The sequence below is a fragment of the Rhamphochromis longiceps genome, linkage group LG23 (genome assembly GCF_057381845.1).
Source record: "Rhamphochromis longiceps isolate RC_006_pf linkage group LG23, R_longiceps_female_GT1.1, whole genome shotgun sequence".
NCBI classification, from domain to species: Eukaryota; Metazoa; Chordata; class Actinopteri; order Cichliformes; family Cichlidae; genus Rhamphochromis; species Rhamphochromis longiceps.
The window spans coordinates 19,514,575-19,755,417 of record NC_140578.1 but is presented as its reverse complement, the minus strand read 5'-3'; the positions used below and the strand labels follow the sequence as shown (position 1 = coordinate 19,755,417).

Here is a 240,843-nt window from a genome sequence, read left to right as displayed (position 1 = left end):
GAAAGTGAATCTGGTGACAAGGAAATTTGGATAATGACTCAAAATAACGTCCCGGAATGAACAAATGCCTGGAGCGAGTAAATATCTGCTCGGTGAAAAAAAAACAAACCCTGTCAGCTGTTTGGATGCAGTGTGTTTTTATTCAGGGCATAAAGATACAGTGGTGTCAAACATGCGGCCTCGGGGCCAGAAACAGCCCACTTTTGGACGACTTTGCACATTTCAAAGTTTAAGACAGTTTAACACAGGCAGGGAAACTGTGTTGAAGGTATTTCTAGATCTTGGCAGTTTGTTTGATCTGTTTTGTAAATGTAAAAATATTCTTGAACGTGTTTATATTAAAACACAAAAAAGTGGATTATTGTGAAATTATTTTATTCTTTCAGCCCACGTGAGATCAAATTGGGTTCATTACTAAATCAAGTTTGACATTCCTGCGTTACATGTTCTGTAAGCAGTAATTAGGCCAATATTAAAGTTTACAGTGTTACAGTTATTGCCCTGAAAAAGGCCTGGATTGTAAAACAGAGAAAGAAATGTGAAACAGCACATTTAGCCATGATACCATGATTTGTCCCAGTAGACTGACTATAGACCGTGTGACTGTTAGCATTCACATCTTCGTACTTATTAAAATCTATAAATAATTATCTGTAACTTACTGAAGATTTATCAGGACATTTTAGCTGCAGTGCTGAACAAGTTTATCAAACCACCTCCAGTGTAAGGTTTATGCCACAGCTGTCCTTATATTAACAGTAATAGTTATTACCAAAATAACAGTTTATGTTTCTGTAACAATTAATCAACCAGTATGCAAAACCTCTGCAATCTAAATTATATTTTTAATGCTAGAATATAATTATCCATGTTATCCATACCCAAATGTTCTCTTTTACAGAAAAGCAGAAAAAATGTAAAGCACAGTAGAATTTTATTACAGTTATTTACTTTCATTCCTGAACAGAAAACACAGAAAAAAAATGTTTTAGTGGTTATTTGATGGATTAATTTCTGATCTCTGACACAAGTCCAGTGTAAATTTGGGTATAAAAATGTGGATTCAGTTTGTAATTTGCCCGATAAACAGCAATTTCATTATACCATCATTTAGTTTTAAACAAGTTTTTGGCAGATTTCTCAAGTCTTTGTGTTTTCTTGTTGTTGTTGTTTTTTTTTTAATGTCAGGTAGTCTAATAAACTTGTTAAGCACACAGATCAAAGTCTTAAACATACCTAAGAATATTTTACAGGAAGTGTTTGATTCTTGTTTTTGCTACATTATCTGATTTAAGTCCAGTTACATGTTTGCTGTAGTTTAAAACCTTGTTAAACTTGTTAAACCTGCTGTACACAAACATTTAACTATCTGTTTTAACCATGCCTGTATACACAGCTGTTAACTCTCTATTTGCCTCACAGTTAGACCTAAAAGCCACACAGTGTCAACAGAATTGTTGCTGAACAGTTTATTCAGCTGTAAATCTGCTTCAACCTGGCCAACAGATGGGCAAAGTTGAACCACAGTTGAAACTATTTTATTGAGTTTCATCTCACAGTAAAAACTGCATAGATCACAAGGAAGCAGAGGGTTAGGGCTGGCAGCTCCACACAGCACAAAAAGGAGGACTTCTCACCATCTGCAGACTCTTCTTATTTGAACCCTGATTCACTGTTTTGTTGCCAAAGTAAATACAATGGTGTCGACCCATGTAAGACACAAAGCTCCTGCAGGTGAATCATGGACATTGAGTACTCAAAAAACATTAAGAAAATGAGAGAACACAATCACATTAACAACTAATGGATGCATGTGAATCTTACTGAAGTCATACGAGAGTTGCTAACAGGTGGGATAAAAACCTAACTGTGACATACGTGTAATTATCTGACAGCTGACAAACCTAAACGCTGTCCACGTATTATCTGTTTTTCTTTTTATCTGTCTCCTACTATTAGCTGCTGTCCCTGGTTCTCAGTTCATTTCCAACAAATCTGATGTTCATCCACTCATGAAGTTTTGTTTGTGTGAAGGAGTGGGCTCTGCTATGGATCAGTGTGAGGACAGAGAGGAGGGAGTCCCCCCCTCTAAAACCGCTCTGTGTGGGGAACATGAGAGCCAGACCAAAGCTCAGAGGTAAGATGCCCATCTTTAACTGTCCATGACTCTTCTCCATGTCACAGCTCAGCACTCACACCACTGCTCCATCATTATTCACAGGAACCAACCTGGACCTGGACCCAGCTGTGTGTCCTTAAAGAGCAACGATTCAAAAGAACTTGCGACTGATTTCAAACAAAAAAGTTCCTCCAGTAAAACGTGAGTTGTTTTCAATATTAACTGATTTAAAGAATTAACTTCAAATCCACATATGACGTTTTTTCATGCAAGGCTATTTATTTTTAGGATCCATCAGATGCTGAATTCTCCGAGACCTGAACCCAGCTGTGTGTCCTCAAAAAGTGAACGGCCAAATAATTTAAACACCAGTTTTAGACATACTGCCAAAAAGTAAGTTACCATAATATGAAAATGAATATTTTACATAAAAGTATATGATTGTATAGGCTTAATAGAACAGCATTGATCACAGAGTCGACTCCTCTGAAGCTGAATCCAGCTGTGTGTCTGTGAATAGCAGCCAGTTGAAGAAGTCACTGTGACATTTTACACAGAAACCTTCTTCACAGGCAAAGTGAGTTAACCCCTCTGTGATGGCGAACCTCCTGTGTGTACAGAGTTTGTGAAAGATGTTCTGAATAACTCTCTCACAAGTACTTTCAACACTAAAACTACAAATAGATTTGTAAAATTTGACAAATAGATAGATTTAGTGTTATATGTGCCACTGTTTATATCTTCCAGGAGAGTATATGCCCTTTAATGAATGCACAAAGCTTTCTGTTATCTTATTTTACAAGATCCACAAGAGACTGGAGCATTAAACTTAGAACTGCTAAAGCTTTAGCTCCAGTTTGGGCTAGTTTTCACTAGTATTTTGATCCTACATTGGGCCACTATTTGCTGTTTTAGTTGCACATTGACGCTTTTTTTTTTCAAGTGTTCAAATCTAACCCACAATAAAAGAAAGACAAAAATTTAAGCAAGATCTGGTCTAAAGTCAATAAAAGTCAGGAACAATGATTTACAGTTTTTTGCATGTGCTTTTGGATTCTTGAGTATTTTACTTGTACACCTAATTAATTATTATGACAAACGTAAAAGACCTGATGACTTTCAAACAAGTGACTGGAATTAATTCATACTTTCAAAATAAACAGAAAACTTACAAGTGTCAGAAAACGTTAGCATTTTCTCCGAGAGATAATGGTTATTATTTTGCTACACTGATGTCATTACTTCAATAAGATTATTTTGTGTCCATTAAACACTAATTAGTTTCCTCAAAATAACGCATCATTTTGTTGGCATCACAATATGAAAGTAAAAATAACAAATTATGTCCTATCTTCACAATTAGAAGTCACATTATTCACTAAAAGTTCTTTTGTTGCTGCTGTGAAGGCGAAATGCAAAATCCTTCAAAGTAAAGGGTCGTCTATTTTTTTGTATTGTTTGGCAACTGGCAACTTGTAGAATATTCAAACAGTGCATTTAGACAGAAAGTCAGACATAATAGAAGCTAAAGGAAGACAGTAAAGCTGTGTTGATGATTTCTGCTTTTTTTGAGCAGCCGAAGTTTGGTCAGATTTTTGTTCAAATGTTTAGTTCAAGTTTATATCAAATATTAACTAATAGTTTATGTTTTTACAGGATGCATCAGGAGAGCTCAGAGGTTCCTAGTGGTCAGTCTGAACAGCAGGATCAAAAACACCTGGACTCCATATTTAGGGTCTGTACATGAACAGAAACGTCCTTCACTTGAGCTACGAATCAAACAGGACTGTGTACTAATATAACATCAAGCAGCACATGTCTGTGAAGGTTCTCGGTCATCCAGTCATCATAGTCTAAAGAGCTTGGAAGGAAAGCATCTGGACTTCCTTAAATTTCAAGAAGATGAACAAGCCAAAAGGGCTTAGGGACACTCCCAACGGGGCTTAAAAATCTGGGACTCTCTCTTGCTCTTAGAACCGAAGAAGCTTCTCGGATGAGAGTTGAAACGTCTGCAAGAAACTTCAAGAAGTCCAGATTGTGTCCTTCCAAGCTCCTTATACATCAAGTAGCGCAGTTTCATCAGATTAAATCAAATTCTTGTTGACGTAATTCAGTTCAACAAAATTCTCTGGCATTGTTAATATGAAATCATAAAGAGGACAAACCTAAAACTCTACAGTAACACCTGTTCTCAGTGTTGTATTGTATTTGACTGACTGACTAGCTTATGTAAAGCTGTGTAGTCATTATTTCTATACATCCAGTATAGATGAAGTGGCAGGCTTTGTAATAAAGTTCCTTTATAGTAATTTGTAGGCCTGTAGGTTGAAATTCTGTACAAGACCAGATACGATGTTTCTGGTAATTATACGATTCATGTTAAAAAAAAATATAGTATTCTGTTCTAGTTGCTGGAAGAAAACATCATCACTTTTGTGAAGAATGAACTGAAGAAGATCCAGAAAGTTCTGAGTCCAGATCATCCAGAATGTTTAGCGAGTCAGTGGAAGGATAAGGAGATGTTGGAGGGTGAAAACCAGAAGAGGAGCAGCAGAGAAGCTCTTCTGAAGATGGTAGATGACTTCCTGAGGTGGATGAAGCAGGAGGCCTTGGCTGACTCTCTACAAAGAAGTAAGAACATTTTCTATAAAGATCAAGTGTAGTGTCCAGATCAGACGTGTTTTTTTCCAACTAGGTTCATAAAAAACCAACACCTGGCTGCTATCACATTATGTCCCACTCCCACCACTCATTCCACGTCTGGTTATAAAGTTCAGACTGTGTTCTGGTGTGTGTTTGTGATTTCCTCAAATCCACTGTAAATCTCAGCTTTTGTGACCTCACTTCATCAATGAAGAGTGAGAGGTGTTACCAGGAAGAAAACAGTTTTTAAGAGTCTGGCTCAGGCAGTATTTACAGTCCTGAGCAACACCGTCATTGCAACCCTACAACCGCTTGTGGCAGGGTTTGGGAAAACACGGGTGTCAAATGGTCTAATCTTCACCTGAAATTTCACTGGCAAACCATATTTTTCATCTAATCTTTGTTTTGGACCATAAAATTATTTTACCCATATCCTTTTAAAGAGACCAAATAATGTTTTAACATGGTCTTGCTAAATATGCATAATTTAAGATTTAAATTTCAGAAATAAAATTATTTCCCAAATATCAAAAATCACCTTGGTTGAAATTATGAACCTGGATACTAATAGCAAACTGTGCATCTTTCCAGAGAAGAGAGGCCAGAAAGATGAAGGCTCTGCCTCCCATTCTACCTTTAAATACTCTAGGAACCACAAGTAAGCCCATCAAATTTTCTAGATTTAACTGGGAGTCAATGAAGAAAAGCCAATATGAGAGAAATATGCTCTCTTTCTCTCTAGCTCCTGTCAGTGCAGCATTGTGGATCAGAATGTTCTCCAAACATAAGAACCAAAGAGCCCTAATTTTGTCTTATCTGGCCTTAGGATGTGGTTTCAGTATGGATAGTCTTTTTCCAGGTTGTGCTTAACATACTGCAGTCTGGCTTGAAGATGTCCAGTCCAATTCAGCAGAAGTGCAGGTTTTCTTGGTCTGCCACTAATTATTTGGGTTTCACCAATGACTGTATAGGCGTTGGCTGAATAGCAGTGGTGCCGGTCAGAACTAACAGGAGTTCAAATTAGGTTCTTCCTTCTTTACTGTCATTCGTTAACACTACAGCACAGTAATGCAACCACAGGCTTACAGATGGGGCGTACAAGGACTCGTAGGTGCGGGAGTGGATGTCTGTGGTCTATAAACAAAACATATACAAAAGTGCTGAGTATAATAAACAATCAAATCATGAATTGTGCATCATTCACTGTCTTCCAGTATAACCAGATAAACCAATAAACATTGCACTTTTACATAAGCTGATTCCCTAAATGACATAAAAGGCCCAAGACTGTCCTTTCCAGACAGGTCATGTCATTTGTCTTTTCAGTAGTGATGTGCGATATCACTGATCTCCTTTCCGATCCGATACCAAGTAAAATTCAGGGTGGTATCGACGATACTGATCCGATACCGATCCGATACCGATACTCTGTACAAAAACTTTTTTTATTTATTGTATCTTTTATTGTATCTCAAATTATAGCGTCATAATGATTACAGGACATCAGATTACTTGTTCTTATCACTTAATAATGCAGAATTCATCACATAGAAATAAAAAAAATTTAAGTTGTGCGCTATTTGAAAACCTTGCCTGCCTGCAGCACTAAAGGACTCCGTGAGAGGCGTCTGTCTCGCCCTAGCAGCACCTGTCCCTCTCCTCCTCTTCAGTTCACCTCAACATACGCTCATCATATTCTGTGATATGATTTACTCTGAGGTGTTTGACAAGGTTAGTGGCGTTGTACAACACCTCATTTTCTTGCCACATGTATTGCAAACCACGTCTCGGCTGTTTGTGGATGTAAAATACGTCCACACATGACTCCGTTTACACTCAGCCATTGTTGTGAGTGCACACGCCAGGGGGTGGAGACATTTATATAGCCGTATTTCGCACATGACTATGAAAGGCGTAAGAGGAAGTAGTTCCTTCCAATGTAGACAATCCGAATGATATAGCTTCTTTCCACTGTGTTCCTGTTAATGATAAACTACAAATTTACTCTAAATTACTAAAATATCGATATTTTAATGTGAGAATCGATTCTAGAATATAAATGACTGGTATCGGAGGAATCGATATTTCAGTATCAATCCGCACATCACTACTTTGAAATCTTTCATTCTTACTATTAGATACTATTATTAAATACTATTAGAACTTTGTATATCGATATCTTGGAGAGTGTCAACAATTCTTTCAATCAAGTCTAAGCTGTTTCTTTTGTCTTTGGTATGCTTCCTCAAGTGACATCTCGAAGCCTTGCTGTGGTTCTTACATTGCGTGCAAATTAGAAGAGGATCCTCAATTTTAACTGGATTTTCTAAGCTGCGAGACTTACAACGTTAATGCTCAAAAATCGTTTTTCAGGGGGTTAATAATATTGAGCCTAGTAGTTTTTTTTTTTTTTTTTTTCTGATATCAGTCTGAAATTGTGTACAAACATAAATCATTCCTACTTTCTAACAAGAAGTAGTATGTTGAGAAATGTTATTTTGAAAATCCCACTTAACCCTTTTACGCATAGTGGTCACTATAGTGGACAACTATTCAAAGGCTGGTTTTTTTGTATGTGTGTTAGTGTTAATGGTATAGTTGCACCTAAACCACTACATTGGACACTTATGTGTCAGTCCATACCCTGCCACTCACTGGTCAGCCAGTGGGTGGCAGTCAAGACATCACAGAGCCTCTACATATATTTGTTACATTTGTTATATTGTTATAAAATATATTTAAAATATATAAAAACATATTTTGTTATGTTATAGTTTTTATACAGTGTATATTATTTATTTGTTTGTGAAAGTCATAAGTCAAAACCCATGTTGTCCACCTAAGGGGACATGTAAAAAACTGAAAAGTTCAAAAATCTTTTTTTCATGCCTAAAGATGAATAAAAATACTTTTAAAAAATCCTGATTGAGGTTGTCATATTTCATGCATGAAATGGTCAAAAAAGCAATTGGGAAAGTTAGGGGAGTTTTTGATAAAGACTTTGATAGGTGGGGAATAATTTTGCCTTCATCTGTATGTGAGTCGTCCTGTTAGAGAATTCAGGATGTTCCAGCTTTTCTCTTCTTTCAGTATTTTCTGAAGAAAGGCATTGTTCGGATATTAACAAAACATCTTTGGTCCGAGCATCACTTACATAAAATGGTGCATAGCTCTTAATGACATTCATGGAGCTATATTTTTTGTGATCTTGGAAGCCATACTGATGAATCTTCTCTCATGAGCTTCTCATTCTACAAATGCTCTCTGTGCCAAGTATTGCAGCCTGGTGCTATGCCTTAAGTTCGTTCAGCACCTTCCTCCTCAGGTGAAGTACCCAGAATCATCTCACCTGATGTTTGCCTTTTCTGCTCACACTTTGCCCATCTGGTCCTACAGATTCCCACTAAGTAGTTACACTACTGCACTTCTGTGGCAGTTTGAACTGATTTCCCGATCTTCACAACACTTTCTTTTCATGAACTTATAATGCATATCCTAGGTGGTTGAAGACTGGTTGGCCTGTTTTAGGGAGATCCTGGCATTCAACATATAAGAATAGGTGGGGGTTTTTTTTGGGGGGGGGGGGAACAATTTTCTTTTTTTTCTTCACTGTGTCAGTGGATGTATTGTTTTGGTTTTGGGCTGCTAGTCCATTGCCTAGCCTCTCTTATCTAGGGTTGGGATGTGAAATGTCAGAGTTACATCTTCTACATTAATATCAAATGCTCAAATTTATGGGATTTGTTCTTTGTTCAATCAGGAACTCCAGCTACATGCCAACAACATCTCAAATGTACAATGAAGAAGAGGTTCCAGTGCATGTTTGAGGGGATTGCTAAAGCAGGAAACTCAACTCTTCTGAATCAGATCTACACAGAGCTCTACATCACAGAGGGAGGGACTGCAGAGGTCAATGATCAGCATGAGGTCCGACAAATTGAAACAGCATCCCGGAAACTAGACAAACCAGAAAGAACAATCAGGCAAGAAGAAATTTTTAAAGCCTCACCCGAAAGAGATGAACCAATCAAAACAGTGCTGACAAAAGGAGTGGCTGGCATTGGGAAAACAATTTTAACACAGAAGTTCACTCTGGATTGGGCTGAAGACAAAACCAACCAAGACATCCATTTCATATTTCCATTCACCTTCAGAGAGCTGAATGTCATGAAGGAGGAAAAGTTCAGCTTGGTGGAACTTATTCATCACTTCTTTACTGAAACTAAAGATGCAGGAATCTGCAGCTTTGAAGACTTCAAGGTTCTGTTTATCTTTGATGGTCTGGATGAGTGTCGACTTCCTCTGGACTTTCAGAAAACTGAGGTCTTGACTGATATCACAAAGTCCACCTCAGTCGAAGTGCTGCTGACAAACCTCATCAAGAGAAAACTACTTCCATCTGCTCGCCTCTGGATAACCACACGACCTGCAGCAGCCAATCAGATCCCTCATCAGTATGTTGATATGGTGACAGAGGTCAGAGGGTTCACTGAACAACAGAAAGAGCAGTACTTCAAGAAGAGATTTCAAGATAAGAAGCTAGCTATCAAAATAATCTCCCACATCAAGACATCACGGAGCCTCTACATCATGTGCCACATCCCAATCTTCTGCTGGATCACTGCGACAGTTCTGGAGGATGTGCTGAAAACTAGACAGGGAGGACAGCTGCCCAAGAACCTGACTGAGATGTACATATATTTCCTGGTGGTTCAGGCCAAAGTGAAAAAAGTCAAGTACGATGGAGGAGCTGAAACAGATCCACACTGGAGTCCAGAGAGCAGGAAGATGGTAGAGTCTCTGGGAAAACTGGCTTTTAATCAGCTGCGGAAAGGAAACCTGATCTTCTATGAATCAGACCTGACAGAGTGTGGTATTGATATCAGAGCCGCCTCAGTGTACTCAGGAGTGTTCACACAGATCTTTAAAGAGGAGAGAGGACTGTACCAGGACAAGGTGTTCTGCTTTGTCCATCTGAGTGTTCAGGAGTTTTTGGCTGCTCTTCATGTTCATCTGACCTTCTTCTGCTCTGAACTCAATCTTCTGGAAAAACAAACACCCTCCAAAAAGTATGAATCAAGAGAATCTGCAGAGACACATTTATATCAGAGTGCTGTGGACAGCGCTTTACAGAGTCCAAATGGACATCTGGACTTGTTCCTCCGCTTCCTCCTGGGTCTTTCATGGGAAACCAACCAAGCTCTGCTACAAGGACTGCTGACGAAGACAAGAAGTAGCTCAGTGACAATTCAGAAAACAGTCGAGTACATCAAGAATAATATCAGTGACAATTTGTCTGCAGAGAAAAGCATCAACCTGTTCCACTGTTTGAACGAACTGAATGATCATTCTCTAGTGGAGGAGATCCAACAGTCCCTGAATTCAGGAAGTCTCTCTAGGGATGAACTGTCTCCAGCTCAGTGGTCAGCTCTGGTCTTCATCTTACTGTCATCAGAAAAAGATTTGAATGTGTTTGATCTGAAGAAGTACTCCCCCTCTGAGGAGGGTCTTCTCAGGCTACTTCCAGTTGTCAAGTCCTCCAAGAAAGCTTTGTAAGTACATAAATCTTAGTTGCTGGATTTTCTACAAACAGCAGGAGAACAAGTTAGTAGAATTAGTTAACGTGTGTCAGTAAGTGGATCGTTTTACTGATCAGTTGTCCTCTTTTTCTTAAAGAATGAGTGGCTGTAACCTCTCAGAGAAAAGCTGTGAAGGTTTGTCCTCAATTCTCAGCTCCCAATCCTCACATCTGAGAGAGTTGGACCTGAGTAACAATAACCTGAATGTTTGGGGAGTGAAAAAGCTTTCTGCTGGGCTGGAGAGTCCACATTGTAAACTGGAAACTCTCTGGTGAGATGTTTATTATTTGAGCTACGATACCTAGAAGCAGCCTGATGACAACAACAAAGAAACATTTTCTCTCTTGCTATGCTTGCTAACTAGTCAAAAAAAAGTGCATTCAAGACCTCATTCTCCTGTAGGGTAAAGCAATTTGAGTCATGGAGGACATGTGCTTTATTCAGTCTTAAGCAACTGTTAGTAATGTCTTGAGTTTTCAGGCTCTTTAGTTTTAGAATTCTATTAGTATTTTATTAACACATTTTCAATGAAAGGAAAAGCTAATTGTCACAATTTAAATTAAGAGTTATCATCATTTTAGCCATAAGTATGCTGTTCTCTAATACCATTAAATTATACACTGGCATTCCCACATGAACTGACATGTATCTCATTTTGCTTGTCTGCAGTCTGTCAGGCTGTCTGATCACAGAGGAAGGTTGTGCTTCTCTGGCCTTAGCTATTCATTCCAACCCATCATCCCATCTGCGACAGCTCGACCTGAGCTACAATCATACAGGAGACGGGGGGAAGCTGCTGCTATGCGGACTTGAGGATCCACTCAGGAGACTGGAGACTCTCAGGTATCTGGGTGATCTTGTTACTAACATTATAAACACATCACTTTATAATATAAAATGATAGGATGATCTGAATTTGTCTAAACGTATCACTTTAGCTTGGAACCGGTTGGTGTCGAGTGGTTGATACCAGGTCTGAGGAAGTGTAAGTATGTTTTTGTTTTGTAAAATCTCGAATGAGTTTTTCCCTCAAAGTAGTGACAATTTTCATCGATATCCAGATGCGATGCAGCTCAGCAGTGAGTAGAATTGAAATTAGTTTGTATTTAAACCAGAGCATGTGATATGATTAAGAAATTTCAATCAGTCAGGTGGTTTTTAATCACAAGATAAACAGTATAAATAAATAGTTTTTATTGGGTGGTGGTTCTTTATTCTTGGTATCTGGATTGGTGGACTACCGATACGCCAACAATGTGTTACTGGCTGTCAGGTTGTTGGCTGAAATTCAGTTGGCACCAGAATATGTGAATACTGGAACACCACAGTAGGTTCTACATTACAGACAGCATTAGGTTCACTAGAGGGAAGATATGACTACTGTTGCAAGATCAAGGTTATAAATTTGCACTCATATCCACTCTGCACAGATACAGTACATCCTCTCTTCCAACAGCTAGTTTAATGTTTAGTTTCATGTTGTGATTTTTAGTTCGTTTTGTGATGTTTATTTCTGTGAAGAGTTTTCCCAGCAATAAAGCTGCGCTTTAAGTTAACTTTCCTTTTCTGAGTCCTGCATTTGGGTACACATCCTGCCAGCCACACAGCACTCATCATGACATCATGGAGCTTTATTTCGAGTTAGTTGTAATTTAATTTCTTTTATTAAAGCACTGGACCAGATCACACTGCAATAGTTAGGCTGTGCCAGAACTTTCTTCTTGGCTCTTGACGGAGGTGGTCGCACTTTTCTCTCTCTGCCTCTCCCTCTCCCTTATCTTCCCTTGGCTTCTCATGTCTTTGTATAGTCTCGCTTATTCTCTAACCCTAAGAGAGTCTCCCAGACTTGTTCTTTTAAAAACCTAAAGAAGAATTATGGATTTGATCAACTGGTCCCTTAACAAAATTGACAAACTCCTGGGCTTGGTAGAACCCAATTGTCCTGCGGAGATGTTTGCTGCCAGGTACTCGATGGTCTGTTGCGTCGTGTTTCTGGTGATACTCTTGATGGAGAACATCAAACGACATCTACCAATTCGGAACCATGATAACAGAGTTCTGGCTGATTGGAGCTCGTTCGGACCTGGCTTATCGAAGAACAAGAAGCGCCTACAGCTGTTCAAAATCCCACAAGGCTGGCTGACATGATAGACGATGGGCAGGGCTGTGAGTACTCAGACTGTGTTTATTGAACGCAATATGGATAACATCTTGGAGAAGAAAAATGGGAATTGAGAGATATGTTGACCAGTGATGGACATTAGACCTACTGTAAAATTGGAAGCAGTTTGTTCGCACTACCATCTTCATCTCATGCGGCTCCCCTGGCGCCAGCTGGATGCTCAAGGCAAAAGCTGACAGGAATAACAAAAATTCTCCCTTAGATAACAAGACTGTGTTGTGACTCTTCCCCTTCCATCAAGGAAACCCGCGTCGACCGAAGACTGTTGACAGTTGCCTAACCGAGTGAAGGGACATTTTCTATCGGCTGAACACGGAACACACACACGCACACATACGCATGTACACTGACACAGACCTACACTTCGAAGCTTATGTCTTCTGTGTTGTGAGATGTGCTGAATTTTGTGCTATGTGCTGATTTATGTGCTATGTGCTGAGTAGAGATGGACCGATCCGATATTACGTATCGGTATCGGTCCGATATTGACCTAAATTACTGGATCGGATATCGGAGAAAAATAAAAAATGTAATCCGATCCATTAAATATCACGAAAGCACCTCACAAAACTTGCAACACGCCGTAACTCACCTCAGAACGTTAGCACGTCGGAGCAGTATGCATCACGTGATAGAGCGGCTGTGGCATGCGGGACCTGTCGGTGGTCTGGATAGCATGTGGAGCTTCGCTAGCAACCCGGCATTTCATCTCCGATAAAGTTATCCCCGAGAGAAGTAAAGCAAGTGTGTAAGTCCATCTCTGAATGTTTGTAAAGCATTCCTGCGTTAAGCTTACCAAACGATATATGGAGCGACTGCCTCTTCTGGCTGCTACTTCAATCATGAAACTGCTTAATGATCAGCTGATCGGCTTTTCTGTCGCGAGTCCGTCTCTCTGGTTTGTTTTTGGCCCACTTTGCACCAGAAAGAGGAAACCAGCGGCTGAACAACAGCAGCACGTTTAAGCTTGATCAGCTGTTGTTAGAATTTATTTATTATTACTTTCTACTCGAGGATCTTTTTCTACGTAGCTGACGGCTGGTAACTGCAGGGGCGGATCTAGCAAAGTTTAGCCAGGGGGGCCGATAGGGCATTAACAGGGAAAAGGGGGCACAAAGACATACTTTTCTTTCTTATTCTCATTTAAAATGTCTAGCTTTTAATAAATAATTATCTGACACCCAAAGTTTTAATTTGATGTAAAATGAATAGAAGTCAATTACTGTATATAGTGACTATTAAGTCTAATATATATACCCTAGTAAGCTATAGTACTTTTTCCTTTGGGAAGGTACCATCTGTGCAGTCTGCAATTTTGTTGAAGAAAGATGTTGAATCTATTTAATATTTCTTGAAAAATAATTGATTTCTGTGCATTTATTTTTTCACACTGCATCAAATTAAGGTTGATTACGTCGATTAAGCATCATGAGGTGGAGCGTGAGGGGTGGTTCCCTATTTTTTATTTATTTATTTTTGTTGTTGCTGGGAGTTGGAACCCTATTAGTTAGGTTGCTTAATATTTACGCTAAGTACTCTTTAAAATACCAGAATAGGGAGGATGGTGTAGGTTTAAGTTTATTAGATTGATCAGTATTGCTGAACTATGAAATTTATTTTTTTTTGCATACAGGTATAACAGAATAGCTTTAGTGTAGTTGTTGTTTTAAACTTGAGTATGAACTTATACAAAATGCAGCAAGATATTAAAAAAAAAACAGTTTTGTTGATTAAAAAACACTATATCGGATTCATATCGGTATCGGCAGATATCCAAATTTATGATATCGGTATCGGTATCGGACATAAAAAAGTGGTATCGTGCCATCTCTAGTGCTGAGGTGGGGTTTTTCCTTCCTTGTGTTGTGTATTTTCCATTGTTATACCTCTCTGACCTGTCTTCCCCATGTGATGTTTGTGTAATGTATGTATGGTCGGAAGGGTAAGATGGCGCTGACCAGGCTTGCAGCCTTAACCCACCCAATCAATCAACTAACCTCTTGTCACCACTGACAGACCTCCACTCATTTTACTTACATAATCAATATGTTTAGACCGTGTTCATTTACAATCCACCATTAAACCTCATAGTTTTGTGTCAAACAGATAAATGTTAAAACACAGCTTAACTGCAATTCTTTTTTCTCCATCAGATTCCTGTCAACTCACAATCGACACAAACACAGTAAACAGAAAACTCCAACTATGTGACAACAACAGGAAGGCAACCCATCTGAAAGAGGATCAGTCATATCCTGATCATCCAGACAGATTTGAACGTTCTCAGCTGTTGTGTAACAATGGTCTGACTGGTCGTTGTTACTGGGAGGTCGAGTGGACAGGAAGGGTTGATATTGCCATGAGTTATAAAGGAATCAGAAGGAAAGGAGACACAAACCACTCATGGCTTGGAAGGAATGATCAATCCTGGTGCCTGGGCTGCTTTCATGATGGTTACTCTTTGTGCCACAACAACAGTGTAACATTCAGTCGTCTCCCCTCCTCATCCTCTGTCTCTAACAGAGTAGCAGTGTATTTGGATGCTGCTGCTGGCACTCTGTCCTTCTACAGAGTCTCTTCTGACAGCCTCAATCACATTCACACCTTCAACACCACATTCACTGAACCTCTTTATCCTGGGTTTGGGCTTCAGAATGACACCTCACTGACTATATGTGACTTAAAAGAAGACACAGAGAAAAACTCTGAAATCATCTACAACAAACATTAGCAATAAGCTGCAATAGTATTTTTTTTTTTTTTTCAAAAGAGAACAACAGGCAAAGCTTTGTTACTTTAAAATCCTCCTAATACGGCTGCTCCTTTATCTTTAGCTGCGGCACCAAACAGAAATGGCAGTGTGTGAGGACTGTCCTGGTATCAATCTGTCCTTCTAGAGACTCATGGCCTGATATCCTCATCCACATTCAGGCCATGAGTATTACAATAGCTGAGCCTCATTAGTTTGGTTTTAGGTTTCAGAATGACACCTCAGTGTATTTAAAAGATTTTAAGATGTTTTAATAATTAGATATGATGGTTCAACTGTGAGTGCCAGCATATCCAATGAACAGTACTGGCTTTTTGTTATGTGCCTGCTGTGTATTATGGAGGAGCTGTTAAAATAAGAAGACAACCAACTCTTTTATTGTTTACCAATAATTTTAGAGCTGTTTTATAATGAAAGTCTGTTGTTGGTGTTTTTGAAAAATACATAAATACGTATGTTCATACATAAATTGTCAAAACATGAGCTTTGACAATTTATGCAGAAACCCAGCAGATGAAGCTCTGAAACAATCGAGCTGCACTAGTCCTCCCAAACAAATTATCCCAGAAATGTTAGAATAAGTATGCAGTCTAGTAAACTCTGCTTTTCAATGGCTGAATCATGGGTAACTGTGGCGTAACACCACAAAAAGTTAATCTCTGCATCAGAACTTCAAGTGCAATACTTTGATTTGAAAAGAAATAACTTGATGTTATTTAAGATTATGTAGGGTTTTTTGTTATGGATGATGTTATATAGTTTCATGTTTATTTTATTTATTGAGTTTATTGTTTGAGCTGGATTAATTCCACACTCTGCAACAAGCTTACGTGCCATGCTGTCTAACCACCACCGGAGGGTAGTGTTGGCCTCCATGGGAGTGGGGTGGGCTAGGAGAGATTCAGCTTTGTATTTATTATGTCCTGTTAAATCCTAAACGACTTTTATATTACAATGATCAGATCTGAAAGAATATGAATGAATGAATGAATGAATAAATAAATAATAAAATAAAAGGACTCAACTTCTTTATTACTCAGATGCAATGAGAAACACCTGTCACTGTAGGGTTGAAAAAAAAAAGTTTTAGTCTCATTTCAGGTTGGTTTGTGAAGTATGTGTGACCACAAGCTGAACACCACTGGAAGACTTTCACCTCAGTATCAGCAGGTAAATATTTGATGTGTGAGCTGTCCTAAGTCAGGCAGAAGCCAGATCAATACTAAGAGGTTGCTGCATGTCTCTTTACCTTCATGTTTTTATTTAACCACTCCTGCTTCTTCTTCCCAATATGCTGTTTGCTATATGAGCTCATAACATGTTCATTGAGACAAACTAAAGCATTAGATTCTGAACATGACCTCTGACCTCAGCAGCAGCCTTTATTTACACAAGTGACGTATGTCTGAAAGGCTTAGGAACAAAAGTTCGCTCAGTCAACACCGACCTCTGAGTCAAAAAAGAAAAAAACTGGTGCAAACCACAAATGTAATATAATTGAGTTTAGTACCAACAGCAGGCAGAAATCATGTAATGACCAAATAACATTTTGAGGTGAACGTCAAAGGTGATTAGAGCATGACATTTTTTACACTTAGTATTTTAACTTTTCATAAATTATCTGGACAACTGTGATATATACGAATATATACGAATACTGTGAAAAATCAAAATTGTCTGAATATGTTTTCTTGTTCATGTTTTAAAATGTCTTTAAAGTTACAAACTGTAGTTTCACACAGAATATATTTCAACATGAATCCACACAGATTACAGCAAATGTTTGACAGCAGCACAAACTGCACCCTCTGATGGGACCATGGAATTACACATTCACTGTTACTGCAAACTGAACATCCAGCCATTTTCTGAACTGATTGACATATTGAGGTTCTGAGAAGGGTTGGAGACTGTCCCTGTTGGTGAGAGATGTGACCTTCAACTGATCTCCAGTCACCAATCATCAGACGTTGAAAACCGATTGATGGTGGTCTTTTCTTGATGTCCTGCTATGGTTGAAAAATTGACTTACTGGAAGGCAAAGAGCTAAGGGCCGTTTCCACACCCAAATGAAAGTCTGATGTCAAAATGAGTATTTATTTGAAATGTAACATCTAGTTTCTGGAGTGTTGCTTACTGAGCACATGGCCAAAACAAAAACCCATTGTAGCCCTAACACATTGGTGCATATTAACTGTGGGTGGTGATGCCTAACTCCATACTTGTGTTTTAGAGAAAACCAAAACAGGTCTGTGAAGTAGAAATTTGGGGAACATCTTTGTATTGCGTAGGGTTCGGGTTTGTGTCATCACCGATAATGAACTTGACCTAGCTTTTAACAAACTCTTATTATTTTAAATGTTGAATCATTTTTGTGTATGATGGGTGTACAAGGAGGACCCAACACACTCAATGGTTGACTCACTGATTTGCACTTTATTGTCAGTTGCACACACAAAGACAATCTCCCCTCAGCCCAGATGTCCGTCTCCTCCTTCTCCGCTCGTCTCTTCCTCCACTATGAAAAGAAATGGAGACTGTCATCAGTCATAACGCCACCACCTGTGGCCTCACCTGCCTCCCAGCACCGCCCCCTTGAGCTCACTGCACCACTCCTCTCCTGCAACTGATCCAGGGACCACACCTCCACCACACTGGGTTTGGACAGAACAATGACTGACTTTAGGAACCCAAGACTGTGATAACATATGTCGTCACAAAAAAAATGTTTTTTTCTGAACGGTATATTTTTGATACATTTTCATGTTTTTAGGGTGCTGAATCCAAAAATGAGCTCTATTTTCCTCCATCAAGTACATTTTTTTTTTTGCAAAACATTAGGACTTTACATTAAAAAAGCGAAAACAGCAATGAAAAAAATTTCCCAAGGAACAAAATAAACCTGTTGGGACATCATCCACTGAGCTCCTCACGCCAAACCCACCCCACCTCCCCCTCCTACTGACCCCCCTTAATTCCTCACATTTCAATTTAAAAAGGTAAATTGGATGCTTAATTAAACCAAAAACTTGAGTTCTGCAAGAAAAACTGACAAAATGGAATTATTAAAATATTTTTCCTGGTTTAAGTGACTAAAGATCTACAAGAAAAAAAAAATGTACCAAAGATGGTATTTTTAAGACTTTTTAAGATTTTTTTAGGGACTTGTTACACTTGTTAATTGTGACTTGTATGTTCATATGTTTGTTTGTTTTTACCAAACAATAATTCAGTATCAACAAAACTGATCTTGGGTTGTGTTAAACTGCAGCAGTATTAACTCACAGTAGGACTCGAGTTGTTGAGAAAAAGTAAACATGTAGGTTTAAACATAACCGACTCATCAGTCTGGCTCAAACTTTGACCCTCTGGTCAATAATCCCCCCCTCCAGAGGACGGACAGAGAGACATAGACGGGCAAACAAAGAAGGACACACTGAGTACTGCTGGATCTGGTTCTGAGGTTCTGCTCAGAGTTCTGAATCATAATGGAACCAACATCAAAACCTGCTGCTGTTCTGCTGCTGTTTCTCCTGCACAGCTGTGTGGCAAACCATGGTAATGAACTCCTTTCTTCTTCAATGTGTGAACTGGTGTTTTTAGTGCTCATATTACTGGTACTAAATGTAGGATCATCATATGACTAATCTAGATCAAAATTGTACTTTGGTTTGAATATATGTCGATTTAAGTCTTTTATGAAAGTTCATTAGAAGACAGAAAGTAACCCTCAGTCTGTGTATCTGTACATTTGATTGTTTAACCAAATATCACTTTTTTTTTCTTCTTCTCTTGTCTTGAATTTGATGAACACTAAACCAAATGAACCATTTTAAATCTGGTCTGGAAGTATAATTACAAAGACTGTAAAAACAGTCTTTGTAATTAGTACTACTATCACTTCTACAATTACCCGATAGAAATACGTGTATAATATGATTGAAATCAATTCTCAAGTATGTAAATTACTGACCTTTACTTAAGATATGTTTTCAGTCCATTACTTTTATTTTTGGAGTACGTAGTTAATACAGTATTTTTATATGCCATGCATTTTGCCAAAGGGGGGAGGTGGGTGAAACACAATCACCTGGAAGAGGCAGACCCTGTAAATTATTTATAAAGCATATTGTGTCATTTGACAAAATCTTCCTCATTATTAGACAGAAGATAAATGGAAGAATGGAAAAATTTTATACAAATCCAATCCCAAAAAGTTGGAACATTGTGTAAATTAAAACATTAAAACCATATCTCATGTTGAATTTGATAGCAGCAGCACATCTGAAAGGACTGTGTTTACCACTGTCTAGCGTCTCCTGTCCTTTATAAACGGTCTGTAAACGTCATGGATGAGGAGAGCAGCTGATGTAATTTTGGAAGAGGTACTTTGTCCCATTTTTGTCTGATAGAGGATTCTAGCTGCTCAACAGTCCCAGGTCATCTTGCATTTGATCATTTGTGTGACTACAGAACAGATTTTAAATTAAACTGGAGGCTGAGTGTTGGTGATGCTGGAAGGGTTTAACTGATTTTCTATCTTTGTTGTAGTTTTTCTCAGTGGCCACCTCGCCTCACAGGTTTTGGTCCGGAACAGACGAGCCAACCAGATGTTTGAGGAGCTGAAAGCAGGTGACCAAACAGCAGCTTTTCTCCTCATTATTACATCCACTATGGTTTGACATCTTGACCATTCGTATCATTCTGTGTCTACTGAAATCATAAAATTCCTTGATTCAAATAAATGTTTGTACAGGGAGTAGGTTCATTTCTCTCCCTTTTCGTATCTACTTTAGATTCAATTGTAATCACGTACTTTAGCATGTGCTGCAGGTTTGGAACAATATTAGCTTTGAGTCTTTGTTGACTGGAGGTGGGCAGAGACTGCTAAATGTTAGCATTAATTCTGGAAAGTAAATCAAAAAGAAACAAAAAGAGCCAAACAGAGACAACAAACAACTGTGAAGTGACACAAAATTACTATAACATGTTTTACAGGTGCTCTCTATGTTTGTGTCTCATGATACTGTCACGATTATAGTGTGTTAATGTGGATTATTTCATATCAGGGAACCTGGAGAGAGAGTGTGTGGAGGAAATCTGCGACCACGAAGAAGCCAGAGAGGTGTTTGAGCAGCCAGATAAAACAGTATGTTTTTACTTCTCTCTCCTGTCAGAAGTTTTAACAGCACTGAGATCAGTTCAAAGTCTCATCGCAAAACAATCTCTCTTCCTACAGGAAAAATTCTGGAACAAATACCTCGGTGAGATATACTGGATTTAAACATGGAAACAAATATGTTCAATACTAAGAGATAAGTATATGTATATGAACAGTATGATTTTTTTTTATTACAATAAATAAGAAATAAACATTTCTTTCTTCAATTTTCTTGTTTTGTGTAACCAACAGTTCCACAGTCTTTCAGTTTATCAGAGGAAATTCTCATATTAAGTGATTTTAAACAAACAAAACATCCATCCATTGATCCTTTTTCTTCTGCTTCTCTGTGCCCCGGTCATGAGGGCAGCAGCCTACACAGAAGCCCAGAGCCCCTCCTACCACCACCACCACATACCCCCAGAAAACTTGTATCCTCCCCCTCCCTGACAGAGATGTTTGTGTTTGGATGGATGTTTTGGTCCAGTTTAGATTTGATGTGTTTCTGAATAGAACTAGAATTGGTTGGATGTTTCTGTGCTTTCTGTTGGTTTGAATGAATTTGATTTTGTTTAATCTTGTTATTTATTGATTTTTATTTATTTTTTTGCTTCTGTTAAACTTTGTGCAGTTGGATGAACACAAGCAGAGTCCAATTTTTCACGTTATTTGTACACCAGAGTTTATTCAGCTGTGAGCTGCACTGCAAACATGAACAAAATCAAGAACAGCACACAAAGGGAACACACCAACATCTCACTGTGTCTGTCTATTTGTTCTGCAGACTGTAAAGGAACTCGGATGTCAAGAACAGCAAAAAACATCAATCTCATCAGAAAATGCATAGAAGGTGAATATAAATGAACACAATAAATAATAAAACAGTTAACTAGTGTAGATTAACGCAGAGTGTGTGTCTGTCCTCAGGTCAGTGTATTTCTGGTCAGGGTAATGGTGTGAACTACGAAGGAGACATCAGCATCACGCAGTCGGGCAGAGTGTGTCAACACTGGAGGCACAGCTTTCCACATCCTATCTTTAGGTAACTGAGCAATTCCCCACATAAAAACAAAAATTACAGTCCTGGAACTAACTAACGAGCTTCTTAAATTAGGTAAGAAATAACCAAAGCAAAGCAACATATTACTCATTACCTGAGCAAAAGCAGAAAAACACAAAGGACATCTAATTTAGTCATATTTAAAAGGGCTAGCTCACAAACTAACTGGTAAAACAAAAATTATTAACCACCCAAATTATAACTCAGTAATGTTGTGATGCATGCTCAATCATTCAGGTAAGTAAATCTCCAAAAGTTGATTCTGTTCCTCTGGACGTAGCGTGTTCACATCGCTGGTTTCCTCACTCATCCAAGTGACTTCTTCAGTCTCAGCTGACTGCAGGTTTCCCCAAATCTTATAAACAGTACATTTGCATAATGACTGAAACCAGCCCACTGAAGGAACAATGGGCTGGGAGGTCAGTTCCTTGATCATTAATATGCAAATTCTCATGACCATCAACAACCACTGACCAAAAGCCATTATTAAAGTACCATTCACAGAGAGTTGGGGAATGGCTGCAATCACAGCATTGTAAGATGGCGAAAGATGTACCCTTAGGCCCCCTCCTCGATTCAGAGATGGTCTTTCCCTTTTCACGTAAATGGCCTCCTTGACTGTTTTTATTGGAAAATTACAAGACCAAGCAATATGAAAAAAGTGTACTTAAACAGCTCAAACCAGTGTTCCTCCCTGTCCAGGATGTGTACATCCTCATTAGGTGTAAATGTCGGTGTAGCTGTAGGTGTAAATAGAATGCGGAGTCCTGGCCCGACGAGGTAGCTCGTCTGTGTTGTGCCATCCGCTTCGCGAGAGGTTGTTTGGTTTCCCTGACGTATAAATCTTGGCAATCCTCCTGGCACTTAACAGCGTGCACTATGTTACTCTGTGTCGGGGGACCCGATCCTTGGGGTGGACCAATTTTTTGGCGCAGTGTGTTTTGGGTTTTGAAAGTCACAGAGACACGATGCATCAGAACTGTTCTGATACTCCTGACACACATGGGATCATTACAGGTTTTTGCTTAGGCAGCAGTTGTCCTTCTCTCCTGGATCGGCTGGAGCTTTCTTTTGGCGCCTTCTTTAATGATCAAGGAACTGACTTCCCAGCCCATTGTTCCTTCAGTGGCGCTAGTTTCAGTTATTATGGAAATGTACAGTACTGTTTATAAGATTTGGGAAACCTGCAGTCAACTGAGACTGAAGAAGTCACTTGGATTTACTTACGTGATTGAGCATGAATCAAGACATCTATAGCTTTGCTTTTGCAGATGATCAGTACAGCATCTGTATTAGTGCAGAGGTCATGCCAATCTGACAGTCTTCCCGTTCCATTCTGTTCACACTGGTGAACAGCACACTGAGATCCTTCCTCCACTTGGGGAAGTAATTCATTCCCTGTTTTCCTGTGTGTCTGCAGAGAGTATAACACTTCAGAACCAGGCAGCAATTTGAAGGAGAATTTCTGCAGAAACCCTGACCATCGTCCAGAAGGTCCCTGGTGTTTTACCAAAGACCCATCTGTCCAGAAAGAGACCTGCAGAGTACCAATATGTGGCAAGTATCTGCTATAGCCACTGAGTAAAGATTATGAATACAATGATAATAATTAATATTCTTGCACCATTTTAGGCTAGTTGACACTCTTGTACTAGTAATGTTGGAAAGCCATGTCGGCACCTAACATGAGCTGCTCAGAACTCACTGAATTTCTTCCACAGACTCTTCTTACATCCTGGAGTGTTTCAGGGCTCATATACAATTTAGGATTATATTTTTCTGTAGTTTGAGCTCCAAGTTCTGTCAGCTGATCTTTTTTTTTTTTTTTTTTTGGTTAAAGGTGAAGACTTTGTCCCACCCACTGTGGCAACGAAACCACAGAAACCTATAGTGTGCTTGCCTAATTATGGTATAGAATATAATGGGGACCTAAGTGTTACCATAGGAGGTCACACCTGCCTGCCATGGTCATTACCGGAGGTAAAAACCCTCAGTCGGGACAAAGAGTTCATCCCTGAAGTTCAGCTGCAGACCAACAAGTGCCGAAATCCTGACGGTGACTCTGAGGGCCCCTGGTGCTATGTCAGGATTGCTGGAAATATAACAATGGACTACTGTGATCTGCAGCTATGTGGTAGAGTACAAACCTACAATCCACTATTAAATAAATCCACCTGTTTACCTGCCCCTTACCTTTTCAATTGTCCACCTGTTTCCTGCAGATGACCCACTATTAGGGCCTGAGCAAACAACTGTGACCGAAGGCAGGGAGCGCTCCGTCTTAGGTCAGGCCAGGAAAAACCTTTTCAGTCCTCGCACGTTTGGACAAGGAGAGGATGGTGAGTGCACTTAATGGGCAGTGACAGCAAGCATCAGGTAATCACTGTACCCCAAAAAGCTGAAAGAGAACAATTCAAGAAGCAGGTGATCCATCTAGCCTGTTAATAGTTTTGTTGTGTTTGACCATCTATCAAAGTTTTTATTTACTTCTTGTATTGCAGATTGTGGACAGCGTCCCCTGTTTGAAAAGATAAGCAAAAAAGATCAAAACGAAGCAGAGCTTGTGCAGTCATACGGACGTATCGTTGGGGGTGATGACGCTGAAGTGGGCTCAGCTCCATGGTAATGACACTAGATAAACAACATGACTTTAAGGATGGTTGACAAAATTGTTCTGAATGTCTGTCAAAACAGACCAGACTCCCATCAGGAGATTATCAAGATAACATTAGATATACTTGATTTATCCCAACATTCAGGAAACTGCAGCACCATAGCACCCAAAACATAAAAACTGTAAAATACATAGAACACCACAAAACCAAATATCTTGAAAGATAAATAAAATACACACAAGAAAGAGCTGAGGTAACAAGGAAACATAAAAAGTGAAGGATTCAAAAAGTAAAAATGAAAATATTTAGGAGCTTGTAGTACAATCAAGCAAATAAATACAAGTATGACACCGGGAACTTTCAACATCTGCCTCTTCAGCTTAGACAGATGTTGAAAGTTTGTATGCTGCCTGGCAAGGACAGAATGCAAAGGGTGGGCCAGGTCATCCAGTTATTATGCATAGCCATACGCCACAACCATACTCATTTGGGTGACCTCTGTGTCAGCTGATAGAGGAATCTAAACAGTGATAAGATGATAAGAACAGATTAGTAATATGGACACATTCCACAGTGAGCAGTTTGTAATCCTGACACATTTGTTCTTCCCATTGTCCATTCTGCCAGTCAGAAACAAATAAATGAACCATTAAGAAATGAACTGTTTCTGTCACCTTTTGAATGACTTTTTATTTCTAACTTAATAGATAATTTCGTTGTTTGCAGGCAGGTGATGCTGTACAAGCGTAGCCCACAGGAGTTATTGTGTGGAGCCAGTCTGATCAGTGATCAGTGGATCCTCACTGCAGCTCACTGCATCCTTTACCCACCCTGGAACAAGAACTTCACCATCAACGATATACTGGTCCGCCTGGGAAAACACAACAGAGCCCAGTAAGAAGGCGTGTCTGTCTTAATTATCATTAGTTTCATTTGAAGGCCTGTTGGAATTATATCATTTTTTTCTAGGTTTGAGCGTGGCATTGAGAAGATTGTGGCAATTGATGAAATCATTGTCCACCCCAAGTACAACTGGAAAGAAAACCTGAACCGTGACATCGCTCTGCTGCACATGAGAAGGCCGGTCACATTCACTGATAAGATCCATCCTATCTGCCTGCCCAGCAAGCCCGTCGCCAAGTTGTAAGACAAACGCAACATTTGCAACCAATTAAAAGTTGACAAGTTCAGACCAAATTCTTTAATTATATTTCCCACACAAATCAAAAGAAAGGGGTGAAAATGTGTCTTTTGCCTTTTATCTAACTTGGCACAGATTATTGTTTTCTTTCAGGACATGGTAGATTCCTCTCTTTAGGACAATCAATCAATCAATCAATCAAAGCTTTATTCGCCACATACAGGTTGCCCTGCAGTGAAATGGGACAACCCCGACCTTATACACACAACACAGACATTACATGGGGATACAAGTCGGAGACAGACTCCATCTCTGCTCAATGTGAAGTAGTTAAATCGCTACTGCGGTGAAAAGCAGCGCCATAGATTAGCTTAAAGCTGAGTGGTGGACCTATATTGCCTATTGGTAAAGCAATTTACCAACTTACTGCTATTTGTGCCACTCATCTAAACTGACTAAACACAGACATCCAAAATCAGTTTTGTCCTGATGGGGTTAACTAAAACATTCAGACTGGTGTTTTTACCTTTCTCTAACATGAGTCTTGTGTACTGCTGACATATCAACAAAACTGAACGGAGAATTGAATTACCAGTTTTGTCAAGTGATCTGGAGCGTTTTTATGTGGGGGAGACTCTGGGTCCGACATAGAGCTTGCTGGAGAGATTATTTTGTTCATATGGTGTTGAATACTGCTAGAAATATTAATTGGGGAGGTATCAACACAGTTTATTATTGTGCCAAGGACTTTGCTTAAAGTCCTCAGTAAACAACAATTTGATTAAATCAAGTCAGGTCCTCAAACTTGGTCACATAGCTATTTCTGCATAGATATCAATTTTCCTTTCTCCAGTTATTCTGCAGGAGGTTAAAAGATTCTTCAGATCCCACAGATTCTTTCTGTCTTATTGGAAAGTCTAAAGTAATGCAAAGACTGCGCCAGTAGAGGGTGCTATTAAGAACTGTGCTCAGAGACACTTTGGTTCAGTGAGGTATTTGACTGACTGGTATTTTTTCCGGCAGTCTGATGTCTGAAGGCTTTAAGGGCCGAGTTACCGGGTGGGGGAACCTGAAGGAAAGCTGGAACCCTGCAGTGAGAAATTTACCATCAGTCCTTCAGCAAATCCACCTACCAATAGTGGACCAGAACATCTGCCGCAGCTCCACTTCAGTCAAGATCACAGACAACATGTTCTGTGCTGGTAAAACAAAACAAAAGATTTTCCACATTTGTTCAACAAGAAAATGCTTGTTTATATTTTATCTTTGGCTTATTTTTGGTCCAACTGTTTGATCCTGAATAAACCCCTGGTGTGCTGAGTGATGCTGCCGTCTCATTGGCTGTACTGAATGGAATTTGGCTGTTTCTCTCAGGATGATCCTGCATCTCCTGAAGGTGTCAAAGTTTCTCTATAATTACAGTCTCTGGTTGTTTCAGGTTATAAACCAGACGATAACCATCGTGGAGACGCCTGTGAGGGAGACAGCGGTGGACCTTTTGTGATGAAGGTGAGAATCACAATGAAAGAAGAACAAATGATAGATTAAGTCTCCTCTTTACCATTTCTTATCATTAGATAACATCTGGTTTATATCTCAAGCAGATGTTTAATAAAATATTTGTTAAATAAATTATAAGACCGACGGCACGAGAACACACAGAAGAGACATCATGTTTTAATTAACACATAGTAATAAATTATGTAGACTGTGTATTAACTCTTAATTATATAATCAAGTTAACATTTACATTAAAAATGTAATTTTTTCTCGTTCACAAGTTGAACAGTAGTGTAATGGGATTTTCTTATTCCTGACACGTTAAAATTGTTAACGAATTTCCTGAAAATCTGTCTGGACATTAACAGTATTTTATAGTCATAAAATATATAACCATAATCCAAATATGTAAAATTTATGAAAATGCAAAATGTTGTAATAGGAAATACCAATGCTTGAGTTGACCTGTCGCGAAGTCATACAGCCATGCTTTCTCCAACTAAATTCCCAGTCACACAATCCTAGAGACCAGATGGTAACCCCATGGCAACCAAAGGGGAAAATGTGTGTTCTCTGGGACACCAATGATGATTTGATTCACACAGTTTGTTCAGGGTTTATTCAGTGATTTCATTTATCGCTTTAACTTTGTGTGCATTTTTTTTATGAAGTTGATTATAAATTATTTTTGTGGTCTGTAAATCCCTTTCTACCTAGGTTTTGAAAAGTGCCACACAGCACTGATTTTATTATTATTAATATTAGCATTAAAACATATACACTGCACAATCATACACCAATATTTCACTGGACCTACTTCACCTACTAATGGGAAGGTTGTTGGTTTTATCCCTGTCTGTGTGCCAAATACCCTTTGGGCACTTTGGCATCAGAAACCTTCATCAAAAAGGGGTTAGGGTAAAAAGTGTGTAAAGTCTTCAGATTTGCCTAATTGGCAGCCTCAATCTTCATTTATTATCTCAATTTAGAGAAAAGCAGTAAATCCTCACAGTTAAGTGTTATTTGGCAGTTTGCTTAAAAATTGAAAAAATAGTTACAATAGTTAAAATATTTATAGAGTTTTTCGTTCTTTCAGCTCTGAAAATACTTTTCTACCATTTACAAAAGGTTCAATCTGAGAATTTAGAATAGTTGCCTTTGCAAACAATGACTCTTATTTTGAAACTGTCTTCCTGTGCAGTATCCGGCAGAGAACCGCTGGTATCAGATCGGCATCGTGTCATGGGGAGAGGGCTGCGATCGTGACGGGAAGTACGGCTTCTACACTCACCTGTTCAGGATGACCAGGTGGATAGGCAAAGTTATTGAAAAGATGGGAGGAAGCGAAGATGAGTAAACACAAACCATCGACGTCAATCACTTCACATTGAACCCTGTTAAGCAGCATGGCCCCAATAAAGATTGTTAACGCATTGTACCCTGGCCTCTGGTGTTATTCAAAAGCCTTGGTTTGACCTGCAGCAATAAGAGTCAGTAATAACAAATAAGCCAACGTGATCTTAGGAGTTCTCTGGGGATTTTTCCAGAGGTTTGTAGCTACCAGTCAACAGATTGTTAACAAAAACAGAGGTTATAGCTGCACTGTACATCCATGTACTATTTATTCATACATGACAGAGGTTCTAAAGTGTTCTCATTATGTATTTAAGTTTCTCCAGCAGTGCTACTCTAGATCTGTTCAGTTTAAAGCATTATAGTTACAGCAGCGATAGAAACTATTAAACATCATTAGGGGCGATGCTGCGCGCTGGCTGTCCCGTCTTTGAGTGCAGAACAAGCGCTCACAAAGCAGCAGCTCGGGGATGACGTCACATACATGGGTCCTCTGCTGGACTATAGGAAAACCCGGACATTTTTATCAATCTCAAAAATCCCCCCGGACGCCCCGAACAGAATTTGAAAAGTGGACATGGAGGACGGTTGGTCACCCTATGACACAGGCTGCACCACACTAGTGATGGGATTTCCGGCTCTTTATATATATATATATATATATATATATATATATATATATATATATATATATATATATATATTAGGGGTGCAACGATACACAAAATTCACGGTTCGGTTCGGTTCGATACTTTGGTGTCACGGTTCGATATTTTTTTGATACAAAAAAAATGTTCATGCCTTTTTAATTTGTCATTTATTAAAATTATAAATATATATTTTAACTCAAAAGTACAGTTTTTAAATTTAACCCTAACCCTTGTGCGTGTTCTTTATTTTGACAGCGAATGCGCACCTGCGGACCACTTATGTGCAGCACTGGTTATTTAGCTCGTCATATTGCAGCCACAGAAATTCTTTTGTCCATGAAACCATAAAGCTGCACTTTCTTTTTGCCTTATAGTCTGATTTGTCATAACTTCTCCGTTTTGTGGTAAGCTTTTCTTTGGCTGTCACTTCTTCACCCTGACCTGTCTTATTTGGCTCAGCAGAACTAAAATATATATCTGTCTGTGAAGGTTCTCAGTCATCCAGGTCATCGTAGTCAAATATATATCCTGCTGCTTTTACAGACGCACTCACATAAGCTCAGCGATTCTCTGCGCGATCAACCTCTCACATGTTTAAGCTGCGGGAGATTTCACTTGTCATGTTTGCATAGTAAGCTAACGATTAATAAGACGATGTCAGAGGAATTGGTGCACAAATTATCATCACTCACAGATCAGTGCTGTCGCTCTCTATACACAGTTCGCACGATTGCAAAGTGAAAGCAAAAAAACAAGCGCAAATTCAAAAGCGATTTCAATATGTCACATATTGACAGTGGCTCACCGATGCCAATGACATAATTACCCAGCTACATTTCTGAAAGAATGCAAAAGCATTGACATATATTTTTCCTTCCTACAATAGCCCGACGGGCAGGGAAGAGATAGATTTTGGTAGCCCGACTGAAAAAATCGCTAGCCCAAGGACGTCGGGCTAGCGATATTGCGAGCCCTGTATCTGATTGAGGAATCACTCATCTTTGGAAAAGAGAGTTTATTACAGAGAAATGTCTCTTTCCAAAATAAAAGCTATACTATCCGCTTCTTCTGGGCTATATTCTCAGCAGCATAAGGAGAATCATGTGCTAACAGCTGTCTAAATGACTCGGCTAAAGTTAGTAGCATGCTTGTTGTTTTTGTCTTTGCACTAGGATGATGTCGGCGTAAATGTGCAGTCATATTCGTTGTGTTCCCACTAGTGCTTTCAGGTTAATCTCGTTGAAATGACCTTAACGCCACAACACGGCAAATCTCTGTTAACGAGCTACCGCCGATCGCCCCGTGCATGGGGCTAGACGGCCAACACGTTAACGAGCTAACTGCGCTAACACACTAGTTCCCACCCATGTAATTGAGCATTGTGTGGCACATCCAACATACTGTTTTACTTTAGTCCATGACTCGCTTACCTTCAGGGTCATACGTCACATGAAAACCAAAATAATTCCAAACGCCACATCTGAATGAGGGTGGGGGAGGTGCCCTGCGCTCTTCCTTCTGACGATGCTGTCTGTGTTGAGCGCTCAGTGAATCTGTCGAACGCAGATTCACTGAGCGCTCAACACAGACAGCATCGTCAGAAGGAAAGTTGATAAAATAAATTACAAATGTTGTATTGTTCGATACATATGCGTACCGAACCGAAAGCACTGTATCGAACGGTTCAATATCGATACGAATATCGTTGCACCCCTAATATATATATATATACGGCAGTATAGTTACCTTTAACCACAGTATGGGGACAGAAGGGAAATATGGACCAGATCAGACAGGTTCTAGATTCGTAGGAGCCAAGGGTGTATGACAACAGAGGACTTGTACACAGTAGGTGTAGAAAACACAATTGCATTTATTAACAATTATTAAACTTGTGCACATTTAACAAAAGTAGAGCGCGCTTCTTGAAAACAAAATAAAATAAACCCCACAAATGGTCGACCTAAGGATATATTGTCTTTTGTGTCTTTTTTAAAGTCAATTTCAGTCTTTCAATGTTCAATAGTCACTCAGTGTGTGTGTAACCAGTCGGGTTACAATCTACCAGTTCATCCGGCTCTTTGGGCTGGGCTCGCCATCCAGTACTGGAAAAGGGATCCTCGATTCTTCTCAGGTCCTCAAAACCAATCCAATCCAAATAAGCAAAGGGAAAAACCTGACCATGCGAAGCAACAAATGCTACACGGGGCTTCACAGTGCTCACGTTGGCTCACGGCCTCTGGAATACAGTATCACTCTTATTATTCTCGCCGAAAAAAGGACTTTCACTATCCAGCTAGCTTCTTCGCCGCACGGGTAAACTGATCTTTCACCGTCTGTGTCTCTGGCGTATCTGACTGGCACACGAAGGCACACACAGGTGTCTGAGCAGCGCACAGACTGGGGGAGGGTCAGACCGGCCAATGATTGGTCGCTCAGTGGATCTGACAAACACACTCTAAAGGACTAAGTCCTGCCCCCACACCATTTATACATTACATATACATATGTACATATTAATTAAACTTATGTTTACATGCTTTTTATCAGTATTTATTATAATTAACTTTGTTTTTATCAATATTTATTCCCATCGTGAGAGTATGAATATTTATACTTTTAATCCCGTTTTTAACACTGGGTTACACTATCCCCCCTTAGAATCATGCAAGTCCCTTTGCATGGGATAGCTAAACGGTAATGATAGGGGAACCAGCCTTCATGGGGATGACCACAGAATCTTGTTCTGTCAAGGCACTGGTAAAAGCCAGGCTTAGACCTTGAAACAGGGACTGGGCAATGGAAACGAGAGGATTTCCCAACTGACTATATTGCAGTCGTTCTGGTTGGGTTCTTGTTCTCTCTGAGCGCCTTACAGTCGCTGTGGCTTCACTCTCAGTATTTGACTGACTTGAGTTTGCTTGATTATCATTTGAGTTGTCTTTTTCCACTGGCCCATCACAGGTAGATCCATCGGGTAAGTTGGCATCACTCTCGCTTTCATTGTCAGTGTTTGAGTGTTCCACCATGGTTTCACTCTCCTCTAGGCTTCCATATCCAAGTGGATTTCCACATTCAGGTAAGTTGTCACATCTGGTTAAATTGTCAGCTCCAAGCAAGTTGTCACATCCGGTTAAATTGTCAGCTCCAAGCAAGTTGTCATGTTCATGTAAGTTGTCTCCTCCAGGCAAATGAGTTTCAGCATGATCGTGATCATTAGGGTGTGTCTTTGGCTGGGGAATCTCATAGACTCGAGTGACCTTTATGGGCTCTTGAAGAAGTTCCTCTCTGAACCAACAGACATCCTCATCTTCCAGTTCTGAATGATCACATTCCTCATGTTGTTTAGGTGATTGCCTTGTTTTTGGTTTGCGTGCATGAGTTGGTTGGACAGGTTTCTCCTCAACAGGGGCAAGAAAACCACAAGGGAGCAAGAGATCGCGGTGGACTGTGCGGACTGGGCCCTCTTTTGTTAGGGGTTTTATACTGTAGACGGGCAAGTCACCTGCTTGGTTCACCACAACGTGAATATCAGTCTCCCACTTGTCGGCTAGCTTGTGCTTGCCTCTGAGACGGACTGCACGCACCAAAACTCTGTCACCTGGCTCTAGTTTTGAGGGTTTCACTCGCATATCAAATCTTGTTTTGTTTCTTTCTGCCATTTTGTTAGCATGGTCTGTTGCTAGTTTGTAGGTCTCTTGTAGAGTTGCCTTTAGTTTTGTTATGTACTGAGAATGAGACTTGAAACTTTTGTTGTTAAAGGGCAGCCCAAATGCTAGATCAACTGGCAATCTTGGCTGACGGCCAAACATTAACTCATATGGGGCAAAACCAGTTGTATCGTTTTTCGTACAATTGTACGCATGAACGAGTGGTTTGACATAGTTGTGCCACTGAGTTTTGTCCTTTTCCTCAAGAGTACCTAGCATACTTAGTAACGTTCTATTGAAACGTTCTACCGGGTTTCCTCTGGGGTGATAGGGTGTTGTCCGGATTTTACGAATGCCCATGATCTTGCAAAGCTCTTGGATAATGTGGGACTCGAAGTCGGGACCTTGATCGCTATGCAATCGTTCGGGTATCCCGTAGTGGACTATGAAGTTGTCCCAAAGGGCTTTTGCAACGGTCTGAGCTTTCTGATTGCTGGTAGGGATGGCTAATGAATATTTCGTGAAATGATCGGTTAATACAAGCACATCCTTTACATTACTTCGATCAGGCTCAATGGACAGGAAGTCCATGCAGACTAGTTCAAGGGGTCTGGTGGATTTGATATTCACTAGTGGAGCTGCTTTTTCTGGAGGAGTTTTGCGTCTTACACAGCGGTTGCATGTTTTGATCTTATGTTCTATATATGCTGCCATGCGAGGTCAATAGAACCTTGTTCGGGCAAGATCTAAGGTACGTTCAGTGCCTAAGTGGCCCATGTCACAGTGGAGGCTTTGGAAGACTGAGTCACGGAGCTGTTCAGGTAAGACAAGCTGGTAAGTAACATCTCCTCCATCTTGGCGAGTTCGGTACAGGATGTTATTGTGCATCTCCAATCGATTGAGCTCTCGGAGTAGAAGGTTGATGTCAGGAAGTTCAGCTCGCACAGTTGGTGGGACCTTTTCTCCAGTTTCAATTTGTGCAATAACTTCCCTCAGACAAGGGTCTGTTCTTTGTTCGTTTGTGATCTGTTCAGGGGACATATGGGGCATAACAGGAAGACCACCACAGTCATTTTCATTGACAAAGTCACCTGGAATGGCAGCTGCAGAAATGGCTAGCGAGTGAACCAAAGGGATGGTGTCATTTTGAGAGCTGCATACAAGGTGTTTCTCACAAATAGCAGACACTACTTCAGGACTTAAACTGCTGTCAGGTAGGGACAGGTGAGTCTGTGTGAACTGCTGTATGCGGTCGAGCTCTTTTTGGGACACTGCGTCGTTAAGCAACTCGCCATGTGGCCGTCTAGAAAGGCCATCTGCATCTGAGTTAAGCTTGCCTGCTCTGTACTGGAGCTTAAAGCTAAACGTTGACAGGGCAGCTAGCCATCTGTAACTCATGGCATCCATCTTAGCAGTAGTTAATATGTACGTCAGAGGATTATTGTCTGTTACGACAGTAAACTGATTTCCATATAAGTAATCTGCAAACTTTTCCGTTACTGCCCACTTCAAGGCTAAGAACTCTAACTTATGGGCGGGATAACGAGATTCACTCCTAGACAACCCACGGCTTGCATAAGCTATCACCCTGGTCTGGCCATTCTGCTCTTGATAGAGCGTGGCGCCAAGCCCTGTAGTGCTGGCGTCCGTATGGAGCGTATATGGCAGTTTAGGGTCAGCAAAACCCAATACAGGCGCAGTACTGAGCTTTTCAATGATGGTTTTGAAAGCAAGATCACAAGAGGGAGTCCATCGCTCGCCGAATGGTGTCTTGGGGTCATGGTACTGGACAGACTTCGCTTTAGGCTTTGTGCTTTTGCGCAAAGGAGGATAGCCTGATGTTAAGTCAGTGAGGGGCTTAACGATACTCGAATAGTTCTTAATGAACCGCCTGTAGTACCCTGAAAAGCCTAAGAATGAGCGGAGCTGTTTAAGATCACGGGGCACAGGCCAGGTACTTAAGGCTTCCACCTTTTCAGGGTCAGTCTCCACTCCCTTGCTGGACACAATATGCCCAAGATATCTGACAGAAGTTTGGAAAAATTTGCATTTTTCAGGTGAGAGTTTGAGCCCATATTCTTTCAGGCGATCAAGAACTTTCATTAAGCGAGCCTCATGTTCTTCAAGTGTCTTGGAGAATACAATGATGTCATCGAGAAACACGATCACTTCGCGCAGGTTCATGTCGCCCATACATTTCTCCATGAGCCGCTGGAATGTGCTGGGGGCGTTTGTAATGCCTTGGGGCATTCTATTAAATTCCCAAAAGCCGATGGGACATACGAACGCCGTCTTTGGTTTGTCCAGCTCCTCCATCTCAATTTGGTAGTACCCAGATTTTAAATCCAGGACAGAGAACCATTGTGACCCGATCAAGGTGGAAAACGTTTCCTCCAAATTGGGGAGAGCGTAAGCATCTTTTATAGTCTGCGCGTTAAGCTTTCTGTAGTCGATACAGAGGCGGACCATTTTTCTTCCGCACGACTACAATGGGTGAAGAGAAAGGGGAGGTAGATTCCCTGATCACGCCAGCTTCTTGCAGTTCTTTGAGGTGCTTACGGACTGCCTCCAGGTCGTTCGGATGTATGGGACGCGCTCTATGCTTGAACGGTGTTTCATCTGACAATCTGATTGTGTGTTTCACTTGATCCGTCTTTCCAAAGTCAAGATCATTCTGTGCAAACACTTCGGGCATTTGACTTAGCTTTTCGGTTATGCGCTCCTTCCATTCAGCGCTAATAGGGGAAGAGTCAAAGTTATATGTTACATTTGACTTCTGCTCAGTTCGGGATCTTGGAGTTCTCACTGAGTCTTCGTGAGATAGAACTCTTTGATATGCACTGACTTCTCCGATGACACAATTTAGAGGGATTGTCACATCATGTTCGGATTCATTGGTGAGTATAACTGGAACAAGGTAAGGTGCTCGTTCAGGTAGGTCTATGAGACAAGGTTTCACAAGGATGTCACCAGGTAAGGCTGACATTCGTGGATACTCTAACAAGACAGACTTTTCACCGTTACCGGCTGACACAGCTACAGCACCATCTAGAACAACAGTTTGGCCTGCTGGAATCAACTGTGGCTCTTTGTTGTGCATCGTCACTAAACCAAGACTACTGTCTTTGGACTGTTTGTGTTAGATTTGTATTGTTGATTGTCATTTATGCTTAGAAATATTTACTTATATATGCTTAGAGTTTTGTAATTAGTTGTAGATTGGTAGAGGTTTTGATCCTTGATAGTCTGCAAACTTTGTGTGTATTAGACAGCACTTTGGGAGCATGAGAGGTCATACCGTGTCTTATTATTTTATGGTAGGATTAACGTAGTTGCGTCTGTTCTAGTCTAAGTGCTCTTTGTTTAGATGAACTGCAGGACTTCCTCACCGTGTTATCTAGGATGAACCATCTAGGGTGAGGGGGAGGCTACCCTCTTCCTGACCAAGGATGTTTGACCCTTTGATCAGCAGTACACACACACACACACACACACACACACACACACACACACACGCACACACACACACACACACACACACACACACAGGCAAGGTACTCTTTGTGTGTATGTAGACGTCATATGTTAATGAACTTATGCATATTCATGTAACCTCAATAAAAGAACAGTGGTACGGGAGAACGGACGAGAGCAACTGGGGTCAAGCGAAGGAACGGTGCCTGTCCGGTTCTCTCCCGTGCACGAGAAACATGAAGAAGCTTGCCTACTTGTGTCTTGCTTTGCAGTGTAATTATATTGCCTTCAACGTTCCAGCGGATGGGTTCAAGCTACAAACCTATCATTAATTGGTCCTTCGATGCCGGAGCCCTGGAATCGCATTCACCGAGGGGAGGAGAGGCACGCTGAAAGACTGACGTCAGCCAGGAAGTTCCTGTGGATTCGCTGTATGTCTTTTCTCCTCGATGAATGGCGATTGGCGGGATTCGAGGCTGATATTACACGCTAAGCAACACCAAGTAAGTTTAGAGTCCAACTCTATAACTGTACGTCTTCGCCGCTCAGTGGGGCGTTGTCCGTGGCCGCTTAGTGGGGCTAAAATTACGTCTTCGCCGCTCAGTGGGGCGTTGTCCGTGGCCGCTCAGTGGGGCTAAAATTCGCCGTCTAAGTGGGGCGATGTACAAAGCCGCTCAGTGGGGTTTTTTATACAGAAGCATTAAGTCGCAGAGTTGCGCAGTTCGAACTTTTTTTGGTTCGCCGTCTTAGTGGGGCGAAATACAGACCGCTGTGTGGGGTACTGTAGTGAGTTCTCCACCGCTCAGTGGGGTGTTGAGAAGTTCCGCGGGGTCCAGATTGTGCTGGACAGTAGGCCTATTTTGTGTTGTTGTCATTGTCGTCGTCGTTGTTGTTGTTGTTGTGTGTGAGTGTGTGCGGAGCAGAACATGTGGTCTGTGACACCGACTGTTGTTGTTATCATGGGTTTCTAAGCAACCAAGAGTGAGTCGGAGGGAGACAGACGTTTGTGCTGGACTTTGCTCCTGGCAGCACAAAGTATTTATGTAAAAAAGAGAGAGAGCGACGGCTCCACAGCTGCGCGGGTTCACGCGAGCGCGGTCACGCGGACCTGAGCCGTGCGGTTAATCGCAGGCTTATAAATGGAAGAGATTCAAATGTTAGAAGTTTTCAGAAAACACACCAGCCTTGGAGAGCTGTGGAGAAGGCCAGCCCACATCAGCAGCACTTAAGATATGCTCTGGTGAATGGCTTTCCCCCCACCCCTTGCTGACACAATGTTTATTCTTTAGCTTGCCCTGATCGACAGCAGCCTGTGTGCCAGACCATAGATTTAATTGAGGTGGATAGTTGTTAAAAGTAATCTACATTAAGCTTGTGGTTGCTTAAATTCAGTACAATGACATGTGAGGTGAAGTGATATAGGTAAATATTTAAACTCATGAAGTGCATAGAGGCACTTGACCTGTGTGAAAGACTGTCGTCTTGTTATGAGCCATTGTTGAGATATACAGCACGCCTGTGAAAACAACTAATATGCTGAACCCTGTATGAAACATCTAAAAGTACATGATGGAGGAGCTGTGTTGAATATGAAAGTGTAAGACTTTGCCGCTGTGGGCAGAGCATGCAACTACTGTGTGATGTTGCGTTGCAGTTTTTTTCTGAGCTGATGAGCAAGCTACACGTTATCAGATCAAGAGCTGTCTGGGAACTACTCAAAGAGGGGGAAACAGGGAGTGTGCAGCGTTTCCGTGAGCAGTTTTCCTGCATCTTGACTTGTGTGTAGAGTGTTCATAACATCAGCATCATGTTTTTGTTTATTTGTTTTGTTGGGTTGAAAATAATTAAATAAATGTGTGATCATGCCTATGGATCACCATGGCACGTATCTCCAGCCATATGATTTATTTATGCAGATGACAAAGTGAGTGTGAATGTGTCTGACATCACAGTGTTTTTGTGTACTGTGCAAAAGTAATTGCCTTTGATTGTGAGTGAGAGCGGTGATTCTGCAGGTCACCAGCTATTGTAACGAAAAAAAAAAAAAGAGTGAAAAAGAGACAAAAATTACATTGTAGACGAAGAAAAATAATCATGGGAAAAAGGTTTCGTGTTGATCAGCCGAAAAACAACTACAATGTCATTTTATGCTTTTAAGAAAGGATTGTTCACACAAACACACACACACACACAGAGATGTGTGTTGATTAAGCAGTGATGATAATAATGAAATGTCTTAGTTTGTCACTTTCAGGTGAAAAGCAGACCTGAATCAATTTTCCACATGCAGCGGTCGGAAGAAAGTTATAGTTTAACATCATTGGAAACATGCAGGCCAAGTTTCTGGCTGACTTATTTACAGTGCCATGTGTTTCTCAACCTCACAAGCGAGCTCACTCCTCCCTGAAGATAAGGAATGCAGCTCCAAAGCAATAACATGATAAAGAGACAGCAGCAAGTCCTGAGCACAAAAAGTCCCAGCAAAGCAGCAGCAATGTGGACAAACAGCAGCAGCAGAAGAAAGCAAACCCATCTTCCTGTCTGATTGGATGAATTCCACGGAGGGGCGAGCAAGATGGCGGTGGCAGCATGTTGAAATGCTCAAAAAGGACTGAGTGACTCGGGCAAGCCACATGCGGCTAGCATGCTGGCTAGCGACATGAAAGAAATGGACCCTTCATGATGCGTTCAACGTGCCAGCGCTGTGGTGGGAAAGGCTCCGTCATAAACACGCCCTGCACCAAGGTTCAGGCCAAGAAGAAGAAGACGATGACTTCCAAGCCCAAGAAGGTCGGCCTCAGCGTGGGCGAGCTGATTGTGAAAGCCGTGGCCACTTCCAAGGAGCGCAACGGCCTGTCCGTGGCCGCTCTCAAGAAGGCTCTGGCTGCCGGAGGCTACGATGTGGACAAGAACAAGGCCCGTGTCAAGACCGCCATCAAGAGCCTGGTGGCGAAGGGCACTCTGGTGCAGACCAAGGGCACCAGGACCTCCGGATCCTTCAAGATGAACAAGGCTACTGAGAGCAAAGCCAAGAAGCCCGCCGCGGCCAAAGCCAAGAAACCGGCAGCAGCTGCTAAGAAGTCGCCCAAGAAGGCAGCGGCAGCACTTCAGACACTAGCACAAAGTCAACCGCATCAGAGGAGGGACAGGACAAAGCTGAAGGAGAAACTGCCTGCTATTGGACTATTGAAGTGGCAGAGGACAATAGTGAGAGTGGTGAGAACACAAATTTTGTTATTAAATGTGGGAAATCAAAATTTGGGTTAGCAAACCTGGGGAAAAAGAAAACTGACTGCTTAAGTTGGAAAATTGTGAAGGAGTCTGAAACATATACAAACATATACAGAATCACACAAAACATGCATTAACCCTACTAACACAAACACAAGAGAGCTTATGAAGATTAGACAACATCTTAAGCGTGTGAGTCTGTTTATCATCTTGTCCAAGTCACCTCGTGTGATGCAAAGACCAGTGGACTCACAGCACATTAGTTAAGAAATGATTAAATAATAGCAGAGAAGTGTGTAGGAAAGGCAGAGAACATGCTCTGCTGGATATGCAGCTCCACAGACATGCATTAAACCTGCCTAATAACACAAACACATGTAATGAAAATTAGCTTGTTATCTTTCATCAGTGTTAAAATAGTGTCAATTTAGCAGACACTTGTTCTCAAATACTGAATTTATCCAATAAAAAAAAATTGACTCTGTAGGTTGCAGGACAGCAGTTTAACTTTTGTGGGGAAAAAAGATCCTGGTTTGACCAACCAGTGATCAGACAATAAATTTAGTTGTTAATATAGTAAATTGGGAGAAGCTTCCTGCTTGATTGATGCAGCACAAGTTTACTACTAAATTTACTGTATGAGGGAAATTCTCTTTTAGTGATAACATTTTGAACATGCATTTCTGTCATCCTGTCATCCTAGTGGGTTAATAGCTGATTCAAATTAGTTGATCGGTCTTAGATTAATGAAAGGTGACTGAATTCTAGTATGAGTGAATGAGATGTGTTGGAGTTGTTGTGTGTTGAGTGGAGACTCTAAAACACTGAGTTTCCTGTTTTGATGTGCGAGTGAATCCTGTATTTAGATACACAACTCTGAATACATCAGAACAAACGTCTTTTGTGAAGTGCATGACAGCATGTCACATGTTTTATGATGAAGGGAAAAAGGAAAAATTGAATAAAATAGATCTGTGGCTTAAATGAGTGAAGAGCACAGACCGGGTGATTAAACTCATAGCTAATATGACATTAGGGTTATGTTGTGTGTTGTGCAGTTGATGGTTGGTTTGGAGTGAATCTAGCTGATGATTCTTCTCCTGTTGTGAAGATGATGAGGAGTTTGTGTCATGACTTAACAAGGCCTTTTTATTTTGATACTTTCACAGTGCACTGAAAGTTTGGTTTGATAATCTCTGTTATTTTTTATTTTTCATTTTTGAACAAGCACTGATTTTTGCTTGTGAATTTCTTTTCTTTGAGCAGATCTGCAAGTCGGGAGTTAAAAGCGTTACACGTCGTCAAGAAAATTGTTGCAAGTGAGTTTCTCCACATTTAAAATGGGTTCAGGAGAAAGCCACTTATTTGGGACAATTAGGAAATGAGAGTCCCCCCCAAAAAGGATTCAACAAGGAAATCCAGTCTAAATTATTTTTCTTTTTGAAATAACGTCGTTTTGCTGAGCGTGGAAACGAATGCGATGATAATTTCCACAATTAGCAAAAGAAGGAACCACTGAGTGAATGAGTAAGAATTTTAAAATATCTGACTGACTGACTGAACATGATTGTGTGAAGCTAACCCCCACCTGACAAAGGTGCAGATGAACCCATGTGTTTCCTTTTACAGGAGCAGAAAGATGACAGCAACACTCGAGGTTGCATGATGATTTAACCTTTTAAATGCCATTTTCTGTGTCTGTGCATTTATCAGGTGTGTTATTCATAGGCTTGAGTTGCTCACAGAGATAACTGTGACAAAGTATGCATACGCCTGCGCAAGCGCTAATATTTGCATTTTCTTTTCTTACAGCATGCCAGTTCTTCATGTGAATTGATGATGCGATTTATACCAGGACAACTGGTTGATGTTTTTTCCTACTACAGGATTTCTGGGTTTATGTGTGAGGAAAACTGTGTTTATAGGTTATGAGTGGTGATGCTGTTGCATTGTGTTGATGGGAAAATGTGAAGGTTACTTTGATAATGTGAATAACATGTGTGAAATTTCCTGTGTTGAGAACTGGTGTTACTTCTTTCCACAGCTAGGGATGGCTAACTTTATGGTGTTTTTATGGCACCTCTGGAATGTGGATGGCCGACGCCTGCCCACCAGGATAATCAATGTGTGTTGCTAATGTTTGTTTTTTGAGACTGCATGTACAAGATTCAGCAGAAGCGGACAAGTGACATGAGACAAACAAATAAGAGATGCGGTGTTATGGAATAGTTAATATGGGCTCATTTGCTGGCCACTCTTGAGCCCATAAATAATATATGAGTGGAGTGACTTTGCTTAAGAGCAGTCACCGATTACATTAATGTTGCCTGAGTACATGGGATGATCCATGTCTGAGGCGACTTATGAAAATAATTGTAGTTTACTGATTTGAGAAAACCTGCACATGACACTTGTCTTGCTGATGTTGAATGCTTCTTGTTCTTATGATACAATTGTTTACAGGTATGAAGTTTGATTTTACTTCCAGATCTTGTTTTCCAGGCCATGATGGTGTGTATGCAGGCTCCTGGGAGAGCCAGGTGTTAAGCAAACTTAATATGCAAAACACACTAACATTTTCATTGCAGGATTATAGGTCCAGGGTGGTGCTGCTCCAGGGGAGGAGATGCCCTGATGTTGCCTGGGATATGATCTAGCTAATCTTTTTCTTTAAGACTGGAATCCAGGTTTGGTGAGTTGACGCATGGGTGTGTCCATGCGTCAAGAGGAGGGGTCCAAGGATTATTATTAAACAATGTTTTTTATTATTGTTGCAGTGATTTGTGTGATTAGCCGTTTTATTTACAAATATTAAACCTATGCAAGTGGTGCACCCATGTTCAGATGAGGCTTTGATGGCCTATAAGTGAAGTTCACTGAACTAAAGAATGTGGTTTGATGACTGTTGACATGCTCTCCAAATAGTTTGTCTTCCTAGCAAGGAAATACAGGTGCAGCAGTAATCTCCTGAGAAATCTTCAGAGGCCCAGTGAGAAGCGCATAGCTGACAGGACCAGGCAGTGGTTGAGGTCAAAGGTCAAGCTGGTTGGGGCCCATCATGAGATCAGACCTTGGAGCCACAGCAAGGACCATTTTAACTGCCTGCAAAATAGCGAGAGACCCTCCTGGATTTATCAGAGCCACTGCAAGAGGTCGAGGTCCCAGGAAACCCCGGCACCCTCAAGACAGCACAATAGAGAAATCTCACACTTGGTTGTTTCAGTGGTGAGGGGGGAGTGCTGATTGAGCCCCCGTAGGGTAAGCTCGCACTTCAACCTCCAGCCTCTGATCAACTCTAGGGCAACCAAGTGCGAGGCGTGACAGACCTGTGTGCGACCAGGACCCTCTTGGTTACCTTGACTACGACACTTATCCTTATAGGACCCCAGCTGGTGCCGGAAACAGCTGAACCAGGAGGAAGGCAGAGGAGATGGACACATGACTCTCACCTAAGAGAGACAGATCCAGCAGGCCCAAAATCAGGACTATGCATTACGAGAAGGAGTGCCTGAGAGGATCGTCCACAGGATGGGAGCTGAGGCCAGGAGAGAGGCTTCAGGAGGATCAGAGATCATCTTCAGCACAGCAGACATCACACAGAGAGCTGTGCTACTGAGCTTCCAGGAGATCAAGAGGAGACTTCCCACAGCAAGATTTTAAATAAAATGAAAGATTCAATATTGACGCTGAGAAAGACAATTAAGGTGTACGACGTGCCCTGCCTTAAATCTTCAGCAGCGTTGGGATATGAAAACTCGAGGGATGAGGGCTCCATCGACAGCGTAGAAGTAGTTCGAGGATGACATCATGATTCTGTGAAAAGCACAGGAACCAGAAGCTATGGTGGTGATAACAGCAGTTTCCTATGAACATCACCTAACGCTGTGCCACTGTACTGTGCATACGATGACACTCTGAAGGCTGCTGGGATCATAACAGCAGTAAGACAACTGAACCCTGCACCCTTTCCACAGAGGTGTTTCTCTGCAGAGCGTGGACAATTAAGGAGTCATAAATATCCCCCTCACAGGACGAAGGCTTGAATGAGGTGATGGGGGTTGGTGGAGGCCATAAAACTAGAGTGCTGAGAGGTCTGCAGCTTGGAAATAGCTGAGACCCATGTTGACGAACAACAAAACTAACTGGTATGTTTGAATGTTTATTCTACATACATTTGGACTCTGGTCCTATGGACAGTGATGGAAACAACTGGAAGAGACATTCATGACGCCCTGCAGAGCTTAAACCACTCTGCAGAGAGACATGTGATTTGCACACCCAGAGGAAGCATCACCAAGCTGAGATGTTTTTGAAAATGTTATCTTCTTATTTTCACTATTAAATTAACAATTTCTTTGTTTGCTCGTAAGATGCAGTTTGCCATGAGATGAGCTCAATGAATGGGATAACTGCTAATACATTTGTTGAACTGTGTACCTTTTCAGTAATTTAGGGTGATTTGACATATGCTGAGTATAAAAATGTTTGCATTGAAACTGTCAGACATGAGGTATTCATACCTGGGAACTTTTCAGGCATAAAGGTCAAAAAGGGGGGAAATGTTAGATTTGTATTGTTGATTGTCATTTATGCTTAGAAATATTTACTTATATATGCTTAGAGTTTTGTAATTAGTTGTAGATTGGTAGAGGTTTTGATCCTTGATAGTCTGCAAACTTTGTGTGTATTAGACAGCACTTTGGGAGCATGAGAGGTCATACCGTGTCTTATTATTTTATGGTAGGATTAACGTAGTTGCGTCTGTTCTAGTCTAAGTGCTCTTTGTTTAGATGAACTGCAGGACTTCCTCACCGTGTTATCTAGGATGAACCATCTAGGGTGAGGGGGAGGCTACCCTCTTCCTGACCAAGGATGTTTGACCCTTTGATCAGCAGTACACACACACACACACACACACACACACACACACACACACACACACACACACACACACACACAGGCAAGGTACTCTTTGTGTGTATGTAGACGTCATATGTTAATGAACTTATGCATATTCATGTAACCTCAATAAAAGAACAGTGGTACGGGAGAACGGACGAGAGCAACTGGGGTCAAGCGAAGGAACGGTGCCTGTCCGGTTCTCTCCCGTGCACGAGAAACATGAAGAAGCTTGCCTACTTGTGTCTTGCTTTGCAGTGTAATTATATTGCCTTCAACGTTCCAGCGGATGGGTTCAAGCTACAAACCTATCAGTTTGTGTCGTGACTCAAGAACTTTTAGAACTGCCCTATAGCCATATGGCAGGTTCAGCTGCAGTTCATGGCATGTGTTAGAGTACAGCTCATAAAGTACATCTAATGTGTTTGTCCCAATTAGCACTAAGGACTGAGAAGCTGTGCGCACATCGGGGACAACTAAGGCAAGCGTCGGCACTTCAGCTTCAATGCCAAGGAAGTCCTTTGGGAAAGTGACATGCAGTTCAATGTAGCCTAAGTAAGGCACAGACTGACCGTTGGCACCCTCAACTTCTAAAAGTTCAAACAATGGCTTAATCTCATGAGAGGACAAATGCTGACGATAGTAGGACTCGGGGACTGTAGTCACCTGGGAACCAGTATCTAGCAAACAACTCACTGTGTGACCATTAACTTTCACTTGTGCAGTACTCTTTGTACCAATTAGACCTTTAGGAAAGTCGAAGGAATCTGATCTTGTGTGTGACTTTAGGCTGGCACGCTTTTTAGGTGAAGCTTTTTGTTTAACCTGGGTGGGACGGGTTAATAAAGCATCAGCCTCCATTTGTCCCGCAACGGAGGCAGAATTTAGTTTAAAGAAAGCTGGTCATTCTGCCTGTCCCATATCTGCCTTCTCACTCTTAATTCCCTTCGTTTTGCAACTACAAGGGCAGGATTGGGCTCTGACTCACAAGTGGCTACTATATGTCCATCTTCCCCACAGCGGAAGCAATACCAGGGCTTGGGCCTAGTACTGGGGCGGCTGGGTGGAGGTGAGTTTTCAGGTTTGGCATGGTCAGGTTTTTTATTTTCAGGTTTCCTTGTTCGAACTGTCTTCAGTGTTGCTTGTTTCTTTGGCTTCACAACGGCAGCTAATTGGCTTTTTAGATCGGCAACTTGTTTTTTCAGCTCTTCTAGACTATCTGACTGTGCTTGACAAACATCTGCATTTGTTTCAGTGACCGTCTGTTCATGAGACACTGCTTTTGGTTTCGTGGCGCTAAAGTGTTTCTTCATTCGCGTGTTTTTAACTTCTTGTCGGTTTTCTGCAGTACGCAGGAGAAGCAATAGCTCTGCATAAGTGGGTGGCTCCTTATGCTTTAGCTCCAATTGCAACTCCGTTAGCAAGTTATCATCCCAGCAGCCTCTGTAAAACTGTTTAAGAAGCTGCTTATTTACTTCATGTGGTTCAAGCCCACCTCTGCGCACGGTGTGATTGACTGCCACCTGCAAACGAAGCAGATAAGCAGAGGGCTTTTCACCATGATCTTGGAGGGTGTTCATGAAGCGTACAAACAGTTCCTCACCATCTTCGACGGTGCCAAAAGCTGAATCCAGAAGGTTAAGATAGTCTGCAGGAGTGGCTTCTGGCCCAAGAGGACGGATGACATCAGAAGCGGGAGCAAGGAGACTTTCAAGAATCTTACGAGTTTTTTCCAACTCGGACAAAGAAGCATCTTCCATCAACAAGTCAACATGAGAACGCCATGTTTCATAGTCCGCTTCGCTGTAAGGTCTGGGCATCTTGCCAGAGAAAGCTCTGAGTCTTAATGTAGAGTGAGCATGTGATGTCTTTTCAACACTCTTGACAACATGCTCGACTACTACTTTCTGAACCTCTGGTGGGTTGAGGTCAGTTGGACTCAACATTTGAGGTGTCAAGTTTGGTCTCATGGGGCATTGGAATGCGCCCTGAATGGGTTCAGGAGGGTGAGGCAGTTCAGTTAAGACTGAAGGTGAGGCTCCAAGTTGTGTGGATCCTACCACAGGGCAAGTCTGATCAGCAGCATCATTTTCAGGGTTTATCTCAGCTGTCTCAGCAGCTTCGATGGTCTTCCCTATTGTGGATAGGGCCTCCCGCAACACTTCTTCGAAATCCTTCCCACTTAACTTGGCTAAACCCTTCAGGTTGCTAATGTAAGCTTCAGTAAAAGCGCCCCCTACGGTCTTAGTATAGATGTCAGTTAAGGCTCGAATGCGGTAACTGACATCTGGATTGTCAGTAGACTGTAAGAGGTAAGGCAGCTTAGGTGCTAATATTTCAACGGCTGCACCAGACTCGAACTCTACAATCTGACTTTTGTGGAATGCAGAAGAGTCATCATCGACAGCGAGCACTCTACGAATAGTACCATGTTGCTCCAGAAACTCAAATACCTCTTTGTCTTTATCTCTATCTGTAACACCGCTAACAATAATGGCATTTGGTACTTTAACGGCATACTTCTCGACAAAATCCATTTTCACAGTATGTGAGCGTTTGATCAAAGGTCAGAGAGGATTCCAATGTTGTCACACAACACTCTAGGCTCCTGGCTGGCTCGCCACTTTTTTACTTATGTAACACTGGTGGTGCAATACTAGGCCTGTTAGTGCTACTTCTTGCCTTCTTTGCCTGTAGTACGCCAGTATAGTTACCTTTAACCACAGTATGGGGACAGAAGGGAAATATGGACCAGATCAGACAGGTTCTAGATTCGTAGGAGCCAAGGGTGTATGACAACAGAGGACTTGTACACAGTAGGTGTAGAAAACACAATTGCATTTATTAACAATTATTAAACTTGTGCACATTTAACAAAAGTAGAGCGCGCTTCTTGAAAACAAAATAAAATAAACCCCACAAATGGTCGACCTAAGGATATATTGTCTTTTGTGTCTTTTTTAAAGTCAATTTCAGTCTTTCAATGTTCAATAGTCACTCAGTGTGTGTGTAACCAGTCGGGTTACAATCTACCAGTTCATCCGGCTCTTTGGGCTGGGCTCGCCATCCAGTACTGGAAAAGGGATCCTCGATTCTTCTCAGGTCCTCAAAACCAATCCAATCCAAATAAGCAAAGGGAAAAACCTGACCATGCGAAGCAACAAATGCTACACGGGGCTTCACAGTGCTCACGTTGGCTCACGGCCTCTGGAATACAGTATCACTCTTATTATTCTCGCCGAAAAAAGGACTTTCACTATCCAGCTAGCTTCTTCGCCGCACGGGTAAACTGATCTTTCACCGTCTGTGTCTCTGGCGTATCTGACTGGCACACGAAGGCACACACAGGTGTCTGAGCAGCGCACAGACTGGGGGAGGGTCAGACCGGCCAATGATTGGTCGCTCAGTGGATCTGACAAACACACTCTAAAGGACTAAGTCCTGCCCCCACACCATTTATACATTACATATACATATGTACATATTAATTAAACTTATGTTTACATGCTTTTTATCAGTATTTATTATAATTAACTTTGTTTTTATCAATATTTATTCCCATCGTGAGAGTATGAATATTTATACTTTTAATCCCGTTTTTAACACTGGGTTACAAACAGGCAAAGCTTTTTGCTTTAAAATCCTCCTAATATGGCTGCTGCTTTATCTTTAGGTGTAGGACTAAATAGTAATGGCAGTGTGTGAGGACTGTCTAGGTATCACTCTGTCCTTCTAGAGAGTGTCGCCTGATTTCCTCATCCACATTCAGGCCATGAGTATCACAATAGCTGAGCCTCATTAGTTTGGTTTTAGAAATAAGAACCACGCCTCAGTGTATTCAAAAGATTTTAACATGTTTTTAATGGATGGATCAACTGTGAGTGCCAGCATATCCAATGAACAGTACTCGCTTTTTGTTATGTCCTTGCTGTGTTTATTCGTTTATTTGTTTATTTATAAGGAACCCCATTAACTTCAACAACAGTGGTTGCTAGTCTCCCTTGGGCCCAAGCCATCAAATACAATCAAATAAAATATTATCCAATAAAGTGGAAGCAAAACACCCACATAATATGGCTCTTACATCCAGAGTGAGGTTTTACAATTGTAAAATGTAAGCATATAAATATCAATAACACTGAGACAAAATACACAAATTTCCATTACAAATCACATTGCCCTTTTACAATATTTACAATAATTAAAATCGTTTTTTGAAATTATGAATAGATGATAATTCTCTAATTGCATAAGGAAATTTATTCCACTTAGAAGATGCTCTAAATATAACAGAGTTTTTCAATAATTTGCTTTGAACTTGAGGAATTACTACACTGCTGTTTGTTGAAAATCGTGTAGGAAAAAATGTGATTGTATTTATGAAGAAAGTATTGCTTTCTTCATAAATACAAGTAAGCCATAGTATAATTTAGCTTGTACAGGAAGCCAAGAAAGTTTATTGTGCATTTTTTCAATATTTCTATAGTATGAACACCTTAACACTAATCTTGCTGCCTTATTCTGGACTAACTGCAGCCTGTTAAGATCTGTGTTATTAGCTGCTTAGCAAATGATTGAACAATACTCTGGATAAGACGAGTGCATTAATGACATCTTTCATAATTGAAGAAGTAATATATATCCCGTGTCCAATTTTCTTAATAACAGAGTCTATGTGCTGAGACCATGAAAGGTGGTGATTTATGGTAACTCCAAGTAATTTAATCTGGGTGACCTGTTCTAATACCAGCTTTAGAAAGATTCAGTTGTGGGCTTTTGAATAAGCATAATCTCCTTGCAATTAACATAGATTTGGATTTAGATATGTTTAAAATCATGTGGTTTTTACTTATCCAGTCAAAAATCTTGTTGTAATACGCTGGTCAATTCAGAGTTGTCTCTGGCTGAATAAAACATGGTGGAATCATCAGCATACATTACAAGACGAGATTTATCCAAAACATACAGCAGATCATTTGTGAAAACTGAATAGAGAAGTGGACTGAGGCAGCTGCCTTGGGGCAGACCACAGTTCATTTTGCAGCCCTCGGAAAATTACCATTATAATAAACCTTTTGCCTTCTTCCAGACAAATAACTTTTCATCCAGCACAAAGCAGCTGGTGAAAATCCATAACGTTTTAGTTTATCGATCAAAAGATCATAATTTATATATCAAATGCAGGACTAAAGTCCAAGAATACCACCCCAACCAAATCCCTATTATCTAGATGTTTATACCAGTTATCTGTCATGTTAATGAGAGTTGAGCTAAAGTAAAAAGACAACCAGCGCCTTTATTGTTGACCAATAATTTTAGAGCTGTTTTATAATGAAAGTCAGTTGTTGGTATTTTTTAAAAATACATGAAGGAATGTGTTCATTCATTCAGTAAAAGGACTAGATGTTACAATCTCTGCTAATGCATTGCCTCAAATGGAGAAAGCCTTGAGGGATGGCTGTTACAAGGAAAGGCAGAAACTTTACCAGCGGGACACATCGTTGTGTGCCTCAACTTCACAGGGTGTTTCGGACTTTTATCCCAACCTAATCTGCCATTTTGTTTTTACCTTTCTTGCCTTTGAGATTTGATCTAGATTATCATATTAAAATTTGGGACATATTTGGATTCATCGGGTGTTTCAGCCGTTATCACTAGACACCCTCATTAAGGAGGCCCTGCCAGGGTTGATCAGACCCCAGACTAGTTTTTTAGAATTTATTTTCTTCTATCAGTTCACTACAACTGAGAAGTAATACTTACCTCTTTAATATTTAAGGAGCCTCACTTCTTCAAAGGGATAGAAAAGGTGATACCGAGAAGTAAGACCTCGGCTTGTCCCCCTCCCGGACAAATGCTGATCAATACTGAGACTCCTCTTGGTTCGTGAAAGGTTGAGCACTGATGGATTTTCTCTTTCACTCAACTTTCTCAGCTAGACAGCTGAGGACCTGGTTGTGTTTCCATGGCTGTATCCCAATTCAGGGTCTGCAGCCTTAAAGGCCGCATTTTAAGGCCGATTACGTCACAGCGACGCGACGAAGGCTGTCCCAATTCGAAGGCTGCTCGAAATGCGGCCCTCAAATGCATCCTTTATTTCCCTGAATTTTAAGGACGTGGCAGTGTAGACTTCGTGGTCCAACATATCCCAGAATGCATAGTGGGTGGTGGGTGTGGATAATTTTGCCGATGGTTAGCACTGTTGCCGCACAGCAAGAAGGTCGTGAGTTCAATTCCACCATCAGGCTGGGGTCTTTCTGTGTGGAGTTTGCATGTTCTCCCCGTGTTTGTGTGGGTTCCCTCCGGGTACTCCGGCTTCCTCCCACCGTCCAAAGACATGCAGCTTGTGAGGATAGGTTAATTGGATAATCCAAATTGTGAGTGTGAATGGTTGTCTGTCCCTGTGTGTTGGCCCTGCGACAGACTGGCGACCTGTCCAGGGTGTACCCCGCCTCTTACCCTATGACAGCTGGGATAGGCTCCAGCGCCCCCCGCGACCCTGAAAAGGATAAGCGGAAGCGAATGGATGGATTAAAACATTACTGTTGGCCACATGTTGGCAAAGATATGTGACATTACAGGGAGTGCAGAATTATTAGGCAAGTTGTATTTTTGAGGAATAACTTTATTATTGAACAACAACCATGTTCTCAATGAACCCAAAAAAACTCATTAATATCAAAGCTGAATGTTTTTGGAAGTAGTTTTTAGTTTGTTTTTAGTTTTAGATATTTTAGGGGGATATCTGTGTGTGCAGGTGACTATTACTGTGCATAATTATTAGGCAACTTAACAAAAAACAAATATATACCCATTTCAATTATTTAGTTTTTCCAGTGACACCAATATAACATCTCCACATTCACAAATATACATTTCTGACATTCAAAAACAAAACAAAAACAAATCAGCGACCAATATAGCCACCTTTCTTTGCAAGGACACTCAAAAGCCTGCCATCCATGGATTCTGTCAGTGTTTTGATCTGTTCACCATCAACATTGCGTGCAGCAGCAACCACAGCCTCCCAGACACTGTTCAGAGAGGTGTACTGTTTTCCCTGCTTGTAAATCTCACATTTGATGATGGACCACAGGTTCTCAATGGAGTTCAGATCAGGTGAACAAGGAGGCCATGTCATTAGTTTTTCTTCTTTTATACCCTTTCTTGCCAGCCACGCTGTGGAGTGTGATGGAGCATTGTCCTGCATGAAAATCATGTTTTTCTTGAAGGATGCAGACTTCTTCCTGTACCACTGCTTGAAGAAGGTGTCTTCCAGAAACTGGCAGTAGGACTGGGAATTGAGCTTGACTCCATCCTCAACCCGAAAAGGCCCCACAAGCTCATCTTTGATGATACCAGCCCAAACCAGTACTCCACCTCCACCTTGCTGGCGTCTGAGTCGGACTGGTGCTCTCTGCCCTTTATGCTTCCAAGATGGCGCGGCCACGCCCAGACGCCTTCCTGACCACTCCGCTCCGACTATCTACTTTTCTTGTTTTTTACCAATTTTTTGCTCTGGTTTTCATCCCAAAATCCTCTAGTCTTATAGTTTACGACAGTGGATCACTTATAAACATCGGTGCCAAGGTTGCACATCTAATCTTGGACACTTTTAAACCCGACCCTTCCTGGCCGCCAGAGATTCTACGCGGCGCGGAGAACAACAAAGAACGGGCCGCTCATCCGAGGCGCAGAACAAAGAAGCGCCGGGGGAAACGCGCTGGTATTAGGAACAGACTGAGACAGCAGGCGCATCGCGCACCACTGCCCAGTATCCTACTGGCCAATGTACAATCCATGGAGAACAAGCTCGACGACCTAAGAGTAAGGGTCACCTTCCAACGTGACATGAGGGACTGCAACATTCTGTGCTTCACGGAGACATGGCTGACCCCCACCGTGCCGGACCAGGCCGTAACTCCGTCGGATTCATTCTTTATGCTCCGCGCGGACAGAACGGCAGAGTCAAACAAAACCAAAGGTGGGGGAGTGTGTTTCATGGTAAACAGAAAGTGGTGTGATGCCAGGAGCATTTCTACTCTCTCCAGCGGCTGCTCGCCACATCTGGAGTTCCTGAGCATTAAGTGCCGCCCTTTCTATCTGCCCCGTGAGTTCACCTCGGTCATCGCCACGGCGGTCTACATCCCACCCCAAGCGGACACAGGTATGGCTTTGTCCGAATTACATGATGTGCTGAGCTCGCTTCAAAACAAGGACCCGGGCGCAGCCCTCATTGTAGCAGGAGACTTTAACAAAGCGAACCTCAGACAAGTCATGCCAAACTTTTACCAGCATGTCTCGTGTCCAACGAGAGAGGATCGAATTTTGGATCACTGCTACACGCCATACAAGCAGGGCTACAAAGCTGTCTCACACCCGGCTTTTGGGAAGTCTGACCACAACGGCATCTTCCTCATCCCCCAGTATAAACAAAGCATACGGAGGGAAGAAGTAACCACGAGGGAGGTAAAACGGTGGACTGCCCAATCAGAAGCTACGCTACAGGACGCACTCAACGACGTCGACTGGGACATGTTCAGAGCATGCACAGTCGACATCAACGAGTTTACGGAAGTAGCAGTATGCTTCGTCAATATGCTAGCGGAGGAGATTATCCCCACTGCGAGAGTCACCACATTCCCAAACCAGAAACCGTGGATGGACAGATCGATCCGCACTGCAGTAAACGCCAGGACCGCCTCCTACAACGCGGGTCTCGCCACTGGCGATATGAGCACCTACAAAGCGGCCTCATACGGCGTGCGGCGCGCGGTGAGAGATGCCAAACGCCGGTACCGGGAACGTGTGGAGTCCCACTTCCACCAGGGGGACACACGGAGTATGTGGCACGGACTACGCACCATTACGGACTACAAAGCCAGGGACACTGCGCTGATCAACGCTGACTCTGCATTCACCAACGAGCTGAATCAGTTCTACGCCCGTTTCGAGGTTAGCCAGGCGGCTAATGCTATCTACCGCCTGACTACCGAGGACAGTGACGTCATCAGCGAGAGACCGGTGACCAGCATCGCGGAGCATGACGTCCGAGCGGCACTGAGGAGAGTGAACACAAGGAAAGGGGCGGGGCCAGACAGCATCACCGGCCGTCTGCTGCGCTGCTGTGCTGACCAGCTAGCAGGTGTGTTCACTTACATCTTCAACGAGTCCCTGGCGAAGTCTGTGGTCCCCACATGCTTCAAAAGATCCACCATCATCCCTGTGCCCAAGAACAGAAAACCCTCATCCCTGAACGATTACCGGCCAGTTGCACTGACCTCGGTAGTAATGGTAAATGGACTAGTTCTTATATAGCGCTTTTCTACTCTTCTGAGCACTCAAAGCGCTTTACACAACTTGTGCATTCACCCATTCACACCCATTCGCACAAGCACAACTGACATTCACACACATTCATACTCCGATGAATGCATCGGAGAGCAATTTCGGGTTAGTATCTTGCCCAAGGATATTTGGCATGCAGACGAGGGGGAAGCCGGGAATCGAACCACCAACCTTCCGATCAGTAGATGACCTGCTCTACCCCCTGAGCTACAGCCACCCATGAAGGTGTTTGAGAGGCTGCTGAAGAACATCATCTCCTCCTCCATCCCAGACACCACAGATCCGCTGCAGTTTGCCTACAGATCCAACAGATCCACAGAGGATGCCATCGCCCACGTCCTACACACCACTCTCAGCCATGTGGACAAGAAACAGGGTAACTATGTGCGAATGCTGTTTGTTGATTACAGTTCAGCGTTTAACACAATAGTGCCCTGCAGACTGTTCACAAAGCTGAGGGATCTGGGACTTAACAGCCATCTGTGTGCATGGGTGTTGGACTTCCTCACTGGCAGAACTCAGGTGGTGAGGGTGGGCAGGTGCTTCTCCAACAGCATCACCATCAACACAGGAGCACCTCAGGGATGTGTCCTCTCACCACTGCTCTACTCCCTCTACACTTCAGACTGTGTGGCCACCCATGGCTCCAACACCATTGTGAAGTTTGCTGACGACACAGTGGTGTTGGGTGCCATCTCCAACAACGATGAGACGGCCTACATGAATGAAGTGAAGAATCTGGCATCGTGGCGCCAGGACAACCACCTCCAGCTGAACGTCAGCAAGACCAAGGAGCTGGTGGTGGACTTCAGAAGGGGTCAGCACAGAGACTACAAGCCCATTATCATCAATGGAGCTCCAGTGGAGAGGGTGCAGTCCTTCAAGTATCTTGGTGTCCACATCTCCTCAGACCTGACATGGGCTGCCCACATTCAGGTCCAGACCAAAAAGGCTAGGCAGCGCCTGTATCACCTACGACAACTGAGGAAGTTCAGGGTCTCTCCAAAGATCCTCAGGATTTTCTATACAGGCGCTGTGGAGAGCATCCTCACACAGAACATGACATCGTGGTTTGGGAACAGCTGTGTGAAGGACCAAAAAGCTCTCCAGAGAGTGATCCGTACAGCAGAACGCTGCTGCAGGATTGCTCTCCCCCCGCTTCAGGACACCTACACCGGGAGATGCCGGACTAGAGCAGCGCAGATACTGAAGGACCCGTCCCATCCTGGCAACAAACTGTTCCAACTTCTGCAATCTGGTAGAAGGTTCCGCATCTTCCGGGCAAGGACAGAGAGACTCAAGAGGAGCTTCTATCCCCAAGCCATCCGTGCCCTAAACACACACACCCGCCCTCTCACATCATCTATAATTGACTGAGTCAGGACTCTTCCAGACACTAAACCAAGGCACAATGTACATTTCAATTCATTTAATTTTAAATATGTTTATATTGTCTATCCTGTAAAATAGTCAGATGTCTATTCATATTAATGTACAGAATTCACCTGCTTGCTGCTACTACTGCACATTCACCCAATGTATATACTACATATATATATATATATATATATATATATATATATATATATATATATAATGTTCTTCCTCTACACCCCCCCCCCCCCCCCCCCCCCTCCAATTTTTTTGCACATGTCGAGGAGCGTGTCAGGCTACATTTCACTGTGTGTTATACTTGTATAACTATGCATGTGACAAATAAAGAACCTTGAACCTTGAACCAATCCAGCCACGGGCCCATCCATCTGGCCCATCAAGACTCACTCTCATTTCATCAGTCCATAAAACCTTTGAAAAACCAGTGTGGAGATATTTCTTGGCCCAGTCTTGACGTTTCAGCTTGTGGGTCTTGTTCAGTGGTGGTCGTCTTTCAGCCTTTCTTACCTTGGCCATGTCTCTGAGTATTGCACACCTTGTGCTTTTGGGCACTCCAGTGATGTTGCAGCTCTGAAATATGGCCAAACTGGTGGCAAGTGGCATCTTGGCAGCTGCACGCTTGACTTTTCTCAGTTCATGGGCAGTTATTTTGCGCCTTGGTTTTTCCACACGCTTCTTGCGACCCCGTTGACTATTTTGAATGAAACGCTTGATTGTTCGATGATCACGCTTCAGAAGCTTTGCAATTTTGAGACTGCTGCATCCCTCTGCAAGATATCTCACTATTTTTTGACTTTTCTGAGCCTGTCAAGTCCTTCTTTTGACCCATTTTGCCAAAGGAAAGGACGTTGCCTAATAATTATGCACACCTGATATAGGGTGTTGATGTCATTAGACCACACCCCTTCTCATTACAGAGATGCACATCACCTAATATGCTTAATTGGTAGTAGGCTTTCGAGTCTATACAGCTTGGAGTAAGACAACATGCATGAAGAGGATGATGTGGACAAAATACTCATTTGCCTAATAATTCTGCACTCCCTGCAGTGACGTTTGTACTAACTTGGTTTTAAAGCCTTTACTTTAAAATATACGCCGTTCAATAGCTGACCTTAATCTTACAGAGAATGATCAAAGCTCATGTAGAAACAAACAAACAAATGAACAAAAGATTTTCTCCTTCATTTCTGTCAAACAAAGCTGTATGACACGTTTCCAGCTGTTAGTATCATGGTTGCTAGGCAACCTGGGCAGCGCAACGGAGGCTATACCGTCCCATTTCACAAGCCTCGCACTTCCGGCCTTAGCGGTCTTTAAATACGCGGCCCTTGAGGATCGTTGAGGCTGCGTACTTTAAGGCTGCAGACCCTGAATTGGGATACAGCCCATGTGTCCATGTGCCCGAAGTAAGGCTCGTCCTGCGACCAACCAAGATGTGCTTGAGTGTTGCTGGGACTGTACACAGGGGGCAAGATGGGTACTTTTCTAAACCACACCTGCAGATTTATTGGGGAAAGCAGCACATCATATGTTGCTCGGATGATGAAACATAGCTATTAGACTCCATTCCCCAGATTTCACTCCATGAGAGTTTCCTCTTTTCAACACTCTTGCAATTCATCCAGCGACCCTGCTTAGCAAGCGCTACAGCTCTGGCATGTCTTACTGTTTTCTCCTGTCGACGCGCCTCCTCCACCATCATTTTCAATGTTCAGATACAGATGCCTGTTGCCATTGAGGTGTTACTGCTCCAAGACCAAATCCTCCTCTGCCCTGTTGGACGTGACCCACCACGTCATGATTGCGAAGATCAGATGCAGATGCCAACAGACTTAATAAACTGATCTGTAAGGCCAGCAATGTTGTGGGGATGGAGCTGGACTCCCTCAAGGTGGTGTCGGAGAGGCGGATGCTGTCCAAGATAAAGACAATGTTGGATAACACCTCCCACCCACTCCATGACATGTTGGTCAGTCACAGGAGCTCGTTCAGTGAGAGACTGAGATTACCGAAAAGCACCACTGAACGACACAGGAAATCATTCCTGCCTGTGGCCATCTCCCTGTACAACGCATCCACTTAACACACTGTTTGCTGCTACAGCTACACATGTTTCTTTTCCAAATATTTATTTATAAGTGACTTATGTATGTATGTATGTATGTATGTATATATATGTATATATTGTACTATTCTTAGTTAGCGTATTGTCTGTCTTGTCTTAATGTTGGTTTAAAATGGAGCACTGTAACAAAAAATAATTTCCCCCAGGGATCAATAAAGTATTCTGATTCTGATTCTGATTCTGATTTGGCCTGTAGCACAGATGTGGCTTGGGTACACTTTCTCCCCGTTGCTAGGGTGGGAGCAGTGCCAATCACTATGGGTCCCTGGAGTCTGTGAGTGACATCTCAAGCCTCACTTTTGCACATTTAAACTCCTCTACCAGGCTAGGGATAGGCACACCAGTATCCCGTTGCAGTAGAGTCCAACGCTACTGAGGCATTTGGGAAGTCCGAGCCACTTCTCAACATAGGAGCTCACTAGCCTCTGTGGTTGATTGGCATGATTGAGCGAGACCTCGTACATTGTCAACGGCCACAGTAGTCTGGGTAACAACACAAACTGGAAGCACGAGAACTTCAGTTTCCCTGGGAGTGCAATGTTGTTAATCCGCCTGAGGTCAATAGCCAAGATCTGCCTTAGTTGTACATAAATTGTCAAAGCATGGGACAAAAACAAGTTTCAACTGATTTTTTTATTTTTATTTTAGTGGTGAAAACAGAGTACATCACACCATCTGACTCATCAGAAAATGGAGAGGAACTTAAAACCCATTTAATTTTTCAGATACGGTTACTTAAAAACTCGCCAAAGCAACAGTGAACCAGTGTCTGATGAAGTTTGGAACTCTAAATTTACTCAAAAATAAATAAATTCCAGTTTATTAACCAAAATTCACAGAAACTCAGTGGATGAAGTTCTGAAACAATCGAGCTGCACTAGTTCGCCTAAGCAAAATATCCCAGATTTGTTAGAATAAAAATGAAGTATAATAAACTGTACCTTTCAATGGCTGAATCATGGGTCACTCTGGTGTAACGCCACAAAAAGCTCATTTTTGTCTTAAAGACTTGTATCATATCTTGCAGTAATAAATGTTAATTATTTCCAATATGCTGCTTGCTATATGAGTTCATGACATGCTCAGTGAGACAAGGTAAAGTATCAGATTCGGTACATAACCTCTGACCTCAGTAGTGGCCTTTATTTACACAAATGACATATGTCTGACAGGCTTAGTAACAGTAAAAGTGCACCTGACTTCACCGACCTCTGAGTCAAATAAATAAATAAATAAATAACTGGTGCAAACCACAAATGTAATATTGTTGAGTTTAGTACCAACAGCAGACAGAAATCGTGTAGTGAACAAATAACATTTTGAGCTGAACGTCAAAGATGATTAGAGCATGACATTTACTTACAGTTCAACTTTTCATTTCCACACATTATCTGGACAACAGTGATATATACTAATAATGTAAAATATCAAAAACTACAAAAAGTAGTTCATGTCAAATTTGTTTGCATATGTTTTTGTTCATGTTTTAAAAGTTTCTTTATAAACTCCAAGCTGTAGTTTCACACAGAATATAAGAGCAAATCTTTGACAGCAGTAAAACTGCACCCTCTGATTGGATCATGGAATTACACGAATTCCTTCTAAATCACTGTTACTGCAAACTGAACGTCCAGCCATTTTCTTAACTGCTTGACATATTGAGGTTCTGAGAAGGGTTGGAGACTGTCCCTGTTGGTGAGAGATATGCCCTTCGACTGATCTCCAGTCACAAATCATCAGACGTTGAAAACAATTGATTGTGGTCTTTTCTTGATGTCCTGCTATGGTTGAAAAATTGACTTACTGGAGGTGAAAGAGCTAAGGACCATATTCACACCCAAATGAAAGTCTGATGTCAAAATTTGAGTATTTATTTAAAATGTAACATCTAGTTTCTGGAGCATTGCTTATTGAGCACATGGCCAAAACAAAAACCCGTTGAAGCCCTAACACATTGGTGCATATTAACTGTGGGTGGTGATGCCTAACTCCATACTTGTATTTTAGAGAAAACCAAAACAGCCCATAGGGGTAGGGTTGGTGTCATCTCCAATAATGAACTTGACCTAACATTTAAAAAATTTTTATTTTAAATGTTGAATCATTTTTGTGTATAATGGGTTTGGACAGAACGATGGATCGTTTTGCTGACTTCAGGAACCCAAGACTATGATAACTGAATCTATCTACTGCCAGGTGATAGCTTTCACCTGTAATGAAAGACCAGAACAACTGGTTTTATTATTACTTTCAAAAACACTGCAGGTGTTCGAATGTAAGAAATGTCCCAAAGATGATACAGGCCAAATCAAGACATTTTAAGATTTTTTAGGGACTTGTTATTTTGTAAATTGTGACTTGTCATATGAATCTCATATGTTTTAATACCAAACAATAATTCATGTATAGTTTCAGAGCCGTTGTGTTAAACTACAGCAGTATTAACTCACAGTAGGACTCGAGTTCTTGAGAAAAAGTAAACATGTAGGTTTAAACATAACTGACTTATCAGTCTGGCTCAAACTTTGACCCTTTGGTCAATAATCCCCCCCCTCCAGAGGACAGGCAGAGAGACATAGACGGACAAACAAAGAAGGACACACTGAGTACTGCTGGATCTGGTTCTGAGGTTCTGCTCAGAGTTCTGGATCATGGTGGAACCAACATCAAAACCTGCTGCTGTTCTGCTGCTGTTTCTCCTGCACAGCTGTGTGGCAGACCATGGTAATGAACTCCTTTCCTCTTTAAAGTAGGATCAAGGGTATTTGCAATGTGTACAATAACAGTAATATGAATAATCTAGATCAAAATTGTACTTTGGTTTGAATATATGTATGTATGTAGCAATGCATATTGTGTCATTTGAATATGATAAAATCTTCACTGATACTAGAAAGAAAAAAAAAGTAGAAAAATGCATTTTGTAGGACCACATAATGCATTTTTGTGTAAATCCAATCCCAAAAAGTTTATATTAATCATTTTATATTAATCATCCGTGGTCCGGTGGTGTGGCCCAAGTGATGGATATTGTTGGTCACCTGGTCAGCCCAGGCAACCCAGCCACGCGGGCTTACCTGCATTTCCAAAAAGATGCCTGGCTGACAAGTGTATAAAACAAAAACTACACATAATATTCGAAGCACATAGTGCACACTGTGGGAATTTACGACTGTGCGTAAATCTCCCCTAATATTGGTATGATCCGAGCTCAGACACTAAGTGGGGCGGGGCAGCTGCTGCCTGCCAGTGCGCTGTTAGAGAAACGCAGCCAGGCAGACAGAGGAGAACTGAAGTTTGACCAGGTACCAAAGAAAATCATTCGTACTGTACAAATAATGTCAATATGACGGTGTATCACGAAAGATTGATGTCAAATTGATCACTTGACCCATATTACGTTATTTGCTCTTCGAGTGAATCAACAAATGACGAAATGAAAAGCCGAACAACAACAATGCTGTTTCTTTAGAGAGTCTTAGCTTACATGTGTGTTTTTTTCATATTTTCAGTTGTTACCCTCCACGGCTAAATAAATCGGTTTCAGTAATGTACTGAAATACAAGAATGGACATAAGGGGCTTCTTTCAAAGAAAACACTCTGGTAGATGTTATTTTATATATTATGCTTTGTATGTTGTTCAGTATATTTCTGTGCAAAACAAGAGGAATTTCAATACACAGCAGTATATTCACAGTTGAAACCAGATATTTACACTTTATGGAAAACACAAGAACAGTTTTTTACTGTACAACATCAATTTAGAGTAAACTTGTTTTGTTTTGGTTAAATAAATATTGAAATATCTTTTGAATTAGTTAAATGTCAGAATAAAGAGAGACAGAGCTGTCTATTTTTATCACTTTCATCAAATTTAGGGCCACATATACACTAAGTTTATTGTTAATTAATAAGAAAACTCCATACGATTCCATTCTGAGCTGAAGAAGCTTCTGATAGGTTAGCAGAGTCCATGTGAGTAAATTGGTGGCACACCTGTGGATGCATATAAGGCAAAACACAGAGCCTGTTTCTTTGACATGGGAAAATCAAGAGATATCAACCAAAACACCAGAAAAAGAATTGTGGAGCTCTATAAGTGTGGCTCAGTTTTGAATACAATTTGGTGCCATTTGCAATTAAGAAATACAGATAGTTTCTCTCTTTACTCTTAAAGTTAACAAATATGTTTTTTATATTTATCAATCTAAAAAAATAAACATTTAGTCTGATTTGATGTTACAATTAAAAAAGTGTTTGTGTTTTTATCTGAAGAGTGTGTAAATATCTGGTTTCAACTGTATATTTGATGATTGTCAGCACAAAGAGGGAGAGAGAGGAGCAGAGAGGGCGAGAGAGGACAGAACAGAGAGGGAACAAGAGCAGGTGAGACACACATGTTAGTCAAATGGTTGTTTACCAAAAGTATCACCGTATCATAGGTCCTCATGTATCTCGTACCTAGTGTTTCTTTTTAGGTTTGTTATTTTTCAAATTATTAAGTTATGCAGGCTTCAAATTCAAATTCAAATTCAAATTTTATTTGTCACGTACACAGTCATACACAGTACGATATGTAGTGAAATGCTTGGACAACTGCTCGTGACCTAAAGAAAACAAAAGGAAAAGGCTATGAATAAGATAGGAAATAAATATGAAAAATTAAAAAGGGTAAATTTAACTAGGAAGGAATAAAATATAAATTAAGGTTAAAAATGAAATAACTGTACAACACAAATTAGAATGAAGGGTAAATTTAACTGGGAAGAATAAGATAAAATATATAATATATAAATTAAAGTTGGCTTGTTTGCACAACAAGGTTAAATATTTATATAAACTTTTCTCAATCTAAATAGTGGACTTTGGTAGAATTAAAAAATAAGTGTAGTGCAGGTCTATGATGATTTTTAGTGCTACTATCATCTAGTTCTGATTCTGGTTCTGTCTTGGTTAAGTCCTAAGTAGTCCTGATTTTGAACTGTTGTAGTCCTGTTTTAATTCCAGATCAGTTCTGGGTCTGGTTGAATTGGGGTTTAGTCCGTGTGTCTTGATGCAGCCCCGACTTTGTTCTGCCTTGCTGCTTAATTAAAAAACTAGTTTAAGGTGTCCTGCATATGTGATATATTTTTTTCCTATATGAAGTCATTCTTTTTTGAACGAAACTCAAAACAGAGCCTATTAATCTTTCAGTCATTTCTACATCCCCCCCAAAAAAAAAATAAAATAAAATAAAAATCCCACGTGCATACTACTCTTTAGGGCTAGTCCCAGGTGTTTCAAATGTCTGGCTCCGCCTCTGGTTTGAACGTATTCGTATAGACCTCATCAGGCCATTTTACCGGAGTGCATGCGGCTATCAATTCGTATCTGTCCTGGTGGATTATTTGACGTGATACCCGGAAGCGCTGCTGCTGTGTACCATCTCCGTGAGGAGCGTGGCACAAGCACTGTTTCAGGTCATCTCCCTAGTCGGTATTCCTAAGGAAATACTGACTGACCAGGGCAGATTGTTCATGTCTCGCACACTAAAGGAACTATACGGATTCCCCAAAAGTTGACTCTGTTCATCTGGATGTAGCGTTTTCTTTTTTTCTTTTTTCTTTTTTTTTCTTTTTGTTTTTTCTAAATGACATCAGAAACAGCAGTATGCGACATTACGTGATGGCAGAGCTTCAGTTCATCCTTTGTCTTTTTTTTTTTTTTTTTAATAAATAGGACAGGGGGAATGAATGAGAGAAAGAGGGGGAGAGAAAGAAAGAAAACCAAAGGGGAGAAGAGACGGTGAGAAGGGGGGGGAAGAGAGAGAAAAAAAAAAAAGAACTCCTGGGTCACCTGTATGGAGAAAAAAAACAAACAAACAAAAAAAACAAACGGAGGAGACAGCAAACAACAAAGAGCAACATAATAATAGAGAAAACAAAGCACCATCACAATAAACTAGCTAGTCATAGATATCAATATTTACTAAATAGTAAACGATATTGTGCAGCACGCAAGATAGACAGCGCACAGTGTGCTTTGAGGCAGCAGCCAAGAAAGCTTTAGTCCGCGTCTGTGAATACCCATGTGTGCATACCTGTGTGGATCAGCATGCTTGCATTCCAAAGGTTTCTCCATGTAATGATCTGCTAGGGAGTGTGGGGGGGCCACAGCCCCGTCCTCCAGGGTGTGAAGCGGGTATGGAGGAGATCAAAACTCCAGACATCCAGAGGCCCCCAGAACACAAGAGACCATGGAAGACCAACAGAGGGGCAGCCGCGCCACTGTTCCAGTAAGAGCTGAGGAGAGTCCCAGATGAGGGCTCGCCCAGCAGCCGCGGAGCAGAAGTCAGGGGGAGTTGCAGTGACGCGCCCGTGAGCTCCGCCGGCCCCCAGCTGTGCCTGAGTGACCGAGCCCCAGGCCGAGAGGCCGGGGGCACCCCACCTCCAAAGGATGTAGCGTTTTCTGTGGAAGAAGTGTTTCTTCACTCATCCAAGTGACTGCTTCAGTCTCAGCTGAAGAAACTACATGGATTATTGGGCAAATCTATTCGCATTAGCATCTACCACCCTGGGGCGATCGTGGCTCAAAAGTTGGCAGTTCATCTTGTAATTGGAAGGTTGCCAGTTCGAGCCCCGGCTCCGAGAGTCTCAGTCGTTGTGTCCTTGGGCAAGACGCTTCACCCGTTGCCTACTGGTGGTGGTCAGAGGGCCTGGTGGTGCCAGTGTCTGGCAGCCTCACCTCTGTCAGTGCGCCCCAGGGTGGCTGTGGCTACAATGTAGCTTGTGAATGTGTATGTGGATGGGTGGATGACTGAACGTCTAAAGCGCTTTGGGGTCCTTAGGGACTAAGTAAAGTGCTATACAAATACAGGCCATTTACCATTTACCCTCAGAGTGATGGGTTGGTGGATCAGCTGAATAAGACGTTAAAATCGTTAAAAACGTTAAAATCCATGATATGATCCATAAGTTAATTCACAAGGATAAATGCAATTGGGATTGCTGGTTAGACCCTCTGTTGTTCACAGTGCTGGAGGTGTGCCAGGCCACCACGGGATTTTCTCCCTTTGAGTTGCTGTGGCACCCCCCGTGGCAGGTAGCCACGGCAGGCAACCACAGGGAGTGCTCGACGTGATTAAAGAAAACTGGGAGGAAGATCCGAGCCCTGCAAAAAATGAAACTCAATACATGCTGGACCTGAGATTAAAGCTTTACTCTTTGGGGTGGCTCTCACGAGAAAATTTACTCCAGACCCAGCAGCATCAACAGAGCTTGTACAACAGAGCGGCTAGACTCAGGCAATTTTCATCGGGGGGATAAGTGCTTGTATTGCTCCCTTCTTCCAGCTCCTATTTTAAGTTGAATGAAGTGTCACGGTTTGATGTGCATCCAATGCCCCGGGTCAACGAACTCTTTGTTGGGCATTGCCCAATTTTTTACACTGGCACTGGAGAAACTTAAGAACTGGCAGATTCACGTGTCTGTCCTGGGAAAAAAAACTGCCTTCTTCACTTTGTACGGTTTGTACCAATTCGTGGGTTGTACCAATCCGTTTGGCTTGTTCAGAGCCCTGGCCACATTCTAGTGCCTCATTGACCGGGTATTGCGGCCACACACTGAATATTCCGACGCCTTCCTGGATGATGTTATCATCTATAGTGACACCTGGGCGGAGCATGTGCAGCGGGTGGCCGCTCTCCTGGAGTCCCTGAGGCAGGCGGGGCTCACGGCCAACCCGAAGAAGTGTGCGGTTGGGCGGAGAGAGGTACAGTATCTGGGGTACCACTTGGGGGGCCAGCAGATGCGCCCTCAGGTAGAGAAGACAGCGACGATAACATCATGCCCGTGCCCCAAGACCAAAAAGGAGGTGCGATGGTTTCTGGTTTCAGTGAGCTCGTAGGGCGGCACAGAGGCGGGAAGAACAGGTGTACCTCGCAGGTTAATTGACTGTGTGTCTGCTCTTTTTGATAGTGACAGTCTGGCAGGAGAGGAGTGTGTGGCAACAAGTAAGGAGTGTCTGTGTCCTGAGCTGATCAAGGCTAAAAACCACAGTTGCATTGCCACAAATAAAATGATTGTTAATCCACCCTTGTTAATCCAACCAGGCGGATCGGCACGCTGTGGTGCTGGAGCAGCTGATAGGGGCTGCGGAGGAGTTGGCGCCATGGTTGTTGCATTGCCACAAATAAAAAGGACTGTTAATCCAACCTGACGCCAGTGCGTGCATATGTATGTTCACGGGGTCCTGTGTCACAAATGATAATAATTAATATTCTTGCACCATTTTAGGCTAGTTGACACTCTTGTGCTAGTAATGTTGGAAAGCCATGTCAACACCTAAAATGAGCTGCTCACAAGTCACTGAATTTCTTCCACAGTCTCTGGTTTCCACATCACTGCTGAACTCTTCTTACATCCTGGAGTGTTTCAGGGCTCATATACAATCTAGGATTAAATTTCTCTGCAATATGCACTCCTTGTTCTGCCAGCTGATCTGTCTTTTTTTATTTATTTATTTATTTTTGTTGAAGGTGAAGACTTTGTCCCACCCACTGTGGCAACGAAACCACACAAACCTATAGTGTGCTTGCCCAATTATGGTATAGAATATAATGGGGACCTAAGTGTTACCATAGGAGGTCACACCTGCCTGCCATGGTCATTACCGGAGGTAAAAACCCTCAGTCGGGACAAAGAGTTCATCCCTGAAGTTCAGCTACAGACCAACAAGTGCCGAAATCCTGACGGTGACTCTGAGGGCCCCTGGTGCTATGTCAGGATTGCTGGAAATATAACAATGGACTACTGTGATCTGCAGCTATGTGGTAGAGTACAAACCTACAATCCACTATTAAATAAATCCTCCTGTTTACCTGCCCCTTACCTTTTCAATTGTCCACCTGTTTCCTGCAGATGACCCACTATTAGGGCCTGAGCAAACAACTGTGACCGAAGGCAGGGAGCGCTCCGTCTTAGGTCAGGCCAGGAAAAACCTTTTCAGTCCTCGCACGTTTGGACAAGGAGAGGATGGTGAGTGCACTTAATGGGCAGTGACAGCAAGCATCAGGTATTCACTGTACCCCAAAAAGCTGAAAGAGAACAATTCAAGAAGCAGGTGATCCATCTAGCCTGTTAATAGTTTTGTTGTGTTTGACCATCTATCAAAGTTTTTATTTACTTCTTGTGCTGTAGATTGTGGACAGCGTCCCCTGTTTGAAAAGAAGAACAAAACAGATGCAAACGAAGCATGCATGCTTTTCAGCAGATGGTGTCGTATCGTTGGGGGTGATGACGCTGAAGTGGGCTCAGCTCCATGGTAATGACACTAGATAAACATGACTTTAAGGATGATTGACAAAATTGTTCTGGATGTCTGTCAAAACAGACCAGACTCCCATCAGGAGATTATCAAAGTAACATAAGATATACTTAATTTATCCCAAAATTCAGGAGACTGCAGTGCTATAGCACCTAAAACATAAAAACAGTAACATATGCTAGGGGCTCACACACACAGTGTATCCATGCCCAGTATACTGCTAGCCAATCGTCAGTCCATCAAGAACAAGGGTGATGACCTCAGGGCCAGAGTCAAGTTTCAGAGAGACATTCGGGACTGCATCATCCTCTGCTTCACCGAGCAGTGTTGGGGAGTAATGGAATACATGTACCGCCGTTACATATTTAAAATACAAAATATGAGTAACTGTATTCCGTTACAGTTACCGTTTAAAAAGGTGGTATTCAGAATACAGTTACTTTGCTGAAATAAAGGGATTACACAGCGGTATTTTCCTGTTTCATATGTTCGGCTATGCCCTCTCTATTCTAATGCCTGTGTTTCAATCTCGCGGCCCATGTCACCTCTACTTGCGGCCCGCATAATGACGTGAAGAAATATTTTAAAAAAATATTCACAAAAATGATTTAATATGAAGGCAATTGTCACGGCGGGGCGCGCCGGCGTGAGGAATGAGGTAGACCCAAGAGCAGACACGGTGGAGACAGAACTAGGTTTCCAAAATAAGGCAAGCCTTTATTGTGGCTGCAGGCATAACAAAAACACTAGGGGACACTGAAACTGGGAAAACTAAGAAGACAGAGAACACTGTGTAAACTAAGAAGGCTAAGGCACTCTGTGAAGGAACTATGGAAAAAACTATAAACACAGAGTAACTAAGCAGGCTATGAACACAGTGTCACAATAAGGGAAAATACGAGGTGAGGATAACAGACGATCTGACACTGACACAATGACACACTGGGCTTAAATACACTGAGGCAGTCATCAAGAAATTAGAGACAGAAGGGGAACACAGCTGGGAGGAATAAGACCTGATAAGACAGAAGGAACAAAGCTAGAAACACTGACATAAGACGGGAACATGAGCCTTCAGAGTAAAACAGGAAACAAGACACCACTAAACAAACACGCAGACACGACACAGAGAGATAGACTAGACACTGAACTAAACCTGCAATAAACATGAGAACACAAAAACCTACGAACTAATCCTTAAACAAGAATAACCGAAACATAGAATCATAATCATCATTATCATCATAATAAGAAAAGAATCCAAAATGCAAAACACACCAAAAGCATAACTCAAAATACTGGGTCAAACTGATCCAGAACCGTGACAGCAATAGGCAGAGTGTTACAGGCATCGCCCTAAAGATTGTAGCCTCATGGGCAGTGTAGTCCGTGCTGCTGGGAGAATGGACTGCCATATACGTTATGTGTCTGTGAGCGAGGGAGGGAGAAAAAGGAAAAGTACGAGCTGTCATTGAGCAGAAACGGGAGCTGGAACCATGCAAATATAATAATAACCACTGCAGCCAAAAAGAGTGCCTGACGAGCCCAGTTGTAATTAAGCTATTAAGACTGGACTGTACGCTGTGTTCGTGTTTTTCTCCGAAACAATAAGCTCCGTTGGAGCAGCCTTTCGACGCCTTTCTCTGTCTCTCGCTAGCAAAGTTGACCCACACAACAAAGTAAAGCTATTTTTCGGCTATGAGCCCGACACGAACCCGACACATTAGCCAGAGGTCCCTTTACTACGGTTTAGAGCCGCGGACCTGTTTTATATACGTGCAGAATAGTTTTCTATACGAGATCGCTGCAAAATGTGCAGCCTTACCTAATGTCCACGCTACTGTTACTCATTTTATATTAAGATTTAAAAATCTAGTCGGTATTGGTATGGCGAGTAACCTTCAGTAAAAGTAATAAATCACACAGTAATAGTACATTCATGTAGTTGTAAAAAGCACGATAATATAATAGGTAATCCAAAGTATTCAGAATACGTTACTGTCATTGAGTAACGTAACGGAATATGTTACAAAATACATTTTGGGGCATGTATTCTGTAATCTGTAGTGGAATACATTTTAAAAGTAACCTTCCCAACACTGTCACCGAGACATTGCTGAACCTAGCGATACTTTCTCGGTCTACCGAAGAAAAGAAATAAACAAAACAATGGCACCGAGGAAGAAAAGAGATGATGCGATAGCACAAGCATTTTTCCACTCACAAGCTCTTGCTCACCCAATCTGGAACTTTTGATCGTTAAATGTCACCCTTTCTGTCTTCCTCAGGAATTCACTGCGGTCATTGCCTGCACTGTTTATATTCTGTCACACACGGACTCAGACTCTGCCTTATGTGAACTACATGAGGCTCTCACACAAAAACAAACACTTCACTAGGATGCTGCTCTCATAGTTATGGGAGCTATTAACAGAGTAAATCTCAAATGCACATTTCATAACCTTCACCAACACATCCCCTTCCCCACCAGGGGCACAAGGACATTAGACCAATCCATTCAAAGACTGCTACAAAGCACAGTCTCTGCCGGCATTTGGAAAAGTGGACCACACCATCATCTTCCTCGTGTCTGTTTACAAAGACTAAAGCAGGAAGCACCAATCAGGAGAGAGATCGCACGCTGGATGGATGCACTGGATGACGCAGACTGGAACATGTTTCGGTGCAGCTCTGATGGCATCAACATGTTTACGTAAGTGGTTGTGGGATATATCAGGAAACTAGTGGATGAAGCCGTGGGTGGATAAAAACATCCACGACGCTCTGAGATCGCACACCACTGCCTACAAAGCGGGTCGCGTCTCCAGTAATATGGACCAATACAAGGCTGCTTACAATGTGCGCAGCGTGGTTGCAAAGGCAAAGCGGAGCTACGGGGAAAAACTAGAGTCACAGCTACAACAGTGCGACTCTAGGAGCCAATGGAAGGGACTGCAGACAATAACAGACTATAAACAGACAGCTTCTTCAGTGATGAATGCCAACGCTTCACTGGCTGATAAGCTGAACACATTTTATATTCGCTTTGACGCTGCAGCAAATAACACAACAAATGGCTGCATGTGTGTGGAGAGGACCAGTAAGGAACAATGCTTTCAACGCTGTTCAGGAGAGTGAACAGCAGCAGGAGAAGATGCAATCCCTGGTTGGGTCCTGAAAGCCTGCACTGACCAGCTAGTACCGGTGTTCACAGTGATCTTAAACCTCTCCCTGGCCCAAGCAGTGGTTCCCATGTACTTCAAACAGTCCATCGTTGTTCCTGTTTTTATGAAACAACAGCCCGCTTGCCACAATGATTATCGTCCAGTAGCACTTAGGGCTGTTCGATTGTCAAGGACCAAGCAGTAAAGCATAAAGGACACAGGTGGTTTTAATTCAAAAAAGGGGTTTTATTGACCCAAAAATATGAAAATATATTTAACAAAGCCAAAACTTAAACAGGCAGACCAATAAAAGAGGTCAACTCAATAGACTAAACTCAAGATAATAATTAACAAAAACCTCAAACAAACATATGGTAAACTGACCTGCTGAAATGACACATGGGGAAACTTAAATACTGACTTAGCCAAACCAAATGACACACACGGGGGAAAACAAGATGGCTGCCATATAACCAACTAATACAAAACAATTAAACAAACATGAAACACCCCCCAGGCAATGAAGCATGTGGTGCTATCCAATTAGGCTGTCTCCCAGCCCTTTGCCACACCTTTTACCAGACAGGAGGAGAAGCCAAACCCCAGGTAACTCAAACAAAGAAAGATGTATTAATATAACATAAAACAGAACTTTGACCTTGCAAGGTTAATATGTGTGCACGCCATATAAACATTGGAAGGTGTGATTGAAAAATAAATACATTTAATAAAGAAACGATATTGAACAATAAGTAGAATATATTAAAGTAGTGACTGTAAATTAAACTAACGTGAATCAACTGGTGGTGAGGTGTGGAGCTTACCATGTGTGGCATGCCATCACATCAATATAACAATATATATCAGATGACGATATAAAAACATCTATTGTTTCATTTATCGTTTGTTTCGTGGTGTCGCAAAATAAACTGTTTACAGCAATATTTTTTCATAGTTTGGATGGTCACTGTAGTGGCTATATTACATTCCTTAAAGTTCTCTCTTTCTCTTATATTTAATATAACCACACTACGGACAGACAAGCGCCTGTTTTTATGTGTTGTCATTAGCAACAACGACGGTAAAATCAACGCATGTCCGCTTGTTTATTTTCTACATAAACCTTTCACAATAAAGCTCAAGATCCTGTTGAGGCTTTTCAAAATAAACTGAATCAAGTATGCTTTTATGGATGAGAAGCAAAAAGAGCCGTCAGGTGCTAAAAAATAAACCTTAGACTCAAATGTTAGAACAGGCTTTTCTCCACAGCACACTGTGTAATAAATACTTACAAAGTAAACGGCGGCTGTTACAACTTATGTCTAAAAATGTAAAGTTTCTTACATCGGTTAAAACACTCGACTCCAGGTAAATGACGCCCAGCTGGAAACAATTCACGCAAATCGAGCTGTCCGAGATTCACAGAATCTACAGAAAATGTGACATTTCTGTAATTTATATTGTTATCGGGACGATAGATGTCTTATATCGGGATATGAGATTTCGGTCATATCGCACAGCCACAGTAGCACTGATATCAACAGTGATGAAGTGTTTTGAGGGACTGGTAAGAGACCACATCACTTCTTCACTTTCTGCCACCATTGACCCACTTAAGTTTGCATACCAGACTAATCTTCCACAGACAATGCCATATCACACCTGCTTCACACATCCCTGAGTCACCTGGACACTGGCAGAGGGAATTATGTTAGGATGCTGTTCATGGACTACAGTTCTGCATTCAAGACAATAATTCCCTTAAAGCTTTTCACCAAGTTGAAGGATCTAGGACTCAGCTCATCACTGTGCCAGTGGATCCTCAAATTCCTTACAGACAGACCAAATCAGTGAGGATGGGAAAACAAGTCTCTCCCTACATCTCATTCAGTACGTGCCTTAAGGCTGTGTTTTAAGCCACCTGCTGTACTCACTGTATACTTACGACCGTGTAGCCACATCAGATACCACCTCCATTGTCAAGTTTGCAGATGACACTGTTGTGTTGGGCCTGATCTCTGACAATATCGAGAAGGCCTACCTGGAGGAGATTATGGACCTGGAGAAGTGGTATCAGGAGAACAACCTCCTGCTTAACCTCAGCAAGACTAAGGAGCTGATTATGGACTTCAGTACAAAGCAGGCGAGGAATTACGAGCCCCTGATCATCAGTGATGCGCCAGTGGAGAGAGTGGACAGCTTCCGGTACCTGGGTGTCTGCATCACTTAGGACCTGTCATGGTCATGTCACATCAACACCCTGTTCAAGAAAGCTCGCCAGCATCTCTTCTTCCCCAGAAGACTTAGAAACTTCCATCTGCTGCTGAGGGTGCTTAACTTCTACTCCTGCACCATCAAGAGCATCCTGATGGGAAACATCTGCACCTGGTATGGGAACAGCACCAAGCAGGACAGACAAGATCTTGAAAGAGTGGTGCGCTCAGCCAAAAGCAAGTGATAAATAAAGCTTTTTCATCATCATCCTCATCATTTGCTCTGAGCTTCCTGACCTGCTGTCTGTCTACACTAAACGTTGCAAGACCAAAGCCAGAAAGATCATGATAGACCTCTCCGATCCCAACAATGAACTTTTCTCACTGTTGAGGTCAATCCTTTAAGGTCAAAACAGAAAGAATGAGGAGGAGCTTCTTCCCCCAGTCTATTTGGGCCCTGAACCAGGGGTAGTCTGGGCTCTTATACATCAAATCGCCGCAGACACTCTGTTTATTTGCACGATTCTTATACTTTCTTTTTTAAATTGTCTATTTGTACATTCTACTTTTTTTATCTTATAATTTACCTTTAACTCTTAGTTTACTCTTTACCTGTTAGGTTAAATTCTTAATTTATTCTTTAAATCTGTTAGATCTTTTTTATGGAACTCTTATTGCCTCTTTTTATGTACATTTTTCAAAGTGTAATTTTTTTTACTGTAAACTACTAAAACATAAAATTTGTAAATTTTGCAAATTTCTTTACTATAGGCATTGCATAACAATAAGCATTTCACTACATGTTGTACTGTGTATGATTGTGAGCGTGACAAATAAAATTGGAATTTGAAAATCAAGTAGCTTCAAAGGTAAATAAAATACCCAAAAGAAAGAGCTGAGGTAGCAAGGAAATAGAAAAAGTGAAGGGCTCTGTTAGGTCTGTGCTTGCAGGCTTCGCTGATTCAAAGACTTACAGTAAGTAACATCAAGCAAATAAATAAAAGTATGAAACAGGGAAGGTTTTCGGTATCTTTTCTTTGTTGTAAAAAAGCTGAGACAGATTTGAAAGTCATGCTGCCGGCCCAGGTTATGATGCAAAGGGTGGACCAGGTCTTCCAGTTATTATGCATAGCCATACGCCACAACCATACTCATTTGGGTGACCTCTGTGTCAGCTGATGGAGGAATCTAAACAGTGGTAAGTGACAAATTAGTAATATGTATACATTCCACAGTGAGCAGTTAAATATTGAGGCCAAAGAAATGTTCTGTTTGCAGGAATATATCTGTGATTACATTCTTCCCCTCACAAATGGTGCAATCCTGACACATTTGTTCTTCCCACGCAAGTTTTTTACACTGTAGATCCAACAGAATCTACAGGCCTCACTCTGCCCATTAGAACTGTAAGAGCAAACATCCAATGAAGATTCTCCTTTGCCAAGAATATACCGAAAAGAAGAAACATCAATAGCTTTTAAATCTTGACAATGTCCTTAGAAAACACACCAAGAAAGAAAAATTGACTCACTACAATTAATAAATAAAAGAAAAAAGGTTGTGGGATCCTGCCAATCAGAAATAAATAAAAGAACCATTAAGATACAAACTGTTTTTGACTCAACTTATATTTCTAACTTAATAAATAATTTTGTTGTTTGCAGGCAGGTGATGCTGTACAGGCGTAGCCCACAGGAGTTTTTGTGTGGAGCCAGTCTGATCAGTGATCAGTGGATCCTCACTGCAGCTCACTGCATCCTTTACCCACCCTGGAACAAGAACTTCACTGTCAGCGATATACTGGGCCGCCTGGGAAAACACAGAAGCACCATGTAAAAAGGCGTGTCTGTCTTAATTATCATTAGTTTCATTTGAAGGCCTGTTGGAATTATGTCATTTTTTTCTAGGTTTGAGCGTGGCATTGAGAAGGTTGTGGTAATTGATGAAATCATTGTCCACCCCAAGTACAACTGGAAGGAAAACCTGAACTGTGACATCGCTCTGCTGCACATGAGAAGGCCGGTCACGTTCACTGATAAGATCCATCCTATCTGCCTGCCCAGCAAGCCCGTCGCCAAGTTGTAAGACAAACATTTGCAACCAATTAAAAGTTGACAAGTTCAGACCAAATTCTTTAATTATATTTCCCACCAAATGAAAGGAAACAAGTGAAAATGTGTCTTGAATGGAGAATTGAATTTCCAGTTCTGTCAAGTGATCTGGAGCGTTTTTATGTGGGGGAGACTCTGGGTCCGACATAGAGCTTGCTGGAGAGATTATTTTGTTCATATGGTGTTGAATACTGCTAGAAATATTAATCGGGGAGGTATCAACACAGTTTATTATTGTGCCAAGGACTTTGCTTAAAGTCCTCAGTAAACAACAATTTGATTAAATCAAGTCAGGTCCTCAAACTTGGTCACATAGCTATTTCTGCATAGATATCGATTTTCCTTTCTCCAGTTATCCTGCAGGGGGTTAAAAGATTCTTCAGATCCCACAGATTCCTTCTGTCTTCTTGGAAAGTCTAAAGTAATGCAAAGACTGCGCCAGTAGAGGGTGCTATTAAGAACTGTGGTCAGAGACACTTTGGTTCAGTGAGGTTTATACTATGGATGGTGACAGGCCTTGTGATATATCTGACTGGTATTTTTTCCGGCAGTCTGATGTCTGAAGGCTTTAAGGGCCGAGTTACCGGGTGGGGGAGCCTGAAGAAAAGCTGGAACCCTGCAGTGAGAAATTTAACATCAGTCCTTCAGCAAATCCACCTACCGATAGTGGACCAGAACATCTGCCGCAGCTCCACTTCAGTCAAGATCACAGACAACATGTTCTGTGCTGGTAAAACAAAACAAAAGATTTTCCACATTTGTTCAAGAAAATGCTTGTTTATATTTTATCTTTGGCTTATTTTTGGTCCAACTGTTTGATCCTGAATAAACCCCTGGTGTGCTGAGTGATGCTGCCATCTCATTGGCTGCACTGAATGGAATTTGGCTGTTTCTCTCAGGATGATCCTGCATCTCCTGAAGGTGTCATAGTTTCTCTATAATTACAGTCTCTGGTTGTTTCAGGTTATAAACCAGACGATAACCATCGTGGAGACGCCTGTGAGGGAGACAGCGGCGGACCTTTTGTGATGAAGGTGAGAATCACAATGAAAGAAGAACAAATGATAGATTAAGTCTCCTCTTTACCATTTCTTATCATTAGATAACATCTGGTTTATATCTCAAGCAGCTGTTTAATAAAATATTTGTTAAATAAATTATAAGACCGACGGCACGAGAACACACAGAAGTGAAGGCAGTGTAAGACAGTTGCAGAAGGATACAGTAGCACAGTAAAACACAGTATATTAACACTTAAACAGATTTTCATATGTTCTGTTCAGTGCTTTGTAACATTTAATGTAAATATCACACATATACATTAATTTAATCTGCTAAAAATTCAGGACATTGTTTTAATTAACGCATAGTAATAAAATATGTACACAGTGTGTTAACTGTTACATATAGAATCAAATTAACATTTATATCCAAAATTAATGCTTTCTTGTTTATAAGTTGAACAACAGTGTAATTATCCAAAAAGTTGATTCTGTTCATCTGGATGTAGCGTTTTGTGGGAGAAACGTTTCGTCACTCATCTAAGTGACGTCTTCAGTCTCAGCTGACTGCAGCTTTCCCCAAACTTATAAACAGTACATTTGCATAATGACTGAAACCAGCCCACTGAAGGAACAATGGGCTGGGAGGTCAGTTCCTTAATCTTAATTATGCAAATTCTTATGACCATTGATCAATAACCACTGACCAAAACCCACTGATCAATGGCCATGAGTACCATTCACAGAGAGTTGGGGAATGGCTGCAATCACGATGGTGAAAGATGTACCCTTAGGCCCCCTCTTTCCCTTTTCACGTAAATGGCCTCCTTGACTCCTCGTCTTGATGCATTCTCAATCATCAAGAAGAACAATGTAATTAGACTTTTGTTCCTGACACGTTAAAAATGTTAAACATTTCCTGAAAATCTATCTGGACATTAACAGTATTTTAACAGTATTTTATGGCTTTAATATGTTTTACCACAACCCAAATATATAAAATTACTGAAAATGCAAAATGTTTTTATTAGGAATTACCAATGCTTCGTTTGTGCCAAAGTCATACAGCCATGCTTTCTCCAACTAAATTCAGAGTCACACAGGCCTAGAGACCAGTTTAACTCCATGTCAAAGGTTTCTAGGGGAAAATGTGTGTTCTCTGGGACACCAATGATGATTTGATTCACACAGTTTGTTCAGGATTTATGTGATTTTATTTATCGCTTTAACTCTGTATTCTTTCATGTAGTTGATTATAAATTATTTTTGTGGTCTTTAAAATCACTAGGTTTTGAAAAGTGCCACACAGCACTTTAACATAGTGTTAAAACATATACACTGCACAATCATACACCAGTATTTCACTGGATTGCCTTTAGCTTCGATGACGGCCGACATTCTCTCTGGCATTGTTTCAGTAACGTTATGCAGTTCACGTTCAGGTCACCTACCAAATACCCTTTGGCACCAGAAACCTTCACCCAAAAGGTAGGAACTGAAACTCACTATTCACTAGTGAGGATTCCCAGTTAGTGAGGTTTATTGGGCAAATTTCTTAAACCTACACAGCTGTTTAGTCCCATATGAAACATACTTGTGTTTTTCTTTGGAATGGCCTTTTTTCTGGCAGGATCTTTAAACATAGGGTTCCCAAACCGTTTCGTCAACATCGGCCCAAAACTTCATCAATTTTAATGCCCAAAGTTGAGTTTAAAACTTAAAGACAGATTTGAAGATTCTTCTCATAACAACAATATAACATATTAAAAAGCAGGGTTTTTTGCAAACTCTAGACAGGGGGGATAGTAACAAGAAGTTGAATAACTACGTAATCTTCAGATATGCCTAACTGGCAGCCTAAATCTTCATTTATTTTCTTACAATATAAAGCAATACATACTCACAGTTAAGTGTTATTTGGCATTTTTGCTTAAAAACTGAAAAAGGAGTTAAAATATTTATAGAGTTTTTCGTTCTTTCAGCTCTGAAAAGACTTTTCTACCATTTACAAAAGGTTCAATCTGAGAATTTAGAATAGCTGCCTTTGCAAACAATGAGTCTTATTTTGAAACTGTCTTCCTGTGCAGTACCCGGCAGAGAACCGCTGGTATCAGATCGGCATCGTGTCATGGAGCGAGGGCTGCGATCGCGACGGGAAGTACGGCTTCTACACTCACCTGTTCAGGATGACCAAGTGGATAGGCAAAGTTATCGAAAAGATGCGAGGAAGCGATGATGAGTAGACACAAACCATCGACGTCAATCACTTCACATTCAAGCCTGTTAAGCAACATGGCCCCAATAAAGATTGTCGACGTATTGTACCCTGGCCTCTGGTGTTATTCAAGCCTTGGTTTGCAGCAATAAGAGTCAGAGAGTTAAAGTGCCATCAGAGCAGCTTTTATATGAACAAAGATAGAAAATCAAACCGGCAGAAGGAGGTCAAAGTTCGCGCTCAGATACAAACAAGATAGCACAAACAGCAGCAGTCACTACAGTGGCAGGCATGGCCTCATAGTCCATTACTATTCTGATAAACAACATATCCTAAACCAGGATTTACTACACAGACAACACATGTGGGATGTGTTGATAATTTTCAGGTTGGGCAGGATTTCCCTGCTCAAAATGGATCTTAATGTGTTGACTATAAATGTAAATTGAACAGGTCTACATATACTGTAATTTATTAAGGCAATGATGCTGTGTAAACTGAGCACAACTCTATGAATTTCCCATTCTGACCATTTAATAACCAAAAAGCCAACGTGGTCTTAGGAGTTCTCTGGGAATTTTTCCAGAGGTTTGTAGCAACCAGTCAACAGATTGTTAACATAAACAGAGGTTATAGCTGCACTGTACACCCCTTTACTGTTTATTCATACATGACAGAGGCTCTAAAATGTTCTCATTATGTTTGTTTACTCCTGAATCATCTTCATCTGTTGAGCTATTTTCATGATCTCTTTGACTTCAACAAGTTTCTCCAGCAGTGCTACTCTAGATCTGTTAACCAAAGTTCAGTTTAAAGCATTGCAGTTACAGCAGTGATACAAACTAACCACCAAATCCAAGCCCAGAGATGACCTCAACTTTTCCTGAGCACCAGTGGGCTATTAACTATTAACGAACTCTTAAGAGGTAGAGTGATAAGCTTGTGTTTCCTTCCAACATTTGCCAAATAAAGGCCAAAAGCTCTCCTTAGTCTGCAGCTGGATGGACTAAAACTCCAACATCTGGGAATGCAGTTGAAGATCAGAGCCTGACAGAGGTGGAGAAGCTCTTCACGGACCTGCATCGCAAGCTGCAGTCCAAGATGGTAGTTAAAATCTGTTGGCAGGATAAGGGACCCATTGAAGATGCTCTGTTATTTAGACTCAGATTTGGTGTTTCAGATTGTGTGTGTGTATTCCTGCCTTAGAGGCTAAGTGTTTTGGGTGAGAAGACAAGATTTTGGTTGTTTAATTTCCCCGATTTAGTTATCTCCATTCTTTATAATTTAACAAAGTAGAGCACAATTGCTGAAAAGTGCCACAAGGTGGAGCCCCGTTCCTTGCTGTGCTCAACTAGTTATGGCACAATACAGAACAGATGATTTTTTTGTATAAATATGAAAAACTGAACTTACCAAGAAGACTGTTGGAGGACTGATAAATGAAGGCTGAGTTCAGACAGCTGAAAACTTTAAAAACTTGTTTGGGTTGATCTTGTTATACCACATAATAATACCAACTACAGATAGACAAACAAAGAGGTTTGTAGTTTGGTGTATATTTCAGATTAAGGACAAAGGCTGGAACAATTTTTGTACATGTAAACAGAGTCAGTGACACAAATTGATTAAACACTTTGTTTAACAGCAGAGTAAACATTAACGTGCTCCAGTCGACCTCAGGGTCTGCAATGTTCACGTTTAAGATCACCAAAAATAAGAATTTAACATCTTTTTAAGTCAAAATCATGAAAAAAATGGCCTTTTATTATCCTATTAGTGTAAGCGCTTCCCACCAATGTGAAACTAACAGATTAGTGATGTAGTAATGTAACGTGTCACTGTACAAGAAAACAGTCATTCATTATATTTACTACCAACAGCACCTGAAGCAACGGACCCTGGACTTACTCCACTAACAGGACAGCGTATTCAGCTCCGCTGCTCATCAGTAAAGCTTGCGGTGATGCAGCTGTGAACTGAGCGGCAAATATTTGAATTTTCTTTGTAAAACTTTAGAAAAATCTGACGTTTTTTGACCAACAGCTGGAAACTGAGTGAAATTTAGTTTCAATACAAAATGAGAGACCAGAAATTTACTTTATCAATACTGAATTTGAATGAATCAAGTTTTTACCTGCAATGTTAAAAATTTACTATGTTCCATGTTTTATATTTACCTTTTTAAACATTAAAAAAATTTATACTCCATTATTTATTTATACATTACTGACATTTTTGCTAACTTAGTCGAGACTTAAGAGTGAAACATTTACTTTTATATTTCATGTCATTCACAAAATATTAAAAATAAATGTCATGTAAAATATTTATTATGCTCATTGTTATTAATTAGTATTTATTTATTATTATTTCTATAAATCTTGAGCATGATTACCTAATTACTGTTTTTTAATAATTAATTAATACTTTTATGAAATAATACTTATGTGTTTTCAACTTGATTGATTTTTGACCTTGTGTATTCAGGTGAGCAGTCGATTGTGTTGTCATTTACATTTTTCATACATTTGAAGATTTTTTCCATTTATAGTAAAATAAAAATGTTTGAATGTAAGAAAAACGTAAATGAGAGCATGTCAATAAAAACACATCAATAAAATATGTTTTAAGTATTAAAAAAATACAAATAAAATATTAATAAACATTCAAAATAAAGTTTCTTTGATTCGTGAATGAATGATCAAACTCGCTTCATCAGCTGAAGTTGCAGAACTGCTTTCTGTTGTTTCCAGCTGTTAGTTTTGCCTGTAAATCAGATCCACGCAGATCACCTGCTCCCACCTCAAACTGCATCACCACAAGTCGACTCAGACTCGGGAATCTGCGATCGATTCACTCACTGCAGGAATGAACGCATGAAACTCGTACAACGCGCACAGTTCTGATTTAAGCACATCCTCAGGGTTCCTCGACCACCTGCACCGCCACCACCTCGCTGTCGGCAGTCCGGTGTGTGAGCAGGTGTCTGTTCAGGTGAGTTTTTCGGGTGTAGCTCTTGGTGCAGAAGGTGCAGGCGTAGGGACGGATGTTGCTGTGGGACAACATGTGTTTCTTCAGGTCAAACTTCCTCCGTAAACATTTCCCGCACTCCGGACACGAGAACGGCTTCTCTCCTGGAAAACAGACCGAGAGGCGCGGGTTCAGAACCGGCACCAAACCATCTGGAGTTACGACAGCATATCTTTGTGTACCGTGATCATGTGACCAGCTTCCTGTCTTACCTGTGTGTATCCTCCGGTGTTCAGTTAGGTGACAGGAAATGGAGAAGGCCTTCCCGCAGTCCTGGCAGACATAGGGCCGCTCGCCCGTGTGCGTCCTCATGTGTTTCTGCAGGTCACCGCCGGACGGCCAGCCTTTACCGCACACCGTGCACACGTACGGCCGCTCCCCGGTGTGCCGCCGCACGTGCACGTTGAGGCCAGCGAGCGCGGTGAAGTCTTTGGAGCAGTAGGGGCAGCGGTAGGGCCGCTCCCCAGTGTGTGTCCTCAGGTGGCCCTCCAGACCATCGCGGGTCTTGAAGCGCTTGCCGCACTGCGAGCACAGGAAGCGGCTCTCAGCGGTGTGGGTCGCCCGGTGGGACTGCAGGCCGGTGAGCGAGCCGTACGTCTTGCTGCACAGGTCGCACTGGTACGTGCGGAAGGTGTGTGTGCGCTGGTGGATACGAAGCTGGGTCACCCCTGGAGACACAAACATTTAAACACATGTTTAACGTCCTCTGGGAAAAGGAGACTCACATCATGGATGTGTGCCAGCATGGATCAGGATCTCCAAGGAATGTTTTCATCACCTCTGTTCAATCTGCGCAACACAGAAATAAGAAACAAGGACTGGACGCAGGACTGATAAGGTGTATCTAATAAAATGACAGTGAGTATAAATGCCATTTTGTTCATTAAGCTTGTGTTGTTTCCTTTTTGCGTAAAAATCAGATGTGCATCGAGAGCTGCCACCACACTGGATGTAATGAAACCCTTTCCTAAATCCTGCAGCTGCTTTTACAATGTGAATTATGATCTGAAAATGTTTTACTTTCCCAAGATGAGCTCTACAAATTCTCTATAGGCTCTGTTCACGTGTTTGTTTTACAGCAGCTGGCAGCAAAGTGCTAGTGACCAAAACACTGACGACTCGCTGTGTAATACCTCTTTGAGATGGTTTTCATGTTTTTTCCCTAGCACACGGTTACCAGGGGGAGGGAAGAAAACAGCGGGCAGGTTAACAGTACATGGTTAACAATCATGTGACTGCAAAACCTGAGCAGGTGTGAGGAAAAGTAAAAAAATAAAAAGTATAGCGCTCGATTATTTCGCCAAGTATTTTTGTCGCTTCAGGGTTAATAGGATGAAAAATAATTATTCTTTCTTTGAAAATAAATTTTCAGATGATGACGGTTGTTGATGAGCAGGCTTTTTGTTTTTTAACATTGTGTTGTAGCTCTGAAATGGAAAATAATTATAAAGGAAAATAATGAAAGCATCAGACTCTTGACTGTTTTAGAGCAGCAGCTCAACAGCAATGTTTTGTTCCACCGTCATCCTTTTTCCCAGAAACATCTTTAACAGAGGGCTGACTCAGATGAACTTGATGTGAACCTGCTGTTTGCTGCTCACCGAGTGAGTCAAACACACACAGCCGCCTCGCTGAGCTTTTAAAACCAGATCTGCTGCTAAGCTGCAGAGGTCAATGAGCCCGTGGAAAGTGCTCTGAGTTAGTGGGGTTCACCGCTTTCAGTGGTCTACCTGAGAAGGTCTGGTCACAGAAGCGGCAGTTGTAGCGGAGCTTCGCCCCCTCCACCGAGTGCGTCTGCAGGTGTCGCAGCAGCCGCGTCTGTGAGCTGAACGTCTGGTCACACATCGTGCAGGTGAGGTCGGGCAGCCGGTGCTGCAGCCGATGGGCGTCCCTGTCCTTGGCCGACTCGAACACCTTGTTACACCGGCTGCAGGTGAAACCTCCCTTGTCCAGGTGTGTCTGCTTGTGATTGGTCAGGCTGGATAGATGGTGGAACTCCTTGTCGCACTGGACGCAGTGGTAGATGGGGCGGGCCCGGTGTGTGCGCTGGTGCGACAGCAGCTCGGCTTTGGTCTTGAACATGGCGTTGCACTGGAAGCAGGACAGAGACCTGACGGGTCGGGGAGGGGGCCTATTCTGAGGGAGGCAGGGCTCTTTGTCAGCGCCGCCAGGTTGAGTCTGTTCGAGCACGGATGTCGTTAAGGCCGAACCGCAGGACCTGTTAGTGCGTAGGTGTCGGATCACCTGCAGACAGTCAGACAAACATCTAAGGGAGTGATGCATATATGATGTATATATATATATTTTTTTAAATTTAAAATAAATAAATGTGTTTTCATTTTTATGTGTGGTCTTATTGATTTATTTTAAGATACTTTTTTTGCTCAAACAGACAAAAAAGTGACCATATAGTTACTGTCATGCCACACTGAGACACTGACACAGTACCTGTGAGCGGTAGATGAAACATTTGCCACAATGAGGACACTTGTGAGCCACACGCTGGGAATTGTGGGAAATGCTGTGCAGAGCATTAGCTGTGACCTCTGAGCAGGAGAGATCTGATTGAAGAAAGACAGGAAGCTTTAATGACTAGTTCAGTTTCTATAGCTTTGTCACAATTCTTAGGCCGCATCCTTTGAAGGACCCGGCCTTCGTGGTCTACGTGGGCCGGGTCCTGTGAAATAGGACGGTCTAGCCTTCAGATTTGCATCACCAGCTTTCTCAGTGGAGTTCAATAAACTCCTTGCTATCTAAATTATAACAGGACATTAGAGTACATTCTCGACCATCTCACGCTTCTGTTTAATCAGTTTTCTGTTTGACATTTATTCAGCTGTGTGAAAACTATAACTAATGTCAGCCAAACCGATTTACTCAGGAACAAATAAAATACTGAAAAAAGCCAAACAATAACTTTTTAAAGTTATTTAATAACTTATATATCATGTTTAACCTGAGTAGCGAAAGACCGTGCAGGGTCTAGAAACAATGTGCCGGAGTCCACTGTTCTCACCGGCTCTAGTGAGCCTTGACCTCCCGGTCAGCTATCGAGTTGGTGGATAACAGACGTCTCAGAAAACGTCGGAGCATATTTGCAAATATGTGATGTCTCGATAAACCAAGCAAATATTTGAAGTTTACACAGCTACATTCTCACCTGAAAATACCTTAAAAGTTTATTTTCTAACCCAGAAAGAGTCATATTAAAACTAAGTAGCTGCCGCCATTGTTGGAAATGGGAATTGGCTGGGCCGCGCTATGAATTCTGGGATAGGTTGGGCTACGAATGATACACCCGACCCAACTTTCAAGTCTGGCTGTGATGTAAACGGCCTACAAATGTGGCTGCCAAAGGATGTGGCCTAGGAATTGGGACACAGCTTATATCTACGCGCATGTGTGTGTGTGTGTTACCTGTGTCTTCTGATTGGTTGACAATGTCTCCACATGAGTCCCTCAACCTGACAAGCAAAAGCTGGTTATATTTTCAAGCTCTGAGGACTCTGAGGGATCCAGGATTATTTAAAAAACAAACAAACAAAAAAAGGTCTCACCTGTCCACCTCCACAACCACAGGTGTGACTACACATTCATTGCCGACTGCTGCCGAGCTCTCATTGGACGCCTCCAGCTCTGAACCAATCACAGTCTCCTCGATCTCTTCCTGCTCGTCCTCTGTTATCACCACCACCTCCACCTTCACCAGCTCCACATCCAGCTGCAAGGGGCTACTAACCTCAGGTAGCACATCTGATTGGATCTCCGTTTCAGGTGGAGGAGGGTTGGGATTGAGCAGTTTAGTGAAAAGGGGGTGGGACCACACAGACAGGAGGGTCTCCTCTGTATCACAACCCACTAAGAAATAACCCCCCGCCAAAACATTAAAGATCAGCAAAACTGAGTCCGATTCTCATTTAATTTGATTAGTTCTTGATTACTTATTTACCTGTCGCCAGTGACTGTCCCTGTAAACAGGTCTGATTGGTCAGCAGCTCCCTCAGATCATCCTTGTCCGCCTTCTGCAGACAGTCCTCCAGCCCAGAGGGGGCAGCATCGAACCAGGAGGCAGCCTGAGATGGATGAATGGCCACATAAATGAAAATGAAATACAGCAGAATTACTAGATTGACTGTTCAAGGTTTTACTGATCACCTGTTTGAAGTCGGGAACAGGAAAGAGCTGCTCGATCCTGGACAGGAAGTCAGATATGAGGGACTGGAGGGCGGAGTCAAACCTCTGGTCAAACACCTCCTGGAAGACAAGCACAGAGGTGAACGATGGACGGATTGAATGATGAAGCTTTGTGTGAAGCTGATAATTCAAGGTGGCAGCTCTGACCTGTAGGAGGCGTTGAGAATTGTCTGGACTCTTTATCAATTTGTCGGTGAGCATCAACAAAGCAGACCAGCATTCGCTTACGTCTTCATCCAGCTGCTGAGAGAACAGACGAGACACAAAAAGAAACTTTTATTTTCAGCAACAACTGAGGACATCAGCCAATAGTTACTATTATTTTTCTAGTTATAATTTTATGGGTGGTCGTATCATTAATGATGCTAGTTTTTATTAGTCTCCAAGAATTTTTCTGCTTAATAATTTTTCTAATAATAATTTTTCTGCTTATTTCTTGTCATTTTCTAAGACTCGTTTCCATTGTTGATTCTAGCTGTTAATTCTTGGCCAAATGAGCACAGGAAGAAACCATTAAATATTTTTTCCTAAAATAATGTCTCGGTATATGGTATGCATTACCATACGTTTTCTTATGGTAATGCTAATACAGTCATGTGAGAAAATTAGGACACCCTATGAAAGCCTGTATATTTTAAAATATATTTGGACATATGGAGATTTAATATGAATTTTAATGATACTGAGGGATCCAAATAATATAACTAAACAATTAAAAATAAGAAAAGCCTTTTTAAAACTTTATGTGAAATGTAATTTAAAAAACAATTTCTGGTGTGGAATAAATTAGGACACCCCACCCGTTATCCCACTTAAAATGGTTAAAATCACACACAGGTGTATCACGTCAGGTGCACATGATCAGTAAATCTTTAACCATCATTTTAAAGGAGCCTTGCCTATTTAAACCTCAGATTTAGTTTGGTGGTCTCCTGACTGTTGAAGTGTTGAAGTGAGCACCATGGTGAGATCTAAGAGCCGTCTGATGCCCTCAGAAAGAAAATTGTGTCCGCTTATGAGTCTGGTAAGGGATTCAAAAAGATCTCAAAAGAATTTGACATCAGCCATTCCACCATCTGGAAAATTGTTTACAAGTGGAGGACATTCAAAACAACTGCCACCATGCCCAGGTCTGGCCGTCCAAGCATATTCACCCGCGGAGCAGACGCCCAAAGAAGTCATCAAAAATCCCAAAAATGTCATCATAGGAACTACAGCAGGCTCTGGCTACTGTCAACGTGAAAGTGGATGACTCTACTATCAGAAAGAGACTACACAAGTTTGACTTTCATGGGAAGTGTGCAAGGAGGAAACCTTTGCTCACTAAGAGAAACATTAAGGGCAGACTGAAGTTTGCCAGAGTGAATGTAGACAAAGACCATGACTTCTGGAATAATATTCTTTGGACAGATGGGTCTAAAACTGAATCATTTAGACACCAGAACAGTAGACATGTTTGGCATAAACCAAACACAGTCTTCCAAGAAAAGAACGTCATACCAACTGTGAAGCATGGAGGTGGCAGTATTGTAGTTTGGGGATGCTTTGCTGCAGCAGCACCTGGCCAGCTCACCATCATAGAATCCATCATGAATTGTGTGTATCAGAGGGTGCTTGAAGAACATGTGAAACCATCTGTAAAAAAACATTAAAGCTGAAGCGGAACTGGACACTGCAACATGACGTTGCATGTCACGTGGGGTGACTTAAAACAGACTGTACATGCCAGAAAACCCCCAAACATCTCACAGCTGAAAGAATTCTGCATTGAGGAGTGAACCAAACTTGCTTTTGATCGATGTCAGAGACTGGTAAAAGGCGTCTCACTGAAGTTATATCAGCCAAACGGGGCAACACTAGTTATTAGGGGGTAGGGTGTCCTAACTTTGTCCTCCATTAAAATACACATTTTTGTTCACATTTGTTTTTTAAATGTGTAATTTTTTGTTGTTGTTGTTTAATTGCAACTAAGTCACTTTCTTTTCCAGTAATACATGAAAACATGATTGGACATTGTTATATGAACATTACTTAATAAAGAGCAGATTATTTAATGGGGTGTCCTAATTTTCTCACATGACTGCATGAAAGGCAGCAGAAGTTCAACTGATAATGGAGAACAACGACATGGTTGATGTCATGAAGACCAATTGTACAATCAAAGTTTAGATATGGACGACTGAAAGCACGAAAACGTCATAGCAATTCATTTAAAGGAGGAAATATTGAAATGTGCTGCATTAATGATTCACTGCTTTTTAACATATTAAAAAAAATTATTAGCTTAAACTGTTTGTAATTTAATATTACAATTAATGTTTAAAAAAATGTAAAATAAATACTGATATGAGGCATTTTCAGTTATTTAAAATATATATTTAAATACATTTTAGTGCACTGATAAAGGTGCAGGATGTTCCATCTTAAATATTTGTTATAAAATATTATATTGTTAATTAGATTTGATTTGATTTTTTTTAAAAGCCAAAATAAAACACACAGGGCTGGTGTTAGTTTCCAACATTTATCAGATTGATTACACCATTAATCAATAAAGAGCTGGGGTGCAGTGAAGTGACACAGATCCTGTAAGCCTGTCCAGTAATCTCCCTGCTCTCTCTCCTGGGCTTCAGTAGCTGGGTTAACAGGCTTCAGGCCAGAGCAGCACAGAGAGCAAAGAGATGCTTTTGGTATTAAATGAGAGAATTTCAAGTCATTATTTTTTTTGAGAAAGGTCCCGATTTAGTGCTGCTCAAACATTTAACAAGCTGAAGAGCTGTAGACACACACTCACTATTAACATGGTTTTCTTTTGATTTTGTCATGAAATAAAGGATTTAATCAATTGCTTCCAGTTAAGTGACTTTTCATGTTGAATCCTTTACTGAAATCACAGGAAACAGTTTGAATAAAAATAATTTTTAGACACAGTCATAGTCTGAATTACTTGTGGTCTCACCGTTGCCTCAGAGTGGATCCTGTCTAGGTGGGAATGGATGGCAGCTGATTTTGGTTCTGACAACGTGACCTAAAGAAAAAAAACAACAACAAACAACAACATAATCTGACATGTCCCTTCAATGTTAAAAAGGAAAAGTAACACACTCTATTTTGTTTAAAGTTTAGATTTTAACATTTGTTGATATACCTAACTATAAAATAACTCAAATGAAATTCAAATGAACCAAGAACAGAACCCTGAGGAACACCACGGAGAACCCCCCCCCCCCCCCCTATTTATTACATTTACATTGCTTATCTAACACTTGTGCATGAACTTTCCTGAGTTCCTGTAACTGTTTCGTCCTCTAAACACTGTGGAAACTAGGAATTATCAATGTTAATATAAAACCATTCTGGGGACTTTGGGGGTTTTCTACTACAGAACAGGCACTCTGCAGCACAAGAGGAACCTTTAAGTAAAGTCTAGCCAGTATGCAACCATCTTGATAAAGACTTCCGACACTTACTATATTTCATCACTTGTTCAGAAGCTTTATTTATTTTTAATATCGAAGGTCACTTGGAGATGAAAATTGCATCAGTATCTTTGTTGCTATTATACTAATACCCAGGCACACAGATTATAGGCTCCTCTCTCAGATGTTGTACAGCATGCATGACATATACATCATTTACACCAGGTGTGGTAAAGATTTAATTAACACTTAAAGTTGTTATTCCTTATCCAGCCAACATAATGTGTTAAAAACAGGTGGGAAAAGGGAACTATTGGATAGTGCATGAAACCTTCAAATTCAGGTGTTACATTCTCTCCTTGCAAAACACCAACCTTTGCCCTCAGAGCCAGCAGCAGCAGACACCTCTGTCTGTCCGTCAGCAGTTGCGGGACGGCCTCAGTCACCAGGGAAACAAAGTCCTCCAGCATCCCATAATGCCTCACCATTTCGTGCCGTGCGACCTGCCACATCGCCGCTGTTAGCAGGCGGAGAGGCGGGACGAGGAGACGCAGGGAGGAGAGGGAGAGGAGGGAAGCTGCCGGAGAGGACAGGTTGACATGTCAGAGCAGGAAGCATCACTTATCTGGGTCAGTGTCAGGAGCTGCTGCACCCACACCAACCAGGACTCTAATGTTATTCTTACTTACAGTGACTTAATGTGTGTGTGAATGGGTGGATGACTGGATATGTAAAGCGCTTTGGGGTCCTTAGGGACTAGTAAAGCGCTATATAAATACAGGTCATTTACCATTTACTTAATGCAACTGTAACAATATGTAGGAAACTCAGAATGTAACATACTTTAGTTTGTCAGGGGAGGTAAATTAGAGATGTGCCCATATAAAATTTAAAAAAAAAAGGCTCATTAAGGTGTGCCAATTTGGCCACACCCTAATCATATTGATAATTATTACAATTTATAAACAGACAAACTGTTATCAGTAAACAAATGAGGTGGAAATATTTCAGGATGTTGAAGATCTTCTGATTAAACCAGAGAATTCAGAAGTTTGAAAAATGTAACTTGGGAGTTTGCCTGACAAAAGAAGCTACCAAACTCTGTTTAAAAAAAAAGTCTCAGCATTTTAAAAGTCAATGCTTATGATCGACTGAATGCATTTAATAAAACCGCACTAAATACATCTAAATAATTACAATATATAGTTTTAAATCGGCACAGTTTGATATAATATAGCTTTATTTAGACCTTGGAGTGTCATGTTTACCTTTAGTCACATTAGTGATCGTTAAATGATTGGTGTGTTGGTGAATTACAGCTTATTCTACTATTGTGAATGCACTGTTGGCAATACAGGGATTAGTGACTTACATGACAGCCAAACTGCTGCTAATTAACAGTTTAAATACCGTTAAAATACAAGCAGCCATCTGCTATCAGTGATATATACGACTTTTATCATAAGCAATCCACGCTTGATGCGTTACAAATACGCCGAATTAAAATGTAGCTACAATCGACTTATTATCAGCTGGTAGAGGCTAATCAATAAAGATTAACGTTTCAAAAACTAAGAACATATTTAAAAAGCAAATTTTTTGCATAGAGTTTGGTTAGTATGGGTGCATGCGCACAAGTTGGTGCTAGCTGGCTATAGCTCGGTAATTATCAAAAGAGACAAAAATCCTGATTTATTTTTAAAGAGCACCAAAATAACCGATAAGAGAACAGAGTAGTAAGCACATACCCATTCCGCGTGCAAACCCACTCACTGTAAGCCCAATTTTTTCCAAAATGTTAGCTACAGAGGCTAACGGTTAACTGTTTACACTACAGCTACCGACGGCTCCGCCCCCTTTATACCGGAACCTTTTTTGAAAAGCCAAAGAAACACATCCGGTGCACGCGTGCGTAGAAGTGGGGTTTATTTTCGTCGGTGATCCAGGTGAGTGGAACAGGTGTGGCTCAAAGGTCATTATTTGTGCTTAAGAATAGAGTTTATCCTCGTTTTACCTCCTCAGCAGGTTCACTCCTGAACAAGTTGAGAAACTTTATTTATTTAATATGATTGTATTTAATTCTATAAAGAGTTAGAGAGCAAAAATCATGATTAGGACAAAATTGTATCAATTAACTAAAATCCAAAATCTGATATTGATAATTACTTTAAAGAAAAAATGTTAACAATTAAAAAAAATTATTAGCTTAAACTGTTTGTAATTTAATATTACAATTAATGTTTAAATACTGATATGAATACTGATATGAGGCATTTTCAGTTATTTAAAATATATATTTAAATACATTTTAGTACATTGATAAAGGTGCAGGATGTTCCATCTTAAATATTTGTTATAAAATATTATATTGTTAATTAGAATTTTTTTTAAGCCAAAATAAAACACACAGGGCTGGTGTTGGTTTCCAACATTTATCAGATTGATTACACCATTAATCAATAAAGAGCTGGGGTGCAGTGAAGTGACACAGATCCTGTAAGCCTGTCCAGTAATCTCCCTGCTCTCTCTCCTGGATTTCAGTAGCTGGATTAACAGGCTTCAGGCCAGAGCAGCACAGAGAGCAAAGAGACGCTCGAAATACAGAAAACACAAACAATACCAGCAGTGAATGTGGAAGAGCTGGAGGCCGGACTTTGTGTGGACTTCGGATGGATCTGCGGGGGGTGGAGAAAGGTCGACAGTCAGGCCTGTTCCTTGGAGGCTCCTCGGCTCCTGCTGGCCTCCTCTATGGCCGTCTGGTTGCCAAATGCTGGAAATGAGCCGCTGTGTTTCTTGTTTCTTCATTGAAATAATTTATTGTAGCTTTTAACAAAGTGTGCTTGTAGCTTTTTCACGATTTACACCACAGTTTTATCAGGAAACAGTCTGTTTGTTGCTGCTGTAGTGTTCTGCACCACAAGGGTAAACATACATATCCTCGTAATGGATCCTGACAGAGAAGAAGCTGAAGTATTTTCGGACCCCGAGGACCCATTTGCTCTAACAGCAGAGGATAAGGAACAGGAGGAGGATGAGGAGGAAGAGGATGATGATGAGGAAGATGCCAGGATTTTCAACGCTTGGATGCAGCGGTACCGGGGAGGGGAACAGCAGAGTAAAGTAGGAGAGGAAGAAGATGAAGATGACGAGTCAGAGGGAGGAAGACTTAAAAGCAGAAGCAGCCCAGAGCCTCCGGCAGCGGTAAAGTCGGGCCGCCGAGCATCACTGCCATGTCCGGTAAGAACACCAGTAACTGTACAACTCCAGACCAACTGTAAAGTGCAGTAGTGTGTGGTCAAAGGGAGGGGTAGTCATTAATGCTTGCCTTCTTTGATATGCTGAGCCATAATCAAGATTCAAATGTTGTTGTGGACAAGTCGTCAATCACAGGAACTTAAGCACAAGAAGTTCTTCAAATACTTAAAAATTGGAAACATTCCTTAGTGATACAGTCCTAAGCTCAAGAGCAGACAGTAATAGGTTGTTTGTTGAGATTTTGTTCATTTTGTCAAGTGCTGTCTTCAAGGTCAAGAAAAAGTTCATTTCCTTTATCATTCAGGAAGAGTCATTTAGTCCAGACGGTCATGGCCATCTGGCTGTGTGGATACTCGGTCTAATTGGGATACAGTGGTCAGTCGCTCCTTTTAACTTGTGCATGACCTGCTTCCCGTCTTGCCATGATGGGGAAGGTAATGAGAATTGAATTCATGCATTGCAATATCTTGTCCACAGGCATTTGGGAATTTGGGAAATTCTTGGAGCCAAAGAGTTTTTTTGATGCAGTCTTTGGTCTTGCTTTCAAAGATAAGATATAGTGCTCAGGCTACCAGAAGAAGTTCAGTCTGAAAACTGGTGTGGGCATCTGATGCTCCTGGTGGCAGTCCCAGAGCACACTGGGTAAGAACAACTTGGGATGATATCTGGCAAACATTACTTAAGCCTTAGCTTCCCAGCTGAGGTCTATTTTTTGATGTATTCAGACTGTATCCAGAATCCATAGAGCTACTATCAGAGTACCTGGCAGGAACCTAATAATTAATCTAATTTGCCTCCAACTTGAACAAATCCTTAGCCTGCTACCAGAAAAACCCAACAGACAAGCATGGAGACCTTTCATGTCCATCCCACAAGGTAAACACAGCCATTTACTTTTCTGCACCACTATATAATTTACCCTGAAAAATACAACAATCACATATCACAAGAAAAATAACTGGAAGAGAGCATCATAGGACTCTGGAATTGAAAATGTGCCGGGCTTGCTCTTAGATTCCAGTGGATGGCAACCGATGATGCATTAAGAATGTCTGCCCTTTAACCAGTGTGGTAATTTAACTGTGGTTACATTGTCTGTGCTTTTTTTGGGTTAATGTCACAAACAACTTCTAGAAATTTGTAATCCAGTGCAAGATAACCCTACTCATGTTGTTGGAATATCGTGAAACGTGTGTCTTGATGTATCATCATGTATCTCAATAATTTTTAGAGAGATAAATTTTGCCAGTAATCAAAGTGACTTCATCCTTCTCTTGGAGGGACCGTGAGTTCACAATAATGTGTTGTAATGGGTTCCGACTATGGATTAGGTGTGAGCTGCTGCCCAAAGTGAAGGAGTTTATATCAGGGTTTGTTTACAAGTCAGGGAAGAGAGGAGCACGTGATTGACAGTCAGATTGGTGCAGTGTCTGCACTGAGGTGGCACTGTATTTGTCTGTTGCAGTTAAAAAAGAGTTAAAAGAATCAGATCTCACATAGAAGCAGAAGATACGAGTTCCCTTTGATGGCTGTGGTCTCCCTTTGAGACAGGGGATCAGAGCAGAGCTGCTACTCCTGCACACTGAAAGAAGCCAGTTGAGGTAGTTTGGACATCGAGTTATGATGCATCCTGGACGCCTCATAGGTGAGGGGATTCAGGTATTTGCAACCAGAAGAAAGAAGTTGGAGATGGTCTGTCCTCGAGTTGTCTTGGATTCACCTTGCTCCCCCCTCAGAGGTCCTGGAGGAGGTGGCTAGCGAGTAGGAGACTGATGGATATCTTGTTTCAAGACTTTATCATCTAGCTCTTTCCTTTTTTCATAACATTGTAGTGAAGGATGATCAGGAGAAAATGGTGCCCGTTTTAATGCAGTTACCATTACAAACCAGTTGTATCAGTTTATATCAGTCATACTTTCAGTCTTCAGGGTGTTCACAGCTCATGAACACTCTGTCATCCATAAACCAATGTCTTGTTTACTGTTTTCTAAGCTTCAGCCTTGCAGTTTGGTTATAGGGGAAGTAAAGACTCCCAGAGGTGCTAATGGAGCTTTTAGGTACATGTTCTTGTTTGTTTTTTGTTAATGGGATAACTGGATCAGTGAGTCTTTTGTTTGTTCAAGACTTTTTTTAACGGCAGAAAAAAATTAGAAACAAAGAAATAAACTGTGTGAAAGAAGGAAGGCAAATATTTACAGAGAGTAATGAGTTAAATGTTTATTATAAGCAGTCCACTGACATTTCAGTTTTTTAAATCATCCTTCAGTTTTGTATAGTGAGTATTGACTTTAATGTGTACTTTTTAACTTTATTAGTCATATTTTTCTCCTTAATTTGCTTTATGATCTTATATACTATATTTGCAGTTCGTATTCAGCATTTTGTGCCTGTAAATTACTTCGAATTGCATTTAGCGTTTATGCTCCCTGCATCAAGTTTGATTGATTAATTGATCTTTTGTCTTCAGTCCACTCTGTCGGCCATGCAGCTGTCTCGTCTCCACTCGTCCACTCAGGCTCCGGTGACGGCGAGGGTTTTGTTGCGTCGCTCTTCCTCCCGCCGCCTTCTTCCATCACCTATGGAGGCCGCTGTGCCCACCTCAGAGCGCAGGCAATCTCTCATAACCACAATCCCCGAGGTTGTGCCACCTGAGAGGCGGGGACAGTTCAGAAGACGTAACGTCATGTCGCTGGTGTGTAGACGCACTTCCCGATTTTTATAAGACAAAATTAAATTGTGTTTTTAGGCTCTTTGTGACTTTAATTGTTTGTGTGTTCCAGAGCGATGCTTATAGTGTGTGTCTGATCTGTCATAACGACTTAAATAACGGCACTGGCGGCACCAGAGAGCTACAGTGCACACACACCTTCCACAAAGAGGTAGCACATACCAGCAACAACATCAACACATAAACCTTTTCTTGCGTTAAAAGTTGGGCAACTATAGACGGGTCACAAGTAAACTCAGCACAGACAGATGGACCCTGGAGGGTTATAGAGGTCCAATGAAGGCCCTGTCTAAGGTGGATGACACTGAAGAGGTCAAGTAGATGACTGCAGACACTCATACAATGACAGAGTCACTAAAATAGGTTTAAAACAAGTTTGATTTCCCCCTTTTTAAGATTTTGTAAGAAATGAAAGACATGTTAGTCCAGTCTTCCTCTGAGACATTTTAGGCCATTCATTAGTGAGAAAAAGATGCAACCACTACAAAGACATCTTTTTGACTCAATGGTCTTGTTCCTCTACATGCTGGTGCTCCAGGACTCCATGATGGTAACGTACTCTCTCATGCCTTCTCTCTCCTCAGTGTATCGAGGAGTGGTTGTGGAGGAAACAGTGCTGTCCAACATGTCACGTTCAGGTGTCCATGCCACAGCCATCTTACTGGAGCTCCAGCAGGGTCATAATCCCCTAACATCACCAAGAAAAATGTCAGTTAAACTGGACTTTATTGGATAACCGCTTTATTAGAGCCCAGTGAATTTATCATTGTCTTTCAGAATATTATCAGAAGAGGAGCCTGACTTTTGACGCAAAACGTTATTTAATAGATTAAAAGACAAAAAGATTAGCACTCAGTATTTATATAAGGAAACATCCTCTGTCTTTTATTTGTCTCCATTTTGAGCCACACTGGCTTCAACAACCAGGTTATCCTGAGAATAAGGGAGTGTATTCCCTGTTTTAACACCCATATCGTCTCAGTGTGATACAAATAAGTCATATAGTAAAGGACCAGCGCTGAAGCTGGAGAACAACCAAAATAACCTCATGTATGTTTTTTTCTTTTTGTCTTCTTTTTATGGCAACTTTAACAGTAATCAGTAATGACTTTAAAATAAAATGTAATTGTGTCCGAGGAGAAAAATATGGTGCAGACATAACAAATTCTCAGTCTTAGAAAAAGTTTGGGTTTTTTTTATTTCTAAAATTAATTATAGTTTCTTCTGCTAGTCTGTTATGCTCGGTTTTTATTTGTTTTTTTCTTGTTCTATATTTTATCATTTCATTTGTCTTTTGGTGTGAATATTCCTATATTTTATTTGCGGATAATCACTCAGTTATCTCTGTAATCAATTTTGAACGAGCTCTACCAATAAATGAACTGAAGGAAACAGCGCCTCCTTTGTGTGCATTGTGGCCAGGGGCGGTACTGCAGGCGGAAGTGCTGCACCTGTTGATGTGCTCTTCTCTTCGGTGTAACTTCACCGCCCCAAAACACCTGAAACTTCCAGCGCTTGGGAAGCTTCTGGAAATTTTAGAAGCGTTTTATCGCCTTTATTGAAGAACAAAAGGAGTTCATGGATAAATTGAAGAAGGTTTTGAGCGGGCAGGATGATGGGAACGCAGATGGGAGCGGCATACTGGAGGTGATGTTGTTTTTAGCCGGTTAGCTGGTTTCGCTAAATTAACCTGTTAAAACGGACGTAGTGCCAGAATCTGCAGATATAACTCAGCCAGGTGTGAACTCACAGACTTCAAAATGGTACTTTTAGATCCAGTGTGACTTGGACCTCCAGGGGAAAACATTATGTGTGATGTTCATCCAGAGTAAACCTTCGTAAAAGCGCTTTTAGAAAGTAACACGCTGCAGAACATGGCTGAGAAGTGAACCGATTTTAATTTTCCTTCAATGTCCCGGTTATTCTCAGATAGATATCATTACATGGATAATATATATAACGAAGAGGAACCTATAGTGTTTAATTCGGCATACTTGGTGTTATAAGATAAAAGCAAATGTTCATGTAAAGTATAGTTAATTCAGGCGAAACTACTGCTTCTTTCTGTTTAACCTCTGCACAAATCATAAAACTGCACTAGAAGTAAGGCAATAAAGTTACTTTTGATAGTTAATAACTTTGACAGTTGTAACTTAAGGAAGTCAATGCATTAATAACTTCCACATTTGAAATACTTAGAGGCTCGCAAATGTGCATTTCGGGGCGGGATTGTGTTTTTATTATCATCAAATTGACATCTGTTGGATAGACTACCACTGCTGTCATGAACCAGGGCTGTCACACTCATTTTAACTGTTAGGCCACATAAGCTCAAATACAACAGACCTCCCTCATTAAAGAGTATATGGAAGTTTCTGCTCACGCTCACATGAACCATAACCAGGATTTAAAAAATCTCTAACCTTAAATTAGAGTAAAACACCTGTCACCTCATCCACCTGACGGCCTGAGAATTAAAACAGCTCAGTTTCCCACACTCTATTGTCTATTGTCAATATATGCAGCTGTTTAAAGTGTCACATTTTCCCACACCCTCCCCACTTAATCATCTTTTAAATTAATAGTTGAAAGGATTAGTGAAGAGTCACTTTCCCTTTTCAGACTCAGCAAAGGTGGAAAAACTGAGATTTTAAACCCAGGTACTAAAGGTGGGAATCAACAGGAATCCTGCGATACAATATTATTGCAATTTTTTTAAGATTTGTGATTCGCTGAATAATTAAGTAACAGGTAAAATTTGTCTGTTTTATCCAATAAGGCAATGTTATTTTACCTCAGTTGTTTTTTTTAGTGGTGGTTTTGTGGTTTGAACTTGCCAAACATTTCCATCAAGCATCGCCACAAAATGAACAAAAGTGCTTTTTATTGAAAAGCTGGAGTGATGAATGAGCGTCCAGTGGGTCGAATCGGACGCTTTGGTGCCGTGTTAGACTCGCCTGCACTAAACAAGTGCTAAAACCGTTTAAATTTGGTTAACTGAAGAAGAGTAAATGTTAGTTGAACAATGTTTCTGAGATATTACACTTTAATGTCACAATAGTAACAGCTGTTATTAGTCTTCATTCACTTTAAAGCTTTTAGTTACTTGCCTTTGACACAAAGAAGAATAACCTAAAGACTCTTAATGTCAATTTCATGAATTCTGAGTCAATATACAATCTTCAATTTAAACTCCTTTAATACTAAAGTCACCAACTAAAAAATAAACATCAATAGCAAACATTTAGTCTGTGAGATCATCATGATGCTAATGACGACAAATTCTGTGCAGAGAGCCAATCAGGCATCGACGCTGTCCTGGGGGACACGGGTGAAGGGTTTCCTGATCTGCTTCGTTTTAGGAGTCGTGTGCTCCATCCTGGTGAGTAAAAGACACTCCTGGACTGTGTTTACTGTTTCTATGACAAAAGATTTGCTGTGGTGACTTCCTGTTTTCCTTTATCAGGGTACCTGCTTGTTGTGGGTCCCTGGCTTTGGTCTCGCTGTGTTCGCTGTCCTCTACAGTCTGGGAAACATCTGCGCTCTGTCCAGGTAATAAGCAGACCTAACCTGATACTACATTACCCATCATCACTGAGGGCCGGTATTGACTTCAGTGTTTTTATGAAGGGAAACGTCGTCCTCTAGTGGTAGAAATCAGAGCTTTGACTGACGAAATCTTTTTCTTTTTCAGCACCATGTTCCTGATGGGTCCGTGCCGGCAGCTGAAGACCATGTGGGCTAAAGAGCGAGTGCTCGCCACCGTCATCATGCTGGTGAGAACAAATAACTTTTCATTATTGTCTGTAAGTTTCTCAGTCATCCAGATCAAGGTAGTCTAAGGAGCTTGAAAAGAAAGCTACTGGACTCACTTAAGCTTCGTGTAGATTTCACCTCTCATCCAAGAAGCTTCTTCAGCTCTTGGATGAAAGTTGAGACATCTTCACGAAGCTTAAAGAAGTCCAGATGTTCATTATTCTGTCCTCATGTTGATTTAATTAGAGCAATTTCTCAAATACACAGTGATGGAAGAAACTGAACACACAAACAGCAGGGGTCCAGCTAGGATTGTCACGATGGTAGGATTTCAAGCCCGATACTGATTCTTGGCGCTATAGATGAACTGGTCCCCAGTCAGTGCCGAGGTTGTGGGAAGTCCAGTCTAGTTTTTGTTCAGGAGTATTTTAGAACACAGTGAAATCAGTCAACAAAACCAATCAAAAATAAACACCATTAAAACAATGATAAATAAAAACCTGACCAGTGTGACTAATGTGAGAGGTAGAGGGCATAAAAACAGGTTAATAATCCTCTCTGTATAACTTTTACATTTCAGTCTTTTTTTTTTATCCACATTTGCATTTACCTTATTTATGTGTGTCTAAGGTTTCTAGTGGGTCTGTAGTGTAGTAGTTTACATATACAGGTAGTTCAATTGTGGGCTGAGAGGCATATCCCATAAGGTTTATTCAGTAAATCAAACATGTGGATCTACCTGCTGTGAATCTGGGAGCAGCTTAAAGTAGCTTTCATCTGTTTTTTGTTTTTTTGGGGTTTTTTTTGCATTTGTGTTGCGTTGGCAAATTTAACTGTGGATGAAATCTAGTTTAAAGTGTCTAATCTCTGTATCCAGGTTAAGGCTGAAGATGAAGTTACAGCTGAAGATGATGAAGATCAATTCAATCTTTTAATCACGGAGTGAATCATTTTTGCTTTGTCAATGTTAATAAAGCGGATTTCTCTCATAATTTGTCCAAACATGCTCCAAAAACTGAGTTTACAGGAATTTACAGGAAAAGCCACGTGACGTCCTGATGAACGACAGGTAGCTGAAACTCACCTGTAAGCTCCACCTGAGTGAAACTGTCTCTCTCTGCAGGTGTGTCTGGTGCTGACGCTCTGTGCTGCGTTCTGGGTGAGAAACAAACTGCGATGAAACGTTTGGATGCAGCGAGTCGTGTTGTGTTGTTTTTGTGTTTGATTCGTGTTGTTGTGTCTCTGCAGTGGAAGAACAACGGCCTCGCTCTGCTCTTCTGTATCCTGCAGTTTCTGGCCTTCACCTGGTAGAAAACACACACACACACACACACACACACACACACACACACGTGTTACTGTTTGTTACCTCTCTGACTGCTGCTGCTGTATCCCACAGGTACGGCCTCTCATACATCCCATTCGCCAGGTAAGACAAACACACCTGATCTCACTAGTGTGCGTTTCCTCGGGAGATAAAAACATGATGGCGACGGGCGGTTTGGTTTTAGTCTTGCTTGTTCGAAGGCATAAAAAAAGTATTAACCTTTAAAGTGAATAACTTGTACTACATGCACATGTGCTGCTGTGAAATTTCTGATTGTAGAAATGTTTCCTAGCAAGTTTTTTACAGTAGCTGACCTTTCTGCGGAAAGATCTTTGATATATAGACCCTTTGTTAACGTGATAGGCTTTGATTTGACTGTAATTTCCCATCATAAGCACGAGGTTGGTTAAAAGATAGTTTTTAATTTAACTTTCTGCTCTTACTGAGCATTCAAAGCACCGGACACTTATATGTTGATAATAGCCATGATAATATTTCAGGTTCAGATTACTGTGTTTGTGCCTGCACATACACTTTGTCTGCAGTAGGTGAGTCATCCATTTTCAAACGACAGATAAGCATAACATAATGAAGAAGAATGAATAATAAATAATCCACACTCTATCATGAAGTGTATAAAAGCTGTAATTTGTTCCTCTGATTCACGGCTACCGAAACAAAGTTGTTTTTATGCCGTGTTACTCTGAACTTTATAAACCTTATGAAACTCCCTGTACAAAGTCATACAGTGAAGCAGAAGTAGTGAAACGAGAGAACTGCGATGCAAACTCAAAATGGAGACCATTCCCCTTAAAAGTAAAAGTTGCAATTAAGACATTTGGAAAAGTACAACTTTTGCTTTGAAACTGAAGATGTAGATGGCTCACTTTCAATCTTTCATTTGCACTGGCGCTGGCATGCAAGGTAGAGCTACCACTTGGAAGGTTGGTAGTTCGATTTCTGGCTGCTCCAGTCTGCATGCCAAAGGATCCTTGGGCAAGATACTGTGTATAAATGTGTGTCTCAATGGGTAATTTATACAAGTTGTATAAAATGATTTCAAAGCTCAAGCAGATTAGAAAAGCGATTTATAAGAACCAGTCCATTTACCATGCAAGCTGTGGGCAATTGCAGCAATATGCTAGCAATCAAAGCAACCATATTGAGGTTTTTAATGCCAGAAATGTCTGCATGTCAGACATTTCAAGCCTGCTTGGCTGAGGCCTTAGTTTAAAAACTCAAGACCTGCACACAATATTTCTATTCATGTCAAATTATTCTAAAAAAATATCTGATTAAAATATGTTGCTGAAGTCAAACACGAACCCATTTTTCCTCCAACTGTTAGAAAGTTAAGTTCTGTCACAGAGGCAGGATATTACTCTTGTATGTGGTGTATAAGCAAACTGCATGGTGTCAAACACATGTTCAGTTTGCCTGAAAATTCAGGACTTCACCAGATTTTCAAGGAATTTTGTAAGTGCAGGTCCATGAGATTTGTTTTTTCTCATGGAGCAAAAGACCTTTTCCATAAAGTTCTGATCAACGTTAAAATCCTGATCCAGGGTGAAGCGAGGTTGTTTGCAACCATTTGGTTCTGTATGTCAGGTTCGTATTTAAAATTTCAGTTTTCATGCTCGCTATTAAGTAAATGCAGGTCATATTTATGTGCAGCCTGTACCCTGTTTAAAAACAATGTTTCCTTTCTGTATACTCGACTTAACAGTGGTAATTACCCATGTTTTTTTTTTTTTTTTGTTAAGCTAGATTTAAACCCACTTGCAATTATCATGTCTCTAACAAAATGCAGCATGGGGCAAATTGAATTAGCAAGGTTAATCCAAACCGTTTCTACAAGCCTCTTTAATGCTTTCCTCCCCTCTACCCTTAAATATGCATTTTGATATACTGCATCTCAGTATATCTCAAAGATGTGGTTTGATAACTGTTCTGGCTTTTTCCAAACACAGCTTCATAGATAGTTAAGCTTCTCTATGCATCACTAATGTCTGATGCACACACAGTCATTTTGTTTTGTACGCAAGGCTGAAATGCGGGGTTATGGCAGAAACTACTTAGTTCAGAAAACTGCATCAAGGGTTAATTACCCCTATTCAGCCTTTTTAACCATAAGCCTGGTGGCGGGCCATTTTACATAAATAAGTAGTTGTAAGTGGAAACACAGCAAAATAAGATTTTGTAGTCATCTGTAATTTGATCTACAAGGAAGCATGTGTGGAGGGAAAAAGTAGTGTCCCCTGGATAGAGCTTTGTGGAACTCCAGATTTGTTTTCACAGCCAGTACCATTCATGTTAGATCATGTTACCATTTCTGTTATAGATAAAAGAAACACTACAGCTATGACTAACACTAATGGAGCCATAAAGTATTCCTGTGTGAAACTCTGTCATTATAGCTGCTGACAGAACCTGATCATTTAAGCACTGAAGCAAAATAAAGTGGAGTTTTTCTGGACTTTTTTCAGCGTAGTTTTGTTCATTTGTGTTTATCTGCAATGCTTTTATGTGTCATTTTTTTTCTCCTTCTTTCATTTTCAGAGATGCCATCATAAAATTATTCTCACTATGCATCTAGGAAGCCCCGCCCTGTTCTCCCACCCCTCTGAGTCACTACCTGTCTGACCAATCAGGACACAGGATACTTAATGGTGGTAGTGGTGCGTTTATGTTAGGCTTTTGTTAACAGTTTATAATGCAGCTGGAGAGTTCATAGTGCCTGAATTCCTTTAATTGGTTTCTATTTATTTTCAGCAGTAAAGAAACAGTTTATTTCAGCATCTGATGCAGCTGTATGCAGATCTAAGTGTTCACTCACTGAACTATTCTCTTAAGTGAATAATTATCAAACTGTTTTGGTAGAGCTGGACGTCTGGGTTTGAGATCAAAATGTGACAGTTTAACTTTGTTTAGTAAATTAGTCAACAGAAATCAATGATTTTAATCATCAGCAAAATATTTGAGTAAATCTTTTTAAGCTGAAATATGAGAAAAATCACCTAAACATGATTAAAACTTTAATAATCTTTGCTTTTGGGGGGATATTATGTAGATAATCATATTACTAATAATTCAAACAATCAAAACAGGCAGTAAACCCCTTATAAATCTTTTATTCTAATATAGAGTAAAGGACGTATACCAAATGCAGAGGCCAGGGTTTGAGTCTGACCTGCTCTCCTGGCAATAAAGACTTGAAGACAAAAATAAATGTTTATTTAAAAAAATAAAAACTCAAGAAGAAACACTCAGTATTTTCTTACATGAGTTTAAAATTCAGTGAAGCAGCTGCATTAGCATGTGAGATAAACCAGGTCCCACGAGTTTCTCTTCTCATTTTAATATTGATTTGAAGTGTTACTGATGTTCGCATCTTCCTGTTTTGTTTTTTGTCCTAAAATTTCAATTTTCCTGAAGTTGTTATCACAGCACTTTCCAACTCAGTATCTGTGGCAAGAAGTCATTACATACATTTGAACAAATTAACATTTCAGGTGCAGTATGGGTTTGTTGATTCAGCTCATCTGATTCCCATCTTAAGTTTTCCATTCACAAAAAGACCATTGCCAGATATTTAGTTTGACTTTCTACTGCCAAGTCTCCAGGGGGCGATGCAGATTTGATTTTTTTTTTTTTGTTTTGATTGTTTTTGGCTTCTGTTGCAAGACAGAAACAAACTCTGGTCTGTGGAAGCTCGTTTTCATAACTGCAAAAAAAAAGAACCCATCACAGGCAGCTCTAAGTTATTATTTCAAAATCTAGAATTGCATATTTTTAAATTTCAACTTCTTAATGAGCTGAAATTTTGACTTGCAATTAATTTTCAATTCATTAATAAAGTCTTTTTCAGTGGTGAAAACAAGCTTCCATAGTGGCCACAACTGCGTTCAGGAGCATCAAATGTTAGGTACTCGTTGCTGTTTCCAGCACAGCTGCACATAAACGGATCAGCGTTCTGTCGCCACACGGTGTGCGCTCACTTTTTCTTTTGATCATTTTACTTTTTAAATGGATGTTTTGCCTTAAAAGTCAAAGTGTTTTCTTCTTTACTGTAATTTGTATATTTAATTTTTTGCAGGATTACATGATTTTAATACCAAATCTTGGTCATAGAGTTTCACGTGTTAGAACAAACTTTTTCTCAGGTGAAAAAAAACCCATAATCTCTTTTGTTTCGTCTCACTTTGAACTTGGTTATCTGCTTCTTTTTAAATTGGTTTGCACATTTTTCCTCATCCAAGAGTCAATGTTTTCATATTTATCCTCTAGACTTTATTTAAGGAGCTGCTTTCTTCGTCTGGGCCCGGAGTTCGCAGATATTTAACTGAAACAGTCTATAAACAGCAGTCCAACATTTCATTTTATTTCAGTATGGACGAGTAAACAATGCTTTCATTGAAAAAGAGTTAAAATGACTTAAATCCACTCTCCATTAAGTTTTTCCAGATGTGTTTTAGTTTCATTGAGATTTGGAACAGCTGTTTTTGGGTTTATCAACCCTTCAGAATTTAGTTTTCCTCATTTGCGTTGCCTTACAGACGGTCATTTAGTACTTTTAACCACACTACAGAGCTGTGACTGAAATTTAGATGCTGGACGCTGCTTTTAAAACTGGTCATGGATTTCATGGTCCTCTCCTGCTTTCCTTTATTTTCTGTTCCATGACAGCGTCAGACCCTCATAATAAATATGGCTGAGGTTTCAAATAATAACATAGACCTATGTAAAAGTAAAGACTTTGACAGCTATGAATACTTTGTTTTCTAACAGTACAGCTGTGGATGTTTCCTCTTCAGGTTTGGTTTGAACTGAATCATGCAGATCTACTTAAGTAGAGTCCCCGATTAAATATAGGAATAGAGCAGAACAGGTCACCTTTATTTAACTTGCATTTTCACTTTTAAAGGTTGTGAGGTTAAAATATTTTTAGCCAAAATGTTTTAGTGCAACTTTAACTCTTTTAAAACTGTATTTGTTTTGTCTGTCTGCAGTGTTAAACTGTGAAATTGTTACTGATTTTATTTCAATAAATGCTTCTGTATTTAAGAAACTGCTTACGTGAATATCATTCAGCTCAACACAAAAACTTCCCTTCATGAACTTGCGCGTGTGCGTGCATGTGCGTTCTCTCCTTACCTGCCTCCCTGTTTTATGCCAGTTAAGTCTCTAAAGCCTGTAATCTCCACCCGTCACTGCCTGCTGATTAAAACACGCACACACTCCCTTTTTAAGGCTCCATGCACTGTCCAGATATCGGATGTCTTTCCAGATGTTCCCCACTTGGATCTGACCTATTCTCCATTACATGCTGCTCTCAACAGCTTCTGGTGTTTTTCTTCAACACTGTCATATGACATTTAAACGTGCGCCAGGGAGGCGATTGGTCCAGTGACGCCTGTTTCGTTTTAGGTGATTAATTGGTTGATTAAATGGACGGCTGATGTCACGTTCAGGAAACTGTTCAGAGAATATTCCAACCCCCTTTTCTGTGCATTTCATGATGAATAAATAAAGTTAACGTTCTTCTCAAATGGCTTCTTTCAACACAAAGGAGTAGCTGCTTTACTACCAGCATTTTTCAATTAATCCTGTGATAAAAGTACCAGCCCTCATAAGTTATTCAGCAGTGTTGTTCATGCCAGTTGGCACTGTGCTCACCTCAAAGTTGTTACTGCATCGTAAGTGGACTAGTTCTTGTATCTACCTGAGCAAAAAGTGCCTTTAACAACCTCACATTGTCTAATTAACACAAGCACTTTACCATATGTCTCAACTGTGTTCTCTATCTAACAATAACAGTCCAATGAACACATCAGGAGCATTCATGCCACAGGATACTTTGGCTACTAGACTGGAGCAGCCATACTAATACTAGATTATCAAGATCATCAATTAACCAAGTATCAAACCAAAGTTTCACCAATCTAGGAGCCCATCAGCTGTATTCACCTGTAGAAGCCACAGGTGAATACAAACCATGGGTGGTTTAGCTAGCAGCTATCTGAGTCCTTGCTTTTTATTCAACATCCATTGTTAATGAATGTATGTAAATGAAATCAAGCCAGTAGAAACTTTTGCTTTCTACATAAGCAGAATAAAATGTGACTTGTTAATAGAACTCCAACTCCAAACAGAAACCAGAGCTTCCAGTATCAGAGCTCACGTTCTGGACATGCAGAGACATCATTTTCATAAAGAGCGATCTGTTTGCAAGGTTCATGAATGGACTTCAGACAGCTTCTAGATAAGTAAGTAGCTACATTTTTTAGTCTGAATATTTTTGTGAGTGAGAGATTTCTGTTTTCCGTAAATGTGCAAAGAAATCAGTCAAGGCCTAGACATAAAGGCCTATAGATTGGAAGGTGATTGCCTGTTAACTATACTGTGTATACTCTGATCGACGAGAAAGTGGTTTTTGGCTGTCGTTAAGTGAAAATGGTTGCAGAAAACATGTATGGTGTTGCAGCACAGACCTTGTGATTGCTTTGGTCACAGTTTGCCACAGTTCCCCGTGGAAGATGCCAATTTGTCTGCAAACACTAACGAACCACAGAGCCATAGATCAAAAACAGCAAGTTTGCCTGTCAAAATAAAAGTTGCCTGTTTTGAATTGTGTTGCTTGTCAGCAGTAAGACACAGTGTTGAAGATAAACAGTCTCCATTTTCAGTTTGTTACACTTTTTTTTTTTATGTTTTCCTACCGCACGGCTAGTAGTCGGCTGGTGTTTGCAGATAAATCGACATCATCCATGCAAACTGTTTCAACCTCCAGCAACCACTCACTAACCAGTCAGGTAATATGCATGTTTAACTGGGGAATGGTGGTTGCAAGGGGGTCAGCCACTGGTCTCTGACTGAGGCCTTAAATGGAGATGTATGAAAAAAACATGCATATGCCTGCTGTGGTGAGCCCGTGGGGCAACCAGCCAACAGTAACTTTTATTAACACTGTAAATAAGACAAGGCTGAACTTTAGACCGTTGAAAACCCAAACAGCCAAACATTCCTATATGGTCCGTACTTGGTGATGGTGGGAAGGCAGAACTCCCTTATAAAAGGAAGAGACCTCTACGGGAACCAGGCTGAGAGAGGGGCAACCATATAATTTATTCACGCTTGATTTGTTCTCCTCAAACTTCAAATCTGCTCTAAAGTTGCTCTAAATAAAGGTGCTGCTCTCACAGCTTCAACAAACTACAAGGCCGGTGTTTCAACTTTATTCACTTTCTCCTGCTTTGCTGTTGTTTTCTGCTCTTTCTCATCCACTTCTAGGTGTTTATAAAAATCGTAACATGGAGGTTGGTTGCCATTTTACATCCACCTGTTCCTGCATTAGTTTGCAGATTAGATTAAAGATTTGTGCTCGTTTTTAGATTCGTCATTGTGCTCGTCCCTTTTATGTTTGCTATTTTTTAACACTCCCTCTTCCTCACTTTTACTGAAAGCAGTTTTTATAATTCAAAGGACAGTTAAACACTCTGTGGATTAAGTGTGAGTGGCCGAGTGAGGTAAATCGTCCGTGTGTTTGAAAGGAAAAGAGACGGAGAGCGTGTGTGAGTGTGTGACGGGGAGAGAGAGAGAGATGCAGAGCGAGGTGTAGTCAGACTGAAGCCCTCTGATTGACTGTGATGTTCAGTCAGATGCTGAGCGGCTTCACATCACAGTCAAACCTCCATCCTTTCGTCTCCCTGTTCATCGGAAACATCTCGTTAGGATAAATTCAACTGTTCGGCTCGGTGCCCGGTGTCACAGGTAAGTTTATATGCAGCTTTTTATGCACCTGTAGTTTCACCTATTATTGACCTACAGAGATGTCCATTATAGTTAAGCTCACGTAGAAATGTTGTTAGACAATTCCAAGATTTTTGTTCCAGGAATTTCAAGGAATTTCTGGATAAATTTGCAACTGATGGAATTAAAATGTATTAAACAAAAAGTAAGTTTTTACTTTTTGTGTGTTTTGCACATGGGCAGTAAACTGTGTCAGCTGTCATTCATGTGCTTTTTATTTTAGGATTTTAAATGTATTTGTCATCTGTTTTTACCCTTTTTTGTTAACAGTGTTTACTTTGAAATCACCAAGAATTAACAATTCATTATCTGAATATTACATAATGATTTACATATACATTTAATATATGAAGTAGACTGAATACTTCCTTTCAGTAATAAAAAAAAATATTTTTAGGAGTTTTTTCATCAAATTTAAATACAGGGATGTGTGTATCATTAAAAAAGTCTGCTTTACACTGGATTATATTTTTTACTCACTGGAGATAAATAGTCTGAAGCTGTTTGAATTTTGTTTCTTGAAATTATTTTTAATATTAAAACATTCAAACCTTTAAAACATTCAAATCTTTAAATAAATCATACAAATTCTTTGACGTGATTGTGTATCACATAGAAATTTTTACCATAAGTGAAAATGTGAATGTGAAGAGATGTATATATGCTTTCTGTCAAATTCAGTAATTGCACCTATGTAAAATAATTTTCTTAAAATGTTTGGGTTGTAATTTCTATTAAACGTGCATTTAAATGAGCCAAAAAATATTAATATTATATATATATATATTTATATATTTACTAACTATTGAAGGTTCTAATCTAATAACAATAATGCATTTTTTTTAAAGAGAGCTAAAGAATAAACGGGGGATTTCATGTCTTAAAAACCTGAAATCAGACCACAGAGTGTTTGAAAAGGTCCTGGATGTTTCTTTGACCTGGTGTAAACTGACACAAATAGGAAAGTCTTTTCCCCCCCAAACATTTTCAAACAAATCTTAGGTTAATTTGGTCAATTTTCTAATTATCATTATTAACTAGAACTGGGAAATTATGACAATATTGATTTTGTTTTTCCTATTTCTGATCATGAGGCAGGTATTAAATCACCCTCAGTGGGGTTTAAAAGGTCCTGTGGTTAAAGTGGTTACTAACAACAGCAGCAGTGTTAACAGACAGAAAATAAACTAACAGAAAAATTATACTCCATTAAATGTCTGTTAACTTCTGCTTATTATCCCCACTTTTATCCTGTGTGTGTTTTCTCTGCTGGAGGGTCTGCTGTCTGAGAGGACAAAGAAAAGCTAGAAAAGGAAGCTTTTGAATAAAAAAAGAAAAGAAACCAGCTGAAATCCACAGATCTCAGAGGTGATTTTTGGTAGACTCTGCATGCTAATAATCTATATTTTAATTGTTTGCAGAGTAAATTCTTTCTGGTAGGTTTTCAAAGTTTCGTATCCAAATATCTGACATTTTCTTACAGCCAATTTTACCTTCTTATTCACAATCTTGGGTTTTGTTGTTGGTAAAATTTTGATCAAACGTCCTGTTTTTGAAACAGAGTTCATTCAAGCCATCAGCCCAAAGTGTACAGATGGCATGTTATGCACTAAATACACTGCTATGCTGTGAACTATGTAGCAATTTGAGGCAAACAAATTCATAACCCTAAAAAAGAAAACATTAGTTCAGTTTGCCCAATTTGCATGTGATAACTGTGCATAAATGGACATGACAATACAATAAATCAATCTACTGATGGTGTTTAAAGGTATGTGTTTTAAGTTTTTATCCTTTATTTTCATTCTTGTTTCAGGCATCGTTTCCTTCCAGGTCCATACTAGAAGCCAAGTAAGAGTCTCATTGAAAGACAAATGGTGTCGGGTGTGCAGATGCTTCTGACTGACAAAGTAAAAGACTTTACAATTTTGTTGACCCCTTTGTGTCACTTTCAGTCTGTGAACCCACTGTAAATTAAATGATGCAGTTAAAGAAGGTTTCTATTCAAGAGCAACTTGGAAAAATAAATAAACCTTTTATTTCATTCAGATTCATTTAAACTGAACAATCAAACATCAGATTATAGCACATTTCATTTGCTCCTTTCATATCAAACAATGTTGATTGTTTAAAAGCTTCAAAAATAAACAACAGATAAACTGCTTCCTGAAACGAGCTTATTTTTTGCGTTTCTTTGGTCCAGAAATTCCCCACCTGCATTCAGCCTATTATTTTCAAATGCAGAAATTTTCAGGAACAATATGGGTTTATCGGGTAGCTGACACCGTCCTCCAGCTAACTACAACAATGACAATAACGTCAGCTCATTTTTTTTTTTTTTTTTCATTCAGTTAAACTGATTATGTGGCTTAGAAAAAAACTGAAACCTGTAGCATGAATTCAAAGTGGACTGGACTGAAAATTTTGTTTTCAGTGGGATTTACTAATCACCTGTTAAATGCAGCAGTGAAGCGTAATCTGATCGTTAGAGGGCTGGTGTAATTTAAAGAGGTGTTATTAAGAAATTATATAAAACCATGGTTATATGATTTGGTCCTGATCATTTTCAATGATCAATTGTATTTAGGATGTAGTTTGAAATGTCAAAAGGTGTTTTAAAAATTGAGAAACTCATCAAGAATGTGTGAGGTCTTCAACATTCAGTGAAACCTGATCTATGATTATAGCAAATAAAACATAATTTATACCATGTTTGAGATTCAGTGCGGTCAACAAAACAGACTCTAAGAGACGATATGAAAAAATACAGCCTGTGTTTTTTTACCCATTATTTGAAGTACTGCTGTGTTCTTCAGTCTATTGAGACAAGAATCATACTTTGTGGTAAAATTTACGATTAGTGGACTAAATTAGTAAAATAAAAATATTCAGGTGGATCAGATTGCATTGTCAAGTTTCTAAAGACTAAAAAATAATCCAAACATCTTTACTCAAGTGAAATTAATGTTATAAAAACTGTAAAACTCATCACGATTGAATCTGTCTTTGTTTGGGTTTGCAGATGAAGGTGGAGGGGTTACAGGAAGATGGAGGGTCTGGTTCAGTGTCATCTGTAGATCAGAGTGCCACTGGTGCTGGTGGGTCGATGTGCAGTCCCGGTTCGGCTGAACGCTGCATGTCGCGGCTGCTGAGCGCCGTGGAGAGCGAGCTGCAGGCCGGCCGGGAGAAGGGCGACCCAACAGAGCGGGAACTGAGGGTGACGTTAGAGGATGCCGAGCTGTGGAGGAAATTCCAGCACATCACTAACGAGATGATCGTCACCAAGAATGGACGGTAACTGCTCTCAGATTTTTGCTACAAATTAACAAACTTCCATGAACAAACTTCACTCCTTCAATGCAACTGTTAGTTATTCAGGAAGCACCTGGTAGTGGAAACAAAAGTTTATTTACAGCTTCAGAATACTTTAGAAAATTGAAAGAAAAGGTGAACAAATTACAATATAAATGAAGTTTCTTAAATAAACAAAAATATCTGGATATAAACACCTGAATTAGAGATTCTCAGGATGCATTTCAATTAGAGACTTTGCGTTAAGTAATGTTTACTTTTTTGAGTCTTACTGCTGATCAACATGTGAATCTCAAGGGCGTTTGGGTAAATGGTAAATAAATTGATTCTTCTGCAGCACCTTACAACTCTACTGCAGAGCTCAAAGTGCTTTATAGAACATCTCATTTATACTGACTAATTCATGAAAGCACATTTTCTACGATTAAGCGTTTTCTCTGTAACATTCAGACACTGATAGTTGCATCAAAGAGCAACTTGGGGTGCAGTATCTCCTCCAAGGATACTTTGGCATGTAGACTGGAGCAGGCAGGGATCAAACCACCAATCTTTCAGTTAGTAGATGACCTACATTTCCTCCTGAGCTGCAGCCACCTCACCCACTTTTCTACATTGATAGAAAAAACACGTTAACATGTTCTCTCCTAAACAAAGCCTTCATAATTAGCCAGCTGAGATACTGGGTGTCTCTTTGTTTTGGGTTTTAGAGGTGTTCACAAGAGGAGGTTTTGATAGCCATTGTTGAGATTGTAGAGGTCTCAAAGACGTTTTTGAGTTAGTTCAGGAGATTTTTTTTTAGGTCTTTAGAGGAGATTCTTTAGATTTTGAAGGTATTGAAGAGATTTCCACAAAAAAAAAAAAATCAATAAGTTACTCCAAAAAGTATTCCACAAATACTTTTGGATGTTTCAGAAGCCTACAAGAAGCTCTGGAGGCTATTAGGGAGACTGACATCTGATATTTGTAGTCCTTGTTGATTCTGAGGATCTCCTGGAGAAGTTATGGATGCAATTAGTAACGTTTTCTAATTGTGTTGTAAGACTTTTCGGAAGAAAATCAGAAGAGTTTGGCTCATTTAGAAGTGATAAATAGCTTTGAGAGTGTCCAGATATAATTTAGGAGTTGTGAGAAGTTTTTTCTGAAGTTATAGAGGTAATAAGGACAGTACTTATGGTCTTTAATACATTCTAGATATAGAATGTGTTAAACGTAATATCAGTAAAGTACTTTTCTGAAAGTACATTGTCAACAGCCATCAGATTGACAGCCAACAGGAAACAGATCATTATATCAGGTAACTTTTGTCTTTACAGTCAGTATTCAGTAACGAACATGTTAGAAAATCATAAAAAGGCAATTTTCAGTCTTTTCCTAAACTGACAGAATTGATTTTTCTTGTCAGGAAAGTCTGCAAATGAAAAATGTAATTTAGCAAACACAGATACAGTTCTTTGCAACTTTCAACTAGTCAGTGTGAAAATAAAAATAAAAAACTGAGCCTTTCAGATACAACCGGCCCTATAAATAGCTATGATCCATATAATGCTGCTAAGTTTACTCGGGCAGTTTTAGTTTGGCATTTCTGTCACTCCCTGTGAAGGTAACATTAGGAGGACTTTCTAGTGCTTCAACTTGTGACTTTGCAATAATAAGTTAATGACTTCATTGGCATCAGCAGTCAATGAATGATACAGTAGCATGCCAACATTTTATGTGAGAGTTAATCAACTTTTGTTCCTAGTCAGCCAGTTTAGAAACAGAAAAATCAGACATTAAAAGATCATTATGTTCAATTCAGTGGCATGAAGATACACCATATTCTTCCTGAGCATGAATATACAATTCAGGCTTTATGAGAGAAACAAGCTTGAAGAAGAAAATATTTGAAAAATTGTGTTGTTGTTTTTTCTAAATTGAGTTTTGTTGGTGGTTCTTCTGAGCAGATGTGGCAACTTGTACTTTGTTTGCCAGAGATTTGTTATTTTGTTGTGATGCTAAAAACATAATCTTACCCATTTTTCTACAAATAATGGCTCGTTTTAGAAGATACTTGATTTCTGAATATTTTTGCAAAAATGACCACAGAGATGGAGAAACATTAACACAGAGTGTCCCTGTTTTAAGCTGACTCCCGATCAGTGCTGCTGTTAACCGGGGTTATTCATTAGTCTCGATAGCAGCTGTTATCATCGCCTCTGTGTGTTTCATTTTGTGGTTTTTTTGTGCCAAGCCGAGGCGTGTTGACCAGTCGCGCCCTGCGGTGGGCAAACACTCCATTTACACCTGCAGGACGCCACTTCAACTGCTGTTACTGCTGGAGAGCCGACTGTTTGTCTGAAAGCAGCTTTAGAAGGATGGAAACTTTGGTATTTTTAACATACGGTGATAAATTTATATTCACATGCAGAGATGGTTGGTTATCATAATCTGTCATAGTTTATGCTGCCTGTAACAAATTTTAGCTCTGGTAAGGATTTTTCTAATCAGTCATCAGTTGTTATTGATGGTTATCGAAGAAATGCATTTGTTGGCTGTACCGCTGTCAACCAGTCAGAATGAAAAATAAAGAATAAGGTATATTCAGAGAATAAAATGGGGGTGGAATCGTAGTGTCAGGAGGCTCTTTGGAGAAAAACTAGTCTGGAAATTATAGACATTTTCTCTAAAGCCCTTAAAATCTGGTATTGTTAAAATGCCTTTATACAGCCTTCAGCTGTTTGGCACAATTGTCAAAAAATTGCAGTACCAGACTTTTTTGGATTCTGTTTACTTTTAAAACTCCATCCAACAATTATTTGTGTTATATATAAATCATTATCTCTAATTTGACAGAAATTTCTGAAAATTGGCTCTTACATGTTTTCTTTGACCAACTCTCAAAGCTGAACTATTTTCCTAGAAAAGCTCAAGAAAGTCCTCACTCCTGAGAAACTACAAGGAACAACTATCTGTATATCAGTGCAGCTGAAAATTCTGTCAGTTTAAAAATTAATCTGTTAACTAAATGTGTGACTGTGATAAATTATCACAGACGTTTTATAGAACTATTCAAATTTACTGTTGGCTTCTGGAATGTTTTTAACAGATCCACAAATTCCCAATATTTGAGTTTGATCTGTATGTAGTTTAATAGTTGCAATAATTTTGTATTTGTTTGTAAATGTATTCATTATATGAAACGTTATATTGTGTATATATTTAATTTCATCTAAAGTCCAAAACATAAAGCAAAACAAAATGCTGTGGATCCTTTGGCAGCTTAAAACCTGGATATTTATCTGAGGTGCCGGTGGTGACCAAAAATGGAGCTAAAAGAGAAAAAAAGTCGGACAATCTTCAGGTTGATATAAATAACTTTATCATTATAGTTGGTTATACTTAAAAAAAACTGAACCAAAGAATGAAACTGAAACTGTAAATTCAGATTTGCAATCACATAATAGCAGAACAGCTCCCACAGCTGAGCAGGTGGTGAGCAAAGTCAAAACATATCTTTATAATAAGCTGCTGACTAATTTGTTGATTAAATGTTCAGCAATGTATGTTACAGTAACTTCAGCTTCAATAAAACTTTCATAGAGATACATTCATATGTATAGGCAATGTGTGTAATCTATGTATAAACTTATAATATAATGTAAGAAAAAATGCATTAAAATTGGTATTAGCCCCATAATTCTGTTATTATTTTGGGTTCTGTGAGTGAACATAAACTTTCCCCTTTAATCAAGCTGTGTGTCTCTCTTCAGTCGCATGTTCCCAGTGCTGAAAGTGAGCGTCTCTGGCCTGGACCCCAGCTCCATGTACTCCTTCCTGCTGGACTTCGTCCCGGCTGACAGCTGCCGCTGGAAGTTTGTAAACGGGGAGTGGGTGGCGGCCGGCCGGGCGGAAAGCCGCAGCGAAGGCCGGGGCCACGGTGGCATCTACATCCACCCTGACTCGCCAAACTTCGGCGCTCACTGGATGAAAGCGGCCGTGTCCTTCAACAAGGTCAAACTCACCAACAAGGTGAACGGAGGAGGACAGGTGGGTGGAACAGAGCCTGAAAATCTGCATGTCTTCATTCATTGATTTCTTTGTGTGTTTACTTGTTCTTTCTGCAGTCATTCATACTTTGATTTTTATCCAGTCTGTTCATATATTTTTGAGATTTTCAGTTTTTATTTAATTGTTGTTTTTTTTTCTTTCCTGTGATTTCTTATTCGTTTTCTTTCTCTCCTTTGTTCTCTTTTTTGTTTCTGTTCTGCTGATTTTTGCTTTCTTTGTTTTGTTTGTAGTTCCTTTTTTCTTCAGTACTTTATTCCTCTCTTTAATCTAGTGTTTTCTTTTTTCAATCTTTCTTTTTTGTTCTCGTAATTTTCTACTATTCATTCTTGTCTTTCTTCTCCCTTTCCCTCTTTCACTTTTACCACACTTTTTCCTGTATTTCTTCTGCATCTCCGTCTTCTTCTTCTTCTTGAGTCCATTATCCTGCTGTTCATGTCAAGAGTCTCCGTCTCTTTCCCTCTCTCTCTCTCCTTCCCTCTGTATTGTATTGAAGTGGGCGAGAGACTACCGCCTCTAATTAGCCACTTCAGTCCCTCTCTCCGCTCACTTCACCTGCTCGCCCCCTCGTAACCACGGGAACGGGATAAACAGCTCTTAATTGGCCAGCAGCAGTTTAATGCACTTCCTGTCGAGAGCTGTTCAGCACTCTTAGAGGCCTCCATGCGCACACACGCACACACAAACACAAACACACGTGCACAGCACTACAAAATTGGCAATAATGTTGTTTATATTTACCTCATTATCCCTGTCCAAACATGACACGCACACACCGGGCAGTAATGCAGAGTTGGAACAGAGAGCTCGGCCATAATGAAATAATTGCTCAGCTTATTTGTACATTATGGTAATTATGTTTTTTACTGGGAAATTAATTTACCCATCATGCTTCAGATGGATGAGGGAGAGAGAGGTAAACTATATTCAAAAAGAGCCCACACACACTCCAGCTAATGTGGGCACTGCCAGCACACACACAGCGCCGGGGTCAGATCTGAAGCCAGCCTCTCAATCTGAATAGAAAACAGTTTGTTTTTGTGTGTCCGCCCGGAGAACTCGGATTGGTTAATTGGGCCTCATTAGCGAGGGGGGGGGGGTTGATGGGGAGATGGACGAGATAGAAAAGACAGATGGATAAAAGAGTGTTTTGGCCAAGAGACAAAGATGGCTCCACTCCATAAACTCTCCTGCAGTCAGACAAACTGACAAACTGACTGACTGACAAAACTACACTTACCTTTGTTTTCTGTTAATTGATTCAAAAGTACAGAGCTGTTTGGACTTTTTCAAACTTTTAGAGCCGAGTTTTTACCGTGAGGCTTGTGATCTCTTCAGAGAGGATGGACTTCAGTAAAAAAGTACTGAAATGAACTAAACAGGTCAGATAGGAAATGTTGAAGTATGGATAGAATGAGGTAGGCAGTTACAACCAGATATAGATGGTTACATTTATGAATGGGCAATAATATACATGGACACAAGCAGGTATCGGAGGAATGGAAACATTATAGATGACGGGGGATCTATTATTGTACGATCATCTATTATTGTACGATCTACTGTACAATATAAAGCGCCTTGAGGCGACTGCTGTTGTGATTTGGCGCTATATAAATAGAATTGAATTGAATTGAATTGAATTGAAATGGAAACATTATAGATGAGTACAAACTGGTGTTAATGAATATAGATAATTGGGCGAAAGCATATAAAAATATTATAGATGACTGAAAACCTCTAAAAAGGTGGATAGATAGTAGCAGATAGAGGTAGCTTCAGACAATTACAACTGGATATAGAGAGATACGAACAGGTACAAATTGAGAAAGACATATAAAAATGTTTAGATGTGTGTAAATGGGTAAAGATGGAAAAATGAATATACAGCTTAAAAGAATTAAAGGGACACTTGAAATTCCAGTACCAGTATGTATATATATACAGTGGTTTGCAAAAGTATTCGGCCCCCTTGAACTTTCCCACATTTTGTCACATTACAGCCACAAACATGAATCAATTTTATTGGAATTCCACATGAAAGACCAACACAAAGTGGTTGGTACACGTGAGAAGTGGAACGGAAATCAATACAATAAATAACTGCAAAGTGGGGTGTGCGTAATTATTCAGCCCCCTGAGTCACTACTTTGTAGAACCACCTTTTGCTGCAATTACAGCTGCCAGTCTTTTAGGGTCTGTCTCTACCAGCTTTGCACATCTAGAGACTGAAATCTTTGCCCATTCTTCTTTGCAAAACAGCTCCAGCTCAGTCAGATTAGATGGACAGCGTTTGTGAACAGCAGTTTTCAGATCTTGCCACAGATTCTCGATTGGATTTAGATCTGGACTTTGACTGGGCCATTCTAACACATGGATGTGTTTTGTTTTAAACCTTTCCATTGTTGCCCTGGCTTTATGTTTAGGGTCGTTGTCCTGCTGGAAGGTGAACCTCCGCCCCAGTCTCAAGTCTTCTGCAGACTCCAAGAGGTTTCCTTCCAAGATTGCCCTGTATTTGGCTCCATCCATCTTCCCATCAACTCTGACCAGCTTCCCTGTCCCTGCTGAAGAAGCACCCCCAGAGCATGATGCTGCCACCACCATATTTGACAGTGGGGATGGTGTGTTCAGAGTGATGTGCAGTGTTAGTTTTCCGCCACACATAGCGTTTTGCATATTAGCCAAAAAGTTCCATTTTGGTCTCATCTGACCAGAGCACCTTCTTCCACATGTTTGCTGTGTCCCCCCCACATGGCTTGTGGCAAACTACAAACGGGACTTCTTATGGTTTTCTGTTGACAATGACTTTCTTCTTGCCACTCTTCCATAAAGGCCAACTTTGTGCAGTGCACGACTAATCGTTGTCCTATGGACAGATTCCCCCACCTGAGCTGTAGATCTCTGCAGCTCGTCCAGAGTCACCATGGGCCTCTTGGCTGCATTTCTGATCAGCGCTCTCCTTGTTCGGCCTGTGAGTTTAGGGTGACGGCCTTGTCGTGGTAGGTTTACAGTTGTGCCATACTCCTTCCATTTCTGAATGATCGCTTGAACAGTGCTCCTTGGGATGTTCAAGGATTGGGAAATCTTTTTGTACCCTCAGCCTGCTTTAAATTTCTCAATAACTTTATCCCTGACCTGTCTGGTGTCTAAATCCAATCAAGAATCTGTGGCAAGATCTGAAAACTGCTGTTCACAAACGCTGTCCATCTAATCTGACTGAGCTGGAGCTGTTTTGCAAAGAAGAATGGGCAAGGATTTCAGTCTCTAGATGTGCAACGCTGGTAGAGACATAGCCTAAAAGACTGGCAACTGTAACTGCAGCAAAAGGTGGTTCTACAAAGTATTGACTCAGGGGGCTGAATAATTACACACACCCCACTTTTCAGTAATTGTATTGTATTGGTCTTTCACGGGGAATTCCAATAAAATTGATTCATGTTTGTGGCTGTAATGTGACAAAATGTGGAAAAGTTCAAGGGGGCCGAATACTTTTAGATAAAAGCATTTAGGTGCAGAAAAAATGTACAATAATCTTGGTCTAAATAATTATAAATGATGGGAAAATGTAGAAATAATTGTCTTCATTTTCCCAGATTATGTTGAATTCTCTCCATAAGTATGAACCTCAGCTCCACATCGTGTGTGTTGGCTCTCGCCATCGACTGGTTTCTAACGTTTCCTTCAAAGAAACGCAGTTCATCGCCGTCACTGCCTACCAGAATGAAGAGGTACAAAAGATGTTCTATTTTCAATATCATTTGGTGTTTGGGTGTGAACTAGAACTAGTTTCACAGCTATACTTGTTCTAATTCTTGAAAAATTGAAGCTGATTTTGATATATCAAAGTTAAAGCTAACACCAGCAAGCTAAAATTGCTCAAATATTCCAATTAACCAGATTTAATGCTGGTTAAGTGTCATGAAATATTGGACAGTGTTTCTTTTTTCAATTACCTTTTTAATAAATATGGATTTGTGGGACACAGACTCGGAATTAGAAACACAACACAACATCTTTTAATCGGAAAAAAACATTTGAATACAAATGTATGAAATTTTTTATAAAGGTAAAGCTCAGACGTCTGATTTAGTTTAAAAAAAAGGTAAAGCTCAGAGTTTTTTTTACCAGCTGAATCTGTTTAATTTAATGAGATGAATCAGTTTTTAAGGGTATAATATATTCCATTTTTAATGTTACAACAGCAAACCCTTACTTAGTTGGTCACGTTCAGGTTATTAATAATCTATTCTCTCATTTTATTGAGATCACAGTTAATAAAAACAGATTGGGAACACACACTAATTATTCAAATCAAAACAGAGGAAGAATTTATTAAACAGAACTGTGAAATAATACAATAAGTGGACATGAAAATGGATATTCATCTAGAAGCCTGATTGAGAAATTACTTGCAAATGAACAGATCAATGAAAGATGAAGCCTCTGTCCAATAAATGGACTGTTATGCATAAAAGTCATTTAACATTTCACAGCTGAGGTGCTCTGTTCTTCTCGAGTGTAAAATAACGTAACAGGATGTGGATGTTTCTGTGTTTTTCTGTGCAGATCACAGCCCTAAAGATCAAATACAACCCGTTCGCTAAAGCCTTTCTGGATGCCAAAGAGAGGTAACACTGCACAGCAACACAACAACAGCATCCAAACACTTTAATCTGACTTTTAAACTGGATATACCCTTTAAGAGACCCAGTAGCCATATAGTGTATTTCTATGTTCTTTTGTGATACTTTAAATTATAAAAACATAAATCTAGCCTCCAAAACTTTTCATAGATTTTTACAGGATTTTCCACATTAATGTGCCACGGAGAATGGAAAGCTGTGAAATATGAACATTTTTAACACAATGGGCTTTGATTTATTAGCCCTTTTTCTGGTATATATTCAATAATTAGGTATCTCATTATGACAGTGTTTAGATATTTCAGTAATCTAAATGTTTTGTGCATTTCTACACAAAATCTTTGAAATATTACGCTTCTGCCAACCAGATTTTTTTTTCAGATTGAGTTAGAAACAACGGATGACTATGATGACTTCACTGTAATTTTGCTTTTTAGTTGCAAAGATAGCTGGATTGCACAAGGGTTAAAACTGTCCTGTTTCTCATATTAGGTTTTCAGAGCATTTAAAGTAATTATCATGAAGAAAGCAAGAGTTATTTGTACGGCAATTTTCACATTAAAAGCACCAGATAACTTCTACAGAAGTAGAACAGCTCTGTTTGATCAAAGTTCCTGCATGCTGGTAACACACGGCAGAAGACTTTCACTGCACTACAGATAACATTAAAAATAGATCCAACTATAGCTCATCCATCATGGTCGGGTTTTGTCTTCACTAGCAGGGAGTTAAAACTGGATTGGACCAGCAGGGCACCTGTTTATTTGGTTGGTGGTGCAGGGTGGTCTTTAAAAGAGAACAAAAATGTGCTCTCACCTCTGCAAAGTCAACTAGCTTTCAGCATAGCTCTGAGACATATGTAAAGTATATGGTCATTCAGAGTAAGTTTCTGGTTAGACTCCATAACGTTTTTAGGCCCAGGTGCATCAACCTCAGTTTGGGGTGCATTTAAAGGTTATCCAGGCCTTTATATCCTTAAGTCGTGGCTCTAGTTTAACTAATAATTTCGGCACCATAGATAAATAAAGTTGGATATCATCTGCATAGAAAATAAAATGTAGGTATTATTTATGACAAGAGAGGTAATGCACCATCTCAAATGTTCTGTGCCTTTTAGTTTTCAGTACCAAGAAAAGGTTGCGGGAGAACTGATGGAAGGATTGTTAGCAAGACTAAAAGGGCATTTGACTACCGAAGAGCTTCAGGGTGGTTCAGCTGACTTTGGAGTGGTGATAAACACACCTCAGTATCCAAAGTGGTTGACTTCAAGAGGTCAGGCTCTCAGCTCCCAAACTAAACATCATGATAAATCTTTAGACAGTTCTTTTTATTTTTTGTTATTTTGAATAAGTAAAAGGTGGAGATAAAGACATACTTCACTTTAAGCTTATATTTTACTCACTGAGATAGAAAACTGTGATCAGGGGACCCAAACATCACTGCAAAATCTCCACATAAACAAATGATGTTGTAAAATCAACTTGTGATTAAATGCAATAGCTGTGAGATCTAGTATGTCATATATAATGAGTGTGCAGTTGTGGATGAGTCAGATTTCTGTCCCATCCAGAGATATTTTACACCACAGCCATGTGCCTGCAATGACTGCTGACACTTTACACTTAACGCTTAGCATTTCTCACCAGGATAACAGAGGAAGTTAGCGTTAGCAGGCGATTAGAGAGTCATTATGAACTCCACCGTCTCACTCATTTGGAGAGAGGGTGTCAAGTGAGAGACTCTATACAATATAAACCACACACACATCTGAACACAGACACACAAACTCACATTGTCTTGATGGCTGTGTTTGATTTATCCTCCTCAGGATCCCAGGTGGGCGGAGTTTGCCTGAGCCATCAGAGGGCCGTGTTGGGATTCAGTCCTGTGAGTTCACAGCTTTATATAGCCTCATGAAAGAGACAATTACATTTTTTCGTAGTTTATATCGAAATAAAAACATTGGACTTTTATGCTTTTTGAAATTTAATTTGAAGATTAAAATAAAAATCAGATTTTGTGGGAAAAATTTAAAATCTTATTTCCATGGTATGAAATTTATGAATCTATGAAAGTGTTTGATTTTAACAGCATATTTTATTCCTTTTTTATAAACAGTTTTTCTGAGCATTTACTTTTCTTGTGCTTTTATTTTTTGTGTAAGTATATATTTCTTGTTATTCTTGACACAAAAAAACAAACTATCGATACATTTTAGGTAAACAGATATTTGCGTGTGTGCTTTGGTGTGTAAGGTTGGTCGCTGTGCTCAGCTGGAGGAGGAGGTGCTTTTCCTTATGGCAGCAGCCTCCCGCTGACATCACATCATCACCATGGTTATAAACACCATGGATACCCTGGGAGACACACGCCTTACCCCACTGCCTACCTGCCCCACCGCCCGCACTCCTCAGGTAACAGTGTTTTTGTGAATGTTTGTAGAAAGTCCAAAAATAAAGTTTTGTACTTCTTATCATGTTCAACATTACAGAGGGATTTCATATTTGCTACAATTATCACAGATATTTGTTTTTACTTTTTTCAATTTTAATGTAAAACTGTGCAGCAGAACATTTTCACTATATTGAAATAATCATGACATTTTACACTGGCATTATACTACATTATACATTATACTATATGTATAAACATGTGCTGTATAAACATGTAGTTTCATGTTCATTTATAACTATATAAAAAATCACGATTTATTTATTTACTAAATGTTTACAATATAAAGCATTTACAATTTTTATATACATACATTTGCATGCAGACATCTCTTTTTGTCATTAATATACAAATTTTCTTCATGTCTATTATGATTTAAAAACAAAATTCTTATATATGTGACATAAAAACAATGATTAATGAACTGTATATTAAACAGATAAACAAATAAGCATTTACGTAAATATTTTATATGGGTTTTTTTCTGAATATTCAGTGAACATTTACTTTCTATAACTACTTATATACATATATACCTTTATATACACTAGTACACAATGTAAATTATGTTGATTTACTTATATGCTAATTTTAAATATTTATATACAAACTTTTGCCTGCAGACATCTACATGAATATAGAAATATGCACACACACACACACACACACACACACACACACACACACACACACGTGTGTGTGTATATATAAATATATAAATATAAATATATATATATATATATTATATATATATATATATACATACATATATATTTACTCTTATTTAGCAAAAAAGTACATTTTACAGATTTTTGTTTTGTGTTCAAAATCCTATCTTTTGTTTAAGTCTTTTGGTTTTTATTCAATATTTTACTCAATATTGAATGAACACAGCAGTTTCTAAATTCTGGATTCTTTGTGTGCTCTCAGTGTGTCTCTCTGAAGGTGTTCAGGTGATATCTGATGGCTGGAGCACCTCCTCCCCTCGTCCCACCTCATCTTCTTCCTCACCCTCCTCTGCCTCCATTCCCTTGAGTAGCAGCGCCCCTTCATCACAGCCTCCTCCTCCTCACAGCTCCAGGTGAAACCCATCCCACAGCTTTAAATGGTAAATGTACTGGTTTTTCAGATTAAATGAACTATCTGTGTGTGTTTTCAGTCAGTACCCTTGTCTGTGGACAGTTGGATGCAGCGAGCTGAGCCCCTCCCACTCACCCTGCGCTGGGCTCCACCATGGACCAATCAGCAGCGAGGGACTCATGCAGCCTCCTGGTCACACTCGGATGGGCGGGGCTGGATGGCCGCCTGGTCCCACACACTCTTTCTGAAATGTGATGTGATTGGCCAAATTAATCAGTGATAACCCACTACACACTAGTAACCTGGTGGTAACCGTTCAGTGAGATTATTTGATAGTAACCAGCTGCTGGTTATTTGTACATAGAGTACTGTAAGCTTTCATGGCTACTCATATCATGCAGTTGATAAAAAATATATATATTTTAAACACTATTTGTAACTATTTATGACTATTTGTATAGATATCATTTCAAAAGGAATGGTTACTTGTATCTGCTTGTGGCTACAATCACATAGGGACAGAGATCCCCAACCCCAACCCCAAAAATATGTAGTCTTCAACCAGTTGGCGAGCAGTTTCTGGCAGTTGCTTTGTGAAATTAATCACAAAGAGGGTGCTGCACAAAACACCTCCTAAAAGTTGCTTTGGTGGGTACCAGATTACCGCAGTGACTCACAGTTTTCAGGTAATAAGCCAACTTATCTGCAAATACTCATCAAGAGTTCATAACCCACTAGTGAAATTGGAAACAGAGACCGGTCACCTACTAGTAAAAGTTGGAGCCTCTTATACACGTTGGGTCCAGCAGTAAGACAAAGCATTTATCTGATGGTAAACTGTGAACTATGTATGCAAACTCTTGGCTAACATAGAAGTCTGTTAGTGACCAAAAGAGTCTTATGGAGGTTTTCTGGTGCAGCACCTTCTTTATGACAGACTTTGTGACCTAACAGCCAACAAGCACTCACCAACCATTCAGGAAATACACACTTTTTTTCCCTAGCGACCATAGGTTGACTGGGGTTGATGGACTAGTTTCTATGACTTTTAGACCGAGGCCACAGGAAGTGGCCAGTTGGCTGCTTGTACCACAGCTATTGGTGGCTAGTATTTCATTTAGCAGCTGTGACTACTTATAGATAACAGTGACAACTCCTACATGGGAACTTCTAGTGGCTGTTAACGTCTGCTAGTGGCTGCTATTAGTAGATAAAGGTAATCACTGCTGGCCTTTGTTGCATGTAAGTAGCAGATACTGGTTAGCAACTGGTAGCTACATATGAGTGACGGTGTTATTTGAGTTAGTGGCAACCGTTTTAGTTAGCAGCTAACCAGTAAATACCTGTAAATAAAATGGTTACATGTACCTGCTGGTTGTTGATGCAATCTAATGAGCACTGGGGGCCACTTTTAAAATCTAATAGGTAAATATTTGCTAATGTCTTATAGTAAGCATCTACTGACAGCCAAATATTCTTTTGGTTACTTAAACTAAACCAATACTGTTGGGTCCCCCCCCCCCCCATATTTATTGGTAATAAAAATGTAAAACTGTGAGATGAACATATGTAAATCTAATGTTAGCCAACAGCCTGGGCTTCAGATTCCTCTTTATACTCAATTTATAATTTATGAAATTTCAAATTTTCTGCAGGCTTCCAGAAGTTCACCAATCAAAAGTGAACTGATGGGCTGAATAAGATAAGTATAAGATAAATGTGGTTTATTTTCAAAAGCAAATCATGCTAAGACTTTAAATGAGATGTATTATGCTTTTCATGATTTGTTGTCATGTATTTAATGTCACAGTGTCAGATATTCATATTAAACCTGTCTAAAGTTAAAAATAATGAAGCAAACTTATGTAAAAGTATTTCTTTTGAGACTTCACACTGCTCTGAATCCTCTGTCTCCAGCATCACGGCTCATTGGGTTTCATGGCTGGCTTTGAGATGTTGGCCAGTCAGATTTTTAGGGAGGAGGGCCTTGATGAGCTACATTTAGAAACATAATAGATTCATAATTTGCTATGATATATCGTCATATATTTGATGTTACCATCTCAGATGTTCATTTAAACCTGTCCAGAGTTAATAATGTTAAATTATGTACACTGCTCTGAATTTTCTGTTTCCAACATCACAGCTCACAGGATCTAGGTGTTGCCCCTCAGCTCTCTTCCAGATTTTGGGAAATCAAACAGAAGTGAGCTTTCATATGGAGAAGAGCCTTAAAGAGCTGGAGCATTATTTAGGACTTTTGAAGAGTTGCAGTATATAATATAGAGAATGGAATTAAAATTATTCCCCTTTACCTGACAGTAAATTTGGCTCCCTTTTCTTGCAGATATTAAAGGTCTCTAGCAGGGACTTTTAGTGGTTGCCACTTGCTCATCAAGTCACATGTAAATCAACATTATATCATTTGCTGAATCAAAGTGTTAAAATAAATCAAATCAATGTTAGGTCTTGCAAACTCTGTGGTGTTATGGTGCCCTCTGGAGTCAGAGGTAAAAGATTCATGTCTTTGTTGTTGATGATGTTGCTTTCTCATTGTTGTTTCTCCGGATCTATTGCTGCTAAGCAGAAACAAAAGATAATTTGAAGATTAAATTAATTAAATTAAAACATGTAGTCAGCAAAAACACCAAATAATTGTTCTGCTCTCGTTGTTGCTTTTTGTTTGTTTTCTGCTGCAGAAAGAGAGGTTGTGTCAATAAAGACTTAAGAGAGAGTGTGTTCATGTCAAAATGTTTGTAAAATGCATGTCAAAATATATGTAAAAACATATATTTAGATAAAATATATGTAAAAACATATATTTAGTTGTTTTTGACCATTCGTCGTGATAGCTGGTATAGTGTAATGCTTTTATTTTGAATTATAGCCTCTTATTGTGGAAATGTAGCGGAAGTATGACCCCCCTCCCCAAAGACCCGGACGTTGTTGTGGTGTGCATCAGTTGAATGGACGCAAATAGTGGATTTGGGACTTATTTTCAGATTAAATTTTTGTTTTGAAGGTAGGTAGTTGTCTGTTGTTCGTTTTTATGTTTGTGTTGTTACTTGTTGTCTGTTATCAACCGGAAACTGCGATTAAACGTAGGATTTTAACCGGAAACGAAGGAATTAAAGCGAAAAGAGAGCTGCTGCCTGGTTGGAGTCAGTTTCACAGAGAAACCCGGCGAGAAATCCGCTTTTATTTAATTTATTAAGATCTTAATAAAATAAGATCGTAGACTTTCTGTTTCTGTGTCTTCATTTTTCTTTTTTAAATATAAAAATCAGCCTCCGATATTAAATTTAAGAGTGTTTGTGGATGCAGGTTGTAAAGAGGAGTTATCATAAGCTAATATGAAGTAAAAGAAAATAGTGACCATATAATGGTCACAAATCAAGGCGAGTGTTGTTGTGATTTGGCGCTATATAAATAAAATTGAATTGAATTGAAAATTTAATTGAATATTCTTATGTGCTCTATATTTAAACTGATTTAGACCCACCTGAACGTAAAACACGTGTTATAAAATAAATAAATCAAACAATTATTTATAAAAATATAAAAAAAAATAATGCTTGCGTTTATTTATCAAACGATTCTACAGAAAAAAATAAAACTGAATTATTCCTGATTTACATTAATGCAAACAAAGTAATTCAAGTCACTAGTGCTGGTCCCAGGCACTAGGAGTAAAAATCTTGACCAGCAAACATCATAAAGATAATAAGGAATGAGATTCTCATAACAGATTAGTGCAGGTAAAGGGAGAGATCTGAGAGAAGGAAGTTAGATACAATGTGTGTGCAAGTGAATAAGTGGAAAGGATACCAGGAGCGCCAGAGGTCAATCATGATGGGAATATATTAGGAAAGATTGTTGAATATGAAGAAGAGGAAGACCTCAGAGGAGAGTCTTGGATGTAGTGAAGGAGGATGCAGAGGGCTGGTGCGACAAAGGACGATGATCTGCTGTGGTGACTCTTACTGTGCTGAAGTTGAGGTTCACCCTTCAAGCAGCCAAACTGTGCAGCAATAATGTTTCTTTTGTGCTGGAGCTTTGAGATCATCACGTTTGTTTGTTTCATAACATGAATACATGAGTAACAGGAAAACTGAAGTGAAGTTAAACTGGTTTTTCTCTTCAGGTCCAGACAGCTGCTGGGTCAGCAGGCCTTCATGGCTCACATCACCATCAACCAGTACCTGCAGCAGGTAACCTCTGACCTTTAACTGTGTCTGAAATGTACATTTTTTATGTAATTTGGTTGGAATCTGTCTCATTTTCCTCCTGAAGGTTTACGAGGCCATCGACAACCGCGAGGGCTCCTTCTGTGCTGAGCTGCTGTCCTTCAAACACCCGCATGTTGCCAACCCCCGTCTCCAGGTTAGCCACTGCTGCCTCGCATAAACTCTGAATGTTGCTAGGACACAGCCTCACCTGTGTGTGTGTGTGTGTGTGTGTGTGTGTGTGTGTGTGTGTGTGTGTGTGTGTGTGTGTGTGTGTGTGTGTGTGTGTTACAGCTGGCGAGTCCAGAGGATAAGTGTCAGCAGGTTCTGGAGCCGCCGTACGATGAGATGGTCGCAGCTCACCTCAGGTGGGACCGACGGATCAGACGGTGATGCTTTAGTGGTGTTGTGAGGACATAAAGGTGAAAGAAAATGGCTGTGTGTGTGTTTCAGGTGTACCTACGCTGTAGCCAACCATGACTTTGTTGAAGCCTACAAGTTCCAGACGCTCGTTGTTCAATATCCTTCATAAAGTGACTTTTTGGTCTCTTAATCACACAATCTGACCTTCAGTAAATAATCACTAATCAGTCTGATCAGCTCCTTGACTCCTCACGTCCTTCTTGAAGGCCTTTCAGTCCCACAAAGAGGAGAACTGGTGAGTTCAGTTTCAAAGTAGCAGACTGAAGCTGATTCTAACGTGCTGCCTTTGAACGCACCATCACTGCCCTCTGTTTCAGGGCTCTGCCAGTGATGTTTGCTGTCACTCTGGACCTCCGGATATTCGCCAACAACGTAATGGCTTTTCTTTTATCTGTTCAGCAGTCAAATTCATCCATATATGTGTATTTATTTACAGTCCTGCACAAAAGTCTTGAGCCTCAACTCATTTCTTTAGATTTTGCAAATATTGACTTTCAGCCTTGTTAGATTTGTAACAACCCTGTGATTGCCTTATATGCTATATTTCCATGTATGCTTGCACTGGTTTCCCATTTTCCTAGCAAAATATATAAAGAAATGAGGAGTACTCAGTATTGTATTTATATTTATAGTAAGAAAACTAAAAAATGTAACCATTTTCCTCTATAAATGCAAATAAAACAGCTGACGTAAAGAAATTTGTATAGAGACAGGACCAGGAAATTACAGGTGAAAACCTTCAGGTGTGATTGAAAGTTATTGAAAGTGGGTTTTAATTTTATTGTGTCCAGGCGGAGCAGCAGCTACAGAAGAAGGGTAAAGGTCAGCCTAGCGAGATGTTGGAGAAAGCAGCAGAGCAGCTGATGAGCTGCTTCAGAGTTTGTGCCAGTGACAAGTCAGTAAATATACACGTCCTCTGTGTATGCGTTGATTATAATTCCCATTTTATGCACTATTATATTTCATGTTTAATGGACGTCCTTGTTAATATTGACATTTTCAATGTTGGTAGTCGTGCAGGTATTGAGGACTCAAAGAAGTGGGGGATGATGTTTCTGAGCAACCAGCTCTTCAAGATTTATTTCAAGGTCTAAACTCAATAATTAGTGACTGAAACACCCAGTTTATGAATCATCGATGGAGATTTGGTGATTGGTTATAGCTGCAGGTTTATGTGTTGCAGATCAATAAGCTGCACCTGTGCAAACCTCTGATTAGAGCCATTGATAGTTCCAACCTGAAGAATGACTACAGTCCAGCTCAGAAGGTCACCTACAAATACTACGTGGGCCGCAAAGCCATGTTCGACAGTGACTTCAAACTGGGTAACACTGCTACAGATATGGCGCAGTGTCGGCTTAAACATTATTTGAAATTGTTAAACGATTCAGGTTTGGAGTACAGTTAAAATCATTTTTTGTTTCTGTAGCCGAGGAGTTCTTGTCATACGCCTTTGATCACTGTCATCGATCCAGCCAGAAGAACAAGAGGATGATCCTCATTTACCTGCTGCCTGTCAAGATGTTGCTGGTAAGAAACTTTAGAACCTTTTTGGATTTGGTAAAATGGGTTTACACCAGTTTAGATCCTGATTAGAAAGTCCAGACCAGTTTACACTCAGGACTGTTGCATCATGGGAGCAGTGTAATGGTTCCCAGGGTAACTGGTTGTTGTTGGTGTTTCAGGGTCACATGCCAACTCATCAACTCCTTAGGAAGTATGACCTCATGCAGTTTTCTGATGTTACCAAAGCTGTGAGGTAAGGAGAGGGGCAGTGGCATTATCACAGGAAGTGACATCACGTCATGTGGGCTCACAGGTAAATGTTTGTGTCAGTGAAGGGAACTTACTGTTGCTGAATGAGGCTTTGTCCAAACACGAGACCTTCTTCATCCGCTGCGGGATCTTCCTCATCCTGGAGAAGCTGAAGATCATCACCTACAGGAACCTCTTCAAGAAAGTGTGAGTGGTTCAGTAGCTGTTTTACCAACACACACACAAACTGAAATGTAATCAAATTCTTTTTACATATTACTTTTTTTAATGTTTTTTTGTTTATGAAGATTGGTCCCTTCATTTTTGAGAGCATTTGGACCTCAAATTTAGCGCCTTGTTTAGGTGTTTTCCCTTGTTTGTGGATATTATTCAGATTTTATAGTTTTATTCTGTAATCTCAATCAAAAAAATGACTAACAGCAAATAATTTTCTCTGTAATCTCCGAAAACATGAACCGTACCCTGACTGATTTCTGTCTGCAGGTATCTGCTGCTGAGGACTCACCAGCTGCCTCTGGAGGCCTTCCTGGTGGCTCTGAGGATGATGAAGGTGGAGGATGTCGACATCGACGAGGTGCAATGTATCCTGGCCAACCTCATTTACATGGTGAGGAAACTGGAACATAAAAAGCCACTTAGATTCAGGTGAACTGGCAAATAAACGCTGAGCTCTTCTTCTGTGTTTCCTGTCGTCTTCCAGGGTCACATCAAAGGCTACATCTCCCACCAGCACCAGAAGCTCGTGGTCAGCAAACAGAATCCCTTCCCTCCTCTGTCCTCTGTCTCATAGTCTATGAGACAATTCTACAGGGCTGCTTTCCTGGAAACCTTTTTCACTCAATTCATATTTCCTTTATTTTTTACTTTAAAAACATGTCGAATAAAACAGATGTTGGTTTGTAGAGCTTGTATCTGGTTATTACATTTGTTGCTATGAATTGTGGGTGTCAAAGGTTTTATTTTGAGCAGAACTGAACTTTTATCATCGCGAGATTAAGAGACTGGAATTTGTTTTTTCAAAAGCATTTTAATTTACACATTTCAAATACAAATATTATTCATGACTTAACGTTTGTGAAGTTCAGCAGCAGAAAGTTTCAATTTTGTGTTTTTGTTGTGACCATTTGGAAAAAAGAAACTGAAAGTAGGACAAGAGACTCATCGCAAAACTGATTTATGTTCAAAGTTTTCAGTCTTTAGGGAGGGCAGCTGTTAATAAGAAGAAAACAAAAAACGTTACAAGTGAACAAGAACAGGTGAATCGGTTTCAGATGGTGGCGATCTGTTAGCGAGCTTCTGGATATTGTCTCACTTGGGGAGTCATGGCTAACTTCTCGATCACCTCCAGCCTCATTCGGATCCAGCTCAGGTAACGAGACAGTTTGCTGAACACCAAACCACCGCCGCTGGCCTCACACTCAGACGGTGATGAGATTAGCAGCCCAGTCAGGAACACTGTGCCTTGCTCTACTGTGGCTACAGGCGACCCTGGCATCAGCCCGCCACATGGCCTGTTGCTGGTTTCTAAATTTGACCTGCTGACCCCATGCGAGGACTCAAAATTCAGAGCTTTTGAAGTGTGGTTGTAGCTTGCTGTTTTATTCAGCAGCCTGAGGTTAGTGTTTTTGTTTTGGGTTTGATTCTGGAGCCTATTCACCGTGCGCCCTTGAAGCCTTCCCTGGACTCCAATCTGGTTCCCTAAAGGTCTGTTTTGATGCCTGTGGCCTCTCTTTGGAATCTCAAGGTGTACATTAGGGTGTCTCTGAGCTCCTGGGCTCTCTTGTGTTTCATTTTGGTACTTTAATGGTTCATTTTGCTTCCTCATGCAGAACATTTTGTTGCTTAGTGGATGTGAGATGTTCAGCTCACGGCGACAATCGTCCAGCGTCATATAGACCAGTTTCTGGTTCTTGCTGATTTCCCAACTCTCTGTAATCCCAGTCCTCCCAGAATGCATCAGGACATTCTCGCTGAAGTCTTTGGTGGGCAAACAGAGGTGGATGAGGCTGGGGCTAAAGGTCATGGAGTCAGCTAGCTCGAGGAGGACGAGGTCATTTTCATGGTGACCTTTATGATAACCGTTGTGAAGGTACATCGCTTTGACGGTGAAGAGCATCCTCTGTTTCTCTGGGAGACAAAGGAAATTAGTTAAGAAATGAATTGATCCACACTGTGGGAAATCAATATTTGGTCCCCTGCTGAATTTGTAACTTTGCTCACTTATCAAGAAAATAATAATTTTGCAATAACTTAATTTTAATGGATAGAGAAAGAACTGCATGATGTAAATGAAAAGTGTAGTGCACACCAGTGCCTTTTACTCAGCAGTGTGCACACAGCGCTCTGCAGCTCAAAAAATGAATTAATAACAGATAAACATCTCAAAGTACAGCCACAGCCAAAGATTTTTATATGAATGAATGCAGCTGGTATGATGGTTAGAACTTTTGCATCACAGCAAAAAAGTCCTGAGTTCAACTGGCCGGGCCTCTCTGTGTGGAGTTTGTGTGGGGTCTCTCCAAGTACTCCGGGCTCCTCCCACAGACCAAAGACATGCAGCTAGTGGGGTTATGTTAACTGATTATTCAAAATTGCCCACAGGTGTGAATGTTAGTGTGAATGCTTGTGTGGCTCACTGTGTTAGCCCTGCGACAGACTGGCGACCTGTCCAGAGTGTACCCTGCCTTTCGCCCTATGGTAGCTGGGATAGCTGGTAGTCAACCATCAATTTCTGATGGACAGCTTTGGCTTTTGAAACCTTTTGAATCAATTTGTCTTCATCTGATCTGAAATATAGTTTCTAGAGTGAAACAAAGATGTAAAACCTGTCCATACACTGCATTAATTTGTCAGTATGTCAATGGCTTATTCAGGGTTTAATGTGTGTAAGGGCTAGTTCTTCCACTTTTTGGTTTGGGTTTAATATTGTCTTCAGTGATTTGAACATTTGATAGAACTGAATCCATGTTTTTTTTTTTTTTTTTAATTGGGCAAATTGTCTGTGAGCACATCCTGTTTGCAGCCTGAAATATATATACAGTACAAATACTTCCAATACGTTTTTCTGACAATTTTTTACTTTCACTCCCTACAATTTTAACGTCCAACTGATGTGTCAGGAGTTAAAGTGCGATTCTTTTCCCCACACTGAGCCAATTACAACTGATTTTAGGTTTCCCCACCTGGTTAATCTGAGTTTAATCCCTGACCATACTTTCCTTTTAAAGCCACCCTCTGCAATACATGCAACAGAAAATAGAAACATGTATTTTTACATTTTCCTCTGCTGATGTTGCACTTACATTTATTAGAATAAAAATTTAGACTAAAATAAAGTTTTTCTGGCCCTACTGACAATATTTTATTAATACTTTATTAAAGCACATGGTTCAGTGAGCTTTGCACAAAAGAACGCCCTCCAAAAAGCTACTTTTACTTTTTTTCTTAGAGTACATTTCAGAGCCGCCCCTTTTTCACTTTTACTTGATTAAAGAAGCTGAATCAATACTTCTACTTTTACATGAGTATTTTTCAACACTAGTGTTTGTACTTCTACTTAAGTACAGGATGTCTGTTCTTTTGCAAACTCTGACTAACAGAAGCTAATTTAAAAACAGTAAAATTTAAAATGTAATGACGTGACTTTTTTTAGATTTTTATTCTGAATGGATGAGAAATTGATGTCTATACGTCATCCTTTCTATATTTTAATTTAGTAGTAGTTATTATAGTGTTATCATGGTGTGATAACAATAATTGTGATAGCATTTTCTTACCAGCAAGCACATAGAGGTTGGAGGGTTTTGGTTCTGAGTCCTGATAGAGGCAGCGGGCAGAGGTAAGGATGGACCGCTGACCCAGCACCACACCACTGCACAACTTCTGCAGTGTGCTGTTCAGCAGAGACACCTGGTGGCAGTATACAGACAATTTATTTATTATTCTGGTTTTATTTAGACTGACACCACAGTACCAGAGGATCTTACCTGCCAGGGACAGTTACCATGGTGACACGTGGAAAGAGTTTCCTCAGGAAGTCTTCCACAGGGAAACTCGACTGTGGAAACAAAGACAACAATAAAACTTCATCTCACCAGTTTGAACTGGTCTCATAAAGTCTAGTGTTTTTTCGGAGCATCCAACCTTCTGGCAGACAGCTCCGTCCGTCACTGTGCAGCTTGAATCCAGACATGCAGGAGCATCGGAAGGACTCGTAGGTCACTGTGCATAGCTGATGACAAGCAGTCGGACTCTCAGTCGGACACTTAGATATCTCTAAGATAGATTTGGAAAACAAATCATTTTTTTATACGTGATGGTCTGATATTTCTTAATTCCCATTAGTGCATCATGAGTTTTGATCTCCCGTCCTTTTACGGAGGTGTGGCCAGACCTGCTGTTTTGGTTTGCTGTGCTGTGGACGACCTTATAGTCTGTAATGGCTCATCCTGTACTTTCAATTCACAGACTGGACCGTAGTAAGGGGCGTTGCAGGAGCAGGTAAACCCCCGCACATTGTGAGTGCAGTTCCCTCCATTCAGACAGGGACTCTGCAAGCAGTGGTTTCCACCTCCAAAGACCAAAAACAGAAACTGCTAGTGTTTAGTAAACTAATAAATGTTTATATTTTTGCTGTGAAACTATTAAATCAAATATTTACATTTAAAATAATACATTTGATGACAGTAAATCAACAAAAATATTATTAAAATACATTCTAAACACATTTTAATTATCAAACTGCAGTTTCTAGTTGGAAAATAAATGTTTTTTATTTATTTATTTTATTTCATTAATTAATCAAATGTAGTTTAGCTGAAAGTAGATACTCACCAGAGTAAACAGCCCAGAATGTGATCTACACACAAACAAAAAACATTAGAATCCGAGAGGAATTAAGCAATGCTCTTTTTGTTTTGTTTTTTCTCCTTTTTCTATGTATGTTTAAAGATGATCATTAAACTAAATTTTCAAATATGACATAAACAGGCTCTGGATTAAGACGGCAGCTCTGGGTGCATCCCAAGGAGCAATTAAAAAGAAACAGAGAACATCAAATGTAACACAGACATAAAAAAAAATGCAAATCAAAAATGAGTAGGTGGTCTTTTAATGAGCCAGAACCCTAAAGAATCAGAACCTAAAACATATTGTTTTAGTCTGTGTTTACTGGAATCTAAAAGTAAAAACACAGGTGTAGAAATGAGTGCAAAAGCTCCCTTTTTTAATTTAACTAACCGTCCTTCGGGTGTCTTCAAAGTACTCGCGAGCCTCTTCAAAGTTGCACTGCTCCTCGTAGCACTCCCGCTCCAAGTTGCCCTGTAGGATCTCCTCTAAAATGAACGAGTTGGCCCGTTTAGGGCGCAGGAACACGGCGTGAGCCTCAGGAGCTGAACGAAACACTGAAAACACAAGAGCACTGAAAAGGCTGGAGGCTCCGATATGTTAGGTTACCGTGTCATAAATAATAAGGTGTCTGTTGCTGAAACAAAAAACAGTAACATTAAGAGGAAAACAAATAAATGATTTAGAAACTACGTGATGATTATGGATGTCATAGTTAATTTGCCCAATTTTGTCAGTTATTATGTGTTGGTATTCTTCTGTATTATGATTTATGTTCTGATTCTTTAGTTGTGCCGTTTTGACTATTATTATAGGTGTTGTTCAGTGTCAAGTTTGCATCTTGGTGATTTGTTTCTTGTTTCCTGTTTTACTTTGAAGGTCCACGTCTTATGTGCAGTGAGTCTAGTTGTGCTTCCCCCTGTCTCGTTAGGCCTAATTTCTCCCAGCTGTGTCTCCCTCCTGTTTCCTGTTTTGTGATTACTCCTCTGTGTATATAGGTCCTGTGTTTTCCTTTGCTCTCTGTTGTGCTGTACCCTCAGATTTGCCTGTGTTCTAGTTATAGCTTTCACGGTTTGGCTTCTGTTTCATGCCAGCAACAAAGCTGAGGTTTTTGTGTTTGCCATTTTGTTTCCACGAGTCCTGCTCTTGGGTCCTCATCCCTGCCTGCCGCACACAGAGCCCTGGCAGTCTCAGCTTCTTTAGCTGAGGGTAAAACAGTTTGATGAGCATAAAAGTTGATGGAAATGTGATTTCCAAAGGCTATTACATGTAGACTTCAGCTAATAACTAATAGAGTTTCAGGGGAGAACAAAAAATAAGAAAATCGTCAGGTCATGTCCGTAAGAAATAGGAAAAACGTCATGCATCTGAATATGAATAGTGTGCCAGAATCAGTCAGGGTTTGGCCTTCCCAGAGCCCGGACCTCAACATTATTGAAGCAGTGTGGGACCATGTTGACAGAGAACAGAGCAAAAGGCAGAAACATCCAAAGTAGAGCTTTTAATGTCCTTTGAGAAAACTGGAGAACTATTCCTGAAGATGACTTAAAGGAAAGACAAGAAAGCTGCCGAAGAGAGTTCAGACTGTGCTGAAGAATGAATGTTCTTGTTATAATTGTAAAAGTCACAATATTAATTGATTCTTTTATATTATTTAAGGTAGTACCTATATTCTATATTTTTAACCATTAAGTAACCAAAGTTATAATAATAATGTAGCAAGCTGTCATTGTGACACGATTAGAGCTAATTGTGTCATGACTGTACTGACAGTAAAAATGTTGTTAAATTCTGTGCCAACTTGGAGTATTTTTATACCACTTGAATGTTTTTGTCAATCAACTAAGGAACAACAATAACACAGCAACAGGTCAAAGGTCACTCTCTTACCTTTTCCTTGACTGGAGACCTGAAGGAAACATTGAAGAAGGCAGAACAGGAGGAGAGACGCTGACATGATGCTGACCGCCATGACACTGACTGCACTGCTGACACACACACACACACAAACACACACGTCTGCACACACATATATACACACTCACAACAGCAGTACAAACCTCACAGAAATTGTATCATGTTTTTAACAGTCTGTTAAACGGAGTTCATTTATATCTGTCCTGAAATAAACTAAGATGTCAGTCTGGTCCCAGGTCATTTTACTGGTGTGCTTTTTTATGTACAGATAAATATCCAGTCATTATAAAACTATTTGTTTTTTTTATTCACATGATTCTCTAAAGAGTTAAAAGACAGCACAAGTTTCACTAAACGCTCTGTTCTTGACGTGGACTCTGGCCTTTCTGTTCAAACCACACAAAACAAACTAAAGGTCCGACCTCTGAACGATCAACAGGTCTGTTTGCCTGAGGTAAACGAGGATAGATTTCATCACAAATGTTTATCATCTAGTATATCTGGTACATCTGGTAATAAGTTTATAAGGGTTACAACTTAAAATTTTATTCAAGAAAATAACAGTTTTCCTCAGCAAAAACACCAATGTTATCGAAAATAAACTAGCTTTTTATGACATTTGCAACTTCATTTTCCTCCAGCAGAGTCACTGGAGAGATCTTTAAATTTCTATTTAGGACATAACAGTTAAGTTTAAGCAATTTGATCTTGTTACTTACCATCTAGTAATGCTTGTTTTGTTAGAGTAGTGATTACTTGAAACGTAAAAACATGTATCAGTTCAATTCTGTTTATCTTTATAGTGCAAAATCCCAACAGTTATCGCAAGGCACTAGTAAGGTAAAGACCAGACCCTACAATAACACAGAGAAAACCCAACATTTCAAAAGCCTCCTTTAAGCAAACACTTGGCAACAGTGGAAAGGAAAAACTCTCTTTTAACAGGAGGAAAACATCTGTTTAACCAGTTGGGCATGAGAGGAGGGAGACAGAACAAAAAGAAACACTAAGGTAGAAAGCCAGAGTTTAAGAATAACTAATGATTAAATGCAAAGTGTATAATGTGCAAAATGAGTGAAAATGATGAGTGAAGAAAAAATAGTGCATCATAGGAAGCCCCCAGCTCACTCAGGGTCACCCGATCCAACCATAACCTTCGTCAAATACTAAAGTTTTAAGCCTAATCTTTAAAATAGAGATAGTGTCTGTCTCCTGAATCCAAACTGGAAGCTGTTCCACGGAAGAGGGGCCTAAAAACTGAAGACCCTGCCTCCATTTATATTTTTAAATATCCCAGGGACCACAAGTAAGCATGCAGTCTGCTATCTAGGTGCTTTAATGGAGTGATAGGGTGCTATGAGGTAATTAAGATAAGATGGGGCCTGAACTGATGAGCTAGTTCTCCAAAAGTTGATTCTGGTCATCTGGATGTATTTTCAGTGGAAAAACCATTTCATCACTCATCCAAGTGACTTCTTCAGTCTCAGCTGACTGCAGGCTGAAATCACAGCATTGTAAGATGGCAAAAGATGTACCCTTAGGCCCCCTCCTCGATTCAGAGATAGTCTTTCCCTTTTCTTTCGCCATCTTACAATGCTGTGATTGCAGCCATTCCCCAACTCTCTGTGAATGGTACTCATGGCCATTGATCAGTGGGCTTTGATCAGTGGTTGTTGATCAATGGTCATGAGAATTTGTATAATTATGATGAAGGAACTAACCTCCCAGCTCATTGTTCTCTCACTGGTTCTCTCATTATGCAAATGTACTGTTTATAAGATTTGGGGAAACCTGTAGTCAGCTGAGACTGAAGAAGTCACTTGGATGAGTGACAAAACGTTTCTCCTACTGAAAACACTACATCCAGATCAACAGAATCAACTTTTGGAAATTTACTTACCTGGATGATTGAGCATGGATCAAGATGATCAGCTAGTTTTTCAGCATTACTCTGAGACACGATGTTTTTAATTTTAGAGATGTTGCGCAAATGAAAGAAAGCAGCCCGACATTTTTGTTCAATATGCGCTTTTAAGAACATATTCTGATCAAAAACAACTCCAAGATTCCTCACAGTGTAACTGGAGGCCAAGGTAATTCCATTCAGAGTAAGTATCTGAGGACATATCATATTTCTAATATTTATACAGTTACCTCAGTTTCATTTGAATTTAGAAGCAGAAAAATGAGGTCATTCAGTAACTAATTTTTGTGTGTTATCTGGCTTCGTGGATAGTTGAGTATCATCTGCATAACAGTGAAAATGTATGCTATGCCTTCTAATGATATTTCCTAAGAGGGAGCATGTATAATGTGAAAAGAACTGGTTCTACCACGGAACCCTGTGGAACTCCATAATTATCCTCAGTGTGTTAAGAGGACTCTTCATTTACATGAAAAAAAAATGAATGAGATGAGTCCACTGTCAGAGGCCATAGAGTTTTGTAACAAGTCACCAAAGCTGTTTCTTTACTCTGAAACCTGACCGAAACTCTTCAGATAAACTCTTTCTCTACAGAAGATTTTTTGTGCTGTTTTATAACAAGTCTTTCAAGATGTTTGGAGATGAAAGGAAGGTTGGAAAATAGCCCATAATTATGTAGGACAGCCAGATCTTTTTTGTTTGCTTTACTCAGAAAAACAAAAAGAAACAAAAAGTGTGATTTTAAGAGGACATCACACTTCAAACTATTGCTATATTATTGTTACATTGCTGGAAGTTTTTTCAAATTCAGCTCAAAAGCTCATTTCTGTCAGCAACTCATAAAGAATACATGGACACAGACATGCTTTCCATTCTCACTTTAATCATACTGACCAACAAAATTATTAAATCAAGTTTCAGTGGATATGGCATGTTAGTGACAGTTTGTCCCTTTAATGGAATCAGTCTGAACAGAAAGAGTTAAACAGGAATCTGTGAAAAAACTGGAACATCAAACGGAGATCAAGACCATACAAAGCCAAAAGTGAGGGAAGGTTGGACAGAAATTCATCTCAAGTCATGAATTTGAAACAAAAACAAAATATTGATGATACATAAACCAAATTAAAAATATAAAAGTTCCAGGAGTAGTACCCTGAGGAACCTCATAAACAATTATTGACTCTAATTCTCTCTGTCACAGGTGGGACTTGTAGCTCTTTTCTTACAAGGATAAACATTGTTTCTCTGAAGGGATTACATGAGAGGCATAACTGTGAGTGTTGGTGGATGTTTACACATGTTTTACAGATAAAGCCTTTTTATTGCAAGATGCTGACTGCTGCCATTTGTGCCACTGTGCACCAGCTTCTTGATACCCTCATGGATCCATCGAATGTACCTGGACACCTGGGTGTAGAAGTTATACTTGCCCTTGCGTTCGCAGCCTTCGCCCCAACTCACAATGCCAGTGATGAAGTGGGTGTCATTATAACGTGTGATGTGTGGCCCACCACCATCACCTTGGCAAGCATCCCTAGATTTGTAGCCAGCACAGAACATGCCATTAGTGACTAGAAACCGAGTGGAATTGATGCAGGTTTGACGGTCCACATGGGTTACAATGAGGCGCTTCATGATCATGGATGGAATCTGAGCCTCCCCAAGACGTCCAAAACCACTGACCACAGCTACTGGCTCCCGCATCAGGACCTGAGATTAAAGGTAACAAATTTATCCAGAGTGGCAGCTGTCTGTTTCTGATCCTGCATTTCTTTTATTTTGTCGTGTAAACATGGCATAACTACAGCTATGTAGTAACTACAGGTCTTCAACTGGAGTAGACACCCAGATAATTAAATGTTTAAGCTTAATTTGTGGAAAACACAAAGGCCTTCTTTTAAGGTAGATAAAATAGAGCGACTGCTCTAGCTTGTGGGAAAGTCAACCCTCAAAGTATTTGACCATTGGCCAAGAAGAAATCAGATTTAGGAACCAACTACTTACAGATGTGGGATTTGCACTGTAGCATTTAAAGATTCTGTGGTGTTTCAAAGGTGCAACATACAATAAATGACATGTTTATATTCAACTGTTTGCCCGTCCCTGATTTTTTTTATTTATTGTTGGATCTTGTGTAGCACTTCTTGTGAGGGTGATATATAAACTAAATTTTACTTACTGACTTTTTTTTTAAAACCTTCTTGCACATTTGTCACATTCACATGTTTTAGATCATCAAGCAAATGTTAATATTAGTCAGATAGTTTTTAAATGATGATTTCATTTAAGAGAGTAGAAAAAAGCTATCCCAACCAATCTGACTCCCAAATGAATAACTGGATGTTCCATCCTTGGCAGCAAGAACTGTGAACAAACATTTGTGAAAAATGACAAAGGAGTTTTTCATATCACTGTGGAGAAATATTGTGTCACTCTTCTTTGCAGAATGGTTTTCAATCGCAAAGACTCAATTTATCTCAGATCTGGTGTCCACAATTACCCACAAGAATAAAAAAAAAAAAAAAAAGGTTTTTAACCCTTTCATGCATAGTGGTCACTACAGCGGACAACTATTCAAAGGCTGTTTTCTTGCATTTGTGTCAGTGTTCATGGTATACTTGCACTTAAAACATTACATTGGACACTGATGTGTCACTCCATACCCTGCCACCCACTGGTCCCTTAATGTTACTATAGATGTATGACGTGTTTCACTGAAATCATTGTTATTTAACCCTGTCATGCATGAATTATGACAACTTTGATCAGGATTTTTTTTCTCAAGTGTTTTTATTCATCTTTTCATGGCTAAAGATAAATACTTAAGAAAAAAAAATCCAGATTGCGCTTGTCATAATTAATGCATGAAAGGTTAATCATGTTATCAGTCCATGTATAATGCTGGAGCAGTACCTGCACTAAGTATGTGTGATGATTTTGGGGGCATTTTTTACTGACAAAGTTTCAGCCATTAAGTCTTGTCTTGTTATCTATTGCCTCAGACCACGTTGTTCCTCTGACAAACTTTGATAAATTAACATTAGAAGCAATCTGAGCACTCCACCCTTTACATTGATGGGAAGGAGGTAGAAAGGGTAGAAAGGTTTACCCAATTACCCCAGAGACTGCTAGTAAACTACTACCGCTCCACCATCTAGAGCCTTCTGACCTACTGCTGTACACGCTGGTTTAACTGCTGTACTGTGGGGGACAAGAGGAAACTGCAGCGGCCGGCGGGTGGTGAGGGCAGCAGAGCAGGCAATTGGCACTTCACTAACCCCCCTCAGGGAAAATTATACTGGCAGATTTCAGTAGAAATCCAGTATCATCATCAAGGACTCCTCGCACCCTGGACACAGTGTTACTGTGCAGATACTTACGTTATTGCGTATTACACACATTCACTGAGTAGGTGCCCTTAAACTTACGTCTATTTATATCTTCTTCTCATATCCTAAAACAATCTCAATGTAAATCTACATGATGCCAACAGAGATAACACAAACTGTGTTTCATCGTCTTGTAACAGCAGAGGTGTGGACTCGAGTCACATGACTTGGACTCGAGTCAGACTCGAGTCATTAATTTTATGACTTTAGACTTGACTTGAAAAAATGTTCTAAGACTTGTGACTTGACTTGGACTTTTACACCAATGACTTGGGACTTGAATTGGACTTGAACCGGTTTACTTGAAAAGACTTGATATTTTACCCCAAATATAAAATTTAACATGCATATTATATAGAGATTGAAAATGTGACGTCATTCACGGGTAGAACCGCAAAGGATTCTGGGAACTCGTGGCAAGCGGTACTAGCGCACGCAGGCTTTCAATTAAAATAAGTTACACAGCGATAAAAAGAAACACAAAAATGTCAAGAAGCTGTTGTATTATTAACTGCAATAGCCGGTCGCATGACAGCCATGGGAAGCCGACGGGTAAAGAGATCGGTTGTTATCGGATTACGTCGTTGAAGAGAAATTGTTCGAGCCATGTTTCCGAAGTAACAAAGAGGCGACGGATGGCCTGGATTGCAGCCATTCAAAGATCAAATATAACGTCCCAGAACACTCCAGCTCACAGGTTAGTCTGCTCCAAGCATTTACACGAAGGTCAGTGTTTTTTAGTAGTTAATACGTCATTTTCACAACATAATTGGTGATATAGGTTACAAGCAAGTCTGGCGCTGAACAGAAATTGTCGCGCTATGCTCCTTTATTTATTGTGCATAAATAGTGAATTGTCCTGACACAATATTGCGTTTCGCTTCTGTTATTATGGTACATTGACAAAAACATATGCTTTTATTCACAGGATAAAACAGGTTTTTTGTATCACTAATTGCCCAGTACGATTACAGCATACAGTATTATTGTCACTGCTACATTTCTGTGATGCTACCAGAAATTATTTCCACTACTAATTAATTACCGTTGAGCTCAAAGGTCCTATTAATAAACGGTTAAGGAATGTATATTTATGACGACGATTTGTGAGACTGGTAAACTTATGATACGTACGATGGTCTTTCGTTCGACACGGTGCGTTTCAAGGTCCTGTACCCATCCGGCGGTAAACTGTACCTGGGCTTGTTGCAGTGACCGGAAGTTACTAAACTTCATGAGTGTATGCGCTCACTCCAAGAACCGTATGATTATAAATATGCATATAAATATGCTACGATGAGATAGCTGACTTCATCTAACTAGCAAATGTTGTCCAGGCTATGTTGGTGATACAGTTTTTTTTTAATGTGTATGATATTTTTGTCATGCGATTTTAAAGCTGGTCCTATAACCGCATCCAAGAATAACATGCAGCTTATCTCAGAACTGTCGGTGAAAATTATTCTTGGAGCTAGGTTTAATTGAGCTGCATTTTAAAGAGGTGCAATTTCACAATTTGTGTATATTTTCTAAGTTCACTATTTTGTCATGTGTTGAGAAAAACACAGATTTTAAAATTACATGGTCTAATATTTACATTTAGCATATAACTCAACATTATTTTTTCGTTTGTTTTTTTTAAAGACTCGAAAGGACTTGAAATTCAAAGTTTCAGACTTGTGACTTGATTCGGACTTTTACACCAGTGACTTGAGACTCGACTCTGACTTGCCTGACATTACTTGAGACTTGACTTGAGACTTGCAAAACAATGACTTGGTCCCACCTCTGTGTAACAGTGACAATAAAGATCTATTCTATTGACACTAGCTTAAAGTTTCACCTTTTTGGCAAAGTCTTGCTCAGGAATGCAGACTGGCAGGATGAACCTCGTGAACTTGATAGGTGTAGCCAGTTTGATGAGTGCAATGTCATTATCGTAGGTTTGCTCATTGTAGTTTCTGTGGGCGAGGACTGCTTCCACTTTGTGGTCAACTTCAGTACCTTCATTCACTGACCTGTCAAACTCACCTGAGTGCAGAGAAACAAACAAAACACTTTAATTACAACAGTCAAAACAAAAATGAATACATATATGACACCTACAAATCTGTGGTCACATCTGTAATCTGTTTTTCCGAATTTACTGATGTAATAGGACTTGTTTTATTGCAGTCTGGCACTGATTTTTAGTTGGGGCTATGGAGCTGTTATTGCATGATTTTGCCAGAAGGGGGACGTAGCATTGAGTGCGATAGGCTGCTGCAATGCTCCCATACTTCAGACAAGGAAAATTCTCCAGACAGAAAAGCCGATATCATAAAGCATGTAATAGACGCGCCAGTCCATCGTGTCCAGCCTGGTTCTGCCAGAAGTTTCTTCCTGTTAAAAGGGAGTTTTTCCTTCTCAGTGTCGCCAAAGTGCTTGCTCAGGGGGTCATATGATTGTTGGGTTTTTCTATGTATGCATTATTGTAGGGTCTGCCTTACAATATAAAGCGTCTTGAGGTGACTGTTGTTGTGATTTGGCGCTGCATAAATAAACTTGAATTGAATTGGACCTGTGCCAAAGAAATTACAGAAAATATTTATATAAAAGATTTATAAATTCTTATTAGGCAGACAGTCATCATTAAAATAAAACTTAAGCAGGTATTTTTGAATCTGAATGTGATGACCTAGAATTGTATGTGAAGGTTTGTAATTGGCTCATCAGACCTACCGAGCCTGACGTTGAAGTCATCTGACTGGTTTACACAGCTGGCAGCTGTCAGGATGATGTTTTCATTGAGTATTGTTCCTCCACAAAGAACTATTTCATTTTCATTGAAAAGGAGGGCCTAAGATATGAAAACAAACCATGCAAAATGAGACTGTTAAACCTGTCCAGAGTTGGAAGATGTGTGAGGATGACAAGCAATTCTATGAACTCTGTTAAAAAACAAAAAACTCACTTGAGAGTGATAGTCTGTATCTGATCAATGTTTTTAATGCAGCTTCATGTTGTGGGTATGTTCATGTGTGTCTCTACCTGCCATGGACATTCTCCTGGTGGGCAATACCCTGACTGGCGATATGACTCATCTTCTATTTCAGACTCAATCAGACTTTCCAAAGTTGTCCAGGTCTTTGCTGGAATTTGGGTTCTGTTTTCAGCCACTAAATCGGACATTAAATCAGCATCCTGGATCGGCTCTGTGGAGTTTACACTGGTGTTAAGTGCAGTTATATTCCCCTCCATTGTTTTTGTCTGATGGTCCCTCAAAACTGTCTGCAGCCCTTTGGGGAGGATGAAACCACATCTGATGGTCTCTGCAAGAGTTTTATATAAATTAGACGTTGGATTTTGTCACCAGAAAGTTTAGTTTCACTTTTTATAGTTTCTAATGTCTGATCTGTGATGTATTTCACTGCTCTGCTATCAGAGTAAAAGACCAGGTAGATTCTTAAGACTCTCACCATTGAAATGGCAGGATTTTTTATCAGATGCCAGGAAGTACCCATCAGCACAGGAGCACTGAACACTTCCCTGGATCACATTGCAGAAATGTTCACAGCCGCCATTTTTGTTCTTACAGAGCTGAGGAAGAACTGCAAATACACAGACACTGTTAGGATTCTGCACTCCTCCTTGTGTGTGGCAGTTAAAGTGTTAACAATTCAGAGAGACTGTAGTTATGCTTAGCATCTGAACAAGCACCACATCACCAGTATCCCAGCTAGGATTAATCCTAGATACATATCTCTTTTCATGTACAATTTTCACCTATTTGAAAAACGTTACTGTGATTTCTGTCCAGTTTTGAAGACAGTTGGAGAAACTATACCAGAGCAAGGCTCTAGGCCCAGATAACATCAGCCCCAGTATTCTGAGGACCTGTGGTAGCTAAGTGTGTTACCGAGTCAAATTTATAACCTGAGACTGAAGCAGCAGGAAACAAATCCCATGTGATTCCTGTACTGAAGGAGCTTGTACTCTTTGTTATTGTGGGTCCTTTACCTTACAATATAAAGTGCATTGAGGCAACTGATGTTGCTATTTGGTACTATATGAATTGAAAGAAAAAAAGAAAAATTGGTACTGTCAGAGCTATCATGAAGGTAAGACTAGTCTAAACATCTGTTGACCCTCTGCAGTTTGTATACAGATCCAGTCAGATTGTCTGTCTGGTTGACGCTATCTACGCAAGTATTAATTGTATAAATGATGACTGTTACATGCGTATATTTGTTGTTTAAAATCCACGTTTTATAATTTAGTAATTAAATTACTTGGAACAAACAAAACTCTGGAGTTTACCACTTGGAAAGCCTATCGTTTTAGTTTAGTTTTAGGTTTGTTTTTCTTCATTTCTTTTCATTTGGCTTCTTATTTTTCTTTTCATTAATTAAGCAGATGTAGCTGAACATATAGTAGCTAATGTGAAATAAAACTCACCAGAGTAAACAGCCCAGAAGGTTTTCTACACACAAAAAAACAACAGTTAGAATTCAGGAGTCATTAAACAGGACTCTTTATTGTTTTTTCTGGGTTTTTTTCTAACATTTAAATGTAAAAAAAAAAAAAAAACTAATCTAATAACAAACATAAAAGCTCAGACTTGAGTCTGCAACTGAATTTCTAACTGTGTATCACGCACTCTAGTGGAATCTAAGAATGAAAATGCAGGTGTAGAAATGAGCTGAGTAGCTCCTTTTTAAATTTAACCAACTGTCTTCTGGGTGTCTTCAAAGTACTCGCGAGCCTCTTCAAAGTCGCACTGTTCCTCGTAGCACTCCCGCTCCAGGTTCCCCTGTCTGAACTCTTCCATAAATGTATTGGCCCGTTTGGGCCGCAGGAACACGGTGTTGGCCTCGGGAGCTGAACGAAACACTAAAAACACAAAAGTGTGAATTTACAGGTTGTTTCCTGTGGCACATTTAGTCACAACTGGAAGAACTGAGCAACTGAAAAACTGGAGGCTCTGCCATGTTAGGTTAACACATAATGAATAACTAAAACTAACTGAAGTGTTAAAAAGTTAACAGAGGATAAAAAATTAAATAATCAGTCATTTAATTTCTACTGGTGCTTTGACAGCTTTGATTATAGCTGTTATATATTCATTTTTGTCTACAGTACTTTTTCAAAAATCTTAAGCCACGCCTCTGCTTACCCACCAATGGCTCTGTCCTCCACTGCAAGATAACAATCTGCAACTCACCTTGACCTGTGCGGTCCCCAGTCATCCTCCTAGCCTCCCCATGGTATCATACAAACTCTAATAAAAGACTTAAAGCAAACCATTCCCTTTGGTCCAAGTTTGGCTTTTGCTCTTGAGACAGTTTATCAACAGTTGCACTGTTTAGTGGCATGACATGATCTATAGAAAATGCCAAAGATAACACAGTTTGACAGACATAAAATAGTATTATAGCACCAATGAGGTGATTCCCAAACAGCTATTAGCTCTTCAAATGTATTCTTAAAAAATGAAGACTGAACAGTGAAGGCCCAAATAAGATGTGGCAAATTTTAAAGAAATTACAAGAAAGCTGCCCAAGAGAGTTCAGACTGTGCTGAAGAATTTTACAATTCATAAAACGTGTGTTTGCACATGTAAATAAATTTGCTTACAAAGTGTAAAGAAATGAGCGGAAGTCTTTTTTGCACATTAGTGTACAAATTCATGAAGTCACTGTTTAAATGTGATTTGAATTAAGAAGATTAGACGTCATGATGTTAATGGATTAATTTATACTTTTAGTATAATTTAAATAAAATTTAATAATTGAATTTAATAACTATTTAATCATTATGTTTAAGGCTGCATTGGAGGTTACAATTTTTGTGTGTAATATTTTACTTAGCCATCCCCATTGTTTGTTTGTTTTTAACCACTAAGTTACTATAGAGATAATGATGCTATTTTGACACTGACTAAATATTGTCTGTTTGTTATAACCTATAACATTGGACACACAGCAATTTTTCTAATTATCACTACTGTAGTAACAGTAGCTGTAGTAACAGCAGGTTTTTATGCCACTTGAATATTTTTGTCAGTCAACTAAGGAACAACAATAACACAGCAACAGGTCAAAGGTCACTCTCTTACCTTTTCCTTGACTGAAGACCTGAAGGAAACATTGAAGAAGGCAGAACAGGAGAAGAGACGCAGACATGATGCTGACCGCCATGACACTGACTGCACTGCTGACACACACACACACGTCTGCACACACACACATACACACTAGTGACTCACAACAGCAGTATAAACCTCAGATATTGTATCATGTTTTTAACAGTCTGTTAAATGGAGTTCATTTATAACTGGCCTGAAATAAAGATGTCAGTCTGGTCCCAGGTTATTTTACTGGTGTGCATTTTTGTGTACATATAAACATCCAGTCCTTATAGAATTATTTGTTTTTTGACATTTTATTCACATGATTCTCTAAAGAGTTAAAAGACCACGCAGTTTCCCGTAAACGCTCTGTTCTTGAAGTGGACTCTGGCCTTTCCTTTAAAAACAAGCAAAACAAGCAGAAGGTCTCCCATGTTTGTTTGTTTGAGGTAAACAAGGATAGATTTCATCACTGACATTTTTACATAACATTGAGTTTATCCAGATCAAGTAATAAGATGGTTCTTTAAAACCATTGTGCCACAAATTTTACATTTTCTTGAGCAAAAACACAATTTTGTAAAACAACTTTTTTCCAAACTGTCACTGGAGATTCTTCCACCTTTTGAATTACTATTATAAATACAAGCTATACTTATCATTAAATGACATCAGGCTTCAACATGTTCTTATAGTTTGCTTTTATTTGCTTCATGTTCAGTTTAAAAGCTTGTTTCTATCAGTGACTCATGAAGCATACATGGAACAAAACATTGAATTGCTGAGATTATGAAATGCATTCTGTTTAAAAAAAATGTAATTATACTAAAAAAAAATGTATTCAATCAAATTTCAGAGGATGTATCCTGTTTGAGATTGTTTCCATCAAAGATGTATACTATCTCATGAGAAAGACTTACAGAAGAATCAGTGAACCAACCAGAACACGAAACATCTAAAGTGGAAATTAAGACCAAAATCAGAGCCCAGAGGAAATGATGGACTTGAATTGTTCAGAAATATGATGTCAGATGATTGCCCTGGAAAAATAAACATTAATACAAAATTAATGTTACATAAAATAAAATTAAAAATATAAAGGACCAAGAGTAGTACCCTGAGGAACCCCCAAATAATTACTGACTCTAATTCTGTTCGTCACAGGTAGGATTTGCAGCTCTTTGCAGCACTAGGATGAATAGGTTTCTCTGACTGTTCATTAGTGATTACATGAGTGGTGCAAAGTCTGGCCGATCTCTGCTCAGTGGATGTTGACAGATGTTTTACAGATAAAGCCTTGTTATTTGGGCATGGTTCCTCTTCATCCTGCTGCCGGTCTTGTTTTTTTGGATCAGCGTCTTCATACCATCACGGATCCATTGAATGTACTTGGACACCTGGGTGTAAACACCATACTTGCCCTTGCGTGCACAGCCTTCACCCCAGCTCACGACGCCAGTGACAAAGTAGGTGTCACGGTAACGTGTGACATGAGGCCCGCCACTGTCACCTTGGCAGGCATCCTTGGCTATTGTGTCATAACCAGCACAAAACATACGCTGCGAGATACGTAAAGGAGTGGATTCGATGCAGGTTCGACGGTCCACATAAGGTACAGATAGGCGCTGCAAGATGCTGGATGGCTCCCGACCCTCGCCGAGACGTCCAAAACCGCTAACCATGCCATCCGGCTGCTGCATCAGGACCTGACAATAGAGGTAATCCATGTATGATTGTCATATAAACGTCACATAATCAAACAAATTTGGTAAATTCCTTTTTGGTTGTTTTTTCTTTTCTTTATGTTTCTTTCTTTCTTTTTTCTTTCTTTTTAAAAAAAATATGAACTAAAGATTAAGGCTGCATACACAAATGTTTTGCTCAACCAAACCTTTTTATAAGCTTCTCTGTTCAAGTATAAAATCTAGTTGTTTATCAATCGTCTGAAGTAATAGGAAAAAGTTTATTAAGCAAGATAAAACTTTTTGCTTTTACTAATTGCACCGTCACCTCAAAATTAGATTTTCCATTACATTTTGCATTATTGACATCAGGGGATTCTCAGAATTTTAGTGAGAAACAAAATAAAACTCATGTGGCACCAGCAGCAGTATCTGCATCCTCTTTGGCCTCATATGAGAAATCTATTATTAATCTAGGTGTGATGGATTCTCTAAAGCTCAATTCTCATGTGAACAGAGTGGTAAAACCCTGTTTTTTCCAGTTCTAGCTGTGGTTAAAAATTAAGCCTCCTTTGTCCAAACGTAACTTTGCTTTTATAACACCTTGTCTTAATCACCCAGGACTCGTCGCTCACCTACAGCTGATGCAAAATGCTGCAGCTCGCTTTTTATCTGCTGCAAGCAACATTATGTCAGTCCAATTTCACCTTCAGTTCACGGACTTCCAGTTCATTTACAAATCCAAGTCTCTTAATGATTGCACCCCCATTTTATCTATATCAGCTGCTACATCCATCTGTCCCACCTTGTTGTCTACGTCTCTATGCTCTCTTTTATGTTTGGTGTTACAACACTTTGGTCAGGCCTGTTATGTATAAATAAAAGTGATATGTAATGGTATAGTATGATATGATTTTAAAAATTCACCTTTTCAGCAAATTCTTGCTCAGGAATGCAGGCTGGCACAATGAACCTGCTGAATTTGATGGGTGTGGTTAATTTGATGAGTGCAATGTCATTGTGGTAGGTGTCTGCCTTGTACCCTCTGTGGGTGAGGATCGTGTCCACAATATGGTCAGCTTCAGTGCCCTCATTTACCAACCTGTCAAATTCACCTGAGTGCAGAGAAAAAGCAAAGATGTTCAGCGATGTTTTAATGAAAAATCATAGTAATTAAATTTTTTTACAGCATACAAAGCGCTTTGAAAACAGAACACTGTTAATCACGTCCCGATAAGGGACATGGCCTAAAACCTGTGCGTAACCAACAAAAAGTTCTAAACTGCACTATTTCTACCAACTTAAAAAATGCACATAATAACCTCAGCATTGGTAATGTTCTATATTAAAAAATTGTAAGTGATCATTATTTCTTTTTTACAGAAGTTGACAAAAGGGTATATCTGTACCATATCTCATACTTTGAAAAAAATACCCACATTAAAATCTGTTATAAAATTTATCATATTAAATATACAATTGAAAAATATGTCATATGGACCATAAAGTTAAGTTAAAGATCATAAATTAGATTTATTACTTCTTAATAGGCATAAAGACATTATTACCTTAATGTGATGAACTAGAATTATATACGCAGGTTTACAATTGGTTCATCAAACCTACCGAGCCTCACGTTGAAGTAACGTGACTGGTTCATGCAGTGGGCAGCAGTCAGGATGATGTATTGATTGAGTATTGTTCCTCCACAAAACCCAATATTATCTTCATTCACAAGGAGAGCCTATGAGGACAAAAACAGCCACCCACCCCCCCAAAAATGAAAAAAAAAAACATTTGAATTGACGATATAAAACCTGTGCAGAGGTCTAAGACATGTGAAAATGAAGTTTAATGCTATGAACTCTTAGGTGTCAGCTGAGTATTGATAATGCCTTCTAGATGTTTACCCTGAGGGAATCATGTGATCGATTGAAGGTGATAGTATGGGTTAGGGTTACTTTTTACTGAAACAGAAACTGTATCTGGCAGGTAAGTTCTTAAATTATAATCCCAAAACGTTTTGTGAAAGAGTCTCTACCTGCCATGGGCATTGTCCTGGTGGACAGTCCTCCCCGTTGACAATACGAGTCATTTTCGCCATTTCAGACTGAATCATCTTTTCCAAATTAGGATAATGTGCCACGTTTTGGCTTTTGTTCTCAGACACTGAGGACATTGGACCAGCATCCTGGACATAAGGCTGTGTTGTTAAGTTGATGTTGCCGGTGCTGTTAAACTTAGTTATGTTCCCCTCTGTTATGTTTTTCCTCTCATACCAGAAAACAGTCCGAACGGCTTTGCTGCTGATGGCACCACATTTGTACGTTTCTGAAAGAGTTTGTATGGTAATGAGAGGTTGAGTTTTGGGACCAGAAGATTTCAACATTATGGTTTCCAAAGTCTGATCTGTGATCTAGGTGCTCTTTTACTGTTCTGCCATCTGAGTAAAAGACTATTCACATTCTTAAGCCTCTCTCACCGTTGGAGTGGCAGGATTTGTCATCTGATGCCAGGAAGTATCCATCAGCACAGAAGCAATGAATTCTTCTCTGTATCACATCGCAGAAATGTTCACAACCACCATTTTTGTCCTCACAGAGCTGAGGAATAACTGCAAAGACACAGACACAGTTAAGATAGATGGTGCCACTGTTAAAAAAACAAAGTAGGTTTCTGAAAAAACTTTTACATCGTCACAGATGTGCATGGTTTACAATTTGGAATGGTTGAGATTATGCTTAACATCTGAACAATTGCCAAACTGCCAGTATCCTGGTTATATTCATATCTATCCCTTCATACAGAATGTTCATCTACCCAAAGTCTGTGATCCTATGTAAGGGTAGGAACATAGAATGACCATGAAATCGAGAGTTTGGCTTTTATGATCTTCACCAAAATAGAAAAGTATGGCATCCGCACCACTGTTGACGCTGCCTAAATCTGTGTCAGTTTCTCACTCCCCTCACTTGTGAACAAGAAGATACTTGAAATCCTCCACTTAGGGCAGTAACTTATCCCTTACCCAGAGTGGGTGTTCCTCCCTTTTTCAGCACCCCCTTTCATCAGCCAGAACACAGAAAAGTTGTTATGGATGGGTCCACAATAACAATGACCCAAAACATGCTGACAATGCAGAAAGTGGCCACAGGAACCCTGCGTCCATGAAACAGCTCATGTTGTAACAGGGTCTTTGGTTCCTTTTCTTCTGCAGATTTTTACTATTGTTTACCATCCTACCTCAAGAAAGGTCAGGCTATCCCAGGAAAACTAGCGAGAGGAGGCTCAGCCAGCCATGTTTTTGTCCCCACTGCTATCTATACTGAAGTAATATAACCTCCAGAAAGGTTAGAAAACTCCTTCTGAAATGAGCAGTTTTCCCTTTTTGTGGCAATAGTTTTTTTCAGATAAGATACTGAAAATGGATGGGAGCTTTCAAACATTAGCAAAACTTGACCAAAACTTAACCATTACTAACCTTACAGTATATCTACAAGATTGTATTATTGACCAGAATAAGTTAATATGTTTTTCTGAAAGGCAGTAAGTGAAATTTGAAGTTCTTCACCAATTTCACAGTTGAAGCCCTTGTACCCTTCTTGGCAGTAGCAAGCGTAGCTGCCAATTCCATCTTTGCATTGGCCGCCATTAACACAGGGTGATGATATACATGCATCTCCATCTGTGGGACATGAACAGCAGATTGAAGCAAGTGTTTGACTGTAGTGGTCAAAGTACAAGGTTACATTTTAGCAGCTGTCCTCTTTCAGTTGGTAATTGTACATATATTCTAATGTCCTTTCAGGGTATTATTTGTAAAGTTTCAGCATTTCTAAGATTTTAATACAAAAACTTACCAATATACTTGGCCCAGAATTCATCCTGAAAAAACACAAAAGAAAATTAAATTGCTCAAAAGATCTAAAAGCCAGATTTTCCATCACTAAATAATAGTTAATAATGGAAAATACCATAATTTAGACATATGATTCCTAATATTTACAATAATCTTTTCTAATATTTCCTAAAATTTTGTAATGTTTGAGTGCAAATTTAAATGTATTAAAATAAAGGTTAATACAGTTTTTTCTTTGTCTTCAAATATCTCTCGCGCCTCTTCCCAGCTACAGCGCTCCTCCACACATTCTCTTTCCATGTTGCCTTTTTTCCACTCCTCAAAAATGCTGTTAGCTCGTATCCTTCGATTCAGCACTTGATTGGCCACTTGGCTGTCTAAGAAGACTGAGAAAAAAAATGTAAAACATTAAATTAAACATCGGTATTTAATTTAATGATTTCGTTTTAGTGCATTTTGAAAAAGTCATGAAGCAACACTTGAAGTGCCAGAAACACTTCTTCTAATGTCCACTTGAGGCTGGCTCCTAAAGTGAATGAGTCCCCATAGACACCCATGTTAAAATGTCCATCTTTACAGTTAAAATAACATATTTACAGTCTGATACAAATAACTCCTTTCTATAGCTAATTTTGCCCTTCATAACAGCTGCACACTTCCTTAAGTTTAACATGTTAACATAAAAAAGACACTGACAGTCTGTTGCAGGGCAAACACAGAGAGACAGACAACTCACATTCATGTCTATGGGCAGCCCGCCCCTTCTGGAATATTCTTAATGTAATTACCTAACACAGTGGTTCCCAACCTCTTTTTGTTCGGCCCCCCTTTGTTTTACAAAAAAAATGTTCGCGCCCCCCCCTCGCACGCGCACACACAAGCATGCACAAACACATCCTCCAACCACACACACACCCATACTTTGCTCCATTGCGGTTTATTTCACAGCTCAAACATTTAGTAAACAATTAAGCAAATACAAGTAATCTGCAATAAATTGCAGGTAGTAATAAAATAAACTACTCTCTTTTACGCTATGTCCGCAGCTGCACGAGTATTTTTGAAAACGCAGTTGTTTCGTCAACGGCGTTTCAAATCACCGAAAACTGAGATTTTTTAAAAACTCCTTGGAATACAGAGTTCGTTGCAACGTCAAAGGTATGTGCCTTTTTTCACGTCATGCTGTGCGCCACGTTATTGTTTACATGGGATGAATTGCAGAATGACAGATAGAGACAAAATACTGTTAATCTGACTAGGTCTGACCTAACAGATAATATGACTTGCTGTGTCTTAATGGTTCTTATACCATTTCCATTGTCTATTTTCTACGGATTATCTATAGCTGAAGCTATATAGCTATCTATCTAAATAGCTGAAACTCTGGAAACTCTGGAGCACAAAGGCATTCATAGGCATTCATGTACTGTTTCCCAGTAGAACGGTTGTAAAAATTTATCATCCCCAAGAACTCCTGCAACGCTTTAACCGACGTGGGACGCGGGAAAGCCGAAACGGCCTGGACTCTGTCGGGCAACGGAACCACACCTTCAGCGGAAATGCGGTGCCCGAGGAAATCCAGAACAGGCAACCCAAACTGGCACTTGGAAGGGTTGATGATCAGGCCGTGCGCTGCCAAACGCTGGAAAACCTGGCGCAGATGGGACTCGTGCTGGCTCGCTGAGCAGCTGGCCACCAATATATCGTCCAGATAAACAAAAACGAACAGCAGCCCACGCAAAACGGAGTCCATCAGCCGCTGAAAGGTCTGGGCGGCACCTTTCAGGCCAAACGGCATGCGCAAAAACTCGAACAAGCCGAACGGGAACCTGGTGATACCCCCGCACCAAGTCAATTTTAGAAAAAATCGACGTTCCGGCGAGAATGGCAAAAAAAATCCTGAATGTGGGGGGTGGGATAACGGTCATTCTCCGTGGCATTATTTAAACGGCGGAAATCTCCGCATGGCCGCCAACGACCGTCCGATTTGGGCACCATGTGAAGCGGAGAGGCCCATGCACTGTTCGAACGCTGTACAATGCCAAGGCGCTCCATGGCTGCAAACTCTTCCCGAGCGACGGACAGTTTCGCGGGGTTGAGGCGGCGCGCGCGCGAACACCGGGGGCCCGACCGTGGGAATATAATGCTCAACCCCATGCTTCGTTACCGTGCTAGAGAAATTAGGGACAGACAGCGATGGGAACTCTAAAAGCAAACGCTGAAAAGCATCCCTGGAGGTCACTACATTAGCCCGAATCAGGGGCTCAGCGGCCCGAGTAAAACAGGGTAGCGAAGAAAACGAGAGAGCATCGATTAAACGCCTGTTAGCAACATCGACAAGTAGTCCATGAGCACACAGGAAATCAGCACCCCAAATAGGTACAGAGCTAGCGGCAACAACAAAGTTCCACTGGAAATCCCGGCCATGAAAACAAACAGTCACCAACCTTTCCCCAAACGTTTTGATGGGAGAGCCATTAGCTGCAATGAGCTGCGGCCCACAGTTCGCTGCTAGTCCGTCGGCAGCGGTAGGGGGAAGGAGGCTCTTCTGGGAGCCGGAGTCCACGAGAAAACGTCTCCCGGAGCGCGAGTCCTCTATGAAGAGCAGCCTTTCTGTATTGCCAGCGGTCGCGGCTGCTACGGCGCGCTGGCGGGTCCATTTCCCTGGGCCCTGAAAGCGCAAGGCGGCAGGCAGCGACGCGCTCTGTCGCCAAAACGCTGATGGTAGAAACAGATGCTCTTTCCGCGGTGCCGGCGTGTAGCAATCCCTGCCGTCAGCAAGGGGGCGGATGCTCCGGGGGAGGCAGGTGGAGGCGTGGAAGGTGCCGCTGGCGTGTCCGTAGCCAGGGCGTGAACGTCGAAAGTGCGGCTAGCCAGGAGAATGCGATCCGCTTCTTCAGCCAGGGAGCGATAATCCTTCGCAGGCAGAAGCGGAGAGTTCGTGAGGACAGCTCTCACGGCGGCCGGTAGTTGGCGGAGGAAGAGGTGCACGAAGAGGAAACCACTGTCATCCGGCCCGAGCAACGATAGCATGTTCTCCATGAGCTCGAGCGCAGTAACACCACCCAAGCCTGACAGGTTGAGGAGCTTTTCGGCTCGTTCGGCGTCGGAGAGGGCATAGCGCCGAAGAAGCAGGTCTTTGAGGGCGGCGTATTTCCCTTGGGCGGGTGGGTCCCGGAGGAGCGCCATCGCGCGACGGGTGGCCAGCGGGTCGAGCGAGGCCACCACATGGTGATACTTCGTGTCGTCAGCCGAGATGCCGCGAAGGGCGAACTGAGCCTCCACGTGTACAAACCATGACGGGGGGTCATGGAGCCAAAAGTCCGGCAGTTTCAGCGCCACAGCGAACGTAGCTGCAACAGGAGGCGGAGGTCCGGCGGCCGCTGATGCATCCATAGCGGAGTCTGCGTTATCTACGGCCCGTTGCATGCTCGAGTCAGGGGTCACCAATGTGGAGGTAAGCATCAACGACACAGAGCTCTCAGTTCTCACTCCTTCTTTATTTGTCTCCAACATCAACTGCGCATATCGCGCCACAAAACACAGGAACACACTTCCTATACACTGGGTGTGAGTGGAGCCCTCTAGTGGTCCACCACAGTTTCATGTATTTTCTGTCCGTGTCTTTTAGTAGTGTTTCATGTTTCCTGTTTTATTGTGAAAGTCTTTGTCTTAGGTTAGTGTGTGCAGCTTTGTTTCCCCCTGTCTCGTTAGCCCTGATCTCTCCCAGCTGTGTCTCCCTCCTGTTGCCCATTCCCTCATTACTACCCTGTGTACATAAGCCCTGTGTTTTCCCATGCTCTGTGTCGTTTTGTACCCTCAGACCCTGCCTGTGTGTTCCAGTTAGTGTTTTCATGTTTGATTTCTGTTTTGTTGGTGCCAGCAATAAAGCTGTGGTTTTCAGTTATATTTCCGTCTCAGAGTCCTGCACTTGGATCCACATCTCCACCTTCCCGCACACAGAGCCCTGACACATACCCGCTGCTTCACAATCAACTGAAAACCACCTGATGAAGCCAACATAGGCTGCAAAAGCAGAGATGAGATTCTGAGACCAACAAAATGGAAGTTTACCGCCACCCGACTAAACCCACAAATTCTTTCCATTAAAACTACAAATATAATCATTGACAAAGGGTTTGCCTGGCAGAGTCCTACATGCGACGGGAATGAGTTTAAAGAGGCATTTTGGACTAAACTGCTGCAATGGTTATGCAGGGAACTGCTTTGTACCTCCTGTTGACAAACACACATTCACCAGCTGGGCTCACGTCCTCATTTTAGGTTTGACAGCGTTTTAGTAGATAAAGGTGAACTGCCTGGATGTGAATTGTGCTGTAGTTTGGGGAAGGCCTCGAAAGGGAATGGCAGCAGCTCCTAGCAGATCCCATCTTTCAAACCATCTGTCTTCTCTGTCCAAAATGTGAACATTGGCATCCTCAAATGAGCGACCTTTGTCTTTTAGATGCAGATGGACCGCTAAGTGAACAAAGCCATCTATGTCCACTGTGAAAGACCATCTTTGAACAGAGGTGGTGGCTTACGACACCAACTGTCTGCCATTTATAATCCAGTCTTGAGATCCCTTCCCAGACGCCTTAACGCCCACTCACAGCCTGGGTCATCTGACCTCAGGAAATCACATCATAGGGTGGGGCCAGGTTTCCCAATGAGCTCACCTGAAATCTTGGCTGATTGTGACCCACACCCGTTTTCACACCTTGGCTCGTGTGATTAGGATCATTAGGAGGTCCATTGTCCCTCTTGGGGGACACTGCGAAAGGGCTTAAATCTGGGATTCTCCACCATTTGACCCTAGAACTGAAGAAGCTTCTTCAGGATGAGAGGCGAAACGTCTTGTAGCAACTTAAAGAAGTCCAGACACTTTTCTTTCCAGGCTCCTTAGACCATAATACCAAAAAGTCAAAACTTTAAAAGTGAACTTCAATCCATTTATGTGATAGAAGCTATATTTATCTTTTATATACAGCTAGTCTTCAAAACCCTAAAGACCAGATAAACACATATCTTAAATGTGGTGTAAAGAAGCAGTAAAATGGTACAAATATGGTAATTAACCATACTAGCATAACAACAAACTAGCATAACAGCTAAAATGCTTGTGCTGCAGCAAAATGTCCAGAAACCAATAAGTGATGTCATAGTGGCTATGTGCAGGTTCCGTATAGGCATCTTCTTACCCTTTCTTTTTTGTTTTTGCTTTATTTAGTATTTTCACAAATAAATCAGAAGTTTTTATATTGTTATTTATACAATTATTGTTCAAAAGTCCATTTTCAATGATAAAGAAAATTATGATGATTTAGTAGAGTATTTCCCGTGTGGCATGCATGCTGCTGTCATGCTGACATCACACACAACACACCAAACACACGGGGTGGGGTCACGTGTCACCTGCCATCTGTCAATCACCCTCACCCACAACACCCCCTCTAAAAAACCCAATGCATTCAACATAGTGGTATTTCTTTCTCTCTCAGCTTAAACACCATATTCTTCCCCACTTCTATGATGTGTCATTGTTAAAAGCTAAACATACAGTTTTATAAACATACCATGAGCAGCAGCCAGATGAAAGAACAGGAGTCCCAGGGACAGACGTATACACCAGAACATGGTCCTAGATGTTTATGAGATCAGCCTGGAAAACCCTCTGTGTTGAGTGGAGTAATGGAGTCTGAATGTAGAGATAAGATAGCCGAGAGGAGGGGAGGTGTAGAGGGTAACGACCTCTATGGAGAGGGAGGGGGACGGAGTGTTTAAACTGACTGATTGGGCTAGTTGGGTTTTAACTGAGTCATCAAAACTTCAAGGGAGAACTGCAAGTCCCAGATAGCACTGCTGAAAGTAAAATCCTCCAATCATGGAGGTTGCCCCTCTGGCAACCACGCCAAAGAATGTTTAGTATGACTTCCAGCATGAAATTTATCATGACACAGCCAATCAGATTTTAAAGAGCTCCTGTTATGCTTATGCCCAGTTTTGTATGTTTTTTTATGGGACTAGATAATACATAATGGATAACACAAAGCTATCATTATCCTCACTACATGTGCGCTTTCCTCTAATTGGCTAACTACTGGAAGCAAATAGATGGGCAGGAAGGAGTCATTGTCAGCTGCATAGTCTGTAGTAAGTGGAGTTGCTGTGCCTATAATAAATAAACATATAAGGAGCACCAAAGTTTCACATGTGAGTACTTTATAATTTAGTGCTTTGGTTTGTGGCTTGATCTCCAAACTGTATGTCAACACATCCTTAGCAAGATACTTAACCCCAGTTGGCCCCAGATCCATCAGACCCCATCCATCAGAGTGTGAATGCATGAATTTCAGTCCTTAGGCATAGTAAAAAGCAATTGTGTGAATGTAGCAGTAACAAAGTGCTTTGAGTACTCAAATTGAGCAAAAAAAAAAAAAGTACCAGTCAAGTCAAGCACCAACATGGTTGAAAAAGACTTTGCTGTGAACAGGATCAGGCCAGGTCAAAGGTTTTAGTCTGTTGAACCTTAACCGTCTGTGAAGGTTCTCATTCATCCAGGTCATCATAGTCTAAGGAGCTTGCAAAGAAAAGTGTCTGGACTTCTTTAAGTTGCTTGAAGACATTTCACCTCTCATCCTGAAGAAGCTTCTCGGATGAGAGGTGAGATGTCTTCAAGCAACTTAAAGTCCAGACACTTTTCTTTGCAAGCTCCTTAGACTTGAACCTTAACCCTTGCTGTACTGACCGTCATGGATATATGAAATACAGAAAAAGGCAATGGCATCATCAGAACAGCTGCTCGGGTGGTGCTGTCTACATCCAAAGGTCTTCCAAAATCCAGTATTAAAAAGTTGAAGCTTTTTTGACAACATAAAAGACTGGATCAGTGCACGTCATAGAGGACACAACAGGAGGTCTCATAAAGACCCAGCTTTAAGACTATATCCACATCTGTACACCAACACCAAAATGCTGTTTCTTTGGAGTAAGCCAAAAAAATTTTGGAGTATTGTGTGGACTCCTGTCCCAATGGGTGAAGTGGTTGTTTATCTATTGCAAAATGAGACAGTCAAGCTGCACGTGCTGCTTTTCATGAAACACAGAAAGGAGAGAAGACAAGAGAACCAACAGATTGTCAGAGATAAAAACAAGAGAAGCTGGTGAACTGTGAGCTGTCATGCTAATCATTATACTCTGGAAGTAAAGTAGTATCTGTTGCAGCTGTTGAGCTCTGTTCCCCTACTATGTGTAGTTACATTTCTGGTAAGAGCAAGTATAAGCAACTACGTGAGGTGTAAAACTATGTTGTAGATTTAACCAAGGATTTATAAAACATAAGGGGATTCATAGGGAAGCAAGTTGTCAGCCACAAGGTAGCCATGCTGGTAAATCCTTCATTCAGAAAGTCACGAAACTAGAGACCAATACCATAAACTCAACAGGAAAGTGCACACTGAGCTCAGAAGATAAGTGATCCGCAGGCTCGTGTTCTTGTGTTCTTATAGACTTCCATACTGTCAGAACCTGAGGGGTTGTTTACTGCTGGTCATTAGAAAAAATGCAGGTTTATTTTGTCGTAATCATCAACAGTCTGGATCATTAAATTCCTTGCAGTCAACAGGGAACACTGAATAGTATGAAAGACAAAATTTTAATAAAAGGCACAAAATATCTTGTCTGTATTTGCACAACTCATCTGCCCAGTTCACTATGATTAACCTTTAATAAGCAATTGTCAGCAAGTAAGGTTGGTAGCTTAGTCTGGTTTTGAGTGTTTGAGAAGTTAAAGATATTTTCCAAAGGATGAGCTCAAAGCTGCATTATTGGCTTCTCTGGATATCTTTAATATCTAGCTCACATGTGAACCACATTTATAAACAAGGTTTGACTCTAATAGGAACTCGGAGGGCACCGTGTCTATGGTCAGAGCCTAGTAGAAAACCCATCAACAGATAAATCCAGAACCTGGCAGCAGTATGCAAGGAAATTAAGTTTTAGACATTAAATCATGAAAAACAAGACACTTATTACACTTTTGTAAAAGTTTGTGCAGCTTCCTCACACACTCAGGCCTGAAGAATTTGTTTCACCTCACTTTTAGATGGGGTACAGTAAATGAGGAGATTTCTTTTAAAACTCTGACTCAGTGCGGAGGTTGTTGAATGGCAGCCAATCAGCTCAGCGCTCTTAGTGGGGCGAGTATTGGATGTCCACAGTCCAAACTAACGTGTATTGACTCTGCAGCTTAGAAAAACAAATGTTCAGTTATTACTGGGATTAAAGGGCTTTTAAAACACAATACCATGATCATCTGGAATGCAGCTGGAGAAGGTGGACACATGATAACAGAAAGGCATGTTAAGAGTTTATATTACCCACAAAGATGAGCCACAGAGTTCTTTGACAGTAACATTTATTCTGCTTCTCTCCATTTTTTAACATTTTCAAGAAAACCATATGGAAATACTTCACTTTTAACATTTCAGCCAAACAAACCAGACAAGACCAGGAAGATCAATGAAAGCATTTTAGTGATAACGTTTCAAATTTTTCAGAAAAGAAATAAACAACAAAGAAAAATAAATCTCCTAATTTCTTTTCTGTTCCACCATTATGAGAGAATGTGACGGTGACGATGGTGGATTTTTCATGGTCTTCTCCACCCACTCCACAAAATTGGCCATGTTGGTATACACCGCAAAATACCCAGCCCCACAACCACGTCCCCAGCCAACCACACCAGTCAGAAAGTGGGTGGAGCCAAACAGCGACACCAGTGGGCTGCCATCATCTCCACGGCAACTCTCCTGGCGTCCTTCCAGATATCCGGCGCACAGCATGTTTTCAGTGAGGTTGAACTTGGCTCTCAGGGAGCACATGGAGTTCTGGAGGATGGGGACTGGCATCATGCGGAGGACAGGGGAAACCAGGGCACCTAGAGTCTTACCATTGCCCCCTGTTGTCCTCTTGCCCCAGCCAGACACAGTGTGGTAACGTTGTAGCAACAGCTCCCGCGTTGCAAAATCTTTAGTGGGCAGGCAGATAGGGATGATGTGTTGGCTCAAGTTGACAGCATGGCTCAACTGCAGCAAGGCAATGTCACTGTCACCCGTCGCTGAGACGTAACTATCATGGGCAATTGCCAAAGAAACAGGTATCTCCTGTTCTGTGCCTTCTTCCACATCCAAATTATATTCCCCTGGTGACACAGACCAGAGTTAGAGAAAGCCAAGTTTTACAAAATAACCAATAAATAAATAAATAAATAAATCCTATAATTAAAAAAATATTAGGAAAAAAAAGGATCAAAAAACAACTTTACAAAAACCCATACCAAATAATTTCCACAAAACTTAATGATGGGAAACACATTGTAAAAACTAAATGAGTGCAAACCCCTTTAGAAAATAATTGATAGTGAAATTATGAACTAACGTACAAGATTTATTAGATCAAATCATTTTTAAAATAATTAACAAAAGTACACAATAAAAAACTCTAAAAACTACAAACAACTAAAAAAATATATTTTTCAAGACAGTAACCAATATTTTCATCTCAATTCAACAAATTAATGAAAGTAAAAGCTAACTTTAAAAGAATAACATTTAGATGTTAAATTAATGTATCAAAATACTCCATATGGAAAAGATATATATAAATCGTACAAAGTTTGTATCTGTTGTGTGAAACTTGTATGAAAAGCATACAAGAGTGAAAACAGATATAAGATCCCTTGAAAAATTATATAATGAAACTTGTATGTTTTGGATACTTACTAAAACAATATAAGAAAGTAAAGAGAAAGTGACCACTTTCATGAGTACATCACGTAAGCCTTATATGATTCACTATATGAAGCAAGCTAAAGCTGATGCAAGTCTTTGCATCAAGTTTTTCCTATTTCTTCCCCAATAGGGGCAAAATAGTTTTATAAGTATGTTTTGCAAAGTAGCACATTAACGCCATTGCAATATCAATTTTTACTTTTAGAAATAATGTCACAGGCAATTAAAGGCAGTGACAAATAACTTTAAAAGCCAATTTGATAACTTAAAACAAGTTAATGATATTTAAATTTTACATTTTATTAGAAACTGGTCTGATATGTTAGCGATGCAAATGAGTTTACCTGCTACCACAGTCAGGTTTTGGGGGTCATGGCCATGGATGCAATGTGCAGCAGTGATGACCCACTTTGGATGGATGAGAACACCTCCACAGTGAGCTTTTGCATTTAACTGAACCAGAACCTAATAAAAAAACAAGGTTACATTAACTATAAGATAGAAACTATTTCCCAGGATAAAAATCAAACCTGAGACTAAAAACAATATTTATTTTCATATATCATTTGTGTATTATTGTAATTTATTGCATTAATGTATCATTTAAACTATGTTATGCTTTTCTACCATACCCACTTGACTGTGGTTCAAAAATTTGGTTAGTCTCTACTGAACATGTAAATTTGTCCAGGTTTACAGCAGAAATAAACAGAGGAAATGTTTACAGCATTTACATATTTTCTTCTCAAAAACTGTACAGGGTGTTTTTAAAGATAAGCAGTGTTGGGACTAACGCGTTATTAAGTAACGCGTTACAGTAACTACGTTATTATTGTGGTAACGAGCACGGTAACTAGTTATTATGCCAAAACCAGGAACGCGTTACTCGTTACTGGGATTTAAATAGGCTCGTTATTCGTTACTTCGTGTGGTGGCTATCGCGGAGCTTCCACAGATTCAATAACATTAGCAAGTGGTGGAAGCCAGCAGGTGGATGAAGGAAAAGGGAGGCAAGAGGAGAGACCCGAAGCAGCCGCCGGTCCGAGAGTGTCAGGTGAACTGAACTTCAGGTAAGAAGTTATGACCTGCAGTCTCTCTGGGTCAGATATAAACCAAGTTTAGATGGAGTTTATTTTCGTTATGCGGACTTTTTCATACTGCATGCTAGCTAGCATGATGGAGTTTCTATACAGCTGGGTGGTGCTATGTTACTGATGTTGAACTTTATTTTGTTCATAAAGTTAATTATTAGAGTTGCCAACCGTCCTGTAAAAAACAGAATCATCTCGTATTCAGAGAAAATATTACGCGTTTCTTATTGAGGTGAAAAGGAACAGTTTGTCCCGTACTTCAGCTACAATGAAAAAGACACAAAGCTGGAGTTACTCTGTGTTTACGCTGCACAGCTGCCTCTTCTTCTCTCATTCTCTCACCCTCCCTCTCCTGTTTCTACTTCAATCATGAAACTGATCAATGATCAGCTGATCGGCTTTTCTCTCTTGTTTATTTATCGCCCACTTTGCGCCAGAAAGAGGAAACCAGCGGATGTCGCGCTAAACAACAGCAGCATGTTTAAGCTTGATCAGCTGTTGTTAGAATTTATTTAATATTAATTTCTACTATCAGCTGATGTTTGCTGGAGCCACAGCTGTAAAGCTGCTAGTCATGATGTCGGTTTGGATATGTGGTGAGAGGGAAACATGAAGATGAAACCAGGAGATGTCCTTACTGAATCATCAGAGCTGAACAGGTGATGGAGAAACAGGTTTACCTTTTAGGTGACATGAATGAGTTGAAGGGAAGTTATGAACTGTTTCTGAGAGACAAATAACACCAGGATCCTTTTTCTACGTAGCTGACAGCTGGTAACTGTGCAGGGGCGGGTCTAGCAAAATTTTGCCAGGGGGGCATGTAGGGCATTAACGGGGAAAGGGGGGCACAAAGAAATACTTTCTTATTCTCATTTACAATGTCTCACTTTTAAAAAAATAATTATCTGAATCTTACAACAAACGATTGATAGATTGATGCATATATACCATCAGAACAGTGTACATCACTGTCACAACAGTGTTTATTTTCATTCAAAGGCTTTATGATTTTTCCTATAATGGTGGGCCGGTCTCTAGTCAAATTCCCCGGGATGATTTTTTTGTCCCAGTCCAGCCCTGTATGCAGCTCATCTGCAGTCTGGTGTTACCTGCATCTTCCTATTCAGAAGGCAGAATTTCCGAGTTCTGAGTACAATCGAAAGCACCACGACTGCAGTTTTTGTGTTGGATGTAAAAAGCAGGCTAGAATCATGCGGCGGTCAACGACGGTCCAGGTGTGGGATTTCTCTCGTGGAAATATGCACATTATTTTTTTCCTTTCTATTGGTAGGTGGCACAGTGCACTTGTGGCAAGTAAGCAAGCTAGAAGACTGGCAGTCTGGCTGGGTATCCAGTTACGGAAGCAACACATTAACAAGAGAATTCTGAGTAAAACCAAAGTTACTTTCCCTAGTAACTAGTTACTCTGAAAGTAACGAGTAACTTGAAGTAACTGAGTTACTTTTGATAGAAGTAACTAGTAATGGAACTAAGTTACTAATTTAAAGTAACTTACCCAACACTGAAGATAAGTCGCCTACTTAAGTTGTATAAAGCTTGAATTATGCATTAACATAGTCATCAAAAGTTCAAACTGTCCACTGTCAAGTTGACATTTCCACTTTAACACAAGATGTTTGAATTGTTGACAAATTTTGGCAATGTTACTGCTACGTAGAAGACAATCCCTCTAGGACAGGGGTGTCAAACTCCAGGCCTCGAGTGCCGGTGTCCTGCAGGTTTTAGATCTCACCCTGGGTTAACACACCTGAATCAAATGATTAGTTCATTACCAGGCCTCTAGAGAACTTCAAGAAATGCTGAGGAGTCATTTAGCCCTTTAAATCAGCTGTGTTGGATCATGGACACATCTAAAACCTCCAGGACATCGGCCCTCGAGGCCTGGAGTTGCCTACCCCTGCTCTAGGACATGGGTGTCAAACTCCAGTCCTCGAGGGCCGATGTCCCAACTGTAACACATCTGAACACAATTAGTAGGTCATTAGCAAGACTCTGTAGGCTTGATTGCATCAAGTAAACTCATGCAGCTCATGAGTGAATGGTGCAATGAAAACACCCATGATGAAACAATCAGTTTGATCACTCATATAAAGCAGTGTTTACCTGCCAAGGACAGTTTCCTTTGGGACAGTGGTAAGTCCCCACCATCCTTGGAGTAATCACTGCAGTCTGGTTTTGTCCAATTTCTGGTGGAGCCACCCGACCACATGGATACTCCACTGTAACACAAATGCAACCGCACAACTACTTAATCCTCTGAGATGTAAAGTAACTGATAATCAACTTAACGTCTTCCCCAAGAAATTCAGAAGCAATCAATCAGTCATTCCCGTAATGAGACATCATGTGACTACCTTTAAATGAGACGATTAAATTGACAGACATTAAGTTTGGGGTCGAATAGTTTTGATCATATCAGTCAAGTGTATCTATTATAAAAGGATTTGATGGCTGCTCAATAAAGGATTTCACATCGTGATCAGGGTAAAAATAATGAAGCTGAAGCTCTTAATGGAGGTAGTCCTGCAACATTTCTACCATTGGGGACACAGTGTCGTCCATCGTCTCCCAGCACGTATCCATCAGCACAGTAACATCGACGTCTAGATCCTGAGCCATCACAGAACTGCTCACAGCGCCCGTTTAGGTAAAGGCACTTCAGGGTATCTTCAAAGACTGAGAAAATCAAAATCATTTGTTTAAAGCTTTAAAGTTTTTTTATTTAGGGATAAATACCAGGGAAATAAAAGTATATGGGTTTAAATTCAGCAATTTTCTGTAAATCTTCATATAAAATTAATTTTAACCAACTTATTTCTTACCTGTCTGACAGTATCGTCCTTCAAACCCATCGAGACACTGACATTTTTGGCTATTTCCCAGATTAATGCATGTCCCATTATTATGACATGGGTTGATTAGGCAGGGGTCACGACCTTACAGAAGAGTTATAATGATAATGTCAGATTTATCAAAGTGATTAAATGAAAGCAAGAAAATTTGATTTACTTTTGTGGAAAGAAAAATTCCCTGCACTGCGTCCACTGGCTTGGAGATGTGCTTGGGATCATTGTCCTATTTCATGACCCTGTGAGACAGCTAGCCTCACACTCAACCCTTGAATACTTTGGATTTCGAAGGAGTTCACGATCGACTCAATGACTCCAATGTGTCCAAATCATCAGTCGTCTATCACTGGCTTGAAATCTGATGTGTTTGTGCTGATATGTTGTTTTTGATTTTTGGCCAACCATCTCTACTTTGGTCTCACCTGTCATATGTGCGTACGTAACACAAACAAATTTAAAATCAAAATGTTACTTACCATCATATGACTGCCAAAACCGCATCTAAAGAAAGAAATATTAAATAACTTTCATATTTATTTATTTATTTATTTTGATCGGTAAATTAGTGATAAACATTGTAGTGTATTAAACAACAGTTTGAGTTTTTTTAGGTTTCTGTAGCGTCTGTGCTCATTTTGACTAAGTATCAGCAGGCGGATCATTTCCATTCTGAAAAAGAGTGTTGTATAAAGTTGGAGCAAAAGATTTGTTTAATATGCAACACATGCCAGAGGTCTAATTTAATAATCATCTTTAATCATCATTGACAGTTTGGTCAGTTTACCTGTAGAATTTTGTTGTCACTTATGTTTTCAAACTAAGGCAAAATTATAAGGCTGAATAATTTAGTTTCTAAAATTTTATGTTTTATAAATTCAAAATGATTTTAGCCTGTATCCTGTTAGCAGAAGGCCAGAAAATGACATGCTGATTAACATTATGGGATAATGGTCCACTTGACAGTCATATCTTATTAGAATTTATTTTGGGTTAATGCAACCACAAGGGACAGGACTGGGGGATAGAAAAGGGGGAAAAAGAAAAAAGCTGGGGAGAAAGTTAACAGAAGAAGACGGAAAGAAAAGAAAAGTATGACAGCCTAAGGAGGTCCACCACAGGGACTTTTTACTTCTATTTCTTCTTCTAGTTTTACTTCTTTTAAACATCAGTGTGTCTGACCGTCTGATCTTCATCCTCAAACACCTCCCGAGCATTCCCTCTCCAGATTTCCCTGTTTTACCTCCTCAAACAAGCTATTTGCTCGTCGCCAGCGCTGCAGGACTAAGTTGGCCTCATGCTTCTCCACAAACACTGGAAGGGCGGGTTGCAAAGATTGAGGGGTTTTTTTTCAATAAAATCATTTAAATGTACAAAGTGGAGTGTCATGTATGAACAATTACATACTTGCATGTGTGAGAATATAAGTTTATAGCACGAAATGTAAGAATTAATAATAAAGTATTCAATTTTTGAAAGAAATAATAATGAGCTAACAGTGATCATTTAACCAGTAAAAATTGAAAAAGCTTAACCCTTAAATGAAAATAACTAAACCAGCAAAACAGTTGTTTTCTGTCAATCAATTAAAGAAACATTAGACACATCTGCTTTGCATTTTTCTAAAAACACAAAAAATACACATAAAAATATATTACCTGCCAGTCTGTGACATTTCTTCAACCATCCACAAAGTTCAGATTTTATCATAAGTTAAGCTTTTCATTTTAGGTTTCTCGATGGAATTAGAAGATGTGTAAAACTGCTCCCAATTGAGGTTATTTTTGATTGTTATTTTCTCTAAAGGAACCAACCGGCAGCAGCAGCGGTGCCCCACAGTAGAGTCCAGATGATGCAGCAGCCCTTCAGCAGCATGTTGACCAGATTCAGAGTGTTTGCCAGAAAACAGGGGTTTTCAAGATGAGGGGGCAGGGAATATTTATATAGTCCACGCCCACTGATCATGTGCTCTGCTTTAACGGTCGGTAAATAAAACCTAGGAGGAAATCTCATTCCCTCTATACAATCATTTCCATTAAGGCTACAGTATTCATGAATCTCACACACTGACAATTTTAAAAATATAAATGTGGAGATAACTCAGAGTCAAAGAGTCTCAGTAATTGTGATATTCTGACACTTGAATATTCTTTTGGAATCCACCAAATTTAACACTGTGTTTTCTACACATTATTTATTTCAGGTCCCGTGTTCTGGTTTCCGGTGCGCCTCCTACCAAACAAACCTCTTGAGTTGTCCCTGGTTTTCAGGGGTCATTTAAGTCTTTCCCCAATAAAGAATATTTGCTTAAAGATGTGTTTTGATTCTTATGTATTGGCATGGTGTGGCGACTAGAATAGATCTCAGGGCTTCCCAAAGATAGCCATAGTAAGGTGTAAGGCAGAGATTTCCCTCACTAACCTCTGACACACACCCAATCATTGGGCCGGAAATATGATTGAAATTATTTATCAGAAAAAAAGACAAACAATGGTTACCCTAGCAGGTGTCCTCAGGATGGGAAAGGGGAGGGTTAAAATCGTGAATAGCTCAACATGGCAATTCTAAGTGTTAATTGTCATTCTGTCTACAAAATGCAATGAAAAATACATTCACAAGGCTCGTTTTAATTAAAAAAAATCCAATACATTGTTCTATCATCTGTTCAGAGAAAAGCAGTAAAGCATCACATTTGTAAAAGAATGTTTTGTGTTTTTAACGATTTGATGAACTTTCTTAAATATGCAGAACTGATCAATTGAAATCAAACCACCAAAATTTGTAAGCGAAATACTTTCTGCAAAGTTTTTAATGAGAATCTTAGCAGTCAATCAGAAAAGTGAAAACGCAGTATTTGGTTATATGAGCTATGCTAAGCTAAGTTAATCGGGTCTTTCAGGTGGTAAGGTTGTGCATCAAAGTCTTGCTGCTGTTCCTCGGTTGATCTGGTGTTGCCGTCCGGTTGTGGATCCACTCAAGGTAGTTGGACACTCGGGTGTAGATGCCATAGTTCCCCGGTCGGGCGCAGCCCTTCCCCCAGCTGACGATCCCCAGCAGGAAAGTTGTCGTCTTATACTGGGTCACCAGGGGTCCACCGCTGTCACCTTTACACGAGTCCTGACGACCCTCAATATATCCGGCGCAAAACATGTTCTGAGTGAGCACTACGCCACTCTCATCGACACAGTCCTGCGTGCGGATTCGCGGCACCTTCAGGCGTCGAAGGATCTGTGCGGTAGGCCCATTTTCGCTCCGCCTCCCCCAGCCACTCACTGTGTGCAGCCGGATCATCCAGAGCACACGGGTGGATAGATTCCATGTAGGTAGGCAGACTGGGACAGCATACTGGGTATAGATGATGGGAGAAGCCAGGCGGAGGAGAGCGATATCATTGTCTGCAGTGCTTGATACGTAGTTTTCATGCATGATAATCTCAGCCACCTGGATGAGCTGCTCGGTGCCTTCATTCACCGTAATGTCATGCTCACCTGACAGAAAGAAATATAAGGCAGCTCAGATTTAATCCTTTGAGCACAATTCAAAGTTAAATTGAGATTAATTAACAGTGATTTGAAGTATGCTTGTGTATTTTCATTGTCTAATGAAAAGATTTATAGACAGGTAGCCTCCTATTTTTTTTAGGGTTGTCATCATTTTAAGAGGTTTAGACTCCTGTCACTCTCCTGTTCTGCTTCATAAGTCAGGCTTGCTTGAACAGACGGCATATTTAACTATGAGAGTCATACCTGCAATGACTTTCAGGAACTGGACCACGATGTCTTCCATGCAATGAGAAGCTGTGATGATCCATGTAGGTTTATAAATCACTCCTCCACAGAAACCTTTTCCTTTATACATCAGCAATACCTTCACACAACACAAGAGCACATTTTGTCTGAGCCTTCAAAAAGGATAAAACACACAAAACTAAATTAATATTTGTTGTTCAGAACCAAAAACTGGTTTCGATAGAATCTAAGAGATTAGATACCCTTTTATGTTAGTGGACTCTCTGCTACCCTGGACGCTTAGTTAATAAAAAATCAGACATATTTAAACCGATGAACTCTTCCTTTATCTTGGGCCTACCTGCCAGGGGCATTCACCTTTAGGACATACAGTTCCTCCAACGATTCGGAGATGCTCCTCCTTTTCTTCACCCCGCAGTATGGGGACCATGCCACATGCTATCGGCTCTGAAACAATAACAAATTATTCATTATTAATTTCATTTTGCAAATAATATCAAACTGCAGCTCTGGTTTAACTTTTACTAGTTAAAGGTTTTACTGGTGCACTAGAACTACTTAAGTGTTCTAAGCAATTGTTTATACACTGATGACACACACATGTGGTGGTGGGGAGGTTGGGGGTATAGAGGGCTGGTTTAAAGTAAAACAGGAATTTCATAACTGTTTAGTGCAGCAGGGAGTCCAAAGGTTGATTAGTGAGGCCTGTATGAACAGACAGGATTTTCCTGTAAATATATAAACTTCAGCGCTATGATGTTCGTCAAACTGAAATACCTGAACAAATATTTACACACACACACACACACACACACACACACACACACACACACACACACACACACACACACACACACACACATTTTCTGCAGCCCTGAAAAATGTTAAAAAGTGATTGAAATTCTTTAATTCTTCAATCCTCTGATTGTTTACTAGAATCAAATGATTATTTTCCTTAATTAAAAAAATTTACATTTAAAGAATCATATACACACAGTTATGTAAAATATTGGTGTGATGGATAAACTAAGACAAAATAATTACCATTACCAGCATCTAAATGTTTTTACATATTCTAACCTATGTTTTTGTCTTTCATAGCAAATATGGGTTTTTAAAGAAAACTGTCATAAACTTTGTTATTGCAAATATGAAAACAATTGTGTTGAGAATCTACAAAACATTTTTCACATTTTGTTCTTTACAAATCACTGTCCAACCTTTTGCTATGCAACTCCGTCCATCAACATGGAGAAAGTAGCCGTCTGCACACGAGCAGTTCTGTTTTTTTTGGAACTCGTCTTCTTCACAGAAGTGCTCACATTCTCCGTTCTCCACCCAGCAGGTATCGATCTCAGCTTTCACCTCTAAAGAAATGTTCATAATTAAATTATGTAATTTGTTCATTTAATCACAAAAAAGTAAAAAGAAATTAAATTATACAAAAAGCAAATAACAGTTATTTCAATTACTTTTCAAGTAGTTTTTCATAAACTGGCGGGAGGAATAATTAATTTTGATAAAGTACATGTTAAATATTATATATAGCTTAAAAATAAGCCAAACACTTTGACTATTGTTTGATAACAATTTTGTAAGTCATATACTTAAATTTTATTCAGCATATGATTAAGTAAAATATTATAAATGATAATTTTTATTTATAATTATAATTATAAATAATATTGTAAAAATATTATTTTATATATAACTTTATAATAATAATAATAATTTAAATAATCACAGTTTTTCACCATCATGAATTGTGAATGTAATTTTAGTTTGCTGAGTTTATGAGATTTTGTGCCTTTATAATTGAGTGTTTCTTTTTCTGTCTAACAAAATAAAATTCCCTTCTGAAAACATAAACATGTTTTGCTGTTATTAACTGAGTGACGTTCATAGTTTAATTTTAATGAAGGCAAACTGCTAGCTAAGCTAATTTAAATAGAAAATACTTCACATTACAGCAGCCAAGTGATGTGAAAATGATCATATTCTTTGCTCACCAAGCTCACAGGTGACTCCATGGAACTCTGGCAGACAAAAGCAGATGTAGGATGAAGCATGAGTGGAGCAACTGCCTCCATTCTGACAGGGATTGGAAATACAGGGGTTTGGTACTATAAGACAACACAGAACACAATGATTTAACATGACTGTATCATATTACATGGTGTTATTGATGATCTCTATTTGGGAAAGCTGCTCTTAAAATCGACATTATAGTTTATATTTTACGTTAAATGTATTAAATCTAAACACAATTCACAAGTTGACTTGCTGGAGTTTCTGAAGGTGGACGTAAAATTGGTCTTCAAGATGTATGTGGTGCTGCGCTAAAAAAACATTTTATTCCAGCTACTTTTAACATGGGAAATTGCTTACCGTTGTATGTTTTCCAGAACTCATTCTGAGGAGACAACAATTACAGCAATGTGAAAAAAATAAACCAGCTATCAGACAGAAACATCGGGTCTCCAACAAAGATATGTAAAAGGCAGCAAATCTACAAGAAAAACACTTTAGCTGTGAATCCTGCAGATGTTTAGCTTCACATTAAGTTCTCTATAGCTTTGTTGTGTGTCATTTGCTTAGATTTGATCTGCATCTGCTTGCATCTGTGTTTTATCTTTGCGTAGTGCTTTAGTCTCTGCGTTATGTTTGTCTCTTCTTGGACAGCTTCTGTTTGTTTGTGGTAAGCCCGAATGTCTGTGTGGTTGTTTTGAATGTCTTTTAGCCTGTTTGTGATTATTTAGTGTTTTATAAGATTCCTTTGGCCCCTGACTTAAAATGTTCTTGGTTATCTGATTGGTTGCGGCCTACAGCTATTCACTAAAAAACGAAACTGCGATTTTAGGTTCAGATCAACTGCAAAGCTTTGACATGAACATAGTTTCTTAAGTATTTCTAGAAAATTTTACAAACTATAAATCACTGCCCCTAACAGCCAATGGGATGGCTTCTTCCCTCAAGTTATAACTGAAAGCCAACATTAGTAAAAACATTAAGTTTTGTTTAAGTAAGTGAGAAATTGAATAATGCCCTCTCTATTCCTACAAATGACTATGATACGCTTGTCCTCAATTTCTAAGCATTGGCAGCATCCCAAGTATGTTGGAAAGTTAGTATAAAGCACATTTTCACCTCATGAGTTCATGTGGCCAAGTATTTGCCTCTGTTTGTGTTGCTAATTATGAATTGCTATCAATTTGCATGTTTACATGAATGATTGTCTTAAAACTAGTCAGTAATTTACTGAAATAACATGGCTTCAGTATTTAACAGCATTTAATTTAAGTATCAGTAATTTAAATCTATTCTTAGTTCACACATGACAAGTCCCAATACCATTTTTTTCCACCTGCTGTTTTCTCCTGTCATGTAAAACTCTTTTATAGAAAACATGTTCAGTGAAGTGAAAATTTAATTTGATTTTACCGTGAGCTCGGTGTGCTCAAACACCTCCCTGGCCTCCTCGTAGGTGCACTTCTCCTCTATACACTCCCTCCTCAGGTCTCCCATCTGCAGCTCCTCAAACCAGCCTGAGTTATACCTCCGAGTCCGAACTAGAACGCCATTGGCTCGATCTTTATCCAGAAAGACTGCCCAACATTTGAAGAAGGGGAGAGTTCATCAGAATAGTTCTGTCTCAATCAGAGTTGGTCATCCAATTCAATTCAGTTTTATTTATATAGCACCAAATCACAACAAGAGTTACCTGAAGGCGCTTTATATTGTAAAGTAAATGTCCTACAAGACTGAAATCTCTACATGTCTATTGCATTGTTTTTAAATTTGATTCTGATCAAAGTTCATCTGAAGCCTTTGTAAAGTCACTGATCACGTATGTTATGTATAATTATTTTTACAATAAACTGCTTGGTTTCCATATCTCTGACATGTTTATTTATACGGGACAATGCATTTTAATTACCATGAGCACCTTAATAAACAAAGTAAATGTGACGTAACCATAAAGTCTAATTTGCATTTGTGGCTCTTTGCAAAATTGATGGTTTTCATAAATAATTATTTGAAAAACAAAAAACAAATCTATAGAAAACTGAACATAGATGAATAACATAAACAAAAATATACTGATATGACAAATAAATGTTAGACATTAAACATTAAATCATTTATAAAACCTAACACATTAGAAATTACTAAAACAAACCGTAGAGTAAAAATCTCAAACTTTACTGCAATAAAGTAAAGTGCTACATGTAAGAAATAAGAGGCAGCAAATGATGACGCTTTTCTTTAAAAAGGTTCACTGATTATTATCTTAGTTGTCAAATAATAATTTGTTAAAAACTGATTAAATAATCACTGTGGTTGTTTATTTTTACCCACATCCAGTCTCATAACGATAAATATTTGCAATTTTTTCATGATATTTTTGGTTTTCTGTGGTTTCCATTTTCTTTCTGTTTGTTTTTTAAATATAATTTTATTTACTTACTTACTCACTTATTTATGTATTGATTGGTTTATTGTACAGGTGACTTAAACTTTTTGCCTCCCCCCCTTTTGGGGTGGGGGGAGGGGCAGATGAAACCTTGTGTTTCTAAACACACTTGTTTTTAAGCATATACTGTCCACCTTACACTGCTTTAGAAGCTCCACCTTACAATCAGTGTTTTTATTTGACTCTGCTGTTCCATACTGTGCATCAGATGTCACTGTTAACATGTTAATATTAGCTCAAAATGATGGTCATTCTCGTCCCTCTCACGACAAAAACAGACCTATGATTAAGTGGTTTCACCTCCATGTCACTGCTTAATCCCTGAGCTAACTAATCAATCAATCAGTGATCGATACGCGTAAACGTGTTAGCTCACCTGAAGCCAGCTGGCAGCTGTGGAAGCTGAAGACGAAGATGATGAAGACTTTCAGCCACATAGTTGATTTCATCAGAAAGTTGCTGTGCTGTGTCTTTGTGGGGCTTCGGGTCCAAAGTCCGTCCCTCCTCCTGCTGGTGGTCACATGATCAGTGGAGAAACCTGAATGATGAAACTCTGACCCAAAATCACTGAAAGTTTCTGCCTCCAGATTCCTGATTATCACTGTTTCATTGGTGAATTGGAGAAATTACGCAAACGCAGAGTTTCTTTTGTGTATTTCTGATATAGACGTAGACTTCAAACACCAAGCAGTCAAGCAGCCTACACGAGTTCAATATTATTCTATTTATTATAACGTGAGGCTGTGTATGTATGTATTATACTTACACATTGTTTTGTCTTGCGTTTAGAAGGTTATTAGACTAAAATCATTCAGTCAAAAGAAGGATTTGACTGACTTGGCTTAATTTGTTAAACTCAACAATAAACAGATATTTGCAGCCAATATTCCACAGTCAGTGTAAACAGAAAGTAACCACTGTTTCAGTTCTAAGATTTTATTTATCAGAACGTAGTGAAAAGTAGACCTTTGCAGGTCTTAGAATTAGATAAATAAAACAAAACAAATTACAATGTCATTGTATATTCAACAAGTATTAAGACAAAATGCAGAAGCAGTGCGTGAAAAACTAAGTACACTATTACTTCTTGTATAGGAATTACGAAAGTAAGTAGAAATTAGGTGCTCATAATCAAATGCACTTGATTATTAATTATTATTATTAACCCTCACATGGCAGCACATGTTTGGATTCACAAAGTTTCACATGAACATACTACAACACTTCTGGAACAGTGGTTCATTTGTTTGTACACACGGTCTGAGGCAATTTCAAATTTGTTTATAAAGAACAAACAAATTCACGTAAGAAAATATTGATAAATCACTGATTTGTGTGCATGAAGGACCCACTGTTACTAAATGAGGCCTACTGGTCCTACGAACAGAAGCACATCTACAACAAAATGGCTGAAAAGTGAGTGAGGGGCATGAAAAGAAACGAAAAACACTGAACTTCATCTTTATTGTCAAAAAACAACATTTCAACATGTCGAGTGAACTGATGTCTTTGCATCTTTTAGATTAAACTGATTGTTGGTTGATGGTTTACATTTACCATCACTATAGAAAACTTCAAAGTTTCTAGCAGATTAATTTATATCTAAAAATACAGGCCATTAATTTACTTGAAAAACAAATAATTTTTTAGTTTGTTGATTTTGGATTTTTCTCAGGACCAATTTTATTGTGATGAAATTCCTCCAGCTGACAGTCAAAAATTCTTTTTTTGTTCAAAAAGCTTCTGAAACTACATCTCTGGCATTTTTTAGGTACATGAAGGTGTGGAAGTTAAAGCTATTTGAGCACAGCATCAGAAAATGAATATTATTTTTATACATTTGTGGCTCCTTCACAGTGATTACTGATCTAATGTTTCTAACACTGGATTCTTACTCTCTTTAACTCTTGAACTGCGTTGACACAGTGACTAAAACCAATTTTAGCCAGTTGCCATGATATTCTCAATCCAGTCCAGGAAGTTTGTGACCTTCGTGTAGACGCCGTACATGTTTTCTTGGCCGCAGCCTTTCCCCCAGCTCACCACACCTGTAAGGAACCAGGTTTTCTTGTAGCGTGTCACCAGTGGGCCCCCGCTGTCACCCTTGCAAGCATCCTGGCCACCACGCTTGAAGCCAGCACATATCATGTTCTTGGTGATGTTGAGCCCGGTGTGGAGGCGGCACTCCTGCACCGGGACCCTCGGCAGCTGCAGACGCTGCAGGTATCTTGAGGTAGAGCCAAACTCTGCCAGACGACCCCAACCAGACACAGTCGAGTGGCGGATGCTTGCCAGCGTCCGGGTGAAGGTGCTATTGCGGGCAGGAAGGCAGATGGGCACGACGTGGCGGCCCAGTTTTACTGGGCGGTGAAGTTTCAACAAAGCCAGGTCGCTGTCGGAGCTAGTCACGTTGTAGTCTTCATGGCACACAACTTTGAGCACCCGCCGCCACTGTTCTGTTTTTTCCTCTTCCCTTATGTCATGCTCACCTTGAAAGCGACATTACTTTTAAATGCTACATTGAATTTGGAGCCAGAAGAAAAGTGAGCAAACTGAAAAAAAAACTTGAACGACAATTAAGTTGACCTAACATACATAACATACAGTTGACTCACAATATCCACTATGTTAGCAAAACCCATATACTGTTAGATACATTTTCAGAAGCTAGAAAATGACACCTTTCAAATTAAATCAAATATTTTACATTGCATACAATGCTTCAAACAGACAAAACAGCCTATAAAGAGGTATGGACATTAAATAAAATGCTATCTGTAACCCTAAAATGAGTCAACATTGACCTGGTGAATGTTATGTGATTGAAGGAAGTAAGAGAGGCCAGACTAGAAGCCAGAATTTGAAGTTACCATTTTTCTAATTGTCTTACCAACAACGATGTGGAGCACGGTGCTAGGTTTTTGATAAACACAGTGAGCTGCAGTTAAAAGCCATCGATCCGACAAGACGATGGCACCGCAGAAGAATTGGTTATTTTCAGCCAGAAGAGCCTGAAAAAAGAGATAAAATACATACAAATCTGGATTCATCTCCCTGTTTACACTGATTTTCAGTTCAGTCCTTGTGTAATTTGGCATATACTGACAGGCACCCTTCCACTGAGACCATTTCTGATGAAGCTTCAGTGATCATCTCCTGTGTCAGCTCTTTTTTTTAATTTTCCTATTTCTTAAGTTTTAGGGATATGATACCCTTCATCAGCTGTAGATTTTTTTATTTATTTTTTTTTTTTTTGCCTTCCACTTCCCCTTCTGGCCATTATTTGTCGATTATCCTCAAATTTGTTTGATGCGCTGCACAGCATGCTGAAGTATGTCAACTCTTTTGGCTAATAGCTATTTGCTAGTGGAAAAATACTATTTCATGCCAATCAAACTGTGTTATTTTGTGACCACTTTTATGACAGTGTTGTTTCTACAAAACTTTTGCACAATACTATATGTGTCTCTTTATGTATTCTAGTGGAAGATTGTGTATCTTAGCTCATTTTACTGGAGATGGGGCTCTATTCAAAGACTTACCTGCCACGGACAATGTCCTTTGGGACACATTATCCCATTAACAACCCTGGGGGCAAAATGTACCTGAGGCCTTCCGCAGACCACAGCATCTGGACCAGACAGTTAAGAAAGAAACCAAAAGTCAGCCTTTTGCTTCTGACACCCTGAATGATGCTCAAAGACACACAGGAATTAAAATCAGTCCAAACTTGTGATATCTAAGAAACTTAAAAGCAGTTTTTTGGGTGTAAATATCTGCTAAGAGGTTAATATACCATTCCCGAACCCTCTGTGAATGGCCCTTATGGCCATTGATCAATGGTCTTTCATCAATGGGCTGTGATCAGTGGTTATTGATCAATAGTAATGACAATTTGCATATTAATGGTCAAGGAACTGACCTCACAGCCCATTGTTCATTCAGTGCTAGTTTCAGTCATTGTGCAAATGTACTGTTTATAAGATTGGGGAAACCTGCAGTCAGGTGAGATTGAAGAAGTTACTTGAATGAGTGACGAAACGTTTCTCCCACTGAAAATGTTACGTCCAGATGAACAGAATCAACTGTTTGGGATTTCATTACCTGGATGATTGAGCATGCATCAAGACTAGGTCAAGATGTTGTAGGTAAAGGTGTTGCTTAGCACGTGAAACAAATAAATCAAATCAAGGTGCTGTGATGTCCCTGCTCACAGGTAACCTGTACAAATCTAAGAATGTTTTTTTTTTTTACTGTCTTCAATCAAGGGCGACTTTAAATTCATCCATGAGCATAAAGCAAGCCGATTAGAACTTGTAAAGCCTGTATTTTTAAAGTATTTGTGTTGGGTCTGCGCTTCCACAGGCCCTGCTAGTTTAGAGACTTATTCTCGTTAACGGCTCTGGGAGCTGAACGCTCCTCACCTGTTCCCTAACCAGTGTCAACCAACCAGTCTTCCTCGCAGCCTTTTATTTCCCCGACACACAGTTTACACAACAGTCACAGTACACACAAGCACCTCCCATTGTAAAACCACCCTATGGTTCTAAAAGATAAGACACTGTGTGTGTGTGTGTGTGTGTGTGTGTGTGTGTGTGTGTGTGTGTGTGTGTGTGTGTGTGTGTGTGTGTGTGTGTGTGTGTGTGTGTGTGGCTGGAGAGGTGGTCAGAGACACAGGAATGTCTTTGATTCCATAGTTTGAACTAAGACCTACAAATTTAAGTAACACAATGACAACATTTAACAATTTGACTCCAACAATTTGTACATGTGATTTGCACTGTACTTCATAAGTGTGTTACTGGCTCAGACCTTCAGGCATGCAGGTACTGTTGTCCAGTTCAAGTCTGTATCCCGGAGCACAAAAGCATATGGGAGAGCCATCCTGAAGCGCTCTACAGAAATGTTCACATCCTCCATTTCTGTAGCGACAGCTGGGGGTGTTTGAACGCACTGCAAGGGAACAATGATAACACTGACTTCCTCTGCACCAATTGAAAACATCAACAGACTTTTTGGACTTCCAACCTTTTTCGCAGTTGTATCCATGGAAACCTGGTGGACATTTGCAGATATAGGTGTCGATGTTTCGAGTGCACGTCGCTCTATTCTTACAGGGAGAGGACAAACATTTGTCCACAGCTGCAAACAGGAAGTAGCAAAGATTTTTATCAAGCATTTCAACAAATGTTTGGAAAACTGAGCAATGTCTTGGTTACAAGTGCGTAAAGAATTCTAGCACTACTTTATTTGCAATGTTTTTATAATGTTCGAAATGTCAAAGCTCAGACTGAGTACCTGTGTATGTCCTCCAGAAGTTCTCCTGAGTAGACAGAGGACCCAAATTCAGTAATAGTTAACAAAACAAATATAAATAAAATAAAAACCATCAAATTCTGTCTTTCAACTACCACCAGCACCATCCATTCTTATGTCACTACCTTGACTTCAGTAATAAAATTTGGTACCAAGTGTTGTGGCATTTTCAATGCTTTTGTTGGTATCTTGAAACTGACCAGCTGTTGTGGGTGGGCAAAAATCTCCCTGGCCTCCTCATAGGAACATTTCTCCTCGATGCACTCACGCTCCAGATTGCCTGTCTTGATTTCCTCCAGGAAAAAGTTTGCTCGACGAGTTCGATGGAGGAAACCGCTGGCCTCAGACTTTTCCAAACCCACGCCTTTGTGTAGAAATTAAACAGAACGACACATGTCAAACTCCAGTTGTGTAGACATAAGAGACATTAATAATGGTGTTTGCATAAGTTTCCTGTATGTTTACTGATATAGTTATTCAGGGTAATCCTGTATTTTTCTGTGATGAAAATCAGTCTCAATTCCATATTAACTTTTAAATCAGCATGAATAATGTATTTGTTTTTGCTTTGGAACAGTTTAGCTGGGGTGGATACTGATAGACTTAGATAAGTAAAACAGTGAGTAAGTACTATTAGTTCTGGTTATAAAAAAAAAGATGAGAAAAATAAAATAACAAATTGCTTAACCATTTCACTCAAATAATTATTTAAAAAACATCTTTATAGATAAAAAAAATGAAAAGGAAGACATTAAAGATTTTATTTTCAAATATTTTGCTAAATTATTTTTCATTAAACTATATTTTTAAGTTAATAAGAATAATAAAATACACACATAATGTGCTTTTTACACATAATTACACAGTTAATAGTGGTATACAGTTGAAAGATGTTTGCATTTTATTCTTGTTAATTTGACTGTTAGCATGACTTGGGACCGAATTAATATTGTTTTGCTATTTAAATGCAAACCAGGTTTAAAAAAGATAATATATTTTACATTTTATCTACAGCATAAGTTTTATCACAAAAAACATTGCTGTTAATATAATATTGGCAAACAGGAAAAGCCAACACATTTAGAGACTTTTTATGTGTTTTTCCCTTGTTTGTTTTGTAACTGATTTGACTTCTGTAAACTGTCACAAATGTCCTCATATTTCTATATTTATAATGCTTTGTTTGCATAGTTAAACACTTCTTAAAATGTTGTAAAATATAATCTTTCATCATTTTACTTTTATGCGTTGTACTTTTATTCTTTTTTTTTAATTTTTTAATTTTTAATCATAGTCATTTTTTAGGTAATATAAATATATATTATACAATATTTTGGCAGTTGGTCTTTGGCTATAATAATACCAATATCACTGTTTCACCTGCTACAACAAAAGACTTAAGACCTAAATGTACATGAATACATGGCTGAATAAATATAAATAAATAATGTTCATGTTTTATGTTATTTATTCTGAGCTAGAAATTAGTTTCATTCCTGTTGTTTCTAACTGTTTTTTCTTTTTTGTGAAAGAATAATATGCCCTCTCATATTTGAATGAAATAAAATAATCTTGAGTCTAAGTTTATTCAGTGTTCAGATTTATCTTCCTGAAATTTATCTGTAGTGTTTATCGCTTCCCAGTTCATTACAAACCAACATGCTAGCATGACTTTAGCCTCCCGATGTTGTGGAGAGCTGCTCAGAGCTGTGGATGCCTGTGTGCCATCCCTAACAGGTGGAAACAAGTACAGAAAAAGACAAAGAAAATTTCCAAGATAGAGAAGACATAAAACTGACCTTCAGGGATCCCAGTGCATGATGGGATAGAAGCGATGATGAGCAGTAGTAAGACGAAGAGATGCTTCGTGTCTCTGCTAATGGACTCCATGTTTGTTCTAAACTTATCAAAGGATCAAAGGTTGAGAACAAACAAACTACAAACCAGCCCCCCGCTAAACCCCCAACAGTACAGCAGCAGGCTTTCCCTATCAGGCTGATGAATGTGTTTTCCTCACAGTTTAATAACAGGTAAATAACAATAAAGAGGAGGTTTAAACTACTGACTTTACAGATTCTGACTAGGTGATAAACTCATGACTTCTAAATGTACTGCAACTCCAAGTCTGGGGCACACTTTAAACATACCATGATATTTATCACTGATTGGTTGGTGAAGTTGTGAAATGAAGACATGGCGTTAACCAATGAGCACTCCCTGGTTAATCCTCCTTTCAGACTTTTAGCAAGACCAGAATTCACAAACTGATTTCCTGCAGATTTTATAGGATTGAAATTCCTTTTGGAACCAACTCACCAAAATGGAGTTCAGACTTTTCAGATAATCTGTTAGTATTATTGATTATTGATTAGATCATTTTATTAAAATGGGGTGGCTGTAGCACAGAGGGTAGAGTCGATCATCAGCAGGTTGGTGGTTCGATCTCTGGCTGCTCCAGTCTGCCAATAGCCTGTGTCAAGATGCTAAGCCAGAGTTCTCCCTGATGCATCCATTGGAGTATGAATGTTAGAAAGCACTTATGGTGACTCATGATAGATGAACGTAGTTGTATGTTCAGTGTCAACAATACAAGTTGTATAAAGTGCTTTGAGTGCACTGTAGAGTAGGTACAGCCATTTACAAAAAGGCCGGAGGTTCAGTTCAGAAATGCTGAGATGAAGCTTAGCAGACAGCTAACCACCATTAGCCTGATCTCTCGGACTAATACAAACTCTGAGCCTCAATACAATTTAAACAGGTCAGTTATTAGAAAATTCAACCGCATCCACCTGTTAGGAAGGGACGAATTAGCTATCCGGTTGTTCAGTCTGACGTCACTAGCCGTGTCTGGGTCTAAACTCCGCTGCAGGTCCATATATCAAACGATCACTATGGCATTACTGAGAGTTGAAAAACTGTCTAAAGTCTTTCATCTTTAATAAAATGATCAGTGTTCTGCTCTACCAGGTGTAACAATTGAGTTTAACATCCAGGCATCCATGAAAACGGAATTTATGACATTTAACGGAGTTAGAAGTTAGCAGGGAGTTAGCTCGCTAGCTTCTATCTAAATACAATATAGCATGTCCTGACTGCGGGGTTTTGGAAACAAATTAAAACGTACAGCTGTGTTATCACTTCTAGCATAAATGAAGACAGAAAACTAAACAGCAGTGACGTTTGTAGGGAAGTTGGGCTAGCTGGTATATAATGATGTGCTACGTGACCGCTAGCAACACAGCTATGTTAGCATAATATAAACAAGCTAACTTTTTTCCCACTCGATAAAAGTTAACGTGAGTGTTCTCGGTGGTCAGGAACAAATGTAATCGCATGGCAGGATGCTGTAAAAGGACCAAACTTCAGCCAGGAGAACAACTGAGATAATCCATCCTTAATACGAGGTTAGTCATTGATGGGCTGGGCTGTAGTTACATCCTAAGGTTTTAAAAACTGAGCTTAAATAAATGATTAGCGGTAATAAAAGCCGAGGGAGGTCAACAGGGATCACTGACTGTTTTAGGAGCTTTTTGAGATCAAATAGAAGAAAATACAAAACATTAAACATGTTAACAACACAAAAGCCATATTAAACGCAGACTACTTTAGACCCGGAAGTAGGATTCGTCGCGTCATCACTGAACAACCGGATAAAGAAATATTTTTGTAACGTGTTTATCTTTGCTGTAAAATTGGACATTCAGTGCATGTCTGCCTGGAGGCTGATGCTTGATTTTACCAAATATCTCCACTATGAACATCTTACATCGATATTATTTTTACATTTGATTTAAAGCATAAACCCATATCTAAGCCTGATATTAATTAATAAAACTGTTAACTATCAGTTATATTTACTTACTTTTCTTACTGAGGATAAAATTTTAAAAAGGTCCATAGAGTTATTATACAAGCCAGTACATATATTACATTCTTTTATTAAATCAAAAATCACACTCATTGAATCATTTAGTTTATTTTTTCCATGTGAGCAAAAACACATATTTTTTGATTTGATCATTTAAAGGCTGCAGGTGAAATGATGGCAAGGCAAATAATAAATATGTAACGTAAACAGTTCATGGCTACATTTCAAGTTCAAGTTTGCTCTTTTTTTCCCATAAAAATAAAACACATGTGATAAAGAGTTTATTCTTTAAAAATAAAAAGTTTGAATGTGGAGTCATCAAGTTTGTAAACAGGAAGCGGTGGAGTTTTTAAAGTTACAGTGCTGTGCGATTTCTGTTCCTCTTCTTTCCTCCAGGGGTCAATGATCTTCTTAAACAATGTCCTTCAGGATGTCAGGGATAAATTCCTGAGCATCTCTTAGGTCATCCTTCCACTCCTGTAGGATGCAATTTCCTGTGTGGGCGCCTCCGGCCCCCAGCAAGGCCCCGAGCGCCGCTCCACGGTTACAGTTCTCACCTGAAGTCAGAACCAAACAAAACGAAAATAAGAACAAACACAGCACTGATGTCATACATGCAAGTCATCAAGCAGACCATGAAATTAAAAAATGAAATTATTAAAAGTCAAAATTAGCCCATCGCTCAGCTATCAGCAGGAGGTTTCTACTGAGTTAGTCTGACTGACACCGAGTGTGATGGAAGGATAGACTTTTGTTAACAGCTTGTATGGACACTGCTTTTATATTAATGAAAGAGAAATAATAATAATAATAATAATAATAATAATAATAATAATAATAATAATAATAGTATAAAGACTCACAGAAACCACATACTGCACTAATTACTTTTCAGTTTTTTATTTAGATTTGTATATTTATAGACTTTAATTCGCTAAAAACAAAAGTTTGAATGTGGACTCATCAAGTTTGCAAACAGGAAGCAGTGGAGTTTTTGATCCTCTTTTAAGTTGCAATACATTGCTGTTTCATACCTACATAAAGACTCTGAATAATTTAATTAATATTAATATTCTATTCATTTTTTTTATATAGCACTCATCACAGGATAAAAACACAAAGTGTTTCACAGTAATATAAAAACAGAAATACATAAAAAAAACCAAACACTTGTTGTGTGGCTTCTGCTTGACCGCATAAGCCACACCTGGGCAAAGATTTAACCAACAGGAGCCTGAGTGCAAACCAGCATGTTTAAATTTTACCTCCACAGTTGGTGTTTGCCAGGATTCCTCCTTTGGGGTCATCATGAAACTCGTGGGCCAGGTAGAACAGGCTGGACAGAGCACCTGTTTGTGCAACACAAGCAGGAAAGACAAGCATCTAAAAACAATGATCTTAAGTTTTACCAGCCAGTGAGGTAAAAGAAAGGTTATTGGTCGGATTCTGACCTTTGTTGTAGCAGGCCATACCAAGGTAGTTCACAGCGCTCTGATGGACCTTCAGTCTCTCCTCAGAGGACACAGAAAACCTAAAAAACATTACGGATAACCTTTTACACACAGACGCTGCTTCCTAACCAAGCATTTAGTCTAAAGGAAATCTGCAGAAAGTGTTGGACAGCTAATAAAAAAGGGCTTTTTACTGTAGACTTTTGTTGTGAATGAACTGCAGGAAGTGGGATTATGAGTGTCATAAAGAATACACTTGTTGTAGGCTTTTAATGTGAACGCCTGCACAGGAAGCATTACTTAATTCTCAACATTTTAGCAAATCCTGAAATACAGGAAAAATGTTAAAGTACTCCTTTAAAGCTGTTCCGGGTCTCAAAGAGCTCAAATCCCTGTTTATTCTGAAAGACTTTTACTTCTAAATGCATACAGGAAGCGGTCTCTGGCAGCCAACCTAAAATTCTAATAAATATTTTAATAAGAAATTGTCAAAAACCAAATGCTGCTCAGATGCTTCAAAGTAAAAGTTTTCCAGGGGCCAAAAGAAAGTACCGAGTGGTTAGACTCAACTCTTATTCTGAAACATCTAAAGGAAGTGTTAGATATGTTTACAAAATCTCACTTGGCCGCCTTGCGACTGAAGCTCTGGCAGGCGTCCCAGGCATCCAGTCTCCTCAGAGCTTGCTCAGCCTGCTCACGGACACTGGCCCCGCCCAGTACCGCGTGCAGTGCCCGGCTGTAGATCGTCACGTACTCGGGCACGTTGGGGTGAGGATGGGTGAGCTTTACGAACTCCACCGCTGCTGAAACCTGAGGACAGAGTAGGTTAAAGGTCACATGTTGCTATCTGAGACTGTTTCTTATGTTGTTGATTTGTGTTCGCTTACGGCTCGCTCCTCATTGGCTGAGGCAGACAGAAGGATGAAAGGAAGGATCATGGGAAGGCAGCCAATGGCATCTAGCTGGCAGTCAGGGAACGGAGAGCTCGTTTTCATCCCGGAGCGTTCCTCTGCAAACTTCAGAACCTGGAAAACAGCAAGTAAATTGGTGAAACACTCCAGATGTGGCATGTTACAGCATAGGGGTCAACTGCTTCTGTCCTACTTCATGTGGCGAGGTCGGTTTGCTCTCCTGCCAGTCAGCAAAGAATGAGCGGTGGAAGGATTCAGCGTAGGTGTCCTTGTGTGAACCGGGTGTGGTCAGGAAGTGGACGTAGTCTGACAGAACAGCAGCTCGAGCATCCGGCTGAGAGACGTCCACAAAACCTCTGGAGACAAGTGTCCGAGCCACTCGAAGGGAGCAGAGGATGTTCAGCGTGTTGTCACCTGCCTGAAGACCTTGAAGACCACAGAGAAAGAACATGGACACAACAAAAATAGAAACAAACAACAAAACGAAGGAAAAACAGTGAACTGTAGTATAGGGCGGCAGTACCTCGGTGATAGTGGATCGATCCACTTGAGGAGTTCCACAACTCCAGCTTATCATGGAGAATGACGCTGCCGACCACATTGGCTCGCTTCGCACCAGAAGACCAGTTGGTGCGACCACTGCCAGCTGCAAAATGACAGAGAGGTTAAAAACAGCAGGATTAATCAGGATGGAGCTCCTCAAGGCTGTGTCCTTGGTCCTCTTCTGTTTGTCTGTCTCAACACCGGTTCATCCGATCTTCTTCATATTTGGGAGGTGTATTTCTAGGGATTTGAGTTGAGTGCCAAATCTGAGTTCATTTGGATGAGCAGTTCTCATCTTCAGGTTCAGAGTTCTTTTAAAAGTATTTTTCCCACACTGAGTGATGCTTTGCCAGCATCAGTAGGAGGGAGGTTTCTGCTTTTTTAGTTTAAACTAGAGATGGACCGATCCCATATTATGTATCGGTCTGATACTGACCTAAATTACTGGATCGGATATCGGAGAGAAATAAAAAATGTAATCCGATCCATTAATTATCACAAAAGCACTTCACAAAACTTGCGACATGGCGTAACTCAGCTCATAACTTTAGCACGTCGGAGCAGTGTGCGTCACGTGATAGAGTGGCTGTGGCATGTGAGACCTGTCGGTGGTCTGGCTGAGCATTTGGAGCCTCGTTACCAAATCGGTATTTTATCTCTGAGAAAGTTATCCCAGAGGAGTAAAGCAAGTGTGTAAGTTCATCTCTGAATGTTTGTAAAGCATTCCCACGATAAGCTTAACAACCGATATATGGAGCGACTGCCTCTTCTTCTCTCCCTCCCTCTCCTGTTGCTACTTCAATCATGAAACTGATCAATGATCAGCTGATCGGTTTTTCTGTCGCAAGTCCCGTTTCTCCAGTTTGTTTGTTCGCCCACTTTGCACCAGAAAGAGGAAACCAGTGGATAAACAACAGCAGCACATTTAAGCTTGATAAGCTGTTGTTAGAATTTACTTTCTACACCAGCATCCTTTTTTACGTAGCTGACAGCTGGTAACTGTGCAGGGGCGGGTCTAGCAAAGTTTTGCCAGGGGGCCAAGTAGGGCATTAACAGGTAAAGGGGGGCACAAAGAAATACTTTTCTTTCTTATTCTCATGTCTAGCTTTTAATAAATAATTATCTGAATCTTACAATTAAAGTTTTCATCTGACGTAAAATGTATAGAAATCCACTATTGTATATAGTAACTATTAACTCTAATTTACCCCTGCTAAGCTATAGTACCTTTTCCTTTGGGAAGATACCATCTGTGCAGTCTGCACATCTTTCTGTTGAAGAAAGTTGTTGAATCTATTTAAATATTGTAGAAAAATAATTTATTTCTATGCATTTGTTTTACACGTGCATTGAATTAAAGCAGATTACGCTGATTAAGCATCATTAGGCAGAGGGTGGTGGGTGGTTTCCTATTAGTTTTGCTAGGAGTTTGGAACCCTATTAGTTAGGTTGTTTAATATTTCTGCTACGTACTGTTTAGAATACGAGAATAGGGAGGATGGTGTAGGTTTAAGTAAATTAGATTGATCAGTATTGCTGAACTATGAAATGTTTTGGCTGTAGTGCATATAACAGAATAGCTTTAGTGTTTTGTTTTTTAAAACAAATGCAGCAGGATATTTAAAAAAAACAGTTTTGTTGATTTTGTTGATAAAATGAACTACATCGGATTCATATCGGCAGATACACATCGACAGATAAGAAACACATGGACCAGTTGCTGGGTAAAAAATGTACCAAAAATATTTTTACATTTCTTTTACTATACTACATATTTTTAGATTAACTTAAGTGTAATAAAGATTATGTTATATAATATAAACATGCTAACTGGAAAATAGCATAATAAAAAAATCTGCCTTAAATTCATTTTCACTGGCAACCCATTTTTATTTATAAATGTAACATCTTTTTAGGATATTCTTTTATTTAACTTCTACATTTAAACCAACACTCAGACTGTAAACTCAGCAATTTTTTTCATAGACGACTTCTTGCAGGAGTCTCCCCCTGCTGGTCATTACAAACAATGCAGGTCAAAAGCACCTCTCCAATGACTTCTTACCTGTGTTGGAGAGGGTGAGGATACTGGACGGGTGACGCTCAGGAGGCGAGTTGAAGCCTGATATCCAGCCACCGAAGTCCCTCCTGATGTCGTTGATGTCATAGTACCAGTGGACCGGCATAGACATGGAGTCTGCTGCACACATCGCCCAGAATGCTTCGCTCACTGACCGCCGCATCGCAGACATCTTGGCTCAGGGGAGATGACCTGTGACCTTAATGTGAGGAGAGTTTACAGTCAGTGTACAGATATCTTATGGACAACAGAAAACAACAGTAAACGAAACAACATGAACTCAACATGTACAACAAAAACAAGCCAAAAGAAATTCAGTAATACTAATAATAACAAGCAAAATTCCCAAATGTTAAACAAAATCTAATAATTAAACAGTAAACTAATAAATAGATTATTTACTTCTGTTAAAAAAAACAGCTGCTGTGGTTAGTTGATCAATCCTTCATTCAAATTTACATTTAAAGATTTCTTAAATAAACGATTAATAAATAATTTTCTGGACATTTACAAAGACTCGAACATTTCAGGATAAAAACTGTTTAAAAATTGTTTTCTTTCCCATTAATCTCCCTCCAGTGATTGCTCAGTGTGAGCTGACATCAATGCGTTACACTCAGCTTCCAGATGAAGCTTTATACACCTGTCCTTACCTGTCGAGTCATCACCCTCAGACACGGATTATTTTTAATCAGGCTGAACGCATTAAACATGATGTTGTGTTAAAGTGGATCAGTAAAGACTGAAGCTGCTCACCTCTGCGCTCTTTGCTCCAATTGATTCTCACGCTGAACTTGCATAAGTTGTTATCACATCGTTACAAAACTGAACAGGAAGTGTGGGACAGCAGCGGCAGATATAAAATAAATAAATAAATCAAATATTTCTTTTAAAACAGCTCCAATTAGCCTGCGTTTATCCTGACACCTCAAATAAAACTGACGGGTTTTATAAAAATGTCCTTTTGGACGATTTGGGATTTGTTTATATTGACATTTTATAACTGCTTGCTCAGTACGGAGGCCGGTGGAGGTCAATACATAAAAACCGCTCTACATATCTGCTGCCCTGAATTAGGACTTGCAGGCAGTCTGAAAACAGGCAAAAGCCCGGTAAATACATGTGTAGTCTGATCACTAACCCCGTAAAAACCTAAAATTTGATTTATTGAACTATTACATCATGACTTTATCAGAAGAACCAACACAGAAGTTTAAAAACGCCTAGGACAAACCATTTACAAATACCTCCTGGCACTTATCTGGGCTGTTAATGACAGGCATTGTCTAAAATAACTTATCAGTCGAATCTGATGGAAATAGCTCAAGGGTTTGTTGATTTTTTTTTTATCCAAAATAACGCTTTAAAGTATTTTCCCATCTGCAAATCTGCTGTTCCTGAATTCTAACAGGTTATATTCAGGGCTGTCTGTCTCTGATAACAGCATGAGTGTTTATATATGTTTAATATTTAATTTCTATGTCATTCTACATTTGGAGAACAATTTGGGCTTGATTTTTTTAAATAAATAAACAGCTTGTTTGATTTTTTTTTAATGTATGCAATAAAAACAAATAATACACCATCAAACAATTAGATCGGTTCTCCTCGAGAATGAAAGGTACCTTATAAGATATGTTATTACTGGGGCCACCCTGTTACCAATATTCCTAAAGCTGAAAAAGCAGGTTTTAAACATATTGTTTGAACTGCTAAATGAGGGTGACCATCTTTAACTTAATGTTCAAGGATGTAATAAAGTGTTACAAAGGCAACAGATAAAGCCTTGTGCACAGTCAGCAAAGACTGGAAAAATACAAAATATATGAAAGAGGACTGACCTCTGGTCCACCCATGGTGCTTTCACGTGACTCAATTGTGTCACTTCCCCTTTGTTTTGTATGTTTTGTGTGTGTGTGTGTGTGTGTGTGTGTGTGTGTGTGTGTGTGTGTGTGTGTGTGTGTGTGTGTGTGTGTGTGTGTGTGTGTGTGTGTGTTTCCCAGAATCAATGGGTTGGGGTTGCATGGGACTCTGAAATAAAAGAAACGTGTGAACAAAATCAGTTCAAGCTAGTGGATTTACAACTTTTCTTTACCTGCTACATCTGGCACTTGCAGTTTGGTTGTCAGGAAGCTGGAACAAGCGAAAAATTTCATTTTTGTGGGCTTTTCAGGAGCTGTTTTATTTAAATAATACAACAGCTCAGTTTACATTTTGTCCCAGTGCAGGTGTGATCTTCACAGCAGATGTACAGCATGTTTTAGTATTTTGTGCATGGATTATTGTCAGGTTCATGGGTAGGATCTATGTGTAGATTGTAATTGCAGAATGGAGCTTCTGTTGCTGCTTTGCAGGTATATGAGAGTCTTTTGCGGCAGTGCAAATGTAACTAGTTTTACCACTCTGAGTATTTAGCAGTGTTGGGTAAGTTACTTTAAAATAGTAACTTAGTTACATTACTAGTTACTTCTCTCAAAAGTAACTCAGTTACTTCAAGTTACTCGTTACTTTCAAAGTAACTAGTTACTAGGGAAAGTAACTTTGGTTTTACTCAGAATTCTCTTGTTAATGTGTTGCTTCCATAACTTTGCCAGTCTTCTAGCTTGCTTACTTGCCACAAGTGCACTGTGCCACCTACCAATAAAAAGAAAAAGATAATGTGCATATTTCCACGAGAGAAATCCCACGCCTGGACCGTCATTGACCGCTGCCATGATTCTAGCCTACGTCACAGTGTCATCTGCGCCTTTTACATCCAACACAAAAACTGCAGTCGTGGTGCTTTCGATTGTACTCAGAACTCGGAAATTCTGCCTTCTGAATAGGAAGATGTAGGCAACACCAGACTGCAGATGAGCTGCTTACAGGGCTGGACTGGGACAAAAAAATCATCCCGGGCATTTTGACTAGAAACTGGCCCACCATTATAGGAAAAATCATAAAGCCTTTGAATGAAAACAAACACTGTTGTGACAGTGATGTACACTGTTTTGATGGTATATATGCATCAATCTATCAATCGTTTGTTGTAAGATTCAGATAATTATTTTTTAAAAGCTAGACATTTTAAATGAGAATAAGAAAGAAAAGTATTTCTTTGTGCCCCCCTTTCCCTGTTAATGCCCTACCTGCCCCCCTGGCAACACTTTGCTAGACCCGCCCCTGCACAGTTACCAGCTGTCAGCTACCTAAAAAAGGATCCTGGGGTTATTTGTCTCTCAGAAACAGTTCATAACTTCCCTTCAACTCATTCATGTCACCTAAAAGGTAAACCTGTTTCTCCATCACCTGTTCAGCTCTGATGATTCAGTAAGGACATCTCCTGGTTTCATCTTCATGTTTCCCTCTCACCAGATAACCAAACCATATCATGACCAGCAGCTTTTTTGCAGCTGTGGCTCCAGCAAACATCAGCTGATACTAGAAATTAATATTAAATAAATTCTAACAACAGCTGATCAAGCTTAAACGTGCTGCTGTTGTTTAGCGCGACATCCGCTGGTTTCCTCTTTCGGCGCAAAGTGGGCGATAAACACACAAGAGAGAAAAGACGATCAGCTGATCACTGATCAGTTTTCATGATTGAAGTAGAAACGGGAGAGGGAGGGGGGAGAATGAAAGAAGAGGCAGCTGTGCAACGTAAAGACACAGAGTAACTCCAGCTTTGTGCCTTTTTCATTGTAGCTGAAGTCCGGGACAAACTGTTCCTTTTCACCTCAATAAGAAACGCGTAATATTTTCTCTGAATACCAGACGGGACGGTTGGCAACTCTAATAACTTATGAACAAAATAAAGTTAAACATCATTAATAACTTCATAGCACCCACCCAGCTGTATAGAAACTCCGTCATGCTAGCTAGCACGCAGTACGGAAAAAGTCAGAATAACGAAAATAAACTCCACCTAAACTTTGTTCATATCTGACCCAGAGAGACTGCAGGTCATAACTTCTTACCTGAAGTTCAGTTCACACTTGGACCGGCGGCCACCTCGGGTCTCTTTTCCTTCTGCGTCCCTTTCCCTTCATCCACCTGCTGCCTCCACCACTTGCTAATGTTACTGAATCTGTGGAAGCTCCGCGATAGCCACCACACGAAGTAACGAGTAACGACCCTATCTAAATCCCAGTAACGAGTAACGCGTTCCTGATTTTGGCATAATAACTAGTTACCGTGCTCGTTACCACAATAATAACGTAGTTACTGTAACGCGTTACTTAATAACGCGTTAGTCCCAACACTGGTATTTAGTGACTGAAATCATGTACTTTTGTAAGTATACAAGGACCACTGCTAACATGCTAATAATGGCTGTTATAGTCACATATTCATGTGCTCTGTGTGTTTATATGTGAGTGACCTTCTGTCTGCTGTTACTTAAACTTAAATAACGTCTACATAAGGGCTTTCGAAATTCCTGCCAGACATAAAACAGGGAGCTGAAACCCTGAAGTCTTAGTACGGTGGCCGATAGGGGGCACGTAAGCTCAAAAACTTTAAACGGTTAAGACAGGAGTGTTTATACTGCGTGATGCCAGGGTTGTGTGGTCTTGTTGAACAATAAATACCTCTTGCAATGCTTTAAGAAGTGTTAACAGAAGGTTCAATGTATTGTCTGCTGTTAGTCACAGTCGTTAGCAAAAAGCAACGACCGGACTAGCCGCTTACATGAATGAATAAACCTACTGGGTTCACATGGAGCTGGCTGGTGTTCGGGTTTAATTTGAACTGCTGCTTTTGACTTATTTGGTAGTCAAACTGCAGGTCCGTCTGCACCCGCGGTCACCTGTTACCTAGAAGTTAGCGGTGAGCTCGCGAGCTTATTTATTGTTAGCTTAATGCTAGCAGGCTAATGTGCAATGGAAACGGGGGAGCCGCTAGATCCGGAATATGTCGGTAAGAACTGAAGTACAAACGGAACCGAAGCGGATAACGGGGGTTCAGAGGTGCAGAGCACTGCACAGACAGCTAACCCAGGTTTAACCGGGCTAATGCTACATTAGCCTCAGAGCTTTCCTGTTAGACACACACAAGGAAATGCGAGAGTGTGGTTTAGGTACAATACAACGGCTGAAAGCTAGTTTCAAATCAGCAAGAGTCTGTTTACACTGTCCTAGTCCACATCCAACAAACCCGGGTTATCTGGATTTAATCTAGACACCTTTGTATGGGGGGGGGGGGGAGAGTTAAAACTATAATTTCCCCCCCTTTGTTAGTAGGTTTATACAGTCTGTGGGGTCTAGGCCAGATTTAAGGGGTCCAGGTTATGGGGTTTGTTTTCTTGTCTTTTCTTTTTTGTAATGGATAACTGCTCTGATGAGGTTTAGATGAAATATCACATTTTCCCTGTTTTTACGTGCTGAGAGTTAGGTTAAATGTGCATACAGAGACATTTATTGGTTATTTTATCAGTTAATCTGGTCCAGGTTCAGTAGTTGGGGGTCCAGATTATTTATTTACACATTTTTTATGCTTCTGATACGATCATTTGTCCCGATTTATTTTTTCCAGAGAAGGCCAAGGCATTCTGGAACAATGAGGATGTGGATCAGGTCTTCGATGTGGTTTTCAAGTACCTGGAGCACCTGAAGGCAGTTCTGAAGAGGAGTGGAACCACAGATAAAGGTTCTGATCCATGTCTGATGCGAGCGAGCGGGACTCTGGCAATCTTCCTATCCTGATCTTTACTCTCTGTCTTCTCTCAGAGTATGTCCAGGCCTTCAAGCTGCTAGAGCATCTGGACTGCTCCTCCTCCTTGGCCTCCCTCCAGGACCAGGACAGCTCGGTGGTTCAGGTGGTCATTGGCTCAGGTAAACCCCGGTAAATCTCAAGGCTTCGCTGTTGTGTTTGAGTCCGACTATTGCTGAGTGTTTATTCCTCCCCAGAAGAGCTGCTGCCAGCTGACATCCTCCAACACAGCCCTTCATCCTCTTGCTCCTCCTCTTCATCCTTCTTGCCTCCTTTTAATGGGTTATCCAGTCCAACAGCGTCTCCTGCTGGCAGAGAGGAGCTGCTGCCTCCCCTCGTGCCTGTCCAGCTGCAGTACCACCTCCACACCTGCTCCAAGGTAAACACACATTGATGTCATTCAGAATCAGCCCGAGAATTTATTTTGCCTAATTTGATCTCAAAAAGTTTCTTTCATTTATATGGTGCTTTTATTCTGAATCTTGATAATCTAACAGCCTGAAAACACGTTGATCCCTTTTAGTTTTTACCCAGAATCTTGAATATGTTGAAAACCTGATCCTTGTAATTATCTGAAATCTATCAAATAGTTTTTTTAATTTAGAAATCTGATATACTTCAGAACTTCAGAGCATCCTTATACGTTCCTGTAAGTAACTTGGGGCTTTTATCCTGAGAAGAAGCATTAACCTCCTAAGATCCAAACTCTTAATTTCTTTTAATTAATAAACTTTTAATTTCTCTTTGATATCTGGGCATATTGGGACCTAATGAATGTAAAAACAAAGAATTACCAGATTTTTTTTTACCTGGTTTTTGTTTCTAAGAAAAATGAGAGCCACATATGAGGATATTTGCTTAAAATTTCGATAGAACAGTAGCAGTATAATGTCCTCGTAAGTGGATATCAGGCCATTGTTGAGCAAAATTTAGTATTTTGGTCTAAATAACCCAAAATGTGACGTCCACATATGTGGACGGCAGGTCCTAGGAGGTTAAAGCAACTTGATAATGTCCAGTATCTAATTCATGACTTTTTTTAAAAAAAAGAAGAAACTGTCATAGTCAGTCCCTATACCAGACTGGGGGCATTTAATTTAACAGTGATCATTTACAGTTCGTAGCCAAAGGCTTTTTTTTAAATTCCTGAATATTTGAATATTTAAAATCCTGATAACGTGAGCTGTTTTTCGCTTTACAGTCCTGCCTGCCCTGTTTGCCGAGCATGACTCAGTCCACGCCGCTATTCTGGGGCCAGAACCCGCTGAAGATCCCGTTGCTCTGCGGCTTCAAGAGGCTGACCGCCATGCCACTGATTTCACCCGCCAAAGAGGGCGTGCTTTGGGACCACGGGGACCAGGAGCAGGAAGACGTAGGAAACTGGGACGTCATCTACAAGGCACCATGTGGGCTGAGCCTCCGTAACCATGACAACGTAATGCTTTTTCTGGAGGCTACAGAGAGCTATGACATCCTGCAGGTCAATAGATGATTTTTTTTTGCTGTGTTCAGTGTCTCTCTGTATATTCCTCCTTCAGGTCTTTAAAGTGGGTCAGTTTTCCTCCTGCAGGTTGATTTCTTCACCTTTAACCCCTCCGTGCGGTTGGACCCTCCTTCACCAGGGGGCCTTCGGCAGCCTGAACAGGACCTGAGCCGAGGGGCGGAGCCAATACCGGTGGAGCTGTGCGTCGGGGACGGTGGCTCCCGGCCTGCTGAATTCCGCTACAGGAAGGACCGCTGGCCACATGGCTGCTTCCTGAGCCGCGGCCCAAAGCTGTTCAAGGCCTGCTGTGACTGCACAGATGGCTGCAGTGATGCAAAGCGCTGCGCCTGCATGGCCTTGACTTCTGGAGAGCGCCACTATCGCCATCACAGGCTGTTACAGGCCAACCCATCAGGGTGAGGTGAACAAGTAGAGGTTTTTCAAAAGGAGCTAAAGCAGGAGCTTTAGGTTTCCCAGTGGAAGTATTGATCATTAACTGATTCACTGATTTGCTGACAAAGTGTTACCATGGTGATCAATCTTCAGGCTCTTTGAGTGTGGCCCGTGGTGCGGCTGTGACCGATCTCTCTGCCAGAACCGTCTCGTCCAGAGAGGCATCAGAGTCCGACTCCAGGTCTTCCAGACTGAGAACCGTGGCTGGGGGGTGCGTTGCCGTGACGACCTGGACCGTGGGACCTTTGTGTGCATTTACGCAGGTGAGTGTGGCTCAGCGTTCAGTGGCTCCGTCCAAGCCACGGTCTGTAAACTCGTCCTCTCATCTGTGTCCAGGTGTGGTGCTGCAGAGGGTCCTGAATCCCACCGAACCACCGCCGCCAAAGTTGACGAGGTCCGACCTGCCGTCTGACGATGAGGTGGAGGTCGTCACGGAGTGGCTGGCCCCACCTGTGCTGGAGGGCCGACGCAATGTGTTGGAAACGCCCCCGCCTATGTCTCCGCCTACCTCACCTCTTTTGCATGTCCCTGTGATTCAGAGACCCTCCGACAGCGGCTCCAGCACCACAGACCAAGAAGAGGTTTGTTAGGCTCGTTTACTTTACTGTAAAGTTTTTTTTATTTTCAGAATAATTTTTTACATATTCTAATTCCAATATTTCTATACACATTTTATTATATTGTAAATATTTTTCATTTGTATTTGTATGGACATTACAGGTTTTCAATTTACATATTTTTATTTTTTCCTTTGAATATTTTGTGACCTGATTTTTAAAAGAATTATTGTTTATTTTAAATCATTTGTGTGTCCTGCATTCCTTTGAATATTTCCTCTAATTATTTGATTAAAATGTATTTTTGTGCCTTCGTGATCTTTAGTTCAAAGTAAAAGGCTTCTATTTTCTTCTGTCAGATTCAGGCGGTGCTGGTTGGAGGTCTGCAGCCGACGTCTCCTTCATCAGGTCAGTAATGACTCACACAAAACACACAAATGATACATTAACACAGCTGGTAAACAATTGGCTACTGTGTGTCAGGTGATCAAGAGCAAGACGAGAAGGTGGCATCAATGTCGGAGAGCGCTGGTGTGAATGGTACAAAGGCGAGCATGAGCTTAAAGAGAGCAGCGAAGGTGGACGAAGTTTGTTTTGTGGACGCAAGCAAGGAGGGAAACGTGAGCCGCTTCATCAACGTGAGTCCAGCTGATCAGGAACATGATGCTGAAGTTGGACTAGCTAGTATGTAATGATGTGCTACATGATCACTAGGGACACAGCTATGTTAGCATAACATAAACACAGTGAACCTGGAGGATGAACGCTAACTTTTTTTCACTTGATGAAAGTTAACATGAGGGTTCCCGATGGTTAGAGACAAATGCAATCGCATGGCAGGATGCTGTAAACAGAACAAACTTCAGTCAGGAGAACAACTGAGATAATCCATCCACAATACGAGGTTAGTCATTAATATACTGCAACAACATGGGAATAGAGCAGCTGCCAGAGAATTCAACATTAATGAATCAATGGTACAGAAGTGGAGGAAGCAAGAAGAATGAGTTAAGTTTGACATATCTGACGTTTTATAACTGTATTTTATAAACGGTTTCACAAGATTTCTTTAGACAATTTAAAACTTTTAAACAAAACATTTTTTTAATTTCATTAGTAATTTCAAAATGTTATATATATGTGTGTGATTGTGTGTGTGTGTGTTTCTAATATTTTCTTTATACTTTTCATTGTGTTAATCTTGTTCACAAGATTTTTTTGCATCTTTAAAACTTTCTAAAGAATTAAAAAAATGTGTCTTTTGTTTTTGCTTGTACATTTTTCTCCAAAGCATTTTTGGACATTTCCTTTATAGTTTGTAGTTATTTTCAAAATATTAACTGCTTAGTTTAAATTGTGGAATTTTCCCCCTTTTAGTTCATAGTTTATATATTTTTTATGCTAATGAAGAAGAAATCTTCTTCTTGTTTATTATTATTATTATTATTATTATTATTGTTATTATTATTGATATCATGTGATCTCTAACCCCGCCCACAGCACAGCTGCCAGCCGAACCTTTTCATCCAGAATGTCTTCATCGACTCCCACGACCCCGCCTTCCCTGTCGTTGCCTTCTTCACCAGCAGGTGAGGAAGAGAACTGAGAGGACGTTAATGTGGGTTATTATTAGTGGTCATTTTAATAATTGTCCTCTTTGTTTTCTTGCTGTAGGGCCGTAGTGGCTGGCACTGAGCTCACCTGGGACTACTCTGCCAACGTCCAGATCGATTCACTGCAAAAACAGGAAGTGTCTTGTCTCTGCGAAAGCGACAATTGTCATGGGAGATTCACCATCGAGGAGAACCTATGTGAAGTTTGTGAGGTTGAAGGTCACATAGCAATGGAGGCCAAGTGATCCTCCATACAGTTTGTTAGTAACAGTTTTGGTATTTAGAGGGGTTTTTTCCTAAAAAGAAAATAAAAGTTCAGCTATTTTACTCTGAAAGTTTTTCAAGTCTTTATTATTGGGAAGGCTTTAATTTTGAGAACCCTTTTTCTGTGTTTGAGCTTTTATTTTTTGTATCTCTACTTTGGTCATTTTATTTTGACACTACCATGGATTTAATGTTCAAACAGCCAGTACAACTTTTCTCCTGAAACTGGTGCCCAAAGTGTCAAAGTTCTGTGTTCATTTTTAAGCAATAATAAACGTTGCTTTGAAAACCTTCAACATGAGTAAATGGTTTACTATTGGTGCAGCTCTGTGGGGGATTTGAAATTGTATATAAATGTCGGAATGTATTTATTACAGCCTTTATTTAAAAAAATATGTATATATGCAACTGAATTTATCATTTATGGCAGTTTTTTTTTTTTTTTTTTACATTTGTTTGTAATTTATTCCTAATATTTCCATTATTTCTGAAAAGTCACTTGGACACTCCAGCTTTTGGTTGCGGACTTTCGGTTGTAGCCCAGCAATGCTTTTATTATGAAATTTCAGACCGGATATTCGGTATTGTTTATATCGCCTCTCTCGGTCTTCACCGACTCTCCACCATACACTCGAGCCAAAGATGAGATCTCTGTGGCAAGCTGTGCGTGTCTTCCTCCTCGGCCTCTCCTTGGCCTCCCTTTCCCTGTCCGGTGCGTCCCGGTTCCACATCCCGCCTCATGACCAGGTGGCCCGGGTCGCGCGCTTCGTTGCGCACCAGGTGGACTGGGCCTCCATGGCCACCATCTCCACCCACAAACCGGTGGTGGGCCAGCCGTTCTCTAATGTCTTCTCGGTGAGCGACGGGCCAAGGGGCTCGGGCTCCGGGGTGCCTTACATGTACCTGACCCGCATGGAGATCTCCGTGCAGGACCTGGAGGTGAGCCTGACCCAGGATATCAGTATTAAAACAGGAACTGAGCCTTCCTGTTCAGAAGTCAGTTTACAAACTAGAATTTAGTGTACTCGACACTCTCTGTATCTGCGCTGTGTTGCTGTAAAAGGCACTGCTTCTCGTTCAGAACTCCATTAAGAAAACCTTTGATTTTACCGTGAAAGCCATTAAAGTTCAATGTTACAGGTTCTGGAGCGATAAAGCGTAAAATTAAATAACATTTGACTTTAGTGATCTTCTGCTTTAAAAAGCCATCAGCTGTCAGTAACTTATTCTATACAAAACAAAAGTGTGGAACTTGGTAAACACAATATTTACTAACAACACGCTTATGTAAATGTTTGTAGTGATTAGCACTGTTTTTAAAATGCTACTGCAGAATTATTGCAAACACATCAAGAATATTTATTTTAATACTCCTGACATATAGAAGAGCAAAACTGCCAAGGTCTAAAATGCATTTACAAAAACGGAAAGATAAAAAATAGATAAAAATATTTAGAATTTTATTGATTTTTAAAAAATGAAATAAAAAGGTATAAATAGCCTGATTTAATGTTCTTTAATTTGTTTTGGGGTTTTTTGTATCTTCTTTATCTTTTCTATTTTACTAAAATATATAGTTTTTTTTTAATTGAAATTTTTAGTTCACAAAATAATGTTAATGATGATTTTCTTTCCCATGGGGAAGAAATGTATCATTAACATTATTTTGTGCATTTAAGGTAATTTTTTTTTTAACATTTTAATATTCAGACTTTCATTTTAAAGGTTATTTGAAGTTATGTGAAATAATGTGAAGTTATGCTGAGATATAAAATCATGAATAGTTGAGTTTATAAAACTGCATTTTACATAAACTGTGATGTAAGTGCAGCATGACTCAGCATATTTTCCTGACAGTGACTCAGCAGTTGTCAGTCACATGTCAAAGCAGAAGTTGAGACCACAGAAGAAGAAACGAGTGCTTGAAATCTGCTGAAACGACACAGAAAACAGGTTTAAATGAAGTTCAGCTTTGTTAAAGTTTGCTTTATTACAGGAAGTTATCAAAATTAAACAGAGCAGCAGCTTTTTATTGTCTTGCAGAAGGTTATAAAGTTTGTTTGAGCTAAAAAGTCATTTTCTCAGGATTAAATATTTATTTTTAGTACCTCCAGTTTTAATGACCTCAGTTTCTTTCTCACTTCTTCAAGATAAGATAAGATAAGATAAGATAACTCTTTATTGTCATTGCACAGTCATACATAGTACAATAGTACAATGAAATTGGAAAACTGTCCTACACATACATACTACATACACTACATATAACACAACACGACCCGATACGAAACATCACAACACAACACAAACAACACAACATAGTATAATAACTTAGTAATAAAAAAGAAGAATAAGTGTATTTGTATTGCACACTGTTATTAATGCACATTAATTGTTATTGCACCTTCTTATAAATATAAATATTATTATTGTTACTGTTGTTACCTCCCCCCCCCCAAAAAAAGTCCAGGTAGCCAGTCAGGTCAGCTATTTGCATTGATCAGGGCTATTGCCCTGTTGTAAAAGCTGTCCTTGAGTCTATTTGTTCGGGACCTCAGCAGCCTGAACCTCCTGCCAGACGGCAGCAGCTTAAACACCCGGTGTCCTGGGCGTGTACCGTCCCGTAGGATGCTGCGTGCCCTCTTGAGACAGCGAGTGCTGTACAGGTCCTTCAGGGAAGGAAGAGGATGTCCAATGATTTTTTGGGACATATTCAAGCAGGTTTTAATGGTTCAAATTGCAGATTTTTGTCCCAGACATATAAAATGATTAATGATTCTCATATTTAGATATTATTTGTCTGTATATGGAGGATGAAATGCCTAAATTAAAAAAAGATAAACAAATAAATAAATAAATATTTTAATTTTAAGAAAAATATAGCATTAAATAAGAATTGGACACAACTAATTAATTAAAAGTATACGTTTTAATAATGCTATAAGATGTGTGTATGCGTGTGTTACCTGTGCTGTGTGTATTGATGCAGGTGAGCCCTGTGGCGTCTCTGTCCATGTCTCTGGCTCAGACTGATTACTGCAGGCAGCAGAGCTTTGACCCTCAGAGTCCGCTCTGTGCTCACATCATCCTGTCTGGATCTGTACAGGAGGTATGTACACACACCTGTGTTTCACACATGATCAGTTCGGACCCGTCACATGATCACCTCCTCCTGCTGTGGTTCAGGTGAACGGGACAGAGGCGGAGTTTGCAAAGAAAGCGCTGTTCACTCGTCACCCCGAGATGATCGAGTGGCCGAGCGACCACAACTGGTTCTTCGCCAAGTTCAACATCACACAGGTACTACTGCAAATACTACAACCTAATACCACAGTACTACTGCAAATACTACAACCTAATACCACAGTAGTACGGCAAATACTACAACATAATACCACAGTACTACTGCAAATACTACAACCTAATACCACAGTAGTACGGCAAATACTACAACATAATACCACAGTAGTACTGCAAATACTACAACATAATACCACAGTAGTACGGCAAATACTACAACATAATACCACAGTAGTACTGCAAATACTACAACATAATACCACAGTAGTACTGCAAATACTACAACATAATACCACTGTAGTACAGCAAATACTACAACATAATACCACTGTAGTACTGCAAATACTACAACATAATACCACTGTAGTACTGTAAATACTACAACATAATACCACTGTAGTACTGCAAATAGTACAACATAATACCACTGTAGTACTGCAAATACTACAACATAATACCACTGTAGTACAGCAAATACTACAACATAATACCACTGTAGTACTGCAAATACTACAACATAATACCACTGTAGTACTGCAAATACTACAACATAATAACACTGTAGTACAGCAAATACTACAACATAATACCACTGTAGTACTGCAAATACTACAACATAATACCACTGTAGTACAGCAAATACTACAACATAATACCACTGTAGTACTGCAAATACTACAACATAATACCACTGTAGTACAGCAAATACTACAACATAATACCACTGTAGTACAGCAAATACTACAACATAATACCACTGTAGTACTGCAAATACTACAACATAATAGCACAGTAGTACTGCAAATACTACAACATAATACCACTGTAGTACAGCAAATACTACAACATAATACCACTGTAGTACAGCAAATACTACAACATAATACCACTGTAGTACTGCAAATACTACAACATAATACCACAGTAGTACGGCAAATACTACAACATAATACCACAGTAGTACTGCAAATACTACAACATAATACCACAGTAGTACTGCAAATACTACAACATAATACCACAGTAGTACAGCAAATACTACAACATAATACCACAGTAGTACTGCAAATACTACAACATAATACCACAGTAGTACTGCAAATACTACAACCTAATACCACAGTAGTACGGCAAATACTACAACATAATACCACAGTAGTACTGCAAATACTACAACATAATACCACTGTAGTACAGCAAATACTACAACCTAATACCACAGTAGTACTGCAAATAGTACAACATAATACCACTGTAGTACAGCAAATACTACAACATAATACCACAGTAGTACTGCAAATACTACAACATAATACCACAGTAGTACTGCAAATACTACAACATAATACCACAGTAGTACGGCAAATACTACAACATAATACCACAGTAGTACTGCAAATACTACAACATAATACCACTGTAGTACTGCAAATACTACAACATAATACCACTGTAGTACAGCAAATACTACAACATAATACCACTGTAGTACTGCAAATACTACAACATAATACCACTGTAGTACTGTAAATACTACAACATAATACCACTGTAGTACTGCAAATAGTACAACATAATACCACTGTAGTACTGCAAATACTACAACATAATACCACTGTAGTACAGCAAATACTACAACATAATACCACTGTAGTACAGCAAATACTACAACATAATACCACTGTAGTACTGCAAATACTACAACATAATACCACTGTAGTACTGCAAATACTACAACATAATACCACTGTAGTACAGCAAATACTACAACATAATACCACTGTAGTACTGCAAATACTACAACATAATACCACTGTAGTACAGCAAATACTACAACATAATACCACTGTAGTACTGCAAATACTACAACATAATACCACTGTAGTACAGCAAATACTACAACATAATACCACTGTAGTACAGCAAATACTACAACATAATACCACTGTAGTACTGCAAATACTACAACATAATAGCACAGTAGTACTGCAAATACTACAACATAATACCACTGTAGTACAGCAAATACTACAACATAATACCACTGTAGTACAGCAAATACTACAACATAATACCACTGTAGTACTGCAAATACTACAACATAATACCACAGTAGTACGGCAAATACTACAACATAATACCACAGTAGTACTGCAAATACTACAACATAATACCACAGTAGTACTGCAAATACTACAACATAATACCACAGTAGTACAGCAAATACTACAACATAATACCACAGTAGTACTGCAAATACTACAACATAATACCACAGTAGTACTGCAAATACTACAACCTAATACCACAGTAGTACGGCAAATACTACAACATAATACCACAGTAGTACTGCAAATACTACAACATAATACCACTGTAGTACAGCAAATACTACAACCTAATACCACAGTAGTACTGCAAATAGTACAACATAATACCACAGTAGTACAGCAAATACTACAACATAATACCACAGTAGTACTGCAAATACTACAACATAATACCACAGTAGTACTGCAAATACTACAACATAATACCACTGTAGTACAGCAAATACTACAACATAATACCACAGTAGTACTGCAAATACTACAACCTAATACCACAGTAGTACGGCAAATACTACAACATAATACCACTGTAGTACTGCAAATACTACAACATAATACCACTGTAGTACAGCAAATACTACAACATAATACCACAGTAGTACTGCAAATACTACAACATAATACCACTGTAGTACAGCAAATACTACAACATAATACCACTGTAGTACTGCAAATACTACAACATAATACCACAGTAGTACTGCAAATACTACAACATAATACCACTGTAGTACAGCAAATACTACAACATAATACCACTGTAGTACTGCAAATACTACAACATAATACCACTGTAGTACAGCAAATACTACAACATAATACCACTGTAGTACAGCAAATACTACAACATAATACCACTGTAGTACTGCAAATACTACAACATAATACCACTGTAGTACAGCAAATACTACAACATAATACCACAGTACTACTGCAAATACTACAACATAATACCACTGTAGTACTGCAAATACTACAACATAATACCACAATAGTACTGCAAAGTATCCTGCGGGACCAACATCACCCTGCGCGCCACCTTTTCCATCTGCTGCCCTCAGGGAGAAGGTACAGGTCTATACAGGCCAGAACATCCAGACTGGCCAACAGCCTGTATCCACAGGCTGTGAGGCTCCTGAACTCTCTGCCCCCCTCTCACGGACAATAACCATATCCAACTTCTTAATAGCAATGAACTGGTCTGCATTGGTGCATCATATCTTTATTCTCTTCCCCCTCCTGCCCCCCCCCCCCCCTCTTTCTTAAATAGATAACTATCATATCTGATATCATATCTCACAGTACAATAATATTGAATGGGTTGCATTGTTGTATTTTGTCATGTTTCTCAGGTCTTTGTCTGAATTTCTACGAACATTATTGCTAAGGATTGTCTTATTGCATTGGAGTCACACTGGGTTAAATATGTACACTTGGGTTTTAAGGGGTATTTATTATTTTCTTCTTTTTTTTGGGTTGTATGGAAGCCCCAAACGCAATTTCATTGTTCTTGACAATGACAATAAATAAATAAATACTAAATACTACAACATAATACATAATACTAAAACATAATAGTTCAAGTCAGTTCAAGTTCAGATAATTACTGAACTTGACCTGCTATGAATGCTTTGAAACAATCCCACAGTACTACTACATTTTCATTGTTAGAGATATAATAAGTATAAGTACTACTAATATTTCTAATAATACTATAAATACTGTTGAATGTTTCCACTATAATAATACAAGTTAAATGTGAACGTGCAGTACACTCATGCTTCTGTTATGCTGTTGTCATTTTAAAACATGACACAAATATCAGTACTGATATAATAATCCACTTTAAATCCATGATACTACTTGTTTAAAACAACTCAATATATATTATAAGTATATATTATAATACTACACTATCATAATGATGGTATAATAATGATGGATAATACTACTAACACTAAAACACCACACAGATACAGGTAGTACACAATACTTCTAATAATAGAAGTACTACCACCTGCCACTAGCAGTAACTCAGTAGTAATTCAACCTATAAATACTGTCACACAAACTATAAATATCAACTTGACTTCAATTCTCTTAAATTTTCTGTTATTTTCTTCTTAATTTAACACACACATTTAACTCACACTTCTGCGCACTTCTGTATGCTCATGTAAAGCTGAGGACACGAGCCAAAGAATTTCATTATGGCTAAATGTGGCTACTCGGTTTATCTGTACTTGACATTAAAACTTGAAACTAGTAATACCAGAAAATTTACAGTAATAATATTACTGATACAAAAGCATAACTGAGCTATTTATAATACTAGAAAGACACTGCCATAGTACTATTATTAAAAATTATAATAATACCACTAATACTACAGGTACTCCAGCATCACACACCTTGTAATACTAGCTCTATCATTACTGTAGCACTTGTAGTCCTGAGTGCACACCTGTGCTGCTCTCAGCCAATCATGTGACATGAAGTCAGCAGGCTGGTCCTCCTTCCTTGTGTTTCAGGTGTGGGTGTTGGATTACTTTGGCGGGGTGAAGACCGTCACTCCTGATGAGTATTTCCAGGCAACGCCGTACAGGAAGCACCACTGATGGTTTGTAGTCCTACTGTTCTGTTTGTAGTCCATGACTTCCTGCTGGAGCTGACACCACGCCTCCGTTTAAAGATGTGCAGTTAAACCATCGTCTTGTTAATTTTTCTGCTCATTTTGTTTTTTATTCTGTTCAGGATTCGAACCTGCGAACCCCGCAACCAGAATGTACGAGATGCAAAATCCTCCTCAGGAGTTACACGCCGATTAATCTGCTACGAATCCATGAATTTATCCAACCGCTGAATCCACGTCATTTACATCATGCCTGCTTTATTCTTAATTTTAGATTTGAAAGCTTCTGTTTCTGAAAACAGGCAAACAAAATCAGATGAAGTGTCCTAAACACAGAAGTTGTCTTTAACTCAGACTTAAATTGTTGCGTTTGGAGCTTTTCTTTCCTGCAGCTGAAACACTCGATGACATTCAGGCATCAGAAGTCAGTGTTACATTTTAATCTCCTCTTTCCTTTGATTCACTTAAAAAGATTTCAAATGACTCTGTGAATGTGTGTGTGCTCAGGTGTTTGAAAAGACTATTGTTGTTTTGCAGATTTAAACATTATTAAAAAGCCAAGTGTGTTGGTGGAGTTTGACCAGCAGAGGGAGACGTCACGCTGAAAAGTTAAAGCTGCCAGTCCAGAGGAGGATTAAATCGATAAATACTTGTATAGGAAAATTTTTAATGGAATATATGTTTGTAGGCAAACTTTAGCACCACTTTAAAACAGAACAAATCTTTTTCTGAGCATCAACTTTTGTATTTGACCTTTGACCTGGATGCTGTTTAACTAACCGATTTAAATGTGCAGTTTGAAAAGAATTGCACATAATGTACTTTGTAAATCCACAAATAGCACTTTATGGAACACAAATCATTTTTAATGAAACAGCAGGAGACATCAGTAACCACACTAACTACATTTCCCTTGAGTCTTTGCCAGTAACAGGCTGTTTATTACTTGTGGGTGATGTAGTAGAGTTTTTTTATATGCTAAAAGAAAATCTTTATTTTGTTTTTAGATATTAGTGAATCAAATAACCCCAGATCCTCCTTCATGCTTCTTGTTTAGAATAATAATAACTAGGCTCCTTATAGGCGGGACTTTCCTTTGTTGCAAACATGGCTTATTTAGGCATTGCTGAAAGGGGAGGAGCTTTGATTATTTGCCTTAAACATAACTTTATTAATAACATTATGACCTGCTGTTTCTTCAAGCTGAATAACAGCTGTAAGTGTTTGCTGTGAAATTTTATTTTTTTGAAAGAAAAATAAAGATTTGTATTAAAGCCTCCTCATCTGTTTTGTGTTTTATTTGTTTTTGTTTTTTAACACATTTAGACTTACTTCACCAACTTATTGTCAGCTGTATGTATTTATTTTATTTATCTTCATTCATTTTCAATGCATAATTAGTTTTTTTTATTTTATTTTGAATGGTTGTGGTTTGATGTTTATTTGCATTATTTTATCCACATAACCCAATTTAATCGCTTAATATTTTTAAACAATAAATGAGAAGTAAATAAAATGGAAAGTAAATGACAGTAAGAGCATCTTAATCTCTGACTCTTTAATGAGTTTGTGGTCTCTGAATGAAACATGAGCTTCACTGAGTTAATTATGTTAACATGAAAGTCAGAATGGAGCAAAAACCAGGATTTTTGGCCACATCTACCACTTACCTATCACTCATGGTTTTAACACCATCACCAAGATGTATATTTTTAAAAATATTCAGCATTCAGAGGACAACAGATCCTCTTAGATCTCTTATATCCACTATATAGATTATAATTATCCTATGAACTGGCGAGAATGGTGGGTTATGTTGCTCAGTTCTTGACAGCAGCTGTAACTCATAAGCTATGGATGATAGGTAAGAGTTGAAACTGTTGCTGAGGGCCACTGTTGACCTACTGGTCATACTTTAAGAACCCTGGGCCTACTCTGCGTTGACCTGAACACGATGGATGCTTAATAGTCGCCTCTATAAAAGATATTTGGCTCAACTACTGACAATGATGTCCCAGATATATTCTTTCGCTGATTCGTGACATCCTCTTTTGAAAGTAAATTGGGCAGTTCTGACTTCAAGTTTTCAGTTTTGATCTGTCATGACTGGACAAATAATTCTGAGCTGACACCATCAAGTTTTTTATTTGAAATTTACAAAACTAAATAAAGTAATCGAAGGAAACAACCATGAGCTGTGTCAGTCCATGAGTCAGTCATATTGGCATGTTTGCTGGCGTAGTGAGTGAAATGTTGTTTGGGTAGACATGAAAATAAGCTGTTATTCAGAATGTCCTTTTATGGGAATACAGGCCTTCTTGACTACACCCATTATGCACCTGCAACAGGAAACAGAAAGACAATTGCCAACCCGACAGCCCAAACAGGTGGAGTCATCAGATGGAAGTGATGAAAGCAACTACTAATTTGATAGATCCAGCCAAAAAACACTGGCCACTAGGGTTGACATCTCCAATAATGAGATGTACTTTGGCGTTGCTTTCCTGACCATAGACCATACATATCCACATGCAGTGTTGTACAAAAGTGTTTGCCCCCTTCCTGGTTTCCTATTAGACAAAGATAACACAAGTTAACACAAAATGCAGTTTCTAAATTAAGGTATTTATTATTGGGGGGGCAGGATGTCCACAAACACACGTAGCACTGTAAGAAAAAGTGATTGCCCCCTAAACCTACTAGCTTAATAGCAATAAATGCAATCAAGTGTTTGGGATACTTTTCAATTAGTCTTTTACAGCGCTGTGGAGGAATTTTGGCCCACTCATCTTTGCAGAATTGTTGCAATTCAGCCACATTGGAGCATTTTCAAGCATGGATGCATCACCACCAGCACATGAAAGGTCATGCGACAGCATCTCAATCAGACTGAGGTCAGGATTTTGACTAGGCCACTACAAAGTCTTAATTTTGTTTTTTGTTTTGTTTTTTAGAAACCATTAAGCCATCCGGGGTCTTTTGTGACCTCTTGGATGAATCGTCACTGTCCTCTTGGGAAAATGTTGGTTGGCCGGCCACTCCTGGGAAAGTTCACCGCTGTTCCATGTTTTAGCCATTTGTGGATAATGGCTCTCACTATGGTTTGCTTGAGTCCCACAGCTTTATTGAGGTTTTATTCTGAGACCTCAAGTTGAGCACTTTGGCAGTCACCATTTTGATTCTTTTAACCAGATATGATGCCAAGGACGACTAGCATAAACACTGCCACCAGAGACATTTTAAATCCAGGCAAATTAACTGTTAGCATTATTGAGTGGGCAAGTCTTGAGTTGAACTTCTCTCAGCTTTGACACAAATAACAAAAATGGACTGAAATAACTACCAGTGGAAGCAAAGGATATTGGTGCTTCATATGAGCTGGGGGTAAATAAATTGGAAAGTAATCTAATCAAAACAAGCCTTGAAATTCAACTATAATCAACAATCGGCCAGACAGTTTTGTCCTTCTGTCATCCAGTCTAGTTGCCAGCTGCAAGTAAATCTCTTTATATATGGAGGGAACGTTTGAGGAAGTGATTTTGAAATACATTTCATTGGCTGTAGATGTGTCAGTTTTTCTGAACACAGTTGGTGATTGCACTAGTTGTGGTACTTGACTAAATCCTGGGTAAAAGTCCTGACAAAGTAGTGGTGGCAGAGAGACCATCAGGAAACCACAGTTTGAGTTGCTTAGTTTTTACTTTCTGTTTGATTTGGGTTGGGGACTAAAACCACTTGACTAAGATAAAGTAAAGGTCATGGTTTAGTACCCAGCACATTAAAATGTCTTGAGTTTACACTCAAAAGTGACAACCTGTAAGTGAAACTGATCTACACAGCCTCTAGCACTGAAAACCAGCCTTAAAAAGAGAAAGGGTGATATAAATAATGTAAACAAAGAGTGCTTCAGATTTATTTTAAAAGATTTACTCTCAGTTACATAACCGTGTAAACATCAAAAGCAGGAATAGCTGGCAAAAGAAGAGGCTGAATTTGTTTTTCCATGTGTGCTACAGAGTGTGTTCATGTGTGGGAGAAAAGTTGATGTAAGTGTGTCGCTGAGTGTCACCTGGCACAGCAGCTCCTCACCACTTCCTGTTCCACATCGAGGCAACAGAGAAGGAAGATACTAGTTTAGTTCAGTCATCTCACTTCATCGCCGAAACCAGTTTGAAGAAACAACGTCGTCTGGGGATATTGGTTCGGGATGGCGCTCCAGATGTGGATATCTGGCTTGCTGGTCCTCGCCTCAATGGTCTCCCCGGCTGGTAAGACCCCGAACACACTTTGAAGTTCTACACATAGATTTGAAATAGAAGAATTGCAGAGGCATCACCTCCCTTCTAAAAGCGTGACAAAAGTTAAGACAGGTTTTTAAAAATAGTTTATGATTAACAGAAACATGATACGAAATCAGACCTAAACTTGGTTTAAATCCTGCTAGCTTTATTTTTTTTAAATGCTGATTTTGCAGAAGCTAAGAAAAAAATATTTTAGTCTCAGTCATGAAGCGACTGTCAGTATGATATGGTTGAACTTTCAGAGCAGTCACAATTCAAATGCATTAAATCAGTTTTCTTAATCGACAAGCAAAGTGCTAACCCTCAAACGGATCAGAAAATTTAAAAGAAAATACCAACCGTACTTGCATAGATGTGTGTCGTCTGAATAAATAACCCCACATATCTAACAGAACAGCATCTACATAAAGCAGATTTAAAATGTTTTCAAGCAGCAGAAAGTCTTAAGCTGAATATGTCTGTAGTGGAGAATTCTGGTAGCCATGTTGGATTCTGTATCGTGTTCGTCGCGACACAACCAAACAAAATTTAGATTTCTGTCATTTTTTTAGGGGTAAAAAGAAAAATGTTATCTAATGACCAATTTTAGATTTGAAAACCACAGTGCCATTAGCTAGCTAACACTATAAATCAGAAATGTTCTGGTGTTGATGCGTCTGATTATCACACAAGCTAATCTGTGTGGATTACCTTAAAAAAAAGGCCCATCATTGCCTAAATAAATAAGATATCTGACCCCTCTGTTTTTTAAAAAACATTACTTTTTATACTCAGAAGAAAAAGTTTATTATGTAACTTGAACCTGATAGCTAAGCTATCGGCTAACATCCACATCCGGACGTCGACTAATCAGTTTGTGCATGCTGTCGAGGTGTAAAAATGACGCATAATGCGTTAATCTTTCCTTCCAGTTTGTTTAAATTCTGACTTTATTATAAATATAGACTTTCATATTCATAGGCTTCTTTGGTAGAAGTTTAATCAAGTTAATCAATCTCATGTAACGACACATCTGAACTAAAGTTGGGCAAAACTCGATGTAACAAATGTACAATCTCACTCAACAATAGGTTTATTTCTTACACTGGTGAAAAAATAACCCAAAAGGAAATCCTTATCTCAGTAAACCTCAGAGTTACATACCAGAATACACAATAAAAAATCAGTTTCTAAGCAACTATAATTGAAGACATTACATAGCAGTTGAGTCCACTTTAGAGCCAGAATAAAGCAATTACATTGTCAAGCATTAAAGCCAAGTTTAGACTATTAAAAGTCCAGTTCAAGCCACCCAAACTTTAAAGTAAATTTTGGAATCAAAATATCTTCAGCGCTTAAAGTAAAACTCAAGCCCAATAAATGAATTAATATACAAATAATCGTAAAATTAAATTGAACAAGAGTTACCATAGGATTCATTTTTGGAGGCCCTGTCAAAGACTTCCAGGTCGTTTGGAGTACAAAACCTAAAAGCATTTTCTTCCAAACTCATTGCGAACTTTAGGGACCGTGTTTGTAGGGATGCAGAGGGCCAGTCAAGCACAGAAGTGATAGTTTCCCATTGAAAGTCTTATAAAATAAAATATACCGATCATCTTAAACCAAGGCCTAGAGCCATAGATTATGGTTTAGACCATCAAATGGTCAGTTTAGATCATTAACATACAAGTTTAAACTTAAAAAACGTGCGTCAAAGTTCAACTGTTTAAATACAAACTGAAACAAATAAAATGGAAAAGTTTTTCACTGGTTGTACCAGTATTGATCACAGGAAACACCGTTTAAACCAACAACAATTAAAAGCATTGCATACCAGTTGAGACCATTTCACGTAGCATTTCACAAGCGTTTGCGTAAAGTAAATGTTCATAGTTTACATAATCAAAACTCCAGTTTATTTAGGGTATTAAGTTGATTTAATATACTTTAGCTTGAATTCTCTTTGACAGCTGCAATAAAAAAAAAAGGGGGGGGGGGGGGGCAATAAACAAAACAATACAGAAATAAATCTAGATAATGGATAATTATAAATTTAAATTCACTAAGAGTTACCAAAACATTACATTCTGGAAACACACTTTCAGGTTTTTGGAGCAGTATTTCTTCCAAACACTTTAGGGAACAAGCTTGTTGGGACTCAGAGGAGCAGTCAGGCACAGAAGGGATTTAAAATGACTCCTTTCAATGAGAGCCTTGAAAGCATTAACACTGGCCTTTCATTATCACATTCTAATGTAGGTCATCCGTGGTCTAGTGCCATAGATAACTGTCTAGACCATCAAATGACCAGTTTAGAACGCTAATGTACCAGTGGTAATACAAGTCTCAACAATTAGAAAAAGCAACTTAATCCAGCAGCGGTTTTCAGCGTCAGTACCAGTTTAGCCTATCAGAAATCCAGCTCAGACCATTCAAGATCCAAAGCCAGTCTAGACTATGAAATGACCTGTTTAGCGCTTTAATAGATCAGTTTAAAGCTGATAAGTGTGCGCCAAAGCGAAGTATTAAAAGCGGTCGCAAAGATTAAAAAAAGAAAACGGTTAAACAAAAAGCTTTTTTAAAAACTTAAGTACCAGTTTAGACCACAGGGAATCCAGTTTAAACCAACTACAATTGAAAGCATTGCATACCATTTAGACCAGTAGACCATTTCAAGATCAGTTTAAAACATTTATATTTTCAGACATTTAAAGCTAGTTTAGATTATCACAAACTTTGATTTCCCTAAATCAAAGTTTAGGGAATTCAATAACAAATTAAACAGTCAAAAACAAATTTAAGTCGTCTAAATATCGATCAAAGGATGAGCTAATCCGGTGTAGGCAGATCATGCTCGTTTAAAATAAGGGACCAATTCAATCACGTGTTTCCTGGACCCGAATAAAAGAATAGAAACAGTCGAGGGAAACTAAACGAAGTAGTTCCTCAAACTGTGGGGTGTAATTAGAAATGTGTAGATGTTTGATTCTAACAAAGACAAAGGGCTAGAAAATGGAGAGTTCCTCCATTTTACAGGTTGGTACACCACAGGCAGCAATACTTTTTCACACTTTAGAGCCATTTCAAGAATATAGTAACACAGATAAAAATCACTTTACCATCACCTTCCTCCGACGATGAAATAAAGTTGAGAATAAAAGCTAAAAGTAGGAGGAAATATTAACAGCAGAATTTGCAGAAATCAAGTTTGTCACTTTGGTTTTTATGAAAAAAATGAAGTTTGTGCAGCAGCACCATGAGACGTGTAGTTCGACACTTGTGGCTGCAGTGCTTCCTTAATAAGCGCTATATAGCGGCACGATAAAGGCACTACTTAGGTAACACATAAAATCATGCTCGTTAAACAAAGTATTTTCTTTACTAAACACAGCCTTACAGTAAGCATTAAAACTGCTCAGTTCACATGTTGTAAAGACAATTAGACTTTTGTATTTGGCCGACATGGTTATTAAATGGCTAAGTACGCCTCTGAAGTGAGAAATGAGGGCCGTTTTTGTAAGTTAGGGGACAAAAATTACATTTTAGAACTAAAATAAATGCATGGCATGTAGCTGTTTAAGACTTGCAGCTCATACTTCCTGAATAGCTGCTGTCTCTCAGCTTTAACATCAGATAAAAATCACTCTTCAAGAAAGACACACCCAGACCGCAGCACCACCTTATGCCGGCCTAGTGTCCAGTATTTTGACATTTGGAACATATCTGGCACATATTCACGCCTAACTTTGGTATAAGTGGCCAAAGTATCCCAGATTATTCCCAAATGTGTCTGTTATCATGATTTAAGTGCACTTTGTGAGAGTTACAATAAATAAACATCGTTAAGTTATAATAGCGTGACCAAGGAAGGGCTACTTTTTAATATAAGTTCAAGTCAAGAAATCAGTGTCTTCTTTGTAAGTTAGGGGCCAAAGATTACATTTAGAATTAAAATAAAGGCATGAAGTGCTGCCGTTTAAAACTTTCGGCTTCTATTTCCTGAAGAACTACTGCCTTTCAACTTTAATTTAGGTTAAACATGTATTACTCTTAAACGACAACAAACACACGCCACAGTAACACCTTATATGGCTTAATGTCCACGTTTCTATTACATTTGGGCCGCATCTGGCACACATAAGTGCCAAACTGTGCTAAAAGTGATTAGAGTATCGCAAATTAGGATTAAAATCTGTCTGCTATCATGATTTGAATGCACTTTGTGAAGTTTATCCAAACTAAACAGCATATTTAGTTTTGATGGCATGAATGAGAAAGGTTTAACTAGGACCTCAAATGTTCAAACTGAGGAATGAGGATCTTCTTTTTGATATAAGGAGCAAAACGTAAGACTTCAGCTTTTTAACACTTGCGGCTTCTGTTTCCTGAATAACTGCTGTCTAAACAGTATTAGTGGTGTTCATCACTTGCACGGCCTGTTTAAAAATAATAAAAAGGACTTTTGAGCGATTTCCTGGACCACGTGGCCCGTATGTGACATTATTTTTTGGGCTACATATGGTTTTGTCTGCCTGATGCAAGGAGCCACAGTTTTACACAATAATGGCCTAACAGTGTTGTGAAATTTAGACAACATCTGGCACACAAAATATTTTCTAGTACAGTAACTGAGCTGTAGATGCCCTGAGCAGCCAGATTTAGTAATAAAGAGCAATAAGTTATGATGACATGACTGAGAAAATACATTTGGCATCTGAAACTTTTTATTGAATGTTTAAACAGAGAAATGAAGGCCCTCTTTTCCAGATAAGGGGCAAAATCAAGATTCAGTAATGATATGAAGTGCAGCTGTGTAAAACCTGTGGTTTCTGTTTCCTGAATAACTCCTGTCTCTGAGCTTCATTTGACATTAAATGTGTAATAATACAAACTAGGATGAAAGATTTTCTGTGGGGCTTTCTGGGTATTTGGGCCACACCACAGGTCCACCTTATACAGGCCAGATGCCAGGTGTGTTGTAATGGTAGGGCAGAGCTGTAAGTACTCAGAGTTGCCCAGATTTTAATGCACTTTGTGAGCTTTACATTTAAAAAAACAAACAAAACAGCATTAAAATATAATGACCAAGAAAAGGTGCATTACATGTTACATTAGCATCCGACGATTAGCTCATATGTGCAGTTTTCTGTGGCGATGGGGCAGTTCTTCTTGGGCTCTCAGACGGCGCTGTTTCAGAGTAAGTCTGCGTGCTGCAAAGCAGCCACATGTCTACCTTAAGTGTCAGTCGTATTGTGACAACTGGGCCTCGTCTGGCCTACAAGATATTTTCCAGTGCAGTATCAGAGCTATAAGCGCCCAGAGTAACCAATGTTATGTCCAAAGGTGTGATTTTAATACTTTGTAAGGTTTAGGCAAAAAAAAAAAAAACACCATTTAGTTACAGTGACTTCTCAAACAGCATCTCAACCCTATTAGCAAATATTTAAACAGAGACAAAAGGGTCTTTTCTGATGTAATGCATTAAATACACCAACATGATGGCAGCTCTGAAACATTAAAAGATAAAGTGTAGAGTCGACTGTATGTATCAGACGTTTTAAAAGGATTTTTTTATGTATTGTCATTTTAATGAATTAAAATTGAAAGATTTAAAATATCCATATTAGTTTGCATTGGTTGGTTAGGTGTCTTTTGGATTAGTCTTTTCCACCATGTGATTAAGACTTTTACTTCTAATGTAGGTTTAGACCATTAAAAGATGATTTAATAACAATACAAACAGGCTTCAAGCTTGAAATAGTCCTCTTTGTAAGTGTCTGAGGTCTAAAGGTGCCAGTGTAGTTGTGTTTTGTAGTTCAAGAGAAATAATTGACCACAAAAAGTAAAGACCCCCACTTCAGGAAGCAGTGTTGTGGTTTCTTTAGCTGTCAAAAGCGTGTTTCCCTAACTGAGCTGTACCTTGGCTCAATGTGGTGGCCAGAGAGCTGCACAAGGCACAACTCTCAGCCCCCGCTAAGGAAACACCCCGGTTCAACAGGAGGTTTAAAAGAAGCGCAAAAGATGACAGAAAATGCAACTCAAACAAAACGGCTATACTAAGCAGATGCTCAGCTTATTTTTACTGGTGTACTTTCTAGGCCCAAAGTGACACAATGAACACAGAGTAGAGGTGAAAAAAAAAACTCAACACACTAACATAAGAGAGAGCGGTGAGATGTCCTCGATTCGTTCAGGTGTTCGGATGCAAACTGCCAACTCTGACACCACAGCGGCATGTTTGCAAGTACATTTCAGGGTTTCTCAAGCTGTGAGCATCTAACTGCCTTGGTTTTAATTGCATTTCACAAGTAGGTCTCATTGACATCGAAATGTTCTTCACCACATAGACCTGTTGTAAATGCAACCAAAACAATGAAACAGCAGTGGCCACTAATTGGAAGGTTGGTTACTCGATCCCTCGCTGCTCCTGTCTGTATGCCAAATGTTCTTGGGCGAGATGCATCTATTGGAGTGTGAGGCATGTTGTATAAAGCACCTTGAGTGCTCATTTAGAATAAAAAACTTCTATATAAGACCTAATGGAGTTTTAGCCTCATCATTCAAAACCTTGGGTGCATTACAATTGAGACTTCAAGATAGTAACTATCTGAGCTGAAATAGAGACAGCGACAGATGCGAGCTGGAAGTTAACCCATATTCGCTTTACAGATATTTCAGCAAGTAGTCAGTGCCGACTCACCAAAACATAATGAAGGGCTCATGTTTGTAACGAACCTTTGAAATAAATAGCACGCTTGATAAAAGCTCCTTGAAAGTGTGTATCACTATAATCAATAGCAGGCAGGAAAGTAGCTTCCACAGATTTCAACGTGGCATAAAAGGTTTAATTTATCCCTACAATAGAATCCCATCTGTACTGAAACAATGTACGCATAAAAGAAAAGCATCATAACTACTCATGTGCTTTAATGATTTTACAAGTGCACTTTTTTACACTGAACTTTGTTTGCTGGGCATTTGGAACCAGTTTTAACAGTTTTAGCCTGATTCAGCCCAAAGTTCTTGCACTTCCTACGGTTTAGAGGGAGAGTCACATGTATAAATAACAGCATTGTTAAAATAATGGTGGATTATATGCTTGAGTGTCCTTATCTAGGTTTCCAGGGTTAGGGTTTGAAGTGATTACCACTCTCAGTGAAGGTGGCAAATATGTTAAGGTGTTGTCACGCAACTGAAGCCTGTAATGTCTGTTAGTTGCCAACTATCAGTGGCAAACTGACACGTCGAGTAAATCGCCTCCTGCATTGATGTCCCTTTAAGCATTAACCAATTAGAATTTAGTTGTTGGCAGTCAAAACGCTGATCTCATAAAACATATTTTCCATAACTCACTCAGCGTTACCTATTGGAGTCGGCCCAACACTATATGATATTCAACTGTTTGATTTTTTAAAGAGCAGTTTAGATTAAAATGTCATGCAACTGAAAACTGAAAACTGTTGGGTATGATCACTTGACTGCAAAATCATTCTTGCGAGGACAAACACAGCTAACAACTAATCTTCAAGAGATTCATTTGCTCATCACAAAATCTACAGGAAGAAAGAACAAATCTTTGATCTTATTTGAATATTTTGCCTTTATATTTCTTTTTTCTTTCAAAACTGTCCCCTTTACTTTCTCTTAAGCAAACCTGCCACACCCTACAATGAACCACATAACCTGAGCCACTCGGCAGCAATGCAGAAATATGCCTTGATTTAGTGAATATACTCATTAGACTATAACTTGCTTTTAAGCGAGATTGCTGTTGTCTCAATCACATGTGTATATATTTCTTTCTTGAACTGTGTGTTACTTTAATTACAACAGGACTAGCCGTTAAGTTGTTTATGGATTATTCTTTGGTGGAGAGGGGTCGAGGGGCTCTCGCTCTATGTGACACCAGGCCATTAACATCTCTTTTTGCGGCGTTAATGTTTTGCCTTTTTCTCTTTACGCGGCGTAATGGAACAAAATTTCGGGTTACTAAATTAGAAGGAAGTTAAGGTGGGCAGAATCTGCGGCCTGCATCTACCAGTCGATGAGGTTAGCGCCTCCCATGGCAACTAACAATGATGGCTGCAAATTTGGACAGTTTTGTGCTTCTGTGCTGGTACCTGGGCTTTGTTTAATGGAAATGTGTAGAACCAGTTAGATATAGAACGATTTGTGGAAACAAGTTTTGAGAGGTGCAGGCAGGCAGTACGTCAAAATTTGTTAGGAATTCCTTGATTGATTGATTGTGTTGACTAGAGGCTCTAATTCTGTTGTCTTGGCTGGAGCTGAATGAGTCTTTTGAAAGTGGTGCCATAGCTGTTTGCTCTGATTATGTTCTTTTATCATACAAATTGGAGCCCAAACTCACAATTGAACACAAATTTTAACACCCAGAGCCAGCCAGTTTAACTGTCTTGCAGGCTAAAAACTAGACAGTGCTGCTGTACAGGAAGCTCAAAGGTGATGATTTTGATCTGTAAATGAAAATGTGATCATTTCTAAACAAACAAATGCTATCAACTCCTGAGAGTGAAGTTTCTCTGCCTGGAGACAAATACAAAATCATCTGACCGAGTTTCTCTGGTTTCATTTTTTCAGGGGAACACCTGAACACATCATTTCTAGAGGTGATAGAAATGAGTCAACAGGCATGAATGTAAACTATACACTGTGAGGAGATTTTCGGGTTTAGCCTCCTCAACTTTGCGGTAACAATGAAAAAAAAAAACAACAGTGGAAAGAGCAGCAAAGACTGGGTGACATATAAAAGGCAGTAATTGTAGTTTCTGCTTAAATTGAAATCATGTGGATGGAAACATGACTCTTATCTGGTGAAGATCATTTATTTCAGAGCATACAGGAAGCCTTAGGAAGAGACGTAATCTTACAACATGCACTTTATCTTTGATTGACAGCACCCAGGTCACGCCCTTTTCTTTGAGCATTAACTACATCTTGTCACATGCTCTTTAGGTCTCCTAGAAACGACATCCTTTTTGCTATAAGCGACAAGCTGGATTTTTAAAGGCGACCTCGGGTTCTTCATCTCTCTACTTTCATTCAGGAAACTGTCGCTGCTCTCAGAGTGTTTGAAGTCTCGCGTCTGTCAACACAACCAGCGCTTTAATATGGCTCAAACCTTTTACCCAGTCTGAAGTGTTTCACAGGCAGAGAAGCAGCCATCTGAGAATGAATGAATCCTAACAGAAGTCTGATCTGCTATCAGACATCTACACATGACACGCTGTAACGTCAGAGTAAAACTGATTTTTCCACCTCCTCACTGCTCTTTACTGTAAATGATCATTTCACATTTTAATTTCTCTTTCGGCATAAATGAAGATAAGTCTAAATTTAACATCTTCCAAATGAGTCTGTCAATGAGTCAGGAAAACCAGCCAAACATTGTGTTTCTACTTTTCTGTTAGCACTGTTAGCTCCTTGGTGTTGCATAAAAAACAAAGAAATAACTCATAAAATAACAATGTTAAAAAATTATAGGACTTTCCTGCTCAAAATTGCTTTTTGGTAAGACAAGAAATGCTAAGATTCTAAATATTGATCCCATCCCATTGCTCCATCCATCTTCTTCTGTTTGTCCTATATAGGTTGCAGGAGAGCTGGAGCCTATCTCACAGAAACCAAATATAACATGGAAAAACAACTCATTATGTGGAGAAAATAAAGGGAAAAATGGAAAAAAAATAAACTGTAAAGTCAGACTTTAACACTTTCATGCATGAATTATGACAATCTCAATCAGGAGTTTTTTCTTAAGTATTTTTATTTCTATTTAGGTATGAAAAAAATATTTTTGAACTTCATTTTTAAACATGAATTTTTCAAATGGTTTTGTGTCCACTTTTGGGGTGGGTGGCAGAGTATGGACACATCAGTGCCCAATGTAGTGGTTTATGTACAAGTAAACCATCAACACTGACACAAATACAAGAAAAGCCTTTGAATAGCTGTCGACTGTAGTGACCACTATCTGTAAAGGGTCAATACAACAAAGTGGTTCTACAGAGTAGTCTAAAGAGCTCGGAAAGAAAAGCGTCACTTTTCTTTCCGAGCTCTTTAGACTACCATGACCTGGATGGCTGAGAACCTTCACAGACATATTGTATCGAGTAGAATTATGCGCTAAATTTAATAAAACAAAGTAAAACTGGATTAAATGTCTCAACCAATGGTGTAAAAACCGAACTGACGTTAATATTGAAGTGTAATGGTTCACCTTAAGGAGCCGTTTCCTGTTATTTCTGCCCATTAGATAAACAAAGATATCTTTATTGCTCAAGTTTCCCTTGGAAGAACATTTTCAAGGGACACGATTCTTTTGTGTATGCAGCAAAAACACAGTGGATGTACAGTAGAAGTAAAATGGAGGTGTACAGATTGTGTCAGTGGATTTCCTGCCCAAGAAACCGGTCTGAGGACCTGCAGGTCAAGACCTCAAGGCTGCGATATCATCTGCATCGAGCTCAGACAGTCCACACAATCCTCAGAAGTCATGACGGTGCCCCTGAACCTCTGTTCTTCTGAACACCTACACGTATCACATACCACCTTTATCACCTTTATCAGCTGACGGAGGCAAAATATATGTCACTGCAACCCTGTGATAGGTCAAGTGTGCCAGGTAATCTGAAAACTTCATCTCTGTGTGGTCATGCAGCTGTGGGAGTGCATCGAGCTGCCGAGTGTTAGGCCACAGTAATCTGCTCTGTTTTTGCTTCGCTTGGACTTTACTGTGATTTTTATTTCCAACAGTGCCGACAAAACAAACCAGCAGCAATCTCTCATTCAAATCAAATGCACGGCAATCCAGTCACAAAGTTCACGCTGAAAAGACACAGCAAACAACCATTTAATGTAAAACACTGAATGGTTGGTCACAATGTACAACCATTCAAATCAAACCTGTTTATAACAAACAGTTGTTCACGTTTCCTTCGCAGTAGATCCATATGCTCTATAAAACACCCCTTAACGATCGCTATTCTTTCCGGTGGGAACTTGACGTCATTCGTCTGTTTCACTGCGTAACCTGGGGTCAAGTTTTAGTTCTATTTGTATCCCTCAGCATCCAAACCAAGTAGAAACCGCTTTAGTTTGAGTCTTATATCTTTAGAAAAATGTTTGGATGGTCCTGAACCTTTAGCCTCTCGGCATTTCTTTGATTTTCATTCTAACTACTGAACTTGGCAGAAGTCTGAGCACAAGCTGATTTCCAAACCTCTGGTCAGATTTCATTTCCCAGAACTTCAGTTAATACATTGACAATCTAATGTGCGCTCTGTAACGAGTGCAGTGGAAATAGATTAGAAACTGATATGATGCCCTTTCCTAAACCCTCTTTTATGTCATTAGCAACTATTTGTGGGCGTCTAAGATGTGAATGATGTTAATTAGCTTTCAGAAAACTTCGATCTAATGCTTGATACCTAAATAAACACGTTTTAATACGTTGTCTCAGTTCTAAAGACTCCAGTCTTTCACAGCCTTTCTATGGTTTTGTGTCTGTGTATAAATGTCCTGTAAGAGAAGAGGTGGTTTTAAAAGATAAGAATCTGTGTGTGGCCATTAAATAAATACAACATAGTCAAACTCAGCTCAGTTCGTAACTATTTATTGACCAGTCAGCTTTCAACAACATCAATGGCACGGGGCCGTTTGTCGAGCAGGTTCATTGGCAACTGCCTTGTTTGAGCCACTGACTGAAATGAACTTTCAATAGTATTTTTATTATTTTATTTGTTTTACTTCAATAAATATGACTTAAAATAAAAATGACTTTTATTACAATGAAAGTGATTTGATTGACTGTGTGGATAGAAGACGTAGCTGCTTCCATCCACCGCTGGTTTGTTTGACACAACAACCTGAAATAAGGAGCTAAAATGAAAGACAGCAGCATGCAGGTAAACTGATATTTCAGTAAGGCAGATTTCTTGTAAACCTTGAAAGCAGCCAATTCATCTTTCCAGCAGCGATACCTGCAGCCTACAGGGGTTAGTCTAAAGAAGAGCTTAGTATTTACTCCACTTCTTTTATTCTGAAGGTTTACTTATCATTGTTTTTTGGTATTTCTGCTGTTTTATAACGCCGATGATAACACTGATATTCTGTATTTTTTTTAGATGAAGTTGGCAGTAAATAAAATAATTCAACTGATTTATTTATTTTTTTTTTGTGGGCCAGAAAAACATCTGATTGCTGACTGGAGAGAAAAAATGTTGTACTGAATGCTGAATGCTGCAAGAAATTTTTAAAACATCAGTATTTAATAGACTCTTGAAATTTTAATCTGTATTGCTTTGTTGTTTTAACCACTAAGCTTTGCTACTATTTCTATTCTTGTACAGTTTTAATGTTGCAATAATTGCGTAAGAAGCTATAGGTTAAGCTGAGTAAAGCTGAGTGTTTCCATGTTGGCTCAGTGCATTACTGCAAATCAGGGCTGTGTTGTGATCCTGTGGTTGAACAGCAGATGCAGGAAACCTGCTGATGCTGCACTCACGGACACTCTGTGATGTTGGGATCCCTTACGAGAGGTTGTGATGGAAAACTCTGCAAAGCCAGTTTTGTGAATGGTGTCTGTGAATGTTTCTGATGAGTCACGAAGAATTCGTGTAAACATAAAAAATGTCACTGATCTTTCCGCTGATGTGTCAGTCAGTCAGATTAGACAGACCGGGTGTTTCTTGAACTGTTTTTAATGCAGTTTCAGTGGAAACTCCTCCGATTCTCCTCTTCTTTACTGTCATTTCCCTTTTAGGAGAAGCAAAAACAAATAACAAATGGACTAGTTATGAAGCAGTTTAATGCAACTAGTTTAAAAGCTTTATTGAACCTGTTCTTACTGACACAACAGGCATAAAAACTGTAGAAACAACCTCTAAAAATGTACTTGCAGAGGTGACAGAGGCATGTTCTGAGCAGCTGGGGGCATTTTATATGCTAAAATATGATGATTGCATGAATTATGAAGTCCTGATCTTTACTGTTCTACCACGAGGTAATCACTAACTTCAGCTAACAGAAACAAGAATTTAGACATATGAAGGAGAAGCAATTATGTCCATCAGATATTAATGCAAAGAAAAAAACCTCAAATACATCCACATTATGAAGCATATATGTTTAAATTGCTACATCTCTCAGTTGTTTTGATATACTCAATTAAAGACAGATTAAAGAGCTCAGAATATACTTGTACTTTCAGGACATAGTAAAAAAATTTCCGCTATATCAGCTTCTTCAGAAATAATATTGCTCATATGTGACGGGATTTTCATGTTTGAACTGTGGCTCGGGTTCATGTCCAGTTACAGGACTGGTATAAATATTTAAAACAATACTTAGAAAATACATCAGTTGCATTTGTATTACCAGTTTTCTGAATGTACTGAGCGCTGAATCTTAAAATGATTTGGAAAAGACCGTTTTTAATCTCTTTTTTAAAAGGTCATATTTGTCTATAATGTTATAAAGCATCTTGCTCAAAAATACATGAATGCAATTTAGTTTGTAAAAGCTGCTGAGAGTAAGTGCACGCTATGGCCAAAAACATGCATTTCCATGCCTTTCTGGTCGCAGCCTACTTTTCTTATTTGGGTCGGCTTCTGTTGGCGTAATCAAAGAAATCATCTGCATTAGTCCAAATTATATAAAATAAAACTGTAGCTCTTGATCCTGATCTTCAGTAAATTAACGTACCCCGTTATATGTATTGACTATACATTATAGTCAATACATAATTATGTATATAATGTATTACTTGTTTGACCGCCAACTTAAACAGTGCAATGTCCCAAATCCTTCAAAAACACACTGATGAAAAAAAAGGTGCAAACTTTTTAACGCAGTATTTTTTCACTATTCAGTGTATGCATGTGTACACATTTTTAATGGTTTTACTATGTTTATTATATACATACATAATGCTGACTGCGTTATATGTAATATATGTATGTATATATGTACATAAATATGTTCATTTGATTTTTTGTGACGGAGCACCAGAACAGTACTGCCAGCACCTCTTTCAGTCACTCGTGGGTCGACATAGCGAAGGTGACACTGTGTTATATTGTAATATTACACAAGCTCAACAATGTAGGTACACTTCTCAAGTAGATATCTTTAGCTAGCTTACATATCATAAATGCCTATTTTTTCATTTGAAAATAATTTCCTATTATGATGGTGACACTGACGCCTGGATTTCTTATAGGAAAGATGCTTTACAGAGTGACCAATCGTATTTGAATTATTAGAGCACTACCTGCATGCATATACTACTAAAACCTAACTTCTTCTGCTACTAGAACTACTACGCCACAAAAAATGATAAAACAACATTTGAAAAAGTACGTCTAAAGTACACGGTCTCATATGAAGTATTTCTAATTGTCTGCAAGTTTTAAATTAAACCAATTTAAATATTTCTTCCAGATATTTAAGTCTGTCTGTATTTAAAACTATACCTTGCATTAAGCCACTTACAGAACTACCTGCATGTGTGTGCTTAAACTGAAGCATTTTTCAGGCAGGTGTGTGACCTACATGCACGATGGTAGTTAGTGTGACTTCATCAACACAGGTATATTACTGGTAGAGTCTACCTATTTAAAAGCAGGCCTGGCACATGTTTTTGCACCTAAATTGATGCATCTTTAAGCAGGTGTGGTGCTGAACTTTATGTGCATTTCTTCTTCAGCTATCATTTCATTAAAGCAGCCACATAATGAATATTCAAACTTCAATTTAAACTTTTGAAAAAACCAGTTGTGGTACAGAAAGTGTGACCACATTAGTGTAATATTATCGAAGCACTATTGTAAAGATCTTACAAATCTTTAGTTAGTTGTAGTAACTAGCTGACATTATGACATCTTCACGCAAGCTTACGTTAGAGCTACCTGTAAGTGTGCGCTTATACTGAGGCTTCGGTTTAAGCGCATATGTTTTTGTACCTAAATTGAGGCATCTTTTTAAAGTCATAGTGGTGCAGAACGTCATGTGCATGTGTATTTAACCTGCAAAGCATGTCCAAACTTTTATGAAAGCAGGTCTGAAACAGATATATTTGTGTGTGAGTTTAAATTGTAAATCTTTTGAAAGAATACTGGTATCGAGCTGCATGCACGACAGTAGCTGGTGTCACGTTATCAGATACATAACTGTTGGGCTTTGCTGACGCCATTCTGTATCTGAGCCTTGCGAGTCTGTATTTAAAAATGTAACCTGCATGTGTCCACTGGCATTATGACTTTATGTGCGCTCATTACAGAGCTATGTACACATGTGCACTTAGATTTCTTTTTAAAAAGCCATAGTGGTGGAGAACTTTGTGTGCATGTGTATTTATAAAAAGAATTCATAAGCCATGTTCAAACCTAAATTTTGACTTTTAGTAGATACAGATCCACTGTGCATGTGTGTGTGTGTGTGTGTGTGTGTGTGTGTGTGTGTGTGTGTGTGTGTGTGTGTGTGCCACCTACAGTTGCATATTTTTTGATGAAAGTCTGGTACAGAGTTGCATAAACCGTTAACCTGCGCTGACTGTAGCTAGTGTAACTTCATTACAGCAGACATACTGATATAGTTTGCCTTTTTAAAAGCAGGCCTTGTATATGAGTGTGTGAAACTGAACATGAAACTGCACTGTGCTCATCAGATTAAACCCTAACCTCGACCACACACACACACACACACACACACACGGGCTTCCTGATGCGTATATTTTCAGTTTATCTTTGCTCTTATCTAACCAGACGTGTTGTCAGCTTAAAATGACCATGAAATGAAACGTGCAGTGAAAGGAGGCGTTGCAGCTGTGATGTGGGCTTCCTTTCAGCTTCAGATGCAGAAACTTCAGGTGGATCTTTATGAGAATGAACAGAGTGGCACTCAGCTGAAAATTGTTATCTTTATTGATTAAGAAAAAAAAAGTTTGAGCATGCGGTTTAAGCACCTCTGAGCTGATGTTTTTCATATCATCACCATCATGATGTGTGAAAGTGACTTTTCACTATTCTGTCATAGTTTCTCAACACAAAACTATAATTCTGTCTGACCATTCAGTTAGAAGTGTGAAAGCAGAGTTTCTTTATAAACGATGTTGATAGATGCTCGCTCTAAGCTCATACGATCACTGATTAAGGGCAAAAACCGTTTCCTGGAAACTGATGATAAGAAAAAGACGAGGAGAGGGCTTCAAACCACACAGATGAAGCAGTTAACCGCAGAGAAATGTGACCAAAGATAAAAATATATCTCATTTACAGGGTTAGGAAATACAAGACTGACGACACTGTTGATTCCTCACACGTCAGCATGTGTTTAGCCAAACTTTATATAAATGAATTTAAATGAATCTTGTGTATTTGCATGCGTGTGTGTGTTTTGTTATTTTTTTTGTTTTGTTTTTTGGGGGTGGTGATTGGTTGAGAGTCTAAAAACATTTACAACATTAACGGTGTTTCAGCACAGCACATTTCAGCGTTCACGATAACAAACATTTGATTACAATTACAGAGTTACGTGAGTGGAGTTTAACCTGTTTATCTATCTGAAGTTTGAAGAAAAGTCTGTCGAGTTTGGTGTAAAATTTGAAGTTTTAAACTCCATCTTCATTCATTTGAGCTGCTTGTATTTCAAAGAAAATGCACAGACTTCATTAAACTTTAACAAAAAAGAAAAAGCAACAACTTTATTTTCTCATGAACTACGTCTCTTTTTTTTTCTCTCTGGAGAAAATATGTTCTCATCAGAATCACATGACTGACTCACATATTTTTACTGAAACTAAACAGCCCACTCCAAACAAGAAATTAAAATAATACCACATATATACATGGAAAACAGCCTCCATACAGTTTGGGCCAAAAACAGTAATCGCCAGGCTTTTCAAACTAAACACTGCTCGCGTGTTTGTCTGTCTGTTTAGCGATACAGTTACAAGAAGAAATGACGAATTTCATCAAATTTCTAATTTACTTTGGTGGGAAAATGGTTCTTTATGGTGCGTTTTCTCATAAATCACTTCTCTTTCCTGTTGAATGCCACAAGAATCACATGACTGAGGCATGTGTCAGTTATGTGGATAGGTGCGTGGCAAAGAGATTTAAAATCGAAATGCATTTAGTGCACTTTTACTAAAACCTGTCTCTATACACATCTTTATAGAGCAAATTCAGCCAAACTTCATCACCTTTAATACATTTCTTTATATTTATATAAACAACATGAATGAAAATGAAACCCGAGGTTTATTGACAGTGAAGTATTTTCTTGTGTATTTTTTGTCTCTTAAAATGCAGTTTAAGAGCGACTCTGACCTGCTTAAATGTTTAATGAGCGTCTGTGATGTGAAAACAGGCTCTGCTGCATCTTTTGGCTATATCGACACACACCGACACAAACACACACGCCCACACTGAACCACACACGAACACACACCTGTCAGTTAATGAGCCACAGCGAGCACTCGGCAGCAGCTGAGGAAACCGCCGAGCTCCTTCACACTGACGCGCTGCACAAACAAAGACTGTCGACTGCTGTTGCTGTCAACCTTATTTTTATTCAGTTTTAGTCAAAATGATAGGAAGAAGTTTTTTCTTCTATAGCTTTATTTTAAACAGTCTTTTATCAGGGTTTATTTAACACATGGAAGCCCGAACTTTTTTCTTTACATTTTAGTGAAATGCGGAAAGTTTTACAACGTTCAAAGCTTGATTAGAAGCGTAGAAGTTGTAACAACAGTTCGTGAACTGTTACCAACATTAGAATCATTTTTGTTGTGTACTATAATTTTATTGGGGCTCTTAGTTGAACACAGAACTCAGTCAAGTTTGTGTTTCCTCTAACCTTTGAACTCTGATCTCCACAGAGGCAATGGACTTGTACGACCCTACACTGTGTTACATCCTGGATGGCTTCCTCGGCATTTATGGCCTCATCATCACTGCCATGTTCATCAAAGAGAAGGTGGGTTTGTTTCTTTTTAATATTTACTGCTGATTGGATTCTAGTCTAGGAGTAAAAACAGATTCAAATCCAATTTTCATCTCTGAACCAAATCAGACCTGTTCAATAATGACTCTATAGCCTTCTTACTTCGCACTCCACAAAAGGCTGTTTTTGATTAACAGTCATTGATATTTTTCTGTAGTTCTTCAAATCGAAAGCGAAGATGGAGGAGGAGGGCTTATACAGTGTAAGTTACTATCACCTAACACCATAAACTGCTCGTTAGCCTGTTTTCCCCAATTTTAAGAGTGAATATTGGCACTGTACTGATCTTAGAATGGGAATAACTGTTGATGAGGAGAATGATGTGGATTAAAACGTGTTCTTGTTCAGGACCTGAAAGGTCAGGATCCAGGTACTTACGAGCCACTGAGAACGGGAGACCCCGAGATTGCACGAGGAAGAGTAAGTCTGCTATTCTCATACAACACATCTAATTAAGTACTGAAGTCAAATGTTTAAACACAAAAGACAAAAAAACAAATTTAGAATGTTTATATGTTTGATTCCACTTTTTTGATTCTGGAGGATAAGGCGCATTGTTGTCACACTGGATCGCCATCCTGCAGTAGTGACTGTTGCTGAGAGAACCTTAAAGTTTTTCCTAAACATCTCTAAAGTTATTTACAGTTTTATAATTCCGGTTCATTTAAAATTCCCAGATCTTTTAGACCTCATGGACTTGGCGTTTTAAGTGGTAGAAAGATATTGTCACTAATCCCATTTCCTTACCTGAATGATTGAGCATGCATTGAGATTTAATGTATTAGATAAGATCAACAAAATAACAGAGCCTCAAATCTTCTTCTAGAACACGTGTAGAAAGAGCAATCCTGGATTCTAAACAAAGAACATTAGAAGAATTGTGACAAACTAAAATACTGGAGACAAACTGCAAGAACTCCCAAACTGTGGACTTCTTAAAGAAACTGGGAACCACAAACCTGTGAAAAACCTAAACCACACCAAGAACCACAATAAACGCAAAATCTTGAGTTTGTTGTTGAGTACTCTAAAATAATTATTAGGAAATGTCCTCAGGAATAAATCTAAAGGACAAGAAAACAACTAATTTGCAGGAATTTTAAAAGACTCGTCAATATCTGGAAGATGTTTGAAGAACACTAAAACGCTTCTTAAAAGTTATGAATGGAATAAATGCATGGATCAAACATATCTGGGAGAAACTGTGACAAACTAAGTGGAATAGGACAAGTTTGAAAGAATTCATTAACTATGGACTTCTTAAATAAACCCTGTTCAGAGATCAGGAAGAACAAAAACCACTGAAGAACCCAAACCACTTCTGCAAGTAGTACAATTAATTGTACAATAACCGCAGCAAATGAAGTTCAGAAGAACTTAAGTAGACTATAAGAATAACTTATACCTAGCTTATACTGTATTTGGTAGTTTTTGCAAGTGGTTTGGGTTCTTCAGTGGTTTTTGTCCTTATTGGATTCATGTTTCCCTAAAAAATAAAACAGGGACCATGAACCATGACAAGGACAATTCGATAAAAATTAAGAAACAAACAAACAAACTGTTAACTACTTTTCAAAAACACTACAGGCTCCAAACCACCTGTACAAGAACTACAATAAATGTGAAGTATTCTTAAGAACTTGCAGATCATAAGTGTCAAACTCTGGCCCGCGGGCCAAATTTGGCCCTCAGCCTAATTACATTTGGCCCGCGAAGCCATACCAAATTACTATTAGAGCTTTTTTTTCAATAAATATTAATGTTAGCCCGCGACTTTGTTCCAGTTTTGAATTTTGGCCCACTGTGTATTTGAGTTTGACACCCCTGTTGTAGATTATGTCCAAAGAAGTTTCAAAAACAACAAAAGAATGGTTTCTCAGGAATTTTAAAGACTTGAAAGTTGTTGAAGAACCCTCAATTCCTTCTTAGAGGAAGAAGGAAAAGAACCCAACATAGGTTCACTATTTTAAAGTCTGTTAGAACCTCCTGACTTAAAATTGCACTTGTGACTTCTGTTCCTTTCTACAGAACCGCAGGGTAGCTGATGACGCCACGTACACGGTAACAAACAATATCTTATTATTAATATTATTATTATTATTATTAATAAACTTTTTGTAAACACAGAACTCTTGGAAGTTTGCATACTAACACAGAAAACTCGTATCTGAACTTGTTATATTTTTAAATTCAGGGCCTGAACAAACGCACAGATGGAGAATATAAGGAGCTTCCTCTGAAGGTTTGTAATAAATGACCGAAACAAATTGGTCAGTTTCTCACTTCTTGTTTATCATCTACTTAATTAAATTCCATCAACAAAAACCTGATGTCTAATTATTTACACTGACATTTTTACAGCGTCCAAAAAAGAACGAACAGGTTTACCAGGTGAGTGTAAAAGCTTCATTAGCTTTAAAGAGATAAATCAAAATTAACCATATCACTTGAATATAATTTTGTGATTAAATTAAAAAAAACAACAACCTGATGATCGATTGATTTTGGTCATTTTTAGGGTCTGAGTTCGGCCACCAGGGACACCTACGACTCCCTCCAGATGCAATCGCTTCCACCTCGCTAAGAAGCCACCAAAGAGCTGCTGATGAGCCCCGTCCAGACGTCTGCTCCAGAGATTATTCATGGGAATTTTCACACCAACTGAGAACAGCTTGAGCATCTTTGTTTTACTTTGAAGATATTAAGGTTTGCCAAGTTTATAATAAGTCTGTAAATGGACTGAAAATTTTAGCCTTTCTCAGACTTTATATTTAACAAAACATCTGGAAGGTCTGTTTTCCATCAGACTTCAAACGTGCATTTAAAATTTGTCTTTTTAATGACTTAATGTCCAATATTTTACAAATATTTTTACACATTCAATAGTGATCAACTGAGATCCAACTTTTCATTCTTTTTTTACCTAACTTTTTTGCAGTTTTATAGCTTGACCTTTTGAAGTATATTAGTACATAACGAGTTAATATCCAATGTCTATCTGACTGTAATGCAAATTTAAGACCCATAAAGACAACATAGTAAAAACCAGTACGACATGTACTGGAATTTAAACAAATTTAAATTTGAAATAAATTTTTGTGCTTTTTTTTTAAACAAATATTCATATTATGTTGTGTAGTATTATGAAATCTTTTTAACTGTTTACAACTACATTACAGTGATTTATGAAACGTTTATTAATTAATTACTATACAGTCACTATACAGTCAACTAATACCAATTTTTATTTTTATTCATTTTACTTGTTGTTTTATTTTATTTTATTTTATTTTATTTTTTCTTACAAAAGGTTACCCTTTGCACATTGTATTTACTTTAAATATAAAAAAAATTCATAAGAGTTTTCAAGAATTCCAGGATTCAGGAAATCAGAGTTGGAACGATTAATCATTTAATTGATTACCTGATTAAAAGAATGTTCAATTCTTTTACATTTTTAACACATTTTTAGATTTTGGATTAAATCATCGGTGCTGTCGGATGTAATAACTGGTATTAGAGGCTTGAAACTTACTCGGTGACATATCCGACCTCTATAAATTTTCACATTCACGTAGAAAAAAAAAGCTTACATGATTATTTCTGAATCCATATTGAGTATGTTATGACCTGGTTCTCAGTTTAAAACTGTAAACAAACAAACTGCAGTTTGTACCTTGTTTACATAGGTTGTTTAATTTAACACAGTTATATATCAGGGTATTTGTTGTGGATTAATAGCACAGTTCAAAGATTTTTAAGGCTGAAACACCTTTAAAACTGATCCAAAGCGAATTTATGAGAAAAAATAATGTAGAACTTATTTTATGATTTGAAATGGAGGCTTGCCTCTTTTGAAATGCTTTCAAATTTGATAAAGATCCGTAAAAAATGGATAAATGCCATTAACACCAAGTCTGTCTTAAATAATGAACATCTGTAAAATTTAAAAGCTGCACTAATGTGGTGTGGAAGACAGATGTTTCACAATATTCCTGAAAAGAGCTTGGTGCCGTTTCAGTGGACACTCGAGGAGCTATTTTTCACTGATGTATATATTAGGTTGTAAAATAAAAAGACATCAAAGAACTTCAGTCTGCACTTAGATCAACACAGAAAAGCTGCAGCTTCATTTCTGCTTTTTATATTTATCATCTAAAAATGATGAAGTCTTGAGTAACATCTGGAGAATCACAGCTGCAAAGAAAGAAAAACCTCAAGATTGAATCAATCAATATTCATTACATGAGTGATGGCAAAATATGAAACGATATGAAATATGAAATAAATGTAATATTTTTAAGTATGTATTTTGAAACATTTCTTCATTTGGTCTTTTTCACAATAAAAGACAAAAAAACTTTCAAATGAGCAATAAAACCCGTAAAATAAATAAAACAAAATTGGTTGAAAAATGTTCAAAAGCTTATTATTATTATTTTCCGGTTCAAATTTCTGCAATAATGAATGGGCTTCCACACTTTTCAGGTCTAAGATTTAGTTGTAATTTTTAAAAGAGCACTGCAGCTTTAAGTTACTATATGTTTTGCCTTGTCCTGTATAGAGTTATTTGTAGTTTTCTGTGTTCATGTATTTCATCTGATGTGTTGGATAGTTTGCATGGTAGTTTCTTTTTTTCCTGATATTTTCCTGAGAAGTTGTGCTGCAAACAGTTATTCTATTCCTGTATGAATATCATTGCTTCATTATTAAAGTTTGCAAAATTCTGAGGGTTTTTTTTCTCATTTCAAAATGTGACATGAATAAATAAACAATGGCAAATGGCCTGTATTTGTATAACATTTACTAGTCCCTAAGGACCCCAAAGCGCTTTACACATCCAGTCATCCACCGATTCACACACTGGTGATGGCAAGCTATATTGTAGCCACAGCCACCCTTGGTCGCACTGACAGAGGCGAGGCTGCCGGACACTGGCGCCACCGGGCCCTCTGACCACCACCAGTAGGCAACGGGTGAAGTGTCTTGCCCAAGGACACAACGACCAAGACTGTCAGAGCCGGGGCTCGAACCGGCAACCTGCAAACTCTTGAGCCACGATCGCCCCTGTATAAATAAACGTGAGAGTTTTCAGAGGACTTGAAGATGAGATGCTGGATGCTTCTGCCACCTGATGGACAAACATTAAAGTACATCTCTGAACAAAAACGACTTTACAATTAGTTTTTCACTTTATGATGAAAAAGAACAACTTTTACCCTTAAAGTCCAGTTAATCTAAAATTTCATGATGAGTGATTAATGGATTAATGGGTAAATTACAGAATTTAATGGATTAATTACATGTAAACCGTTAAACGTGTTTCTTTAAAGGTCTTAATATGTTTAGAAAAAAGTTATAGCTCTTTTTTGGTAATTAAAAATAGCAAAAAAGGCTTTGTGACAATAACAGTTAAAGAACCTTTATTTTTAAATAAGTGAGGTTCAAATTTGTTGATTATCCGATGATTTTAAAACACATACATATTAAAACTGAAGAAATGAAGGGAACCTTAAGGTAACACTTAAGTATAAGTATAGAGTAGAATAGCCCCTGAGGGTGGTTTATCCTACAAGCTCAGGTCTTCTACCACAGGCCTGGGAGTTTGAGGGTCCTGTGCAGTATCTTAGCTGTTCCTGGGACTGCGCTCTTCTGGACAGAGATCTTCGATGTTGCTGTTGTAGCCACTTGCCTATAGCCCACATCTTCTCCAGCTCTTCTCTGAGCCTTTGGTATTTCTTGAGGTCCTTCATCCTGATGTTGCTCTCATTCTGTATCACTACATCTATCACTACGGCCATCTTCTTCTTCATCTTCTTCATATATCTACATTTTATTGGATTTCATGTCATGAATGCATAAAAGTACAGAGCCCCGCAGGGGACATGGGAGAAAAAAAAATTAAGACGGACTTTTGTGAGATCTCGCAAAACTTTTGCGAGATCTCACAAAAGTTTGCGAGATCTCGCAAAACTAAGTCGGGATATCTCGCAAAAGTTTTAGCCGCATTCTTCGGACGCCGGCTCAAAGCCGACCGGGAGGTTGAGGCACGATGTGCCGGGAAAGCGGTGTTCCTCCCGGCTGTAGTAGGTCTCGACCTCCCGTTAGCTCGAAGCTAACGGGAGTTCGAAGGCCGAAGATTGCGGCTAAAACTTTTGCGAGATCTCGCAAAACTTTTGCAAGATCCCGAGTTAGTTTTCCGAGATCTCACAAAAGTACGTCTTAATTTTTTTTTCTCCCATGTCCCCTACGGGGCTCCGTAATAAAAGTAATACAATCTTTGATGTGATGAAATTTTAAATTGTATTGTTCTTAAAATATTTCAAATTCTGAAAATTACAACTTGTTACATTTTTGAAAACTATTTTTCATAAAATGAATTAATTTAGTAATTAATATATTGTTAAATTACATTGTTTAAACTTACAGTAATAGCTTTTCGGTGGTTTTACGTTGTCCGGTATTCGTTTTTCAAAAATAAAACTGAATAGTCTTTGACTATAAAATAAAAGACCTTGATGTAAAATTAGGTTTTTGTGTATGGGCAGAAATCTGTGCCATCAGAAACTGAATTTGAATAAGTTCATTTTGAATTTGAATTGCTCAGATTGAATCTGAATTGTAACTTGAATAAATGCTTTTGAAAAACGAATTTGAATTAGTCTAATTTGAAATTGAATTTATGGTTTGAAAATGATCATCACTAAATTGAAATTGAATTTTATATTTTGAAAATGAATTGATTTGCTTTGAAACTGCATTTTATCCTTTAAAAATTCAGCTCTCGAATAATTTCAGTTTCACTTCTCACCATTCAATTTCAGTTCCAAAATTCAGTTTTTTGGAACTTACATCCGGTTCCGGTTCAAGCGCAGATTAATAGAACTACGTTTTACTAGCGGACCGAAAGTGTTACTGACGGGAATCTACAGCGTCTTGAGCTGAATTAAGACTTCAGAAGTCATTCGTCATGTCGAATGACCAGCGGATAAACTCTCAGGTTGGTAATAAATGTATTACATGTATAAGAACAAGCGTCATGTTAACAAATGATAGCCGTACGGTAACTTTTATGCTTATTGTAGCTGTTAGCTAAAAACGCTAATTTAGCGTAGTTTGCCCTGAATTCAGCTTTGACAAACAAATATGATCGACTGTTTCTAGTAGAATTCCAAAGTTGTCATCTTGGACCCTCTCAGAGTACCCCCTCTGTATGCTTGCAGAGACCCCTACAGTAGGGAAACATGCAAAACGGTGCCCAAACCTTTGTGTTTTAGCTTTATTTGTCTTACACAGCATCCCAACTCTTTAGCTAACTTAATAACTTTAGCTAAAGTGAATAGTTAGTCTAATTCATTAGTGCAGCATTACTGGATCACCTCTGTTTGAAGTGATATAATATGATATACAACTTTCACTGTGTTTAACTACCATAATAATTCTACTTAATTAATTTTTTTTTAAAGCATACTGCTCCATTAATATGTTTGACAGGCTGAAGTTGTCGGGTCACCTCCTAAATCGACCATCTTTTACAGGTGTTTTGTGCCAGAAATGGAGTGTCCACTGAAGACTGAAGATACTGAATCTCTACGCCTTGCCATCCATCCCTCTTGTGCCTTCATCTAGACAAGAGACAAACTTAACCACTCTCATATGCTCTGTACCTACATCACCTTCCCTGACAGTCGTAGCTTGGCTCATCTGAGGGTGAAATTATAAGAATGTGTTATTTTGCAAAGTGCTCTCTAGGGTTCCTAAATAAAATATGGCATTGAGGTCTTTTGAATTAATCCCTTCTTCTGAAATATAAGAACCTCTCCTGGTTTTAATGGCACTTTGGATTTCCTTACTTTCTGTTCCACTCCCAACCCCAAATAGATGCTGACAAGCTGCCACAGTAACATGGAAGAGGGAAAGAAGTTGGAAAGGACTACTACAAATAAACCTAATGCCTAACAATGTAAAATAAGAACAATAATAAAGATACGATGAAGTAACAAGTTTTTTGTTTATTCCAAATGATCATCCAGATGTCTGTGACATGTGATGACAAACACCATAATGGAAGGCCTTGGTCATCACATGCTTAAACTCATATATTTTTGCATATGCTGAACAGGCAGTCAGACATGCTGTAACTGTGGGGTAGAAAACAGCATAAACACCATACGGCAGTCCTCGAGGGCATGGAAAAGTTGCATGACACTTTGACCCTTGAGGACTGGAGTTTGAGACCCCTGTCATATGGAATATGACAGGTGTGGTTGAAATGCATGAAGACTCTGAAGCTTCTCTTCTCTTCTGGCAGGACAGGAATGTAGCCTTGTCCTGTGAGCCACTGTAAGGATGTACTTAGAGTAGAACTGGACTGTCACCGGCCTCAGGCTCTTCACCCTTTTCAAAGACAAAGCAGTCATTTAGATAAAATATTAGATATTGTTTACCTGTAAATGCACAAAGTAAATTTAGAAATATAATTATTGTCAAGAGTGAACAAGCACTGATAGTGTAATCTACAGCTGTGGCCAAACGTTTAGAGAATGAGATGTGTTGTTTGCTTATTTACAAAGTTTGCCGTTTCAGTGATAGTTGTAAATCACATTATATCACTTCAAACAGAGGTGATCCAGTAATGCTGCACTAATGAATTAGACTAACTATTCACTTTAGCTAAAGTTATTAAGTTAGCTAAAGAGTTGGGATGCTGTGTAAGACAAATAAAGCTAAAACACAAAGGTTTGGGCACCGTTTTGCATGTTTCCCTACTGTAGGGGTCTCTGCAAGCATACAGAGGGGGTACTCTGAGAGGGTCCAAGATGACAACTTTGGAATTCTACTAGAAACAGTCGATCATATTTGTTGTCAAAGCTGAATTCAGGGCAAACTACGCTAAATTAGCGTTTTTAGCTAACAGCTACAATAAGCATAAAAGTTACCGTACGGCTATCATTTGTTAACATGACGCTTGTTCTTATACATGTAATACATTTATTACCAACCTGAGAGTTCATCCGCTGGTCACTCGACATGACGAATGACTTCTGAAGTCTTAATTCAGCTCAAGACGCTGTAGATTCCCGTCAGTAACACTTTCGGTCCGCTAGTAAAACGTAGTTCTATTAATCTGCGCTTGAACCGGAACCGGATGTAAGTTCCAAAAAACTGAATTTTGGAACTGAAATTGAATTGTAGAACTGAAACTGAATGGTGAGAAGTGAAACTGAAATTATTCGAGAGCTGAATTTTTAAAGGATAAAATGCAGTTTCAAAGCAAATCAATTCATTTTCAAAATATAAAATTCAATTTCAATTTAGTGATGATCATTTTCAAACCATAAATTCAATTTCAAATTAGACTAATTCAAATTCGGTTTTCAAAAGCATTTATTCAAGTTACAATTCAGATTCAATCTGAGCAATTCAAATTCGAATTTAACTTATTCAAATTCAGTTTCTGATGGCACAGATTTCTGCCCATATTTGTGTTTTTAAAATCATATACATAGCATTTTGTGTGCACATTTCTTGCTTTGGTAAGTATACGAAAAACCTCAAAGCTACAATTTTCCCTAAATGTAGTTTTATTTTGAAAACAAAGGGGGAAGTTGAGTAAGCAGCTAACTCCATGCTAGACCCAAACAGCTGATTAGCATAAAGGCTATGAGGCCAGCAGGGTCTCTGGTTGTCTGCTGCACGCAAACGTCAACATTAGAGCTGAAGTTAAACGATGCGATGAGATTAATGAATCTGGAAATAATCCCGTTTAAGGGCTGTGAGAGATACTAACCAGCGTGCTAACAACTAGTTAGCCCTGTTAGCTCCGCTCACAATAATAATATCAGCAGCGGCTGTATTCCGGCACAGTCCCGTCTCTTTAAACGCCAAAAAACTTTAGAATTTAAACAATCCAAATGGAAACAAACCCGCCGAAAAGACGAGACAACAAGAAGTCTCTTCGGGTGAAGGTGATTAGCCTCGGAAACGCCGAGGTCGGAAAGGTATGAGACCCCCTGTTTGTTTTAGCTCAAACCTAAAATAGAGTCTGGTTCATTTACTTGAGCTTGTTATAAACCACCTGTACTGTACTACTGTGAGTTTATGGCTTATAATGTCATATTTGAAACAATTGCATAAAGGTCGTGAAAGATTTTTTTTCTGTAGTCTTTATTCTGTTTTGGATGTCAGTTTTGTTGTTTTTGCGCTCTGGTTTATTTTGTTCACTCTGTCGCCAGACTTCGTTTAAAACCGATTTTAATTACATCTCACCACACGATCTCACAGATTACAGCACCCAGGTAAAATCATTTTCAATATGGTTGCATTAGGCATAATTCGGCGCAGATTTTGGTCATAAAAAGAAAGAATTTATTGTTTTATTACCTTTAATATTTGGAGCATCATGGAGCAGACAGCAACAACTAGCAGGGCACACTTAAACAACGTTTGTTTTATTGTGCTGATACAGCACAATAAAACAAACGTTGTTTGATGTGTGATATTATTGATCAGGCTAGTTTAACCCTGAGAAATCTTTGTTTGGAATTAATGTAAATTTTGACATGAATGTGCTTTTAAAGGGCAGAAGGCTAAAAAAGTTCAAGTTATTAAGGCGTAACAGCTTATTTTTGAAGCCAAATTTTCCAAAATAGGCTCAGAATTGTAGACTGATGATTATTTGAAACACAGTGTCTGCAAATGGGATTATCCAATTAAAACCTAACAAGACACAAATTATCTAAATAAAAACATTAAAAAATTAATAAATCTCAGTTTGATGGATGGTCTGGCGTGAAAGGCAGTGGAGCTCATCTTTAAATATTGTTTATTCTTCAGAGCTGTATCATCAAGCGTTACTGCGAGAAGAGGTTTGTTCCAAAGTATCTGGCAACCATTGGAATCGACTATGGCGTCACCAAGTGAGTTTACAGACTGCTTCCTGTCACTGTGTGTGTAGTGATGTTTTTTTACTGAGCACTAACATGTGTTTTATCTGCCAACAGAGTTCAGGTTCGAGACAGAGAAATCAAGGTGAACATCTTTGATATGGCCGGCCACCCGTTCTTCTATGAAGTGAGTTAAAAACTAGCAATTTATGTTGTTCACATCAGAAGAAATGTATAAAACACATGTATGTTAGAGCGCCACCAAAGATGCTGTGAAAGAGAAATATGAGATAATTCAGATTTACAAGAAAAGAAAACTAGTGAGTAAAATTTACATAAAATTACATAAAATTGCATAAAAGTAAAATGTCTGGAAATTTTATGACAAAAATCCTATTAGATTAAAAAAAGACCAATATGCAACAAGAAGATTTCAAATTCTGACTTATTTTCTCTGAATTTCTTTAACATCAATGGCTGTGACAGACTGTCGTAAAACAAGATATTTTCAAAGGCCAAAAATAAGCCTTCTTGTAATGTTTGCACCCACACAGCAGGCGGCGCTCTGTGAACATGTTTCTTTCTCTATGGTGTTGGTCAGGTGCGTAACGAGTTCTACAAAGACAGCCAGGGCGTGCTGCTCGTGTATGATGTCGGCCTGAGGGAGAGCTTCGATGCCCTCGACAGCTGGCTCGGCGAGATGAAACAAGAAATGGGCTCTCAGGCCAACATGGACAGCATCGTGTTTGTCGTCTGCGCCAACAAGGTCAGACCGAGTGCAGCTTAAAGAGAGAGGAGCTGAAGCAGCTTGATTCAAACTGAGGATGTGCTGTGGAGATGTATTAAGGCCCTGAATGAGATAAAGAAGGATTATTTTGAACTGTGACTCATACTAAGCTGCTCCAGCACAGTCAGAGAACTAAAAAGTATCTGTTTTGTAAAATGTATTGTTTAAAGTGAGTAGGAAATCTTTTATTGAGGTTTATTAAACACACATGCAGCTGGAGGTAAATGTCTGCGTGTTCATACAGGTGGACCTGACAAAGCGGCGAGTGGTGGATGAGGGCGAGGGGCGCCTGTGGGCGGAGTCCAGAGGCTTTCATTACTTTGAGACATCAGCACAGAGCGGCGAGGGCATCAACGAGATGTTTCAGGTATTTCTCGCACACATGCGCAGCTTCCTGTACATGTTTTTTTATGGACCGTGTTTCAGTGAGTGCCGTGTTCTCCACAGGCGTTCTTCTCCTCCATCACTGACATGTGCGAGAACGGCGGAAAGCGCCCGGTGTCGGAGGTCAGCGTCG

At 39.5% G+C, this 240,843-nt stretch overlaps 20 protein-coding genes and 1 long non-coding RNA gene across 29 annotated transcripts in view; 13 read left to right on the top strand and 8 right to left on the bottom strand.

Annotated features, from left to right (window-relative positions):
- The first annotated feature begins 1,751 nt into the window (after positions 1-1,751).
- Positions 1,752-16,309, top strand: LOC146641784 (NLR family CARD domain-containing protein 3-like). Of its 2 annotated transcripts, XM_085399709.1 has the most exons (10): positions 1,752-2,137; positions 2,222-2,320; positions 2,408-2,512; positions 3,776-3,854; positions 4,528-4,750; positions 8,523-10,314; positions 10,439-10,612; positions 11,011-11,184; positions 11,280-11,326; positions 14,677-16,309. In XM_085399709.1, the coding sequence occupies exons 1-10, from the start codon at positions 2,013-2,015 to the stop codon at positions 15,252-15,254; spliced, it is 3,396 nt and encodes a 1,131-aa protein (XP_085255835.1). In that variant the 5' UTR covers positions 1,752-2,012; the 3' UTR covers positions 15,255-16,309. The 2 variants fall into 2 exon arrangements, with proteins under 2 accessions (XP_085255835.1, XP_085255836.1); XM_085399710.1 differs by lacking the exon at positions 10,439-10,612.
- A 2,382-nt stretch (positions 16,310-18,691) lies between these two features.
- Positions 18,692-28,227, top strand: f2 (coagulation factor II (thrombin)). The gene is made up of 15 exons (XM_085398820.1): positions 18,692-18,851; positions 19,845-19,925; positions 20,363-20,442; positions 20,533-20,557; positions 21,239-21,304; positions 21,382-21,496; positions 22,935-23,071; positions 23,355-23,648; positions 23,737-23,853; positions 24,016-24,136; positions 24,856-25,023; positions 25,099-25,272; positions 26,294-26,472; positions 26,709-26,779; positions 27,972-28,227. Exons 1-15 carry the CDS (start codon positions 18,782-18,784, stop codon positions 28,125-28,127), a joined length of 1,854 nt encoding a protein of 617 aa, XP_085254946.1. The 5' UTR covers positions 18,692-18,781; the 3' UTR covers positions 28,128-28,227.
- Positions 28,228-36,298: 8,071 nt separating this feature from the next.
- Positions 36,299-42,187, top strand: LOC146641782 (histone H1.3-like). Of its 2 annotated transcripts, none has more exons than XR_014909475.1 (2): positions 36,299-36,400; positions 41,631-41,666. XR_014909475.1 is itself a non-coding variant. In XM_085397176.1 (2 exons), the coding sequence occupies exons 1-2, from the start codon at positions 38,577-38,579 to the stop codon at positions 41,673-41,675; spliced, it is 582 nt and encodes a 193-aa protein (XP_085253302.1). In that variant the 5' UTR covers positions 36,407-38,576; the 3' UTR covers positions 41,676-42,187. The 2 variants fall into 2 exon arrangements, 1 of the variants encoding a protein (XP_085253302.1); XM_085397176.1 differs by lacking the exon at positions 36,299-36,400 and adding an exon at positions 36,407-39,113 and having other exon boundaries at positions 41,631-42,187.
- Positions 42,188-59,466: 17,279 nt separating this feature from the next.
- Positions 59,467-77,010, top strand: LOC146641781 (prothrombin-like). Its single transcript, XM_085399051.1, has 9 exons — positions 59,467-59,622; positions 65,415-65,708; positions 65,797-65,913; positions 66,076-66,199; positions 73,244-73,411; positions 73,487-73,660; positions 74,242-74,420; positions 74,654-74,724; positions 76,779-77,010. Exons 1-9 carry the CDS (start codon positions 59,550-59,552, stop codon positions 76,932-76,934), a joined length of 1,356 nt encoding a protein of 451 aa, XP_085255177.1. The 5' UTR covers positions 59,467-59,549; the 3' UTR covers positions 76,935-77,010.
- Positions 77,011-78,378: 1,368 nt separating this feature from the next.
- Positions 78,379-89,406, bottom strand: LOC146641780 (uncharacterized). Of its 2 annotated transcripts, none has more exons than XM_085399010.1 (12): positions 89,298-89,406; positions 87,924-88,126; positions 87,090-87,158; positions 84,278-84,370; positions 84,092-84,190; positions 83,886-84,009; positions 83,494-83,794; positions 83,354-83,400; positions 82,385-82,497; positions 81,667-82,180; positions 80,149-80,604; positions 78,379-80,040 (listed from the first exon to the last, which is right to left on the bottom strand). In XM_085399010.1, exons 1-12 carry the CDS (start codon positions 89,299-89,301, stop codon positions 79,826-79,828), a joined length of 2,238 nt encoding a protein of 745 aa, XP_085255136.1. In that variant the 5' UTR covers positions 89,302-89,406; the 3' UTR covers positions 78,379-79,825. The 2 variants fall into 2 exon arrangements, with proteins under 2 accessions (XP_085255136.1, XP_085255135.1); XM_085399009.1 differs by having other exon boundaries at positions 78,380-80,040; positions 84,278-84,373.
- Positions 89,407-89,453: 47 nt separating this feature from the next.
- On the top strand, positions 89,454-94,892 carry LOC146641779 (uncharacterized). Its single transcript, XM_085398547.1, has 5 exons — positions 89,454-89,495; positions 90,091-90,786; positions 93,272-93,496; positions 93,585-93,683; positions 94,117-94,892. Exons 2-5 carry the CDS (start codon positions 90,493-90,495, stop codon positions 94,222-94,224), a joined length of 726 nt encoding a protein of 241 aa, XP_085254673.1. The 5' UTR covers positions 89,454-89,495; positions 90,091-90,492; the 3' UTR covers positions 94,225-94,892.
- A 70-nt stretch (positions 94,893-94,962) lies between these two features.
- On the top strand, positions 94,963-103,130 carry sft2d2b (SFT2 domain containing 2b). Its single transcript, XM_085398807.1, has 8 exons — positions 94,963-95,179; positions 96,825-96,914; positions 96,999-97,084; positions 97,227-97,308; positions 98,412-98,447; positions 98,537-98,595; positions 98,688-98,717; positions 101,175-103,130. The coding sequence occupies exons 1-8, from the start codon at positions 95,111-95,113 to the stop codon at positions 101,209-101,211; spliced, it is 489 nt and encodes a 162-aa protein (XP_085254933.1). The 5' UTR covers positions 94,963-95,110; the 3' UTR covers positions 101,212-103,130.
- A 4,180-nt stretch (positions 103,131-107,310) lies between these two features.
- Positions 107,311-123,108, top strand: tbx19 (T-box transcription factor 19). The gene is made up of 10 exons (XM_085398195.1): positions 107,311-107,792; positions 108,241-108,334; positions 109,447-109,718; positions 113,486-113,762; positions 117,374-117,508; positions 118,347-118,408; positions 120,252-120,310; positions 120,679-120,837; positions 121,805-121,955; positions 122,034-123,108. The coding sequence occupies exons 2-10, from the start codon at positions 108,299-108,301 to the stop codon at positions 122,200-122,202; spliced, it is 1,320 nt and encodes a 439-aa protein (XP_085254321.1). The 5' UTR covers positions 107,311-107,792; positions 108,241-108,298; the 3' UTR covers positions 122,203-123,108.
- A 1,755-nt stretch (positions 123,109-124,863) lies between these two features.
- pcid2 (PCI domain containing 2) lies at positions 124,864-129,281 on the top strand. The gene is made up of 15 exons (XM_085398600.1): positions 124,864-124,976; positions 126,099-126,165; positions 126,248-126,337; positions 126,475-126,548; positions 126,634-126,699; positions 126,797-126,838; positions 126,921-126,975; positions 127,395-127,498; positions 127,616-127,691; positions 127,787-127,928; positions 128,033-128,133; positions 128,289-128,362; positions 128,440-128,565; positions 128,863-128,986; positions 129,080-129,281. The coding sequence occupies exons 2-15, from the start codon at positions 126,130-126,132 to the stop codon at positions 129,167-129,169; spliced, it is 1,200 nt and encodes a 399-aa protein (XP_085254726.1). The 5' UTR covers positions 124,864-124,976; positions 126,099-126,129; the 3' UTR covers positions 129,170-129,281.
- Positions 129,282-129,427: 146 nt separating this feature from the next.
- On the bottom strand, positions 129,428-135,301 carry prozb (protein Z, vitamin K-dependent plasma glycoprotein b). Its single transcript, XM_085398592.1, has 8 exons — positions 135,115-135,301; positions 133,618-133,781; positions 133,213-133,237; positions 132,773-132,949; positions 132,523-132,654; positions 132,366-132,436; positions 132,156-132,288; positions 129,428-130,506 (listed from the first exon to the last, which is right to left on the bottom strand). Exons 1-8 carry the CDS (start codon positions 135,194-135,196, stop codon positions 129,665-129,667), a joined length of 1,626 nt encoding a protein of 541 aa, XP_085254718.1. The 5' UTR covers positions 135,197-135,301; the 3' UTR covers positions 129,428-129,664.
- Positions 135,302-137,911: 2,610 nt separating this feature from the next.
- Positions 137,912-146,724, bottom strand: LOC146641774 (coagulation factor X-like). Its single transcript, XM_085398596.1, has 8 exons — positions 146,555-146,724; positions 145,169-145,329; positions 144,895-144,919; positions 143,916-144,047; positions 143,488-143,768; positions 143,179-143,296; positions 142,301-142,488; positions 137,912-138,778 (listed from the first exon to the last, which is right to left on the bottom strand). The coding sequence occupies exons 1-8, from the start codon at positions 146,685-146,687 to the stop codon at positions 138,371-138,373; spliced, it is 1,446 nt and encodes a 481-aa protein (XP_085254722.1). The 5' UTR covers positions 146,688-146,724; the 3' UTR covers positions 137,912-138,370.
- Positions 146,725-146,920: 196 nt separating this feature from the next.
- LOC146641773 (coagulation factor X-like) lies at positions 146,921-157,831 on the bottom strand. Of its 2 annotated transcripts, none has more exons than XM_085398594.1 (9): positions 157,684-157,831; positions 152,333-152,493; positions 152,109-152,133; positions 151,820-151,933; positions 150,731-150,862; positions 150,290-150,579; positions 149,875-149,992; positions 149,176-149,363; positions 146,921-148,272 (listed from the first exon to the last, which is right to left on the bottom strand). In XM_085398594.1, the coding sequence occupies exons 1-9, from the start codon at positions 157,742-157,744 to the stop codon at positions 147,850-147,852; spliced, it is 1,512 nt and encodes a 503-aa protein (XP_085254720.1). In that variant the 5' UTR covers positions 157,745-157,831; the 3' UTR covers positions 146,921-147,849. The 2 variants fall into 2 exon arrangements, with proteins under 2 accessions (XP_085254720.1, XP_085254721.1); XM_085398595.1 differs by lacking the exon at positions 157,684-157,831 and adding an exon at positions 154,555-154,742.
- On the top strand, positions 155,386-168,149 carry LOC146641771 (uncharacterized). The gene is made up of 3 exons (XR_014909645.1): positions 155,386-155,564; positions 167,663-167,837; positions 168,060-168,149. It is a non-coding gene; the product is annotated as an uncharacterized LOC146641771 (long non-coding RNA).
- Positions 158,865-167,690, bottom strand: f7i (coagulation factor VIIi). The gene is given in 9 exon segments (XM_085398598.1): positions 158,865-161,309; positions 162,243-162,363; positions 165,114-165,229; positions 165,549-165,686; positions 165,833-165,946; positions 166,336-166,360; positions 167,039-167,069; positions 167,071-167,170; positions 167,515-167,690. Coding segments are annotated over 9 exon segments (1,308 nt in total). The 5' UTR covers positions 167,567-167,690; the 3' UTR covers positions 158,865-160,698.
- Positions 168,150-168,463: 314 nt separating the features above from the next.
- On the bottom strand, positions 168,464-174,571 carry f7 (coagulation factor VII). Its single transcript, XM_085398597.1, has 8 exons — positions 174,456-174,571; positions 173,047-173,210; positions 171,994-172,018; positions 171,615-171,728; positions 170,826-170,972; positions 169,946-170,052; positions 169,603-169,723; positions 168,464-169,344 (listed from the first exon to the last, which is right to left on the bottom strand). Exons 1-8 carry the CDS (start codon positions 174,526-174,528, stop codon positions 168,752-168,754), a joined length of 1,344 nt encoding a protein of 447 aa, XP_085254723.1. The 5' UTR covers positions 174,529-174,571; the 3' UTR covers positions 168,464-168,751.
- A 594-nt stretch (positions 174,572-175,165) lies between these two features.
- Positions 175,166-181,295, bottom strand: f7l (coagulation factor VII, like). The gene is made up of 8 exons (XM_085398599.1): positions 181,195-181,295; positions 179,596-179,759; positions 179,378-179,402; positions 179,108-179,221; positions 178,892-179,032; positions 177,622-177,710; positions 176,970-177,090; positions 175,166-176,568 (listed from the first exon to the last, which is right to left on the bottom strand). Exons 1-8 carry the CDS (start codon positions 181,283-181,285, stop codon positions 176,021-176,023), a joined length of 1,293 nt encoding a protein of 430 aa, XP_085254725.1. The 5' UTR covers positions 181,286-181,295; the 3' UTR covers positions 175,166-176,020.
- A 2,066-nt stretch (positions 181,296-183,361) lies between these two features.
- LOC146641768 (uncharacterized) lies at positions 183,362-192,486 on the bottom strand. 3 transcript variants are annotated; one of them, XM_085398075.1, is made up of 9 exons: positions 192,205-192,486; positions 188,234-188,447; positions 186,149-186,271; positions 185,819-186,051; positions 185,602-185,739; positions 185,337-185,524; positions 184,715-184,794; positions 184,529-184,612; positions 183,362-183,820 (listed from the first exon to the last, which is right to left on the bottom strand). In XM_085398075.1, the coding sequence occupies exons 2-9, from the start codon at positions 188,418-188,420 to the stop codon at positions 183,675-183,677; spliced, it is 1,179 nt and encodes a 392-aa protein (XP_085254201.1). In that variant the 5' UTR covers positions 188,421-188,447; positions 192,205-192,486; the 3' UTR covers positions 183,362-183,674. The 3 variants fall into 3 exon arrangements, with proteins under 3 accessions (XP_085254201.1, XP_085254200.1, XP_085254202.1); XM_085398074.1 differs by lacking the exon at positions 192,205-192,486 and adding an exon at positions 189,005-189,262; XM_085398076.1 differs by lacking the exon at positions 192,205-192,486 and adding an exon at positions 188,902-188,994.
- Positions 192,487-192,710: 224 nt separating this feature from the next.
- On the top strand, positions 192,711-198,602 carry setdb2 (SET domain bifurcated histone lysine methyltransferase 2). 3 transcript variants are annotated; one of them, XM_085398072.1, is made up of 12 exons: positions 192,711-193,144; positions 193,760-193,873; positions 193,954-194,058; positions 194,137-194,315; positions 195,138-195,416; positions 195,507-195,835; positions 195,966-196,135; positions 196,209-196,453; positions 196,789-196,837; positions 196,913-197,067; positions 197,930-198,018; positions 198,104-198,602. In XM_085398072.1, the coding sequence occupies exons 1-12, from the start codon at positions 193,108-193,110 to the stop codon at positions 198,285-198,287; spliced, it is 1,935 nt and encodes a 644-aa protein (XP_085254198.1). In that variant the 5' UTR covers positions 192,711-193,107; the 3' UTR covers positions 198,288-198,602. The 3 variants fall into 3 exon arrangements, with proteins under 3 accessions (XP_085254198.1, XP_085254197.1, XP_085254199.1); XM_085398071.1 differs by having other exon boundaries at positions 194,134-194,315; XM_085398073.1 differs by lacking the exon at positions 196,913-197,067 and having other exon boundaries at positions 194,134-194,315; positions 198,104-198,263.
- Positions 198,603-198,885: 283 nt separating this feature from the next.
- Positions 198,886-207,628, top strand: creg1 (cellular repressor of E1A-stimulated genes 1). The gene is made up of 5 exons (XM_085398078.1): positions 198,886-199,245; positions 201,296-201,415; positions 201,493-201,606; positions 206,249-206,337; positions 206,472-207,628. Exons 1-4 carry the CDS (start codon positions 198,949-198,951, stop codon positions 206,333-206,335), a joined length of 618 nt encoding a protein of 205 aa, XP_085254204.1. The 5' UTR covers positions 198,886-198,948; the 3' UTR covers positions 206,336-206,337; positions 206,472-207,628.
- Positions 207,629-210,469: 2,841 nt separating this feature from the next.
- Positions 210,470-233,325, top strand: cd247 (CD247 molecule). The gene is made up of 8 exons (XM_085398254.1): positions 210,470-210,617; positions 228,529-228,626; positions 228,811-228,855; positions 229,002-229,073; positions 230,682-230,714; positions 230,848-230,895; positions 231,015-231,044; positions 231,172-233,325. Exons 1-8 carry the CDS (start codon positions 210,557-210,559, stop codon positions 231,235-231,237), a joined length of 453 nt encoding a protein of 150 aa, XP_085254380.1. The 5' UTR covers positions 210,470-210,556; the 3' UTR covers positions 231,238-233,325.
- A 4,936-nt stretch (positions 233,326-238,261) lies between these two features.
- Positions 238,262-240,843, top strand: part of dnajc27 (DnaJ (Hsp40) homolog, subfamily C, member 27) — a 5,591-nt gene continuing 3,009 nt past the window's right edge. Inside the window, exons 1-6 of the mRNA XM_085399231.1 lie at positions 238,262-238,654; positions 239,490-239,572; positions 239,657-239,726; positions 240,141-240,305; positions 240,571-240,693; positions 240,774-240,843. The exon at positions 240,774-240,843 is cut by the window's right edge and continues 91 nt beyond it. Coding sequence (XP_085255357.1) covers positions 238,568-238,654; positions 239,490-239,572; positions 239,657-239,726; positions 240,141-240,305; positions 240,571-240,693; positions 240,774-240,843 — 598 coding nt within the window. The 5' untranslated portion in view covers positions 238,262-238,567. The remainder of the gene's footprint in view (positions 238,655-239,489; positions 239,573-239,656; positions 239,727-240,140; positions 240,306-240,570; positions 240,694-240,773) is intronic.

Excerpts from the sequence above, each read along its gene's own strand:
- pcid2 (XM_085398600.1), top strand. The coding sequence starts at position 126,130 with ATGGCTCACATCACCATCAACCAGTACCTGCAGCAG. Across the intron at positions 126,549-126,633 it reads ATGGTCGCAGCTCACCTCAG|GTGTACCTACGCTGTAGCCA; the intron begins GTGGGACCGACG and ends TGTGTGTTTCAG. Across the intron at positions 128,363-128,439 it reads GATGTTACCAAAGCTGTGAG|TGAAGGGAACTTACTGTTGC; the intron begins GTAAGGAGAGGG and ends TGTTTGTGTCAG.
- LOC146641782 (XM_085397176.1), top strand. The coding sequence starts at position 38,577 with ATGATGCGTTCAACGTGCCAGCGCTGTGGTGGGAAAGGCTCCGTCATA. Across the intron at positions 39,114-41,630 it reads AGAGGACAATAGTGAGAGTG|GCCATGATGGTGTGTATGCA; the intron begins GTGAGAACACAA and ends CTTGTTTTCCAG.
- LOC146641780 (XM_085399009.1), bottom strand. Across the intron at positions 82,181-82,384 it reads GTTTCATCTACCGCTCACAG|GTGATCCGACACCTACGCAC; the intron begins GTACTGTGTCAG and ends GACTGTCTGCAG. Across the intron at positions 80,041-80,148 it reads ACACCGGAGGATACACACAG|GAGAGAAGCCGTTCTCGTGT; the intron begins GTAAGACAGGAA and ends TCTGTTTTCCAG.
- LOC146641773 (XM_085398594.1), bottom strand. The coding sequence starts at position 157,744 with ATGTTCTGGTGTATACGTCTGTCCCTGGGACTCCTGTTCTTTCATCTG. Across the intron at positions 151,934-152,108 it reads ATTCTGGGCCAAGTATATTG|ATGGAGATGCATGTATATCA; the intron begins GTAAGTTTTTGT and ends CATGTCCCACAG. Across the intron at positions 149,993-150,289 it reads CAGGACAATGCCCATGGCAG|GCTCTCCTTGTGAATGAAGA; the intron begins GTAGAGACTCTT and ends TTGTCCTCATAG.
- creg1 (XM_085398078.1), top strand. The coding sequence starts at position 198,949 with ATGAGATCTCTGTGGCAAGCTGTGCGTGTCTTCCTCCTCGGCCTCTCC. Across the intron at positions 199,246-201,295 it reads TCTCCGTGCAGGACCTGGAG|GTGAGCCCTGTGGCGTCTCT; the intron begins GTGAGCCTGACC and ends GTATTGATGCAG. Across the intron at positions 201,416-201,492 it reads TGTCTGGATCTGTACAGGAG|GTGAACGGGACAGAGGCGGA; the intron begins GTATGTACACAC and ends GCTGTGGTTCAG.
- LOC146641784 (XM_085399709.1), top strand. The coding sequence starts at position 2,013 with ATGAAGTTTTGTTTGTGTGAAGGAGTGGGCTCTGCTATGGATCAGTGT. Across the intron at positions 2,321-2,407 it reads AAAAGTTCCTCCAGTAAAAC|GATCCATCAGATGCTGAATT; the intron begins GTGAGTTGTTTT and ends ATTTATTTTTAG. Across the intron at positions 11,327-14,676 it reads GATACCAGGTCTGAGGAAGT|ATTCCTGTCAACTCACAATC; the intron begins GTAAGTATGTTT and ends TTTCTCCATCAG.
- LOC146641768 (XM_085398075.1), bottom strand. The coding sequence starts at position 188,420 with ATGTCTGCGATGCGGCGGTCAGTGAGCGAAGCATTCTGGGCGATGTGT. Across the intron at positions 185,525-185,601 it reads CAGCCAATGAGGAGCGAGCC|GTTTCAGCAGCGGTGGAGTT; the intron begins GTAAGCGAACAC and ends CTCTGTCCTCAG. Across the intron at positions 184,795-185,336 it reads TTCAGTCGCAAGGCGGCCAA|GTTTTCTGTGTCCTCTGAGG; the intron begins GTGAGATTTTGT and ends AATGTTTTTTAG.
- prozb (XM_085398592.1), bottom strand. The coding sequence starts at position 135,196 with ATGGCGGTCAGCATCATGTCAGCGTCTCTCCTCCTGTTCTGCCTTCTT. Across the intron at positions 133,238-133,617 it reads TTGAAGACACCCGAAGGACG|ATCACATTCTGGGCTGTTTA; the intron begins GTTAGTTAAATT and ends GTTTGTGTGTAG. Across the intron at positions 132,950-133,212 it reads ATTCTGGGCTGTTTACTCTG|GTGGAAACCACTGCTTGCAG; the intron begins GTGAGTATCTAC and ends TGGTCTTTGGAG.
- f7 (XM_085398597.1), bottom strand. The coding sequence starts at position 174,528 with ATGAAATCAACTATGTGGCTGAAAGTCTTCATCATCTTCGTCTTCAGC. Across the intron at positions 170,973-171,614 it reads TGGAGTCACCTGTGAGCTTG|AGGTGAAAGCTGAGATCGAT; the intron begins GTGAGCAAAGAA and ends ACATTTCTTTAG. Across the intron at positions 170,053-170,825 it reads ACGGAGTTGCATAGCAAAAG|AGCCGATAGCATGTGGCATG; the intron begins GTTGGACAGTGA and ends TTATTGTTTCAG.
- tbx19 (XM_085398195.1), top strand. The coding sequence starts at position 108,299 with ATGGTGTCGGGTGTGCAGATGCTTCTGACTGACAAA. Across the intron at positions 108,335-109,446 it reads AGATGCTTCTGACTGACAAA|ATGAAGGTGGAGGGGTTACA; the intron begins GTAAAAGACTTT and ends TTGGGTTTGCAG. Across the intron at positions 121,956-122,033 it reads CCTCCTCCTCACAGCTCCAG|TCAGTACCCTTGTCTGTGGA; the intron begins GTGAAACCCATC and ends GTGTGTTTTCAG.
- f2 (XM_085398820.1), top strand. The coding sequence starts at position 18,782 with ATGGAACCAACATCAAAACCTGCTGCTGTTCTGCTGCTGTTTCTCCTG. Across the intron at positions 23,072-23,354 it reads CTGCAGAGTACCAATATGTG|GTGAAGACTTTGTCCCACCC; the intron begins GCAAGTATCTGC and ends TTTTGGTTAAAG. Across the intron at positions 23,649-23,736 it reads CTGTGATCTGCAGCTATGTG|ATGACCCACTATTAGGGCCT; the intron begins GTAGAGTACAAA and ends TGTTTCCTGCAG.
- LOC146641774 (XM_085398596.1), bottom strand. The coding sequence starts at position 146,687 with ATGTGTGTGTGTGCAGACGTGTGTGTGTGTGTCAGCAGTGCAGTCAGT. Across the intron at positions 144,048-144,894 it reads CTTCTGGGCTGTTTACTCTG|TTCTTCCTCAGCTCTGTAAG; the intron begins GTGAGTTTTATT and ends GTGTATTTGCAG. Across the intron at positions 143,769-143,915 it reads AAAATCCTGCCATTTCAATG|AGACCATCAGATGTGGTTTC; the intron begins GTGAGAGTCTTA and ends AAACTCTTGCAG.
- f7l (XM_085398599.1), bottom strand. The coding sequence starts at position 181,285 with ATGGAGTCCATTAGCAGAGACACGAAGCATCTCTTCGTCTTACTACTG. Across the intron at positions 179,760-181,194 it reads ATGCACTGGGATCCCTGAAG|GCGTGGGTTTGGAAAAGTCT; the intron begins GTCAGTTTTATG and ends TTCTACACAAAG. Across the intron at positions 176,569-176,969 it reads CGTGCTCCACATCGTTGTTG|GTGAGCATGACATAAGGGAA; the intron begins GTAAGACAATTA and ends GTCGCTTTCAAG.
- LOC146641781 (XM_085399051.1), top strand. The coding sequence starts at position 59,550 with ATGGTGGAACCAACATCAAAACCTGCTGCTGTTCTGCTGCTGTTTCTC. Across the intron at positions 59,623-65,414 it reads CAGCTGTGTGGCAGACCATG|GTGAAGACTTTGTCCCACCC; the intron begins GTAATGAACTCC and ends TTTTTGTTGAAG. Across the intron at positions 66,200-73,243 it reads GAAGTGGGCTCAGCTCCATG|GCAGGTGATGCTGTACAGGC; the intron begins GTAATGACACTA and ends TGTTGTTTGCAG.
- LOC146641779 (XM_085398547.1), top strand. The coding sequence starts at position 90,493 with ATGGATCCTGACAGAGAAGAAGCTGAAGTATTTTCGGACCCCGAGGAC. Across the intron at positions 90,787-93,271 it reads GAGCATCACTGCCATGTCCG|TCCACTCTGTCGGCCATGCA; the intron begins GTAAGAACACCA and ends TTTTGTCTTCAG. Across the intron at positions 93,684-94,116 it reads CACACACCTTCCACAAAGAG|TGTATCGAGGAGTGGTTGTG; the intron begins GTAGCACATACC and ends CTCTCTCCTCAG.
- cd247 (XM_085398254.1), top strand. The coding sequence starts at position 210,557 with ATGGCGCTCCAGATGTGGATATCTGGCTTGCTGGTCCTCGCCTCAATG. Across the intron at positions 230,896-231,014 it reads ATAAGGAGCTTCCTCTGAAG|CGTCCAAAAAAGAACGAACA; the intron begins GTTTGTAATAAA and ends ACATTTTTACAG. Across the intron at positions 231,045-231,171 it reads AGAACGAACAGGTTTACCAG|GGTCTGAGTTCGGCCACCAG; the intron begins GTGAGTGTAAAA and ends GGTCATTTTTAG.
- setdb2 (XM_085398071.1), top strand. The coding sequence starts at position 193,108 with ATGGAAACGGGGGAGCCGCTAGATCCGGAATATGTCG. Across the intron at positions 193,145-193,759 it reads GCTAGATCCGGAATATGTCG|AGAAGGCCAAGGCATTCTGG; the intron begins GTAAGAACTGAA and ends TATTTTTTCCAG. Across the intron at positions 196,454-196,788 it reads GCACCACAGACCAAGAAGAG|ATTCAGGCGGTGCTGGTTGG; the intron begins GTTTGTTAGGCT and ends TTCTTCTGTCAG.
- sft2d2b (XM_085398807.1), top strand. The coding sequence starts at position 95,111 with ATGGATAAATTGAAGAAGGTTTTGAGCGGGCAGGATGATGGGAACGCA. Across the intron at positions 96,915-96,998 it reads GAGTCGTGTGCTCCATCCTG|GGTACCTGCTTGTTGTGGGT; the intron begins GTGAGTAAAAGA and ends TTCCTTTATCAG. Across the intron at positions 97,309-98,411 it reads TCGCCACCGTCATCATGCTG|GTGTGTCTGGTGCTGACGCT; the intron begins GTGAGAACAAAT and ends CTCTCTCTGCAG.